Source organism: Eupeodes corollae, chromosome 1 (genome assembly GCF_945859685.1).
Source record: "Eupeodes corollae chromosome 1, idEupCoro1.1, whole genome shotgun sequence".
In the NCBI taxonomy this organism is placed as follows: domain Eukaryota; kingdom Metazoa; phylum Arthropoda; class Insecta; order Diptera; family Syrphidae; genus Eupeodes; species Eupeodes corollae.
Genome location: NC_079147.1, coordinates 202,135,547 through 202,423,904, shown reverse-complemented (window position 1 = coordinate 202,423,904; position 288,358 = coordinate 202,135,547). Strand labels below are relative to the sequence as shown.

The 288,358-nt window shown below is 31.4% G+C and overlaps 16 protein-coding genes and 2 long non-coding RNA genes across 55 annotated transcripts in view; 8 read left to right on the top strand and 10 right to left on the bottom strand.

Annotated features, from left to right (window-relative positions):
- Positions 1-4,846: 4,846 nt before the first annotated feature.
- LOC129938751 (transcription factor Sox-2) lies at positions 4,847-8,761 on the top strand. Its single transcript, XM_056046484.1, has one exon. The coding sequence runs from the start codon at positions 5,693-5,695 to the stop codon at positions 7,307-7,309; it is 1,617 nt and encodes a 538-aa protein (XP_055902459.1). The 5' UTR covers positions 4,847-5,692; the 3' UTR covers positions 7,310-8,761.
- A 76,707-nt stretch (positions 8,762-85,468) lies between these two features.
- LOC129939429 (UPF0430 protein CG31712) lies at positions 85,469-91,679 on the top strand. 4 transcript variants are annotated; one of them, XM_056047437.1, is made up of 6 exons: positions 85,469-85,775; positions 85,860-86,016; positions 86,087-86,131; positions 86,607-86,807; positions 91,057-91,140; positions 91,204-91,679. In XM_056047437.1, the coding sequence occupies exons 1-6, from the start codon at positions 85,615-85,617 to the stop codon at positions 91,369-91,371; spliced, it is 816 nt and encodes a 271-aa protein (XP_055903412.1). In that variant the 5' UTR covers positions 85,469-85,614; the 3' UTR covers positions 91,372-91,679. The 4 variants fall into 4 exon arrangements, with proteins under 4 accessions (XP_055903412.1, XP_055903411.1, XP_055903414.1 ...); XM_056047436.1 differs by having other exon boundaries at positions 85,470-85,775; positions 85,857-86,016; XM_056047439.1 differs by lacking the exon at positions 86,087-86,131 and having other exon boundaries at positions 85,474-85,775.
- A 5,067-nt stretch (positions 91,680-96,746) lies between these two features.
- LOC129942176 (eukaryotic translation elongation factor 2) lies at positions 96,747-100,862 on the top strand. The gene is made up of 7 exons (XM_056051017.1): positions 96,747-96,868; positions 97,135-97,248; positions 97,319-97,419; positions 97,675-98,202; positions 98,570-99,266; positions 99,463-100,072; positions 100,273-100,862. The coding sequence occupies exons 1-7, from the start codon at positions 96,866-96,868 to the stop codon at positions 100,752-100,754; spliced, it is 2,535 nt and encodes an 844-aa protein (XP_055906992.1). The 5' UTR covers positions 96,747-96,865; the 3' UTR covers positions 100,755-100,862.
- A 1,464-nt stretch (positions 100,863-102,326) lies between these two features.
- Positions 102,327-103,086, top strand: LOC129942178 (uncharacterized). The gene is made up of 2 exons (XR_008780981.1): positions 102,327-102,594; positions 102,832-103,086. It is a non-coding gene; the product is annotated as an uncharacterized LOC129942178 (long non-coding RNA).
- Positions 103,087-105,839: 2,753 nt separating this feature from the next.
- On the top strand, positions 105,840-110,097 carry LOC129942177 (homer protein homolog 2). Of its 2 annotated transcripts, none has more exons than XM_056051018.1 (8): positions 105,840-106,012; positions 106,648-106,936; positions 107,011-107,077; positions 107,131-107,461; positions 107,530-107,608; positions 107,677-107,937; positions 107,999-108,133; positions 108,206-110,097. In XM_056051018.1, the coding sequence occupies exons 1-7, from the start codon at positions 106,008-106,010 to the stop codon at positions 108,104-108,106; spliced, it is 1,140 nt and encodes a 379-aa protein (XP_055906993.1). In that variant the 5' UTR covers positions 105,840-106,007; the 3' UTR covers positions 108,107-108,133; positions 108,206-110,097. The 2 variants fall into 2 exon arrangements, with proteins under 2 accessions (XP_055906993.1, XP_055906994.1); XM_056051019.1 differs by lacking the exon at positions 105,840-106,012 and adding an exon at positions 106,292-106,452.
- A 751-nt stretch (positions 110,098-110,848) lies between these two features.
- Positions 110,849-112,471, bottom strand: LOC129938787 (protein Aatf). The gene is made up of 2 exons (XM_056046539.1): positions 111,095-112,471; positions 110,849-111,035 (listed from the first exon to the last, which is right to left on the bottom strand). Exons 1-2 carry the CDS (start codon positions 112,357-112,359, stop codon positions 110,930-110,932), a joined length of 1,371 nt encoding a protein of 456 aa, XP_055902514.1. The 5' UTR covers positions 112,360-112,471; the 3' UTR covers positions 110,849-110,929.
- Positions 112,472-117,889: 5,418 nt separating this feature from the next.
- Positions 117,890-122,111, top strand: LOC129940684 (adipokinetic hormone/corazonin-related peptide receptor variant I). Of its 2 annotated transcripts, none has more exons than XM_056049094.1 (8): positions 117,890-118,018; positions 118,204-119,301; positions 119,403-119,675; positions 119,752-119,851; positions 119,943-120,156; positions 120,223-120,491; positions 120,556-120,758; positions 120,820-122,111. In XM_056049094.1, the coding sequence occupies exons 2-8, from the start codon at positions 119,159-119,161 to the stop codon at positions 120,893-120,895; spliced, it is 1,278 nt and encodes a 425-aa protein (XP_055905069.1). In that variant the 5' UTR covers positions 117,890-118,018; positions 118,204-119,158; the 3' UTR covers positions 120,896-122,111. The 2 variants fall into 2 exon arrangements, with proteins under 2 accessions (XP_055905069.1, XP_055905070.1); XM_056049095.1 differs by lacking the exon at positions 117,890-118,018 and having other exon boundaries at positions 118,106-119,068; positions 119,140-119,301.
- Positions 122,112-124,179: 2,068 nt separating this feature from the next.
- Positions 124,180-140,684, top strand: LOC129940867 (cartilage oligomeric matrix protein). Of its 4 annotated transcripts, none has more exons than XM_056049381.1 (16): positions 124,180-124,623; positions 130,010-130,153; positions 130,395-130,458; positions 130,534-130,849; positions 130,987-131,116; positions 131,795-131,953; positions 132,392-132,568; positions 132,922-133,039; positions 134,955-135,076; positions 138,078-138,284; positions 138,354-138,469; positions 138,533-139,308; positions 139,382-139,479; positions 139,542-140,145; positions 140,203-140,336; positions 140,406-140,684. In XM_056049381.1, the coding sequence occupies exons 2-16, from the start codon at positions 130,084-130,086 to the stop codon at positions 140,480-140,482; spliced, it is 3,168 nt and encodes a 1,055-aa protein (XP_055905356.1). In that variant the 5' UTR covers positions 124,180-124,623; positions 130,010-130,083; the 3' UTR covers positions 140,483-140,684. The 4 variants fall into 4 exon arrangements, with proteins under 4 accessions (XP_055905356.1, XP_055905357.1, XP_055905355.1 ...); XM_056049382.1 differs by lacking the exon at positions 124,180-124,623 and adding an exon at positions 127,377-127,395; XM_056049380.1 differs by lacking the exon at positions 124,180-124,623 and adding an exon at positions 127,820-128,357.
- A 1,789-nt stretch (positions 140,685-142,473) lies between these two features.
- On the bottom strand, positions 142,474-160,861 carry LOC129940868 (excitatory amino acid transporter 3). 4 transcript variants are annotated; one of them, XM_056049384.1, is made up of 12 exons: positions 160,709-160,861; positions 150,177-150,473; positions 149,974-150,069; positions 149,721-149,888; positions 149,610-149,652; positions 145,989-146,034; positions 145,170-145,353; positions 144,978-145,108; positions 144,622-144,916; positions 144,414-144,548; positions 144,253-144,349; positions 142,474-144,194 (listed from the first exon to the last, which is right to left on the bottom strand). In XM_056049384.1, exons 2-12 carry the CDS (start codon positions 150,356-150,358, stop codon positions 144,135-144,137), a joined length of 1,437 nt encoding a protein of 478 aa, XP_055905359.1. In that variant the 5' UTR covers positions 150,359-150,473; positions 160,709-160,861; the 3' UTR covers positions 142,474-144,134. The 4 variants fall into 4 exon arrangements, with proteins under 4 accessions (XP_055905359.1, XP_055905360.1, XP_055905362.1 ...); XM_056049385.1 differs by having other exon boundaries at positions 150,177-150,486; positions 160,709-160,859; XM_056049387.1 differs by having other exon boundaries at positions 150,177-150,493; positions 160,709-160,846.
- A 3,159-nt stretch (positions 160,862-164,020) lies between these two features.
- On the bottom strand, positions 164,021-165,260 carry LOC129939925 (cyclin-dependent kinases regulatory subunit). Its single transcript, XM_056048108.1, has 2 exons — positions 164,866-165,260; positions 164,021-164,802 (listed from the first exon to the last, which is right to left on the bottom strand). The coding sequence occupies exons 1-2, from the start codon at positions 164,922-164,924 to the stop codon at positions 164,631-164,633; spliced, it is 231 nt and encodes a 76-aa protein (XP_055904083.1). The 5' UTR covers positions 164,925-165,260; the 3' UTR covers positions 164,021-164,630.
- Positions 165,261-168,420: 3,160 nt separating this feature from the next.
- On the bottom strand, positions 168,421-192,920 carry LOC129954239 (transcription factor HNF-4 homolog). 4 transcript variants are annotated; one of them, XM_056068017.1, is made up of 8 exons: positions 192,287-192,920; positions 191,905-192,238; positions 185,624-185,751; positions 170,753-171,038; positions 170,157-170,653; positions 169,933-170,070; positions 169,632-169,868; positions 168,421-169,561 (listed from the first exon to the last, which is right to left on the bottom strand). In XM_056068017.1, exons 3-8 carry the CDS (start codon positions 185,718-185,720, stop codon positions 168,894-168,896), a joined length of 1,923 nt encoding a protein of 640 aa, XP_055923992.1. In that variant the 5' UTR covers positions 185,721-185,751; positions 191,905-192,238; positions 192,287-192,920; the 3' UTR covers positions 168,421-168,893. The 4 variants fall into 4 exon arrangements, with proteins under 4 accessions (XP_055923992.1, XP_055923991.1, XP_055923994.1 ...); XM_056068016.1 differs by lacking the exon at positions 191,905-192,238; XM_056068019.1 differs by lacking the exons at positions 185,624-185,751; positions 191,905-192,238; positions 192,287-192,920 and adding exons at positions 178,375-178,466; positions 178,540-178,904.
- Positions 192,921-195,482: 2,562 nt separating this feature from the next.
- LOC129954173 (uncharacterized) lies at positions 195,483-214,507 on the top strand. 2 transcript variants are annotated; one of them, XM_056067906.1, is made up of 10 exons: positions 195,483-195,660; positions 198,467-199,004; positions 211,311-211,417; positions 211,492-211,603; positions 211,667-211,958; positions 212,014-212,228; positions 212,292-212,450; positions 212,506-212,939; positions 212,997-213,868; positions 213,929-214,507. In XM_056067906.1, exons 2-10 carry the CDS (start codon positions 198,805-198,807, stop codon positions 214,142-214,144), a joined length of 2,607 nt encoding a protein of 868 aa, XP_055923881.1. In that variant the 5' UTR covers positions 195,483-195,660; positions 198,467-198,804; the 3' UTR covers positions 214,145-214,507. The 2 variants fall into 2 exon arrangements, with proteins under 2 accessions (XP_055923881.1, XP_055923882.1); XM_056067907.1 differs by lacking the exon at positions 198,467-199,004.
- On the bottom strand, positions 202,132-204,224 carry LOC129954175 (uncharacterized). Of its 2 annotated transcripts, none has more exons than XR_008782654.1 (4): positions 203,507-204,224; positions 203,225-203,405; positions 202,913-203,143; positions 202,132-202,857 (listed from the first exon to the last, which is right to left on the bottom strand). It is a non-coding gene; the product is annotated as an uncharacterized LOC129954175 (long non-coding RNA). The 2 variants fall into 2 exon arrangements; XR_008782653.1 differs by having other exon boundaries at positions 202,134-202,787; positions 203,507-204,223.
- Positions 214,508-217,800: 3,293 nt separating the features above from the next.
- Positions 217,801-227,073, bottom strand: LOC129940772 (serine/threonine-protein kinase 26). 4 transcript variants are annotated; one of them, XM_056049243.1, is made up of 10 exons: positions 226,944-227,073; positions 225,480-225,853; positions 222,799-222,894; positions 222,539-222,667; positions 221,977-222,486; positions 221,756-221,901; positions 218,652-219,138; positions 218,312-218,596; positions 218,058-218,248; positions 217,801-217,983 (listed from the first exon to the last, which is right to left on the bottom strand). In XM_056049243.1, the coding sequence occupies exons 2-10, from the start codon at positions 225,504-225,506 to the stop codon at positions 217,971-217,973; spliced, it is 1,884 nt and encodes a 627-aa protein (XP_055905218.1). In that variant the 5' UTR covers positions 225,507-225,853; positions 226,944-227,073; the 3' UTR covers positions 217,801-217,970. The 4 variants fall into 4 exon arrangements, with proteins under 4 accessions (XP_055905218.1, XP_055905217.1, XP_055905219.1 ...); XM_056049242.1 differs by having other exon boundaries at positions 226,756-227,030; XM_056049244.1 differs by lacking the exon at positions 226,944-227,073 and adding an exon at positions 226,124-226,277.
- Positions 227,074-230,604: 3,531 nt separating this feature from the next.
- LOC129940771 (uncharacterized) lies at positions 230,605-243,669 on the bottom strand. Of its 5 annotated transcripts, none has more exons than XM_056049237.1 (15): positions 243,527-243,660; positions 242,456-242,761; positions 239,430-239,568; positions 239,173-239,357; positions 238,908-239,072; positions 238,657-238,837; positions 237,794-237,897; positions 235,332-235,621; positions 234,845-235,265; positions 234,538-234,774; positions 234,288-234,473; positions 232,746-232,922; positions 232,173-232,283; positions 231,977-232,061; positions 231,080-231,567 (listed from the first exon to the last, which is right to left on the bottom strand). In XM_056049237.1, exons 2-15 carry the CDS (start codon positions 242,550-242,552, stop codon positions 231,522-231,524), a joined length of 2,424 nt encoding a protein of 807 aa, XP_055905212.1. In that variant the 5' UTR covers positions 242,553-242,761; positions 243,527-243,660; the 3' UTR covers positions 231,080-231,521. The 5 variants fall into 5 exon arrangements, with proteins under 5 accessions (XP_055905213.1, XP_055905214.1, XP_055905212.1 ...); XM_056049236.1 differs by having other exon boundaries at positions 242,456-242,828; positions 243,527-243,658; XM_056049235.1 differs by having other exon boundaries at positions 242,456-242,920; positions 243,527-243,650.
- A 2,913-nt stretch (positions 243,670-246,582) lies between these two features.
- On the bottom strand, positions 246,583-268,967 carry LOC129940767 (RB1-inducible coiled-coil protein 1). 9 transcript variants are annotated; one of them, XM_056049219.1, is made up of 16 exons: positions 268,028-268,122; positions 267,768-267,954; positions 262,567-263,116; positions 254,448-254,647; positions 253,630-254,390; positions 253,448-253,564; positions 253,216-253,388; positions 252,769-253,148; positions 252,609-252,699; positions 252,384-252,515; positions 252,146-252,314; positions 249,999-251,020; positions 249,651-249,936; positions 249,490-249,601; positions 249,124-249,422; positions 246,583-248,898 (listed from the first exon to the last, which is right to left on the bottom strand). In XM_056049219.1, the coding sequence occupies exons 3-16, from the start codon at positions 262,632-262,634 to the stop codon at positions 248,653-248,655; spliced, it is 4,056 nt and encodes a 1,351-aa protein (XP_055905194.1). In that variant the 5' UTR covers positions 262,635-263,116; positions 267,768-267,954; positions 268,028-268,122; the 3' UTR covers positions 246,583-248,652. The 9 variants fall into 9 exon arrangements, with proteins under 9 accessions (XP_055905194.1, XP_055905202.1, XP_055905196.1 ...); XM_056049227.1 differs by lacking the exons at positions 267,768-267,954; positions 268,028-268,122 and adding an exon at positions 268,662-268,967 and having other exon boundaries at positions 246,583-247,792; XM_056049221.1 differs by lacking the exons at positions 267,768-267,954; positions 268,028-268,122 and adding an exon at positions 268,553-268,966.
- A 1,951-nt stretch (positions 268,968-270,918) lies between these two features.
- Positions 270,919-271,936, bottom strand: LOC129940777 (DNA polymerase epsilon subunit 2-like). The gene is made up of 2 exons (XM_056049252.1): positions 271,116-271,936; positions 270,919-271,058 (listed from the first exon to the last, which is right to left on the bottom strand). The coding sequence occupies exons 1-2, from the start codon at positions 271,808-271,810 to the stop codon at positions 270,947-270,949; spliced, it is 807 nt and encodes a 268-aa protein (XP_055905227.1). The 5' UTR covers positions 271,811-271,936; the 3' UTR covers positions 270,919-270,946.
- Positions 271,937-276,725: 4,789 nt separating this feature from the next.
- The window catches only part of LOC129940769 (junctophilin-1), a 23,517-nt gene continuing 11,884 nt past the window's right edge, over positions 276,726-288,358 (bottom strand). For 5 of the 7 annotated variants that reach the window (XM_056049231.1, XM_056049228.1, XM_056049229.1 and 2 more), the window contains exons 4-9: positions 286,732-287,000; positions 286,503-286,636; positions 286,292-286,432; positions 284,478-286,233; positions 279,871-280,071; positions 276,726-278,638 (exon numbers count right to left, since the gene is read on the bottom strand). In XM_056049231.1, coding sequence (XP_055905206.1) covers positions 278,552-278,638; positions 279,871-280,071; positions 284,478-286,233; positions 286,292-286,432; positions 286,503-286,636; positions 286,732-287,000 — 2,588 coding nt within the window. In that variant the 3' untranslated portion in view covers positions 276,726-278,551. Of the gene's footprint in view, positions 278,639-279,870; positions 280,072-280,304; positions 280,812-284,477; positions 286,234-286,291; positions 286,433-286,502; positions 286,637-286,731; positions 287,001-288,358 lie in introns of those variants that run through there. The other 2 variants (XM_056049233.1, XM_056049234.1) reach the window with 2 other exon arrangements.

Here is a 288,358-nt window from a genome sequence, read left to right as displayed (position 1 = left end):
TTTAATTTGAAAATCAATCATCAACATTCCCCTAAATAAAAGTATACACGCTTTCAAATCTTGTCATTTATATTTGCTTTCTATATTTAATTAAAACCAAACTAACAGTCAAAAACGATTTAATCCTCTGCAATAATTGAAATTGCGTTCAACAATAATAACTACAATGTAATTTTATTATGCTTAAATATTTAAGCAGTCTCATATTGATTTGAAGTGATTTAATACAATTTTAGTGAGTAATTGTAGTAATTTACCTACAATATTCACATGACTTCTGAGTTCCTGACATTTTAAAGTAATAAACCAGATACCAAGATTCAGGTTTGTTCGATTTGTTTTTCTTTCATGGTGATGGAACTAGACGATCTAGCATTGTTTTATTGATAAAACAGAATTAGTATTTTTTTATGAGGCAAGGATTGATGATTTTGGAAGCTGCTAAATAATTGCAAAAGTTGTAATGAAGGAAATTAGTAAGTCTTTAGCAAAACGTGTTCAAGATTATTGACCAGTGTTTTAAAACAGTTACAAATGTGTATTATTCTACAATTAGAAAATACTTGAAGAGATCTCTCTTTTAAACACTAAATTTTAATTTGTTTGAGATAAATGTTAACATAACCATTTAAGACCGCTATTTTGTTTCATTCAAAATAAATGCATCAGTTTAATGCTGAAATCAGGCAATAGATGTGACATCAATTTTAACGAACTTGAGTGTACATATATTCAAACTTGAATCTGTATCAACATTGAATACATATATACCTATATGTTTGATTTTATTACTTTGAAACTTTTAGTTAGATCAATTTTTGTACTTTTTTGTCTAAATGAGATTAAAATGGAACTAAGCAAACGTGGAACTTTCCTTTTTCGAAATTCATAAAAATGTTCAAGTTGATTATTAAAAACTCAATTCAAAAAATGTACTCAAAAACAATTGTTTTTTTAGGAGTACAACTTTTTGGATATCCTTACAGATTTTTAACAATTTGGCAAAAATAAATTAAGTCAGAAACTGGTCACACAGACTCAATGATCCTGAGATGTCAAATATGAATTTGTTTGTCTTCTTGTCTAAGGACTAAATTAATACGATATTTGGCAGTTGTTTTAGACATAAGTTGTCTAAACGAAAGAGACGTTAAACCAAATCAAACCCTAAAATACAATTTTCGACTTAAGACCTTTTGCATTTTGCGTTTTGATGAATAATGAAAACAAATCAAAACCGTTTTATTTTTATAGAATATTACAAAAAGAAAATCAAAATTATGATGTTACTTTATTTCAAAACTTTAAAAGTGTTCGAAAATAACATTTTTCTAATTTTTGCTCTATACTGATATCATTTCAACAAGAAATAAAGTCACTTTTCATCTATTTTGTTTGACTAGCACTCAAATTAAGCAGTTTACTCTATATTTCTTCTTCGATTTGTTTTTTTGAAGCTCTAATCTACTTTCATAATGTTCGCACTGCACATTTGTTAACATATGCTAAGGGTGATATATTAACCCCTTTTGACAGATAAACTAGAAAACAGAGGTGACAAAATACAAATAAATGTTCCTTATAGTTCTCATACTCATTTATCTCAATCCTGTTGATCTTTAAGTAGGTAGGAGATTCATTCAACCTTGACAAAAAAAATGATTGTAAGTTAAGTGTATAACAGGGGAATTCGTCTACATTTTTCAGGTAGACCACATACCATCTTGCACCGATTAAATAGATGCATCGTTATGTGCATTTTACAAAGTCCAATGTTTCCTATAAGTTTAAAACTCAATCTTTTTTGAGTTTTTGCGATATTTTAATAATAATGTCAATTTCTACACCAGGAAATAGTCCTTGCAAAATTAAAATAAACCTGCATCACAATCTTTTCTACGAGTTTTGTTAGCATGGTGGCTGGCGCAGCATAGCGACGGTGTTATCCAACAGCTTTTTTGCTCTGAATCCTTAAAATTGACTAATCATATTCAAGTTATCCTGTTAAAAAGTAATTAATAATTATTATACAATTTAGTGTAGGTATATTAAAACGATCTAATCAAATTCTTCTAATGTGTTGAAAATGAAATTTGCATTTTGATGTGCCTCACTCTCAATGCGAACAACAATCAAATAAAGGTATTAACATTAATAATTGAAAAATAAATAATACAATACACAAGTAGGTAAGGTACCTATTTCGATATGAACTCCTATAGACATACGAGGAATAGACAGCAATTTTCAAAGCCTGCTAAGATATAGGCATCATCGCATGAGCATCATGACATCACACCTTTAATAATATATAAATAGGATCAGTTATCAGTTGGAATTCCTATTGTAATAGATAGTTACCTATGCGTCACCAATGAAGGTGAAGGTTTTGAATTCTATTGCCAGTTTCTAGTTGCCAGTTGCCATACATGACATCCCGGTATGATGATATGTGCATATATGACAACAATACAAGTGTGGTAGGTTAGGTGAACGCTTTTATCTGTCTAAACAGCACAACAATAGGCAAAGTTACTGATCCCTTATGTTAACTGCAAGCAAATTGTTAGCATATATATGCGGTATGGTATATAACCAATGTGCCCGTTATAATACTTCAATTGTTTAACATAAACCGCCACAATAGAAAATACGTAAACACAGACGCAGAAGTCCCGAATGAAAAGAAACAAAGTCAAGGTCATTGCGAAGAGTTTAATTGTTTGAATGGAAAAATGTTTAAAAAAAAGGAAAAGACTGAATGAATGGAATTGAATTGAATTAAAAAGGAGAAGAGGGCGCTACATTGTAATAATTATTTTTACTTTTTTTATATTTTTGTTTGTTTTTTGTTATTTTTTTATATTCTCTATATAACTTTTTTATTCTATTCAGAAATCCAGCCACAGGAGACTGGCGGTGGCGGCGGCAATGGCAACGGCAACGGAACGGCAGCAACGGCGGCGAAGTAGTACGTTCATTGATGTTGGCCAACAAAAGTCAGTGAATCTGAATGTACGAAAAGTCTGTTATTGTTATAATAATAGTAGCTGGCAGTGGTTGTGGGCGAAGGCAAAGTGACAGCAGTATGTAGGTAAAATACACATCGACCACAGATACAAGAGTCTAAGCGAAACGAAATTCAAGCGCAATAATACAAATAACATGAAGGGGACAGAAAATGTGTCATCGAACTTTACATTTTTTATATATCAAAAGGCGAGTATTCTTTTTGTTTCGCACACAATGGCGATTGTAGGTCCTTTTGTTGGCCGACGAGTGTCCTGGTATAGTATAGTACCTACTTACAATCGGTCTGAATGTACTGTCGACCCTCTTTCCGTCCATATATCTATCTATCTCTACCTATACCTAGATATTTGAATGAATGTCCGCATTCTAAAGCAAAAGCTTATGAGAGATGGTGAGCAGTGAACACCACATTCTACTACCTATAAGGCTTGCTGAATATCAGTGTCAGTGTCAGATTGTGTATCGGCGATATATTATCTTTCAGGCTTTTTTTTGCATCTTGCAAAAGCATGCAAAACAAGTGTTTAAAACAGTCATTTCAAAATAAAATCTATTGGCTGTCTATCTACCTATATAGGATGTTTTGTTGGAAAAAGGTAAGTTCTAAACCTATCTATATTAATCGCAGTAGTTTTGATGATTAAAACTTGAATTTTTTCCTTCTTTCTTTTTGTATCTAGACCTACCTGCCATGATATACTTAGTGTATAGGTACATAAGCTACCTATAATTAATTATTTATAATTTATTTTGCCCTTAAAGCAGTAGGTATACCTAAGTAAAACCTTCAAAAAAACTAAGTATAAAAATATATCAACCTACCTAGGTATATCTCCTATACCTATAACCTATCCTATACCTAAAAAATAAAAATACAAACCGCGCATTCCGAAACATGAGACCAATTTTAATTTCACCCCTATAAGCTATAAGCTACAACAAGCAGATATTTCTACCATAACGTGTTGAAAGGATACTCCTCGATGCAAAACGGCAACATAGTCTTCCATAAAACATTCTCGAAAGGCTTCTCAATGAGAATGAGAAGTACCAAACTCATAGGTCTACACTACCACAATCACACACTGTGACACTGGCAATTTTCAACACACCCAACACATAAGTAACGAAACGACAACGACAACAAGATTCACGTGCAAAATTCATCCCAGTGTAAAATGTCTGCCACTGCCAAATATTATTCCGTACTCTGTTTTGAGTCATAGATGTCGATCATCCCCTCTTATAATCCGCCGCAGTAATTTTGTTGTTTTTCTTACATAAGGTCTGATAAGAACCTCCTCCTTCATTGCTGACTCGCTGGTGATTGTCGCAATCTAATTGGTCACTTTTATTTTAGTAACATCAAGTGGCGCGCATAATCCAGCCCTCTTCAGTATACGCGGTGTGTTGGTGTGTCCTCAGTTTGATTTATTTCAATGGCAGTGGCACTGGCCAGGCTAGGCCAGGCCACCAGAACCAGACCATACTCCGATTCACACACTGTCAATACCACCCCTAGATGTGACATTCGCGTCAACGTACACAGCTGCATCTTTGGAAAACCTGTCCAACCAGTGGTAGAATATGATTGTATTGGTGTGTAGCGTGTTGACGACGACGATACTGGCTTCGATAGAGGGGGCACAAAAACAATATATTCTTCTCTGTCGCACAATTCTGATGGGCGCCAGAGTAAGAAGTACGATAATATTGGAGAAGTCAGTCACGCTCACCAGCACTCACACAACCACGACAACTAAATACACGGCAAGAATTGTTTTTGGGCAGTTCGAACAGGTTTACAAAACGTTTACTGACAACAGAAAGGTGCTTAATTCAGTACGGTGTGGAGGTATTTTCGTGACGCTTCCCGATTTTTATAGTTGTGCCTCACAGAATAAGGGATTTTCAATTTAAATAGTTTTGTGAGTTTTTTGTTTAAAGTTTCGCGTACCCGCCGCCGTATGATCGTGCAGAACCAAAATCCGCATTGTTTAATTCGGAATAGATAACGGCTCATTATATTTAATAAACGTTAAACCTTAAGTTTATAATAAAAATAATAGATAAAAGTTGTCTGTCGAAAACAATTGAAACAAAAAACAAAAACAAATACAAATTATGCTCGTGCATCTATTCTCGTAGCATATCGCTTTTTGCTGCACAAACGGTGTTTTTGAATCAATAAGTTCTTAAAGAAAACATCAATATTAAAAGAAAGGAAAAACAATAATAAAATACCTATATTTGAAATAACTTATCGCGTAGCATAATTGTGCAGTGGCCTACGGAATTCCCTCTTAAAAGTGCCATAACATAGAATTTTAAGTGCGTTTTAAATTAAACTTATGTGCGCTCATATTTAAAATTAAAATTATGTGCGCAAAAATTAAACAAATTAAGAAGTAGAATCATAGAATGGTTTCAGGTAGATTTATAGATAAATAAATCTAAAAAGAATCTAAAAATAGAAATAGTAAAGTGTCTTTAAATTATATAACGGGTGTTGTGTGACAATCAGGTACAAGTTCAGCTTGTACAAGCGGAACCAAGGATTACAAAATAAAAACATATATTTTCCAAATTAAAATTTAAAACATTCCATTCGCAAATAGTGCAAATATATCTATAAATTCGGATAAAGCCCATCACCAACATGCTAACCATGGAATCGGATATGAAAGGTGGCATTTTGCACGCCACAATGCCCCCACATCATGCATCCGCTGGTCTGCATGGACATTCAACTTCACCCTACAGTGCATTGGGGCCTCTCGGCATGATGAACTTAGGACAATCACAGTTGACGCAATCGCATTTGACAAACCATCATCATCATATGACCTCGCATCATATTTCGTCAAGCAGTAATACGCCTGGAAGTGTTGGCAGCGCCGGAAGCAGCTCAGGGAGTAATGGAAGTGGATCAGTTAATACTCTTCAATCAAATTTAGGCAATTCAATAAACAATAATTCAAACAATGGCGTCCAGCAACATGTTAGTTCGCATGGCTCCCCGCTTCATAGTTCTAGTGGCCTTAGTCCAACGCAATCTTCGCACAATAGCGGAGGTCATCATATGACTTCACCTTCCGGTGGTCAATCGCACCATCACCCTCACCACCTTTCTTCAATGTCTCAAGGTGGTATGGGTAGTAACGGAAGCAATAATGGTTCTGGTAATGTTAACAATAACAATAATTCAGCAACAGCTAACAAAAACCAGCAAAATAACGACCGCGTTAAGCGGCCAATGAATGCATTTATGGTTTGGTCCAGGGGTCAACGTAGAAAAATGGCTTCAGACAATCCTAAAATGCACAACTCAGAGATCTCCAAACGGTTAGGTGCCCAATGGAAAGATCTATCTGAGGCGGAAAAGCGACCGTTCATAGATGAAGCGAAGAGATTACGAGCAGTTCATATGAAGGAACACCCTGACTACAAGTACCGACCAAGACGCAAAACAAAAACGCTCACCAAAAACAAAGAGAAGTACCCACTTGGAGTAGGTTCGCTGCTACAACCGTCCGAATCCAATTCAATGCGCAATACATCTTCCATATCAGCGGTGCAACAGGCTGCAGCAGTTAACAGGGACATGTACCAAATGACGGCGCCGAACGGTTATATGCCCAATGGCTATATGATGCACGATCCATCAGCAGCAGCCTACCAAACTCAACACAGTGCGTACATGGGTAACTACCATCGCTACGATATGGGTCAAATGCATCAAGCTGCTGCCGCCGGATCTCTCAACTCTTATATGAATGCAGCCGCTTCGACTGGTTATAGTATGTATGGCACCGTATCAGGTGGCCAAACTTCTCCTTATGGAAACTTGCAACAACCCAGCTCCCCCTACAGCAATGTCCAACAACAGCCGGGCTCGCCATACGGCCTTGCCGGGCAACCTGGTTCACAATTATCCTGCCAAAGTCATAGCCCCAGCGATTCGAGTATTAAATCAGAGCCTGTTTCGCCCAGCCCTATGCATAACTCATCGCAAGGTTCATCATCTGTGAGCACCAATAATAACCTTATAATGAAACGAGAATACGGTTCAACCCAACAGCCATCGGATCTCAGTCACCTCATGAACATGTACCACGTGCAAGATGGTATGCAGGCCACAGCAGCGGCTGCAGCAGCAGCGGCAGAACACCAACGAAACCTGATGCACTATCAAAGCAGTGTTTCTCCTGACTTACAGCAGCAACACCAGCATCAGCAATCGATGAGAACTATGGCACCCCTCGCCCATATGTGAGAAATAGCCACATGCTTCGATCAAACGTCTTTGGATTCAAGTTCAGCTCCCTCAGCCAATTCTGCCACAAGCCTTCACCATCACCTGCATCAGCATCACCAACTCCATCAACATAACAGCCAAAATAGTCATCCACATCAGCTCCTTCATCAACACGCCAATCACAGCCAGCACCATCACCATCATCACCTTCTGAATCAGGCGTCTGTTTCGACATCATCTTCAGCGTCCTCAGTATCTTCACTGAGCAGTGGCATTCCTAGTGAAATGAGCGGCGGCGGCGGTGGCGGCGGTCAAGGTAGCCACAATTCGCTGCTTATCAATTATGTGAATGGTGGTCCTAACAGCAGCTTGGTTGCCAACGGCAATAATGGCCGTTCTTCGCTTTCGGCAGCTAGTTCGCCAGTTTCTGTCTCCCATCACCATGGATATATGACATCTCCTGGTACGCTCTCTACTACTTCCACTGTCGGCATCGTATCCTCACCTGATGGCGGCGGCAATTCTGTCGTTGTTATGTCCAATGGCCTTCCCGCACTCCACGAATCACCAGGACTTTTGGATATTTCCACTTTGTAAATTATTTCCAATTTTATATACATATTATCAAATAAGATTTTATTATAATTACATATAGGTATATAAAAACAAAACTACAGATAGCAAGATATATAGTTCATCTAAGCACAACCTTCTGTATCTCAAAACTTCTCGTTATTTCTTTTCATTGCATTCCCTACCTTACCTATATATCAAACATTCCTTAATTGAATTAATTTTTACCTTTTACCGACATAAGTAGTAGATTTAATATATATTTATGTTCATGCAAAAAGAGACAGCAAATTATTAATAAAAGTATTGATTTCGCGCTCCGATTTCACACCAATACTGGTATTGCCTTCCTCCCTGCTTTTGCTATAAAAACAAAAATTGTAAATAAATGTTACCCTTTTAAATTATCTATATAAAATTAAATATATTATTTTTCCTTTGAACGCATTATTATTTTCACGAAATTGCTAAAAATATAAAGCAAATGAAAAGAAAACAAATAAATAAAACCTATATAGCTACCTAAGCAAAGGAAAGCAATATCAATTTAGGAAAGCGAACTGTGAAGAAACGTGTGATAAAAAATGTTTATATAATTTTATTTATCTCTGATTTATCTATCATTTTGTTTGTAATAAATTTTTATAAATATAAAATTACCATTTTATGCACAAAATAAATAAATGGCATGGATAAAATTGATGAGGTGTGTCTCGCGCCTATTTGAAAAATTAGTTTTAAGTTAATTATTATTATTTTTTGTTTTAAGTTATATTTTATATAGATTATATTTTATTATATTATACATATACACTTTTCGAAATATCTTTCGTTGAAGAGAGATGATTGAATGACAAAAACTTTAAATAAAAAAGAACAAATAATATTAAAAATGTACTTTTAAAAATTGTTTTTATTTGTTTATTCGGGGGAGATATTCATTTTTGTTTTTTTATTTAGTTATGCCCGCGTAATTCTGCATTTTGTGAATTTCTCAAACTAAAACTTTTTGCAGTTGAAGTGCCGATTCAGCCGACCGTCGGGTTTGAGGAAATTATATGATACTGATAAAATGCGTTCTACAAAGATAAAACTTTAAGTGTCGAAGATAAATATTGAAAACAGTAGCCTGAAATATTATACTTAACACAAATAAGAAAGTTTTTGTTTAATTTTTTTCCTGAAATATTCCTGGACAGTAGAAATGTGAAGAAAATTTTACAATTTAAAGGGAATACCAACTAACTATTCTGAAATTAAACTTTCAATTCATATTTAGCTTTTAAAAACAACTTTTTGCACATCGTTATTGTTTGTTTTTGGTTTCGTTCCTTTACAACAAAAACTTACAGAATTATTAATTTAAAATATATTCAATTCAGTTTCAAATCAGAAAAACTTCTTAAACAAATCACACGAAATGTTTAAATTTTCTGTATTAAACATATGTTGTAGAAAATGAGAACTTTTTAAGACTTAAGTTAGAAATAAAGTTCAAACTATTTACTTCATAAACAAAAGAAGTCAAAATTGCTTATTAAAGATTCCATTTCTTCATGTTTAATACAAAAGAAAAGTTCCGTTTCCAGATAAACTAAGCCGTCGCTCATCGTTTTGGGCAATTTAAAATTTTACAATTCTACTTATCCGTCGGAAAATGAATTTTTTTGTAAATCATTAGAACATAAACTTATTGAAATCTTAAAGAAACATAAAGCAAAAATAACGTTGTAAATAATGAGTTACTAAACCAACTAATTTAATATCTTCTAAACTTAAAAATGAAGAAAATAACTAAAACAGTTTGGATTAAAACAATTTCAGAATAGAACGGAAGAGATTAAATCGAAATTTTCAAATTTTCCGTTTTCTTAAAAATGAAGACAAGCCACTGAGATTGCTTAATCTTGATTTGTTCTGGGAAATTCCCTAACACTCTAAAAGCCTGACGATATAAAAGAATTCTAGGCCTTCTAATCCACTCAAAGAAACTTCTCATTTTTCATAAACTATTTAATGCCATCACATTTTCAGATCCTATATGCTTCTAACTGTTTTGAAATCAATAAATTCTAAATAAGACGTCGTCGGGCGGCGATGCCGTCGGCAATTAAATTTTAAATTGGCAATAAGTAGTTAAACATATTTTCTACAAATTTATTACTTCACGCTTCTTCTTCTTTTTCTCATATTGTTTGAATCAAAAATCAAAATTTCCATTTTATGCGTTGTCGTATATCTTAATTTTTGTAAGATTAAGAAAAAAAAAGTTATGCTAATTGGTTTCATTCGTAGAGTCGTAGGTACATATTGCTGAAATCCCTTCTGCATTTAATAATATATCTATCCACAGATAAAAAGATCTTAATCATCATGCGCTACAAAATGACATATGTCATGCATACCATTAGTCGCTAAATTAATAGGTGATAGAAAAAAATTTATTAAGCATATTTGGAAGCCATAACATCCCATAAGAGGTCATATTAATTAACAACTCGTTTTGTTTATTGTTGATTGTTGTTAAATAATGTGATGTGGAGCGATTTAAAGCCGCTCCGCTCTATCCGAAATCTTCCAACAATTTTGCAGTTAATAGGTATAGAATATATGTACATATGTAGCTTTACCTCTATATCTACCTTCATATATTTGTTTTTAATATACAAATGGAATAAATGATGAGAGATCTTTTATTCTTATAAAAATAATGATAAACGTTCACGATTTTGTTAAAACATTTATGGAAATTATTATAGCTGTGATGTTTTCGTTTCGTTTTGATTAGATTCTTTTTGAAAAAATATGGAGATTAATTTATTAATTTGTAGCTGAAAATGAATCAAAGTTCAGATTTTTAGAGGGCCTATAATATATACTATCGACAATCTTAACGTCACATTTTTAAACAGTTAAATCGGATTGTTATAACATCTAAATACAGTTTGTCATTTTTTCTTTTTATAGCAGGAAAGCCGTTGTTTAGTATTTCTTTTTTGATTTTGAATAAGGTCAGTCAAGAGAAATATCACATATACCTACTCGTATAAAAATTAGCATAAATATAAATTTTAATGCTAGCGCATCTCACTTTTTTATCACCTCATCATACCAGAAAATTTAAAAATGTAGATTTAAGATAATCTCCACACATCGTCATACAATTTTGAAAATATATTCTGTCAGAAACAGAAATCACATGTGCATTACAATAATAATACATATAATAATGGATACCTTGGAGTGGAATAGATTGAAGTGGAGTGGATCCTCCTCATCTTCAGTATTACTCAAACTAATCTTTGATCTTTTGAGAGCCAGCAGTCATCCACTCGTCACCGTTTTTGTTATGGTATCCGTAACATGTATTATAGAACGTTATAGGTTTTATATAATTATTGTTAACACTTAATCGAATGTGCAACTTACTTAATGTTAGAGCCTTCGTTATCAAAACTTCATCACTGAAATAAAACGATGAAAAGTGCTTATAATATTTTTTGAAAATCAAAAACAAATATTGAAAATTCTTTCATCTCTCTTCATTGATATATTAGCAAATACATAATATTCTTGGTTCTGATTGAATTTGTTCTTAATGACAACATTTGTCTTAATCTAAAATATTTTATAGTTTATTTTGCATGCGTATAAGTTATTTTAAAACTTTTTTATTAGTAAAAGTGGAAATCCGTCTTCCCTCCTCATACAAAAACAAAATATTACCTATTATCGATGGCACACAGAACCAACTTGTGTGTACTATAATTACTTTGTACATACATTTTACTAATTTGTCTACATTAAATTATACCTATATATTTGTTTGAATTATAATTATTAAAGTTATATATCTAAACAAATTTCACTGTAGAAAATGTATCATAAATTGTATTTAGAATTGTTAGGAACCTCAAGGGCTCTATATGTATTAAAATGTAGTAAGTATAATTTTCTTTTTCTTAAATTTTAAGTATATAAAATTATAAAGTAAAGTAAAATAAAAGAAAAGAAAAATGCTGCAAGTTTATATAAATATATATAACAAAAACCAAAAAAATAAAAAACAATTAAAATAAATAAATGAAAATATTTAAGAACTTATATTAATGATCATAGATTTTACGAATAAAATCAAACATTTTGAAAAAAACAACACATTTTTGAAGTATGTCTTTCTATAAAAGTAGATTGCTTTCATTTTTATATTTGAATATCTTAATTTCAGTGTGAATTTGAAAATTATCCCCGCACCACCAGCACCAGATGGTGTGAGCTCATCAAATAGGTCAACAAGTGAAACGAAATCCGATTATCTAAAATCTAATTTGAGTTTGTCGGTACACCTATCGGTATACTTAATTAAAAAATACGTCAATGATCGGAACGATTTGGTAGGTAAACATTAAACAATAACACACGAGACAATCTTTACAAATAAATTCCAATAAATTTTGTATGTGTATATAGTGTGGTGTCGCACCCACCTTTAAGTTGAATTTGAATTCAAAATTTCAATACTGAGCAGATCGAAAAATATATTAAAACTTTTACTTATTGCTGTGGATATATAAATTTAATTAGTTTAAGACCTTGGGCCTAACACAATCATATGTATATAGAAACAGGTGAACAATGTTGTCAGCAATTAAAGCAACCTCTCTCTTCAATCTTATATCTTATCCATTTTGTGATTGATGTGGTAATTTTGTCTCGCATCATTCACCTGGAAAATTGTTACTGTGTTGTTATGCACTTTGGTTTTGAATTATATTTTTAAGTGAAAAAGAAGGATTAAGGGTCAGAGTTTTCTTAACCAAAGCTTTAAAAGCAAATACCTTGCAATATTACTTTCTTTGAAGCTTGATCGTGTAAACTATAAAACCTGTGAATCATTTTTTATTTAAGGCGGTTTAAATAAACAAATTCGATTTTTGTTTTATTGTTTGTGATATAAACAATGCGGCGGCATTTCAAAAGCTTCAAATCTCTTAGATAAATTCAATATATGTACATTCAATAGTTGTTACTCTATTGTTTGTTGTATCAAGATGCCTATTATTTACTTAAAGACTTTAAAACATTTAAGAATTTACAGTTTCAGAGGGAATTATTTGAATAGAAGATCTTCATCCGTTTTAATTAGAAGACTTTCATATAAGACCGATATGAGAATTAGTATCTCATCAATTAAGATATTCCTGGATATCTATACAAATCTATTTAAAAAAAAGAAAAGCATGAGTAAATTTTTGTGATGTTTACTTTATTTTTATTGAAATTAATCTGCAAGTATTAAACAAATTTGAGTAAATTAGTAAACAACCAAGAGATAAGATTATAAGTAGAAATCAATACATACGTATTAAGAAAACTTTATACATACAAAGCTTAAAGGTTTTCAACTGTCAGAATTAAAATTTTGCCCAATTTTTGGCAATGTTATATAAATTGGTTTAATATATATAATACAGAGTACAGCTGCTGAATGTTGATACATACATTTACAATAAACTTAAATAATCTTATTTTTTATTTTCAATTTATTATTATTTTTAGCTTTTCAGTTCATTAGAGTGATAATTCAGTTTGATAATGTTTTTTTAATAATTATTATTGACTTAAAATTGCTTCCGCGCACGGTGACAATTGTGATGAATAGATTGCTATATAATTCACTCAAATTTGTGATTTCCTGTTTGCAATTATTATTTGGAATTAATGCCAGAGGAGATTTAAATGTGTATAGTTTTTGAAAATTAGTAATCGCTTTATCTGTTAATTATATTTAAAATAGTTTTTAGAAAAATTCATTGCTCGTTTTTCTTGCTTTTTCTTTGAATATTGAAATCGTAATTTTGGTGTTTTTATATGGTATATTATTCTTTGAATACTAACCCACTATCATTTGGGTGTTTTTAATAAAATGAATCATTACAAAATTATGTTAAGTCATCTTGTTTTTGGATTATGTGATATTTTTAAAAGTGTTAATGTTAGTTTTCGGAACATTGCAAATGCTGACACCCTTATTCTAGAGAAAGTTGTTCCTTTTTTGTGAAGATAAGTTTAAATACCTTTTTTTTTCACCAGAGTGGGTTTCACAAGTTTATTGTATATTCTAAAAAGCATTTTTAGTCAAGAAATTGTGGTACGTATTTTCATAGAATTTCAAACAAATGTTTTATTATCAAAATCATCACATTAGGTATGGCTTTTCACTTCGTCTCTTTATAATTAAAGAACTATCAGTTGTAAAATGGCTCAAATGTTGTTATTTTTATTTAAAAACACATAACTTCTAGAGAATACACGTAGAATGACCTTGAGACTAGTTTAAAAAAATAAAGTTTTTGAACGAAAAATCCTCTGGTTATAAAGAATTGAGATCCTTAAACATATCTAAACAGATTCAGATCAAAGGATTAAGTTAATTAAATCAATTATATCAAGACCTATATTAATAACTGTTTTATTGAATAAAATATACCAATGTTAAGATATATGGAATCTAAAACAAATCAAATTAATAAACTTTTTCTTTTACCTAAGGATTTTTTTTTCAAATAAAAAGGTGAGCAATTTGTGCTGTTTAAGAATACAATTCAAAGATAAGTTTTTAAGTAACGTAAAACTATAAACTCTTAACTTTAATAAGGTTTTATTTAATAATAATAAAAAAAAAAAAAACAATAAAAGGCGAATGATTTTAGTGGATTAAAATTAGGAGTGTCTCAAATCACAGATCATAGTGTTTTTCTTATAAGCAAAGAACGGGACCAAATGGACGCATACAGAAACGCGACTATTGACGCACTGCGAAAGCACAAGAATGGCTTACTGACAAGACTCAAAAACTTGCACAGACGACTTACAGACCCACACGACTTGGAGGTTGGGACACTGCAGTCGTCAATACAAATTGTCAATCTGTTGATTAAGGAGAACTACAAGCTATCAATTAACAAGTACTGGGACCGCAAGATCCATCCAGTTAATTCGAGTGACCCTAGTATATTCCCTAAAATCAACAAAATATTCAGGAAAAAGAACGACAATGACCTTCCGAGTCTGAAACTCCAAAGAACAGAAGAAAACAGAGACGTACTCATGTGAGCGCAAATAGATCCAGAAGAAGCCATCTTTGACGATGACTTTTACGTAATTGAAGATCCGAAGGAAAAAGTGGAGGCGGTGGGAGCTGCCTTTCAGCAAGTGTACAAGGTGAATGTTAGAATTCACCCCAACCACGACCTGGAAAACAGAGCCCTACTTAATCACTTTTACCTTCGAAATGATATGACACAATGGCGATCTGAGAACCGCGGTTTCCGCCGAAGGTTGAGCTTCAGCTAATCTTCAATTCAATAAAAAATAAAAGTCAGCAGTTGTCGATGGTATATCCAACGTTGTACTAAGACATTTACCGATAGAACCAATTGACATTTACACCACGCTCTTCAATAATGCACTGAATAATGCATATTATCCAGTGCATTGGAAGACCGCTGTGGTTCATCCTCTCCCGAAAAAGGGAAAGGACAACTCCAACCCGTCAAATCTTCGGTCTATAAGTCTTCTTCCGAGCATCAGCAAAGTTTTCGAAAAAATCATTAATAGGGCTCTGACTAAGTAGGCTGCGGACAACAAAATAATTTCGGATAAACAGTTCGGGTTCAAGGCGGGTCATGACACAATTCATGCTGCGTCTAAACTCGTTTCTGATATCCAATGGAGTGAAACAAATAACAATGCACAGGTTGATTTGGAAAAGGCCTTTGACACCGTATGGTTTGGGGGTCTTTACCTAAAACTGAGCAGGCTTGGCATAAGCAAGCCATTGTTGTATATACTTTATGATATGCTTAACGGTAGAAACTTTGTTGTCAAAAGTGGCAATGTAACTTCTACCACAACATTCTCAATTAAAAATTTTCTTCAATAGGGAGCGGTGAATTCTCCGATTCTCTTCAGCATTTACACCAGCGATCTGATAGGAAGTCTTGCAAAGGCAATTGCGTACGCCGACGATCTAATTGCGTACAGAACGGCCCGAAAGGTTGAGGTTATTAGAATTCTCTTGCAGCGTGATTTCGACAAGATTCAGCGATATTGCGACGACTGGAAACTAAAAATAATTGTCCAGAAGTCAGAGACAATGCTGTTCCGGACTCCGTTGGCTGTGGCCAAGAGGGATACGTGCAAGAATTGGAGCAAGATGGTAGCAATGTAGAGCAAAGGAGTGATGAATTGTTTCCTACGCTTCTGAAGTTTTACGAAAATCATGTGTGGGGATTTTGAGATAATAAAACTTTAATTTGGCAAGATCCGACCTTCTATCTGCTTTCTCCATTAGCAAAATAAAACATTCACAATTAATATAAGCTTCGATATTTTTTCTTTACCTGCACTATTCTTAAACCTCCATATCTATAAAATGACAAGTCAGGAATTTAAAATATTTTGCATATGTTCAAAAATATATAAACAATCTTTTCAGCTAGGAATAACAAAGGTCCTTTGCTCTTCCTTCTTAAGTAAAACTAACTCAATGTATAGATTCAGAAATCTCGGGTTGAGCAAGAATTCGATTTATAGGGAATCCAAAGGCTATTTTGAATTTCTAGGTAATCAATTTTTTAGTACTTTTACGAAATATTTTCAAAAAGCACAAATCAGCAACAACGCTTCAAAAAGTCAAAAATTCCAAAGATCGAAACTTGTGTATATTTTTCTAAAAAACCCTAACAAAATGCAAAAATTTCTCAGAGCAATTGAATTGCTTGAATACCTTCATATTTTCTAATTTTTTCTCACTAACCTTCCCACCTGAATATAATAACCATAATTTGTTCTTGTATATATACCTAAGTATATGCACATATATATATGTATATTGAATATAGAGATAAATCGATCTTGTTCATTCACAGCCTGCCAACCAGCCATGATACGAAACTTAAGCTCTGTTTGCATTATCCCCATTTAAGATGTTAATGAAGAACTCCTTCAGTCAATTATGCCTGTCATACAGAATAATTATTCAACGCTCCTAAAAGAGCAATTCCTACTCGGTACTTATCTTAATGAGTTTTCATGCATCTAATTAAATGAAATACTTCTCTGCATATGTTTGCAATTGAATGCAGTTGTGATGATGGTTTCCACACATAAACTTGAGCTGGCTCCGAATCTAGTTTCGCTCCAATGGTTTTCAAAATAATGTTTGTATGTTTTTGTCCCAACTGTGACGGAAAGTTTTTTTTCCTATTTTTGTTTTGTGCTGTTGTTGTTTTTAAATGCACATTAAGACAATATTCTTAGTGAAAACATTCAGAAATATTATTTATAGCACTCATCATACACTTTGGAGATGTCTTCATCTCAGATGTAAAATCTTTCAGTGATAATATATCGACACAAAAAACAATAAATCATGTCATATGTTTGTAGATCTCTCTCAAATAATGCAAAAGCTCCAATCGGTAACAAAATTCGATCCATATATTTAACGAATTCTTTTACATCTCTTCTTAGATGTTCATATATGCTTTTTATTCGGCGGCGGCGTCTATACTTCTTCTTACATCCTCACTTCTGTGTCGAATTTATATACTCGTAGCACTCGCAAAAACTCACGTCCCCACATTTAAATTCATTACAAGTTGTTGGCTGCATAATACCGAACTGGCTGCTAAAGACAGCAGCAGTAGCAGCACCACCACCAATCTCAGTTTAGATGATGTAAAATGCGGGAGACTCTGACTGTATTTGACTTTTAGCGTAAATCTGAGTTTTTTTTTTCTTTCTTCTGACTTTTCAATTAACGTCGCTGCAGACGAACATGGAGCGCATCCCTCCTCCTTCCATTCAACAATCTGCTTCTACTTCAACACCCACCAAAGAACCTACCTTCTGCAGCTACACAGCTATAACTCCTGGCTTTTATATAAGAAGGTTTTTTCTTCTTTCTTGCCTATAAAGTGTATAAGCATATACCTATGATGGTATTTTTTTTTAAGTCTTTTCTCAACTGAGAATTTGGCTTCAGGCTCCATCAATATAATTTTCAGTAGAGTTCCGAATTGTACATTCATGCATAACGTAATTTGTTAATTAATTCGTGATTAGCTTCCCCGATGATCAGAACGAGTTTAGATTTAATTGGTTAATGCAAAAAAAAACAGATATCAAACTTAATCAGGCCTTATTGCATAACAAGAACACATCAAGGGCAGACGACCGTCCACCAAAGACGCAAACATGCAGATGAGCAGACGTTTCATCCGCCGATATTGGCGATTTCATAAATCCCTATTTTGGTGTCAAATCAACAAACGTCGGGCGGTCGACCTGGCTAAAAAGAGTTAACCCGAATATACATTTTTTTAACTCTCGAAAGTTTCATTCCATTGTGTTTTTATTTTTTTGGCTGCAACTGCCACCGTTCTTGTCCAAGACAGAACGCTTTGCACAGCTGTAAGGACCTAGTGTCTGAACACGTATCGTCTTTCCTCATGTATTCATATTTCGTCCTCCCACCGGTTTTAATGATAATCTCGTAAAATATGGCTTTTTAAATATTGTTGGCATGCAAATTCGTGTAGACTTTTTTATACCACTATACGATCCTACGGATATACGGATACGGAGAGTGCCAAGAAAACTAAACTCGCTGCATGCCTACATTCGAAGGGCTTAAGGCTCAATGACGAATGATGCTGTCCGCCTGCAGGCGGTTAAAAATAAATTTTACTACGTACAATTCTTCCAACTATCAACCATACCCTTTTCGGCGCGCCTCAGCCTATGGCCGCAGTCGCTCGTCGGGCGATGCAGTTGTTGTTTGTATATTTTCGTGTTTGGTAATGCAACAAAAATATTATTTTGGAAAAAACGTAGCGCCAAGTCACGACTTTTGTTGTAAATTGGTTGGAATTTCGCTTTCAGAAAATTTGTCAGTCTGACAGAAATTAAACCGCAGACTAGGAATTAATTTTAAACTCACGTACTGTGGGTTATAAGCCATGTTTGGGCTATGAAGTGATAACTACACAAACTTAGCAGTCCAAAGAGTCCAATTACCTACCACACTATATACGATTACTATGCTATCAATCCTTAAGCTCTGCAGTTAAACAACGCATTTAAACTTTAAATAATCCCACGATGGTCTTTATAATTATTTTTCCCTACTTAAGCGACAGAACGTGTACGGAAGTTTGACAGCTTCTTTGAGATCAAATTTTTACTCACGCCCTTTAAGAGCTGCCGTAGGCTTTCCTTATTCCCCATTTAACCGGTTGCGTGTTGTGGTTTATACTTTTTTTTTTTAAGTGAAAGCAATTATCGCTCTAAAGCGCAAAAATTGACACTTCAAAGTACACCTCATTATGTGCCCCAAAGCGACCACTGTCAATTGTAAACTGTAATTGAGTAAATCTGGTGTGAGAATTTTTTAAAAAATCACACATTATTGCGAAAGGTAAAACCATAAGTAACATCTAATATAGCAACGAGAGAACTCTTATACTACGATATAGATACGACATACGGCGCGGTGAGTATTTATTTATAACATATTGTTCAATGAGTCAAAACTTAATTTATTCAAACACTACAATTTATCCATCACCCCTTGTCTTATAAGGCGCAAGTACTAGAATTCACATTTCCCATTGCAGTAGATGGGTACTATGGGTACTAGGTGAATTAAATCAAATCCACTTCCAAAGAATTATCTAAGCCACGGTCTGGTAGCTCAAATTCAATATACCAGCAAAGTCAACGACTTGTCAATCAACTGCGGCAAAGCTGGCTAAACACATTCCCTCGTTTTTATTTTTAACGCAATCAGAAATACATTAGTACACGTAGTCGCTAACAACTATGATTGTTACCGCCTTCATTTGCGAATCTATTTTAAATGCCCTGTCGACTTGCTTTAAGAGAACTAACTCTATCTAGGGTTGATTGCTTACATACATATACCTAATATTTTGTAGCCATCAGGGGATGAAATGAATTGTTTTTATTGGAGTCCCATAAGAAAACAAAGCAATAGCAGTAGAAGTAATAGTCGTAGTCGAAGTCGAATGTCGAAAGTAAAAGACGCCAGTGTGCCGGTATTGCAGATGGTAAATTTACGCTTATGTATGCGGTTAATTGGTTCTTGGGCAATTGGCCAAAATCTCTGTTTGAGGAACTTATAAACGCATTTATATCTGAGTTCCCCCTTCACACGATAGTATATTTATTTTTATTGAATGAGTGTAATGACAATAGGAAAAGCAAATTCATTTGCTTCAATTAAGGGGTTACAATTTAATAGTTGACTGGGTGGCGATGGCTATAGCCCTGGCCACGGCATGGCAGTCGTCCGGTTAAACCCCCATTTAAAGTGTTAGGTGGTATGACCCCATATTTATTAAGGTTTACAAATAGGATCAAAAATCAAAGTATCATTATCTACAAATCAACATTCATTAATATACCCGTAGTGTGATGATCAGTACGTAGGGCGGTCTTGCCACCTAGCCGTTTTTTTTTCTAGGGGTACTGCCTCTTGCGAATAATTGTCAAATTCACCTAATACACTATTTCCTGTCATGAAATGTGATTTCTTAAATTAGCCGTTAGCGGATTTGGCATGAAAATTGTAGGTCCCCTCCATTCTTGGCATAAGTCACTTAAAGGAATGATTGAGAGCGGTAAGTCACTAGGCCTTGGTTGGTTCTCCACAAGCTGTAGAACCTCTAAATTTATTTTTTAATAATTCAATAAGCATAGGGTGGTAACAAATTAAAAAAAATTGTAATATGAACAAGATAAGGTTATGAAAAACGAGTAAATTTGTTTTGAGTGTTCAAATTTTGACTAATTACAAAACTTCTCCAAATTATTAAAGTCTAGTCGATAGGAAATTTGTCCATTATTTTCGATTTAGAATTATTTTCGAGTGAAAGTGAAGGGCAAACCCCACTTGGTTGATAATGACAAATTAAAAATGTTTGAAACAAAGTATTTTCTTCTATCCAACGATTAAAAACTTACTGAAAGAGTTAATTTTGTCCTTGTAAACGTTAGAAACTCAAAACCTACTTATATTTGATATATTAATTAAAGATAAAGTGCGAGAGCAGATTGAGAAAAATGCGCAAAATAGTGAATGAAAAGAAAAAACACTAGTTTTCATTACTAGCTAATGGGAATGCCAAAATGTGAAGAGGACGCTATTTTCATCTCCTAATGATTTAAAAAATGAAATGAACTATCAAGTCGAATAAAACAGGTTGTGAGATATTTCTAACAAAAGCTTAAAAATGCTCCACATTATGAGCCAGTTAAATTTTTTAACACTTAGAGTTTATCCATGTTCCAATTTTCAGCTTGGTAATGAGGCTTTTTGTCGAAAAAAACGTATCCATTAGATTGGAAACGAAGTTCATGACAGATTATGACCCAGAGCACTCCTATAAGAGTTGAATACTACCTGTAAAATACTATAAACTAAAAAACTGGTCATTATAGTTATCTGATTTGAACATAATGGAAGATCAATGGGGTGCACTTAAAAGATGCCAAAAGCAGGACAAGGTTGTCTTATGATCAAAAATTTAAAAAAAGAGGCTAGGATGCGACCCACATTGATAACTTCCCATCCTGTCTGTCGGTTTGTTTTGCTTAAAAGTTTGAAGGTTTTCGTGTTTTGTTAAAAAAGTTGTCAAATGAATTATTCTTAAAAATTACCAACAATATTTTGCATATAATGAAATAGTTTAATTCCGAAATCTATTTTTGTTAACGAGATTTTTAGTCGAAAGCCAATTTTTACCAAAATTAGTAGCATTTTTAAAATTGATTATTTCGTATTCAAACAAATATAGTTGAAAATTAATTTGATACCTTCTATTGTTTACGAGATATCGAGAACCAAACATCACTTTTTACCAAATTTGGGTATACTACTTTTTGTAGATTTTATTTTTTTATGAAAAAACTGACTGTTGGGTACAAACAAATACTTTTTGTGAAATGAAATAAGTTTGAAGCCAATATTTTTAATTTCTGAAAAGATATTTAATAGAAAAATCAATTTTTACCAACTTATATTCATTTTGTTTTAGGTTTTTTTTTTTTTGTAAAAAACTGTTTATTTCATTTTATTCAAAATTTTATCGAAAGTTGGAATCAATAATTTTAACAATAATACATTTTTATAAAATAACATTAATTTGAAGCCTATACCTACCTCAAATTTTTGAAAAGATATTTGAGTCAAGAATCAATTATTACGAACTTTTAGAAATGCTTTTGTTTAGGTTTTTATTTGTTGATAACAAAAATTGTCAATTCAATTTTTCTCAAAATTTTACTATTTTATGAAAAAACGTCGCGAACGTACGGCCGTAACGAAGGTACAAACGTTACGAACGTACGTATACACGCACGCACAGGCATCTCTCTAAAAATATTTTATTTCGACTCTAGGGACCTTGAAACGTCGGGAAATGTCAAAATTTTCAATTCGAAAAATCGGACTGATTACAATAACTTCCTATGGGAAGTTAATAATTGGTATTCCAGGGTGTTGTGAACAAATATTAAAAGATTATCATTTTAACCGAAAAATACGACTCAATTGGAAATGAAAAAACGATAGTAAAAACTTCTGTAATTTTTATAACAACTTACCTTTATGAATTCGTTGTATTTACTAAGATATCTTCATCTCACATTAGATGGTTTTTTAAAAATCATATCTGCAACACAAGTGTTAAAAAAGATGATTAATTTAGAAAACAACTATACAGATTTTGGTAAAAAAATTATAAAAAAAAAATACAAATAAGAATATTTAAATAAAAAGTTTAACTGCATTAATGATTAATGTCAAAACAATATTTCTCAAGAGTTGTTTGTTTGTATTAACTAACCATGATTCAATAAATCAGATGGCTTTTTGTTGTCAAGCTTAAAAGTTATTTTAGTTTGCTGATAGAAAACTTAAATGTTTAACTTTAACATAAGCGTATATCTATGTTCCTCAACTGTAACTGTCACACACGATTTATGTTGAACTTAAATAGATATTTTAAATCGGTCTCCACAAATAGGCATAAATCACTAGAAAGTTGAAGTTTTTCTTCGTATTGATTTAATAAATTTTAAGTTTCTCCGTTTGTTCAAATAAAGTATCCTACTCCTATAATATAACAAAAATGCAATAAAAGTGTATAAATTCGCTTAAAAATGTGCAACATAAATAACGAAGACACGCAATTTCGCAAGTACAGCTTCCTGACCCTGTTATTTCTCTAAGAGGGGATCACAATTGGCCATTTCAATGATGTCTTAAAATTTACCACATTGAGATTTTTTCTTTTCTTTTGGGCCAAATGAAAGATAAGGACTTTTCTTATGCTCCACAATCTACCTTAAAGTTGGCATCCGCGAAAATATCGAGTACATTTAGCCGCAAATGTCATGGTATTTCTGTATTATGTTTACATTAAAATAATTATCCATTGATAGCTTCTATGAAAAAACTCGTTATCAAAATGAAAGAACTTATTGAAAAACCTACATTTAGGACCGATTTTAAGTTTGCAAGCTGTCAAATTAGTATTGGACTTAAATTTTAACGACTTAAATTTCAAACTAGTTGTTTTTGTTCATTCTAGATCGCGATCTTCTATAGCTTACGATTGGTTCTGGGAAAAACCTGACTCCAACAGCTCTGTGAACCACATTTTTTCTGCGTAGTAACGATACGACGCGACGCGAAACTACGTTGTTAACAATTTCATCCCCTGAGAATTCGAGTTTGTTTTTTAGACGTCTCGCTATGCTCTAGTAAAGCGATGAGATGTGTAATCTGTTTCAAACGAATAGTCGTCCATAGGTATCATTGGAAAGGTAAAAAATTACTTTTTTTTTACTATTCGCGTGATTAGCTATCATTCCAGCAAAGGTAAAAATTACGTGGAATATCAACCCTCTTCACATTCTGTCTTGTTGTAGAACATAAAACTTTACCACACAGCAGATTTCAGCTTCCACAAACTGCTTTTATACATTTCTTAAATCTTTAATAAAAAAAAAGTACTCGTGGTTTTGGGAGGGTTCTCTTTATTTTCGCAGCTGCAACCCTGCAACAGAACTCTCACAACACACAACAACTGTGAGTACTTTGCGGGTATCAATAGGTAAGCAAGGGGACGATTAATGTGAACGTCCTTAATATGCTATAGGGACATCATGATGGATGGAAATGATGGGCTGAATGTTTTTACCATTTGCTCTGTAAATAAATATATACATAATTTCAATCATGACTAAATAGAAAATCAGAATTCGACACGATGACGTCATGGATTTCAATCAATTAGTTATCCTGAAAAACCACTAAGCAAAGAGAAACAAACATTGAGAATATTGTATAGTTGTAGCACTGTCACTGTCACCCTACATCACAACCATAACCACTCACCCATTAAAGCATTCGTATCCAAAGTGTATACGAATTGCAGGAGGTGTCGAGGGTGCATGCCAAATAATTTTGACAACCATAGATGTCACTTGTGAAAATTATAAATCTAGTAATTTATGAGAGATTTGTGAAAATGTTTTAGCAATATGCCGCTACTGCCGCCGCCGTCCCACCGCCCGCGCGCCATCCATGCCCTCGTAGTTATTTGTGATTTTTAATAATAAAAACGTAGGTTAGGTATTTGTAAATTGTTTCTTATACAAGGGGGAATATAGACTCGCATAAAAGGGATTAGTTTAATAAAATAGTTCAAACAGAAGTTTAAACATTTAATCTATCGACCACATAAAAATTGTGCGGGATGGAAATACTTAAGAAACGTATTGTAGAATAAATACAGGGAAGTTTAGTGGTTGACCAGATACACTGGCAAAGCGCAAAGGGTATTCATTTCATTTATTGCAAATATTTATGGTGGGCTGGTGGTGCAAAAGAAAAATGTACACCTTTGCTATATTTTCAATCTTTTTTCCACTGAAGAAACAAAAAAAATTATTGAAATATAACATCAGAATCTTCTTTTGCCATTTGATTGCAATTTAAAATATATTGGGAAGAATATAAACATTTTTAAAAGCTATACTTATGGTTCTATACTTTTTTGAAATTGGAAACTTTAAACAATTTGATATCTATTGTTAGAAAATCTGTATTATTTTCGTAAGCATTCAATTAAAATTGTTTACAATCGTTTAATGCATAGAAAGTACTTCCTTTTTTGATAGAAAAAATAAGAATAATTATTTGTTTTTGGTTAAGGATCCCCCGGAGTCAATGAGTTTACCCAATAAAAGTTGGATATATTGGATGCTCCAATAAGTGTGTTCAATATGTTGGGTGGAATCCGATCTAACTGTCATGACCTCTTTGGTAGAAGGCATAATGATGAGCCACACTAATACAGATAAACATTTATCTGCAATTAACTAGAAGAATTCAAATCAGTGTGTGCACATTTAAAAATATGCTCATTTCGTAAATACAACTTGAAGAAAACCGTTTATAATTGATGTGTTAAAATAATTAAACGATTATCGAACAAAATTTCGAGTATAAAAAAAGGTTTATTATTAAGCAAGTTTTGTATAGTACAAAGGTTGACACAAAAGTGAGTAGTAAACAAGTAAGTAAAAAAAGATAAAAGGAAGTCAAAAGAGAATGTAAGAATTAACAGAGGCTTTACATTTCACAAAGTTAGTATTGATGATTAAGCTGTTAACAAAATAGTGTTGTTATGATATGAAATCCAGTAAATATAAATAATTTAGTTAACAATATTTTAACATGAATCGATACGTTTATTGATAATTTCTAAAAATATTTAATATCATTGTCAAATTTCATTTAAATCAAATCCCCCAGTTAGATATCAAGTTTTCCTCTAATATTTAAGATCTAATTCAGAGTTTGGTCATCTCCCTTTTTTCCCAATATAAGTAACAAAGTTATGTTATGATATGACTACTTTTGCGAAGATAAACAATTATTCAAATTTTCGAGGTGGAAATCTTCGATTGCATTAAAGTTAACCTTTTTAACTTTCCATAGGAAGTTATTGTTACCGGTCCGATTTGTGGAATTGAAAATTTTGTCATTTCTCGATGTTTCAAGGTCCCTAGAATCTAAATAATAGATTTTTAGAGAGATTACTGTGTTTTCGTGTGTACGTTTGTACGTTTCGGGAAGCTTCGTAGCCCATTTCTCAAGAGTAGAGATATTGACTTCAAATAAATTTTGTTACATAAAACAGAAAAATACAGAAAGAATTGTTAAAAACTTGTTTGGGTGTTTTTTTTTACCAATTTAAAAACAAATTAAAAATGTTGGTAAACCCAAAATACCACACGAACCAATAACGATACCAACTTGAATTAAATTTTGTGTTATGTAATTTAACGTGGTACCAAACTTTACTTCAATTAACGAAAAAAATAATTGTCACCTGGAATATTTTACGAACAATAAATGATTGTATCTCCAAAATAATTGTATACTCCGATGAATAAAGTTTTTGACATCTGGTAAAAATTTGAGAAAAAATTGACTTCCGACTAATTCTTTTCAAAAAATTAAACATTTTGATTAAAACTGATTTCATCTCAAATAAAATATTTTTTTAGACATTTAGTAAATTTTTATACCTAGCAGTAAATTTTGTATGTAAAAATTAAAATCTAAGAAAAACATTACGAAGAATTGTTAAAAACTCATGTCCGATTCTCGATATCCCGTGTAAAAATAAAGGTATTGACTTCAAATAATTTAACTCTGTGCTTAATTTGCTTAGAAAAATCCGTTCTGTATTTGTTTACATAAGATATACAAAATTTCAATAAATTATACTAAAATTAGTACAAATTGGTTTTTGACTAAAAATCTCAGTAACAAAAATAGATTTTGAAGTAAAACAACTCCATCATACACAAATATTGTTGGTAATTATTATGTATTTTTAAGAAATATTTCATTGACACCTTTTATAACAATCCAAGGAAACCTAAAAAACAACAAAAAACTGATAAGAAACAGTTTTCGACTTAAGTATTAGGAGAACAAAGTAAGATATTGATTTCAAATTATTTATTTCAACAAAATATTGTTATGAATATTTTTTTTAAAGTTCTAAGCATGACAAATCGGCAGACAGGATGGGAAGTGTGGTTCGAATCCTAGCCTCTTTTTTACTTTTTCAAATGAGATGGTTTTTACTTTTCCTGAAAATCTTTGCTTTTGGTGGCCGGTTTCGAATTAGTCGACGATAAAAGATTGTGTTCATTAAATTCCATTACAATTTTTCGAACTGAAAATTTTGACGTTTCTCGACGATTCAAGATCCCTACAATCTAAATCAAAGATTTTAAGAGGTGTCTATATGTGTCTATGTACGTAAGTTTGTACGTCTCAAAAACCAGTAGAGATATCGACTTCAAATAAATTTAGTTTTACAGATAATACCATCAAAAGATGCGAAAAGGACTTTCGAAAAATTTACTGGACATCTGTTTTTTTTACTATAGAATTTAAGAAAAAGTGAATGGTTGACGCCTTGGTTTTTACTATAGAATTAAAATAAAAAAGGTGAGAGGTTGACCCTTGGTGATTTCAATTAAATATTATTTTATATAATGTAGTGTGATATTAAATAAGTATAATTTTTAGAAAAAAATCGATGATTTTTTATAAGTCAAAACAATTTTTTTTATTTCAAAAAATACAAACCTAAAATATTACTATTAAACATTTGTAAAAACTGATTTTCGACTCGAATATATTGGAAAAACAAAGATATTGGCTTTAAAATAGTTTTTGTTAGGATATTTTAACTAATATCAACAAATTAAAAAATCTAATTGACAGTTTCCGCAACAAAAATCAAATCCTTCAAAAATTTCGTAAAAACTGATTTTGGACTCTAATATCTTGGAAAACAAAGATATTGACTTTAAAATAGTTTTATATTAGGATATTTTAACTAATATCAACAAATTAAAAAATCTAATTGACAATGTCCGCAACAAAAATCAAAACCTTCAAAAATACTAGTGCCAGAGTATTTCAAAATTATTTGAATCTACTCAAAATATTGTAGTTAATATTTATAAAATGTTTGGCAAAAATTCAATTCAAATTTTCTTTTTCAAAGTAAAATTTTATTTTCGATTCGAGTGTCTTGATAACAAAACAATTATTGACTAGAAACTTTATTTATTTTACACAAAATTTTGAACAAATAAATATTAAAAAGTACTACAAATTTATTTTCGAATTAAATATCTTAGGAATAAAAAATGTTTCATGCCAACAAAATATTTTTGCTAATGGTTTGTAATATTTAAAGAAAGCATTTTAATATAAAAATATATTGATTTAACATCTTGAATATATCTCGTTATAAAAAAGGTTCAACTTAATTTTTTGATTGTATATCTTATCTACTCTTTCAATTTTTCTTAAAGATAAAATTGACTTATTACAAAAAATATAATTTGAACCTTATTAGCAGATACCTATGGGAAATTATCAGGGCCACATCTCAGCATCTTTTTTAATGTTTTAAAATTATAAGAAGATAAAAGTGATTGTCCTCGTTAGCAGTTTATAAAAACACTACAATGTTTTTCGTTTCCTCATCTCAAGGTTTTCATCGATTAACAACCAAATTCTTGGCAATTTAATCAACAAAATGTCAAACAATAATTACGTATTTTTTCTTTCAAAAAACTGAACACTTAAGATTGAATTACATTAAAATAAGGCGAATACTGGGTCAGAATCAAAGAAGAAACACTTTGTTTCTAAAAATTTTAACTAATGTTACAATAATTTCAAAAACAAGAAATTCATAAGCTTGCTTATACAATCTGCAAGAACAAATGCATGTTTAAGTGCAGCTTTTAGTATAGGTGAATAAAATTGAAATAATAATAATAAAATGCATTCTTTACATCCTTATTTTTGTTTCATTGGAATAAAAATAAGAAGCCCCTATTTTTAATTAAAATAGTGGAAACACTGTTGTTAACTTCCCATAGGATGTTATTGCAATGGTCCGATTCGTCAAATTGAAAATTTTGACATTTCTCGACGTTTCAAGGTCCCTAGAGTCGAAATTAAAGATTTTTAGAAAAATGTCTTTAGGTGCGTGTGTACGTTCATTCGCTACGTTTTTTTCGTCGTCCATAGCTCAAGAACAAAAAGAGATATCGACTACAAATAAATTTTGCTGTACAGATAGTAATGCAGAAAAATGCAGTAAGGGCTCTCAAGAAAATTGCGTGGGTGATTTTTTGTACCATAGTAGTTTAAAAAAAAACGTTGGTTAACCCTAAATATCTCACGAGCCAATGGCGCTAGAGACTTGAATTAAATTTTATATCATGTATTGTTAAAAAAATCCAATTAACAGTTTTTTTTATAAATCAAAAAAACTGAACAACATATCGTCGTCGTTCTATGAAAACTCCCGAAGTCCATTTTCCGCAAAAATGAAATAAATACACTAAGTTCATGCAAATGACAAAATCTATATTTTTTTCAAAACTCCCTAAGCTAACAATGCACCATTTTTAAATTATAAAGAATTAAAACTCCCAAAATCTATCAATTTGCATGTTGATTTCAAACTCTTAATGCAAATATCTCAAAACACAAAATTGGACTTAGGGAGTTTTAATAGAACGACGACGATATATTTGTCACCTCGAAAATTTTACGAATAAAAAATGATTTTATCACTAAAACAATTTTGTGCAACAACGAAGAATAACGTTTTCAATATCTGGTAAAATTTTGAGAAACATCGAATTGACAGTTTTTTTTTTGAATACAAACCTAAAAAAACATTAATCAAAAAATGGTAAGAATAGATTTTTGACCTAAATATCTTTTCGAAAATTTGAAATTATTGCTTCCAACTTATTTTATATTATAAGAAATATTTTAATATTTTAAAAATCGAACTGATAGTTTTCTTACAAAATATAAAAACCCAAATAAAAATTAATAAAAGTTGGTAAAAATAGATTTTCGACTCAAATATCTTTTTTTAAATTAAAAACATTGGTTTCAAACTAATTTTACTCACAGAAAATATATGTTTCGATACTCAGTAATTTTTTTTATTAAAATCCAACAGTTTTCATAAAAAAAAAAATAAAATTTACAAAAAAAAAAATAGTACGTGAAATTGGTTAAAAAATGATGATCCCATCTCGATATTTCGTGAAAAATAGAAAGTATTCACTTCAAATTCATTTCATTTATTCAATTTATATTTGTTTATTTAAGAAATAAAAACTTTTAAGAAGTGCTACTAAAATTGGTAAAAATTGGTTTACGAAAAAAAAAAGATTTTGAAATTAAACTATTTCATCATGTGCAAAATATTGTTGGTAATTTAAATTTTTTTTAGAAGAATTCAACTGATAAATTTTTTACCCAAACATGAAAACCTTCAAACCTTTAAGAAAGACAAATCGGCAGACGGGATGGGAAGTTATCAGTGTGGGTCGCGTCCCAACCTGTTTTTTAGGTATTGCTTTTGAGTGCAAGTAGCTAAATGGTACAGAAAATTAAGATTAAAATTATGTGTGAGTCAACTTTTATATGATCCGATTGTTTAAAATTTAGAACAGACAATTATTATTCATTATTTCTAAAACGGGTCTTAAGAAAATCAGTAAGATGTTTAATTATTATTGGTTATTTCTATTTTTGTCTTAATTCTTTGAAACAAAACTCAACAAAATTAAAACTAGTTTTTTCTATCCATAAACATAATTAATTTATTACTTTAAGAAAATATCATAAATCACTTAAATATAAATATGTATAAAGGTACATTACATATACATATATATTATGGTACCACACACAAACTCCTGGTATTCTTAATTAATATTCTTTTGCAAAACTGCAAATGAAAACACCATTCTAAAAAAATACCTATAGGTAGGAGGTTAGATACCTACTTCAAATAAATCTAAAAATGGACATCCTGTTTAAATCTTCTCAAAAGGAAATTCACTATGGTGAAAACTGCCCACCTGCAGGTTAACAAAAGAAATAGGTACAGTTTAATTCGAAATCCTTCTTCAGCAAACAATATTTTTGTCACATAAGCAGAGCAAAAAAAAAGGTAGGTAGGGCATGTGAGTATTAATTTTGCTCAAAAACGTTAGAAGTTCACATGGGCGCACACACAAACACATATACTTTTTGGCTGAATTTTACGGGCGATTCCATGAAGGCTTTAGGAGGATAATAAATCTTCTTTTTTTTGCTGTATGTAGGTTGGTAGTTGATCCTTCGTTTACAAAACGACTGAGTATTTGTAAGTCCCAGGTAGGTACCTACAAATATATGTACATTTCTTGGAACTATTTATTACCTGTGTTACAGAACGTAGACTTATCGGGGACGTTGAGATTTTTGTGTTTGTTTTGAAATATATTTGTTTTAAGACGGATTGTTAATCAATGCTTAAAAGAGCAAGATTTACAAGGGTAGGGTTATTATGGACCAATTTTTCGCAGAAGATTTTAAATTAGGAATAATATTATTGACAACAGTCAACTACACTCTTAGCTTGTTCTTTATAATTCAACCTGAATAAAGAATTCTGAATCGAATAATCAAGAGAATAACTTTGTTCACAACTTTTATGTGTCAAGATCTTATCAAATATCAGACAGTTAAACATGACTTTAAAATTGTTTTGTCCATTAAGTTCTTAGTTATGAAATAGAGACCATAACGTACATAACATAAAAATATATTTTCTAATAAATGGAAGGATCTCAAAATCGTATTCGTGTGCGTGATTTAATTTCAGGGCTGTAGAACGATATCTACGCATCTAAAGTAGACATTCAGTCGCCCACTTCGCTTCGCTTTCATATATGTACAATGTACATACCTAAACCTGCAGGCCTATAGAGTCAAACCTGATATTTTTTCAATGACAAAGGTACATGCGGTACAGCTTCGGCAGCTGGGAAATGAAGCAAGAGCGCCGATTTGTCTACAGCAAAAATTAGATACCTTTTCTGATCCCAACTGTGTAAAGTGTATAGGGAGGGCCGTAGGTACCTATAACCTACGCTCTTTCAAAGTGTACGCACATCAGAATACCTTCGGAAAGGAAAAAAATCGATTTTCACCTTCTATTGTTTCGAATAGATTTCTGCTTACATCACGCTGCGGTGGATAAACCAAAGATGATCATTCAAACTGTGTGCACCTTTGCCCTTCGACTCTATATCGGCTACCTACGCATTCGAGCTGCATTCCCCATTTCTAGGCGAGTGTTTACGATCACAAAAAGGCATCAGTAGACTGTATGGATATTTCATATAGAGAGGTATGTATATTTACGAGGTTTGGTATATTGATAGGTATGGCTATACCTTCTTGAAATATTTTAGTTACCATAACCACGGGACATCTATTTTTTTTTTAATTGATCTTAGCATCGAACTCCATGGACATGCACTGTCTTGGCTGACGTGTTGTGGCTGATACATATAGATTTTACTTTCATTGACTTTTTTCACTTCAACGTCATATCTTTTATGAGGAAACTTAGGACAAGATTATTTATGGTACCATAAGGAGTTTAAGATTAAATTCCATGCGTCCCGCGCGTCTCAAGGACATTAAATTTTAGAATGAAGATAATCGTAAAATCATAAATATTTTTTTTTTAAAGAAGACACCAAAACAAAAGTATTCCCAAAAAATTTACAACTTTTCGATGGTAGACATCTTGTCCACATTTTTTAAGTACATCTTCATATAGGTTTATAGCAACCTTCTCGTCTCGTTACTATAGCAGCCAAGCAGTCTGGTCGAGGAGGTAAGGTATCTTAGAAAATATTTGTGTTATATTTTATTGGTGAAGAATCAGGGTGGAGTTTTGTTTTTAATAATTTAATTTCAAGCAATATTGTGCGTTCTAATGGTTTTTAGTTTCATACATAATATTATAGCTTTTTTCCTTTTGTTAACTCTCTAACACTTTGAATCCATTAAGATATGTTTCACATACAGGGTAATGTCTCCGATTGCCACTTAGAACACATTAGGTAAATGTTTGTTTATCTATACCCACGAAATTAACTTTTTGACCGACCTTCAGTCGCTATAGGTAACTTACAAACATATTGCTTCATCGAAAATACCGTAATTGCTATTAGGATTACTTCCCTTTTATATTAAAACCATATATTGTGGTTAGGTATAACACCACGCCACATTCATAGGTTTGCATGAATGAATGTATGACAACACAATAGATCAACAAAATAAAAAGGAAATAAATACCATTATATCCTTGCAAGAGTTCTCTCTTTGAAATTTGGAATCTGCTAGAAATAAATATATGTACATAGAGATACCTAGATACACAAAACAGATTATATTTTCATATCAATTTACATTCTGAGTAACACGCAGTCATAATTAGCTGGCATTAGACGTCAATTAAGCCGATTTGCATCAAAATTGACGGACGGACGGCAGCCCGAACACAATATTTTGTATCTACATACGTATAGAGAGATAGATACACATTACAACGTTCAATTCAGGTATCGTGTATGTTGATTTGATATCAATGTTCCTATTAATGTTCTTAAAAAAAAGCTAAACACCCCACACGAATTTTATGCCTCTATCAGATTTCAGTTGGTTGGTACTTAATGAACAAATATACGTGTTTTGTAAAAATACACAATGATTTGTTTGAGTTTATGTTTTTAGTAATTTATTGAGATCTTTTTATGGCGATGTGTTGTGTTTTAAAATATAATAAAGATACTGTAGCAAAATTTTGTAACGAAATAGTAAAATGTAATGCTAGTTTTAAAAAAATACCATGTTAAATAGATGATTTTGTTTTTTTAACAATTTTAACTTTCTCTTCTGGAAAGGCTAGTAAATGTTTAAATATTTAGAAAATGACTAACTAGTAAAATTACATTAGTTTTGAATTACTGCACATTATAATGAGTGGGAAATATTGAGCCTAGCAAAGCGTTCCACATTCGTGAAGTGCGACTAAAAAAGAATCTCTTTATAAATAACAGTACGTCCGATATTGGGCTGAAGGGTAAACTGATAAACATTCCTAGAAGAACGGGCATTACAGTTGGAATTGTTTTCGGAGAGAAATACAGCTGGATATTTTACAAGATAATTTTTTTAAAACACAAATATTAATTTTAAAACCAGACTGCTATATTGTAATATGAAACACGTTTTTGTTTTATTGTCTTATTGCAACTCTGGATTTTTTATTGGTGTAGATCGGTTGGTAGTTAACAAGCTGATAGCGAAAAACTTCTGAAAAAGTAAGTAAATAATAAGCTGTAATGACTTTAGTTATATCATGAATAAAATAAGTATACAATCAGATTCAATTAACTAAAACTTCGTTTATTAAAGAAAGTTAAGACTTGTGGTTTGAGTTAAAGTTTTCCTATACACTTTTCTAACACACTAACACTAATCTTATATGTTTTAAGCTTTTTTCATTATAGGAGTGCGATCCCATTGGATGAGGTGTGTACATAAGATAAAAAAGAAGCGGTTTCTGTCGCAAATAAAATATATCGTATCTTTTTGGCTTTTTGTTTCACTTTCAAAATAATTTTTGTCTGTCAAAATCTGTAAGTCCCCAACAATCAATGTCATGACATCCTTTTGACTGGCAACCAAATTTTAATTTTGAATCAAAATTACACTATCACGTCATATTTTTGAGATATTAAATGTTTTAAAATTCCATAAAATGTCATGGAGAAGTATTTTTCTTACAAAAATTTCAATGGTTTTTAAATACATGATTACTATCTTTAATATTCAGTCTCTAATTTTAAAACTATTTGTGAAATAAATATGTTTAATTAGAATGTCTTATTATTTTATTACTTAAACGTTTTCACACATTGTCTATTAACTTTTGAAATTTAGCATCTGGAGATTTTGAAAAAGACAAGAAACCTTACGACGATGATCAAGCGAAGTAAATGAACTTATGATGGTATTATCACCTATCAATTTAAATGCTCTACATTAAATTTTCAGTCTCATTGATGCAAGTGTCATCCAGAGATAATTGCAAAGGAGGTTTATCTCACTTTAACGATGCAAGACAGCAATGGGTTTTCGAAGCATTCAATTCCACGCGGTTTTTTATTCCCCATTGTACCATGCTGTTTAGGTCGGAATTTAATGAGCTTATCATATTTTGTCGTTGCAGTTCCACATCCGAAAACGAATATGATAAGCTAAGAGTACTATCGACAGCGAAATAATGTATTGGATTTAAAGTTGCAGGCAGGAGATCATTAATAAAAATGAGAAAGAGTGCTGGAGATAGAACAGAGCCCTGGGGCACACCAGCATTTATTTTGACTTGAATCCATTCAATACTACTTGTATTGAACGATTCGAAAGGTAATTACTAATCCAACGAAGTAGGGATTGATTAAAACCGAAAGCACGCATTTTCGATAAGAGAGCTTGATGCCAAACCCTATCAAATACTTTTGAAATATCAAATGCAATAATGTTATTTTCTCCAAAGCGATGTAACGATTTGCTCCACTGTTCGGTGAGATGAACCATGAGATCACCAGTAAACCTATTGCTTCGAAAGCCGTAGTGACGGTTAGTTAGAAGGTTTCGATATTCAAGATATTTCTTGAGCTGATAATTGGAAAGAAGGGACGAAAGTTCAATTGGTCGGTAATAAGAGGATGAGAAAGATTCGCCTTTTTTGGGGATGGGCTGGACAAATGCAGTTTTCCATCCGCTCGAAACGAGACCTGAGGAGTGAGACAAATGAAAAAGGTTACACAGTGGATTTGCCAGAGTTGAAGAAGTTATCTTAATGCAAAACTTTAAATGATTTTAAATAAGAAACTTTTAAGGAAGTTACTAAAAAACATCATTTCTTGAACGATTTTAACATCTGACTATATTTTAAAATTTCTTGACAGAATATATTTTAAAATCAAAAAATTGCTACTTTAACTTTCAGTAAATCGATAAAGGACTTAAAATTCCTGACATTTCAAATTTAAGGATCTTGTTTGCTTAGTTTTTTTTCTCACGAATTTGCACTTTTTAGACGTGTTTAGGTTCACGGGTTGGAAGACCACTCGCTTAATATAAAAGAGTATAAGTGTTTAACTATAGCTATTATTGGATGATAATTTTGTTATTCTTAAAGTACATTGGTAAATATTTATAAAACTTTTAATTAGTTTAATGATTAGCCCTTAAAAATAAATAGTTTAACATTTTCCGGCAGCGACTCAAAGTTTTTATTGATTGGGTGAGAAAGCTCGTGTTTTGGAAGATAACAGCTGATTGCAGTGATGAAAATTCTAAGAGACAGAACTTATTCATATTTCAAATATCCGAAACAAAATATATGTTTTAACGTCATGTTTTATTTTTCACTTAATTTCTAGATGTGAGTCACCAATTTTGTTGATTTTAAAGAAAGTCCTTAATTTTCGAATTTTTGAAGGAAATTTGTTGCATTTGCATTTAATAATATAAAACCTGCAATTGCGAATATTTACAAAATTGCAGGTACTGAAATATTGTTTTTCTTTCTATAAATACTTAAAAACTGAATGTTTTCTTAGTGTTTTACATAACAAGCTCATATTTATATACAGTTACTTAAAGATTGAGGCGATCAAACAAATTGACAAATCTTTTACATGAAGTACGATAATGCGTAACATGACTCCAGAATGATTCAAACAAATAAACAAACAAATAAAAAAGGAGATGTCTCAAGTGAGTTCGGGATTTTATTTTTACCGAAAACAAATTATTAGAGTGGTTGTTATTTTAAGGAGGCCGTCAGTCGTAAAACATATACCACTTGAAAGACCTTAACACTTGTCTGTTATTATGATTATAGAGAGGATAGTAAACATTGTTTTTGATATTTCATTTTCACGGGGGATTTGGAAAACATTTTGTTTCAATTACAATAGATCACATTAAGTTTTGTAGTCTTTAAATATTTAATAATAGTTCGCTCCACAAGTTTTCTTAAAACAAATTTTGATTAAATGAAATATATGATCAATAATTCAAGTCAAAGCTGTTTTCCGTCCAGAAATTCGAGAAATCAACCCTCTATGACTCAAGACCTTCAAAATGCAAATTTTTGTGGAATCTGGTAGGTTTGTGCATAAAAACACATAAGTGATCTTTTAAATTATTTAATATTTGGATCCTTTATCGAATTATATGGATATCAACTTTGGTTGATTAGTGTGTTGTCAAACTAGTTGTTGAGGTGATCTTGCACAGAAGTTCGGCAATGAAAATCTGCAGATGCCATGGCGACTTTGTCAGAAAGATTTTTATATCTGCTTACTCTTTTGTAGAGCAGCGATAAGTAAGGTCCAAGTAGTAATAGTTGCCATCGTTTGGTGCTAAGTCATATTTTGTAGATACCCATTATATTGTCAATAATGTCAAAACCACTCATATGTATATCATACTCGCCCACAATATTGAGGTTCGGGATGGTTATGTATCTCGAGTTTTCTTTATCATATCACTGTACTTTAGACATAGAATTTGAACCAATAAAATTGGAAGCCAATGTAAATAGCTCATTATCCTTCCATACAAGCCTTGAAACACCGATGTTGATGTTAGCTTCGTACTCGAAATAGATCCTGTGATTTTGGTGTTGAGTTATCAGGCTCGATAATGTTATTACGACGTTGAAAGATGCTCCCAAATCTAGCTCTTCAGCTCTCACAATGTTTTTCTTTCCAGTTTCAACTTCTGTCTTATAAACGAAACCAGAAACACCATTCCAAACATACAATTTGTGGCTCCATTTATGAAGTAGTTGCCAGTAAAAGCTAGATGCTGCGCGTTAGATTGTTTTTTTCCGCAGTAATGTAAGTTTTTCAGACTAATATCATTTTGCAGGAGACCTGACGGAACCTGTATGACTGAACTACGGACGTCCTTACGTACGAACGCTTTACATTAATGTTTCTATAAAAATGATGGAGTTAGATTCTAGGGCCCTTGAAACATCAGGAATTGTTTAATTCTTCCAAATTGGTTCGATTTGTCGAATTGAAAATGTTCACATTGCTCGACGCTTTCAAAGTATCTAGAATTAAAATTCCTAAGTATGCTCGCAATACATTTATTCGTCCTCCGTATCTCATCAACAAGCTAAAATACGGAATACAATTAAATTTTGTTTTAAAAGTGAAAAAATTGGTTGAACCAAAATATCTCAGGAACTAATAATGGCATCAACTTCAATTGAATTAAATTTTATATATTTTGACGCCTTAGACAATATAAGTATGAATTCATTTATTAATTCTTGCATAAAAAAAATGTTATCAGCTTGAATACTTTGTTAAAGAAAATTATTTTAACTTCAGAACATTCTTTTACTATTAACAATAATGTTTATGCTATGTGATGGAAGAAATGGTTTGCTCACTGAAACTCGTGGTCTTTATAGAATTGAAACGAAACTTTGAAGAAAATTCAGGCTTATTTATATCTGCAAATCGACAGAGACACAGTTTTATTTAATCTCACTATAAATAAAAATAAGTTTATTTATTTAAAAAAAAGACATTTAAAACCCATGTCTAGGGTTTAAAATTTATAAATATTTGTTTGAATTATTGAAGTCGACATTGGTTGTCCAGCTGGATTTGCCTTTTAAAGTTTATTTTAGTCTATAATATATCCGACTTTATTTATATACCTACCTATCCACATATATCGCTATATGAATTTATCCACCTATGTGCAATGTATACATAGATATATCTATATATATTATTTCCAATTAAAATACTACCATATGGTGACCGAAATAGGCTTTCTACCTTCTCTTCGTTTTTTAATTCGAAAATAAAAATTTTGCACTGAATTGCTCATCATATGCATCAAAATGAAGTGATCCGTATATTCCCCACAGGAGTTGTATGTGTATACCCAAGTCACTCATCGATTTATGCTGTTTTTTTACTTTTTGTAACGGTATCCTTTTTATTAACGCTTGTCCATAAATAATGGCTTTCAGCGGCGGAGCTTACGCGCGAAAGATATAAAGTCCCCCTGTAGAGCAAATATTCATCGCAATGATTTATTCGTGTTCATGTGCATTTGATCTTAATTATTTGATCTCCACATAAAACATTGTCTGAAGTTGTTTACGTTTTTATTTTTTTGTTTTTGTTGTTGTTGTTGTTTTGAAGTGGGGATTAAAGCATACATGTACGGAGGCACTCTAAAGTTGAAGCACTTAAGTCTGCAGCTTTATTGCTACTGCCAGGTCATTTTTACATGAATGTTATAAGCTTTCAAAGCGTCTTAATCAAGTACAGAAAGAAGAAAATTTACTGGGCTTATGCGAGTTTTATTTTTTAGGAAAATGGGTTTCGGAATAGGTATCTTTGGAACTGCTCTAGAAGTATGCAAATATCACGATATGTATGTGCATAGTACTTATACTTTGGTGTAGGAAATAGGAATGCTCACATTCCTACCTCTGTAGTGAGATTATTATAATTTTCCTTGGAAGGAGCGCATACATTTTAAGAGTCTTTAGGCCCTAAGCTATGAAATAATTACCTCTTCTTCCTGTGAATGGGAAGGTTAACATATACTATATGGCATTATTAAATGCTCTCTAGGGCACAAGAATACTTGCTTTATTTGCTACCTGGTCACCGAAATGCTCTTCAGTGTTGTGATGTTCTGAACCTACCTACCTACCTACCTACATTGTGAATTCCTTCATGCATTTTTACATTTGCAAAAGGATTTTCATCATGAAAATGTTTTTGACAATCACAATGCAATACCTAGCAGGGTGCAAAAGATGAGCATACCTAAAAGTGCATATACGTACAGGTGTTCAAATTTTCAGGTGTTCAACATGTAATGTAGGGTATAGGATAGGAGTAGGTATATAAATACTTGAGTTTGAAAACAGATGCGGTAAGCAGATATAAAATGAAATGTAACAACACTTATAATATTTTATAGAATGTGTATTTTTCAAATATAATTCGAAATCCTGGAAATGCAAAAATATGCTTGAAATAAACCACTATAAGCTGTGTAAAGCTGCGAAAAAGATGAACCCCCCACTCCACTTACCAACCACGCTACGACGACCCACAACCTACAACCGACAACCGACCGACGACGCTATAAATGACGTAGGAAAAACTATACAAACACTAGTTTCAACTTGATGTCAGTGAACATAACCGACCATCATCCCCACCGAACCCATAGTAATTTTAATGTGAGTAGGTTGCGGAAGAGATAAAAACGTAGATGGGTATAGAATAGACCAAGTGAATTGCCGAACATCTAAGGGCGCCTCTACATGTCACATGAATATAATATACATATAGACTGGCAAATATGACACATGAGGCAGAAACATACACATACGTTAGGATATGTATGATGATATTCTACATCATCACCCCTAATATTCACCCACCCTTTTTGCCATTTTTTCCACAGATTGAAAACACATTAGTACTCCATGGACCTATCCTATATGGATGGATGATGGCCGTTGGTCTGAAGTTAATGGTACATTAGACACCCCCACGTAATTTACTCGCTCTTTTCTCGTGGCATGCTATGAGGCATCGATAAAGATATGATGGCAAGGCGAAGGGGATATGTGTTTCTCTGGTCTGCACAGTGCACATGTCTTCCTTCGATAGGAAGATGGACTTCCCGTTTCCGGTTTCCGTCAACATTTTATTATTCACTCTCCGATTACTTTTTGTGACAAGGCTTCGTTCGCATTATGATATTTTTACGATAAGTTAAGAGTTTTAAATATGTTGTATTACATATATACATATATGTGTTATGTAGATGTATGTTAACTCGTGCCAATGACATCCATCTTTAATCTTTAAAAAGGCAAATTACATTCAATGTAGATAAAGACGAACAAATCTAAGAAAAGTCATTCAATTCAATTCAATTTATGTCACCTTCGGTAATAGCAGTTAGCAAAAAGAAAAATAAAAAATATTAAATATGTGTTTGCGTATATACGCTTTTTATAATAACAAAGGCATATTTTTGACGTTTTGCCACCTTCAAGCACATCACACTGAAATAAGTTACGTGAATTGCTCACAAAATATCTTAAGTAAGTTATTAATTAGTATGCAAGTATCATATTCAAATTGTTTGAATTCCAAAAGACGCATGATTCGATCTCGACTCAAAGGTCCATCTGCTTTCCTGCAGTTGTTCTGTTCCTATTCCTATCCAACCAACTACGACTTTAGCAATGCCTGTTAGTGCCTCTGCCTCGCTGACTGTGACTGTGCCAGTGACAGTGCCTGTATTGGAAACAAAATATTCCGCGCAATGACACAGTTCGAATAGTAATAACAAAAAAGTGTTTTATGATTATTTGTTTTTAATGGTCTCATAATACCGCATAAATCATTATTCTCATTAGTATTCTAAAAACGTTTTACATGTCAACCCAAAAAATTAAAAATTATATTTTTTGGTATCGCGTATCGAGTCATCAGACTTATTATATTAATATTCATATGTGTTACTTAAATCTTCTCCCAACAACAGATTACTAGTTACGAGTCAATATACAATATGTATAGTAGACAGAAAAATAAATAATATATACAATTTTATTTGAGTATAGGTGAAATATATAGGGATTATGTATATGTGGGGACATGGGTATATCCATAAATTGAATAAAATTTTTAAAAAATGAACTCGTAAAACACATCAGACATTGAATTGTTTAAACATTAAAAAAATACATCTATTTTTCTTAAGTCGAGGTCCAGAATGTGAAAGTCAGGCAATTGCTAATAATAAATAATTAATATTTGAAAGCTAAGTCAGGGGGGGAGGGAGGAAGACCTTAATTATTATTTGTTGCGCAATAACGTTTATTTTCTGATAGACTTTAGAGAGCCATAACGACGAACGAAACGAAGCCTCATGATGCTGTGAGAAGATCAAGCAAATCATATTTCTTCTGTCTTAAATTTTTCAAGGCATAGGCAGCCTTATCAGTAATTTTATTTTCAAATGGAAATCACTTTAAAGTCCGCGAAAATTGTTAAATAACGGGGTATCCATTTTACGGTTTCAAAAGTATAGGGCTGGAATTCGACATCTGTCAAACTAAGTTGTTCAACCAATTTCTTTTCAGCTGAAAATCTGACATTTACTAAAATGGATGGCTTAACTATCGCACACATATAAGTCTTTAAGACCTACTACAAAAGTGGTGATTCTGCCACAGCCTCATATAGTGCTTTAAGAGGAGAGGATTGGCTGTAAGTGAAAGTGATGGTGAAGACCCGAATGTGTCGATTCCTCGTCGTTCCCAGGTAAAATGTATTTAGATCTACAATCTACATCCATATTAAGTCCAGCTCACACAACAACTGAAGCCAGCTGACCATTCACAACTTCGTAGATACGTCGAATGGGAGCTTAAACAACGGGTGGTGGACATCGATTTTTCGAACGAAATTTTCTTCAGCGATGAAGCACATTTCTCACTCGGTAGGAATGTTAATAAACAAATTTGTCGTATTTGGGGTTTTGAGAATCCCCAAGTAACTAAAGAGAGGCCATTACATCTACAAAAAGTTACTGTTCATTTTGCTCTTTGGTCCGGAAGTGTGATTGGACCTTACTTCTTCAAAAACGATAAATGATAAAAGAATTGTTTCCTGCTATTGAAAAATACGACTTGGAGAATATGTGATTCCAACAAAACCGTGACACATGCCACAAAACTCGAGCGAATATGGCTTTATTGCTTTGACCCCGCTAGACTTTTTTTTGTGAGGCAACGCGGAAGACCTTGTTTATGCAGAACCAAAATTCGTCAGGTTATGGCTGAGAACCTTCCAATATGTGTCAAAACGTGGTCGAAAATTTGCTAAAAAGAATCGAGGCTTGCAACAATTCGCATGGTGGTCAATTAAATGATGTAGTGTTTCACACATAAAATCAACGTTCAAACTTTATGATAAAAAAATACCATCTGTTTTATTAACCCTTACTGTTAAAACCGCAAAATGGATAACCCTGTATTTTATGCCAGTGTAAAAGAGTCGAATTGTGTGCTTTCTAAATTTCTTGAACTGCAATTGTTTTGTTTTAAATTAAGAAAATGCTTTTGAAAGGCGAAGATTTTAAAATATTTGAGGCATCGGCTTAGTGCGATGTCCATAGCTCAAAAACTAGTAAAGATATCGGCTACAGAAAGTTGCGGAGAGGGATCTCAAGAAAATTTAGTGGGTGGTTTTTTTTACCATAGCAAAAGTTGAAAAAACGCTTGAGACTTGAATTAAATTTAATGTTATATATTGTAACGTGATACCAAACAAGTATATTTTATAAAAAAAAAAAACAATTAACGTTTTTTTTTATAGATCCAAAAAAACTGAAGAACAAATTTGTCACTTTGAAAATTGTGCGAATAAAAAATGATTCTATCTCCAAAACAATTTTATGCAACGAAGAATACCCATTTTTAACATATTTCTTTTAACAAATTTAAAAAAAAATGGAATTGACAGTTTTTTTTATAAAAAATAAATACCCGTAAAAAACATTACTCAAAGTTGTTACAAATGGAATTTTGACTCAAATAACTTTTAAAAAATTTGAGAGTATGGCTTCTTATTTTGAGAAAAATATTTGACAGTTTTTAACAAAAAAAAAATAAAAACCTAAAAAAAACAATACTTAAACTTGGTAAAAATTTACTTTCGACTCAAATAGCTTTTCAAAAATTAAAATTATAGTCTTCAAACTTTTTTTATTTCACAGAAAATATTGTTTTCGATATTCTGTAGTTTTTTTTATAAAAATCCATATATTTATAAAAAAAAATCTACAAAAAATAGTACGCAAATTTGGTAAAAGTTGATGTTCAGTTCTCGATATCTCGTGAACAGATATTGACTTCAAATTAGACTCCAATTTGTATTTATTTATTTAAGAAATAAAATAAAATGCTGCTTAAATAGGTAAAAATCGTTTTTCAATTAAAAATCTCGTTTACAAAAATAGATTTTGAAATCAAACTATTTCATCAAATGCAAAATGCTGTTGGTAATTTGTTAATCTTTTAGAATAATTCAACTTACAACTTTTTTAACAAAACACGAAAGCCTACAGACTATTTAATCAACAGACGGGATTGGAAGTTATCAGTGTGGATAGAATACGTGGCCAACTGATAATATGCTAGCAGTAGAAATCTATCAAGTGGACACGATTATGAGAGTACTCTCAGCAAGAGAGAGCTCGCGATAGCAAAACTTCTAAAATTTGGCTCTCAAATGGACAGTCTCCCGAGAGTTGCTCTCGAGATTTAACTAGCAGAAGTACTCTCAAATGGACACGCACCTTTAGTTTTGGCCGTTCGGAGTTCACGCCTCCATCATTTGTTTTTAATCCATCTGTATAAAAGTGGACTGTCTCGTAATCTAGTTTTTAGTAATGCCCTATCTTCTCAGAATGATCTGGAAAGTATAGAAATCTGGAAGTCTCTGTCGAATTGCAGTTGGGGCATGGCGAAGTCTGTGTGCTTTGGAATTTACTTTAAAAACTTAACAATTACAAAGTGGTTAACCCACTGCGATGAAGCCTTGTGACATATAGCAGAGCTTGCAGCTATTTGTTTGCTATAAGTATATCAAGAGGTGTTAGTTAGAGTAGGTTGTCCAGTGCCATAGATGAGATCGTACGAAGCGTTTGGATGTCGGTAATAAAAGGGAATCAGCAAAAAAAGGGTTTAAAATGTTGAAGACGCTAGTATATCGCTAAATATTTATAAAATGTTTACTTAGTAAAACGTTAATGCAAGGCCCCTAATTTTTAAAAGATTCTAACTCTCAAATTTTAATATACCAAAATACTTAAAAATATCCACTTTTATTTCCAATTGAAAGTTATTAAAATAAGTCTGATTACTAAAAACTTTAAATAGTAAAACTATATCTAGTCTATACAAAATTATGTTTTAAGAAATTTCTTAAAATGTTAAACCTTTAATATTTTTTTTATATACAAAACGAAAGTAGATACTATCAAAATGCTTCTAAGAATTAGTCTTAATGTTTTTTTTTTTTACTCGAATAGACTTTAAAATTTTTCTTGTTTTACCAAATATTGCTGTTACAATTTGGTGTCTAAGCATAAACCTAGCCTTTTTTAAAGATAGAGGAGAAATTTCAAAATGAAATATTATTTTGAATTAAGCAAACAATTATTGACAGGCACATTTTAGAGCTCAAAACTGTTCTATCAAAACTTAAAATCGGGAAAGTCTCCGATCAGCTATACAATTTACTTCTGGGTTCATACGTTCTAAAATAGTTTATGAATTCAAAAATGAATTACTACTGAGTGTAGAGAAGTTCTTCGAAAGCGCAAGTCACACCTATAATCACTCATGTATCAAGGAAATATAAGAACTATGATTTCAAGAGCCCATATTGATACCGACGACGACTTTTCATTCGTATACAACACGCAACATCCTCTTTCAAAACCACAGTTTCCGAAACCAAATGTCGAATTAATTGAAGTGAGACCGAAAGAAATGCATGTTGAAGAAAACGAATACGAATGGCCCCTTTAAAGTATCAATTTACCGCGCAGTATGCAGTATGATGAACCTTTAGCGTAAGTGCAGTTTCAATACCATCAGTGTAAAATTTAAATTGTTTTGTTTTTTACAGATGCGGTGGTGCTGGCCCGATGGGGAAACTGCTTCCCAGTTGTATCGAATTACAATTGCGGTGCAAATATCTTGGGCAAATCCAAATGACAATGTGAAATCCAGCTCATCCCGTATAAAGTTCTTCGGATTGGGTATATCTTAAATATATTTTCTTTGCTACGGTTTTAGATGTACTTAGTCATTTTCCGGTTTACGAAGTAAACGAAAAAATGACCTTAAGCATGGTTTGCACTCAATTTATCACCCAATATACCTAGCATCATAAAAACGTTAAAATTGAATAATCTTTTTTAAGGGACTTTTCAACTGTTCATATATTCATATACCTTGGCAAGATATTGAAAGGCACATAAACTTTGGTTTAAATAATGACCAGCAAGGAATTTAAAAACATTTGTCAATTTGACTCATATAGTGACTTGGAAACAATCAATTAGAAGAACAGAGAACCCCGCAACCACACACTCTATACATCTACATCTATAAATGGCGTATAGACGTATCTAGAGAGTCAAACTTCTGATGAGTCCATTATAACATGTTCGCAGGCACATTCCTTACACCTCAATCTATCCATAATTACGAGTCGGCATCAACCGCGAGGTGTCTATAGGTAAGTGTGAAGCCTAAAAGCCATTCGTCAAGCCGTCGTTCCTCTATACCAGAAAATGATATATGAGTTGAGGCGAGCGTTCCGCGGTGCCAATGATGCCTCTGCGGCCGTGCCGCGTATCTATACAAGAGTTTGAAACGAGAAGACGAGGCCTTTGGCAGTTTGGTTATCAATCGGGTATATACATACAATACACTATATACACATACGTCTGGACGCATGTAAGGGTATTCTCGATATCTGTCCATGCCTGTTATTACACCAGGTGTAAATAATAAAGTTGCGGTATAGATACAAATTAATCTCGAAACTCAAGAAGCGGTGTGCTGAAGACGATGATTTGTTGGTGCTTTTTTTGTGGGGTTTATATAGCATTTTTTCTCGACTCTCTTAGGTACCTTCTATCTGAAATACAAGAATAATGGACTTCTTGCGGGCTCCATTGATGCGGTATGCAGCATTTGATGCCTCTGCCTCTTATATGGTATACGAATCAAGAACGGTAAGTGTTAAAGATGAATTGCGATGGTCATTAAACCACCGTGAATGTGATTGGATAGCGATTTGGAACATTGATTGCTTGCGCGTAAGACAAGTAACCATTCACCACCATAATAAAATAACTATAGATACTTATTCGGATACATACAAACCATAAATGTATGTATGGATATTTGGCAGATACATACATATATACATAAATAAGAAGGTAAGTTATTTTTCTCATTAAAAACATTCATTTCGTTGTTAATCTATTCAACTTTTTCTTAAATTAATTAGGAATATCTATCATAATTTATACAGGCTTGTTCTGTTCAACTTCTAAAGCTATAGACATAAGACATAACTAAACTTATGATATTTAAAAACGAATACATTGTTTTTTTTTTTTTTAATATTCAAACAAAACTATTTACTATCTTGTGAGAAGATCTTCAATATTTCCATATTGTCACCCCAAAACTTAATGTTTACTTCTATTTATAGTTAGACATTCATGTGTCAATCAATTTGACCACAATTAGTGCAGAATTTATTGAAGGGGAAGTATATTGATCTTTCGAACAAACTCAACCAGATAAAATAAATAAACGTAACGAAGGTGCAAGATGCCATCATTAATTGCGTTTAGAGCGGTAGACCCCTTAGTGGTTATGAAAAATACGAAAAAATTCCTTCCGAACCTCAGTAAACTCCTCCAATCACGTATGAAGTGTAGGTATACATAAGTCAGGAAACTATACCGAGTATACCAGGACACGCACCCTTATTAAATAGAAACGAGTAAGGGTAAAAATTCTTTCCCTTATTGTACATATAGCGAGTAGATTTATAATATGCAATGTAGTGTGAACTTTTGAAGCTGTTGTAACTCAGAGTACTCTCATAATGCTATCGATACTCTTAGAAAACTGTATAAAGTGCTTGTAATTGTGAATCAATGTAAAGTATCCAAGACTTCAATTTTTTTAAATTTTAGATTTTGACTATTAAAATATAAAATAAGAAATTTGAGGATTTAAGGTCCCATAAATGTCACTAATTTAATACGACTAATTTTCGCAATAAAACGTGATAATCACTTCCGAAGTTTTTCTTGCAATATGAGCTGAGCTTAAGAAATGATAAAACATTTTGATGAAAAGCAAAATAAAGGGTGGTTAAATTTTAAGGGGCGATGTCGAATGTTAACCACACCTAAGCCTCAAGTTTTTTTCTGCATTTCATTTCATTTATCAAATTCAGACTAAAAATTTGAACCATGGATTTACTTCGTGATTTTTTCGGACAGTTTATTTGTCCAAATTTGTGTACAATCAGAAAAATCGAGCAAACCAGGTCTTACTGCTCGTACTGCAGAATATTTTTAGTACTGTTCGCGATAGTGTTCTTCAACTCGTCTTCCCTCTGCGCCCCCGCCCAACAATTGTACCGTCGTTAATGAACATAATGCATACAGACTTGCATTAATACGCTTACAAGGTGCAGTTGGCTCAAGAACTAAAGCCTGTAGAACATTTCTAGTTCCGTGTCGTCAATGGTCAGAATTGTGGGATGAAATAGCGACAGTGGATGATCAGTATTCTTAGAAAATCATCTTGAGTGATGAGGTATTTTTTGCTTTTGCAAAATAAGGCCGGTCAGGCAGTTAGTGTGAATGGTTTTCGTTGCCGTGAGATAATAATGATCTTTTAATGGCCTGAATTGCAAGATATGGATGTGGACGATAGATATGTGGTTTCAAAAGGACGACAATTAGCCATCAAAATCATGTGATTTGACACCTTTCGGCTTCTTTCCTTGGGGTTATTTGACAGAAAACGTATACGTCGAGAATCCAGCAACAATTCAAGAGCGAAAGGATAATATATTTCGGCACAAATAAGGGCATTGAACCTCCATTATGGCCCAGCGTCATCGAAAATTTAGACCATCGGATAGAGGTGGGGCCGATATTTAGTAAATTATCATAATAAAAAGAAACGACAGTAATTTCGTTAATAATTTGTGTTTTATTCAAAATCAACATCGCCACTTAAGCTGTAACCACCCTTTATATGAACATCATTACATGGAACACAATATCAATTAATTCTGGAAGCTCTTGCAAAGGCATTATTTTCACAATTTTCATTGGAAATTGTTCAACCGAATGAATTGACTAAAACCTTGTCCTACACAGGCGGAGGACTTGATAATTATCATATTAAAGTATCAAAATGCAATAATCATATCAACTCAGTCGATTCTATCCCCGTTTTTCAAACAAAACTGGATACTCGGTTTTGTTTCAATCACTTTTAAAATTTTGTAAAATAAACGATACTAACATTTTAAGGATGAGAATGAAAGAATCTAAAGAAAAACTAAACAATATTCCCAAAAGCCTTACAGATGACTCTTTTTTTGGCAAAATATCACTTTCTCTCTTTGAGAATTAAAAAAAAAGTAATTTTTTAACAACCGCATAACCTAAAAACATTTAGAATTGGAAGCTTTCAAAACAAAAAAAAACTGTACCGCCCATTTCACAAGTTAGCGCTGTTCAATCAATTGGGTCATATACATGACAGGAATATAGGACACGCTTCATTTAACCTATCGCGGCAATTCAAGGAGACATAACCAGCTAGGATAACAAAGAGCAAAGTTTTCTTTTTTTGAATTGACTGTACACAAATTAAAACTCCTTAGGTACTCCATAGTGTTCCTCATGTTTATTTGTTATGAACATCCTAGAATAAGGAATAAACATGATTGAAAAAGGTATGTTAGCAGCAGCAGCGGGATAAAATGTTTTACTTGAACGTAAACCGCTCACCGTGGGATATTACACTCACAAGTATTTATGTTGAGCTGGCATGACTGCATATTGTTCTCAGAGGGAAATTTTTCACGTTTGAGTGCATTTTTGAAGCGTAATTGAAACGTTATTAATTGTATACGACAGCAATTGTCACAAAAACGTTCGAATGCATGGTTAACTTTATATAGTATGTTTATTATAGCTGAGCTGAGGTTATCGAAAAGAGATTATAAACCTATATTAAGATTAAAACGCTTGTTTGGAAAATTTGTATTTTGTTGTTAAAGTAAAGAAAAAACCATTAGGTACTGTAACTATGTTTTTATTTTCTTTATTAGGAACTACTATATGACTGATAATATAATAGAAGTTTTTGATCATCATAAGGATTCTATGTTAGGAAGCACTCTGGAGGTTTTGCAACGTCCCGAGGTATTTTAAGATATCAATGACATTTTTTCGCTACCGCAAACTCACATTAATATAAAATTTGTTGAAGCATGTTTACTTTTAATTTTTTGTTTAAACTTATACTTTTTTATTTAACTCAAAAGAATACATTTAACATTGTATCATAACATCACCACCATGGTAAAGAGTGCGTTAAGAGTTCTTGGGGACAACTCTTCTTTTAATTTTAAGATACATTAAAATTAACTTTGTAGTTTCGACAATTATTCTGAAAAGTTTATTAACTTCCCATAGGAAGTTATTGTAATAGATCTGATTTGTCGAATTGAAAATTTTAACATTTCTCGACGTTTCAAGGTCCTTAGAGTCGAAATAAAAGATTTTTAGAAAGATATCTGTGCGTACGTCCGTACGTCAATACGTCCTTACGTTCGCTACGTTTTTAGAAGAGATATCGATTTCAAATAAATTTGTCTATATACTCGTATGTAGTAATGCAGAAAGATGCAGAAAGGGCTATCAAGAAAATTGCGTGGGTATTTTTTTTTACCTAGCGATTTAAAAAAAAGGTGAACATTTTGGTTAACCCTAAATATCTCACTAACCAATGACGAAAGAGACTTGAACTAAATTTTAATTTATATATTGTAACGTGATACCAAATCAGTATATTATTTGGAAGAAATCTAATTAACGGTTTTCTATAAATAAAAAAAAAACTGAAAAAAAATATTTCGCCTCGAACGTTTTTAACATCTGGTAAAATTTTGAGAAAAATCAAATTGATAATTTTTTTTATAAAAATTTAAAACCTAAAAAAAAAAACATTACTCAAAGTTAGTAAAAATTGATTTTCGATTTAAATAGTTTTTAAAAATTTAATATATTATCTTCAAACTTTTTTTATTTCACAGAATATATTGTTTTCGATATTCACCAGTTTTTTTTATAAAAACCCGACAGTCCGATTGTTCATAAAAAAAAATCTACAAAAAATAGTATGCAAATTTGGTAAAAATTGATGTTCGGTTCTTGATATCTCTCAAATTAATTTCATTCATGCATTTCATTCATTTCGACTAAAAATCTATTTAACAAAACTAGATTTTCAAACTAAACTATTTCTTTGTATGAAAAATATTGTTGGTAATTTTAAATTATTTAAGAATAATTCAACTGACAACTTTTTTAACTCAACACGAAAACCCTACAAACTTTTAAGCATGACAAAACGACAGACAGGATGGGAAGTTATCAGTGTGGGTCAAGATGATAACATCTAAAGATGGAAAAAGGGGATTCCAAAAATTTAATGAGTATTTTTCTTCGCATGTAGTAATTTATAAAAATAATAGTGAAATATTTGGTTGAATATCTTATGAACCAATGAAGCGGTTTCAATTAAATTGTATGTTATAAATTGTAAGTAATACCAAACCAAATACTTTTGAAAAAGAAATCAACTATCGTTTTTTATAAATCAAGAAAAGCAAAAAAAATATGTTCTACCTTGAATAGTTTACGAGCAAAAAATAATATTACCTTTAAATTAATTTGATGCAACGAAGAATAACGCTTTCAACACCTGAAAAAATTTGTAGAAAAATCTAATTGACAATGTTTTTTTTTTTCAAAAAGTTTTTAAAAATATTTTCTTGACTTAATTATATTAAGAAAAATATATATTGACAGTTAAATTAAAACCTAAAACAAAAAAGTACAAAAAGTTGAGTTTTGAAATTAATATTTAAGAACAAAAAATACATTGGCTTCACTTTTCATTGTTTATGTTTTGTAATAATTAAAGACAGTTGCCAAAATTTTAAAGGATTTAGCAATTTACTTACTTTGGATTGATTTTATCATCTTACTATCTGTTAACAATTTGCTATAGTTAGCTGTTTTGACTTTTAGCAATTTTCTATAAGAATTTGACATCTGTACAATTATTTTTATAAGAACTGTAGATGGAATGGTCCAGTCAACAATTGGGGATTCCAATTAAAAGGTGCATTTGAGCGTATTTGCGATATTATTAAAGCAAAACGAAAAAGAGGGTTGCGAATTATGGACTACCTTAGTAAATTGCAAAATATTTAGCAAATTGCAAACTGGTAAATTGGTAAACTCTTAAACAGAGTTGTTTAAAAGTTTAAAATTTTCCGCCAGTGTTACTTGATAAAATCCAAGTTCTGCCAGAAATAACTTTAACTTCTCGAATGTACTTTAACAGAAAACAGATAAAATTGATAAAAAAAGAGCCTGGGGTGCGACCTACACTGATAATTTCCCATCACCCGTCTTTTGATTTTTCCAAGACTTGAATAAAATATTAATAACAATATTTTATGTGAGATAAAAACATTAGTCAATGTCATTCTTACTTACTTTATTAAGGTGGCGCTACAGTCCTGTGTGAACTAGGGCCTCACCCAACAATCTTCTGCACCTATCTCGGTCCCTAGGTAGATGTATCCAGCTTCGCGCTCCAAGTTGGGCGAGGTCACTTTCCACTTGTGCACGCCACCTGTTTCGCGGTCTTACTCCACTGCTCTGTTCTGTGGGTATGGATTCGAAGACTTTAAGGGCCGAAGCATTTCCATGCACTCTATGTGACCCAGCTATCTTAGTCGTTGGACTTTTACCCATCTGGCTAAGTCTACATAGCTGTAAATCGTACAGCTCGTCGTTCCATCTTCTCCTCCACTCCCCTTCTATGCATAGGGGACCGTAGATCACACGAAGAACTTTTCTCTCGAAATGACCCAAGGAGCTTTCAACCTCTTTTGTCAAAGTCCATGCTTCTGCACCGTATAGCGGGACGGGAATGATGAGGATCTTATAAAGCGACACTTTGGACATTCGAGAGAGAGCTTTGCTACAGTCAATGTCATTCATTGTTGACATGAACCATTTCTTATCATTTTTGATTGTGGTTTTCATAGGTTTATCCTTTTTTGTAAGAAAAAGTTTTCATAAGATTTTTTTTAAATAACTTAGTTAGCAAACAATATAATTAAATAAGTTCTATTTCAATATGTGTTGTCGTTCCCGATATTTTTAGACGAAACATTTTACAATTTTTTTGAAAGTTTATTTCTCATATACAAAAATACAGATTGGATTTTTCTAAGACCATAACTTCCGTTAGTCAACAAAATTAAGCATAGAATAAAATCATTTTGAAGTGAATGTCTTCATTTATTTACGAGATATCGAGTATCAAACAACAATTTTTACCAATTTTGTGTATTAATTTGGTATAATATAATTTTGTACATTATGGCTTGGGTCTGGGCTTTGTGATATTTATTTTGGACATTACGAGGATAACGATTTTTATCGTTTCTTATGTGTTTTGAACCAACGACATATAACCTAAATGACATAAGGCCCAAAAATAGAAACTTCGTACAAAATATGACTAAGAAAATTTCACAAAGCCCAAATAAAATGTCATATCACCCAAACCAACTTTCAATGTCGTAACGCCCGAATATAAAAGCGTTTTACCGCAAAAAAGTTTTTGGGTAGTTTCCTCCTTACATCAAGGTCCGAAATTGGGTGTATGCAAGGTTTCTTTGCATTTAAAGAATCTGAATTTAAGCTTTGCATACACGCACAACCTCACACCAACTCCAAATCCTATAGTGGGCCCAGGGGGCAGCATAACCCCCATACGTATCCACTGTTTATACGCAATCATACTGGATGCTAGCAAGCAGACCATTTCGTTATATTTCACTTTGAAAATTGGCCTTATTGCGTTTTTTCTGAAAGTTAAATAAAGCCAAACATATTCGATACACTTTATTGATGTACCGAGTTTTTGAGCTATCTGGAAATTTATTCGCTTGATGTTTGAGTTCGGGCGTACTGCCCAAAACAAACAAACAATTTATTAGAATGTCCAAATTTTGAAACACATGACATCTTTCGGGAGATATTTCAATTAGTAATTTGGGCATTATGGTGTTTTAAAATTTATTTGGGCAAAATGACATTGATTTTAGGCTTTGCGGCGCTTTCTTCTGAAAAAGTTTTTTGGGGATACCCGTATGTCGATATGACATTTTTAATATTTTGACGTTATTTTATTGGGCAATAAGACCGAACTCGTCTTTTTATTTAAAATGTCGCAAAACCAACAACAAATTTCAATACTCAACGGTTCCGTAATATTGCATAAATCGTACAACAACAAATTGTTAATAAAATGTTTTTGGCATTTTTAATTTGGGTGATATGATTTTGGGCGAAAAGACGCCCTACAACTCAAGTGTCAAAAATGTAGGATACTTTTTGTTATGGACTTGGCATTTTACCCAATTGATATTTTCTAAATACATGTATTGTATATGTATGTAGGTATATTGTTAAACTTTGCAAACTAGTACAGTTAAAAATTCAATTTTATTAAAAATATGGATATATCAAGGAAAAAGCCTATCATAATTTATGAAAATTCAGAAACTTGTAGATCTTATAGTTTAAGCTTAGATACAAAAAGTTTTAATTTTTTACTATAACAATATGTTAAAATATAATAAGGAGCTAAAAAAGTTAGTTAGTTAGAAAAATCATATGATTATCTGGTAACTTACAAAAACTGCAGATTTTTTTAAAATGTTCCCTTAATAGTACCAGAAATTAAGTATAGTGTCTACTGCGATAGCTGTGTGTTTACTGCAAAGAGAACAATTTCTGTGGAATTAAAAACTGCATTTAAAACAAAACCGAACACCATAGTTGTAATTGGTACACTTGGGCGTATACGCACTTTTGTATTCTATACGATTTTTAACAACTTTGTTCGAGATGTTTAAAGAGCTGCCATATAGATCAATACGTTTGAGATACAAAATTTACCTGATATCTACGCTGCTAATATAAGGCTAGAAAGCACGTTACTATAATATTAAATAATAGTCAATTAGGCAAATCTCAGTACAAGACAGATCGGCATGAATTCTAAACTAAAACAGTATACAATCAGAACATTTTTGATTTCTCGTATTGCCTTGCTTTACTTTTTTTTTAAATTGGTGGGTGGAAAATCCCATACCCCATGTATGGATAATGTCTTTATTACTCGCAATTCTACCTTTATTTATTTGCATGCTTCAGTTTATGATTGATGGGGGCAAAATTTATAATGACCAGTTTTACCCAGCTAAAAGTAGGTAACTACCATATAGTTTTCTCTCATAGTCAACCGTCTCGTTATGTATATGGTTGGTTAAGCATCAATCCTGGTTAAAAGCAAAAATAAAGTACCTGCCATCAGTTAAATTAAAACGTGTTATGTTTAAATAAAACCTCAAAAAATAATACAAAACATTCCACCTACTGCGATCGATTCAAAATCCAAATTCAATGCCCACCGACCGCACCGAACTTAACTTAAAATTGTGTCAATGTACTTTTGAATATTTGCAAGCCATTTGGATAAACAATGCAAAACAAGATAATAAAATTCTATAAGATGATTTAAACGTACGCCAGCAGGCTGTAAAGTCATTCGCATATTGCGATGGGGGAAAGTTTAATCTTGCTCATCGAAAAAATCAACAAAAGAAAATTGTAATGAATTTTGTTGAAGCTCTGAAGATGCATCACCATATTCAATCACCTTTAGCATCGTTCATTATTGTTTTATTAAATTTTTGCGTGAATCTTAAATTGTACGAGAGTTGGAGTAAATTATTGGTGACTAGCTAGCTATATGTCATGTTTCACGCTTAGCAGTTGAGCAAACAACATAAAGTCAATAACCTATATTTAGGTACATACGTTCGTATAGGGTAGGGAAGGAACAGTGACAGGGACTGTGTGTGGCCAACACGTGCATCGAACGAAAACCATCACTGCAGCAAAAACACCCCAACTGAGGGTGACTCTGACTACACCATTACCATATAGGATGTACGTATGTATGCATATATACTAGTAGATTAACTAGATAAAAAATACATCTGCATACACAATAATCGTGATCAAGTAGCGACTTTGAGGTTGTAATCTGAATATATCGCCCTGGCAGAGTTTTCTCGAATTCAGCACGTTGAAGTACGAGACTACGACGACCATGGTCACTCTCTCTTTCTCGCTTTTTTCCCCAATCACATCAGACACAGTATAGAATACACTACACAGGGTTATAGCAACCGGTATCACGGTTATGCGAAGCCCAAACCATTACTGAAATATTGATTTATGCACACTTTTGGATATGTTCTCTTCCTTTAATGGCTTCTTTCGAATATTGGGTCTCTGTTCACTCTCTCTCTGCTGTGATAGAAACAACGAGGACGAGCTTGATAATAATGACAGCGGCGGCGGCGGCGGCGACACGTCCGACCGGTAGACCATTATCTTCATCATCATCAACTTCACAGTAATTACGGAAAAGTTGCTTCTGCCGAATCCCATCTTCTTCAATATATTGTATTGCTCATTCTAATTGTCATTAGGTCGACTTTTGCCTTCTGAAGCTGAAACTGAAGCTGAATCTGAAGCACAAGTAGAAGTAGAAGCTGTAGCTTTGTCTTTTTGCCCTTTCGAATAGTACCTAATTATTAATTGCATGACAATTGTAGAGTATACATAGTAGTGTACAATGTATACTTTGACTTGTTGAAAGTAAACATCCATGACTCTAGGAGATGTATGGCGAATTTGCGAATTCTATATAGAGTAACGTAGAGGGTGGATATTAGTATGTAAGTTGAACGAGTCTGATAATCGACAACCGGTTGAATGCAACGAACGTTCGGGTAATGGCATAGTCATAGTGAAAATAAAAAATATGTGGGCTTAACCGGAACCGGATGTATTATCTGCGCTAACTGCGCTCCGCTCTGCGGAGCTTAGAACATGTATAACATTCGTTACGCTTGGAACACGTCTGCATGACCCCATCAAAACCACTGACAGTTGTAGAATTATTGACTTCAACATTTTGTCTTTTTCTGTGTGCCACTTCAAATTGGTGCTGACCGAACAGTGAATAGTGAACAGTGTATAGTAAACAGTTAACTGCTCGATAGTAAAACGGGAATGAATTTTTTTAGCATCTAATTACACAAGTTTTGAGAATGAGTCTGTATTTTATTTTATTTTAATTAAATATGTGACTGGCCTGCAGGCATATTAGCAAACCAGGAAACGATTCAAAATGCCTCAGTGGTTAGGTTAGGTAGTTTATTCGTATTAGTATTTGAGTAACATTTATGTACCAAAGCAATAACGGTGTCTTAATTAAAACTGGAACTGATTTATAATAATTTGTGGTACCCACAACACTCGTTCTAAGCTTTTTGGATGTTGATATTAATAAACTATTTTTTGGAGTAATTATTCACTTTATGGTATTACCTAAGTACCCTAGTTTTCCTGAATGTTTCTTTTATTTTTTAACTCAAAACCACAAAGCAATACCTTTTGCTGGTGTTGCTGTTGCTGACATTAATTGACACGCGTGAAATATTAAAATATTTGTGTATGGTAGGTATGTAATGACGCAGTCTGGGAAATTATCTTAAAAAACTATCTTCACACCTGTAATTATATAGCAAGGAAACCAAATGTATTCATCCTGTTGAATTTGGTGTGTGGGTTTTGTTGAATCATCATAAATAATAATAATTGCTGACCACCAGTATTTACCGTTCCGTTGAGGGATGAAAAAAGGTTTGATGTTATCGGTGAGCAAAGTGACCGTCGTCTTCGACATCGGTCGTCAGTCCTTTGGTGGGTTGATCAGTCAGTCGATTGGACGGTTGGTGTGGGCAACTACAACTTCTTTAACACAACAAACTTGGGAATTCAAACTAAACTGCTAACTCACTGAGAATGTCTTGCAAGTTGAGAAGGTATTTTGTTGATTTGTCCTTCCTCAGAAAACATAACTGTTTGGAAATATCAATATCATTCGACCACACGGTTTATTTTTAATTTAAATCCTTTTTTTGTATCATCACACAAAAACAAAATACTGTAGTGTGTAAATTAATTTTGTTTGTTGCAATTCTTTCGTTGTAATTTTATATTATTCAATTGAAACTAAAACAAGCAAATGCAAAGTTATGGGACTTGATCTTATGAAACAAGCAAATTAAACATGACTTAAGTGACAGTGTAAAATTTTCAAAATACCAATTTTGTTTTACTTTCTCGACGGTATGGTCCGAATGCACCATGAGCCTGATAAGAAACCTTTAAATGGGTTTTCCTCGAAATCCGATTTTTCTATGTTCCAACTTTGTAACTTAAAGATCATAACTTTGGATAAATTTTAACTTTTAGTATTCTTGAATAAATTTGTTCTACAATATGGTGGGATATTTTTGATTGCAATTATAGGATTTCAAAATTTACGATGGCTTTTCATAACGACGAAATTTTTATTAGACATTTATGGTTTTCGAAAATTTTGATCATCGTACAAGAAATACCTTACTGTTTAGCAAATTTGTATTAGTTTTGAATACAAACTCTCGAAATTTAATTTAAAATAGGACATTATTTCAATGCAGTGACAGATGTACTCCCTTGAGTTTAAGTTTTACAGTGGGCAATTCACAGTTTATTTTTCAATAGTGTGTATTTGAAACTTAGTGTTCTGTAATAAAAATACAGGGTTATCCATTTTCTTATATTTATTTTTCATTCTAAAATTTGAACATTGACATTAAATGACAGAAATTGTTGTGTGACATGTGGCACCGTCTTGTTAAAACCATTTCAAATATTTTCCAAGGCGTATTTTTCAAAAGTAGGCAAGCAAAAAGTCGATTATCATATCACTATAACGCTCTGAATTGAAGGTGACAGTTGTTTTATCGTAAGGTCCAATCACGCCTTAGGACCAAAGAGCACACCAAACAGTTTGTGGATGTAATGGCCTCTCTTCAATTAATTGAGGATTCTCAGAACCACAAATACGACAATTTGAAACCCCAAAATGGATAACCCATTACATTGAACAGTAGTGATATCAACTTCGGATTTGTATCGGTCGCAAAAATGTTTTTTTTTATTTATAAGAAGTTCATAAGATGGCAAGATGGTTCAAAATATTGAGCAGTTTGGCTTTAGAAAAGAATATTCTTTAAAACTTCAAGTTATGCGATTAACCAAGATATAAAAAAGCCCAGAAAACAACAAATTCGTTGAAGTTGTGTACTTGTACATTGAAAAGGCTTTTGATTGCTATTGAAATGAAGGAATAGTTTTTAAGCTCCTAGTATCCATTCATCTTTAATTAAAAGAAAGTTAATTAAAAGAAAGTTTTTTGATAAAGTGTTGTTAAGCAAACCTCCATCCGTTATATTTTATAAAAGCCGGCATTCCTCAAGGATCGATACTTGCTCCGCTGCTATACAATATGACAACATTTTTAAAAAGACCATTTTTCCCATATGATACATGATCGATAGTATCTCAGAAAATTGCCAATAAATGTTATCTAACCTACAGAAGGCACAAAGCACCATTTAGATTTTATTTTATTGCTGGAAAATTAATATAAACCCTGCAAATATTCAAGCTTGTTTCTTTACAAAAAAAAAGAAGGCAATGCAACCTACCACAAACAAATTCAGTTCAATTTGAAAACAAAATGTTAAATATTTGGGCGTAACTTTGGATAAATCCTTGACCTTTTCTAACCAAATTTCGGAAAGTATAAAAAAAGATCAATTTTTAATCAAAATTGTGTATCCGCTTTAAAAAAAACTCTCACCTTAGCACTGAAGATTAATTTCGTATCTTTTCTTAGTTTTTCCTTTGCAATGCTTTATGCTTTGCTAAGGCTTATGAGTATCATAGACCATATTAATAAGATTCTACAAATGAGATCTCATAGTTGGGCCTCCTTCCGCAATTTTGAAAGTTTATTGATTCTTCTACTGCATCCATTTTTGGATTCTTCGCATTCGAATATTTTGATCTTTTTTGAACATAAAGAAAGTGTTACAATTTAAAAAGATACACAGTAGTGATAGTCCAATTTTCAAATGCACACATGTATGAAGCAGGTAAGCTGTTAGATAACTATATTGCTTCCTCTTAAGAAAAATACCAACAAGCTCCATAAATCATGGCTTTCTGAGAATTTCTTAGAAAATCTATATTGCAAATAGGAATAATTACTTTTTTGGGTTCGTTTAATTTTCCTGAAAGTTTTTTTTAAAAAAGACAATTGTTGGGTGATTCCCCGATATTTGTATTTCTTCGCTCTTTCGATATTCTCATTTTTCCAAGTTTATCTTTAACCACATGAGTACCTGCGTTTTGATTCCGGAATACAATGACCCCTCACTTGTTGATGTTTTTTTTTTTTTTTTGAGGTTCTAAAAGGTGCTGTGTTGTTGAAACGTGTTATCATTATTTTCATCATGAAAGTTATGTGACCAAAGAAGAATTTTTAAATCGTTGCATCTTGGAAGAAACCTTACAATCTCATCTAAAAAAAAAGAGAAAAATCCTTTTTCCATCCCAAGCTTGTATTTAACTAGTTTTGCTTTAATTCCATACTGCGGTAATTATTCTACCAGAAATTTCGCAATATTATTTTGAAAATTTTCGACGATGATTGTACAAAATACGATCTACATCCGTAAACTTTGTTTCAATTGTATTGCTGAATTGCATTTTTGAAATGAATAGTTATTTCGGTACACAAAACTGTATATTCTTCATATAGAAGAGCATATTGAATTTGGTTGGGATTATTTTCTGTTTTGAGAAGACCTTGAAATGAATTTCATGTATAGGTTTGTAATTTTCCATGTAGTCCTTGTTTCATTTAGTGTGTTGGACATTTATCAAAACAAATGAGTGTCTTTCACATTTTCTAAAGGAACATGACAAAAATTGCTTGTAGTTTTCTTCTTCTTCTAATGAAACCATTTCTGTTGCCTTGCATCTACCTGATGATTAAAGCTTCTAATATACATGCTGACATTGAATTTATTCAGTTAACACTGATCTATAACTAAACGCTTTCGGTTTCTGCTTTCAAAATAATTCATTGGCCTGTTTGGTTTTTCTCTCAGAACCAATTTTTCATTCTATATGGCTTTGGAATTTAATAGCTTGAGAGAGATAAAAGCTCTTTAGAACTGCCAAAAAAGAACAAAATTATTTTATTCTCTTCATAATTTGCATAGTCTGATACCAACATAATTTTAGAATTCCTCCCAACACCACTCCCTACTGAAATAGTTCTATGAAAATTGTCATGAAACTAACCCAACCAATCTTATACGAGACACAATATTTTTTTTGTTTTATTTCGTAGTGTAAGTGTTAAGAAATGTATCTTTTATGTGTACAATAGGCTGTCAAATTTGGTCACGTTTCCAGTTAAATAAAAATAAAAAATCATCTATTCCACACAGGTATTTTTAAAACGATACCAAAGCGGAAATTATGTGACAATAAATCATTTAATTAAACCGAATTACCATTTCTTTTTCATGCACGTGATCACTCACTAAACGACAAGATAAAATCTCTTATACGTACATTAAAGGGCTCTGCGCGGTATCGGTACTGACTCGAGAGCTGCTTTGCTGCAGAAGATCAGTTGGTTACCAGAGTATTAACATCAATGCAGGCAAAATCAGCTGTTTATGTTCTTTCATACTGCACCCTTAGCCTAAGTATAAGAGAAGACCAGATCATCATCGTTGTGCCCCAAGCAAAATGGTCACGTTGTCGTTACGTTCATGTTCATGTTTACGATTTGGTTTGACAAATTCGCCATTTAACTGCGTGAACACGCGTCCTTTATGTCTACCAAAAGATCATTATTCAGTCTGAAGAATTTTGTGTTCGTTGGCGATCAACTTGTATCCCCTTGATGATCATTGCGTACGTTCGTGGGTGAAAAATAAAAAAAAAAAAAACAGAAAACAGAAAACCTATGCTGACGCTGATTCTGTCTAGCGTGTGTTTTTCTCCTTAGCACATTAAGACCTAAATTGTATGCAGCGAGAAGTCGTAGGCTTCCTTGAAAACAGCTAATTTAGTATCTTCGTAACGATTTATTAGTCGGCAGTTAAAACTGGTCTCTGTTCCCCAAAATAAGGTTAAAAGTTATTATTGTTATTATATTGTGTCCCTGATGGTTAACTTTTTGAGGAAATACAAATAAGTTACAAGCGCAGATAGCCCTCTCGCCAAAAGTTAATTTCATGCCGTGTTCGGCAAAAATGAAGCAAGCAACGAGATACAATATTTCCAACGCAGTATATTAGTCACAGTCACGGACGAGACCTAAAATATCGCACATATAGCTGCATGAATGAATATGATTTAGGTCTCATATTTAGCACCGTTGCTTGGTGAACAGGGACATGGTCATTGGACAGGGACACAAGCTCTTAAGTTCCGAAAATACAAACGGAATTGAACGTTAAGTCAATTAATTTACGGGTGGAGCTGATTATTGTCTCTGGAGTATTGATTATGCGTGGCAAACTCTCAATCACCCTCAACTGGTGCGATGGTGATGCAAAGGCGATCCAATCTCATCAATGTTTTTCCGGAGAGACCTTCCACGCGCACAATCATTTTACCCAGCTCTATGAGGATGTGTGATTCCATGTAAGAGAAGTAAAATAAATCGGTTACATTAAGCCCAACATATCTCCAAAGGTATCCTACCAAAGGTTACGATTACACTTTGAGATATGCTTTACTCGTATTAATTGATATGTATGCGTATAGGTAGACATATAGAAACCTCCACGTGAGCCTCGCTTTGGAGTATGAATATATAGATACCTATGAGCTGGGGGTTTTGTATTCAAGCCCGCAAAGGATTCAAGGAAAAAGATCACAACTAAATGCTTAACACAAAATCTATATTGAGAATGAATGTATAACACTTTTTTTGTATGTGTGTTGCTTTTTTTAGAAAATGCAATTCATGATGCGACGCAACGCGACGCGACACGTAGGTACCTACATAAACGGAACAGAGTCGGTAGCACATTTTATGAAGCCACCAGCAGTGCGTTGTACACTAATTTGAGCAATAAATTTTCGCACCAAATCAAAATTAAAGGTAAGATCGCAGACGTCCTTTATCATCACTTCGTTCGCCGCGAAGCGCTGCGGATCAGATACCAAACACAAGATATTCAATATCATACTTTCGTGATGTAGTTATTGCTTGGCTACCGTAAAATGTTCAATATAAACGTCTGCAGAGTAAACCTTTAACAATAAATTCTTATATGTTGGTTTGGTTTGGTTGGTCCTCCATGTTGTCTGTTGCCTGTTGGTTGTTGGTTTCTCAAAGTTAGTTCTTGGATGGAAGATGTGGTGGACGGTGTGGATGGAACGCTTCGTTTGGTTCATTCAATGGTGTAGGTTTTCCATTTGGTCGTTTTATGAGTACTTTGTTGTTGTCATGTAGTTAGCACTTGAAGATTTATCCCTGAGAATGAATTGCCATCAGGTTGATTCATATTTGCGTATTGCGTAGCACACTTGCTGCCCACATGCGGGCATCACGAGCAGATAATCATATAAAATAATGTTAATGCATGCGGTGCGTCGTCGTGTCGGTCGTCGTTCGTCGTTCGTCGGCTGGACGTCCTGGTTTGACATTGAATTTCCAAGAAGAGATTCATTTATCGTTGCTTTAAATTTTTATCTTGATCACATGCGGTAAACAGATATAAATTAATCCTATTATTTTGATTAGGTAAATTATATTGCAGCAATTGTATTTTTGCTTTAGTAGTACCCGTGGCATGATGGTTAGTGCGTTGGACTGTCATGCAAGGGGTCTTGGGTTCAATCCCTGCCTGTGACAGCTTAATTTAAAAAAATAATTTTCGCGGGTACTGCCTCTTGCGAGGAATTGACAAATCCTTCAAGAGTAATTCTTGTCATGAAAAAGTGCTTTCTCAAACTAGCCGTTCGGATTCGGCCTTAAATTGTAGGTCCCTTCCATTCCTGACAACAGTACTCGCACACAGGAATGGTTGAGAGTTGTAAGTCACTAGGCCCTGGTTCACAACGGACTGTTGCGCCACCCCATTTGATTTGAATTGTATTTTTGCATAACGAGCCAATATTTAGTTTACCTACACAAATGTTATGTTATTGCCCCATTTAAAATGTATTGTAATTCACTTAAATGTCGTTAGAGGATATCTAATACTTTAATAGAGTTTTTATATAATCTAGAACATTTTTTGTCATCAAAAGATCCATCAAATTTGTGAACGGATTATATTTTCATAAAGAAAGCATTTGGGTTCAAGTTTTATCTTCCATTTTTAGTTGAATTTACGGTTTGTAGTAAAAAAAAAAAAAAAAATTTATCCAAGATAAGCTATTTTGATATTTTACAAAAATGAATATTTAATAGTGCGTATTCGCCTAAGTATACCAAAGTACTATTATCACTATCAGAGAATGCAAGAAGTGCCAAAAGTGGCATTGTATTAAAATTACCATTAGTTTATATGACGTTAAGTATATGTATAGAATATTTAAATTGAAAGACCGAAATCCAATACAAACTAAAACACCAGCAAGTGGATTCAAACAAGTGGAGTTGAACAGCGTGCTTAATACCAAAACAGATGAGAAAGATTAGGAACTCTATATTAAGGCAAATGTACTCAATTTTTAATGGACAAATGAAACCAATACAAAACACGCACATAACCCGATACTATTGTTTATATTGTAAATACTTAACAACAATCTGGAAAACGGTATTTGCCAAACTCAAACTGTTGTCCAATTTTTTTAGTTGCTTGCCTTTAGGGCCTTTGTTTGCGACTTTTAAACATTTATTCCTTGGAAAATTGAGAACAATGTTTATGTTTGGTCAAGACTCGAGACGTACTGATCATTTAGCTCGTTAAAAATCGTTTTTATGGGTATTTATACTGATTATATGTTATGCGTTCTCTATTTTGCAAAAGACCGTTTTTATGCAGATAACTCTTTAACTCTTAAACACTTAAAAAACAACATTCGTCAGGTTATGGCTGAGATACCATTCACTTTGTGTCAAAAAGTTGTCGAAAATTACCTTAAAATAATCGATGTTTGCAACAATTCGAGTGATGGGCATTTAAATGATGTCGTGATTCACATATAATTTCAACGTTCAAGCGTTATAATAAAAAAAAAATATCATGAAAAAATATTTTATATGTGTTTAATTTACTTTTACTTTTGAAACCGCAAAATGGATAACCCTGTATTTGCATCTTGTGGTGTTTATGCCTGTAAAACAAATTAAAGTCTATATCTCTGACGGTTCTTAAGAAATGGCAGATGAAAAATGTATACAACACGTACGAACGTATCTTTATTTATATTCTAGACACCTTAAAATATCGAGAAATGTCCAAATGTATAATTCGTCCAATCTTCCTATGGGAAGTTAAAACTAATCCCTTGAATGCACACATATAACATATAAACAAATACAAGTTGTCAAAACAAAGCTACCCAAAATTTCACATAACCAAAATAAATAAATTACACTATATAACATGTCTAGCTAGAACCATTAATAAAAAGCTTAATAATTTAAAACCATCAGTGGGAAATAACTCCACAATTTGGATGTAATTTTGTTCTTTCTAAAAAGTGAAAAAGATTATATGTGTGGAGCATAGTTTCCCCATTCCTAAAATTAGGCATTTATTCCTATTTGATTTGTTTTACTTCGTTTTATTTTAATCTTGTTATTATTACTGTTATTTTGTTTAATATAGATAAATATAAGCTATTAAATATATTTTTTTTTCTCTATTGCCAAACATATTGACTCGCTTTCGTTTATAACTGTAAAAGTTTCAAATTTTTTTAAACAAATTCAAAAAATTTACCACACAACACATAAAGCATATCTTTATCTAATAAACCATAATATATCTAACCTTCGAGAGAGTTGAGTTATGCACCCATCAACTTAAAAATTATACCTTAACTATAGTGTTAAAACAAATTACTTTTTTATGTTAAAGCATATTTCCACCCAAAGTGTTTTCAATAAATTATACCTAAAATTCAATCCAATCCAAACCAAACCAACAGCATCGACCAATAGCCTTTACCTATATGTATAGAATATACATATTTATACAACGCACAATAAACCCAAAATTAACTCTTAACGGGTAAATCTACACCTGGGCGATAGGTGACAACTTAATTTCTCAAAAAAAATGTAAATATATTAAAGGAAATGAAGATAAACCCCATATCACAGCATACCGTTTATTTGCATAGCATCGTTCCTCTTATAAATAGAAATATAAGGCCGAAGAGCAGTTCCATGTTTATAAATGCGTATATCATCGAACTCATTTGAAAGTCCAAACATGGACCCATAACTCTTTCTTCCTTTCGTTTACCGCGCATATTTCTAATTCTATTTCTTCAACTTCTATCTTAATCTCTAACCAAACCTAAGATACATATGTATGCCCGGTAGAAAAACTACCCGCTTACTTCAAATTCAAACATCAGGCATAGTTAAATTCCAAATAGCGCATACTCCGACTGTTAATGATACTCCAATAAATCACTTTGAAAGTGACATATTGACCCGAGCGCACGGTCAATAAATATGTTTACCCGGAGGTACAAACACCCATGGAACAAGCTGTAGGCCATCCAACACCAAGATCGAATCTATCTCCAAAAACAAAACAAAAATAACCAAAGCGATGGATGCGACGGATGCGCCGCGCTGCTCGACCCGAAAGGGAAAGAACATAACAAGTTCCACTTGTGATAATGGAATGGAAAGAACGCTGCACTGCGCTGTATGCTGTAAGCTGCTGGAGCGAAAGAATAGAAGTATGCAAATCAATTTAAAAAGTAAGAATCTCAAAGAAATTGACTTATTGAAGGATCATTGAGAATTGATAGTGGCATTTGGTACGAGTATATCGGTGACGATAATAGGCCCCTCGTGCCATCATCATCAGAGTCTTTTCTTGAAATTCTTTTAGACTTGGCACACTTTTCAGGTCGAGAGCGAGACTGCCTTGTCTATCTCTATACGATTTACTAACCCGTTATGGTGTGATAATTATTGTAGTCGAAACTTTCTATATGACTGATGACAGAATTATTATCATTCTGTTATTTATTATGTTGAATCTGAGTCTTGTTGTTATTTTGTGACATGACGTCACTTTTTATAGCTGTTTTATAATGCCACAGGTGATTCTAGTTTGGTGGTGATGTTACCTTACACCGCGTCACCTGTGATGCGTGCGATGATGGCAAGCGAGCAACCTTAGAAAACTGTGATTATGATACTTTTAAATGCACGCTACCTGCTCCTTGAATGTCATGAACTGAAATTGACTACAATCAACATCATTTGGTCGTTAGGTTTCACTAATTTCACGCACGCTTTCAGATAAGAAGAAATTTCTGCCTGAGATCAATGACAAGATAAGTGGCTGGAATGGCCTGGTCATATGAACGAACATACTGAACTTAGTGAAATAATTCCAAAGTACGATACCAACCCTAATTTCGACAAAGTATATCTCAAATGAAGGTATTGGATATCAAGTTAAAACTGAAGCTTCCGGTGATATAAATAGCCTACGAACTACGAATTACGAACCAATAATTTCATTTAAACATATTTAGATACCAGAAAGAAGATCTGTTAACATTTAAAGCCGACCAATGATTTATCTTCTTAAAGAGCAACCCTAAAAGTCTTATCAGATTGCTGGAGAAAAATTGGGTTTAATTTATTAGCTTTTTTTCTTGAAGAACCTGAATATATTTACTGTCCGACTACTTCACCTTTATTATTGAAGCTCTATTAAGTTGTCAGGTTGTTTTTTGTATTCTGTTAACATTTTGTCGAGGATGTGTTGATTTGTTTGTTTTAATTTGTATCATTACTTTAATTTGCTTCACCTACACGTGATTTTTTTTTAATTTGTCAAACAAATATTTTTGTATACTAAAATAATTTGTATGTCTGTTGTTAAACCCAGATTCATAAGTTGACATAAGTTGATATAAAATAATGGTGTTTAATTCTTTCTAAAAACAATAAAATATATTATGAGAAAATGTTTATTCAAAGTCCTATAAACACACCTTAAATTAAAACAGTATTTTTCACTTAAGATGTCAAGAAAAAGTTTTATTTACTAATGGTAAATGTAGTGGTTTCTTATAATAGGTATTATAAAAACGAGTAATTTTTAAGAGAAAGCTGTACACCATAACCTTTTCATGGCCAATTAGAAAACTTAGAGCTGTATGTCGTCCTCAATAACTTCAAGAGTTCTATCTTTTAGATCTTACATTGATTGTGGAACTTCTTTCTCAAGTGGTCCCGAAGAAAAAAGTTTAAAATCAAAAGATCTCTTCCTGATACAATGTATGAATAGTTCACTGCCAAAATATGCCTCATTGTCATTCTATAGAGATGGTAAGATTGGTTAGACCTCTCATGAACCCACAACCCTGACCGTCAATGCTTAAATAGGCCACATTCTTCGCCCGCCATGAGTCTGCTATTTGTCCCTAACATGAGAAATTCGGCTCGAAGGACCAACATTCAACTTTATTTGTTTTAAATATTTTAAGTTTTTATTCTCTTTAATAGGTTAACATTAGTTTATACATAATAATAATCGTCTGACAACTTGTTTTATGTTAATTCACAATGGTTGATTAAATTTACTTAGTATTAATTTTAATTCAATTCAATAATAAGCAATTTTAATAAGAGAACCCAGAGCAAATCTGTTATTGCGACCTCAATGTAACTGTAATGAGATTTTAGCGCTTTATGATACAATTCAGGCTTTATCTTTAAGGAAGGTCATTGCTTAAAAATACGTTACAAGAATGTCAACCATAAATCAAGATCACAATAGTGACATGTGTACACTTATAAAACCAATGTTAAATATTTAAGCGCGTTGCTACTCTTGCTAAGCATGTGTCTAAGTTAGGTTATGTTTGTGCTTTCCAGAAAATGGTTAGAATTTGGTAAGTTATAAGAAAGTTGATTAGGATTTAGGTAGCTATCAGTGAGTGATTTATCAGAATGTCCTTAGGTGGTAAGGATGACACGACGAACAGAATTGTCCTAGTATCATCATTCTTCTTTTGAATAGGCTTGGGCATTCGCAGAGAAAGTGAAAGGTGTCCTCTTCCGTCTTTTTGTCTCCCCACTATCAAATAAATGTATTTTGTATTTTCTTTCGAAATATTTAGCCTTAAAATCCTCGTACACCTGAGAGCTTCAAGATACGTCAAACTGTTGTTTGCGTTTCAAGCCTGTTTTCTTGATCTATTAGCTTCTTGATCATAGCATCAACATGGCTCGAATTAAGCATTGATATGTTTTTGGCCAATTTGTCTGATCTTTCATTTCCATCAATGTCACCCTGGACACAACACACTTTGTATTTTACTTCCTAAACCTTTGTTGCCAAAAGTACCAGTTTCAACTAAGGACTTCACCATGAATGGCATGAATCGGAAATTCAGCCCTATTCCAAAAATTCATCAAATTTTAACTAATGGGCGATCCAGGTGGGCCATAAAGCTTATATACAGAAACATTTAAAATGTTTGTAACTAAAGTAATGCTTTAAATTAGTTTCGAAAAATTTATTTTCATAAAAGAGCAAATATTCAGGTTTTTTAAGAAGAAACGTTAAACAAGTGATCAATTTTATAATGCCTTTAAATTCCTGCGACATATAGGAACTATATGGCAATTTTTGCATTCTTACAAAATTTCGCATCAAACATGACCTTACGATGGTGGAAAAGTGGAAAAATTCGGTCCCCCGTTTCCATCCGTCTGTCTGTTTGTCCTGGCCATTAGAGCTTAAATCATTGTGCCTATTGAAATAAAGGTTCTTAGCCAATTAGCTTAAAGCTTTTATTTTTCATTTATTTAATACGAAAAATAACAGCAGTCTATATACAAAATTTTTGGTTAAAAATCAAAAATTCGACTTTTTTCAAAAATTAAACAATAGATTTTTTTAAAACTTTCCTTAATTTTTGTTTCTTATTTCGGCTTCCCCTCATAAACCCGTTATTTTGTTTTCAAGTTTTCTCAAGAACTTATCAACCGATTTCAATAATCTTCTCTTTCAGTGCAAGCTCTTGTCGATGGTAAAGTTTTCAAATTGATCATGATTTTTTATGATCAAAAATGTCATTTTCTTTTATGTTTAAAAAAATAACAATTTTTTTTACAAAACTTGATATGTCAAAAAATAGGGGTGAACATTTTTTAAGGAAATTTGAATGTAAAATGTATATTTATAACCACTAAATAACTGAATACCAAAAATGTTTTAAAGACAAAATTCAAAAAACCCGCTTTAATTATTTTCTAAATAAAATTAAGTCAATATGGGTTTTTGAGATATAAAATGGCATTTAAATTTTTAACAAAAACTCATTTTGCAGGTGCGTTTTTTCTTAAAATATAGGAAATAATTTTCAACAGACTTTTTTGAAGAAATTAGCAAGTTTAAGCGACCCAGTCGTGCATTCTATTTCTTTCAACATTGATTTCCTGTTGAATTAAACTTTTAAGATCGTAAAAAATTAAAGAAATCTACTTTTTGAAGTGAATTTGCTTTAGATGTTCTAGAACTGAGATTTAAACATGAATTTCAAGAACATAAATGTCCCAAAAACAACAAAAAGTGACGCTTTTGTTAAATTAATAGATAATTGGAAAACACAATGCACGTTTCATATCTATTTACATATATAAAAGTTTTGAATCTCTTGAGAACAGAAGTGAAAAGAGATTCTGAAACGTGTAATTTATGACTGCCACACACAAGTTTCTTCTCAGCTTATTTGTTTACCCTAAATTGTTTTTATTATATATTCAGAGAAATTATGTAGGTACTTAAATGCACCTATTTCCTTAAATTCATAACCAAACATTTTTCCCTCTACATTTTTTAAATTTTGTTGACTCCTTTAAGATTAAAATATTTTCTAGCATCAGCTCTAATCTACGAGTAGGCAGACTGATAGAGATATAGTAATAAAATTGAATCCGTAAAAAATTACGTTTCTTTTTGAATTTTTGAAGCGTTTTTCACATTAATAGAAATGGCAACAAAAAATATATTGTTTTGGAAAAAAAGCTAAGTTTCGAAACAATTTCCTACATTTCTGCGTGAAAACTAAAAAAATCATCTAAACTATTGTGTTTTGCTTTTAAGTATGGCAAAAATTGAAGATAGACACATCATTTAATTATAGAGATACAAATTATTTACGTTCTAGAGGTTGCAATAACAGATATAAATATAATATACACACATACAGATATTATATATGTGTGTGAAATACAAAAATCAAAAGTAAGAACAACATGATAAATAAGTATGAGATGATTTATTTTCGGCAACGTTCTAAAATGAGTGTATGTTCGATTTTAAAATCAAACCTTCACGAGTCTATATAAATATTATTGGTATAACATAACTGCTATATGTTTGAAGTGTTACGTTTCACGTAGGTACCGCTACGTACCTATATACACAAACGTATGCAAGAAGATAAACTTTCAAATAATATTTTTTTCGAAATCACAACGCATGTTACCGACACACATTTATACCTAGAGAAACAGATTAATAACAAAAGCTTCAAATTCTTGTGTTGTTCGGCGATCGGCCCTTGGTTAACATACTTCACATGGGCTTGAACAACAAGCTCAGCTCAACTCAGCTCAGCGCAGCACGCCACACCACATAAGAGCAATAAAAGAAAATATAAATATTCGATTCCACCGAATATGAACCCACCGACCGACCCGGCCCGGCGCTGTTGTCTGTCCGTCCAACCGACGACACGTTGTTGGCCTTACCCAAATGTTTTCTTGGCATTGAGTTGCAATCAAAACGATGGGCGGATCTAATTGTACTCTTAAATCGATAGTTATGATATCTGATGACTCATTTTGAGAACGAACGGACAGACTTTACGTCGACTTTGAAAAGGACCGCTGTACTTCAATCAATGCCGATGATGATTTGATGTGAATCGTGAATGATTGTGCATTAACCACCGATGTGATGGCGATGGCGATGGAGTGATTTTGTATGGGATGAAGAAGAAAAATATACATATTTTTCTTTTTAATAATGTTCGGAGTGAGTGTGTACTCTAAGCGAATAATTTTAATGATTAATCGAAAGTCTAATCGAAAATGTTACATTTAATAAGGGACCTTCTCCAATGGAAAAATAATTACATTACATATACGTAGGTACTTTATAACATATTGGCACACATAGATGTTTACCTATAAATAAGACTCCACTTTTATTTGAGTTGAAAAAGAGACAAATCTTTGACGGTTTTTTATGCCACATTTCTTTGGTAAAATATGCTTCGTGCAGTAATACAAGTCCCAAAGCAAAAAGCACTAATATACTCGTAACTCACTTTTAATTTAATTTTGATACTTGATATTACTGGTATTGTCAACACACCATTTTCTACCTCAAATGTCAATTCTTGAATATATTTCAATGCTCAGAAGTTTCGTTTTTCTCTGGCGTTTGATTTTTTCGCCAAAATTAAAAATGGCATACGACTTGAAACAATTTTGTTAACATTCTGTTGTAGTACGATTTGGGCAACGTTACCGAGCCCAACCTTATGGCATTAAAACATTTTTAAGTTTTATAAAATTAAAATAAAATTATTGCCCAATAAAATAACGTCAACATATAAAAAATGTCGTATCGCCCAAAAATGCCTCCATAGCCCAAAAAACTTTTACATATTAGAAATATCATAACAACCAAATTAAGAATTGACATATCGCCCAAAAGATGTCATGTGTTTGGGCATTCTGACAAAATTTTTGTCTATTTTAGCCACTACGACATTTTGAGTTTTAAATTTTATCGCCCGAACGCAAACATTAAACGAATAAAACAAAACACATCACCCGAAAAATCGGAACGTCAAGAAAGCGAAATAAACATGTTTGGCTTTATATTTCACTTTCAGACAGCGAAATAACTCAAATTTTCAATGTAAAACAAAAAGAAAGGTTTAGCTTGCCTACAGCGCTAGTAGGCTTTAAAGGTCGTTAAAAAGAGTACTAATTCGAAGTTGATTTCCTTGGACCTGGCAGTTAAATTTAAAGGTAAAATTCAATTTGGAAAACTGAAGAAAACGTTTTGTTCTCTGTTTGTTTTTTTATATCTGATTAAAAGTTTTTGTTATAAATTAAAGTGAAAATAAAAAAATGTCTTTGGGGAACCATCATAAATTGAAGTGTAAATAGTTACCACTATTTTTCGCAATAATTTTCCAACTTTCCTTGACCAATTTTGAAGTTTTCCCTGACCAAATGTTAAACAAAGTATAAAAGCCGTCACTCATTACATTACATATACTTTGGCTCAAATGTATAGCTCATATGTTAAGTAGGTACTAACTAAAACTCACTTTAATTTTAAAAGCTGCTACTAGATTTTCACCATTTATAACCATTTGGTCAGTGGCCAGATTATTTGCTAAAAATCCAAATATAGATCGACAGAGCCACACCAAGACACCTCAAATCGATACCCACCATCTCAAAGTCACGTTTGACACTATCTATAGGGAGAAGCGCTTTACAGAGCAACGTCTAGTTTTGGCATCCCTGTCAAACTTATCCGTTTGTGCAGAATGACAATGAAGAATGCACGCTGCTCTATCAAGGTCGAAAGAAAAGATCTCACTGATGCATTTGATGCCAAAAACAGTTTTAGACAATAGGCGATGCAGTGTCATGCAACTTCTTCTTCTGATGTCAGTGGAGCGTTTTTGAGCAGCGGAGATGATAGGTTTATTGGGCAATAAGGGCAAGAACAAGTATATGCTGTCAATAAAAGACATTGAACCACGACGCACATCTTAGACAAAACCTTACCACGAACTTTGAAGTAGTTAAGAACTTTGTCTATCTAGGCACCGCCAAATTCAGACTTACTCTTATAAATCACTGCTTCTTTGGAGTTACCATCCATAAGACACTCACCATCCAGGTTCTTATTTATGACGCTGAGCATTGAATCCTGTTAAAGAAAGGTTAGAGCGTCTTAGAATGCTTCCAAGAAAGCGGGTGATATTTGGTCTCGTCTGTATAGATGGAGAGTGGAGAAGAAAGTACAATAACAAACTGTGTAGCCCAGCGACACTGACCCGGTTAAAAGAATAAAAGTCCAACGACTTAGACGGCTGGGTCATGTAGAGGGAATGGACATCAACCCTGCAGCCGGGAAAGTCTTTGATTTCAATCCCGACAGGTTACGCACACAGGTGGGATAGAACGATTAAGATATGGCAAACTTACGTTAACGAAAAAGTTCAAATTATTCACTAAGGGCGGAATTCAACGAAATATTAAGTCCTGTCCGCCATTTTATCGCTAACGATTTTCAATTAAAAAGCAAACTCAGTTTTAAAAATTTGCTAGTAACACATGAAGCTTTGAAAGTTGTTGTCATGTCTTAGCTTAAGCATAATGAATGATTTCGAATACTGAATCAGGATATAAGTGGTTTCAAGAACCAACTTATTTTGGTGCTTACGATAAGTTAGCGGAAAGGGCTCGATATTTAATTTATTTTATTATGAACAAATCCCTGACAAAAAATTTCCCTAACCACTTATGAAATTCATTGAATTTCCCGGGCCAAATTTTCATTCCCTGACTTTCGAGTTGAGGGGCAACTATATGCAGTTTGTAAGATAAATATCTACAAACACCACCTTCTACATTTCAAATTCCAAAATTCTATCTTAGCTAAAATATTTTTACAGACTACTGACTTATTTGTATTGTTCTTGTTTTCTGTCTTAAATTTTGAGATGTAACGTATACAAAAAAACGTCTATCGGATATAAATTTATATCGCGTTTATGAACTTGTAAATATATACTTTGAATATTCATCCAAACAAAATCTTATAGCTAAACATTTCTTTTTAATTACCTAATAGCACTTTTCAGCAATTAGTGGAATTCACTTCATCTCGCGCTTATGAATTTTTGTCTACAAACTTCCCCATAAAAGTCCTTCAATTATTTTTCATGATTTTCTTTCTTATAGATACACACCAGTTTTATATACTTTTGCAATTGTTTCCATTAAGATAATGAGTACCTGTTGGTAGATCAATCGATAAATGAAAATTATACGTAACATTCGAATATAAATTGCATGCACAATAAATTCATCCAGAGTAACTTCAATTACAATCTCCAACTAATTGTATCCATAAACATATACGGACGTTCTCTAAAATGTATAGTACGTACGTACATATGTAGGTACATATGCATCTGCAATTATGTCTCTGTATTAAACTATGTTTAAGGACCAAACTTTGCCGCCGCGCCGCCTTAATAAATAGAAGGTGTGTACTCCAGACGATTTACCCCTGAAACTTCAGTGTGAATGTGTTAATCCAGGACGTTAAGTTCTATTAAGTATTCATGTATTCAAAGACTAAACATCCTGTTTAAGGAAATGTGCGTTGCCACAATTGATCTGATAAATTAGTACTTGCATAGATGGGCATGAATTTTGTGCTATAGTGAAGTGATGATGTTATGGTGGTAACAAATCATGGTCATTTAGCGGCTAAGGGGGCTGAAGCATTTCCCGTCAGCATGTTTAAAAAAAGCAATCAAAATTATTGCTTTTGAAACTACATAATATGTATGCATTCAAATCAAAAATAAGCTAGAGTTGCAATTTGGCCAATACTTATGAAATCTGTTTGAAAATAACAAAATTTAACAACCAAGTGTTTTATCTCTCCAAAATATGTTTTCAAAAAAAAAATCAAACCACAAGAAAACGTAATACCCGATAATTGCGTTACATAGTCTTGGGATCGCCCTTAAGTCTTCTGCCAACTGCCGTTCTCAAAATCTGTGGTGTCCCGGGTACTTACATGCAACCATCTAGAAAAAAAACACACCTACCTTTAAAAAAAGGTGGTTAATAATAAATAATACTTTACTTTCGATCAATTTAACTTAATTGCTATCAACAGGAGAAAATGAAAAAATAAAAATAAAACGAGACCAAGAAATCTGAGTTATATTACTCAAGCATTATACATAGTTATAGGTAGGTCTTCATCTCCATCACCATCACCAGCAATCGTTAACCACAAAATCCCTTGAAACTCCAGCAAGTTAGATGAGGATTTCTAACCGCAAAGCAGCAATTACCTCTACGATTAAATTACTTACCTATATTTCATTTTTATACATTCCTTTTCAAACAGAATTCTTATGTCATACAAAGGTTAAATTGAATGCAGGACCTTAGAGCACCTAAGTGTCGAACAGAAGTTATATATTTGGGTATTTACACGAAGAATTCGGTAAGGTATACATATGTATGTATATCGACGCCGCCGCCACATACCCCTTTGACTTTGACTTATAAACTAAACTACCCTTCGATCAAATTGAATGCCCAACAAACAAAAATCGAATATGGTGATGGTGAACAAGGAGCTATACGTCGTCGTCGTCATCGATGTAAGATAATAGCTTAATCCCAGTCACTGACGTACTATTAAATCACATATTAAATCAAATCCGCCCTCTCTATTACATTTTTCAATCGTATTTTATTCGAAGCGTAAATTTATGCACCCTTATTCGTTTTGGTGCGATGCGGTGGCATAAGGGGATTTTCTAAATTCAGCGCACAACCACGAGGACCAAAAGTTTATTTTAATCAATTGTTAAAATCAGGAGAACAGGAGACGATGTCAGATATTGTGAAATGGGTTTAAGGAATGTCAAATTTAAACGGGTTGGATATTGCATAATCAATAATATAAGATATGGCTATAAGCTGTATCCTTCATAGGGACCTTTTATTTGCGAAGTGGGCTAAAGTATGTTTAAAAGTAGATTTGTTTGTGTGTGTTAAGTGAGTGCAATAATTTGTGTTGATAAAAGTTCTCGGTTATGAGCACTTTTGAACATAATTAACTTAAAAAGATTGCTAGAAACTACTCGTGTTCATGCAACTGCAGTCACTTTTCCAAAAGATCGGGTTGTAGAGCTGTAAGGATAACCTTATCTATTTATTTAGGTAGTTTATTATTAAAAATTTATTATGTATACAAAATATTAATTAAAAGTAAGCTAAGAAAATTGTGAAATGAATAATAATAATTAATTCAAAATAAATTAGTGTGTACATCACATTAAAAATAACGAGCTATCCATTTTGCGGTTTCAAAAGTATAAGGATCGAATTGGGCATTTGTCGAACGAAGTTCTGAAACCATTTTTTTTGTTTCAGTTGAAAGTCTGACATTTATACGAATAACGCATACAAATTGTTAAAACCTACTACAAGAGTTGTGATTCTGCCACAGTCACATATCGTGTTTTAATAGCAGATTATGGTTTACATAATTGCAAACAATTGGCAAAATTGTGAAGAAATTTGAAGGGATTGGACTGGTTACAGATATTTTAAGGCATGTGCATTATCATTTTCCTCGTACCGTTCAAAATATCGCTGCTGTAAGCTGTGAGTGAAAGTACTGCCGGAGACATGAATTTGTCAATTCCTCGTAGTTCTCAAGAATTAGGACTGTCTTACTACACATTATGGCGTATTTGCATTTGGACTTACACCTACATACAGCTCACACAACTTCTAAATCCAGCTAATCATGAACAAAGTGCGATGGACAGCGATTATTGGAACAATATTTCCATCAGCGACGAAACACATTTCACTTAGTGAGTCGGTAGTATATTTATACACAAAATTTTGGGGGCACTGAGAATCCTTAACTTATTGAAGAGAGTAAATTACATTCACAAAAAAATAAGTGTTTAGTGTGCTCTTTGGTCCGAAGGTGTGATTAGATCTTACTTTTTTGATAACTGACTTTTTTTGCTTGATATTGAAGAAGTCTTGGAGAATATGTGATTTCAACAAGGCGGTGACACATTCTATATACAACTCGACCAAATATGGCTTTATTGACAGAGACATTTCCTGACCGCGTAGTTTCTTATCGTGGCGATATCAACTAACCACCAATGCCATTCGATTTGACACCGCTGGACTTTTTTGTGGAGCTACGTGAAAGTACGTGTTTATGGAGATAAACTTTTAACTCTTGAGCACTTAAAAACCAACATTCGTCAAGTTATGGCTAAGATACCGGCCAATGTAATTAAAAAAGTGGTCAAAAATTACCTCAAAAGAATCGATGAAAAGAAAATTGTGGTGGTAGTCATTGAAATGATGACATAATGTCACCATTCAAAATTTATAATAAAAAAGAATAATCGTGAAAACAGTTGCGTTTACTTCTGAAACCTCAAAATGGATAGCCCTGTACTATAAACTAAATTTATATTCAAAGTAAATAAAAAAAACCTCAAGTTCAAGAAAAGCGACATAGATGGACTTATACGATTTGCTATATTAAATATAGGCTTTTTTCATTGGAAGCAAATTTTTAAGGTAAGACGTATAAGAGCCAACCCAACAAGTTATACCATATAGAAGTCTAGAATGCAAAATTGAACAGAAAATCTATCTTGGCGAAGAGAAATACGAAAATGCTGCTGAATGAAATATTAAATAAGCATCTAAAATTTTAATTAAGAAACACTCGCAAGTATTTGAGCTTGCTAACTAACCTGGGCCACAACTTATGTTATCATTGATATTACTTTTAATATAACTATAATTGGATTTCACGAAACTACTTAAAAAACATTAGTTTAGTTTTATTATTGATAACCACCTTGTGAGTGATTAACCAGAAACTCAATAAACGGATATCGTGGTTAATATCGACAATGGAATTGACAGCGCTGGAGAAATTATATGAAATTCCTAGATGACCAGCAAAGACTTCTTTTAAACCGTTGAGAGAATTAGGTATTGATGAAAATATAAAAAAGCAAAGGCCCAAGGACTGAACCTTGACAAACTCCCTTATTAATAGTGACAGAATCACTTCGATGACCATAAAGTCTGACTTTCTGAGACCAATTCCAGGTAAGAAGCGATCCAAGACAACATAACGCCCCGAATACCAAAAAGATATAACGTTTTGTAGTATTCAATATCAAATGCCTTAGTAATATCGACAAAGAGTCATCTAACCTCTTGTAAATACTAGAATCTAAAAGAGAATCTCCCTAAAACTAAACTGAGAATAGCAGACAAAATGTATAGTTTTAAGATAGTTCAGAATTCTTGTTTTTATAAATTTTTCTAAAATGTTTGATATAAAATAGAGCAAAGAAATACGTCTATAATTTTTTATATCTTTATCATTCCCCTTTTTGAAGAAAAGTAAGACGTAGGTACATTTTAATTTGGCTGAAAATATTTTTTTGAAAATACTCAAATTAAAAAGATAAATCAAAATATCGAAAAGACTAAAAGCAGTTTATTTCAAGATAAGATTAGAAATTTCATAACAACCACTCGAAATAGAAATGTTTAAGCTTGTTATTTTTTTAAGATTTTCGGTCCTGTGATGGTTTCAAAAAAGAAACTACCAGAATTGTAAACATCAACTTATCAACTAAGTCAGAAAATGGACAACGGAGACACAGATTTGTATTAACCAATATTAAGGCATTATTACTAACTGACAAGAAAAAAGTTCCTCAATTGCGTTAATTCAAAGCTTCGAGCACTTGTAGATGGAGTTGAGAATCTCGTTCGAGCTACCAAAATCGTTATGTTACTCCGAAAACTTTACCTTTATTTTGTAACACCTGTTAAATTGGAGTTTTAAAAAAAGCCGAAAAATATAAAATTCGCTTTAAAATCCAAAACGCAGTAAATAGAAGAAATAAACTCAAATATACTTTCTGCTCACCTATACCTTCCTAGGCAAAGTACGAGTTTTTTAAAAGAAAATAGATTGCAAAGTTTAATAGCTTTGGGGCTCAAATCTCAACATGAAATGTAGGTACTTGTGTCCGGTTAATGAGCAATCTCAGTGTAACCGATTCGGTATCAGACCAGATCTAAGTTTAAAACTTGATTCTCTGTGTCGATACATAGCTAGATAGATATTTTCGCATAAGAGTGATCTTATTTTCAATGGATTATGAGTGTACAACTATTTATGTACATACGTAAAGATATGAACCTACACATAAATGTCCAATCCAAGACTTGACTTCAGAGCCAAACGGTCTGCAGCGGCATAGATCTTTTGAAGAAGAAAAAAAATTGTATAAACAGATAAATATGACTACACAAAATAACAAGCCCAAAAATGGTCTTGTCTTGTTGTAATGCGGTCCAACCGATTTAGCTCTTATTCGTTCATAGATGCGGAACAATTTTTATTTGCTTTCATTTCTCAACAATTTCAAGTGGATTTGATCCGAAATGGTGAAAGTATAGGTACGAGTAGGTATAACAACATTAGATTGAATTAATCAGATCATTGACATTTAATTGCTTAATGAGCTTAGGAACCTTTAGGCGTTGTTTTGTATTCATATTTCTAGAACCTATTTAAAACTTTATATTATGAAAGTATGAAAAGCAATACTAACGTACACGTAAAACAAATAAATTGATAAAAAATCATGCCTGGAAGCTTGACATGTACGCATGGACATTGGACACAGATAATGCGCAGCCAGTATTGACTTATTGACAAAAGACATAAAATGACATTTGCGTAAGCATGAATGCTATCACATTAATTGAAGAATAATAGAGATTTATGGTATCTTCAGTGATAAATCTTTTATAAAATCTTTTTTTAATAATATATAAAGCTCGTCTCACAGTGTTACTAGCCAAACTCCTCGAAAACATGACTACGGAGGGTGAGTCGTAGGCTTGAAAAAATCTCAAATAAAATTGACTGTTTTGAATTTGCTTTACACGTTGTTTTAAAAAAATTGTTTACATCATTGCAGTTTTTGAAGCTCATCTTCATCTTCATTCTAGTTTCTTAGCGCACATTGAATTTTAGGAGCTTTTAAAAAGTGAGTTATTTCTAAAATTGACAAAATATCAAACTTTTAAGATTTAGTGTAAAACTTAAAAAAACACCATTTTCTTTACTTTTTGGACATTGTATTTTCAAAAATACTCTCCGAATGTTAGAAGTCTTAAAAGCGATTGCTCCCATATTTAAAAGCCTAATATAACAGTGGTGGCTCAACTTTGTAATATATTATTACATATTTTCTAAGACCTGTAATTAAAAATGATAAGGAAGCTTTCATAAGCAAGCAATTGATGAACAATGTATTTTGACTATGTCCCACTGGAAAACAGCAAGAAAAATAATAACTGTCACTGAATATCTTTTAAAATTGATAATATGTACATGGTTAGCATATAGATAGGTTAGGTTAGGTTGGAGTGGCTGTTCAGATGTCATTGACGCACGTAGACCTCAAGGGTCCATTGTGATACCACTAATGAGGTTACTTATGGGAGAGTAATGAATTTAAACAAACCATTCTGTACTTTTAATAAAGTTAGAGAGACGTTTTGTGTCAATCGTTGCCAGTTCACTGGTGTTATCGAAGAAGGGATTACCGAGGAAGTTAATCCTTCTAATGGAGAGTGCTGGACATGTACATAGAAGGTGTTGGACCGTTTCCTCTTCGTCCATGCAGCTTCTACAGAAGTCATTTACGTAGACCCCTAGCCCAGTGTCCCGTTATTACTCCAATTGTAGAGCTTATACTTTGTCTTTGTGATATCAAGCCTTTTGACCGTTTTAAGTCAATACTTGACATATTTGCTTGGTTGCTAGGCAGGTGGTACATTGTGACTATCTAGCATTTGTTGTTTCTAGAGCATATTACTTGAGAAGATATTTGCATGTAGCAAGTGGTGTTCCTATGTTATGTTTTTGTCTAACATGAGGCAGAAGTGTTCCGTTTTTGGCGAGCTCATCGGCTTTACAATTTCCCGGAATGTCTCTGTGGTCCGGCACCCAAATGAGGTGAATGTTAAACTGTTCCGTCATCTCATTCAGAGATGATCGACAATCTTGGACTGTTTGAGAGTCTGTGGCTGTCGGAGAAGATTCGTATATCCTTACAAGATATAACGTTTTCTTTGAGCCAGGATAGTGTTCTTTAATCCTGGAATATACTACATTGATTGGAAGTCTATAGGATAGACTGAGATTCAGTTGTTCTGAATAGATACAACTTCCAACTCCGTGATCGGTCTTTGAACCGTCAGTATAGGGGTCGTCTTCCAGGGGTCTCTCTTCTTCCCAGGAGGATCTTGAAGGGATGGACACATGGAAGCTTTTACCGAATACCATTTTTGGGGTGGTATAGTCTTAGCGATCTGAGATAGATGTGAAACTGTAACATATAGATACTTATTACTTAATTCAAATAAAAGTCCAATTTTCTTCATCTGCCAAGATTGATTACTCAAAGATGGTTACATCAATGTTAATTATAGAATATCCCCCAGTTATGAAATTTCAGTCTTCCCTGTGGTCTATGTTAAGAAATATTGAAATTAAATTTTTTACAATTTTGATACCTTGAAATGCATACAAAACTTCGATTTTATCAAAAGTGCGTCATAGCCTCCCTACTCCCCCCCACTAAAAGTCTGTATCCGCTCTTGATAACGGCTTGGCTGATTCTCATAAAAATGTGTGTGCATATTTAATATAATCTTTAGGAAGCATTAGACAAAACGTGGCAAGATTTACGATTTATGTATGGTTGTCAAACGTCAATCGCCCATTTTATGGTAATACGTTTAAACGCTTAAGTTACTTTACTGAACCAAAGACTCATGGGTTTTAAAAATATCTTCTATCATAATGTTTGATAAAAACATTGTATCGCCTTAGGAAACCCAAACTTATTGCGGCATTTTTGGCAACTTCGCTTACCGTGAATTTGCAGATGATCAGTTTCATTAATGGAAGTGGCACAAGACAGTATTGGTTATCGAAGCATTAAATTCTACTTGTTCCTTATGCTGTTTAGTTTAGTTATCGTTGCAATTCCACATTCGAAGAAGATGGATGTGTGTATTAAAGCGAAAGTGAAAAGCTAAAATTTCTATCTATTTTTAGCGAAACAATGTATTGGATTTAAAGTTCCAGACAGGAGTTATTGATAAAAATGAGAAAGAGTGTTGGAGACAGAACAGAGTCTTTGGGCTTTCAGGTAAATACTAATCCAATGAAGGAGGGATTCATGAAAACCGTATTTTTGTATTCGTTAATTTTTAATTTTCTTAAAACGTCCTTAGGCACCAGTTTTAGCTATCACTGGTTTTCATTATTGAAAACAAATATTGGATTTCTTTTGAAAGGTCGTTTATAGCTATCATTAAAAATACCTGTCATTGAAAAAAATTCCTAATTGAAATCCACCTATAAATGTTTACTGAAAGAAATCTGTCATTGGAATTGTGCGAAATTGGAACACAAATCAGTGGAACGATTCGATATACTTTTGAACATACAAGTATCATATTGTCAGGAAAATGAATTTCAGCCCGGAATATAGAAAAATACATTTTTAGAATCTATCAATAAGTATATAATTTGTATTTCTAATCAAAGGGAAACACCGTCAAATATCGATTCAAAAATTTGTCCGAATCAATTTCAATGTAGTACCCGTGGCATGATGGTTTGTGCGTTGGACTGTCATGCAAGGGGTCTTGGGTTCAATCCCTGCCTGTGTCACCTTAATTTAAAAAAATTAATTTCGCGGGTACTGCCTCTTGCGAGGAATTGACAAATCCTTCAAGAGTAATTCTTGTCATGAAAAAGTGGTTTCTCAAACTAGCCGTTCGGATTCGGCATAAAATTGTAGGTCCCCTCCATTCCTGACAACATTACTCGCACACAGGAATGGTTGAGAGTTGTAAGTTACTAGGCCCTGGTTCACAACGGACTGTTGCGCCACCCCATTTTTTTTGAATTTCAATGAAAGCTATAACTGGCCTCTCAATAAAGTCAAACTTCGTTTTTCTTTAATGTTTTAATTTCAATTTGAGACATCTAAAAGTTAACTTGCGTTTTTAAAATTACCCTGATATATTTTTGACAAATATATAGGTTTATTAAGTGTGCTTAAAATTCATTCTTTCGAATGCTTGAACATTTGAATTGCTGTTGTTTGTAAGTTTACAAAAAACAAACTAAACTAAACAAAGAAAAGATAATAAGTAATGGCTGAAAAAATCATTTGCTTTGAAATAAGAATGCGATGAATAAAACATTTCCGTCCTAATTACCGAGCAATCACAAAAAATTTTTCTGAATTTGCAATACAGCTCTCAAACTTCTATTTTTTCAAAAGTTGAACGGTAGAAAATGTCCAACTCGAAAGTTAAAACGGTCAATTTTGTGTGAAGAAAAACAATATCCCAAGGTGATAAGTAAAAATAGTAAAATCCCAAGGTTGAATTCATCTTTTGGTTTAAAAATGCACTCTAAGAGTTGTCTTTTCGTGTCATTTTTGTTAACTATGGTTTAATTTAGATATCAAAAATGTAAAAAAGGGTTTTTCAATGAGATGTTTTATTTTGGTGTAGAAAAAGATATGCCATTTAGAATGGAAAGTGATACTAACCAGATGATCACCACGGCTAAGGTTTCAATCCGTTCACCAATTGATGTATGTATGTCTTTAGTAATTTCATTAACTCCGTCTTTTCCGACAACCAATAAATATTACAGTGTTTTTTGATAGTCTTAAAATGATAGAAGGTATTTTTAATTCGTTATATTTAGAAATTTGAAAAACCCAACAACTTAAATTTAAGTGGAATTTTTGAAACAAAGTATAAAACCGTGGGAAATTTAAAAATTATGAGATGTAAAACTTTTGTCACTTATTGCAACATTAACACAACACTGATGCAGAAGAAAATTCTATAATAAAGATGAACATGTATGTCTTCCCTATAATCTAGACTTCTTTTGCATACCTGTTAAAACGATAGCGTCACATTACGATTTCTATATAAAAAATAATTTTATTAAAATAAAATATATAAATTAGGTAGTGCAACAACTTAAAGCGGAAACGGCTTATTTAGCACCTTTCATGACAATTTCTCTCACTCTGAATATTGTAGCCCAAAAGTCTATTTTGAACGCATTTTGAATTTCATTCAACATTCAACAACAACAAAGATTTTGCAATTAAAAATACTTCATATCAAAATTAACGTAGGCACAAAAAAATCCTTTCCCCCTTAAGTACTTTCTTATTCCAGGGAAATTTTCATTTACTGGAAGAAAAATATACCTAGCAGGCAGACAACCTAACAACGAGAAAAAACCGATGCTTTTGACAACACCTTTAATGACAGTTCTACATCAACTTCATTTAGTGGCCATTTTTATTTGTTTAATATGTTTTCAATAAAATTTTGTCGGTTTTAAGTGAAAAGAAAAAAAAATTATTTAAATAAAACTACAATACAAAATAATTCATACAAATCGATATGGGCAAATCAAGATCTAGGTCGCGAACACCAGCGAAACGACGGCACCATAAAAGTAAACACAAACGCAAAAGTAAATCTCGAGATAGATCTGAACGTAGTTCGCATTCTCATAGTCGACACAGAGATAGAAGCCGTGAAAGAAATTCAAATAAAATAAAGTAATATCAATATACTAAATTAAAATAAAATATTTATCTCAGCAAATGTATTAAATATTTTGTTTTTATTATAATTTTTAGCAGAAAACGCTCCTTGTCGGTTTCATCTTCAGAAAGTTATGCATCAAGTGCAGAGGAAAAACGTCGTCAGAGAAAAAAGGGACGCAGCAAGAAGTTGGATGAAGTCGAGAGACTTGCCGAAATGGAGCGACAGAGAAGGCAAAAGGAGGCTGAGCAAAAGGTTTGTTTTCCTAGATTTGCATAAAAACGTGTGCCTATTTTGTTTTTTATTTATTTTTTCTTTACTTTAGCAGAAAGACAATTTATATTTGGTCAACCATCCAAGTCGTTTAAGGGTACCGAAAAAAAACTTTAAACAGATTTAGCTAAAATGTTTTTTGGAGTAATCAAGAAAAAAATAGAGAAGGACAAATAATTCCGTCCGTTTGTTTCTGCGACCAACTCATGATTGATTTTTTCCCAGGAAAAGTCCTTATGTTATACTTACCTCCTACTTCTTTTAGTTTGGGTTCAACTCCACTCCCATGAAAAAATTAACTTATTGTTTGAATATGGCAAGAGTGTAGTAAGGAGCTGTGGAGTCTTGCTATTAGTTTGTATTCGATTAGTTGTATTAAGACTTAATTCGCTTAATTGTTCATTCTGAGACGTGGGCAGCAAAATTCACAAACACTAATGACAAACTAATACAAAGTTGAGAATAGACTTAGGTTTTCAAATGGCCCTCACTCTTTGACTAAACACCTAACCTATTTTGTTTACTTGTCTTCAAAAAGTAATGATTGTCTGTTTTGTATTTATTTTATTTAGATAATAGAAGAAGAAGCAGCCAAAAGAATAGAATTGTTAGTCAAAAAACGTGTTGAAGAGGAGCTAGAAAAGCGAAAAGAAGAAATCGAAAGAGAGGTTATTAGACGCGTTGAAGCGGCCAAAAAAGATATGGAACAGGAAATGATGCTTGAATTGGAAAAGCGAAGAGAACAAATTCGAGAAGAAGAAAAACGTCGTGAGGTGGGTTTTGTAGTGTATTATTATTTGTATACAAATGTTTTTATTTTGTTTTTATTTATAATTTGTACTATATTCCCAGTAGGTAATTTAACTTTAAACTTGAATAATCCTTATATTGGAATTCGTTTTGTTTTTGTTGTATGGCATTTTAAATGTGTATAAAAGGACAACTAACACATGCAATTATTTCCAGAATTTAAAGTTTATGCTTTGTTTTAAAAATGCTAAGCAGTTGGACCAAATTATAAACGCAGTTTGTCAATCCTATTTGGATTGCATACATGCATAGATGCAACACCGTGGTATTAGGCTTCATTCCCATCCCAGTGTAATGTATACAAAAGTTGTTGCAAGGGACTGAAACACTTATTCCTATTGAATTATAGTTTATATACAATTTTAGACAACACTTATTCGATGGTATTCCGTTAATCGAAAACTCTTTTCTTTACTATTCTTTAGCCAATGTTATTAACTTCTTTGTTTTCAAAATATTCTTCAAAACGATTCATTCATAAATAAGGTTACAACAGCATTTCAAAAGAAACCTTTTTTGCCATATCGCGGCCTTAGAACAACAGGGTTCTAACTGACAGTTTTGTTAAAACTGAGTTACACATGTGGTCATAGTAAATCGAGTATGCTCTTTCGGTTTCTTTCATCCATATTATTTGTCTATCTGCTTAAGTTTCATTAGTCAATAAAAATTAAGGAAACAAAGTTTTAAGTACCTTATTTTATAAAACAATTAAGTTCACAAAGTTCTAAGTGGTAAATAGAACCTAGTATACTTAAAAAAAAATTTAAAAAAAAACTGTTAGAACTTTTTTACACAACAATTGCAGATTGAACTTTGTTACTTTAAAATATTTAAACTTTGCCCGTACTTAAAACTATGTAGGCTATGAATTTTGTGATGAATTTAAATTTTTTTCAGAAATGCATTTTAAAATTCAAATTAAATCTTTATACAGTTCGGTTTTATAAGTTTGTGCTGTGTGATTTTCCAATTTTGTGTTCCAAATATTCATACATTTTACTAAGTAAATGTAGGTACATATTTCTATTTTAAAAAGTAATTAGTAGATCAATAAGTGTACTGTTTCGAAAAATATTACTCATTTAAATTGTCCTCCTATTTAATAACTTTATTCAGATGATGGAAAAATTTGTGTTTCTTTTAGCTAACGGGGTTCTATCTGAGCAATTAATTTTTTTTTATCATAACACCAAGTTCTATCAGGTAATTAGAACATTATTGTTCTATGATCAAATGCCTTAGCATTGAGTAACAAGGTTCTATTTGTTTTTTATACTACGTTTTATTGCTAAATTATGAATTATAAATATAATTATATTTAGATTTTTAAATTCAGATCAACATAACTTATCAAAAAAATTGTGTTTTCAAAAACTCGCGTAGATCCAAACAAAATAAATATTATAGTTATAGACAAACAGGATTCAATCTCTGTTTTTTTTTTTTTCAAAAGTGACTTGAGTGCAGTAAGAACCCTATTGTTCTAAGGTCGCGATATACTGTCAAATTTCATTGGAGGATGTCTACGATGTCGATGAACCTCTCTAAATAAGACATTTTTGAAAATGATAAAATCGTCGATATTTATTTTAAAAGCTAGGCTATTACGTCCATTGCCTTGTTAACTCTTTCCGGGCCGGTGGTATGAAAACCGTACCACCTATTTTATAATTTGTGTATGCTTTAATGTGCAATGAAATAAACTAAATACCTCGTTTCTATTGAAATTGCAACCAATGTCTACAAGAAAAAAAATATGTTTTGAATGAGAGAGATAATATTTATAATAACAGGACTTGAATAAAATTATTTTTACTAAAAGTCACTTAATTTTTTTTTTTCTAGTAATGCCCCGGAAATAGTTAACTATCAAAGCGGTTCGTTTATTTTTGTATTCGTTTTCGTCAACTTTCCAAAACAAACTCTTATTTGCAAATGGAAATTTCTCTTTGCATATCATTGAAAAGCTTTTCAAAATATGAAATATAATTTGCAAAGTTTGTGTTTGGTGAAACAGAAAGAACAAATAATTTGCAAAATAACAAAACTTTTCACTTTTGAAAAAAAAATTGCACTTTGCAAATTTGAGTTTTTAATTCAAGAATTCCCGCTTTCCAATATTTAAATGTGAAACGGTACAACGTAATTTGCAAAGTTGCAAAGTGAAAAGTGAGAAGTGTAAGGTAAAATAGGGCCTTGATTAACAAACTTGAACCTGGCTCATACATTCGTAACCTCAAATTACTTTCGTCTCCTGTTAGCCAGAAGAGCAAATGTGAAAACAAATTTATTTCGTGATTGATTTTTCTTGAATTTGAAAACAGGGGTGGAATTAGATGAGGTGATTTTTGATTGTTGAAGATTAAAATAAGAGAAATTGATCTAATTTAAGGTGATAGTCAAACTAAAAATCTGTCACAACCAAAACGTCATTTTCCAAGTCCAACTAATGTGTTTTTTTTAATAGAGCTACCATACGCAAAACGACTGAAACATTTTTTTCAGATCGATGAATATCAAAATGTGATAGTGATAGTAATTTATCACTCCTTAAAATTATTAAAACTTACTACAAAATTACTGGTTCAGGAGTGTCCACTTTTCGTGCATTGCGCAATGATTATAGTCGTAACAATCGAGCTACAATGCAAGAAGTACGTAAAATCGTAATTCGCGATGAGTCGAAAATATTGCTGTTGCAAGTGCAATTTTTGCAGAAATGGCGGTTGCAGTTAATTCGGACCATGCATGGCTTCAACAAAAAAGGGCAACAAGGCCCATAAGACTGACAATTAGAGCTATGTTATGTGAGAAGTTTTCTGATCGCATATTTTCATGTTTAGCAACGTAATTGGTGCACAGAGATCAAGATATTTGACAGCAAAAAAAGTGAGAAAGAATTGATAACAGCAACAACACTAGACGTATTCAAAGTCAACAATATTCAAGTAAATGCAGAAATACCAAAACAAATATGCGGTAAAGTGTTTAAAAATTGCGAATCTTCCCAAGACGGCCAAACTTTATAACGAAACAAAATTTCCATTAAAAATGTATAGCTATTTGTGTTTTATTAAGCTTTACTTTCGAAACTGAAAAATGAATGACCATTTATAACTAGAAGACATAAAGTCAAATTTAATCAATAATTTTTATTCTGTTATGTTAAAAATAAAATTGGCATTATTTTTTGATTTTGAAAGACTGAAAGTCACAGAATTTGGTGCCGACAGTTTAACACATAGTGGTTATTCTTTAAAGAACTATACCAAAGAAATTTAATCCTTGTTTTGTTTTATAAAATTAGAACACAAGAACAATCAATTTTTAGTTGTCTTGTTTGTTAGAATACAATGTTTCAAATTGTAGTTTAAAGCCCTGTTTCAGAATCTGAGTAAGAGGCGCTATGAGATACATAAATACCATTTGTTTAGGTAAGAAAGAAAAAGCAAGTTGATTGCTTGCCTTATATCTAAAAAAAAATTTAGGTGAATTGTTTTGTACCAATTTATCTACAAAATCTTGTTTATTTGATTAAGAGTGTTTAATTTTGTGTCTGTTATTTTGACAAAATGTAATAATTCTTAGAAATTGCATTACTTAAAAATAAAAAATACCAGTATTAATCTCACCTAACAATATCTGTATATACAAATACAAAAACAACAACACAATTTGGTTCCCACATTTTAGATTTAATCTTATATTCTTACACAATAAACATCTTTCATTTTTAATTTGTGTGTTTTTTTTTTATTTAAGTAAAATTTAAATAGCCTTGGGATTATCCGAATACAATTTATAACAAGCAAAATTTGATTAATTGAACTTATTTAAATGTTTTATTTATGTATACTCGTTTAATTATAATTTTGCACATTTATAATTGAGTTGCTTGTAAGATTTAATATAAAGTATGTCGTAATATGCGTTATGCTGGACACCAGTGACATTATAAATGAGCCCTTTTTTAGAACAAAAATAAAAACAATCATTAAATGAAAAAAATACATATTTATGGACTCCTTGCGGTGCGGTGAGTTACAAAAGAAACATTATTGATTATTTTGGATATTTAAATTAAGACAGTTGGAAATATTAAAGTATATTTGTATATTATATTCAAACTTGAGTTTTTTTTTTGTGTCATTAGATTTGTACAATTGTAAATGGTTCAACTTTAAACTAAAATATAATTAATTATTTTAGGAAGAAGAAAAGCAGAAGAGGGACGAATTAGAGCAAATACTTGCTGAAAATAATCGGAAAATCGAAGAAGCTCAGCGAAAATTGGTGAGTACAATAGACAAGGGTTCAATTTAATTGAATACATTTATATTAAATTATAATTATCAGGCTGAGGAAAGATTGGCAATAATTGAAGAACAACGGCTTATGGACGAAGAAAGGCAAAAAATGCGTAAGGAACAAGAGAAACGTGTAAAAGAAGAGCAAAAAGTCATATTGGGAAAAAACAATTCTCGGCCTAAATTATCGTTTTCATTAAAACCTGGTGCTTCATGAGTTTAAATATAAAAAATGTAGATTTTTTAGATTTAACATTTTTTTTTATTTAATTCATTCCTCTTGTTTTCTTTGGACAAAAAAAAACTCTTTGACAATGAACTGCTTGTATTTTGTCTGTTGAAGTTTGCGCCTTAATTTATAAACAAAAAATTAAATAAATAAATTGCTTAATGGCGGCCAATTTACATTTGGATTCATAAAACAAACAAAAAAAACATTATAACCCAGTAATTGATGCAGTTTTCCTTGTTTAATATTTTGTCTTGACTTAAATAAATAAAAATTTACATATAATAAAATATTAAGTGAAAATATTTTTTGTGGTTATCCATCGATTTAATTTTTTGTTAAACAAATACAGTAAAGTCTGAATAAAAAAAACTTGTGAATCTTGACTGAACAAGGGGAAAGTTCATTAATGTAAAAATGCAGCAGTAATGCAAGATTTGCGTTCATAAATGTAAATACACTGCATTACTGCAGTCGGTAACTCTGTTTTTAAAAAGCAGTATGACAGTATGCAGTATGCGATCAAACAGGAAAATGTCAGAACAAGTAGAGTAGGTAAAATAATTGAATATTTATAAAATGTCGGCAAAAAATAAAATGATTTGTTATTAATAAGTTGAAATATAATTTTACACTTCATAGAAATGAATTTGTTCCATTCAAAACATTTAAAATAAGTCCTAATAAAACATTTTTATTTTACATTTTAAAAGAATTTTGTTAAGACATTAAAAAACCAAAACCCGCGTAACTCAAGAAAAAACTTAATTATTTCTATCATACTTTTTTATATGCGCATACTTCGATGACATTTATGAACTGGTTTTTGATATTGTATATCTGCTACATTCTTGCAGTAGGTTTTCTGTTCATAAATGCATTGCATGAATTTTGTCGGCATGACTTGTGCAACTAGTTGCATTTCTGAACTCAGCCAAGATCATTCAAACGGAGTGACTGTCATGTGATTATAACGAAATAGTAAGTAATTCATTTATTTACATTAATTTTGGCTATGCCGTCAGCAAGGTTGACAAAAAAAATTAAGAATATGTATTTAAATTTGTGTATGTTTTTAATTTAATATAGGTAACTGTTATTAATAACAATCTATACTTGTAAATACTTGTAAATATCTTTCAAAAATGTACTTAATGTTTTCCAGTCATGCTCGTTAAGGATGTTTATAATCTCTTGTAGGGTAAGAGTATTTTTCCCTGAGCTGGCTGTAGATTATTCTACTGAATGAGTCTTGAGCTTTTTCTATTAGTGAATGCCTCATTATGTCCTCATTTTTCTCTATGATCCTGTACATTTGTTCTTTTACTCCAATCTCACTCCACACTCATTGCCAACAGATTGCCATCGTGCAAACCACCAGTCCTTGTTTCTCAGCTCATGTAAAAGATGTTTTTTCGAAAGTCTTGTGCCCTGATGTTGCAGACTTTGATGATGTAGTCAGCTTGAGACTTCAGGGTGATTGTTAGAAGTTTTGGCAGTCCTGCTTCTAAATATATCGCATAACTAGACTAATTCAGAGGAAGGTTGAAAAGTTTCTTTATAAAATTCCCATACAATTTTTCGATTTCTTTCTATTCTTCTGATCCCCAAACCTGAGCAGCATACAAGAGAGTAGATTTCACTACTGAATTAATTATTTTGAAGATAAATTAATTTGTTTGTTAGAGAAGATATTTTTCCATGTTAAATTTATCAAACTTTGTGAGCTTTGTGTTTTCTCCGATAAATTAATTTTGAAATTTACTGTTGGATTAGATTATAACGAAATATAAATTCAACTCTTCTTCTGGGCGAGTAAATTCAAACAAAAAGTTATCTTTTGCAATTTTTGTGCATATTGAAATAATGTCCTTTGTTCAGAAAAACAGTGACTGCGTTCAATATCGTGTTGGATTGGCTAGTGCATTTTTAGATAACTAATTGGACAAGTGTAGTACCCGGGAAGTGATGATAAGTGATTTGGGTTTTAATGCCAGAGGTCTTCCCTGCCCGCGTCATCTTAAGTTATATTCTATTCTTAAGACAAATGCTCTAAGATTAATTCTTGTGCTCTTATTATTTGCCGTTCCGATTCGGCTGAAAACTTCAGTCCCTAACAACATTATTCGCACGCAGGAATGTTGAGAGTTGTAAGCCACTAGTAGTAACAAGACCCTAGTTTTCAACGGACTGTGGCATCACCTAATTTATTTAAAAAATTAAATTGAGTAACCTGACATAAAATAAAATCAACTTTCAGTTGTAGACACAAAGCAGACAAACATTTACATTTCGAGATACAAAATGAATACAAAATTGAATTTTGTAATACATAATTTTAATAATTTACCAGATTTTTACTAAAAAAACACCCGGATTCCTTATCCCTCTAATATTGAACGCAACCAATGATAAAAGCGAAAGAACAAATATCTATCTTTTGATGTCGATCCCAAAATAATGGATCCTGTTTATCTTTTTGTCAATTAAAAAAATACAAACTTTCTCGCATTCGGTTATACGAAAACTTAACAATAAAATTATTTTTGAGAAAAAAGTTAACAATACTATGGAGTTTATAATCAATTCTATTACTAACTTTTACTTTCTGAGATGTTTGAAATAAACTACAAAAAAAATTCACTTAGTTAGGAAAACAAATATTAATTTTATACAAATATTAACATAAAGGATCTTTTTTTAATACACTAGTGCCTAAGCCCAATAGTTTACAGCTTTTTTGCAAATAAATTATGAGATGGGGTTATAACGACATAATATGTATATCTCAACTATGGACAATAGGCAGACCGAAATGTCGATTACATATTATGCAAAATGGTTCTCAAGTAACCAAAGAGCTTTGAATTTCATGCCTAAAATACACAGAAGATATTTAAGGATGCTGGTGGACTATGATTTTGCTCTACTTTTCAGCATTTAAAACTGTGTGATGTGGACTTCGTCCGAACTTTAAACTCGACAATGATGCTTTTTTACTTTTTGTATTTTGTAAAAGGAGACATCTCAATAAGAAGTTCACGCAAAATAATGAACCGGTGAGCTCCTAAAAGTTAGCCAAATAATACTATTTAAAAAAGGGAATGAACTAAATAGAGCACTATCTTAGATTTTTGCTTAAAATAAAGTGGAAAATCTATTGGTAAACTTAAAAGAAAGACTCCAGGACTCCAGGTCCAAATGCAAGGACATCTTATGCGGTAAGTAGGTAAATACCTTGGTGTTAATAAGCGAATCAGTTACATGTTCAAAAATATTTTTGAGAAAGTGTGAAAAAGACTAAACAAGACATACATATGTTAATTATGTAAAATCATTTCTCACAAGTGTTCTAAATGAAAACAGTTCAGTAGATAGGCATACAAATGGTTTTGGCGAAAGCTGTATAGATGAAGAAGAGTAAGAGACTGCCAAAAAGAAGTAGATATTAAGATAGCTTCACTACATAACTTCATACTCAAATGTTAGTTGTAAAAATTACCTCAAAACTTTAAGGCAACTTATCTACATATGTACATATATGCAAAGTTCATTATGGGCTGACACATTTAATTAAGGTGACAATACAGTTTGGGTGACCGACTCTTGGCCTTAGAATAATAGTACAACATAAGTTTCAAAAATCTTATTTTTGCTTTTAAATCGGTACCTACCTACATATATGTATGTATCTGGAAAACCCATGGAATCCAGCTTGTAACTTTTTATGATCGAGTTTAAAATTGAACACAAAGGCTCTTAATCTAGCAGAGTCCGCTGACGTGCATTAAAAACGGTATGTTCTTAATTGTACAGACTGAAATCGAAGGTAAGTAGTTTACTCGTAAAACAAAAATAAAATTTAGAGCAAAGATTAACCACATTTATTTCCCTCGGAAATGCAAGGCACTATTCGTCCTTGCCTCAAAAACAAAACAAGAAACAACAACAAAATGTTCAAAACTACAACTTTTTTGGGTATCAGAACACATTGGCATAAATGGGAATGAAAAACCAGACATGGCAGCGAAATCAGTATGCAACACAGACGCAATCAATCGATATCCTCTAACATAATCCGATTTCCAAAAACTATCTGATGCTTACTGGTGGCAGAAACACAAATATATACAGTCAGTACTCCAATCATTACTCAGAAATCAATCCGAAATCCTACACCAACAATAGGTAAAATTAATAAATGTAAGACACACACAAAAAACAAAAACTTAAGAGGTTCCGCCCAATTGCCTCCACTGCCAATTAGATGCTATTCTCAACTTTAAACATCTCTCATCAGAAATCTAATCTATTTAGTACAAATTCAGCCCCATTACTGTCAATTTCTTTAGAACAAAATATAAATAATGTTTTGAGCTACTTGAAGAACAAAATTAGCTAATATCATATGACCTTACGTCTCTCTAACTAGACTTGAGGGCGGTTGGGGTACCGTAGATAACCCCCTGGTTGCTTTCAGCTCTCTCAACTAAGAGTTTACATTTAATTATTTTTTAACTTTAAAATTAAAGCTGCGGTAAACTATTGCCGTTCAACAAAAGTGTGACGGCCAATTTCTTGATAATTATAAGCTTCTGAACTATAAGACTCCATAAGAGAACATAAAAGCCATGGACATTGTGTCGAGAAGTAGCTTCGAATCCCAAACGGGCCATTAACATTATAACTACATAAATGCGTAGGTACATTTCCTCTGCTATAGCCGTACTTTATTGTTGACAAACGATAAAAAAGTTTCAATGATAGATGTAATATCCATGTTACTCTCTCCAGACCTGATGTCTTCCGACGAAAAACAAACACAAACAAATGGAGAATTCTGAAAAAGGTCTAGAATCTTAAGAACATTGAAATTTAGTTTTTATGCCTTACATTCCCCAAGGGTTTCATGATGAGAATATTCTTATGTAAATGATTTATCTATCTTAACAGAAACAAATTCTGAAACACCTTGTTTTGGCGATCACAATTTCTTCCGTACTTTAGATATTGTTGAGTTCAACCTGCTCCCCAAGAGCACATAACTCTTTTTTCGGATTATTGCACAGAAGATTCTTCTATTATATAACGAAAATGTAGGTACTCACGTTTTCTTGATTTTAAGATGCTTGATTAACAAATCGAGAAGATATTTCGACGAATAAATTCATTTTTAATTCACTTAAAATTAAACAACACTTACTAAGTCACTACAAATTTAACAAAACTGACAACCGTTATAATAAACTCCACAATGACAGAGTTCAGACCGGCAAAAAGTGTGGGTTCCATTCCAATGGATAAAGGAAGTGTCCAGAATCTAGATAAAGCCAAACTCTGAACACTTACGTTCCACTTCCAACAAAATGGTCATTCCAAAAAGGGGCCATTCTTTAATTCACTTCTTTCTTTTTTGAAAGTACGCCATTGCAGGCGTGTAGTGTTTTACAAATTCGGTCAAGAAAATCACTAAACATCCAAGATGGTAGGTAACATTTAATTTTAAATAATTATTCAAAATGTAAAATAATATACAAGTTATTGATAATTTGTTTTATTTGCTTTGAAAATTATGTAAAATGTAATAAAAACAAAAAATATCGAAAATGTGTGGTGTTTCTTTTTTCCTCTTGAAAATTCCTCCTCCATATTTGATACGTGTGACGTGTGCTTATTTCACAATGTTATAATTGTGAAATGGAAATGAAAATTCGATTTCTTTTTTAAATTTTTAACTTGGTTTTTCCGTAGGTTAACTTCACCGTAGATGAAATCCGTGGCTTGATGGACAAAAAACGGAATATCCGTAATATGTCTGTCATTGCTCACGTCGATCATGGAAAATCTACCCTGACCGATTCTTTGGTAAGTAATTGCATCGCCGTTCCCTGTCCCATGGATTTTATAATATGTACCCTCCGAATTTGATATGCAGGTCTCCAAGGCTGGAATTATTGCCGGAGCCAAAGCTGGTGAGACTCGTTTCACCGACACGCGTAAGGACGAGCAGGAAAGATGCATCACCATCAAGTCAACGTGAGTGAAAATGCATTTTAGTTCTAGTTCCTTAACTTTACACCATAACTAAGTATAAAACAAAATGATGATACTTGATGACGAGACTGATGGGAACCCAATAAAATTCGTGTGTATCTTTCACACGAATTTTATATAAGTTCTTTAAAAAGATTAATGCAGCTCGCTGATTAAAGAAAAAATATTATTTTGGCTATAACAACAAAGAATTTATAAAAGGGACAGATAGATAAAAGAAACTTTCCATTTTTACAGTGCCATCTCTATGTACTTCGAAGTTGAGGAGAAAGATTGCGTGTTCATCACCAATCCCGACCAACGTGAAAAGGACGAGAGGGGTTTCTTGATCAATTTGATCGATTCACCCGGTCACGTTGATTTCTCATCTGAAGTAACAGCTGCTCTCCGTGTAACTGATGGAGCTTTGGTTGTGGTGGATTGCGTTTCTGGTGTGTGTGTGCAAACCGAAACTGTCTTGCGTCAAGCCATCGCTGAACGTATTAAGCCAATTTTGTTCATGAACAAGATGGACCGTGCTCTCTTGGAATTGCAATTGGATGCCGAAGAACTTTACCAAACTTTCCAGAGGATTGTTGAAAACGTCAACGTCATCATTGCTACCTACAACGACGATGGTGGTCCAATGGGAGAGGTCCGCGTCGACCCCTCAAAGGGTTCAGTCGGTTTCGGTTCTGGTCTTCACGGATGGGCTTTTACCTTGAAACAGTTCTCCGAAATGTACTCTGAAAAATTCAAGATCGATGTCGTCAAACTAATGAACCGGTAAGTTAAGTTTTAGTTTTTTCTCGAATTTTACTTTGATATAGAAATGGAAAATGCTTCTAGCACATTATGTGTTTCACATAGGACGGCTTCGTTTTTTTTTAAAAACGGATTTGTCCTGTGACTGTGTGGCGAGTGCAATTTAAATAGAAGTATAAAGAGCTCGTTTTGGTTTGGTATTGAGAATTTTTCTTGTACCTTGCCTACGTGCTGCAACTTATGGTAACGCTGTTGGGCGACCTCTTTCTTAATGTATGGTCTCAATATGCTGAAAATTTGTTGGAACAATTTAAAAAAACTGAAATTTTTATGATGATGAAAAAGTGAGATGGACTTTTTACTGACTTTTGTTTTTGTAAATTTATAGTCTATGGGGTGAGAACTTCTTCAACGGTAAGACCAAGAAGTGGTCCAAGCAAAAGGAAGCTGACAACAAGCGTTCTTTCTGCATGTACATCTTGGATCCAATCTACAAGGTCTTCGATGCCATCATGAATTACAAGAAGGAAGAAATTCCAACTCTTTTGGAAAAGATTGGAGTTACCTTGAAGCACGAAGACAAGGACAGTGACGGCAAGAAACTCTTGAAGACTGTCATGCGCACCTGGTTGCCAGCTGGAGAATCTTTGTTGCAAATGATAGCCATCCATTTGCCATCACCAGTTATTGCCCAACGTTACCGTATGGAGATGTTGTACGAGGGTCCACTCGATGATGAAGCAGCTGTTGCTGTTAAGAACTGTGATCCAAATGGTCCACTTATGATGTACATTTCCAAGATGGTACCCACCACCGACAAGGGTCGTTTCTACGCTTTCGGTCGTGTGTTCTCCGGTAAAGTCGCTACTGGCCAGAAGGCACGTATCATGGGACCAAACTACGTTCCCGGCAAGAAAGAAGATTTGTACGAGAAGGCCATCCAACGTACAATCTTGATGATGGGTCGTTATGTTGAAGCCATTGAAGATGTTCCATCTGGTAACATTTGCGGTTTGGTAGGTGTTGATCAGTTCTTGATTAAGACCGGAACCATCAGTACCTTCAAGGATGCCCACAACATGAAGGTAAGTCCCTATTGATCACAATTTTTTTTGCAAGTTTTTAGAATATTATAGAATGATGATTTTTCTAGACCTGTACTGAAATTGGTTTGACAGAAAAACAATAACTGATAACTAAACTTTTTTCCAATAATTTGAACCTTTTCTACGTAGCGGAGCGTAACTAACCCAACGTGTATCTCTTTTTTTATATTATTAGGTTATGAAATTCTCTGTATCACCTGTCGTGCGTGTCGCTGTCGAGCCCAAGAACCCAGCTGATTTGCCTAAACTTGTTGAAGGTCTTAAGCGTTTGGCTAAATCCGATCCTATGGTACAATGTATCATTGAAGAATCTGGAGAGCACATCATTGCTGGTGCCGGAGAATTGCATTTGGAAATTTGTTTGAAGGATCTTGAAGAAGATCACGCTTGCATTCCTTTGAAAAAGTCCGACCCCGTTGTGTCGTACCGTGAAACTGTCTTCGAAGAGTCTAACCAAATGTGTTTGTCAAAATCTCCAAACAAGCACAACCGTCTGCTTATGAGGGCTGTTCCTATGCCTGATGGACTCCCAGAAGATATCGACAAGGGTGATGTCAGCTCAAAGGACGATTTCAAGGTCCGTGCTCGTTACTTGGCCGAGAAATACGATTACGATATTACAGAAGCCCGTAAGATCTGGTGCTTCGGTCCAGACGGTACTGGTCCAAATTTCATCATGGACTGCACCAAGTCTGTTCAATACTTGAACGAAATCAAGGATTCCGTTGTAGCTGGTTTCCAATGGGCGACAAAGGAAGGTGTTTTGGCTGATGAAAACATGCGAGGTATGTTGATATTTCCATCTTTGTGTTTATAGTCCCACAAATCTTTTGGCTTTTATGATGACAAACAGAACTCGGAACATTTATGTCGATTATTTATCAAAGCTCAACAGGCCTGATGCCAAATTATAAATACTTTCCCTTGTGCTATGAGATTAATGTATTCCTTGTTTGTAATGTTATAATGGTTTTATTTGTTTTAGGTGTCCGTTTCAACATTTATGATGTTACCTTGCACGCTGATGCTATCCATCGTGGTGGTGGCCAGATCATTCCAACTGCTCGTCGTGTCTTGTACGCTTCAGCAATTACAGCTTCACCACGTTTGATGGAGCCTGTGTACTTGTGTGAAATCCAATGTCCAGAAGTGGCCGTCGGTGGTATCTACGGTGTGTTGAACAGACGTCGTGGTCACGTCTTCGAAGAAAGTCAAGTCGTTGGTACCCCAATGTTCGTTGTCAAAGCTTATTTGCCTGTAAACGAATCATTCGGTTTCACTGCTGATTTGCGTTCAAATACCGGTGGACAAGCCTTCCCACAGTGCGTGTTCGACCATTGGCAAGTCCTCCCCGGTGACCCAATGGACATCGGTACCAAGCCATACCAAATCGTGCAGGACACACGTAAACGTAAGGGTCTTAAGGAAGGTCTCCCAGATGTTACTCAATACCTAGACAAATTGTAAAATGGCGCAGAGCATACTCCCTATAAGGCTTTAAGTTTTGAGGTTATATCAAGATAATATTTTTTAAATCAGTACCAACATAAAAATAAATGTAATTTGTATTAAATATTTATTTTTTTTACTTCATTTTCATTTAAGTTTGCTAAAACGTCTATTTCCAAATTCTTGTTAATTTAATTTTTGTTCCATTAGAGAAGCAGCAATTGGTCGCATTTCTTAATTATGTTTGTTTTTCTTCTTGATTAATTTTTTAAATAACATTTTTCACAAATAAACTGGAAACTTAAGGCAAAAGAAAAATATTGTTCGAGTTTGGTAAATAAAGTTTATTCCTTTTCAAAAATCAAAATTGAAAGCTTAGGTATAGGAAGAAAAATATAGTTTATTTAGCAAGAGAAAGAAAAAGAGGTACCGATGATTACTCATGTGGAACTTCTTCAAGAAACGAGGCAATGAAATTCTGGTCATGATGGGGGATCAAACTCGTATGGCGAAAGATAAACATCCAATTAAGGTAAGTTTTAAACACGTGACTAAATTTATATTCAAAAAAATCAGCCTTATCAAGAATTTTATTGTAATCGGAAACTTTTACGAATCCTGGAAAAAATTATTACCAAATACGTTCGTAGTGCAAAATCTCGTGCATTACGAACGGATTTTGTGATACGATTTGTCGGAATTCATAAAATATTACAATGGAATTCGTGATTGCGTTTTTTCAAAATGATGATACTGGATGACGAGACTGATATGAACTGAAAAAAAATTGTGTGTATTTTTCATACAAATTTTATATAAGTTCTTTTAAAAGATTAATCCAGCTCACTGATGAAAGTCAAAAGTTTTAAATAATTAGTTTAAAAATATTTAAAACAAGACCAATTCTTAAAGTCATCATTTTCTTTATTTGCAGTGTGTATTACTTTGGTTTCTACTTGAAGTTATTTTTCGTGGGTTCTGTACGGCACTGGAAAATCCTGTTTAAAAAAAAAACAAAGGTGTGTATGTTTTTATGAAAACAAACTATGTAGATTTTTTTATGATGATACTCCAGACCTGTACTGAGAATTTTGACAGACAAAATTTTATCCCTGATGACTTAGTTTATACTAGATTTTATAATTTCTATTTAAATGCATAGGATTTTAATATTTGTTTTATTTTGTGTTTTCAGCTTCGCTAAAGTGTAGACTTGCCAAAGAAGACGCTGCCAGCCAATATTATGAAGGTACGTATTGAATTGTTTTGTTGAATTTTTTAAGTATGGTTTTTCGATTAATCTAAAAATACCAAAGTCAAGACATTTGAAATTTGACATTGAAATAAAACAAAAATAATGATTAAAAGGAAACTGAATATTTGTGATGATTCACAGACCTGTACTGAATATTTTGACAGAAAAACAATCACTGACAAATTGTATGCATTTATTTTTTGCTCTTCGTCTATTTTATTTGTCTAACAAATATTTTTTGTTTGCACTGATTTTCAGTTATTTCAAGGATGACTAATTGCAAGTTATTAATAAATTGAAGAGAAGCAAAATCCGTCGGAAAAATAAAGGCAAGTTTAAAGACATTTTCGATTTTAAAATATATTTGCTTTATGATGAAAACATGAATTCGTAAATATGATGAACGAATAATTCAAGCTCAACAGGCCTGAGGCTAATACATACTTAAATTATACCTACTAAACATAAAAAAAGCTGAAATATTAATTTTGAGTTTATTTATTTTGTATTTGCATAGAATTTCAACAACCGTCTGCTGTTCCGGTTGGGTGATGTTTACTTTTTGATCGCTACCGTTGTACAGGTGGTCGCTTCTATCCAAATGTAAGTTATAATGAAAAACTACTTAAACTGTAAATTTTAAGAATTATACTGAAGCAAAATTTGAAACATCAAACATTTTGCCTCATTGATTTCATGATGAAAAAAAAACTCGTATGTATTGTGACGAACAATTTTTAAAGCTCAACAGGCCTGAGACCTACAATTAAAAAAATTGTTTTTTTTTTTTAACCTTTATATGAATTTGAGATTAATTACATTTTTTTTTCTATTTCCTAGGTTACTAGTAGTATGATGACATTGAGCAATGGAATGTGGGATGGACCCAGGAAAATCGTTAACCAAAGCATATGGAAAATGATCTATGTACCTCTTAATGCGCAAAAATTTAGGAAGTGAAGTACAAAGAAATCAAATAGTATAATGTTAGTAACCTAGTGATAATAATGATAACATTGAAATATGTATCAACAAAAATGAATAACAATAAAGAATATACATAGGTATATTAAATAAAGAAAATATTTAACTTCACTTTTTTTCTTGTTTTATATGTTTTGGAACTAATGTATAACTGGGTTACAATGTTTCAGAAAAAAAAACAAATGTTGCAAATTAGTTGAATAATTTTGGTTTAGGCAAAACCACCATTTATTCTGCTAACACAAGCTTAGTCTTAATCTAACTTAAGCAAACTTAAAGGAGTGCGAATTTATACTTTGAAGTATACAACATATAGGTTCGTTGGAGCCACAGGAGGTTCGGTGAGTATCAACATAAAAGAGTAGAGGGTTTGTGTAAAAAAAGATAGAGTTGAAGAATGAAATGCAATCAATGGAACTAAACGGGAGTCGATGAACTCGTTCTTCCAACGAATTCGAGGCAGGCAGAATGAGATGATTGTTTCTAGATAAGCCACAAAGAGCAAAGCGAGGTTGGATGCTAGGAAATGGGACTTAACTTGGCTTAGAAAATAATTGTCGTCTATATGGGAGAGAAAATTAAGCTCTTGCTCACATATAATGCCAAGGTCCCAAATACTATTGACATTAGGTATGGGTTGATTGTGCAAAAGGTAGAGACGGGGAGGTGTCTAAGCGTTTATCTTAAAAATCGAAATGATGTTGAATAAGGTAAGTCTTATATATTTATGCAATGGTATTGAAAAATTTTATATCAGCATATAGTGAGATAGCAGAATGGTTTATGGTCCTTCCAAGATCGTTTATTTTAAGGATAAACAAAATAGGGCCTATGTGGCTGTGGTTAGAAGAGATTAATTTTATAAAAGAATGTTCAAAGCCAAAATGGATAGTTTGAAGAGCATAAGTCTATGGGAGATCTTGGGAAATACCTTACTTAAATTTGTTAAGAGGGTGAATGACACACATTTAACGAGGCTAGTGGTAGGTAACCCTGCATTTAAGAAAACCTGTCGGGCCCTTTTTGTTTACTGGGTTTATAAATGAGAATTTTAAAATGTTTGGAAATTTACCTTGGCTGATTCATAGACTGAAGATTTTTTAGAGTGGAAGGCAAGGTGTGGAAGAGTATTTTTTTTTAAAGTCAAGGACCAATTGACTAAATTCGTCTTTAAGTTGAATTAATTTAATTCAGACGAGGATCGACAATACGTCAAAAAAAAATTGTCGTAAATAACTAAAGACGAATCATGAACAAAATAGTCATCACCAAGAGATTTTAAGAACAAAGTTTGTAATGGTGTTAGGATCGTTTGATATTTTGTTATTGAATGAGAAAGTTAATTGGTACTCATCCCTGCCTGTGCCACCTAAAAATTGTTTGCCTCTTGCGAAGAATTGACAAACCTTCCAACTGTGATTCTTGTCATAAAATGTGCTTTCTCAAATTAACTGTTTCGTCATAAAAACTGTGTATCCCCTTCATCACTGACATGACAAGATTTTAATTTAAAACCTTTATGAACAACTCTATCTAAAGATATAAAATTGCTTTTGTAATCAATTGATACTTGAAGATTGTCTAGATGAATGAAAATGAGGCCTCCTTTAAGAAAATTTACTTGTTAATATGTAATTTGAATGTTTGGTATCACTTATCTAAAGAGAGAACTATCAGCCGTATTGTGCTTAATGTACAAATTGGTATTCTGATATTTGCCAACGAGAAATAATTGGTCCAAATCCTATAAAATTTAGAATTTTAAAAGCAGGAAAAGATTCTAGGAGTAAATTTTAATTTCAAAATAGTACTGTTTAATATTCAATTTTGTCACTTAACCTTTCTCATTCAAGGCACTTCAATTCAGAAACGTGGAATTTGATGGGTATGTATGTTTTTGTTGAGGTCACGAATATGGGAATTAATGAAATCAATAAAATCGGAAGTAATTAAGAAACTTACATTAGTTAGAGAAATTGCAAAAATGGCGTCTCAATACTTTCTTAAAAGAACTATATGTTATCATAGAAAAGAACCAAAGTACTTATTAGGCGTTTTTCTTTGTAAGCATAGAGCACAGAACTGAGCTGTCAAAAAAGATATGTGTTTCTTTTTTTCGGAGGGCGCTCTATGATCTTTGAATAACATGATAGATCAAATGGAGTAAAAGTCTGACCGTGGCTGAATTCACGCTTGATATTAGTCATATGAAAGATACCGATGGAAAATTCGTAAGCTATTGACAGTTCATTTCTTCAGTGTGTTTCATAAATAAATTGGAGCTCTGATCAAACTCACTTAAGAGCGTACTCGATGTGTTGAGGCTCTGCTCAGTGCTCTACTCTGAGCTTAAAAAATAACACCCATTATAACTCAGAGAACTGAGCTGTCAGAAAAGATCTGTGTTGTTTCCTGTTTTTAATCAAAGCTGACTCAGAGCGCGTTCTATAAGCTCTGAATAAAATGGTCAGCTGATGGGGTAAAAAGTTGAGCGTAGCTGACTTCAAGTTTGTTTCGTATTGTAAGAAGAACACAGATGGCGGATTGATAAATTATTGACAGTCAATTCTTCAGTGGAAGATCTGACAACTCTGCTCATAACGTACTCAACGTGCTCAGTCTGTTCTCTGAGTTAAAAAAAAAATGCATTATATATGTATACATATATTGTTAGCCTCAATTTCATTCCGTCATGTTATGTCAATAATCGAGTTATTGATGTGTCAAGTCTAGATCACATCAAATCCACATGCAACATTACCTTAACATCGCGTGGTGTCTTATCTTTTGATTATGACAAACTCACCATGCAACGAGAAAATTTCCCAACACATTTTCCTTCAATTTTCAGATTGCAATTCAACTCCAACAAAAAACTTCGATTCTGCTAAATTGAAGGATGTGGTGTGATTTTGAGAAATAAAAATAATTGTAATTTGTAAAAGCCAAATAATAACCAATCGCTTGCAATTTATTAAATCAATATCAAGTTATTAATCAAATAATTAAACCTTTGTCAAAATAGAGAAAATATGGGGTAAATAAATAAAAATGCAATATGAATGTGAACTTGAATATGTCTGCTGCTGCTATGATGAGAAAATCAATTTAGAAATAGAAATACACCAACAAACTGTTCCGCCCCGAATTGTTTAATTATTTATTTAATAATAATATTAAAGCCTCGTTGATCGTATTTGAACATAGTTCTATTTTTTGTGTTTAAATTGTGTGTATTACAATTTGGGCACATTTATTCAATTTACTATTTGCTGGTCGTTTGTGAATTAGGGTCGAGTCGAGGGAAACATTTTGAGAAATCCATCTCTTTCTGAAATAAATCGATTGTTTTATTTCATATGTAAATCTGTCATCTTGTGTATTGCTATTTTCAATTTGCCTAAACTAAAGAAGTGTTTCCTCTCCGTCTTGGCAATATTATGAAATATTCATTTTAATTATTTTCTAAACAATTATGTAGGTACTTTTTATTTTGATTGATAGGGCTTGAGAACTTAAATAAGTTGTGGAAGAAAAATCGCTTTTCGAAAAATACCTATATACCTACAGAAATGTGAAAAAGTTTAATGATATTGAAAATTTATTAATATACATAGATATTTGTTGCTATAAAAATTAAAATTGCAATAACAAGAAAATCTAATATTTCAGGGAACAACCAATTTTTACATGTCAAGCTCATGTCTTTCACATTGATCCAAAAACGAAAAGAACATGGATCACGGCCAGCATGAAAGCAGTGGCAGTGAGTTTCTTCTACGATTCTACACGAAATCTTTATCGAATAATAAGTGTAGAAGGAAGCAAAGCAGTTATTAATTCTACGATAACTCCCAACATGACATTTACACAAACTTCCCAGAAGTTTGGTCAATGGAGTGACGTCCGTGCTAATACAGTCTATGGGTTAGGTTTTGCATCAGAAGCAGAGCTAACAAAGGTGAGATTATATATACTATCGGATTTAATTTTTAACATTTTTATCTTATATCATTATTCTCCATTTCATTGAAGTTTGTGGAAAAGTTTCAAGAAGTAAAAGAAGCTACTAAGAACGCTATGGCAAAGTCATCTGCAAATGGTAAAAACTTAAACAAACCTAAACTTTTTAATAAAATGACTCTTACTTTTCAGGAAGTGCTGCAGCAACTCCAACAACATCGGCAAATACTTCACCGGTTACGTCTCGTAGTGGTATTATGCAAAATGACAATGCTCCCATGATGGAGCACACGGTGGAGCCACCAAATCTATCGAATACAAATACCCAGAATGCCAATCCCGACAGTCCTTCGCATAAAATAATTCAAAGTAGCAATATTAACACGAATGATATCAAACCTCCCAGTACCCAACTTGTGGGCGTAGGCGATATTGTGGGTGGTCATAGTGGTGGTCCTGGTGGTGGAGGTGAACAGCAGTTGAAGTATGAAAACGAGAGACTTAAAATGGCCTTGGCTCAGAGGTAAGGAAGTTTATACAAAAATGATAAACAACAAAAACAATATTAAGTTGGTAATTCCTTGATTTTAGTTGCGCCAATGCGAAAAAATGGGAAATTGAACTTGCTACTTTGAAAAACAACAATATACGTCTAACCAGTGCACTGCAGGTAAGTGTGTTTTGTAGTCATTTAGATATAAAATGCAGATTTTTATCATTTTTGTTTTTCTTTCAAAGGAATCGACAGCAAATGTGGATGAATGGAAACGACAACTTCACACTTACAAAGAAGAAAATATCCGGCTTAAACGAGAAATGGAATCCACTAGACAAGGTGCAGCACCTGTTCCAGGTGGAAACGAAATAGCCGAAGACCTTCGTAGAGAGATAAGTCTACTCAAGGGACGAATAGAGTCATTGGAAAAAGAATTAATGAATCAAGAAATCGAACTTAAGGCAGCCAATCGAAGTTTACTTGATAAAAGCAGCGAACAAACTGTAATTTTATTTTATAATTCATTTTTTTGTTTGAAGTAATACATCATTTAATTTCAATTAGATGGCCAAACTTGGTGAGCTTAATCAAATGTTTGCTAAACATCTATCAGATCTTCTAGATGTTCAAAAAGATATGGATAAATTAATTGTACCTGCAAAGAGTACTTGAGACATGCATTTAAACTTGCTTGATAAGGTAAGCCTTGATAATTTCTATGAATATATTGTTAACAACAACAACAATTTTATATTTTTCTTATTTTATAAGTTCTCTGAATCTGATCAAATGGCATCAATGGAAATTAATATTCATAAAGGAAGTGGTAACTTCCCAGCTATAGAAACTGAAAATACACTCTCGAACGTAACATCAATACAATCTCAATTGCAATCGTTATATGATTGCAATGATACATCAAAAAATTGCTACAAATACAATAATTATAAAAACATTAATATAAACAGTTCGACAGAAAAACTTTTGAAAATGCATGCAAGTAACATTAACGAGAATAATTCAAATCCTTCTCATCTTAATTTAAATAAATCCTTCGATGACACTAACATTTCTGTTGGCGGCGGTGGTGGTAGCTCAAATAATATTAAGATGACTCTAGAGACTCAATACCATCAGAAAAATCAAAATCCAGAATTGGAAACTAAAACAAAAACGATGTTATCCGAATTGAAAAAGAATCTTTCGCCTCTAATGGCAACAAAAAAATATGCTAAGGAGATGACTAAGGAACAACCTGAAGTTGGTGGTCAAGTTGCTTCAGATATAGCAAATACTTCAGGACTTAATAATGCTAAAACGGCCACAATACTTGTATCGAAGTCAAAAACTAAAACAGGACTTCCTTTGTTGTTAAAGAACTCAATAAACTAGTAACATTCATTTTTATACCAGAATTTGAAATTATTTTGCTTGGTAGACAAAAATAAAAAACAAATATCTAAATATATCATCTTGTGAAACTACATAACGCAAAATCAGCTCAACTTTTCAATACTTTCCCATTGGCACAATCATGACTACAAAAAAATCGCATTTATCGTTAATAAACAAAAAAAAGAAAACCTATACGTTTATTCTTTGAAGTTAAACTGCTCAATTTTACACTATTCAAACCTTCCTTTTTAGAGTTTTGTTTTCGTTTCTTTTTATATTTATACAAAATCTGATACAGTGAAGTTTTGCTCTTCAATGGATATTCATATAATAATAATATAAAAAAGGTCAAATGCTAGAACATTATGTAAATACAAATCTGACTAAAATTGCAATCCGTATTAGAATATAAACAAAATAATTTAACACAAATGAAACTGCAATATGCGTTTTAAAATGGAACGAATTAAAGTGTAAAACATAGTTATATAAGTTAATAAATTATTTATTCTAGGCCTAGTTTTTAATTGAAAAACATTATTATATTACAACCACAAAATATTACCTACGAATGTTAAGTTTTGATTAATGACAATTTATTTGCAGAAAAATAAAGAAAATTAATCTTAAATAATCTATTGTGTTTAAGTAAAATGAAAATGAAAACAAAAAATAAATGCTGGAAAAATTATTAACATAATATATGTAATTTGATAGTTAAATATTGATACATTTAAAATATATTATATAAAATATAAAAATATTCTTTTCTACTTTTAATATTGTGTGAGCATTTTCAAGTAGACTTTTTGTAAAATCTGAAAACAAAAAAAAAAACAAAGAAAAACATATAAAAGCGTTTTGTATCCTAACCATAAACCATAAACCATAAATATAAAGAAAAGACAACAACAAAAAAGTAATAGCAAATCATTTTTAGATAAACCTTATTATGTATATTTGAAATGATTTATTAAATTTATGAAAGAAATAATAATTATTGCTCCTCCTACGTGTTTTCATAGGTTTTTGTTTTTCTCTTGGATTATTAAGTATTTGTCAAAAATAACGCTCTCCAAAATGAGAGTTTATTAAAACAATACTATGGAGTGAAATAATAACTACATAAATTTATATTAAATATTTTGAACAAAAAAAAAACAAATCGTGTTAAATGCAATGAGCCAATAAATTATAAAAATATGTACACTCAAAAGAAAAATGTGTACCACTCAAAAGAAATAAATAAAATTATTTAAATAAAATTATGAATGTCTTTTTGTCGATCTTAACCAACGTAAGCTCAAATAGCCTTCCAAAAACTCAGCAGATAACCAGATAAACAAATCCAAATGGATTAAATACCAATAACATCCATTCCTGTTCATTTATTCATTTAATTCAGAGTTTGACTACAAAATTAATTTAAATAAATAAAACAACAGTTTGTTGTGAACCAGGGCCTAGTGACTTACAACTCTCACCCATTCCTGTGTGCGAGTACTGTTGTCAGGAATGGAAGGGACCTACAATTTTATGCCGAATCCGAACGGCTAATTTGAGAAAGCACTTTTTCATGACAACAATTACTCTCGAAGGATTTGTCAATTCCTCGCAAGAGGCAGTACCCGCGAAAATTAATTTTTTAAAATTAAGGTGGCACAGGCAGCGATTGAACCCAAGACCCCTTGCATGACAGTCCAACGCACTAACCATCATGCCACGGGTACTACAAAATTAATTTGCGGAGTTTTAATAACGTTTCCCCCTCGATTCTTTTCTTATGGGATTGTTTTTTTGTTTGTAAACCAATTGACTTACCTTATTAACATAAATGCAGGATATGAGAACAAAATATGCAGAAGTACATAGATAACATTGGTTTATTATGGTAATGATAAATTCTGATGATGACGTTCTCTCCGCTGCTTGTAGTTGAGATTTAGAGTTTATAAAACAGCAAGCAATATATTGTCTTTGTCAAGTGAAAAGGTTCTTATAATAAAGAAAGAAAGTCTCTCTTCTTAATTTATAAGTTAAATTTAATAGGGACACATGTTATTTACATTAATATTAATTTATTTCCGCAAACAGCTGTAACTACGTTACAAACAACGACCGATAGAGTTCGTTCTTCGATTCATCGGTCCAATCGGTTGAATCATTGGGTGCCATAAAGTTCACCAGTTTGTTGTGTACAACATACCTAGATAATTGAAAGCAATTTTACACACAAATCTTAGAAATAAACGCATATTGACTAACCTGATTTTGCGACCCTTGCTGGCTCTGGTGTCAACCTTTTTCTTCATCTTTTGACGTAGTTTTTGCAGCTCGGCAAATTGCTTTGTTACATCATACGCATTGGACGATACATTTGACTTGAATTCGATTAATTCCCTCAGCTGGGAGTGATAGAAGTCAGTATCATCATAAATATGTGGACTAGATATTTCTTTGCCATCGGTTTTATCTTCTGAATCTTCAGTTTGGTTTTGACTAAATAGTTTATAAGTGCCTTTAAGTTTTTGCGACTTGGCGATTTGTTCATCGCGTTTCATTAAAACGTTATCGACTTTTTTAACAATATCAAATTCATCGGTAAGTTGTTTTCTTTTCGATCCTGGCGTCAAGAGCTTGGTGCGATCTTCCCATTTAAGCAGAACTGCGTTGCGATAAGGGCGAAACTTTTCGAAATTGTCCTCGATGGCTGGAGCATACTTTTTGGACAAAGAAGAATCACTGCCTTCATTGGATCGGGAATTACTTCTTTTTCTGGCTGAAAGACCAATTTTTTTTATTTCAGAAAATTGGTTAGCTAGCGTAACTTGGGTTTCTATTAATTTCTCGAGCAGCATTTCTGCATTTTTCTTAACTTCTTGAGCTGGGTCTTTGAATTCCTTGTGATTGCAAAGTTTTTGAAATTTATCGGGATTAGGTAAACTGTTTGCCTTGTTTAGTATTTTTTGTGAATGAATTCGTATTTCTAAAAGTTTCTCCCAAATAGACAATTGATTTTGCACACAAACACCCTTTTCGGCTTCGAGCTTATTGTTTCTGGCAACAAACAATTCACTCTCTGGAGTTTCTTCATCTTCATTGCTACTTAAATCTTCATTGCTGTCTTGATCTTCATCGCTATTGATTTCAGGTTCATCCTCCTCCGAACCATCTTTGTGGAACATAGCTTGATCCTCAGGAGTCCCAACGGCGCTTGTCTGACTATCGGTGCCGTCATTATCATTATATTCATCATCATCTTCATCGGATGTATCGTCATTTTTTCGCGATACAATTACTCCACTGTATTTGGTACTTTGCTCGGATAGCAATTTAACATTTCTTTTACGAATTTCACTTAGGGAATTGATTGCTTCGTCGTCGTTACCAAAATTATAATCTTCCTCATTAAAATGTGATACTTTGGGTGTTTCTTCGTCCTCCGACGATGTGTCCGAATTGTTAAGATGTCGATTTAAATTTTCCGATACTTGTTCCGAGAGAGACTTATTTTTATATTTTTTAGACATTTTTTAAAAATTAAATTGTGTAAAAGGAGAAAAAAATGTGGATAAATAATGGGAGGATTTCCTTCTTTTCGCTTCGCGTTGATTACAAAAAAAATCTTTAAAAATACATAGCCGAAGCGATACAGGCATGTTATAGAATAGAATGTCAAAATGACAACATAAATGTCAACTACGCCACGTGTGGTTCGCGTTGCCGTTTTCTGGGTTCAAGTTAAGATTTTGTTTATTAATTTAATGGTAAATACACACTTTCAAGAAGTCAAATATGAAATATCATATTAAATTTAGCATATAAATGGTTTTAGTGATATTAGACCCCAAAACATCAAATAAATGGAAAAGAAACAAACACATAAAAGAATGATATCGTCACTAGGTGGTTGGAAACTTTATAACATTCATTGGTTGTCATAATTGAAACCAATTATTAATTAAAGCTATAAGCGAACTGTCGAAAAAATTCCAATGAATGTCATTTATTTTAAACTTTTCACTTTAGTTGATTACCTTTTACTATACTTCTTTGCAGAAATGCCAACAACATTATTATTTTAAAAAAATTCCTTAATCTGTCTGCTAATCCATTCTGAGGAGTGTTTTATATTGTAAAGAAAAATTTCTTACTACTCTTTTAATATCACAAGGAACCCTTTTACACTAAACATTAAATGGCATCATACAAACAAATTAATAAAGTTCGCCTAACAGTTGATTGAAAAAAGATCAGCCACCAATTTCATAGAAGTAGAGTTAATAGCAAGTGACATGTTTTTTTAATTTCCTTTCCAGTGAACTTTCCAATAAAGTTGCCTTTGTTGGAAGGCAAATTTTGGCCAATAACACATTAGAAACTTGTCTTGCCCTTAAGTCTCTAAAAGGTCATCTGAACCTATGCAATGATGAAAACCTATGGGTAGGTTCAGGCAACATAAAAGACTTCATTTTCAGTGAAGTGCATGCTTTGAACGTAAATTTTTTTTTCCTCAGTCAAGCTTCAAGTCCATCACGATTTCTATTTTATATTGTAAGGAAATATTACTTAATTATTCTTTTCCAAATTGACAAGGAATACTTTTAAAGAAAGCATTAATAAAGTTGTGCTGAAAATAAATAAAGTTGAATGAAAAAACATGATCAACTGTCCTAGCAGATGGAGATTTTTCGTGACACACTTTCCAATGAACTTTCTATTAAAGTTGCATTAATTGGAAAGTAATTTTTTGGCGCTGGCCAATTAGAAACTAGAAACTTACTAAACTTTTAAGTCTCTTACTTCGTCTGAAGCTGCCTAATTATAGCTATTACTGATAGTGTTTCTTAAGTACATAATATTTCTTAAGCTTGATTTTGATACAAAACAACAAACTGAACTTTTTTAATCTCAAAACAAAATTTTCAACTATGAAAAAACAAAAGCTGAAGCTATAACTTGTCCTTAATAATTAGGAACGTTTTTAATCTGTAGAACATAGGTGTTCGAAAAAAAATATCTATCATATTCACGGTAGTACCCGCGGGAGTATGGTTAGTGCATAGAACTGTCATTTCAGATGTATTGCGTTAAATTCCTGCCTGTACCATCTTAAGTTTTTCACTTGTACTGCCTCTTGCAAGGAATTGACTAATCCTCTAAGAGTAATTCTTGCTATGAAAAGTGCTTTCTCAGATTAGAAGTTCGGATTTGATTGTACGTCCACTTCATCCCTGATAAAATTACTCGCACACAGAAAGTTGTAAGTTACCTGGACTTAATTCTTAACGGACACACTTCATAATTTATTTTGGTTGGCGGTGTTCTGATATAGAGCTTATTTTGATGTCTCTTTTGATTAAACTCCTTTAATGGCGGGGAAGAACAAAAATTGGGTTCTAAAATAGAGATAGATTGTAATAAAGTGATAGGACTTCAGAATAATTGACTCAAATTAGTAAAATTTTCACGTCGGGGTTTTCAGAATAGTTGAAAAAACCTATCTTTATATAATAATCAAGTTTTTTGTATCGTTTTACCTTACTTTGAAATGAGATTTGTTCGTCTGATCTACACCAACAATTGACCCAGATTTTTATCAATTATAAACATTATTTTAATGTCCATTATTCAACCAAACCAACACAAATTCAATCGATTCACTAGTTTAAAGTGTCAAACTATCGATTCCCTTACAAATACATATCCATTAGGATATTTACAAACTAGCTCTAACGCTCAGTTCTTACACACTCGATCATCTTTTATGAAGGATTATTCCAGCTAACAATTATTGAATGCGACTGTTCATTTAAATTTAAACCAAGAAATTAATAATTTGAGCAATTAATTGATTCATTAATTAGCCAATTTTTCTTGATTAGATCCATTGAATAAAGGGTATACGCATACCCTTGTCATCTTTTTAATTTTATTTTTGTGACATCACAATGGTCATTCCTTCTTATTGTATTTTAAAGTGAAGACATTTGAAGAAATTAACTTAAGAATTGTACAAATATAAAAATTAATAATTACAAATTAGATTTAATTCTAATTGTTTTGACGTCAAACAAAAAAACGAGAATATCTTGATTATCTTTATTATTATTATCTGACTAGCCAACTGCCAATTGATTCAACTTTATTGGAAAATTGACTTTTACTTTCATGTTCAGTGTACTTGTGTTTAAAACATGTATGTACATAGCTGGTAACATTTTTTCATTTAAGGAAAAGTTGAACTTCTTCGTCCTGGGATTGGAGAAGTTTGGCAATCTTATTAGTAACCTTATTCAAAATGTATGTCCAAGGAATGGAATTAATTGCAATTGAAGTTATTTATGTTGTCTTATATTTGATTACAGATCTTAAAATAAGACTAGAAAATGGGCAGGTTCATACAACATAAGGGACTTCATTTGCATTCAACTGCATTCTTTGAACTTAAGTTTTGACCAAGTTTTTGAAGTGTCATACATTTCAAACTTGGGACTTTACTTCACTAACGCCACCTTGAGGCTGCGTCGAAAGTAAGCAAAAACAGCCCCATTATAATACTACAGACTGAACATATAAAAGTACCACATAGTCCTTAGCACTTTATCGCTTAGATTTAGTTTAGGTCATTTAAGTCTTACTTAGTGGCGCTACAGTCCGTTGTGGCCTGGGCCTCAACCAACATGCGTACCCAGCCAGCTCGGTCCCTAGCTATCCTATCCTCGGGATAGGATTCGAAGACCTTCCAGGCTGGAGCTTTTATGTCCATTCGCTCTACATGACCCGGCCATTTAAAACACTTTTCACATGAACACGACCAACGACCAACAAATGAACGAATATTCGTCGATTTTGACGACGTATAAAAACTCACATTTTGTAATTCGTTCGTCGTGCTCATGTGAAGTCGTTGGACTTTTATTCTTTGAACCAGGTCAGTGTCGCTGTAAAGCCCACAGTTCGTCGTTGTATCTTCTCCTCCACCCACCATCCATGCAGAGGTCCAAAAGTCAACCAAAGAATTTTTCTCTCGAAGCATCCTAAGACGCTCTCATCTTTCTTTGAAATGTTCCCGGCCTCTGCGCCATAAATGAAAACCAGGATGATGAGTGACTTATTTATAGATGGTGATTTAATATGCTCGAGAGAAGACCTTACTATTCAATTGCCTTCTAAGTCCAAACAAGCACCGATTTTGAAAGAGTTATTTTTCATTTGATTCCAGCGCTGCTGGTGCCGTTTTAGTGGTGCCTAGTTAGACAAAGTCCTTAACTACCTCAAAGTTATAGCTGTCCATGGTGACGTTTTGTCCAAGACTTCGTCGTTGAATGTCCTTTTTTGATGACAGCATATACTTGTTCTTGCCCTCATTGACCACTAAACCCTTCTTCTCCGTTTCCGTTGCAATACTCAAAAACGCTAACTTGACACCAAGCTTTGATCTTCCAATGATGTCAATGTCATCGGCGTATCCGAGTAATTGTATGAAGTTTTGGAAGAGTGTAGACGGTTGAGTTTTGCACAACTATTTCCAGAACGATGTTGAACAAGTGACAGTACGGGTATCAATTTGAGTTTCTATTTCTTTTACCAAGATCTGTCGTAATGTGAATAATTGGTCAATGGTAGACTTTTCAGCAATGTTCAGGATACTGATGCCTCCGTAACTGGCGCAATTTATAAATTTAGAGAGAAAAGAAAAAACTTTACTTGTATTTTGTATGTCAACATTTGGATTGCCGTAGGGCAAGTAATAAATATTAATATTAAACATTATGTGGGGCATAAGTCCTTAGAGAACTAGGACCTAGTGAACCAAAAATCTTTACCATTCTTGTGTGCTAGTCATTTAAAGGATGGAGGGGAACTACAGATTATATACCACATCTGAAAGGCTAATTTGAGAAAGCACTTTTCATGACAAGAATTACTCTTGGAGGATTTATCAACTCATCGCAAGAGGCAGTCCCGTGAAAAAATCTTAGTTGCCACATCTTACATGACAGCCCTATGCCCTAACCATCAAGCCACGATTACTACAAAGAAATAAACATTAATATAATTAAAGACTCAAATTTTTAGGAAATTATATTTTTAGATTTTGAACAAAATGTTCGATAAGAGTCTGAATGCGTATAGTTATTAGGAAATAAAGACTAGTCTATTACAAATTAAACTTTTAATAAAGAAACTCTTTTTCTGATATATTAAGTTAATGATGATCTGATTGTAAGTCGAAGGTACGTCTCGCTGGGAAAGCCATTTTTTTTCTGATTTACTTAATTGCGTTTAAGATGCAAAAGCATCGTTATCTATGTTTTTATAGTAATTTCTTATTAATTCAAAAACTTAGTTTTTCTCCTTAATAAATTAACTTATGATTAGTTTAAATTTCATAAATATAATGAGTCTATGCTCCACACTCTGTACAGCATTCTAAGCTAAGGTAAAGTGATAAGTTCTAACTGATAACATTTATTATTTCCTCTATCAATATAAAAACACCCCTCGTAAATGCAAATGTTCTAATGTATATGTAAATATGTCCCACTAGCTGTTTGTTAGTCTTTTTTTAATTGCTGTCAGCTTCTGTGACAAATATCACGTGATTTAATATAATTTTGACAGCAATGCGAAATATAAGCAATTGTGTTTTTTTTTTCGTTTTCGAAAACAGAATAAAAGGTCATATTTTTCTTTGTAAATTTGTAAATATTTGCATTTATTTCGATAAAGTATAGGCATAAAATACCACATACATATATTGACATTACAATGTCCTTATAAAGGACTATTTGCTTTGACACATGGTTATCTTGATAAAGCATTTATCCTCACGACCAACACAGTAACTTTTCTGCTGCTGCTGTTGTTGTCAATGTTCATTTATTGCAATCACTGTGAACAAATCTTTTTCTTATAATGACATGTTGTTTTGAATTTCTGATGTCGATATACCTGTGTACATACATGCATATCTATTAAAATCCTCAAAACCTCTAGTAAAATGCTTTCATAAAACCATTTTCAATGTAGTAAATTCTGTCAATGTCGATCCAAGTGTTGCTCATAGTGTTCCGCATCCAACAAGTCAGTCGCTAATAAATAACAATAATATTATTAACTGAAAAATAAATTTGAAATAAAAAAAAAACATCAATTCGTTTTAATATTTCGATTTCAATATATGTATGTATGTATGTATGTAGTTTTGTAATCATTTTTATTCTTGAATCTCACACCTTTTTTTAATGTGTGTGCAATGATTACAAAGAATCGAATACATATTCATTTTAATTAAACGTATAGTACATATCTATATTTATATACCCTTATTAAAATATACATTTCTATTTGCTTGCAATCCTGAATAGGTACAAGTTTGAACTTTGAGCGATTGTTGGTATTTTTTATTTTTTTATAATATGGTGCGGGTGGTGAGGTCGCGTCTGACTATCGGCTCTCTTATCTCTAATGTACCTACATCTATAATCTTATAGACAATATTGCTGGTATTTAACAAAAACAGAAATAACAGCAGCGCACAGCATAAGAATTCGATTATCTTGCGCTACACTTAACTCAATTTTAGTTAAAGAATCCGCTGGATCGGTTGATCATCAGCGGAAAACTGAACTTGTTTTTCTTAATATTTATTTAAACAAAGTTGTAAAAGTGTTAAATTGGGTGGTTTTTATTGGTTGACTATTATGTAAATATAAAAACAATAGATAAATTCAATTTCATGGGCAATGATGTGAATAGTGTAATTACAATAATAGACCACAAAAATAGCATTTCCAAAAACTCTCTTCAATACGAACTATACCGGAAGCAGCTCTGGATAAACATTAAGATTCCTTTGAACAGTGCTAATTTTATAAATATTATTATTATTTGGTGTGCATATTTAAAAAGTTACTTAAACGCAAAATGCAATTGTTATATAGTTGATCTTAATCTATCTGATGATGGTGATGGTGAAAACATCTCAACACAAATCAACAATATAATAAATATTATAATATAGTTGTTCTTAGCGTGCGTTCTGTAGTTCATGCCATAATACCTACTCAAACGATCTACATTTCAACACATAGTTAAAATCCCGCCGTGCTTCGTCGCTAGCTGACACCGCCACCGTCACAGCTACAGCCACTGTACCGCCAACCTGCTATATTATAGAGTACATACATAGATATTTGTTTTAGCTTATTGTACATATGAATAAACAATAAGGTAACCTTTTAAACTAAACAACGACATGTGTTTCGATGAAAACAATCGAATTTATTAACCCCCATATATAGTTCATCTCAAAGAGAAAATATGCCAAACTCTGGAGCTATTGAAAATATTTACGACCACCGGACTCTGACTGAGTGGTCAGAGGTTGATACGGCTAAAGAAATTCATTTGCCAATTAATATGGTGTTCAATGATGGACACCGTTTGTCAATCATTGTTTATAGGTAAGTCAATAAGAACACAAACTTCTTTCATATGTTCTATCTTTTGCTTCCACGCAATTCTCACGCACATTTCTCTAATAAAATAATAATAACCATTTCAGTATTCTGATGGTAATATCGACTATCGGAAATACGACAGTTCTGGTTTTGTTGACAAAGCGACGTCTGAGGGGGCCATCAAGAATTGATATCATGCTGATGCATTTGGCTATCGCTGATCTTTTGGTAACTCTTCTACTCATGCCATTGGAAATTGCCTGGGCCTATACTGTGACTTGGAATGCGGGTGATTTTATGTGTCGTTTGATGAGTTTCTTTAGGACATTCGGACTATATTTATCGAGTTTTGTTTTGGTTTGCATATCAATCGATAGGTATAAAAATTCATAACTAATAGATTTTGGGCATCGTTGAAGTTAATGGGAGTGAATACAATTCTTTTTTATATAGATACTACGCGGTTTTGAAACCATTGAATCTTTCAAGTTCGAGAGGAAAAGTTATGCTAAGCTTTGCGTGGATGGGTTCTATTATCTGTAGTGCTCCGCAAGTATTTTTAAAAAACAACACATTAACCAATTTGATTAATTTTGATATTTCTCTTATTTTCTTTGTGCTTTTAAACGATTACCTATATCTAGGCTATCATCTTTCACCTGGAAAGACATCCACAGATCGTCTGGTACGAGCAGTGTGTAACGTTTCATATTTTCAAGCACGATGTCCACGAAATGTGTTATCAGATCTTGGGAATGTTGGCTATGTACGGTATTCCATTAGTTGTGATCCTATTCTGTTACATATCTATCTATGTTGAGATCTACCGGAAGAGCAAACGATTCATAAAAGGAACAGGTTTGATGCAATATACTTTTTGAGTAATGTTTATCTCAAAATCTGATTTGGATGAGGGCTTTTTAGATAAATTTCGTCGATCGAACGATGATGTTTTGGGACGAGCAAAGCGTCGAACACTTAAAATGACTGTGATAATTGTAATAGTGTTTATCGTATGTTGGACGCCTTATTATATCATGTGCATGTGGTGGTGGTTGGATAAGGAGTCTGCCCTTAAGGTAGATCAAAGGATACAGAAGGGACTGTTTTTGTTCGCAGTAACAAATTCTTGTATGAATCCATTGGTGTATGGAGCTTTCAATATCCGGGGAAGAGAGCAAAGTTATAGCAGAGTATGAAATTTGTTATATTTCTTTGAAGCTCAATTGTAATTATACTACGTGAATTTGCTTACAGTCAGTGAACAATCGTCAGACAACACTTTCGAAACGATTCAAAGATTCAAATCAGTTAAGAAATGGCAGAGGTATTTCTTCGAATAGTATGACCATAGATGATTCGCTGTCCACAATTATAGCACCACCGACGCGGCCGCTGCCACAAACAACAACGTTGGAACCTAAATCATCACCTGAAACAAAACTCACTGTTTGCATAAGGTATATTAATAATGTGTGCTATTTTATTTTACTGATTTAATTTATCAGCTTTCGTTTTCAGTTGTGGTGACTCCATTGAACTTCCTAATCTACAAAGCCATAATAATTCATATCACCAAAGCACAGATCTTCAATAAAGCACAGTCAGCTAAAATATTTTATATGATGTATTTTGTGTGTTTCAGTTTTGTACATTATTTAGATTAGTAAAGGAATTTAATTTAATATTTAAGTATAGGATTTTAATTATTCAACGTTATAATAGAATATATATGTAGATATATGAAGAGATATATCTAGTCTATGAACAAAACAATTGTACAAATATACTTACATGTATATGTTCCTTTTAAATTCTGATCTGTAGGGCAATTATTTAATGTTTGTAATATTTGCTCAAATCTGTAGTTTATGTTTTCAGCTCAGGGAACATTAATATGTCCTGTACATCCACAAAAAGTATGATTTTAAATAATTATCTACGACTGCTAGCCAACAGCGAGCTGACTTAGTATATCCTATTTTAGTATAAAATCTTTGTTTTAGCTTTACCATAGTATAAGTATAAAAAATACATTTAAACATTTAAATTGTTTCCAAAGTTTTAAAAATTTAACAAAAAAATGTTTTTATATAATTTACATCGATAATTTTTCAGACAACGAATAATTAAACCTCAAGTTATAAATATTTAATATTAAATTTGGTATTTTCTTTATTAAATATTTTAATCACGCCTTTAGTATGAATTTTGTATGGATAATAAATGTTTGTCCACTATGCTTCCGTTGTTTTAAGTGCAAACATTCCAAAACCTATTAAATTATAAAAAAACGTGAAATGTATGCTAGGTCACTCATCTTAAGATGATGTCTCTCTTAATGTATACATCTATCAAATATTATACATAATCCCCAATAAAATATTACCATTATATTTGTTATAGGCATATTTTAAGGTGTATTTATTTATTTAAATTACTTTCGATGTAAGAGATTAATGCAAATTGTTATTAATGATGAAAAGAATGTTTTTTATTTTTACTAAACAACAATTCTTTGAAATTTGTTAAATTTAACTCAGATATATAAAATGAGTGAAAGGCATCATCTTAATAAAAGGTGAAAGAAGTGTTAAATCGTGGAAGAGATTTTACAGAATCAAGTCATATTTCAATAGTTAGGGTATCAGTAATCGGTAGTTGTTGAAAAAAGTTTAACTTTTAATATACTATACTATTTTGCTTTTATACATTTTTGTTGTTATTTTATCTGCATTAGGGAAACTGTGGCGTATGTGAAATGTTCTTTGCTGTGAATATAGTTAATTAAGTTTATTTATTTTATCAATGTTTGAGCTTCTTTTTTAATAACAATTACAGCTATGGCTTTGGAATATAAAAACTGTACCATTTATTGGTAATATTATCCTTAGCACTTGTATAAGGCATATTATATAAAATGTATCACTTCATTTAAATAGTAAGTTGTAATATTTAAAAAGTAATATTATTAAGGAAGATTTTGGAATGCAGTTGAGCTACTTCCTCAGGTTCTTGCAGGTACTTCCTCTTGCGAGGAATTGACAAATCATCTAAGACTAATTTTGTCATGAAAAGTGCTTTTCAAGTAGCCGTTCGGACTCGGCTGTATGAACCCTCCATTCCTGACAACAGTACTCGCACACAAGATTTGTTGAGAGTTGTAAGTCACTAGGCCCTAGTTCTCAACGGACTTTAGCGCCACCTAGTTTATTTTGTACTTGCTTTAAACAATAAATCAATAAATTGCGATAAAAAATGTAATTGGTTTTTATTAATATTTTATTAATTAACCTTTTTGTTTAAGAATCTGGTTGACATTTCAGTGACAATTTTCAATAGAATTGTTTTGTTTGAACTAAAGACTCATGTTTAGTAACTTTGCATTAATTGGTACTCAATGCAAAGGTTTCCAATGAAATTAAGGTTGAAAATATCCATTTCAGGTCTCCCTATATCCAAAACTTTGTTGGCTTTATAGGATATTGGGAGTCTTCATCAGTATTTAACAGTAATTTAAAAATAGTTATAAGAAGTTCAGTAATGTTATATCTTATAGTTTTTTTAGGTTTTTCTTTATTTTAAAACCTTTAAACTTTTTTTAGCGTTTGCAATGGTAAAATGACTTCACTTTAGTCTTTAGTGTAGTATTTCACTGCACCCATTCCTATTTGACTTATGTACAGTGTTCCCATTATTTTTATTACTAAACTAAACTAAATTTATTATAAATTAGGTACAAATAATTCAATTTTTGTGTGTATTTATTTTCAACATAAATAGTGGTTATTTTTTAATTCATTCATCGACATTTGTATAGTATCTACTTTGAAAAGAAAACCTTGCACCATGATTAAAGGTAAAGTTACTAATAACACAAATGTTGCACATACCCCACCGCACATCACCAAATAATTCGACTAAGAAGCACTGGAGATGGTATGTAATTATGTAGCACGGAGAGTAAATAAAACACATTTTTTATACAATTAGTTTGGATTCTTTGTACTCATATCTTCTTTCCTAAGTTTTCTGAGTCCATTTAGTTTAAATTTTGAGCTAATAACCTGTTAATTTATTAGAATATATTGTTTTAAAAAAATTATTTGATTAGGGGAAAAGTTTGATAAATACTTAATTTTCATAAAACCTTAATTTAAAGATAATAAATTATTCCTTACAATGTAACTTAAAAAAAACGATATATGGAATATTAATTAAAAGTATTTAGTTTTAACATCTATGCAATACGGATAAATATTCTCGTACTGCTATCCTTTTAAAATTTTAATTACACCGTCTTAAATCAATAATAAATTATTAAAAATTAATAGCAAAATAAATATGCACGACATGATCTCACTCAGATCTCGTGAACATCAAAGATAAATCGGTGCGATTTAAATATCTTTCTTCTTCTTTGAAAACGTGTGAACATACAATTCAATTAATCAAATTATCATATGATGAGCAATCACTTTTTCAAAAACTAAAACAACAAACACTTGTTCCATTGACCTTCACCGGCTTGCGGCTCTATACTTGGTCGCGATCTCGATACACAATACGTCAATATAACCTCCTATAAATAATGAGAGTAAAATAAAACAATATAAAACCAAAAAGACGATCAACAACATTATGAAAATAAAAATTGCTTATACTCGAATGTGTAGATACATGTAAGGTAGCCCTATGGCCTATAGCCATCATATATGAATGAATGTAAAAACGTTTTAGTTTTTATCCACTGGATTATTCTGCTTTGCAGCCGTCGTTGTTGTCGCTGCGCCGCACGCAATATAACTTTCAGCTAACATGCGGTGTACCTGAGCTGTTTGACAACACACATGATGCGTGGGAAGTCTTCGGGTACGGGACATCCAGCCAGCCAGCCATGCTAGCCGGAGTTCGTTCGTGTATCGTGTCGCCGCAGCCGTCTCTTCGATCAGAGTTTATTTCCATCGCTTGTGGTTCGACGATTAAAGTTTGGCAAGACCTTTCGGAAATCATTTTAATTTAGACACTCATTCGGGATTGTATTGTGGATGTGTAAAAATGTCGCTTCGGTTTTTGTTTTTATTTTTATATTATGTTTTATTGCATGAATGACAGTGGGTGAAGCTCTTTCTATACTGGAAACTTCTTATGATATTCTGTGTTCTAAGCTGCTATAAGTCAACAATTCAATCAGATGACCTGAATTTCATTCATTTTGATGAGAAGAAAAAGATTTAAATTTTTGAAAAACTTAAAAAAAAACTGAAATTTCTCTCATAGTCTTCCCTGTAGCAACAGAAGCAGCAGCAGCAGTGCATGGTTGCGGTAAGAAAAAAAACTCGAATCTTAGCAGGAAACTATAATAACGTTGTCTACATTTTTGTCTTGTTAAATGTGTAAAGTTATAAATCATGAAATATTTATTTGGACTAAACTATATCAAGTATAGACTTAAATATACATCACAAGTACCTTCAGATAGATGTAACGTAGGTTAAGTTTCCGTGTAAAGATCAAACCAGTTCAAATGAGTCATTTATAATAACTAATATTTACTAAGAATAACAATACTAGAATAACAATTTTTCTGCTTATTCATATTTAAATTAAAACTGAAGAAAAGTTGATGAGTTAAACAAAACATTTGAGTTAAAGCAGAAAGCTTGAATTTGCGTTCTGATGACTAGTATAGTCCAAAAAGAAAAAAAGACGTATAAATAGTATGTCAAAATTCAAACAAGAAGTATTATTGTAAGTTTTGATGTTTGTGTTAACTAAATTACAATTTTAGTAACCTTTTGAATGAAGTTTTTAACTTTTTGTTTTTTATTTCGTGATAATTTCAAAAGCCTATATGACCACACGTTTTACATTCAGAGATATGAAATATATTTTCTTACTACTGAAAAATTATTTAACAAAAGAACAAATAATAAAGCACAATTTTTAATAGAAGGAAAACACCCAAACAAATTTCAATTAATAAAATAATATGTACATATGTATACGTTAATATACATACTTGTATAGGCTAGTATACATGACATTTAAAGAGATTATAGCTTGAAAGTATACATACTATATTATATAATAACAATAAAAACGTAATACTAGTTAAATAAATAACAAAAAATAAATAATAATAAAGTAGAAACAATAAAAGAATACACAGCAAATAATCGATGTATGTACATAATAGTATACAAAATAACGTGAATGAAAATCAATAAATAATAATTAAATAAATTAATAAATAAATGAATAGATAAGTAAATAAATAATTAATTAAATAATACAAAGAATACAAATACAAAAAAAAACACATTTAAGTAATATTAATTTTTTAAAAAGTGAACATACAGTTGTTTAAAACATATTGAAATAAGATGAGTAATTAAGTCTGGTTCTGATGGTGTGCCATCTTTTATTCTGAAAAAATGTTCTCTTATTTGTCGCACCTTTTATGGGGTTTATAAAAAGTTCGCGTTTTCCAATGATCTGAAAAAGCTTTGATAACAAATGTACACAAGTAGTTTGGGATTTATTGATTTTAATAAAGCTTTTGACAAGTTTTGTCATAAAACATTAATTTTTTAAGTGTTTAGTCAAGGTTGTGACGAGAATTTTTGTTTTAATTGCATTTCATCATACTTAGAAAATAGACAATATAGTGTAATATTACCTAATGAATATTCGAGTCGGTTTTTTTTAACTCTAGTGTTCCCAAGAGCTGTCATCTAGATGCTATCTTATTTTCTTATTTACTTGGTTTCGATCTTGAAAAATTCATCTGCCCTTATTTATGCTGATGACATTAACCTTTTCAAAAGAATAGCAACTACATCTGATTACTTACTTTTACAAAAAGTCTTAAAATTATTCAGGGAATGGTGATAAATTGTCATGTTTTAAATGTTGACTAATGTGAAACCATGAGTCTTACATGCCAGAAAGTTCCAATTGTTTTTGATTACATGTTTGACGCTTGTTCCATAAGTAGAGTAAGTGTTTTTACTGACTTGGGTTCAGTTTAAAACTTAAAACTTACATTTATTTATCATATTAACTTTGTTGTAAAAAAAAAACAAATAGAGTCCTTGGCTTCATTAAGAGATTTAAAGCGCTTTTTTGTCCCCTTGGTTTACTGACAATTTTCTGCCCGCTTATTCACAAAGGCTTACTGTTAATAATCTTCCTTAGTTGACAAACCATACAAAACATTTACAATTTTGTTTTGCTGCAGCAATAATAAATGGAACAATATCATCGTTATCGGTTCTTATTCATTTCTTTAGTTTTATTCGATAGAGCATACGACTTCAAAGACTACAGAACTAAATTTTTAGCAGATTGAACTATGTTGCTCGAAGAACTCTTAATCAATTAATTAAAATATTCAATGCATTTTATTCTCTTGTAAGTTCACCAAATGAAATTTTTAAGAATTTCAAATTTAAAACTATGTTTTATAACAGTGATAAGATGTTAAGTATTTGTGAAGTATTTATTCATAAGCATTGTTCACGTTAACATTTAAATAATTGAAGTAAACAAATGAATGAGATAATTTTTAGAATACAGTGATACATTTTTTTTTTAGAGTTTATCTAAAAGTCCAAATAAAGTTTAAATTTAAAAAGGGGCTCACAGATACTTGTCCAGAGCTTTCTTCTCCTCAACACGATGTATGAAAAGGGTATTTTTTGTTAGATTTAGAAATATAAATTGACAATAACACAAATAATTGTATTTATTGCCATACTTACCCCATTGGCAATCTTAAAGTCCAATTTTCGAAAAGATGACAAAATTGTTGTCAAAGAAATTATTGTTCCAAGCATTAAGTTTCATACGTTACGTATAAAAAACAGTTAACTTAATTTTTGTCGAGCGTTTAATCTCTACATAAGTAAACTGTCTTTTTCTTAAGATCGTCTTACTAAAGACACTTTAATTGACATTATTAATCCTGAATAGGGCGCCATTTTATTCAATTGAAAGCACATAGCGAATAGTCAACAATACAATAGTCTCAAAGTGACTAAAACCAACTTATCTAACTAACTTAAACCAACTTATCCGACTACCCACAGAATTGTAAGTTTATTCATCAATGTAATAGCATATTTAATTAATATCTCGAGTTAATTTTTTACAAATGCAAAACTTGGCTTAAAGTCTACAGTAAAAGCTATAAAGCAAAAATAAAAAAAATAAATAATAATAAATGAACATAATAAATTCATATTAAAAATAAGGTTTTTATTATTATCAATATATGCAGTGAAATTTATATTAAATATAAAAAATAACACACAACTTACCTGGCGCTTTTGGATACACGAATTTACAAACCAGATATATATCGGCATCTGCTAATCGTACGTAGGCGTTAAAATGTTGATACATATATATTTGTCCGTTCTTTTTTATTATTTTTGTTTTTTGTTTTTGATCTCTCAAGTCTTTTCTGAAAGAAAGAATCACATCACTTTTTTCCTGTGCTACAGTGCCACAACAAATAACGAAGTTGTTGGATATTGGATTATTCCGTGTTGGACTGCGTTGCCTGAACGTTGTTGGTTAGCGCAACAGCATCAATTCCTCAAGCATATTGAGTTAAGATTTACTTGGTTTACGTTTAGTGTTTTGTGGTATTCCCTCCGTTTGAGATCGTGGCTCTTTTCCGTAACGTTAAATTCGTAGAGTGTGGTTGGTTATAGTGTAACGCGAAGACTACGAAGACGACGACGCGACGAGCTACGACGTTCGTTCGCTCTATGCATCTTCTATACCTTCTATGTTAGTTAACCTTCGGGACAAATAGATATTAAAATCTGTATGCTAGTAGCGCACTAGATGATGTTTTGGTAGCTATCCATCGTGTATCTATATGTGATTGCATCTGAATTAGTTTTTTATATTAACTGAGTTCGTAGAAAGATTTGATCTTTGCACATGGCTCCGATAGCTAAATTGAATTTTTTTATTTGAAAAAAAAAAAAAAAATCATAGCAAAAAGGATTAAAGTGTGTGTAAAGTGGATAAAATACAAAATTGTAAGTGTTCTTCAATTATTTTGTTAGATATACTTAATCTTAATAGAAATTTTAGTAATTAAGTTATTTTTTCTAAGCAGCTTTATAATAAAAAGAAACATATGAAATTTAAATTGTTTTTATTTGTGGTATATTTGTGAAAAACAAAAATGATAGTGGTTTCATTCGTCCTGGAAAGACCGAAATGATTTGTGTTTTGTATTTTAAAGTAAATATCGATGAATTTATCAGTTCATTAATCAATAATTTAGTGATAATCAAAACCAAAAGTGAATGTTTTTTTTTTAACTATAAGTCTGTGCCTACACTAAATTCAACCTTAGAACATCTTTAACTTACAACCTATATGACCTTGATCTATTTTTAATTTGATCATCATTCTTTATATTTGTGTATTGTTTTTTAATAACAATTTAATACATTTAAACACTTGTACATATCAATATTTGTATATATTGTTAACAGATATACTTTTTTAAATACGGTAATTCTAATGGCTTTCAGCGTCTAAAGTATGGGTAACTTTGAAGGCGTAAAACAGTGGTGTACACAATAAAGCCAACAATCTCGTTGTTGTCGGTCGTATATGATGTGGTTATAGTTCCAAAGAAAGAAAACTTTGCTAAATATGGACTATACTACTACCGTGTATGACAAGGGGACCTTGACTTGGAGATTTATCCCCTTTTTTGTAAAAATGGTTAAGAATCTTTGTCTATATTACCTGTTAACGATCAAGATTTGTATTCTTTTTCTTTATCAAACTCTGACACGTTAAAGAAAAGGTAAATTATATATGATCGATTTGAACTATCTACATATACACATAAGGATATGATTGTATGAAAAACGAGAACCTAGATTATACCTAAGTAGGTATACCTTCAAAGTTCCTTAAGCGATTTTAAAAGTGCTCCAGCTTAAAATTTATGATAATCATCATAATCCAGATTATAGTTGCTATTATACCTCTATGAATATATGTAGGCATGTTTGAAGGTATCCACATTATTACGTATCATGAGGAAGTGAAGTGAATTGACATATCATCTAGTTTGATTTAATCAGATTAAATTTCGTTGCCCACTTCCAAAAGAGATCTTTCGTATAGGTATACATTAAAATAAAGTATCACCCTCCAAAACACACATGTTTACGTATTTAGATATGCATTTCTCAATTGTTTTTCTTTTATTTTTTGTCAGATTATTTTGTTTTCAATGAACAAATGGTATACAAAGCTGTTGCCTATATAGAGTGAACGAATCGAATCTAATTCGGAATTCCATTATTTATTATGAATTTGTGTAGATATAGTAACAAAAAATTCCAAAAGTTAAACAAGTTAAGACCTAGATCATCAGCCTTATACTTTCTTAGGTGTACGATCCATTTGTGTTTGTTTTGAAAAGTGCTTTCCTGGGTTAGGTTCAGGTATTATATTAGTTAGTTTATTATTTGCCGTAGGTAAACATTTCCCTCATTTCTTCTTCTTTACAATTGACTATCGGTTAACTATTATTGACTTCAAATATGTATGAAATTATTTGTATATTTTTTATCTACTCGTACGTATGATGTATGTTTATGATTTATGAACGTAACACCACCTATATAGTATATATTTTAAATAATGATTAAAATTCTTTTAGGTTATCTGACACTTAAAACTACCTAATATCTAATTTTTGCGGGTTTAATTTATATCATCAACAATTAAAACATCATGAAGCTGTTTGTGTTATTTGTTTTCATTGGAGTGTGCAGTAGCATATCGGCCCTATCACTGGACCCAGGTAAATATACAAAACTTACATTCAATCATTTTGGGTATGTGTACCCATGCTTCAAACACTTTTGTTTTTTCCTCTCAAACAAACCAACATAATTTTGTGATTTCAAAAAAAATATTATTTGAATATTTAAGAAAAAAAAGTGTTAATAAGTTAAGCCATATTATGTACCTTCGAATTGTTAAACAGTTTGCAGAAGGTCATTTGGGACTAACCATAATTTATGAAATATTATTAATTCCAGCGGCATCTAGTGAGTTGGAACAATATATTAAAGGAGACTGTGTTATATCGATGAGGCATATTAGGTAAGAATTTCGTTAAACTCTATGTTTGCTCATAAAATATGTAAATACTATGGAATTTCAATTACACACTCTTAGACCCCGCCGAAAGCTGCACATATCCATTGAGGCACTTTTTATGATTGATTTTCCAAGCCTCAAACATAGAATGTCATTCTTTTTGGACCGAAAACAACAACGTGTTACGCTCGATATAAGCTTCAATTCAGTTACAACTTCTAAACATTTCGAAATTCCGAATATTAATGAGACCAGTACCATACGCTCACTGGCCCTATATTTCCATAAAGATAAAATATCACTCATAGTTGATTGCAAGGAGGTTGCAAAACACGAAATTGATTTGAGCCTTTCGAAGCTATACACTCAAATGGAAGATCCAATTATAAAGCTTGTAAGTTTAATGCAAAGTCATTTTATCTATTTTTTTACTTAATTTAATCATTATAATTAAGCTATTTGTCATCCAGTCAAACTGATTTTTAAAATTATAACATCATTATTTCTTATCTTCTTTTTTCTTTGATATAGTTCCGTGAACGAAAATATCCTCTACATTTCGACGGTACTGTTGAAGATGCCCTCTCACGCGCTAATTGCCAGAAAGGATTACACCGCCGTGGGAACAGAAAAATGCTGAAAAACCGAACGAGTGAAAAGGGTAAGTTTGTATAGTGGAATGGATTATGTACATAAAAAGGTAGGGAATGTCAAAGAATGTCATAGAATTTTATATTTTCTCATAAAAAGACTTATGGTTATTCTTTGAGTTTAAGTCTTCTAAGTAGGCCTCTTTATGAAAACAGACAAAATTCTTTCAATAATATCTCTCTGGCTTTTTTATTGACACTTAATTTGTGATATTTGTTATTATTAATTTACACACGACACGGCGTATTTTTCAAAATTCTTACATTTATATCACTAATTCCAAAAAAAATCGTGTCATGAAATCCGTTGGTAATGCAAAATTGTATGAGATTTTTAACTTATAATATTTAATGTATTTGATAGTAGTTTTTTTGAGATTTATAAAATTATTAAATTACGATAAAATTCGTGATTGGGCTGAATATAATTTTGAAATGAGCTGCTACAAAACATTCAAGGATAAGACATCAAAACTTACTCAAAATATTGATTGGGTATGATTATATACAGGCAAAAATAATATCACAAAATTTTATCAAAGTCATGAAGAGATCATCTCTGCACTCATAAGTCATATAATAAGAATTTATGGATCTTCTCTATTTAACATTCATATACAAAACGTAACATAATATTATATAACTTTTTCTTTACCACGAACTCATTATTTCTATACTTGCACTTTTAGAGAAAAATAAGAAACGCGATGTCCGAGATTGGTTCAGCCAAGAGCCATCAGGAAATAACAACGAACCCTATCGACAAACACAGGGCTTATCGACAATTGAAAATATTAATGATGTGCAAAGGCGTGGAGATATTCCTGTAATTCCCGGCGATTGTGAAGGTTCGTATCTGTATCCATATATGTATATAGTAGTATTTAGTTTTTTTAAAACTTGAAATGAATCAATCTGCATACAAGTTTTCACCTTTAAAGCACGAGTGCTTTTCAGTCAGAAGCGCTATTCACTGTTGTTCCGTATTTGTGAAATCTGCGTAGGTTCCTTTTGCCAATTTATACTTGCCATAATATCCAACTATACTACTTCAATACAATATGAAGCACAATCTTTATATAAGTTGAATAGTATAGCATTATGTGTGCGAGTTGATCTCGTCAAACAACTGCCCACATATTCTGAAATTCGCATACCTATGTACAGTGCATTATACATGGATATCGCCTAAATAATAAAGGAGCGCTGAAGTTTAAATCATTATGCTTTTTTATGTTTTAATGTTTTCTTTCTTCTTTTTGTACTTTTCAACTTTTATCATGAAGACGCCCTCACAAAATCACTAGCGGATTTAATGGCCTTAGTGAAGTTGCTCCGCGAGGATATATCACACCAACGCAAGGAAATCGCTTATTTAAGAACACTGATAGAGAATTGTGCGGGATGTAAGCCAGGAGAATTAAAAGCAGCATCATGTCGCACCGCAAATCCTTGCTATCCTGGTAAGTTGTGTGGTGTCAGTATGGGACCAAAACAAAAATAGAAGTTTAACTAGGTAGGCCCGCACTTAACGATCGTGTGTCAATGTCATACTGTGTGAAAGGGTATCAAAGTTCTGTATTTTTTATTACTGATGAAGGTATCTGCTTCTAGACCATAAGATATCCATAACGCATAGCATATATTATCTTGCCGGTATCATACTTAGTTATAGCTTTCGCTTTTTATCTCTCTTCATCTTGATTTGAAGTTTCATTTGGATAGATATCTGTATAGTAGTATATTACACGTATTTACATATATTTTTTATCTATTTTGTTGTTGTTTTCTTTTGTGTATAATCAACGGAACGTAGGTGCCGAATGCTATGAGACGCCGTCCGGTTTGAGGTGTGGCCGTTGTCCTCATGGTCTTGTTGGCGATGGGAAAAACTGCAAGCCAGGAGTATCTTGTGTGGATAGACCATGCTTTACGTAAGTATACACATTATACTAACTTACTTGAGGTCCTAAATTTAAATGCCTTAACATTTATAATGCCGACAAAGAGAGTTTACAAAAACTGAATCATAACATTAACCGGTGCACCGTTGTAGCTTTTGTGCTCTATTTAATTCTATTATTAAAAATTTCAAAATTTCAAATGAAAAGTATGAGAGATTGTGGGATTTGAATAAACATAATGAATGAAGAGGTACCTATCTTCTTTTCGAAAATAGTAACCAGACGACAACAAGAAAAATCATAAATAACCTATCAATAGCAAGACGTCTACGCATTTTATTTATTTATATTTTCTTTTATTGAAAATATATAACCAAAAGATACGAGTATTTGATTTTTCTGTTAGAATTCAAACCAAAACTCATAAAATAACACCCACCCTTGGGTAATCGATCTGTGGTCGTAAATTGTATTCCTCTATCAGAATTTAAAACCGAAAAGAGAGAATAGAGAGAACAATTGATTGCTGCATTCGCTTAGCCTGATTAAAAATCAAAATAAAATATGTATTAAAAGAGCAACTGTCAAATGTACATTCAATTAACCGACACTGTCCGCGTCCGCGTGTTTATCTAAATTGTATCCTAATGTTTGAAACTAACATAACTTTTATAGACCACCCCATTATAGAAATTGATTTAGTGGTAGGTTATGGTTTTTATCTTTCACATCACCTGTGGTTGCGGCGATGCCATTGGAATGCGTGTGTCCCATACCGGTTGACAATGTGTTCTTTTATTTTTGTTCTGAATTTTGTTCTTTTTTTTTTAAAGATATTTTATCTACTATGTATACGTTATTGTTTATGTAGAACGTGCCCCGCCGGATGTACCCACGTTACACAAATGGGCAGGGCACACGGCGCATGCATGGCATATGCACAGCAATTGATTTCATTTTTTAATTCTTAACACCTACGATCTGGGCAAGTTGTAATTTATTAGATCTTTGGGTGAATAGTTATGGGGAAATAAATGAAGCGCCTGTCTTTAAGAACCACATCAGTTATTGTTTTTCGAAGTAGCTATCATGGGTAGGTTGGGATACTCGGTACCTATTTTTATTCTTATTTGTTTGATAAACATTATCAAACAGCAATAAGAAGGAAGAGATAAATGAGGATTTAATTCGGACGCATGTTTTCTATTCTCACACACTGGTGGTGAAGTGCTGAGACCAAACAAAAAAGGCATTCAATTATTAAACTGATGTTATTTCAAGATAAGCGTATGCGCAACCCGGCTCAAGATCTTCACGGTATTGTTAGCCAGGTTGAAGTTTTTTTTGTTTTATTGTTATTTGTAACTCCTTTTGCCTTGTAGTACAAATGTGTGTATAAAAACATGAAAAGACTCATGGCGAATTGGTAAAAGTTTGTGTGATGTTGACGACGACGACGCAAAGGCGCTGTAGTATTTAGTTGCGTAGGCGAACCCGATTTAAGTTATGCGACCACTCCGGTTGCGATGTGTTTGCGCTCTGCTCCATGTTCACGTTGGCGTCTCTTCTACACTCATCGTCATCACTACTGAAACCTATCTGTGGGAAAGTGTGTATGACTATTTTGAAAACCTCCTCGACAAAGTGATGGGGTCTTAGTTTTTGTTTTGTTTGTGTCTTTAGTGTCAGCTAGAGCGTATATCAAACTTGTTTTCATTCTATATTTATTTTCCTTTACTCATCGTCATCATCTGCGCCTATGCCTTGACAAGGTACCTATAAGAATCGTTATATGTATGGAATGGGGAAGCGAACTTAGAAAATTACCTGCCCTATTGAGCTTTTAACGCATATTTTTTTATGAGCATTACATCATTTTTTAGACTTAAGACTTTTTTACTTTGATTTTACTAGTGGATAGTAACCTTTTTGTTTTTTATTACAGTGGCGTTCAATGTCATGATACAATAAATGGAGCACAGTGCGACTCATGTCCCATTGGCTATGAAGGTGATGGAAAAACTTGTACAATAAGAAATGCATGCTTAGATGGACCATGTCCTTCCGGTAAGTAGAAGTTATCACGTGCTAGCTAGAATTACGTGTATCTTATAATTCGTCCTTATTTATATATATTTATGTACAGAACATTTATACAAATGTTAAAATCGAGTGTGTGTTAAAAATGAATCTGTATGACATTTGCTCATAAAATGAACCATCAGAAAATAAATCATTTGCTTCCGCATTCACATAAAACATTCACTTCAATATTAATTAATGCAATCCATCAAGAATTAATATTTATGCGTGTGTATGAATGGGGTCAAATCAAAAGTAGCAGGCGACATGTTTCTATGTTTCTTTTGAACGTTATAATTAATATTGATTGAATTGGCCAACATTTAATCTTTTTTTTTTTGTTAGAGACAGATTTATTAGTATCGTCATATTTTTATAACGATGTGTACATATGCATCAAACGTGATTTTTTAAATTATTAAAAAAAAAGAAATGATTTCTTTTTCAAGTATTTAATAATGGTGTTTATCATAAATGTTAACCTGGTTTGGATAAGAACTGTAGAATTTATCCAAAGATTTTGGTGGAAAAAATTTTAACATTTCTTACGAATACAATTTTTCTATCACCTTGTGACATTCTTGGCTCTATTTCATAAAATTTTAAAAACTGTTTTTCATAAAATACTGAAAAAACTGTTGTGACAATTTAATTATATAGACTTGAGATGTATTATGATAAACAAATGAGGAAATATGGAATAAAATTGTTTCGATGTTATAAGTAACACAACGCTGACAATCATTCAATTTTAAAATGTCACAGTTTGCAAAATCGTGGTTTATTATTAAAAAGTAAGTGCATAAAACATTATAAAAATCGAGAGTTTTTAAATGAATAACATTCTATAAGTGTACAAATTTTGCCTTTAGAAAATAAATATATTTTTATTCACAAAATCACTGTCAACACTTGGCCGTAATTGAGTTTCCTGTAGAAAATTTGTTGGAGAATTTCTGACAATTGTAGAAAAATACTTGACAATTAATTGTTATGATAGTTTCTTTATAAAACGTTAAGATTAAATTTTCGGGTATTTTCCTATAATCCTACAAATTTTTCAAATTGTTTGGAATAAATTTTGAAAATTGTCAAGTTGTCAATTGACAAATTTTCACCTATCGCCCCTGTTCCAATTATGAGTTGGTTCGAGAAAGGTTCTTATTTCAGAAAAAACTCCATAATTTATACACGTCTAATCTATACCACTCATAAATCTGTCAAATAGTTTTTTTTCTCAAAAGAGGAATGTTCATAACGAAGACGTTCATTAAAAGCTGATTTAATAATGCAACACTAAATTAATAAATGGTCGTTCATGCAAACTTTACGACATTGGCAAATATTTTTAAATTTTCCTATAATCCTACAAATTTTTCAAATTGTTTGGAATAAATTTTGAAAATTGTCAAGTTGTCAATTGACAAATTTTCACCTATCGCCCCTGTTCCAATTATGAGTTGGTTCGAGAAAGGTTCTTATTTCAGAAAAAACTCCATAATTTATACACGTCTAATCTATACCACTCATAAATCTGTCAAATAGTTTTTTTTCTCAAAAGAGGAATGTTCATAACGAAGACGTTCATTAAAAGCTGATTTAATAATGCAACACTAAATTAATAAATGGTCGTTCATGCAAACTTTACGACATTGGCTAATATTTTTAAATTAATATAAAATTCCGTAAGCTAATTCCATTTTTATAGATTGAATTTTCATTTGATAAATTTTTCCGAAATAGATTTAAGGTACTTTGCATAGATACAACTTTTTGTTGTTGTTTATTTTGTATACCCTTATGTTATTATTTATTTAAAACACAAAACTAATTTTAAATTATATTTTTTTTAAATAGGAGCTATAATTGTGCCATCGCATAATGTCCAACATTATCAGAGACAGTATACATCCAGAAAATATTCCGTTATGACTTCGTAAACTTGTATTTTCCCAAAATTTTAACAAATTTTAAATAATTATTAAGATAATAAGTAATATAACAAACAAAAATAAAGAAATTAAAAACCTAGCAAAAGTATTATCGAACCATTTTTATATTACTAAACAAATATTTTGTTAAAACTTAAAAATCATTGTTATAGTTTACTTTTTGAAGTACTTGGAGTTTTATATTATAATACTATATATAATATATCAATAATTAAGTTTAATATTAATATCTATAATTTTAACAATATTTAATGCCAGAAAATGTTTATATCGAATACTGATATACATATACATACATAATTTGTAATTTGTAAGAATAAAAACTAAGCCAATTTATTCAGTAAAAATAAAACAAAATTTTAAAACAAAAATCCTATCAATGTCTTGTGTTTTTCTTTGATGGTATTTAATGATTTAGTTGAAATATACATTTTTGGTGAACTTTTTTTTTGGTTTATTCAGCTTTGTTTCATTTTCTGGTATTAAATTATACTCAGTTTTGTTCCCATATCCCTTAAACGAATAATTATGGTGCCCTAATCATTTAACTAATGTTTTGAAATGTGCTTTTAATACCTAAAAACCTGCGACAAAAAAAAATTCACCAAAACTGCAAACAAAATTAACTATCCTTAATGTTGTTGGTATTTTTGAAAATACATTACAAACATTATTTTTAGCTTCTTTTAGGGGTAACGAGTTTTAAAAGGCAATGTTTGATAAAATTGAGTTCTGTTTATGGGATGGTTTTGAAGGAGTACCACTTTCTCTTTGGTCGTGTGAAGTTTTAATAGTTAAGCTTCAGATGAAGAAATAATAATAATGGCCTCAAGAAAATGATTTGCTGAGTTTGAATGTTCTTTAAAAGTCTTCATTCAATTGCGATTTTTAGGTTTCAATATAATTTTAACGTTAAAGAAAACTGAATCGAAAAAAGTCAATTTGTTTAAGTTTTATTGCTTTCAGAAATATTGTAATTTCTTAACTTGGAAAATATGGATGCAATAAGAATTTTTTTAACTTATATAAATCAGGAGTGGAATGTGTACAAACCAGTTCAAGACCATTCTATCAATGTGTATCATGCCCTCGAGGATTCTTTGGAAATGGAAGCAAATGTCATGACATTGATGAGTGCGATCTATACGAGCCATGTGATGCCAATACAATATGCGTAAACCTGAGTCCGGGTTTTAGATGCGAACGTTGTCCTCCAGGTTTCCATGGCAATCATGCTAATGGTAAAATGAAAACAATGCTCAGTTCTTCATACTTCTAAATTTTATATATGTTATACTTTTTCGCTAAAGGTTACTCTGCAACATATTATTCGCCAAGCTATAAACGACAAATGTGTCACGATATAAATGAATGTGAAGTAGGGCTTTCACTATGTGATAAGAACTCGGAGTGCATTAACACAATCGTAAGGTTTTATTGAGGTATTTACATACCTTGTAATTTTTTTCTTACTTATTTCAATATTAAGGGCTCGTACCAATGCAAATGTAAGGAGGGTTTCATAGCAAACAGTACGTTTGGATGTTTCCCAATAACAGATATGTGCCCCGATGGAACTATTTGTCACAAAAATGCCCAGTGCAAATATGCTGGAGACTTCGAATATGGATGTAAGTGTAAGGTTGGCTGGGCTGGTGATGGTTTCAATTGTGGGAGGGATAGAGATCTTGACGGTTGGCCTGATTTCCAGTTAAGTTGCTTCGATGCTAAATGTAAGTCCGACAACTGTCCCAATATACCGAATTCTGGTCAAGAAGATGCTGATAAGGATGGAATAGGAGATGCATGCGATGATGACGCAGATGGCGATTCGGAAGAAAATGATAAAGACAACTGCCCTTTTAAGTACAATCCTGATCAAAGGGATTCAGATCATGATGGTTTGGGTGACGCATGCGACAATTGCCCCTATATTCCTAATCGACGTCAAATCGATTCTGACGGAGATGGCAACGGGGATGATTGCGATGATGATGTCGATAAGGATGGTGTTCTTAATAAATATGACAACTGTCCTACAGTCCTTAATCCAAATCAATCGGACATCGACAACGATGGAATCGGTGACGCATGTGACAACTGTGCAACAATTCCGAATCCCTCGCAGGAAGACAGAGACAGTGACTTAGTGGGAGATGCATGTGATAGTGATATCGATGGAGACGATGATGGAAGACAGGACAGTGAGGATAATTGTCCTATGGTTAGTAACCCCGATCAGTTGGATACAGACGGAGATGGCAAGTATGCAAAAATAATTCTTTTGAATCAACAATATTCTCGGACTGATTACATTCAAAAAAACTTTAATTTTCAGAGGAGATGCCTGCGACGATGATATCGATGATGATGGAATACCTAATTATAAAGACAACTGCCCACTGACCTACAATCCAGATCAATTGGATCTAGACAGTAAATTTGTTGTTAATTTATCACTTAATCGCTTTATATAATTTATTTATCATTGAATCTAGAAAACGGAAAAGGTGATATCTGCGAGAAAGACGAAGATCAAGACAAAGTTCCGAACTTCCTTGATAATTGCCCGAACAATTCCAAAATATATTCAACCGACTTTCGGTCATTCCAGACGGTTATACTGGACCCAGAAGGCGACTCGCAAAAAGATCCCAACTGGGAAGTACATGCAAATGGCTCAGAGATTGTTCAAACGCTTAACAGTGATCCCGGATTGGCTGTTGGTTATCCTGCTTTTGGGGGCGTTGATTTCGAAGGCACATTTTATATTGACACCGATACTGACGATGATTATGTGGGTTTTGTGTTCAGTTATCAAAGCAATCGAAAATTCTATGTGGTCATGTGGAAAAAACTTACTCAAACCTATTGGCATTCAACACCATTTAGAGCATCTGCTGAGCCAGGTATTCAAATTAAATTAGTCGATAGTTCTACAGGTCCAGGGTCGATGTTGAGAAATAGCCTGTGGCATACAGGCGATACACGGGATCAAGTGAAATTACTGTGGAAAGATCCGGCAAATGAGGGATGGAAAGAAAAAACTGCATACCGTTGGGCCCTAATGCATCGTCCTGATATTGGTCTTATAAGATTGAGGTTGGTAACTTTATTTTTTATAGTTCTTTATTTTGTAAACTGTTGGTTATTTTATAGAATTTTTGCTGGTGATGAGTTGGTGACCGATTCGAAAAATATCTACGATTCAACACTCAAAGGAGGACGTTTAGGGGTATTTTGTTTCTCTCAAGAGATGATCATTTGGTCTGATTTGGCATACAAATGTAATTGTATGTATCTAATGTAGTCTCAAAATGTTGGTTATATATTTGGACATAATTTTTAAAATTTGTATATAGCACGTGTGCCTATCAAGGTTTATAATGAACTATCGGCAAACTTGAAACAAAGGGTTGAAGTTGATAGCAGCATCTAATTTTCATGTGATGGATCTAGATGACTACCAGAGAAGAGCAAGAAGTCTCAGTACAATAAAAACCGATGTGCCACGTAGTATTCTACACTTTTTTATTTATAATTTGTTCTTTCCAAAAAAAAGCTATTAAAGAAACATAATTGTAAGAACTTTTTATGTACAAAAAATTAGTTTCTTATAAAAAATTATGATATTTTCATAACACTTTTTGTTTATTTAATGCTTCTGATACAGTAATAATTTAGAAATTTGTATGTTTTTGTTTGTGTTATAATTGACAAAACACTCAGCATAAGACGGGCGGACTAAGCTTTTCATGTGAACAGCTATTTTCTTAGTTTCTAACGATAGCTTTTTCGATAAAGGTATACGGATTCAGAAAGAATGCACAACACCATAAGGAAAAAAATCTTCAAAATGGGTTTCCTCGTTTTAGAGTCTATAAAGAAGATATGTGGATATAGTTATTATAGTTTTTTCCAATCACTTTATAAATGTTTTCGTATCTTTATTCTGCTGAACTGGTAAATTATATCGTTGAAAACAATTTGTCTTGAAACTCTTCTCTTTAATTGATAAAACTGAGAGATTGAATAAACGTATTAGATCAAGGGGAATTTTGAATGAATTGAATTGAATTTTGAATTCATGAATGATTTTATATCTTCCAGATCATTAAAATTCGTCGTAAATATGTAGCAGATTTTTTAGTACAATTGCCAAATCTCAAATCTTTATAAGAAGCTCAGGCATAAACTTTGTTTGAACGATTTGGAAAATGTTATTTGATAGGTCAGCAGCTTGAGTGAATTCACTTCGAATTCTTTTACTTTTCTCCTTCTTCCTCGTCGGCTAATGCTGATATCCATATCTATTTATTTATTTGTTCGTTCATTCTTTCAGGGCTAGAAGTTTGACAAGGCCCTATAAAAAGTCATTTTTGGAGACTGTAAATATTTTTGAACTAAATTTACTTCTTGCAGCCTCGCGTTCCCAAAAATTTAAATAGGTGAAGAAGTAAAAGTCACATATACATATGTAGGTGGAATGAGCAATCTTTTATCTGATCTGGTGTTTAAATTAGCTTTGGATTGATCTAGAATATCCTCTAGAGTGCTGATAATTCTTTTTACATGTCCTCTTATGAATCTTACAGAATAAAATAACCACGGTTTTAGAACTTTATTTAAAATCAAATTGATAACTGAAGGTAGTTACTTATTAACGTACATTTTTAAGGGAAGGTAGTTAAACAAAATAATTTATTTTTCAAAGTCTTAACCTTGATTATAAAATTTTTAAAATCTATTTAAATTTGATAAGCAGAAAATTAACTATAGAAGTTAGTAACTTAGAAATAAGTTACACCACCACTTTACTTTGGTGGCCCATACATTTATGTTTTCCATAATTAATACTTTTGTCTGATAAATTTACATTTATATAGCAAAATACATTACTGACAAATTATGAAATAATTAAGCTAATAAAAAAATGTTCTTTCCTTTTTATGTCCCAAATTAAAAAAATATTATTTAAGATCGATTAAAAATACCAAATGTGATACAAAACAGTGCCTTACACCAATTTAGCACTCAAATTCTCATAACAGTTCTAAAACATAAATACTTCCAATGTAAACATATTGTGTTTGAATTTGATTTGGGGGCACCCGTGGCAGGTGGTAGATCGACCCTCACCTTTTCCTTAATCAGCTCAGTGGACGCCATCTTGAATATTTATCCACCACTCGTACGATTTCACCAACGTGACAAAGGGACAGTTTAAGAGAGTTTTCTTTAACTCACCTCAAATAAATGTTGAGGGTGTTAAGGTAACAGGGGTACAGACCCTGCTGATCTGTCTTCTATAGATATCATTTTGATTGACGTACTTATTTTATTTGTGAGTTCCATATTTGAAAAGTCTAGTGTAAACAAATAATTTGGTTTAACATTTGCTTCTGAATTAATGTGCAAAAGTTTTGAATGTCTATTTCGTTTTATTTTATTGTTATTAAATCTCTAGCTATATATTTGTAAGAAACAATTGCCTAAAAATCCATTGAGAGTAAGTTTAATTTTAAAATTGAATATTCTGGGCTAAAAACTAATATCCATGTATGCATGTATTTATGTATGTATATTTCTTTTTTCTAAACTAAAATTTAAGCTTGAATGGATAATTTTTAACATTTTATTCGCAGATATTATTTATTTTACTGCTTTATGCACTATGATAATATTTTTAACAAATATTCAACCTTTAATATATTTATGTTATTTTTTAACTGAGTAACTTATTAGCACTTTAAAATGTGCAAAACAGAACATTTGCTAATTATTATCTTATCAACTACGAACACATATTATTTCTAAGAACATTGCTTTGATGTGAAATACACAATTAAATCTTTGATACTTAATTAAAACAAAAATATGTAGATAAAATTACCTGCATATGTATATTTTTTAGCACTTTGAAAAAAAAAGTTTTCTTTTTTGGAATGCTTTTGTTTATTCATGCTTTATTATTATTTTAATTTTATTTTTCCCAGAAATTTCGTTATTTCTTTTTTGGGGAAGCATTTAAATGAATGCAATCCAAAAAATGAAATCGAATTTTATGGCTTTGAGTAAAATTAAATCCAGAAACAGAATATAATTTTCCAATAGAATCGAATAATCCATTTAATTGTTATGATTCTTATTATTTAAAGATTTTCTTTAACATCACGTTTTAATTAATTGGAAAAATGGATACATTTTGTTTGCAAAGTTGTATCAACCTGGATTTAACTCTGTGAGATTGAAGTAAGTTGAAGAAGAATAAAGTAAATACTAAAAAAAAATGATCAACCTTAAAGGCTCATACATAATTTTAGATCCCGAAATAATCGTTGTGCTTAAATTTCATTAATATGAGCCAAAACGTTCAAAGTTTGCTTTATAAATATTGTATTTATTTTATTGTCATTTTTGATTTCTTATACTATTAAGTATATGTACAAGTTCAAATAGAACTTTTAGTATGTTTTTGTTTGGTTTTTTTTTCAAAACATTAATTTTGTCATGGTGTAAACTATTTTTTGTACAAACAAAATATGCATACAACAAAAAACAAGTTCAATGCTGCGTACAATTAAATATGAAATGCGAACACATTAATTAAAAAATAATATTCGAGTCGTTTTATTTAAAAGTGGAATAAGCTTAAAAACTTTAATTTTCAATCCCATTTTTTAAAAACGATTTTGTTAAAATATTATTACGTCATCTTTAATTTGATTTTTTGACTTAATGTACTTTTAAAAACAACGACTCATTATTTTGTTGCTATTATTAAAAAATATATAAAAATAAAAAGTATGCATTAATTTATAATAATATGTATACACGATATATGATTGTATAAGGGTTCTTCTTTAAACGAATACATTTTACAAACTATAGCAAACACGCTTGTAACGATTCTCTTTTTTTTTTGTTAAATATTAATAATGTTATAATATTGTTTTCATTTACGGAGATAACAACTAATTTTAATAACTTGATTTTAATATTTACATCTCAAAGTTCGCTTTATGTATTGACTTGGATTTTGTGGCTACATATTTATATGATCGCATTTATGGTGAAACAAATCTCAATTCTTAATCCTTTAGCTCATGTCCATTGCTTAGTTCAACCAGTTCATGAGGATCCGCAGCATTCTGAAAAAAATAACAAATTCAAATGTTTATGAAAACTCAATATTTAAAAAAATATTACCCTGTCAGCTATTTCTAGATCTTTCACTGATAATTTGTTTACGAGAATTGTTCCTATAGCATCACACATCACGTTGATTGTAGTACGGAAACGATCCCTATAGAAGCAAAATTAGACGCTTTACAAAATCATTCTGAAAATAGAGTAGGTATTTCACTTACAATAGCCAATCGACGGCAATAATGAGGGAAACATCCTTGGCTGGCAGCCCCACAGTATCTAAAACCATGACCATGGTAACAAGACCAGCTTGTGGAATACCAGCAGCGCCTATCGAGGCAGCAGTGGCAGTAATACTATAATTAAAAAAAAAATTATAAATACAGGTTTTATAAAATTTTAATGAATATCAAAATATCAGTTGCATACCTCACAGCTATTACAGTTCCGAAAGAATAGCTAACTTGTCTGTACTGAGCAATAAAAAGTGCAGCTACAGCCTCATACAGAGCAGTACCATCCATATTAATTGTGGCTCCAACTGGAATGACAAACCTAGTTACACGTGGATCCATACCCATGCCATCGAGACATTTAATAGTGCATGGCATTGTTGCAGAGCTTGAGCCAGTTCCGAAAGCTGTAGCCAAAACTTGGCTGAGCTTTCCAATGTACTTGTAAGGTAGAGATCCACTTCCCAAGAAGAACAAAAGTGGAATTGTACCTGAAGCGAATAAATTCACAAATTTTAGTGAATTCTATCTCGTAGAATTCAATTTAATTACCAAATCCATGAAGAATTAAACCTAACATAACTGTAAGGAAATACCATCCAAGTTGTTGAACAACAAGAACTAAAGAATGCATTTCAATAATTTTGGCTGTGATCAAGAAAGCTACACCAAGAGGTGAGATCCTATTAAAAAAAAGAAAACAAACAATATAATATAAAAATTTCATATAAAAATTTCTCCTACCAAATAACCCAAGAAGTAATAATCATCATGGCTTCACTAAGAGTTGTAAAGAATTCTTGCAACAACTTTCCCTGTTCCCTCATTCGGCCAATGGTAGTTCCAAGTATGATACTAAACATAACCAAGCCCAAAACGTTCGAGCCATCTTTGTACTTTCCACTGAATTCCCATAACTCCATCGGCACTATAAATAATAAAATAGGAATAAATTAAAAATCATAAAATATTACATAAAGCTAAGTACACACAATTGGGGGATCTTACAATATTGTCATATTAGTCAGTAAGTCAGTAATATGGCAAAAGTTGCCAATGAACTTGCAATAGATAGATAAATTTCAACAGTTTTTAACGTATGGTAGATTTTGTTGAAAGTATTTCGATTTCTTTGACAAATGTTAGCTGACTAAGCTTTGGATTCCCGCAGAAGATGTATAGTAAATGACAATTAAAAAACTATTAATTACAAACATATCGTTTGACAATGGGCAGGTTCAGTATTAAAGTTCAGCTCTCAGTTAAATACAAAAAAACATGTTTAACTGTCATTTTGACATAAGTAGACTTGACTTGATAGTAGCGAAATTTGTTTTGAGTAACTTTCTAGTCAATTTTTCAATTTAGTTGCTCTAATTAGAATGCAACGACACTTGTCGTTTAAGCCTGCCCATTGGCTGACAATGTTATCATTTAAGATAAAAGTTTACACGATTCCAAGATACACAAATGGGACAGCTTCGTTTTAGTGACAAAACTGACAATGTTGTTCAATTTGTCAACCCTGTGAACTTAACTTAATCTCTCTATTTTAGAACTTACAATCCTTTTGTGTGATATTTTTAGGAGCACTTATTTCCGTCCGATACTGTAATTAAACAAATAGATTAATATTTTTAAAAGATCTTTTTTTAATTTCTTCAAATAAAATCTGTAATAGCATTTAAAAAAAATATTTGTATGTTTGCACTTGAGATCTCTAATTCGTTTTGTAGCTTAATTGCAGCAACTTTTTAATGAATAATGCAAATCACATATCATTATCAAGTTGTAGGTAGATGCGTTTATTAGGTACTATAACAATTTACAAGTAAAACTCATTTGCATATATCGTACTCGTATGTACTTTACCTTATTAAACTATTGCTACACAATAATTAAGTGATGTATGATTGAATGAAGTACCAAGGTATTTTTCAATAACAAGGTATATTTTAAATAAAACCTACCTATATTTATTTTAGTCTTTCTATAATGACATTTTCAAATGTAGATATGTGCCTAGATTACAATTTAGAAGAAACGAATATTTTCGGTTTGATAGTGAGAATAAATTTACATTCTACAACTTGTTTAGAAACTTACTTGAATTTGATCTAAAAAAAGAATAAGTTCAACAAACCACGATAAGTTTTTAATTGAAAATAGATATTAATAGCAATTTTACTAATCAGCAATTTTAAAAATATTTAACAATTTACTTATCTAATCCAGAAATTGAATCAATTATTTGCCTAATAAAGAAATAATAATTGCCTTTTTATTAAAAACGGTTCATCTTAACTCTCCTAAACAGTGAAAGTTTGTGCAAAAAAATATAGCATCACTAAAAGCCTCTTGACCACCTCAAGCGTCTTTAATGGTCAAAATAGTGGCAAAAAATGGCAACGGAGGATGATCAATTTTCGAAGAAAATCATCTTCAGTGGTTTAATTGGGTAAATTTTTAACCTCAGTGGATTTGTCAATAAGCAGAATTGACGCATTTGGGCAAACAGTGAAAAACCAATGCAACTACAAAGAGTGACTTTTTTGTGAAGTTTATGGGCTGGCAGCATCAACGGGCCAAAATAAGGCCGGTCAGACAGTTTCTATGACAGGTGTTCGCTTACGTGAGATAATAACGAACTTTGTAAAGCCCGGATTGGAAGATGTGGATATGGACGATAGCGGTTTTAACCGGACTGTGCCACTTGCTTTTGCGGCTCCCGGAAATTACGCCAGAATTTTGTTTGGAAAAACGCCAGAATTAATGTCAAACAAATTTCTTTGATAAAATTCAAAAATCCAATTTAATTTTGCAATGCATACAACTTAAGTACATGTATAGCACTTTTGATTAATAAGCAGAATTGAAATCAATGTTTGTAAGTGCAATTCTAGTTGAAATGTAAATGGGACATAAGTCTTCCATGCTGTGTTCTAAAGTGCAGTTTACTCAGACCTTGAAAGTGGTGCCAATACTCTATGAGTGAAAATTAAGTGCCACTCAATCCAATAAGTGACAGCATACACTTGTTATATTTATAATGACATATTTCAGTTCTCTATCAAAAAATTACATTTTGAATAGGGTTTTCAAAAATAGACTGGATCTATTTAATCTTTGTACAAGTTTTTTCTTATAATATGAAATCATCTTCCCAAACAAATCATAATGGAGATGTATTTGCATTTGAATTAAATAAGCAGTTATATTCGAAGAATTGTAAGAAACCTAACTAAACCTTTTTTTCAATTGTTTGTTCAGTCTTAGTTGAACATGACTTGAGGATTTTTATTATCAAACTTGATTTGTTTTGTTGATTTTGCATGTAAATAATATTAGAATTTTGTTTAAACATATGTACATATCTGAAGTGAAGTTGGAATTTTCTTGCTTTAATTCGTTCAAGAAAAAATTATATTTTTTAAAGTAGAATGGTTGAAAGAGTAACACAGAGTATAAACACTTATTTTTGAAGATGAATGCGGTTTGTATCCCTAATCATAAAAAAAAGAATCAAACATTTAAACAATTGTTTTTGAAAACTCAAGGTGTTGTAATATTTAGAAAAATAAAATTAAAAGCCCAAGTTTTTGCCTTTGCACCGAAGTTAAAATCATAAAATAAGTGGTTCCTTAAATGTTAATTTAGCTGCATAACTATTGAAACAAACAATCAAGAACATTTTGCAAATACTATACATTTTTAATTGTTTGTATGTTACTTTAATATGAAGTGTGAGTTTTCAAAAAAGTCTTGTGCAGTGTGCTCCACTTTTTAAAGTCAGTATCAATGCGACTGCCAAGATATTGAGAATGGTGACGATAACAATACGAATATGAATCAAGTTACATTATATTTTAATAGAAATTGAATTATGAAACTGTAAGTTTCTGTTTCATTTTCAAAAATATCACAGGGATATTTGAAAATTCTAAAATAGGCCAAATTTTCATTTTAAAGCCTAGTACGCTGCTGATGCGAAACGAAATTTTTCGGTGGTCTCCAAGTGTAGAGCGAAATTAAAACGAAAACCACAACGGAAAAATATTTGTGTAGAGTTCTGTCAGCTGTGGAAAACAAAAACACCGAAATTCACGAGTAAACAATTTTCAATTTTGATTTGTAAACAATTTTTTCCAATAAATAAATTAAACGTCAAAATTTCGCAAGCAATTAATATACCGGGCAATTAAATTGAGAACGAAAAGAGTGGAGAATTGTACTAAAAAATCTAGTACAGCTATCCACTAAAATGACACATTTCGTTGTTCAGCAGCGTACTGAAAAACGAAAAGCACAGCGAAATTTTTCGTGTATGATTTCGTCATGTCATTTTTGTATGGGAAATTTCGTTTCGCATCAGCAGCGTACTAGGCTTAAACTAGGGAGTTTAGAAAGAAATTACTGTATAAAAAGAAAGTTCAACTATCGTTCTACGATAACTCTAGAGTTATCAAATCTAAAGCTCATTAACTTGAAAGTTTGCCTTAAGTAAAACAATGATGAACGAAATCGCTGTAAATCTTATTAATAGTAAAATGCAATTATTTAATCTTCGCTTGTTGATTGAGTAAGTGTAGCGTCATAAAATGTTCCTACGTCGGTACGTGCATTTTAGATTGAGGCAATGCTTACACCCTTTAGTTATTTACATTCCAGAATTCTAAAACAGTTGTTTTAATGGTTTAATGCGACCGTATGTCGTTGAAAGTGTTAGCTTATTTAAATCTGATGTGTAGTAACTACACAAAAAATAAGATTCAGCTTATTTGCTACATGGAAGCAAATTTTATTATGCATCATTCTGCGGCCAAGACTGGGGATAAAATGAATAAATGTACAACATATTAAAGTGTGTACTTAAAATTTGCTTGCTATATGTTTACTCTTCAGTGAATAGTGCTGATTTAAAAAATATATGGTGGGAGAATACTGAATTACTGGCATAGTGGTGATGGATGTAAAGCCAAATTGAAATTGATGCTGTTGAACTTCGAACCGCGAATTTTTTTTTATTGGATAATTGGACGAATGTATTTATGTTTTAACTAATTGACTCAGTTTGCATATATATAATATTGGGTGACGAATTTGTTCTATCCAATGTATTATAAACATATCACTTCCTCTTTTGTAAAAATAAAATGTATACAAATTAAAAAAGTTATATCTTACCTGAAACATTGTTGCTTGAACTATGTTATCCGAAAACATATTCCTGTTAAATAACAATTTTAATTTTAAATATTTAATGGTTTTTTCGAATTATTTAAGGTTTATATCAACCTAACGAGATCCATTAAAGTATCAGGTGTAAGAACTTTTGAGTTCTTTTCGACATCGTCAGTCATAAACTCATCTACCTGTCCTACTTGTCCTGGACGTATAGTTGTTACAAGCACAATACCCAATATAACTGCAGATACAGTTGTAAGGAAATAGTACACGATCGCTCTATTTAAAAAAAAATAGTGTTTCAATCAAAAATGCATGCATACAAATTTAAAAATAAAAACAGAAATAAAACGATTTAACAAACCTTGTTGCAATACGACCGGACATACTTAAATCTAAAGAACCAATGGCACTTGTAATCGACGAAACTAACAATGGCACAATTAAACACTTCAGCATCCTGGAATATTTTCATTTGAATGTTTTATTTTTGTATAGAAGATTATGTTACTGTCTTTTTTTTTTTTTTGATTTTGTTGATTAGAAGAATTCTTTGTAGAAAGTTACCTTAAAAACAGCTCTCCCGGGAATGCGATGTACATAATTTCACGTTTTGTCCATGGTCCCGTGCTGTTTTTTAGTATCAGTCCTACAATGATTCCAACTGCAACACCTATTATAGTTAGTATAGTTAAAGAGTTCTCTTGCATGAACCCTTTAAATTTGGAACTATTCTTTGGTCGAGTCATGTTGTTTGTTCGATCAATTTTTGCTATCCCTCCGAAAACACTAAAATGCTTTTTCAAGATTTCGTTCGTTGGTTAGTTTATGCGCTTAGTAGGCAATAAACTTACAAACCCTTATCTGAAATATCAAACTGATTTCTACATTTATTCAAGATACGTTTTCTTAATTTTAGTTCGTTTAAACTTAGAACATAGTTTTTAATAATAGAGTTAGTCTTCAAAGCAGTGCTCTATTTAAAAGTTAAGCCCTTTGTTAAAGTCGAAGTACGATATAGATTTACTTAATGTAATGTTTTGATCTCCAGAGATAGACACGACCGATCTGGAGCCTGCGAAACGGTATTGCTGAATGAATCTAGAAGTCCAAGACTAAAGCTAGCTTATCATTTTTTTTTCTATTGAAAGTCTACTACCATCACAAATGTATTACCAAAACAAAGTTCACTTGACAGTATCATATCATCACTGTCATTATAATCAAATAAATTGTGCTGCTTGTATTCACAAATGTATCTTCATGCTTATAAAAATAGATGGATACATCTCTCATGTGTGTTTGGGTGCAATTCATCGTCTCTGTGTAGTTAGTAGTTGGATCATATCATATAACCTATTATCCATTATTACTAAGCCGGATGATAACAGCTGCCTTTTTTTTATCCTAGTCTATAAAAGGGTGAGGTTTGAGGTGGGTGCAAGTTTGCGTTCCATCTCCCATGCAACTATCGCATAATGAATGACAGAAAATGTACTGTTCTAGCTTTGCGCTTATTTGTTTGCTGTGGAGAGTGATACAACTTAGGGAGAAATGTGATAGGATATTAATGATCTTCTAACGGGCAAAGTGCTATCCATGTTTTTCGATTGTATCTAAATTAAAATTAGCCAAAGCTAAAGCTGATGAAAATACATTTCTATTTGCATATTTTGTTGTTAAACTCAAAAATATGCAAAAAATGAGCAGTTAATTTGTTTGTATATCAAGAAATTTGTAATAGACGCTCTTGAGAGTGTTTTGCTCTATATAAATAAATTATTCACAATATTTAGGTATGTACGTAGCATGTATGGATTTTTGTATGATGTTATTTAATGAAACTTTTCGCTTAATAGTAAAGATCATATTAATTAGGTCGCATGTGCATTAGAAATTAAATGATGATACAAAAAATATATTGTCAAACGGATTCTAATAATTACTTTTTAATTGTGTTTATATTTGAGTTTAGTTTTAAGTCTGTTTACTTTTGTGTATTTGAGATATACTTTTACATAATGTGTGTATGCATTTCAGCCTTGTGAGCTAATTTGTTAATATGTATATTTTATATACTTATAAAACACTGTCAGATAAATAAAAAACCTTCGAATTACTATTTTAATATTCTACATCTACAGTTTAATTTAAAATTGTCAGTCCTCTGTTTAGAGCCTTACAGCTAAAATTATGTAAACAAATTTATTCTGTGAGCAGGTAATTTTAATATTTGTTTGTTTTATAAAACTATTACTAGAATATAGAAACTTTGGAGTTCTAAACTTTTATTATTGTACTTTTAAATAATTTTATTATTATAAGGTATTTACGGTTCACATTCCTTAAAACAAAACAAAAAAGAATAGAAAAACTTACATCTAATCTCCATTATGGATTATCTAGAATACAAAATATTTGTCTAAAGTTAAGTGATTTTGCTTTGTTGTTGCTGGAATTATTATTTACTTAAATATTGTAATAATCAAAAGATTTAAGGAACTGTTAGTTCGTTAGTTTGATTTACTATAAATTAGAGGTTTCAAGTTGACTACTGCCTTCGCAAATTATGCCAACCTGCTATGAATTTCAATCAAGATGAAATTGACCCATTGATTATCCCGAAAATAAATCAAAATTGTAGATACGCTCTGTGACTAGTTGGAGATTGAAGATTTATAAGTTGAATATGTTGAGCACGAGGTGGCAAGGTAATCCAATTAGACCATGGAGAAAATCTTAAGCAAAATCTCAGGAATTTTCTTTAAACGGACTTTAAGTGTTGATAATTTATGTCTAAAGAGACATAGACGGACGGAAGATAGTAAAACTAATATAAGAGTATCTTGAGGCATTAGAGTTAAGAGTAAAATATGTGGAACTTAAACACTGGAACACTGAATTCAATCGAATTAGAATGGGTAAAACCCATCAAAAGCAAAAGTATTGTTTAAATGGTAAGAACATATTTCAAAGGCATTATGAAAGTACTCGGCAAACATATTTGCTATGTACTCTGGGTTAAGATGAAACTGCTTGTATGTGTATAAACAATCACATCATAATGCTTCAATTATACTATGAACTTTAATTTTTATTATTAGCAATGTTAAATGTCTTCCGAATCTTATCAATTCTTGTACAATTTAAAATAGGACTAGTATGTGTAATATTGTTATGTTAAAGTAATACAAAAATAAGAGGTCCTCCAGCCAACTCCAACCAACTTAATGTCCATTATCCATAGATAGGAAAATTGTGTCTTTCAAAAAATTACTGCGTAAAAAAGTACGTATACGCCCCGGGGTAGTATTAATGCTAACGCAAACAACTTCACTTTTCATGTTGTTGGCTGTTAGAATATTTTTTTCTCTATACCTTTGCCAATATGTTAATCATGACTAAACTCTTATAACATTTAAGCATAAATAAATTCCAAAGTATAATAGATACTAACCAAATCGCTTGTACTCGTATATCAATTTGTATGCTACCATGTTCTTTATAAATTTTCCTGAATCAGAACTATGTACTCGTAAGTAATGGGTACACTATCTTACATATGTACATAGTATAAGAAATCCGTCTTGCATTGATTAATTGATTGTTTGTGTTCTTATGTCTATTTCGCTATCTATATGAAAAAACATAAAATTAAAATACTAATCACGTAATCCTTGACAAACCTTAACTTTATATATATGTATGTATGTAGAAACTTCCAATAGAAGAAGAATTTAAACTGTTTCTATCTGGTTACAACTGACTTAACTATATTATGTTTAAAGTTGAAAACATTTCAAGAACAAAATCATACAACCCTTGAAATAAAGTATGTGTATGTAAAATGTAATTATTTTTAAAGTAATGATGTCATTATTCTGTTTCAAGTTTCAACTCTTATCACAATTATCCATAGTTTGGAATAATTTTTAATTTCTGGTAATTTTTCAAGATTTTTGATTATTTTTAAAGAAAAATAAATTGTTGATTTGTATATTTATACATTTTAAGCGAGTTAGTATTGGTAGAAATTGCCACGAAGTTAGACAGGACTTTAGTACATATTCGTATTAAAATCTCTCGAACTTTTTCTTTTAGCTCAAAGCATTTTAGAATTTTGAATCACCTAAAATATATGTATCTTAATATTTGACAATATTTCAGACATTGATTTCAATCATCCCTTGAAAGCACACAAAACCTACATATGAGTTAAAACAAATAGTAGTCCTTTTGGTAGAAAGACACATTACAATTGTTTGTGTAACAATGTACATTGGAAACTTAATGAAGAAATTGGGGTTTAAATGTCAGATTTCAAAGATCAAATAGACTTAAATACATTTTTCCAAAAACAAAGAGATATTAGAAAATAAACGCCTCAATTTATTTCAGTAAAGCAAAATACATAACATGCTAGTAAAAAAATGCAATCCTAATACATTAGTCTTTTATTGAATTCAAAATTTGAATGCACAGACATCAATACAAAGTTTCGGAAAAATGTGTCATTACAGGTAATTAGTCATTACAAAAGAGTTGATTAATCAAATTATTTTATTATTTATTTGAAACTATCGTGCATTCATTTCAATCAGGTTCGATAAATACTAAGAGTTTCATCATATTTTCTTCCGATTTATATGTAATATGATATTAAAAATGATATAATTATAATTGTTAATTTTAAATAAAATGTTTCAAATCGTTACTTAATCCTTCTCCAAACTATCTTTTTCACTGGTTTACCTTAGCAAATGTTCAAAAAATTTTCTAAATAATCAAGCTGATAAAAATTTAGACTTTTAAAAAATATTCGTTCATGATTAAATATTGAGATATCCGGTTTTGTCTAGGTTGAAAAGACGTATATGAATATATATGTGCATATATGGAACACATCGTTGTTAAGGGATTTTTTTTAAATCGCTCAATAAAATGAGGTCATCAATACAAATAAAGCTAATTTGATAAGAAAATATTATATTGCCTTTTTATCAAAATAGACTACTTCTTCATGAATTGATGCTCGTATTCAGAACGGAAAAACAAAAATTGCAGCTTCTTATCTCTAGACAAGAATTACACTTAAATATAATGATGAGACCCAAAAGTCAGCTAAAATGAGAGGATTTTTATTTTTTTTTTTAAATTGGTGTCCATTGGAAAAATAAATTGAATTCTCAGATAAGTTTATTTTTAAATAAATTCACTTATTATGTTTCTATTAATTTGTCTAGAAGGTGAATTTTTAGACATGTTTGTATACAATTTTGAATGAAATGAATGAAAGGTGCATCCTTTTATTTGAAAAATTGGACCAAATAGAAAAACAGACAACAAAGTAATAATGTTCGCTTTTTATAAAATTACTCAAAGACCTCTTGTTTATTTAAAACAATAAAATGTTTTAATGTAATAATGTTCTCAGTTTATAAAATTACTCAAAGACCTGGTGTTTATTTAAAAAAAAATAAAATGTTTTTCATGGAACAAAGGTTAAAAGCTTAGTACAGATACAGGCATACGGTGCAGTTTCTTATAATCGTGTGAACTTATCACTGAGCAGACTCATTTACTATAAAGGGATTACGACCAAGGTAGCTAATAAATTCTTCAGATGTCGTAACGAAAAAGTTCTTATTACTTTTCCAATATGACAAAGAACACTTTTACACTAATATGAAGTTCGCCTTGCAGTTGAAAGAAAAAAAAACAATTAGCTGACATTTTGACATATGTAAGTAGACTTAACTTGATTGTAGGGGAGACAATCTTTCCAGTCAAATTTCCATACTAGAAACTTGATATTCCTTTAAGTCACTTATGTAGGTAGTATGAACCTGTTTCTTTTGTGTGACAATATAGCCAGAAACGTCATTTGAGATTGTGAGAAGTCCTTCCTTACATAGTTGTTAATAATATACATGTTATCATAAAAGAATTTTCATTTTAATATTTGAAAACAAAACAAAAAAGAGGCTGGGATGCGACGCACACTGTCGATTTGTCTTGCTTAAAAGTTTGTCTATATGTACTCGTATCAATTTTTACCAAATTTGCGTACTATTTTTTGTAGATTTTATTTTTTTATGAAAAAACGTTGGATTTTTATATAAAAATTACTGAATATCGAAAACAATATTTTTTGTGAAATAAAATAAGTTTGAAGCCATATTTTTAATTTTTGAAAAGCTATTTGAGTCGAAAGTAAATTTTTACCAAGTTTTAGTATTGTTTTTTTTGTAGTTTTATTTTTTGTAATCGATTTTTTCAAAATTTTATCGAATGTTGAAAATATTTCTTATAATAAAAATTAGTTTGAAGCTCCTATTTTTTGTAGATTTTATTTTTTTATGAAAAAACGGACTGTTGGATTTTTATATAAAAATTACTGAATATCGAAAACAATATTTTTTCTGAAATAAAATAAGTTTGAAGCCAATATTTTTAATTTTTGAAAACATATTTGAGTCGAAAATCAATTTTTACCAACTTTTATTAATTTTTTTTAAATTTTTTTATTTTTTTGTAAAAAAAAACTGTGAATTCGATTTTTCTCAACATTTTTCAGAATGTTGAAAACAATATTTCTTATAAAATAAAATAAGTTTGAAGCCTAAATTTCAAGTATTTGAAAAGATATTTGAATCGATATTCAATTACCAACTTTGAGTAATGCTTTTTTTAGATTTCTTTTTTTTTATTAAAAAAAACTGTCAATTCGATTTTTCTCAAAATTTTATCAGATGTCAAAAACATTATCCTTCGTTGCACAAAATTGTTTTGGACATGAAATCATATTTTAGTCGTAAAATTTTGGAGGTGACAAATTTTTTTTTCAGTTTTTTTGATTTATAAAAAAATCGTTAAATGGATTGTTTTTTTTTTTAAATATATTTCTTTGGTATCTCGTTACAATATATTATATAAAATTTATTTCAAGTCTCTAGCATTTTTTGTTCTTAAGATATTTAGGGTTTACCAAAATGTTCACCTTTTTTTAAAATTGCTATGGTAAAAAAACCACCCACGCAATTTTCTTGAGAGCCCTTTCTGCATCTTTCTGCTTTATTATCTGTATAACAAAATTGAAATCGATATCTCGTCTGGTTCTTGAGCTATGGACGACGAAAAAAACGTCGCGAACGTACGAACGTACCTACACACGCACGCACAGACATCTTTCTAATAATCTTTTATTTCGAATCTAGGGACCTTGAAACGTCGAGAAATGTCAAAATTTTCAATTTGACAAATCGGACCCATTACAATAACTTCCTATGGGAAGTTAAAAATCAGTGTTGCTTAAAAGGTCAAAGGATTTTTGTTTAATTGTTAAGAAAATAGTATGCCAAATGACCTACAGAACCGTCACCGTATCCTTTTCATAAAAGTTTCCATACCTTATTTGCAAATTTCCAGCTAGTATGTATGTACGACTTTAATAACTTCACCAATTAGACGATTTCAGACAATTTTTAAGATCTATTTTCTATTTTTAGTAATGGCGTAAGTTTTTACTTGTTAAAAAATTGTAGCTACAAAAGTGAATGCTGGGGAAATAGTGACCTATTCAATATAAAACCTATGTAAGTCTTTGGGAATTTACCAACCATTTGAATAATCAATTTATATTCAATATAAAACCTATGTACATAAGTCTTTGTGAATTTACTAACCATTTGAATAATCAATTTATATTGATATTTGATATTTGGCTATTGTCAACTGGTTAACAGCTATTGTCAGACTGATCTGGAACCTATTTCATAACCATTGACAAAACCGACAGGTGAAAGTTTGTTATTTACAACTTGACAATTTAAAGAATTGTATAAAAAAAAACACCCTAAAGCGTCATATTTTAGTTTTATACAAAAAATTGTCATGAAATGATAACTGTCAAGTATTTTTTCCACAATTGCCACAAATTTTATACTGCCAATTCTTTCATAAAATGGAAAAAAATACAATTCACATATTTGTCAGTATTATATTTGCAACTGCGACAGGAAACTCAGTTCTGGTCAAGTATTGACAACGAAAAGACGTAAAAAATAAACGATATATTTTCAAGTGAAAGTGATGACGAATCTTAGTTGGGCCTTCGTGTAATATATCACCGGCTTCCCTAGGAACAAAGAAAAAGTAATGATTTCGAATTGTTAATTGGCCTACAATTTATAGAAACATTTCAATTTTGATGAAATACAACACTGAAATGTATCCCAAGTACATATTATAATAATTTGGTTAGTATAAAAATGATCTTTACATAATGTATTATAACTTTTCGTTTGTACAATCGTTTGTCAATTCTTTGAAACAATTTTCTCATCATCAATTAAGCACTCACTTATACATATGAAAAATCTATCAGAAAAATAAACTTTACTCTATAATTTATTATTGTAACATTGAAGAACAAAAATTAATAGTTAAACCAAATGGCAGACATTTCTACAATTTAAACTAATAACAAATTAATATTTCAAATAAAAACTTATACAAATCAATTATAACAAAATACAAAATGTTGAATTAACAACGAAAAGTACATAATTTAACAGTTGATCACTATCGTTTAAATTAATAATATGCATTGCCAATTAGCAAACTTTAAATAGTTAATATCTCAATTATTATACTCTATGTTAGATAGGTGCTAAATATGTATACTAACTAAGAACCGAAAATAGTAAATTGTTTATTTACACATTCGTCTTCAAAACACAGCCACTTTTAAACCCTTTACTATCCTCAAAAGTCAGTATATACATATGTAATTGTGTACATTGATGAATGTACGATAGAGATGTGTAAAATATCTTACGTCACCTTTGTAATCTTTTTTAAGTTTAGTTAAAAAAAGATACAAAAACTAGATACAGACTGTGATCATTTGGCAAGAATAGTACGGACTAAATTATATATAGGTCGATTTTATGAAGAAACCCTAATAACAAATCCCATACTTTGCAAATAAGAGGATGGAATCAGAAAAAATAAATGTACCTCCTTAAGCACATCACTTCTCACTCAAGATGCACTCATAATCTGAGAGATGGCGTTGCTATTGAGAGGTATTTATCATCTTCTTCTTTTATTTTGTCTATAGGTATTCTATGAGAACAGAAGGAGTACCATTATTAATTCCACATTTATTTTTTTTTATCAAAATTTTAAAAGTACAGTCACAACAATTCTAAGTATGTGAGTTTCGTACATCAGTATCACAAATTATTGTTTTATAAGATTTTATTTATTTATTTATAATTGAATTGACAATTTTTGATCTACAATATCAAGACTGAATGAATTGAATACATGAATAGAAATCAACTTTAAGAATAACATTTAAGTGGTGTTAATGAAAACAATGTAAAGCACTACTTAGTCAGTACATTTTAACAGATTATTAATTTTAAAATGCTTTGAATGGAGAAGTTGAACAATTGTATACTTGATTTTATTATGTCATAATTAAACGAGAGAACGTGTTTTTTGATTGCCTTGAATATACCTAATGGAAAAAAAAATCATTGGTGCTAAATCCAATTTGATAATAATCATATGCTAATAATAACTATTGCTTACAATAATTACAACATTATTTGTTATAAATACCATATATATTTGTTCGAGTGAACATAAGAACATTTAAAATACCAATAAGTTCATTGTTAAGTTGGTTCAACTGTTGATAGGTATTTATTACCAAATCAAACAATACTGAACGACGAAAGTTCTTAGCGACCAAAGGATTATGAAACAGGTGTCTTTTCCGATGCTCTATACGTGTATATTCAAGTGGGCTTATAGTAGACGAAATTTTTTGTTTAAGATCGACCGTCGGTCGTATTTCATATTCATGTCTACCTCTGCCTCTCCGAAAGCTTCGACAGTTTTATTATTGTCATTTTGTTTGTTGTAATTTTGTTAATTTTACACTTTATGCACCCAAGTTTGCTGAGATGAGAGATTTTAGTTTTAGTTTAAGTTTATTTTTGTTTATTTTTAGCTTTTTGGATGCGAAAGTAAATAAAACTGTCGCGCAGTTGATTTCAACATGTTTAAGAGTAAGCTTATGATAATTAATTGCACGTGTTATTAACGCTTGTATGCAAATAAGATGTAACGAATAAAAATGAATTTGTTGTCGTTTCCTGTTTCCAAAAGAACCATCAACTATTTATTTCTTAATGTACACATAAGGTAGTTTGAAGCTATCGTAAAAAATATGTAATTAAAATAAGCAACTCGTTATAGTTTTTGACATCAAATTGTTATTTATTACACAATATAATTAAAAATAGACAAATATTCCATGATGTGCAACAAAAACGAAATGTTTATGCTTTTTTGTTTTTTTCTAGTAGTTTGTGGCACTTTTACCAAGAAAATAAATAATTTTCCTATTCAAATGTATTTTTAAACCATATTAGAGTTGCATTTTTCCGGTAGATTTTCATTCATTGAAAAACAAACAACAAACATCAATAAGTCTTATCAAGAGAAAACTGTATTATTTGTGTGGCATGTGCTGCCTGCAGTTTGCAAATTATTTCAAGTCTTAGGTATATTATAGTAAGTATATGGGATGGGATCACTCATTGTATCTTGAGTAGGAACACACATCTCAAGGGGGTGATAAGTTTGTGTTTTTTTTATTTTAGGCATAGTACTTAATTAAATAAAATTTACTTTGAGCTTATGATTGCTGTAAAGGCACTCAATCGGAATTAAAGTCAATTAATGTAAGTCAATTCATCATATTTATCACTGGTATACGTTTGTTAGTGTTTCTAGAATACTTAAACGAGAAAATGGGATTTGCTAGTATTTAATTCTGTTTTATCATAAACATTATTTCACACTTAATTTTGAACAAAACGACAGTTAGTTTTTATTTTCAGATTTTTTTAAATTCAACTTTCGATATTAATGATTATTTACAACAGAAATTCTTTTTACTTATTTAATAGTTTTGGTTTGTAAAAAAAAACACACTTGTTAAAATGCAAAAAAAAACTGTTAATTATATTCTTTTTTAAATTTCATAATTTACTATATTATACTGAAAGGCTACTAACCAGTTGCGACTAAGTTGTATAAGTTAAAGACGAGTTCACTCAACGAGACATCAGTTTGTACTAAACAGCAAAAATCAAAATCAGAACGTATTACGTTCGGGTATCGTCTGGCTTTTTGAGGGTGCTCTCACGCTGCTCTTGGTTGATTGTTTACAATTATTGCGATTCGCTTAAGCTTTTTTTCAACAAAATAAAACTCAGCGCGCAGGCAAAGTATAGCAATAGCATTGCTTTTTCGCTAGAAAAAAAACGCGCGACCCACTCCAAATCAATGGGTTTCCTCGTTTGCCTTACCCGCTGCGAGCCGGCCATAAGCTATGCCCCAGCATCTCTGGGCACCTCATCTGCTGGTGGTTGTGTGTTGATGTCGATGTCAGTATTCATTCAGTAAACTCGATCTAGGTACATTAGTCCCAAAGACCACAACTTTGTCGCCCTCACACTCACTTATTAAATTTGTGTATGGGGGTGTATCTACTTCTTGATGCCTACTTTACGGATACATAGTTTAATCAAAAGTTATTTCTTGTTGTTTTGAATTTAACGACAGTATATAGCCAAATTTGACAAAGGAATACATTTTCAGTTTTCAAGAAGTGATGTTTGACAATCAAAATTACATTAAGGCAGGGCGTAGACCGAGTCTAATATACTTTACATCGAATTATTTAGATTAATTTGTTGTTTTTATATTTTGTAAAATGACCTTGTCATTTCTGCGTTACAATAGTGAATATTGTTTTTTTATTAATCAGAGGTTTTTAACCATTTATGGCTGGGCAAAGTAAAAAGAATTATTTATTATTTAATGTTGATAGATCTACATTAAGATTTGTAAGCTATAGTTACTTAATATTATTCCAATATTTGATAACTGTTTCGTTCAATCTTATAATGTTGGCTAAGTGCCACATTATTATTACACTATAAATATAGACATGCTTAAGTTAAAATTTTAATTTGAAATAAATATTATTTTACAAAATTTATTAGGATTGTTTCTTGTTTGCCTTTTGAACAATATTTACTCGTGTCGTATGCATAGTTATAAAAACAAGTAAAATAAATATTATAGCAGGTTATAGTATGTAAACAAAGGGTGTCATACTCTTCCCAGCATTTTACAACTGTAATTTTGTGAAGCTACCCCTGTTGCATATCAATATAAAACATTACCGATCATGATTGTACATTATGCATCCTACATAGATACATACAAATACATGTATTGTGTGATGATGATGGCATAAACTAAATGTGAGTGAAGACTCTCGAAAAAATTCTTTAATGTTATTTGAAAGTAAATTTGAACTTTGCATATACTATGAACATGACGAGCTTGACGTTATTTTCAATTTAATTGAGATGGACAGATCCGGCCTTATTCGCATGAGAATGTGTCAGGTGGCGTCCGCTTATGGGTCATCTACTGTTGGACAACATTGTGTTTTTTTTTTTTCATTTCTTTAATTTTATTTCAAGTGTATAAAATAATGTTGCTTTTTGTGTGTTAAACTTGGTACTTTTGACTATTTTGATTGATATTGTATCCCGTGGTTTATAATTACAACAAAGAAATAAGAGGTACATTTTTGATAATTGACTCCGGAATGAGTTTTAACTAAGCATATATGTTCAATTTTTAAAGTTTTTTCTAAACATTGATTGACAGTTTGCAAATAATAATATTGAAAAAGACAAACTCATAGCAACTGTAGACTCATGGAGAAAATTCTGTTTATTTGGCTTAATTAAATATAATTTTGAATAATTGTTGACTTATTTGCAAAAATACAGAAATAATACTATAACAATATATGCACAGGCTTTAAGAAAATAGTATTCAATAATTGTTTTCAATTTTTTTTCTTTCTTTTTAAAAATAATTTATTCATGTTTTTATAACATAAATTATGTCAGCATATTTTCCTTTCTTTACATCAATTTAAAATTGTATTTATAGATATTCTATAAATTAACCCTGAAGAAGTTGGAAAGATTGAACGAAATGCAGGAAAAATTATGGAATAAGGTTTTTATTTGCAAAAAAGAACGTGTTACCAAAATATCCTGATGAAACCCAAAAATTATTTAAAATCTAATAAATTGGTCAATCAAACAAATTTTACTCATTATTCAATTTATTCCATTATTTAAAAAATTAAATGGGGTGGCGCAACAATCCGTTGTGAACCAGGGCCTAGTGACTTACAACTCTCAACCATTCCTGTGTGCGAGTAATGTAGTCAGGAATGGAGGGGACCTACAATTTTATCCCGAATCCGAACGGCTAGTTTGAGAAAGCACTTTTTTATGACAAGAATTACTCTTGAAGGATTTGTCAATTCCTCGCAAGAGGCAGTACCCGCGAAAATTAATTTTTTAAAATTAAGGTGGCACAGGCAGCGATTGAACCCAAGACCCCTTGCATGACAGTCCACTACACTAACCATCATGCCACGGGTACTACAATTCCATTATTTAATATCGATAATTAAACCTGCCCACATCTTATTGCTGTAAACATTAAAAAGGCATATAAATTTAATTTACTAATCTATGCCTTTGAAAACTAAGCTAAACTTCTCCCGATTTTTTAACGCATTATTCAAGCTTTTATAACTCCTTATCATTTGGAAGTTTAATTTTAACTTATAAAAAAAATTGTAAAATAAAAGTGCACATCAAACGAATTTTGTTTTAATAGTGTACATATTCACGGTATAGAATAAATGTTAATGTAATCACGTAAATATTTGAATCGAGGTCAAAATCTAAATAATGGTAATTTGTCAGTATAACTAAATAAAATATTTAACTATTAAGTGTCGGGAAATATATCTATTCTGTCCATTAGTTTAAACATTCAGCCTAAATTTGTACTTATTCATCTGATGTTGGCGTTCAATTGATTTGACCCAAATTTTTTTACATTATTGAAAATCCGAGCGGAACGAAGGGCAACTTCCAAATGAACTAATATTGGATATAGACTTTGGGGAAGGCTCGTTGTTCTACAATTTGACTACCACAACACAGAAATCAGATATGGACCTTGACCAAAAAATTCAAAGGGAACAAATATATAAACTAGGAAGTGAAGAACAGCTCTGAACGAGTTCCGTCAAAAGTAAAAATTAAATACGGATTTAAATTTCCGCGGGTTTTTATTTCATGGTGATTCCTTTTTATTTTTATAAACTGGCGAGGTTGTGATTATGCGTCACAAAAGCATTTTCTTTTCTTTGATGTGATAGAATCCCCTTTCTTAGAACTTATCCAAGCTATTTCCAAAACCATGGAGTAAATAAATATTCTCTTAATTTGTTTTAAGTTGCTTTATTTTTTTTGTTTATCTTAAAATTACAGTATTTTGTTTGAAGGTAACAATTAAATCACATGCAAAGTGAACCGAATAAATCTTATACATAATAAAATCGATTCGACACAAAAAATCAAGACCGTCGACAAATAATGCTTATTTTAAAAGAATGTACTTTTTTTGTTTGTTTTGGTTTTAAGGCAACATAACGTAATACAAATGTATGGCACCTTAATAGCAGACTACTAGGGAATTCAAAAGGCTATGCTCTGCTATACGAAAGTAACCTAGAGCGAGTGTCATTAACTGATTAAATGGCACCGAGGTGATCAAAATGGGACACTAAAGTACCACTTGCTCAGGAATGAATTAGAGCCTTAAGTTATTTAAATTAATATATAAATGTAACTGATCTTAAATCAAATAAAATAATATGATGAGAATACTACTTGTTCTTCTGCATACTAAATTGAGTTTTCTTTCTTTTACAGATGGCCGATGGTATGTATATTTACAATTCGGAGATTTTCTTTTGTTTGTTTCTTGCGCGGCACTAGCTACTTCATATCTCCGAAAACTGATGGCATTTTTATGGATAGATTACTTTGTTTCAATGGGTCTGCGGAAGAGTAGAATATGAGGTTCGGGTTTGTGTATCATGTAGTGCACCCATCCACGGGACTGTTGCACGCCAATCGCTCGCCATTCATTTTCCGACATTAAATGAGTCTTTGGCACAAGTTTAACCAGTTCCTTTGGAAGGACAACGTGCCTGTTTAAAGAAAATCCCTCTATAGTAAAAGTTTAACAAATACATTTCAAAATAACAATTTACCTGTACTCAAATTCCTCATCGTAGTATTTATCTGAATAATAGATTTCCTTGGGATTCATCTTCCTTGTACCTCTAGCAAATTTTTCCAAGGATCCGACGACAGATGTTTCTTTCTCCTTTTTTAAATTTAATAAATTGAGCAAAACAAAACAGTAATGAATTTATTTGCTACACAACTTATATCGTTTAATTCAAGTAGATTTTTTATTTCGAACTCGGTTATTACTTTATATAGACAAATAATTAATAAGTTTAAAGTTATTTTAGAACAAGAAAATAATGTAAGTTAAACAAAAGATATGAAAACAACGCTTTGCAACCGTATTTTTTTCAAGATTCAAGTTCTTGTTTTTGACAGGGAAACGAAATGCGAAATTCAACCGCCGCGCTGATTTTATTCAAAACTTCTTTCTCGCTCTTGTAACTGTTCAATTCAAATGTCAGAGTGAGTACGATGATATGTATCGGCTAGTGGCTAAGAAAAGATTATTCAAACAAGTTTTAGGTATGTTTGTTTTCGTATTTTTATGTTCCGTATAGGGGAGATTATGTGTTCGCAAATAGAACTTCTTCAAATTGTTTAGTTTAGTGTTATTCAAAAACTTGAGCGAAACAGTATAGTAACAAAAAATATTTTAATGAAGTTAAATGTAACAATAATTATATTTTGTGTCCAAAAGATAAGTTCCTTCGTTTCGAATTGAGGCTACGATGAATTTTAGATAGATAAGGTATTATAGGATATTTTTTCAGTGGTGTTTCATTGTGGATTTGTATGCATTTACACTTCGAAGTCTGCAGACAAAGAGGATGCAAAATAAATAAATAGAACACAGTAAACAAAATAAAAATAAAGAAGAAATGTAAAGATTTTGTTACATTTGCAACTTTGTGGCAGCACTGGTACTATAATGGAGATGAACATGTTCTTCACAATAATCTTCATCCGATTTTGCTATAATTTTTTTTAAGGCGTCTGGTTGTATGAAAATATTTTTCAATTTCCTTACAACTTTTTAGCTTTTGCTAGGTGTTTTTATTTATTTCATTACATTTTCGTTACGGCTTGCTACAACACAATACTATCAAAAAGTTATAGTGTTTTATAGGACGCAAAAAGAGTTACCACTGGTGTATTTTCTCCTGCTTTAATATTTTGAAAAATATATGTTCCTCTCTTTATTTTTCTGCATTATGCAGATGCAAATATATGTAAATCCGCTTTTAAGTTTAAAAGAACAGCTCATACAAACATTGTGAATATCAAAATTGAAATGCAAAGTTATCCAAGAATTTTTGATATTTATGGCTATCTGAAAAAACAGTTGATTCAACATACATTTGACTTTGAACTTTCCTGAAAATTGATTTCAAATTTTTATATAAAAAATGTTATTTGAAATAACAATTGAAGGACTTTAAAGGTATCTAATTTATTCAGTAAGGTATCTATTCGGGGCATCATATCCAACATAAGATTGACCGCAGCCATATGCAAAGGTAAAGTCTGCAATCGCTCATTTCGCTATAGCTACTAGGTGCCACTCCCGCAGAGTTTTCCCTGTAATTCGGAAAGAGGAATATCAAACCTTTTAACCTCAATTATAAATATTTGGTAGTAAAACTACAACAAAAGATAATATGCTCTTTGGGCAAGATTACACAACTTAATCATGATTATTTTAGGAACGTTGATTCGAGTGACTAAATCTATTCGTTCGAATGAATTTTGTTTATTTTGAGATTCGAATGATAAATATTCATTGCAGAAAATGAACCGAAATGACGTATATTTTGGAGATCAGCTGTTCTAAATGATTTGACATTTTGATTTGAATGTTCGGAAAATAATCCTACATATTCCAAAATCATAAAGCGAAATAATGTTTTTTATTAACGATACCCACGGCATGATGGTTAGTGCGTTGTACTATCATGCAAAGGGTCTTGGGTTCAATCCCTGCTATGCCACCTTAATTAAAAAAAAAAATAATTTGAGCGGGAACTGCCTCTTGCGAGGAATTGACAAATCCTTCAAGAGTAATTCTTGTCATGAAAAAGTGCTTTCTCAAATTAGCCGTTCGGATTCGGCCTAAAATTGTAGGTCCCTTCCATTTCTGACAACAGTGCATGCACACAGAAATGGTTGAGAGTTGTAAGTCACTAGGCTGTTGCGCCATCCAATTTATTTTATAAATTAACGAAAATATGAATTTATTTTTTTGGAACCGTAATACAAGTTTATTGACATGAAGAAGAATATTGTCTAGTGAAATACTAGAGTTTGATTTGACTATTCGAGTTATTTTTATTGAATGTACATAAATGTTGAATCAAAGATTTTCAATTATTCATCTGGAATCATCAAAATGACGTTTCCGTACTAATGGTTCCACTATTTATTTCAAACACATCTGATCACACCTGTGAATTTTCAAAAAACAAAAGAAAACCAATTTGAATTTGTTCCAACAAAAATTATATTTTAGCATCTATTGTTTTATTTATGAGCAGTGAAAATGGTGAAGAACAGATTAATAGAAGAAGGATAAGTTGTGCATCAAATCCATTCGAGTTGGCTATTGAGCTTTACGGCAGCATCTCTCCAAAACCGGTCAGCATCTACACGGTTTACAGAAAACCCTTTGCTACCTCCGGATTCTCCTCCATCAACCTTATCAGGACTTCTTTTTGCTCCCTACTGTGCCCTTTCATTTTGTTTAATTATCGTATACAAATTGTTAAAACTTACATGTTTTTCACTAAAAAATATCTGAGCGACACAAAAATAACATTTGATTCGAATCATCCGAAATTCAAAGTTTACTCAGTTTTTTTTTTTAAATGAACTTTCGATTAAATCAGCAAACTTTCGAATCTCAAAATCAAATCTTCTCGAATTCGAATAACTTGCGATCGAAAACGAATCTCAAAATAAGGGTGAGTATTGCTTAGAATTTGCCGTGTAAGGTTCCCGAAACATACTTTAAGTTGTCAGCAACTTAGTTTGTTACATGGTAGTTTTATAATTTGTGAGTGACAAAGTTCGATGTCCAGTACATCTGTCAAATTGAATTGAAAAATGGTTTCGATCCCTTTGGATTTCAAATGGTCATGTTTTTCTAATAAAACATAGTCATTTTTCAATTTCTTTTTATCGGAAAAGGGTATTTTTGGGATCTTGCATGCCAAATTAAAAGTTGTAGCCCCTCCATCAAAACATTCAAGAACAGTCCATTGTGCATTGGAGGAAATCCAATATTGATAGATTTAAATTCAAAGGATATTTTGAGCCAAACCCTACTCCAGGTTAAGTTCAATGAACTATCCTAATCTGCAGTTTGGTCTATGTGGTTAAGGTACATACATTAGTTCTTAAGTGATTAAAATAAGAAATTGCTAATGGTTGATAAACAATTACCTCCATATAAAAAGTAAATTAAATCCAAAGCATTAATATAGTATTTCTGATTAGAAATCTTACCTAGAAAAGTGAAACACAACGTAAACAAGGTGAGTTTACTGGATTCAAAAATATCAATTAAAAAATAGAGCTATAACAATAAAAACAATGTATATTTCCGCATTAATATAAGTTTTAAAATTATTTACAACATAATTTCAGAATATTTTCCTTAACAACAATTTTATACTACCTACACATTCTACTTAAAAACAAAAAAAATAAAACTGGTAAAAAGTGATACGATTTTAATCCATATTTTATTGATCTGATATGAATGAATCTACCTACCCTAAAAAGTACCTCATATCTATATGTCTAACTACAATTGATAAGAAATTTAATTTTTCCCTAGAAAATATTGTATTGCTGATAAAATAGTATTTTGATTGTGCCATTTCCCAATTTTGGAAAAATATTATTTAAATATAACTAAAATATACATTATATAACTAGATAATAATGTGTGTATACAAAATTTATATCAAAAAATCTCTTAGCTATTGCACATAGAAGTAGCAAGCCCAGTACCAAAAAGCCAAAAATTTCATTATTCCACCATTAGTTAGTAGCCAGTTTCCGGTTCCTGTTTAAGGGTCATTCTATAACTATCATTATCCTGAACACCAAGTAAAAAGTTCGACGAAGTTGGACTTGGTATACCATCGGAGCGACTTATTTTATTTGGCGGTTGTCGCATTATTTCATCGGTTGATGTGCGATTGTACTCATTTAATGTCATCTCACTTGGGCTTCGAACACTAACACGGTCTAATTGATTGTTATTCGAGTTGTTATTTTGCGGTGACATTATTTCTTGGCGGTATGAAGGAATTCGTTGTTGATGCTGTTGTTGTTGATCTTGGTGTTGCTGATGATGGTGATGAGCATTGTTTTGTTGGGTTCTGTGTTGGTGATTGTTGTACACGTCTGTTGGATCCATTGGTGAGTTTGGTGAATTGTTGCGCAGGGGCGACATTAATTGCGGCCTTGATGATTGTCTATGATCGAAAGTGCTTGCTGGCGGCATTGAGTCAATAAGCGGTGCTATCATTGGCACATCTAATCCCGTGTCTAAGCAGTTAGGCAATGACTCCTGTGATATTTGGTCTGAATTGCTAGGTGAAAGTGGATCTAAACTTGACGATACTTGACTTTGGTCCATAGGATTTGTTGGATTGTAGGCATTTACAATTGGGGGTGATAGAGGTGATGAATTGTCAGCTAATTCACCTGAGGAAATACAAAAACAAATTTTAATTTTATACGTTATTATAGCTTTAATAAAACTTAAGTTACTTACCTCCTAGAAGCATCTCTTGTAAAAGGGAATCAATGCGTGCCACTCCGAAGATTTTTGCAAATTGAATTTGTTCAATCATTTGCCATGTTATTGATTGCAGCACTGGTAAGATCAGTAGTATTTCCCCAAATCTACCTCGTGACTCGTATTGTCTGTCTGAGACGTAGTCTTCAAGGTTGTTCAAAACTTGGTGTCGAAGATTTTTAATCCTTTGTGGTTCATTGAGTCCTCTGGCATCTGAGTAACAAAAAAAAGTAAGAATGATATCTAAATTCTAATTCTAAATGCAACAAAACCTTACTTGGATCAAAAAAGACAAGAGCTTTAATACAAGCCAATTCAGTATCGTCGATGTTAACATCTTTCATGGCAAAAACCAATTCATCGATTATTCTTGCTCCAATGCGAGAAATATCCAAATTCGGTGAAAGTCGGGCATCTAAATTTAAATTCGAAAAACAAAAATATTTTTAATCCTATACTTTTCTTAAAGTGAATATTGCAATAATTTTATAATAACCACACCTGGACAATGTTTTGTTATAACACAATTATTTCCTAACAATAGGATATCTTTTAAATGCATCGATCGCCATGACAAGCCCAATAAAAGATGTTCACCGGCGTGTGCTCGCAGCAATGCAACTTGATCGTCTAAATGCAGATCATTGAAGGCAGGTATTTGCTTAGCCCATTCAACTAATGTTAATAGTTGTTGTTTCATTGATTCGCATACATCGTTTATGCTGGCAAATTGTTTACTGGATAGATCTTCATTTTGTGTTGTTTCCATTGCGGCGCCAGCTTTAGACTGGCGGCTTTCCCTTTCAGCCTTAAGGAGTGATATCACAGATAGTCCATTACCAGGATCTGGGTCTTCGTTGGATGTTCGACGACAGCTAATTCGATCGCGTTCATTTTGAACTGCTTCCTTTTTCATGCCAGCTTTAAAGCATTTTCGAAGACGGCAATAGCGACATTGGTTTCTTTTGTCCTTATCAACGACACAGTTTCGAGAGAATCTAGAAAGAAAAAAAAAATTACATTTTGGTTTATATTAAAAACTAAAGAGCTATAGATTAAAGCAGCATTGAACAAAAAAATTTAATTAAATTTGTTACCTGCATGTGTAAAGGTGATTCTTTCTGACACTTCGTCTGAAAAATCCTTTGCAACCATCACAGCTAGATGCTCCATAGTGTTTACCCGTTGCTCTGTCCCCACATATAGCACAAACTGTTGCCGTTTGTGAATTGTTCTGCAAGAAAGTATTGCTATTGCTGCCTACTGCAGTACTGCTGCTTCCTGGACTAAGTGTTGGACTAAGATTTTGGTCAATTGGACTCGGTGCCGATTGACTACTGCTACCTCCTCCATTACTACTGTTTAACATATGACTTTCTGCATCTAAGAAATAAAAATAAAAATTAAATTCGACTCGTAAAATAAATCCAACCGTTATAAAAGGGTTATGGTTCAAATTCTTGAAGTTTCAGACAACTAAAGGGACAGCAGCATGCATATGTATGTTCGAAAACTTGACTTCCTGAGAAAGTAAGAAATAACATTTGTATACATACTGTCATTTCTAATATACATATGTATGTAAGATTATAGTTTGATTTAAAAATTGGATTTGGCATCCCTTGAGGACATTCTTGCTAAATAAGTGAACTAAATATTTAAATTTTATAAATAAATAAAAATGCAAATGAGTGACAACCCCTTCTCGTTTCAAAATAAACAAAATTTTTAGTAAATTCATTCTTTTTTTCTACTCCAAAAATAACTTGTTTTCTTCAAATTTTGTAATCTTTATGACTGACTTATGACATGACATTGCCTCAGATGCAAAAACAAAATTCTTATCTCTAAAAGGTCTTGTTGACAACGATCTTTTACTTCATTCTCTCCCTGTGACCCAGACGAGTTCATCAATATCGACATTCTTAAGAATGTGTATAAAATAAATACTTTTAAAATTAATGGTGTGTGTTTCTTATCAAATTTATTTCCCAAAATTAAAAAAAAATCTATTTGTCTTGCTTTAATTGGCTGTTTGCCACACACCTCCATATGAACACAATGATTGTTTGTTCTCAGATAATATATGGAACTTTTGATAATACACTTTTATATTAGCATAGTTATATACATAATGTATTTAGTTTATGGCCATGGTGTATCGGGTATGCTAAGTTATTGGTCAGAAAATCGGATGTTATCGGGCAGGCAATTTTTGTACGCACGGTTAAATTTAATACGGTTCCGTTAAAAAAACCGAACCAAAACTTTCTTTAAGATCTTGATTGGGAACCATTAGGAAACTTTTAAAATTCGTAACGAACTAGAAAATTACAGATCATTTTTTGAAGTATTTAACAATGTCCTTTAAGTATATGGGGTCTTCCATGGTAAAATAAATCAATTTATCCTTGATCTAAATCTGTCAATTCAAAAATTTTTCCTGTTTTTGGATTCCATTGGGCAAAATAAATTGATTTATTTTTGGTTTACGATCAAATCTGCAGATCTGGATTTTAAGGCAAATTTATCCCCCCTTTTAATAATACAATTTTTAAAAAAATCTTTAGCTGGGTATTTGAACGCGAAGTTACACTAATACAACGATCACTCAATTTTTAAAGGAAACCTTAATTTACATATGGAAAACCTAGAAAGTTCTGAACACAATGGACAGACTATATTATGAAATTTCTTTTCAAAAACATTCTATACAAAATTTAGTAATGCTGGTTTAAATGAGTTTTGACAATAACTCTAAGTTTCCAGTCACTAAAAAGAAAATTTTAAAAATAAATAAGATTAGTGAGAATAGATTAAGTTACATAAGTTAAAAAAAATGGTTTATAAAGGGAAAATTGCAATTTTTAATTACAGCCTTTTTCCCTTTTGAAAGGTGTCAATTACATTTTGCGAAATGGTTTTGGTTTTCGTCATGGAACCTCTAGAAACATATAAAAAAGTATTAATTTTTTGATTCCACAGAGAAGTTTGATAAGCAGTAGCCAAGAAATTTTTGTCTGTACTTTTTGAATATTGAGCAGGTTTCGAGAATTCACGAGAATTGAAATCACCGAAGCAGCTCCATATGTCTGAGCATATCAAGCTACAATATTCATCACGAAATTGAGATTTAGTTGCATTAACTGTAAATTCAGTCCAATATTTTCACTTGGTTTCCGTAAAAGCATGTTATATGTAAGCTAGGCTATTCAAGTAGGTTTATGTCAAAGAAAAAATACAAAGAAGATCTATGAAAAAGATATAATTATTCCCTAGCTAAGAAGATTGTCTTGTTTTTAATGGCTTTCGAGACATACGTCACTTTTTTGTAGAGAGTGTAGAGAAATACAAATTTGAATTATTTAACGATAGTCATAGTCATAAGTCATAACCCTTTAAGTTTTCGGAGTTTATATTGGGTAAAAATATAAAATAAAGGTATGAATAAACATTATAAGTGCCGATGTCGATTTTGAATAAAACACAAACTATTTAGGAAATTATTTTCATTTTGTTTTGTTATAAAAATATTGGTCCAAAGAAAGAAGTCCAATGGTGTCAAATCATATGGTCTTGTGGGCCAATTGACATCGCCACCACCTGAGATAATACGGCCATAAAATTTGTCACGCAAAGTGGCACCGTTGAAACCACTTATCGTCCACATCCATCTTCCAAATCGGGACATAAAAAGTTCGTTATCATCTTACGGTAGAGAACACGGTAGAAATACGGCCCAATGATGCCACCAGCCCTTAAACCCCACAAAACAGTCACACCTCGTGGGTGCTTTAGTTTTTTTTTTAATTCACTCTTAGATTATCATCCGCCCAAATGCGGCAATTCTGCTTATTGACGAATCCAATAAGGTGAAATTGTGCCTCATTACTGGTAATGATTTTCTTGCCTCCATTTGGAGCATTGACGACGTTGAAATGGTCAAGATGCTTCAGTTCTTGAGTCAGTTGCAACTCTTAAGAGTGGTAAATGAAAGTCTTTATGCATAGTGTTCATCAAAAACGAGCGTGAGAGGTGCATCCGTTGGACACGACGACAAATTGATATGGACTGCTCTTAAGATACACGAGCATTCACTGGTGTTTTTACATGTAATACAGACCCAGTTTGCTCAAATTTTTGCACTATTTTTTTTGATAATAAATCCTTTTACACAATACATTAAATGGAATTTTTCAGGTAATCCATATATTTTATAAAGTTCAGCTTTCAGTTGAATGAAAAAACATGATCAGATGTCATTTTGACATTACTTAACTTGAAAGTCAATAAAGTTGACTTAAGTGGAAGGCAAATAGCTAGTCAGTAGAAACTTGCCTAACTTTAAAATCCCTTATGTCATCTGAGTCTTAATGTGAGTTGAGTTAGTGTAAAATTGAGAAAAGTTAAATGGAATGCAGAAAAAAATTGACGTTTAGGTGCGGTTCACATTCACCACCCTTTACAATGAACAATTTATACCTATTAGAAGTTTGTGTAAAATAAAATAATATCCACTGACGATTTTGTATTGATACTTTTATACAAACATGAGTCATTCTATAAAATCAGTGCCTATTAATCACTCACTGGATTTGCATTTCTTAGAAACTATGCATAAAGACCTGATATAATTTAGTTGAGTAATTCCTACTTTCTGCTGATCTGTATACGATAAAACAACAAATTATGAATTCTTAAGCTCGGCTTCCATAACTATGCCTACTTTTTTATTTTAACGCCTTTGGATGTTTAATCACAATAAAATTTGATAAAGACATCGTCGGGAATTCAACGTAGAAAAAAACAAAATATAATTCGCTGAGTCTAGACCGAAGTTTTTGTTTTTGTTAAAATTGAAATTGTAAACTGGTAGACAACACAATTGTTTACTCTTATCATAATCAAATGAAGTATTAAAAGGAATATCACGCAGAGCACAGGCAGTTCAATTGTCATAAAGTTTGTATGTACGTCTACAAATCAAATGACTCAATATTTTTTAGACACAATAGAGAGGAGGGAATGCGTGTCAAAGATCAAAATTACAGCAATGAAATTGTTGGCTTCTCAAACCGTACCTATTTATATACATATGTTCATACCTACATTGTATACTATCTGAGTGTAATTATAGTCTACAAGATTAAATGTTTTTCTTTTTATTGTTTGCATTATTTTATGAGTCGTATTGAACTGATTTGATGTCAAGCAGAACAAAAATGAACATAAAAATAGAAATATTTAGATTTCCCTATGTTTAAAATATAAATTTCTTGAAATTATTATTGTAAAGCAAAACAAAAAAAAAACATTATCCTACATTAAAAGAGACAATTAAAGAAAAATTAAACATTGAATTAAACAAAAAATGGTGTTTAACACTAGGCCAGTTCAAGGAAACATCTGAAATCAACAAAAAACACATAGTTACATATACATATTTATATATGGTGAATAAATTTGTATTGTTTGTTCAATTAAATTTATATTTACAGATAACGGGTTATTCTTTTTGCGGTTTCAAAAGTATAGGGCTGGATCTAGACATCTGTCAAACTAAGTTGTTAAACCAATTTTTTTTCAGTTGAAAGTCTAACGAATAACGCATACAAATTGTTAAAACCTACTACAAAAATGGTGAATCTTTAAGAAGAGATTATGGTTTACATTATGGACCTTGGATCTTATTTCTTCGAAAACGACGATGGAAGACTGTCACCGTCAATTCGGAGTGTTATGGTCGTATGATAACCGAATTTTTTTGCCATACGATTTGGAGAGTATGTGGCGATATGAACTGGCCACCAAGATCATTCAATTTGATACCGCTAGACTTTTTTTTGTGGGGCTATTCGAAAAACCGCAGATGAACCTATAATTTTTGAGCACTTAAAAACCAACATTCGTCAAGTTATGGCTGAGATTCCAACCAATACATATCAAAAATTGGTCAAAAACTACCTTAAATGAATCGACGCTTGCAACAATTAGCGTGGTGGTCATTTGATTGGTTTATTCACAATTATTTTTTTAAATCGCAAAATGGATAACCCTTTACTAGGTATAAGGTATATCAGACAGCTCTTTTCATATCTAAGTAGAAGTATATACATTTAAACTGGCAAATAGGTAGGTATATTAAGTCAACAATTATATTTTAATTTCAAATAGCTTCATGGCAAAAAAGTTCAACTGCACTTATTTCGTGTTTTTTCTTTGTATTTTTTTAAAGTTTTTGTTGTTGTTGTTTTGCTCTCGACGACTACTTTTTGTCATTTGCATGCCTCAGACTAGTGTCGGTTTTTTTAGATTCAAATGGTCATTATCATCTAACTACCGCTCATTAAGTTGTCTCATATATAGTCGGTTATAGGTTAGGTATCGGGACCTTCTATGATTGGATATTTAAAATAATGATTTACGTTAATCATTTGTATTTAATATTGAAACAAATAATGACAAAATCAAAAAGAAAAGCTTATCAATGGAAGATTATGAGTAATATTTTGAAAGTATAGATAGCTAGTATTTTTTTTTTAAATAGGTTCGATAAGAAATCAAAAGGTTATTAATCAAAGAGTTTATAGGTATTAAACTAAGATTAAATTAAATTAAACAAGGTAATACCGATTAGTGGAACAATAAATATCGTGCATGCATCAATAAATCCATTTTTGATACCTATGTACGTAATTATTTGCTTTTTAATCTTGGAGAAAAAGAGAACAAGTTGTTTTTAGTGAGCGGTAAAAAGATGAAATGCATGCATATGACGCTTTATCAATAAAATTATAAGATATAATGTGAAAAATTTGTCTGTCGATCCTTAAAAGTAGATTAATCGTTTTAAGGATTCGTTATTTTTCCCAGAAACATACCGAACGAAAGAATATTTTATAAAACACACTAAGCCGAAGTACTTAACAGAAATAAATATTACACAAGCATTAATTCTGATTGTAATGCATTGGAAAATGTCCCTATAACAATTGAATCGTTTGGTAAACAAGGGGGTAAGTCTTTTGTTCAGAATTATTTTCGTAGTCTAATTACAGAAAATGTTAATAAACAGATAAAACCAAATGTGACTTTTAAGTTCTTGCTAAGCATCCGCATTCAGCGATAAAAACAGAAAAATTAAAAAAGCTATTTACTTATCCCATTCTTCATAAAAACGCTATAGTTTTCAGTTGATATTTAACAATTAAAAGCACTCTGTCGAAAAGAAAGAGCTGCTCTAGTTGTTCTTATCCTTTCTTGAAGAAAAACAAAATTATGCTTTATTGTTCATAATCAATTTTTTTAAATCAACAATTTTACATTTATCAATAAAATATAAGCTCACATGGCCACGCATTAGCTTTTTTTGTCTGACAGGGTACCTTTAATCACAGGTATTTAAATTAATTGAAAACTATATTTCTAGAAAATTTAAGTTCTTACTAATCTTTTGATCACCAGTGATATACATACTAACATATGTATGTACATATGTACAAATCAAGTGAAGGTTTTGAGTTATTTGGAAAATATACTTTTTCTTAAATTTATAAAAGATAAATATTATTTTGTATGTTTAGATGATATTTCGAGAGGAAATACATACATACATATATAGAGACAATAGTAATGTTAAAATAAAATATTTGCTTCGAATAAATTCCTAAAATTCTGAGTTTTTGTGCAGAGCTTACGTCATTAACAATTAAAAAAGTATCATACTCTTTTGAATTGGAACAAAATAATTTAGTGGAGGATGAAGTTAGAAAAGTGAAGTGCGTTTTTATCGAAATTAATCGAAAACTTTAAGTTCTCTTTTGAAATGGTTGTTGGTATGTTCAAGAAATATATACAAACAAATTGCAACACTTTAATTCATGTTGTTGAAAAGTATTCAGATCAAAATTCTTAAAGATTGGGGTAAGTCACAATATCTAATGTACAAAAATTGTATTTGGAGTGGAAAATATTTTCAGTTTAGAAACGATTTTTTTTAGAGTTATCCATACATTGTCGATCTTTTTTGCCTATCAGTAATTTCAAGTAATTATACAAAAAAAATACAAATGTTTTAGATGATCTCGTTTTTCAAAAAGTTTTTGTAAATGCCTAATATAAGTTCTCAATTGTGCATGATGATATTTGAAAATAAAACAGCACTTTCATAAATTGTCACAAAAAATATAATCTTTTCATATTTGGAGATTCAATACAAAATAAGAAAATGACATTTAATACTTTTCGTTTCTACAAACAAATTTAAAGTGAACATGTGTAGATTGTTTCACAAGCAAACGAATTTCACTTTAATTTTGTAATAAATAACACACTCCTTTTCCGTTCAAAAATTAAAAACATTTCCTGTTTTAATTTTAATCGATAATTAACTATACATTTCCAGTTCTACACATTTGTATATAATGAACATTATTATTAAGATATAGTTCAAAAAATTTTAATTCTTTTAATCTTCCTATCTGGAAACTTATCTATGGAATTTCATTTTTAACTATGGTTGACTTAATATGGAATAAGCAAAAACACCAACATTTCCAAATATTTATTTTTATTATAATCATACGAATTTCAAAATTACTAAAAATACAACTACATAATTTGTGTATAAAGGTGTTGTTTTTCCATAAATTTCATCATAATTAAAATTAGTATATACCTACTAATAAAAGATACAAAAAATAAAGACAAATCAACTTACCACCAATCATACTAAAAAAGTTCTCATCCAAATGATTGGACAATATATACGAATCATCAAAAGCACTTGGCGGCATAATTTCACTTTTCATTCTGAGCATTATAAATAGATATTGATATTGAATGTAAATAATATTAATAAATACAAGAGGTATTTTTTATTTACTTAAACAAAAAATTAAAATTTAAAAAATGCACACTCAGGTAAACGGTTGAAGGGTCTTAAAATGTCTAAAAACTTGAATAATATTTACACCGATAATGTTAAAACAAATAATGAATATTCTATGATAATATTTTCCGTATTTTATTTTCATCACTATTTAAGCACTGCATTACTACTGATATGATAGTACATTAAATTTAGTTATTTGCCTGTAGGTATATATCCATAAGAAGCGGCTAAAAGATTGATAGTCTCACTTTATAAAGACTTAGTAGTTGTAATATCGAACCGACTAAACAAATATCTCTGGACTAACTGTCTTAGAATTATCGTAAGTAAAACCGAGAGAGCTAAATGAGGAAAGAACCAGACAAAAATGGAAAATAAAAAACAAAAAAAGTTATGCTCTATACAACAACAAAATGTTATTGGAAAGAGTATTTAAAGAGCCAATAAATCGTAAAAACCGCTGTTATCACCATTTGCTAAGTAATCATTATTAAGTTAGAGCTTAAGGTAGTTGAAGACGACGACGACAACAACAACGACAACGAAACGTACACGACTTTGACGACTTTAATGATCTACACTAAGCATGGCTACGCTGAGATAAAGGTGTCCGTGTCCGTGTTCGTCCATATAACAAGCACGGCGGCGCTGCGCTGCTCACAGTACAGTGCGTTAGTATTGATCAAGTGCTGCTCTAGCCGTAGCCCCTATGTCATTCCGGAGCGGTATAGACATGGCATTTGTCGCACCTAATCTATCTACTGACAATACATAACCGAAAACAAACCAAAATGCGAATGTATTTGAATTTAATTTCATTTAATATTATTATTCGCTCTTCTTTATTTTTGTATTCTTAGTTCTCTAAATCGCTCTCTCGGTATCGAACTTTCTTATCAAAGAGTCATACTGCCATGCATACACGAGGCGGTGAAGCAGCGACTGAGAGGAATGATTCGACCCAAAAAAGGTGTTTATGATTATCGCCTTTGATTAAAAAATTTATTGTTTAGCAATTTCTGATTCGCACTAGCTACTCGCTCAATTATAAAATTAAAAACGTATACAACACAGCTGGGACAACCGTTACAAAGATCATCAATATATTACTTCTGGGTATAATTATTTAGGTTCGTATATCATTTCGTTTCAAAGGATGACGACATATTAAACATGAACTTTGGTCCCTAACCGGGTGAGGTATAAATAAAATCATTGATGTTAATCCTTTGTGATTACTCAGAATTTTTGTTATTACTTATTATTGTTTTTTTCTTAATTATTATCAAAGGATCTTGTCTTAAGTGTTATAAAAAATATATACATATGTGTGTATGTAAACACATCGATCTTAATTTAAATCAATTTAAAAGTAAAAACACTTATACAATTCTGTCATGTTTATTGAAGGGAAATTGATATTTCTTTGCAACAATAAGAGCTAGTTCGATATTTTATTGGAAAGGGCATTTTCGAAGAATTTTAGATAACCTTTGGATTAGAGTTTCATAAGTAAATTTTCCTAAATATTTAGATTTTACAAGTCATTCAAAAATGTTTATCAAAAAACATGTCCAAAACATAGTTCTTGAAACATTTGTGGGAAGCGGATCTATGTATTTGAAATATTATGGAGTTTTCCATGGGTAAATTCAGATTTCCTTCAAAAATTGATTTTTTTTTTCGTGGCGCATGGAAAACGATTGAAGTTCTTTTTTATAATTGAATTAGAGTAACTTCGTGTACGTGTTAACGAGTGCTGTTAAGCTGTCAAATTGTCAACTAAACATTTTAAAAAAATTGTATTAGTATTAGTGCAAAAAGCGTTAATCTGCCGAAAAGTCCAGATCCAGTCCAAAAATAAATCAATTTATTTTGCCCCATTGGCTGCAAAAACATCGGAAATTTGTATTTTAACGAATATAGATCAAAAATAGATTGATTTTGTTTACCCATGGAAAATCTCATTAGAAACTCAGAAGTCAGCAAATTGGTATATGTTAAACTAATAGTGATTTTAACGGCCAATTTCTTGACAAAGTTCTAGTCTATAAAACACGGTTTATTGATATTGAAATCGATTGAGCTCTAACTTTTTTTTAATAAAGTTCTCAAGCATTAGAAGCCCAAATTTGGGGGTCAAGGATATTAGAACTCGGTTCAGCAAATTTTGTATCGCTTCTATAGCCCTAATTATGAGATTTATTACAGTTTTGAATTAGATTTCACACCACAAGAAAATCGATTATGCATTTAAACCCATTGAATTATTTACTTTAAGTACACACAAAGGGTGGGAGGACATTTTACATATAAGAGTTGGTAATGACCCCCAGCACAAATAGATATAAGAGCTATTTAAACTATGTCAAGAAATAAAATTCAATCTGAACATTTTATTCCGTTTTGAAATTATGTGCATCTGAAGAAATACTTAACTTTTATCATGTGGACGATTTCGTGAAACTTTTCATTATAATAGTTTTTATAATTCAAGTTTTTAAGAAACAGTGGACAAAATGAAATCGAAACCAGTTTCTTACGATCCTTATTCATGTTATTATGTTAACTGCAGCACGAATAATCTTAAACGAAATTCATTGAATCACGAGACACAATTTTTATTTCGGAAAAAGTGAGAATATCAAAACTATATCCTTAAATATAAATTTGTTAAATAAACTTTTGTTGAAAAAACTTATGAATAACAGAACCCATGGTTTTTGGGTTTTTTAATATATGAATGAACATGGAACTGGTCTTAGATTATTATTTGTTGAAGCTTAAATACTTCTTTCTTAGTCTCAATAGTTTAAGCAAGACGAATTCTTTCAACATTGGGATATAAGTAAGAAAGAAATGTGAATTTTAACGTGTGTTTTATGAGAAAAATTGAATAAATATTTATTTATACACATCAAACTTAAATAAAAAAATCGCGTATTCGTTGCTTCTCTAAAGCCGATATTGTGTGATCCTCAACTTACATAAATTTGTACAAGATTGTACTCGTTTTGGCATCTAAAACAATGGTCGTCGTAGCAATGGGTATGTTTAATAATTTCCTGAGTTCATTTTTATTTTTTTGAATTTTAAAAAAACTTTGAGCCATTGGCTGAGTTCAATCTCGTGGTGAATAGTCTTTCCTAGACAGGTGAGTTTTTAGTAAACATATTTTCCCATAACATTACTTTTTAAGACACCCAATGTGATGAAAAAGTGAAATATTTAGTTATTTCTTAAAAGTGTATACAAATTAAACTGGAATATAAGAATATGTTCTAATTGATTTTATTTTATAAATCTATCTTTATCTAAAACTATATAAGTCGATATGCATGAAAAAACAATATCTAAATAGGGCACGTTGCAATTATTATTAGAGAGCTTATTGAAAAGTTGTAAACTGGATTGCTTGACTTGTTTGGACAACAATAAGAAAAAAGTTGTTTTTTAATAATTTTTTTTTCATGTTTTTGTTTTATGGCATATTCATAGTTACAACTCAAAACAATAATTATAAGTGGCCATAATTATATCGATAGCCAATTAGTTAATACGCATTTCATTTGCAATCTACAAAAAAAAAAATTAAAAACGTGTAGATTATAAGATGAACATTACATTATATGTATGTATGTAGTTACGTATGTACAGTTAGATAGTGTTTATTACGAGTATATTGTTGTCTAATTAAAAATAATAGTGTAAAAAGGGAACATTTGTCGGCTCAGATTATTAAAAAGTTCTTCGGTTTAATCGCTATGACATCTTTCCTTGAAAAATGAAGACCATGAATAGAAGAAAAGTTTGTGTTGACATTGCTAGATTGGGACGTATTGATTCTGTTCGTTTTACTACCAAACATTTAACTGTCCGTAATTATTGTGGTCCCTACTCTAAATGTAAGCAAATTATTTTTTTTAAATGCTATTCATAATGTGTCCAAAACAAGAAACATATTTATATTGGACTTGGCCTTTAATTTAAAGTAGTTTAAAATGAAAGGATATAAAAAACGAATTTTAACTTCACAATATGTCTTCTGAAATAGCTACTACTGAATTGTAAAGGTGGGATGGTCAAAATGCAAACGATCAACAATTCTCTATTAATAAAAATGAAATCCCAAAAGATTGATGCTCATTTCCTTATCTTCTATAATTCCGCCTCCACAATTATAATAGAGTTAATTTGTTATTATTTTTTTTTTGCAAGGGTGGCTTATTATCAAAGTTTAATTATACATATACTCATGCATATAAAAGCATATCGCTACAATAAAACAGAATTTACAAAAAAAAAATATAAACATAGTAATGTAGAAATGAAAAACAAAATTGAAAAATATTAATATGGAAAATTCTGCATAGGTTATCAAACGAACTCGACCTACGTTGATTACTAATCAAAGGGTTCATAATAATTTTGCAATAGGGATTCAAAATGTTCTTTAGAAATTTTAATTCAACTGAAGACACAGTTCAAAATATTATTATTTGATTTATAAATCAACAATATTTTTAAAATTTCAGTGAAATAGTTCTGACATAAATTGTCAGACAATCAGCGAAAAACTCATTAACCCTTAAAATGTTGGTACTTAACTAAAAAAAAATTTCTTAAGTTGAACTTTTCTTTAAACTTTAGCTTTCGAGAACTCTATTCAATGCGGACAATAAACCACAATTTCTTGATTGCATTATGTGAAGATAACATTTTGTGCAAGAACAAAACAATGAATAACGAAGGCGATATTCTTTGTGTTAAAGTATTGCAAACAAAATATAAATTCGATTCATTTACATATGTACACATGTACATATGTATATTTGTTTTATTTGATCATATTTTACTCACTTTCTGCGTATTATTTAATACGGGTACATACATATGTACGAGCATGTAAAATGTACAGTACAGTGTTGGCCAAAACATTAGAAACTAAAACTACCTACATATTTACATCTTTATGTCGTTTAAAAAATTATAACTTAAACAAATCATGTTATTTTTTTCCAAAAATTAATACAATATGTAAGGTATTTATTTATGTACTTCTAAATAGACCACAAGAGAATACAGTTTTTATAACGGTCCATTTCAATATGATATATGTAAGTAGGACCGCTAACTTAATTTTGTATTATTTTCATTGCCCATATTAAATGTGTTGGCAAACGAGTGCATTTGAACTTATTTATTAGGTATTACTTAGTTCACGGGTAAGCTAATCAGTGTTCTTAGCTAACTTTTGTAAAATGGCCGTAAACAAATACTGTAACGAAGTTAAAGATCAATTAAAAAAGATCCTTTTATGTCAACTCAACTCGACCTGAAGCGAAGCGCGAGAACAATTTGGAGACGAGCTGTTGATGGTGGACTTAAAGCTGTAAAAAAGCCTTTTATTTCTACCAAAATCCACGTTGCTGCACCAAAGCAACTGTTAGACAGAGAGGAGGTAACGTAATGTTGTGGGGATGTTTTTTTAGGGCATGTACTGGGACCGATTCACCAAAAAGATGGTAAAATTGATCGTTTTATGTACCGTGACATTTTGAAAAAAATAATTCTACCACATGCTGAGGATAAGTTGCCTCTGAAATGTATGTTTCGGCAGGACAACGACCCAAAGCACACGTCCAATACGGTTAAGACGTGGTTTCAAGAAAACTGGATTGACGTCTCAATATGGCCAGCACAGTCCCTGATCTCAACCCAATAAAAAATCTTTAGTTAAATGTAGATCGATACATTTTAAGGATTTATTGCAAAACTAAAACCGATCTGTTTGATCAAATTAAATAGCCTTCGGAAAATTATCCCAAACATCATTTTAAGCAATTTTATTGATTTCATGCTTCGAGGATGTGCTAATGTGATTTGGGCCTTGCTACCAAATACTAACAACATTTTAGTAAGACTAAAAAATGCATGTATATGTATTTTTTAAAAGTTGCTTTTGTTTTGACTAGCCTAATATTGATATAGTTGTAGTAATTGTGTTATTTTTGAATGAACTACTACAAAACGAACTTTAAATATTTATTTAAATTTAAAAAACAAAAATATTCAATAATTGAATCCTTAATTTGTTTTTAATTATTTAATTTAACAATCGAGACAGTTAAAGTTACTTTTGTTTTGGCCAACACTGTATGTGCATTATTGGTGTTGTTTTTTGCCTAGCTTTCAACAATCAAAAATTGTCTATTGAGAAAGATGAAATGGATATTTTTCCAAATAAAATATGTATTGGTACCCTTGTGCCCTTTGATATCATATATGGCTGTAATGTTGCATGCCTTTTGATATTCTACCGATATTTGTATAAACAATGTTTTTTTGAATTTGAAAGTATTCAGCCGCAATACTCGTACTTTGAGTTTACATTTAAGCACAATTTCGGACGTACTGTCAAATATAGAGACTCTTTTTTTAACCGCACATCGAGAATGTGGAATGCTTTACCAAATTTGTTTTTCCTTTTAATTTTGATATTAAAAGTTTAAGACCAATGCACACCGGTATCTCCTCTGTAATCCATTCCTATTTTTCTAAAGCTCGCAAAACTTGTTAAGTTTAATAACCCTTTGAGTGCCTCTTATTTATATACCAATACGTAAACATTTTTGTGATACAGGTGATAATTGTTTACATACAAAATTCAAATATTGTTGTTTTTTGTCAAACCAGTTGTATTCAGCTCTGTTCTGACGAAATAAAATAAAATTTTCGCTTTTCCGTCGTAAACTCAAATGAGAAAAATGGTGAAGAGGAGATGTTTTGATATTATTTAGACCGCGTATTTTATAGATTGGACGACACAACGTCCGTGATTGTTTTGGACCTAAGTTCTCGACAAAAAGACATACCCCTGGACTTAACCTAAATTGAAGATAAAATTGCAAGAACTTGAACTAACTTTAAACATGAACGTAATATGCCTTTTCAAAAAAATAAAAAACTATATTTTGGTGTACAAATGATCTTTTTAAATCCTTAGTTTTATATAAAGGGGTATAAATAATTAAAATTATGAAATATGGTCTTATGGTCTTATGCAATATGTTACCTTTATATTTTAGATCAATTTCTGGAATGACATCTGGTTTCTGGTCTTGATCACATAAACTATTATTCTTTAATAGATTGTCTTGTGGGTCCTTCATTTTAATTCATTTTTGTTTCGTTAGAATAAAACTGTAAACAAAATAAAACTTTATTTTTAATATATGTATATGTATATATAATTAATTTTTTTGTTTCATAATAATTAATGTATAAAAAGGTTAATAAAGCAACTTTCAACATTTCGGGTTGAAAAGCAGTAGCCTACTTATTACTCAATATACTCTGAAAAGAGCAAACACAACATCAAAATTGTTCAATAAAACAATGATTAAAAGGAAATTTAATTAATTTACTCCATGCAAACCTTATATACTATGTACATTTTTTTCTAAACAAAATTATACATTTCTAGAAAGTATACATAATACTTATACAGCAAATAACGCTTATAAAAAACTCAAAATTGCACTTTATTTGTTTCCTATAACTTAGTATTTCTTACATTCTTAGGACGGATATCAGAAAGAAGTTTCTCATACGAAGTGTCAAAAATATATCCTCTGCTCAATATTCAACTCAATTAGAACACAACAAAAACATAACAAATAAAAATTAGATAATAATTTTGAAATGAACACTGAACTGAAATTTTTTCAAATGTCAAATTGAAATTACAACTTTGTAAAACTAATTGTTTTATTATGGAGCTGTTTTTTTACGTTCGCTGTAGCCTCAAGGTGGCGTTAAAAGTTTTATATGCAAAAGCTAAGTAAAAAACCTGCAATAGCTGTGGGCGCCGGCCGTCACCACTAGGTGTCACCCCCGTAAAAACCCTCGATGATAGTTCTATAGATTAAATATACAACGATAACATTTAGATAGGTTGCTTTGAATTTTTCTTAAGATATGTTTGGTATGTTCATGTTCTTTTAGTTCCGTGATTTTTTTTTCAGGTTTTCGAAATCCAACCAATTTTACATTGAAAAAAAAGTTCGTGGTTTTAGAAATGCTCCTTTTATCAGTATTTTCCTTATAAATAATCTTCTTATAAACAACAAAGACTGTACTTACTTCTAGGAAAATATATAAAACTGTAAAAAAAAACAGTACTTTTAATTAGAGGAGCGTTCGAGTTTCCTAGTTTTCGAATTACTGAGGTCAGTATGTTGCAAAGTACAAACATTTACATACTTTCTCTTAAAATATAATTGTTTGTCTAGCTGTTTTTGAAAGTTATGAGCTGCAAAAATAAATATCGATAAATAAGCAACAACAATCCTACAAAATTGTTTCTTTATTCAAAATTGTAAATAAATAAATAATTACATAACTCTGTTTATATAATTCCTTATTAGTTTCTTTTGTCTAACCTTTATACTACGGGTATTAATAAGATGTTTGAAGTTTGTTGAAATTAATATCAATTTTAATTTTAATTTTAATTTTAATTTTATTTTATTTGTTTAAAAATGAAAATCATGAATATAATTTGAATTGGAATACGCTACAGGTAATGGAAAAGTCAGTCACATAACTCTCAACAATTCGTAAGTCTGAATAATGTTAGCAGTTGAAGTACTTTAAGCTTTTACAATGAATCCAAACAGCTTATTTGAGAAGTAGAAGGATTATTTATGAAGCACATGTATGTCAATTATTTTCGCAGAGTCCTGTTAGGACAAACTTTGATTTCACACACGACGACAGTTCTTTTTGCTAAGCGTCTATATCTGTCATCTGTATCATAAGTGCAACAGCGGACGAAAGGTTAAATAGTAATCCACTGAATATACAAACGGCATGGTTGCATATTAAGAAATCTGTATTAAATCGACCGTACTGGAAAAGTCTGTGTTTTATCGAACTATAATTACAAGTCACTCTTGGGAAGAATCGACGAAAAATAGCTTTTAATATTTTTCTTATTTCTCAAAAACAAAATGTTTACATTTTTTTATATTACAAGTTTGTATTTATTCTAAACTAATAGTATCATTGAATTTTAATAGTAAAAAGAGGCTGGGATGCGACCCACACTGATAACTTCCCATCCCGTCTGTCGATTTGTCTTGCTTAAAAGTTTGTCTATATGTACTCGTATCAATTTTTACCAAATTTGCGTACTATTTTTTGTAGATTTTATTTTTTATGAAAAAACGGACTGTTGGATTTTTATATAAAAATTACGGAATATCGAAAACAATGTTTTCTGTGAAATAAAATAAGTTTGAAGCCAACATTTTTAATTTTTGAAAAGCTATTTGAGTCGCAGTTTAAAGCCAATATATACAATTTTTGAAAAGATATTTGAGTGGAAAATCAATTTTTACTGACTTTTATAAGGTTTTTATTTTTTGTAAGAAAACTGTCAAATCGATTTTTCTCAAAATTTGTCCTAATGTTGAAAAAAAAATTTTGAGTCAAAAATCATTTTTTACCAACTTTTGTTAATTTTTTTTTCGGTTTTTAATGTTTTGTAAGAAAACTGTCAATTCGATTTTTTTCAAAATTTTACTGAATATTGACAACAATATTTTTTGAAAGATAAAACTAAATTAAAGCCAATATTTCAAAGTTTTGAAAAGATATTTGAATTTTTACCAACTTTTATTAATTTATTTTTTAGGTTTTTATTTTTTGTAAAAAAAACTGTCAATTCGATTTTTCTCAACATTTTTCAGAATGTTGAAAACAATATTTCTTAAAAGATTAAATAATTTTGCAGATTAAATTTCAAGTTTTTGAAAAGATATTTGAGTCTATATTCAATTTTTACCAACTTTGAGTAATGTTTTTTTTAGATTTTTATTTTTTATAAAAAAAAACTGTCAATTAGATTTTTCTCAAAATTTTATCAGATGTCAGAAACATTATTCTTCGTTGCACGAAATTGTTTTGGAGATGAAATCATATTTTAGTCGTAAAATTTTGGAGGTGATAAATTTTTTTTCAGTTTTTTTGATTTATAAAAAAAACCTTTAAATGGATTTTTTCAAAAAATTTATATATTTGGTATAACGTTACAAAATATTATATAAAATGTAATTCAAGTCTCTAGCGTTTTTTGTTCGTAAGATATTTAGGGTTAACCAAAATGTTCACCTTTTTTTCAAACTGCTATGGTAAATAAAACATCCACGCAATTTTTTTTAAATTTAAAAATCAATTTTTCGAAAACCATTTACTCAAATAACTATATTTTAAAATAATGTTAATGAATTGGTTTTTGATTTTCCAAAATAATATAGCATGGTTTGTGTAATCGTTGTTCTTATAATTTGTTTGTATTTTTTAAATGAATTTTTTAGAAAATTTTGGGAGAAAAGTAGAGAAAAAAGAAATCCTTCCAGCAACTCTGACTCCTAATAATAGCAAGTCAGCTACTTTTTCAAATATTTTCAAAATACTAGTCTGTGAATGTAAAATTGAATGTTCATAAATGGACAGAGAAATAGCACTCTTATAAGAACAAATTTCGCGATTGAAGTGTCTGTTATGTCAAATTGTTGTGGTGAGTTCGTTCTCTATAGATATGGTCTACATTAATTGATGTAAATAAAAAGTTTCAATAGTCCCGTTGCATTTGAAATACTCTTGCATTTGCCTTTTGATTATTCTTTTCTGAATATCTTTCTTTTCTGAATATCTATAGAATGACGTAAAGGTTAAGATTGGGCGGACAAAATTAGTAAAAATCCTAACAATCCTTCGACCGGCATAAATAAAGCGTGAAATAAAAACCGCAGAGTAGATGCCAAGGAGGTGCAAGGAAACTTTGAAAAATCGAGGTCAACCTACAAAATACTTATTTGCTTAAAATGTTAGATATGGAATTATAAGAATTTTTCACAAAAAGCTTGATTTTTTTTTACATTCCTAGGAATGTGTGCAAGTTCTTTTCACAAGAAATAATGTCACCACAAATTAAAATAATTTTAATAATCTAGCTTAAAGCTTATAATTTTAAATGTATATTTAAATGGAGCCTTATTAGTTGTAAGGGGTCCTGAAAGAAAAGTCAAAATTTTCATGAAAAAAAAACATCATAAAAGTGCTATGTCTTTGTCCATAGCTGTACAAGCCTCGAATATTTTAGTATGATATTATAACGGAATGTTTCAGAACAGTTAAAAATAAGCATTTTTTACTATGGGAGGAGGGGTCTAACTCCCCCCGTTTAGGCGGGAAGGGCAATTTAAACAAAATATTATTTAAAATGAAATAAAAAAATAGTTAAAAATAACGGTAGTTTTTACAATTAAATATGATACATTTTTTTAAAGCCAAAATTCTGTTCTATTAGCCAGTTTTTAAATCAAGTCAAAACTATGTGTAGTTTTGGAAAAAAATAATTTAAAACTCAAATTTTTAGGTAAAAAGTGTGTAAAGTATAATTTTTCAATACTTCAAGATTATCTATTTTTGTTTTTATTTTATAATTTATTGCTCTTATTTGTTTTTGATCAAAAACTGAAAACTAGATAATTTTATGTCTTCTTGTTCTTGAGAAAATTGAAAATTACCAAAAAAAATATTTTAAAAAAATTACTTTTTGCTTGACAGTTATTTATTTTGACAGTTATAATGGTAGGTGCGAGTTTTGGTGTATGCAACATTAAGTGCCTTAGGGGGTGGGGCATGCAACTCCCCCGCTTCTGAACACTATATGATTTGAGGTGGGTGCAAGGTGGAGTGGGTGCAAGATGTAGTGCATGCAAAGTTTCTTTTGCATTTAAATAAGCTGGATTTAAGAAAATTTAATTTATTAATAATAATTAATTTTAAATAATATTCGATTATAACTATCAAAATAAAACTACGGAAATACTTAAGCGAGGAAAAAGTAATTTATTTAAAATATTTTTTTTTGTTGTAATTTTCAATTTTCTCAAGAACTAGAAGACATAAAATCATCTAGATTTCAGTTCTTGATCAAAAAGAAATAAGAGTAATAAAATTCTAAAAGTAGTAGATAATCTTAAAGTTTTGAAAAATTAGACTTAAAATCTTTGTTTAAAACATTTTTTTTTCAAAAACTATGCATAGTTTTGACTTGATTTAAAAACAAGCTAATAGATAAAAGTGTTGGCTTTAACAAAATGTTTAAACTTAGTTGGAAGTACTACCAATATTATTGAATAATTGTTTTCCATTTAATGTACATATTTTTTTTAACTGCCCTTCCCGCCTAAACGGGGGGGAGATAGTCCCCCCTCCCATAGTAAAAAATGCTTCTTTTTAACTGTTCTATACAAATCCGTCATTAAACTTTGTCGCCTAAGTTATCGTACTCTCCCCTGAAAATTTATTTGGAAATTAATGTACATAATATTAAGATGAAAATATGTAACATAACATCATAATAAAATATAACATTCATAATATACCTAATTATTAAGATTATAGGAAAATTTTTGTTTTTTGGTTTTCCACGAAAATAAAAAAAAACAGGTAGAAGAACAGTCATTCATCATAAGTTTGATAAGAATGAACTTATCATGTTAATTCTTCCGTTATATATATACATGAATACATACACCCCTAAATACATATGTATATATATACCGAAGCGCTTATCTGGTTATTGAAAGGAAAAGCCCCATATAATATCGTACGAGTACCAAACATCCGATCAAAAACATGCGACATTTTATATTTATTTATTTTTTCCAGAAAAAATCCCTATCTACACACTCACGATCTTCGATAATAAAAATTTTCAAGATATATTTAAGTAGGTGTGTATGTAGGTACACATGTCCATATATACAGCTGGCTAAGCAAGCTATCTATAGCTATGTTATTAATAAAATCGTGATACCTATACCTATTACCTACCTAATCATAGTTTTTAAATGCTGATTAAAATAAAAAAGAACAACACAGCGATTAACATTAAATAAAACTAAGCACCTACCTAGATTTAGGTACCTATGTACATAATTAATTTAAGAAGGGTTAGCGTTATAGACCTTTTCTCAAGTTGGTATTGGTAATCTATCTGAATCTATTATGCGATTCTCAAAACATTTCAATAGAACACAATCATTATTATGCACATGAATTAAAGAAGAATATAGCTACTCACTATACTCGTTTCTCATTGGACATGCTTAAATTGAATTAATGAATGAGCAAACGATATACATAAAATCATACAAAACAAAAAGAAAAATATTTAAAAAACAAATAAACCATTCTGAAACTCAACTCAAAACAATGCCCAAGTTTGCTCAAACAAAAATTAAGCAGTCAATAAAAAGTTGTTTGTGTAGGTTTTACCTTTAGCTGAGCCCTTCTCGGCCTCGCAGTCGCGCACAAAATTTACGCTAACGCATATTAATTTATGTATGATGATGATGAAAACAAAAATCATTGAAGTCAAATTTTATTCATAATTTTAATTTAAAAATAAAATAAACACATAACATTCCAAAGAGCGCCCGACTACGCTACGCATGCGGCGCCCATTTTTCTCCTTCTTCGCTTCCAATATTAACTAGTTTTTAGTTTGATAGTTTCAGAATTGAGAGTTTGTGTTCTATCTTCCCGTTTTCGTTCCCGTTCCCGATGTTTAAGTTTAACACTTTCAATTGAGTGGTGATTTTGTTTTTAACTATAACTACAATACCATAATAATTTTTTTTTTAAATTATCAACTTACACATTTGAATGGCTAGAGCATTGTCGTCTTCGTCTCATATGCATGCGATATTGTTGCACCACTACGAAGACCAACCAACTGTTGAATATGAGAAGGTAGGGCTTTTTATTTGATTAGTTTAAATCATCGAATGCCTGACAAGAAATATTTAGCGAACAATTTTGATTTAATATTTATTTTGTTCCGTCATCGGTTTCAGTATTTTTAGTTTTATCATGACATCCATTTAAGTTATTTTTCGTAATACATGGAGCTGAGCTAAGGGTAAATAAATCAGTATCACACTATTCAGATTCACTACACCTTGGTCTTATTTTATTTTTAATAATATCTACGTAAGCACAAATACGTTCAAATGGGAGGTAGTAATAGCAAGTGTATTTTTACATATTCATTTTAATGCGATTAATAGAATACACATTCGCGATCATAATTCAATTAATAAATTATTTTGTTTTATTTTATTGTAATCATTATTGAATATGTCTATTTTTAATATGAAATTAATTTTGTGTGTGTTTTTATTTTGATTTTGATGGGTATAATTTTTTTTTCTCAAATAGAATTCGAACATTGAATTGAAAGATCGCCAGCGATCGTTTCCGAGTTCGTTATCACCACAAGTAGTTTCTTTTCTTGTCGCACCAATAAGAAATATTTGACAGGCGAACACAGCGGGAAGAAACGCATTTTCTGTGAGTTGGATATCGGAATTTTTGTAAGAGAGTGTAAGGCAGGGATGTGATATAACGGTATTTTTTGTGAAGGGTATAACATTAAAAATTACTCGATCGATCAAAAATAAAACTGATAGGTTTAAAATCTCTGGAAATAAGATACTTATTTTGGAAGTCCCAAGGCTTACCTAAATATAGAGAGAAGGCATAATCTTCTTTCCTTCTGCAATACTATTAACAACAAAATACTCTATGACAATTAATTATATACTCTTTTTTTACCTTAACACCTTATCTGTTCCCATACAAATTGACTTAAAACCATCTAAAAGTCAAGTTTTATTTCAAGACATAAACAAAAATACCACGTCAAAATTGTAAAATTATAAGGAAGCGTTGTTTTTTGTAACAGAAGAAAGTTTCAATAGAGTGCAAACAATGCAGCAAAGTATTCTGCTTCGCATGCTTCGGTTAACACAACTCAATAAATATTGTTAAATTATTAATATTTTATTTATTGTATGTATGTACCTGTTCACAAAATTTTAGTAATTATAAATTATGTTTTTTAACAACTTTTCAAAATAAATTATGTTTTTAAAAAAAGTAGGGTCGAAACGAATTGAATTGATCATAATCATTAATAACATATAGCGAGAAAACTAACCTTTAGTCACAAATCCTTAAATGTTGACAAAAATGTATAGAAAATACATAAACATTTACATATAAACAAGTTCCAATCTCTTGGATAGAATCAAAAAGAGGGCTTTGAAAATGATAGTAGTAGAACTATGTATAGCCGAAATATTTTATTGCTAGAACACCGACGCAATGTTACATAACTTTCGTTGTCTTACCGATATTTTTACAAACATTGTACTTTCGAATTGGCCCGTTGCATTTTACCCCTTAAACAATTCAGCTCTTACACTCGCACTCTCAGAAATATTCATCAGCTTACGATTGAGCTAAATTTTGGGCTTACTATCAGAGTTTATTTCTTAAACACCATATGGAGAATGTGGAATGTTTTTGCCACCTATGTTTTTTCCTCACATTTTAATATTCAGAACTTTAATGTGATCCGCTGTCTCCTCTTAAATCCTTCCCTATTTTCCAAACTTTTAAATATAAACATATAAAGGGCATTAATAAACTCTTGAGGACATGTACATTATAAAAAATGTAACACCTTGTACTAGTAGCTGGAAAAATCAAAACTTCATACTTGAAATTCACTGTGATACTGCCCATTATATTTTAAAGTTTTTTTTAAGTACTTTTCAAATTGTATTTAAGAATCGAAGATGGGTACCTAATTTAGAATTTAATTGTATAACAGGTTTTAATAGCTCGTAGGACCAAAGCCTAGTGACTTACAACTCTCTACCATTTGTGTTTGCGATTAATGTCATGGATAAAAGAGAACCTACGTTTACGAACTGCGCTTTTCATGACATCAATTACTCTTTGAGAAGGGATTGAACTTAAAACCTCTGGCGTGACAGTCCTATGCAGTAACCATCACGCTACGAGTACTTACCGTCAAAAAATGTTCTGCTTTAATGGAATATCCCTTGAAATAAATTTGTCCCTAACAATAACTGAATAAAATCGCAACCAAAAAAATAGAAACGAATAACCAAGTTCATCAAGAATTAGGCTTTATTTAATGAATACATGTAACATAGGAAATGGTAGTAAGTAAATAAAATAAAATGTTAAAAGAAATTCAAATATTAAACATATTTATGAATTAAAAGTATCTAATATGCATACATTTGTACATGATACATATTTTTCCAACCCAAATATATCTTATTTCAAAAAAATCATTAGAATGTACGGAGATTCACTTTCGACATTTTACCACTAATATATTAAAATGAAAACTTATTTTATGTGTATAAAGAAAATTTTTTTCATAATTGAAAGGCTGTATCATTTTTGTATATAAAACGTATGGTACTACCATAGAGGAGTCTACGAGGAACACCTAGTGGTTACGGCAATATTAGCTCGTGTAGAATTTTCGTACTTTACTATTGTACCTAAAACCACCAACGAAATATTGTTCCATGGTAGTACTAAACTTTTTATATACAAAGCTATCATACACCCAAAACTCACTATTTGGTGCGTATTTTGATGCAGAGGCATTATTGGGCCTTTTTTCTTCGAAAATGAGCTACCAGTTATCATGCCATGTTGAACGAATATTTATTTACAAAATTGAAGAGTAGGATATTGGCAACACTTCGTTGCAACAGGATAGTTTGCCACTACCTTACCATATAAAAGGAAGCTATTGTTAATTCTTTGTTGTATGTGCAGATTTATTTTCATTTTACATCCCTGAACATTTTCCAGGTGCAACAACTTAGAACAACAAAAAAAAATAACATAGAAAACATAGCATCAAAACAGTTGACATTTAAAATGTCAGTGAGTTCACAGATGTTTGCAGTAGATATTCGATTTTTGTTTTCGTATTTTCCATCATTAAATAAGTACATAAATTATTGTTGAAAATAAAATAAAAATTGTTACTTAATTTTAGAGTATTGTGTTGTCTGCCGTCGTATGCTAATCCTCACTCTTTTTGATTTAAAAAGAAGTGAAATGTGTTTTGTTATCGGAAATAAAGTAATGTGAAAATAAAAATGAAATAAGAATGGTTAAACAATTTCTAAGGTAGGTTCAGAGGCTCTTTAATAGTTATTTTTTCTTTATTTTGCTTAGCTAAGGGAACAGTAGGTAGGTAAAAGTACCATGAACATGAGTTTATTTTGAGTGAATGACGTAATTTTATTGAACGCCATACAATAGCTATTGTTTCATAGATACCATACGACATAAGACCTGATCTTCCAAAACAACTTGCTACATATTTTGTACTATTGTGCTTCATCAAGAATTCGAAACCAAATAAAGGAAAAAAAAATCATGAGTTGGAGATACTATCGATTAGTCACCAGCTAGTAAGAGTCGAGATTTGACTTGGATACAAAATTATTGTAGCCATCAACTCTATTATTGGAATTATTTGTCATTTACAAACATAAAATAATTTATAATGAAAAAGAAAAGAACAACATTTAATAACACCTTAAAGCAAAAAGTTGTTATTGTTCCTGGTCGTTGAACTTTGACTTTGTCGCCTGAGGTCTGACAGAGTGCATTAAACGAATAAATTCTACATCTCCTCTTGCTTATGATGATTGGCTCATTGAACGCATCTGTTGAAACCTTTTCCCAAATGGAAGACAAAATGTGAAAGTTAGAGGAATAAAAGTAGGTGGATTAGATCATTTTAAAACTAAAACTTAAGTGTAGGAGATACCTTAGTAGATTTCTCCTATCTTTTAAACATCTACATGATAAATAAGTAGGAAGGTATGCAGACAGGTTAAGTAAGTAACCATTTAACAAGAGAACGCTTGAACAAAAATCAGCTTCTATATATGATTCATTTGTTTCTTATTTCCTGAAATTAGTTCTTTGATCGTTTTATTGAATAAATTGTTAGGTGTAACACTAAATAAATAATTTAAAGCGATGACATCAAGACATTATTGTTTATATTGATGATTTATGATAAGTAAAATATTTGTTTCTAACCCGGCAAGTTAAAGCGGGTGCAACAGTCACGTCTATTTAATTAAATAAACAAATCATTACTTCCACTTTTAAACGTTGTGTCATCACATCTTACTCTATGAGTCAAAAAAGATCAAAGTTTACAAACATAATAAGTTAATCTTCTCCGCAGTCAGAAATATCTCATGATAAATTAGTATCTTATTATATAAGCCACGCTTTAAGGACAAATAAAAGGTTCAAAAATTTCATCTTAAAATCTCCCTAACATACAATTTTCTTCAAAGTCTATTAATCCGAAATGAGAAAATGGATAATAATCCAATATATAGAGCACCTAAATAAAAAGTTCGTATACGCCCAAGTAAACCGATTTAAATGAAAAAAAACCAAAACACGTGGAATCTTTCCAGAGATATATTTCGCATATATGTAACTCAATTCAATTCATAAGCATAAAGCAGCAAGTGAAATGTCATAGCTTTCATAAGTTCCTTGAAGTCGATATTTTTTTTTAAACAGGAAGAAATTAATCGCAGATTTTTATATCTATGGCAAGGTAGAAGTCATATGTCAAAACTGCAGCAGCTCAGCAACTTAATGCTGAGGAAATTCAAATCCAAGCTATTACCAGTTGTATTTTCATGATTCATACAATTTTTTAAGACCTCCGTTTAAGAACAATGAAATTCGTAACGGAAATCGTAACGAATAGACTTCATTCAACTACCATTCATCATGAAAGACACACAAAAAACAAAAACATATCTACAGACTCTGCGATATAAAGATTATGCACTTACAACTTCAGAATATCTATGTGCGTTAAATATAAAGAAATTAATAAAAACAAAGCAAAAACCAATCATTAAGCTTTTTTTACTCGCCAAGTTGAGTTGTACCTGCTGTTGTTTACTGAGACTGGGTGTGCTTTTTAAGAGAGTGTCGATTTTTCGATTTGAATCCAACCAAACCAACGCTACCACAACACCGCGTCACCGACAACGAGAACCCAGAGACCCGATACACGAGTTCATAATTCTCCTCTTTTAGAAAATTCAGAACAAGTTAGTCTTTCGTGAATCTCCGCGCGTTGATGAACTCTATTTTTCTGTAGATTGCTTAAAAAGCAAGAAAAGATTTCCAAAATTATTTGTATTATTATTACTGCGCACCTACATGCGAGTGGTACAAATGTTGTTTCTATAAACAAACCATCCCATCAAATCGAAAATATTTAAATGAAAGTTTTGTGTATTTGTTTTTATTTCTTTTAAACAAATTCTAATGTTAACTTCCAGTGAATGAGTGATTGATATTCAAAAAATATTTTGGATTATTACACGTACTAAAATCTTTGATAAGTTTCGACTGCAGTTAAGTAAATTTAAATGAAGGCATGCGGTTTAAGAAAAAAGTTTTTAATATCAATGATAAATAAAATGTTCAAGTCTCTAACCTACTACTTGAAGTTCTTTTAAACGCCCATAAACGTTATTAGTGATGATCTACAAATATAGGAATTAACCTATTTTATTAGTTTTTGTATGATTTGTGTAAAAGTTATTTATTTATATTTTTTGTTTTTGTGTGTTTAATGACTTAAGCTCAATATTAATTTATATTATATCATTGAAAGAAGGGCAAAGAAAGAAGTAGCTTTAACGCTTTAAGCACGTATATGTACAAATCTCCTCATAAAATTTATACTGACGCGCCGCGCCGCTAACTGAGAGACTGTGTTTTTTGTACCTTGGAACAGCGTGTTTCCGAAACGTGTGGATCATTTCTAAAAATATAAAATTAAATTATCTACCGGGCAAATAAGCAATTTATTTACTTTTGATGTATGGTGGAACAAAAACATGTTTATTTTGTATTCTTTTTTTTAATACAACAGATTTCCATTGGAGCAAGAAGTATTGTTTTCGTTTAGTTTTTGGAAACTAAAGTGTAATTTTGTCATTTAATTTTTATACGAGTAATTGATTGTCTTTAAAAGAATGAGTGAACGCACATAAAAAACAAATAAACAAATATGAAAAGCTCAATTTTGTTGCATGCTGCTATTGCACATAAAGTTTTTCTTTTGAATATTTAAAACTTAGACTTTACCACGCAACGGACCAAGCAATATACTTAAAAAAAAGATCGATTTTGTTTACAAATAAAAATACAAAAGAGACAAGTTATAATCGATTGTGATAAACTATAAATTGAATTCAGTACAAAGAAATTATGGGATCCACGAAGAAAACCAAGTCTTCCGATACTCTTGTACGATCGACTACCGAGTGCAGCATATTAACTACGACCACAACCACGGCGACATATCGCAGCAGTTCTACTTCGGCTATGATGGCATCGGTGCGGCCGCAAACTTTAAATGTTAACAACCCGCGAGAAGCACCTTCAGTTGAAGCAAAATATTTCATTGGGTAGGTTTTTTTTTGTTATTTTGTTTTCTTTTTCTTTTACTTTTATTTTAAATTTAATTTTAATTTATTTTGTATTTAATATTTTTAATATTTTTTTTATATTTTTATTTGAGTCAGTTGAAGTAATTTATTTACTTGAGTCAATGCTTCTGCAGTCTTGCATTGTTAGTTAAATATATATGTTTTTAGGGTATATTAAAAAGATAAGGTCTTACAAAATTAGCCGAAATTGTAAGTCTTTGCATACTTGTTGCATAAACAATATTTGCAAACTTATTTTGTCAAATTTATAAAATGATCAGACTATTTACAATTATTATATAATTATTTTATAAAAACGTTAAAATTCGTAATTCAGTAATGTGAATTTTCAACTATGAAGTCACTTATTTAGTAAATCAATACTGATAGAACTTTTGAATTTATTTATAAAATTGCAAAGGTGATTTAATTTAATTGCTTTTTAATATTCTAACTACAATTGATACGGAATAATGCCCTTTAATACCCCGTTATATCTATGTACAAAATACGGCAAACTTTCGAAAAATACAATTAATCTTGAGTTTAATATATAATTGGTGATATTTTTTTTAAATATGTATGTATATAGTTTAACAAATATCTTCGTTTAAAACATTTTCTTTTCTTTGTTTGTTTTTTTGTCCTCGGTTTTTAAAGCGTGGGAGTTGTCTTAAAATATATGGTAATCATACTACATAGAGATTTTTATTTTTTGCGAATCTCAATCAAAAATTAGTTTATGGTTATAATACGTTTTAAATATTGCTTATTTTTGAATTGATAAAAACTTTCGATTATTGATCAATAGCTTTGAATTGTCTATTTAAATGAACATACCGAAATTAAGAGAAAAAGAAAATTCAAATCAGTTTTGCAAACATCAATAATTCCGGTTTCAGATAGGAATTTGATAAAAAATGATATGTGGACAAAAATAATGGTTACCACTTGCAAACAAACGCTAACAAAATAAATATAAAAAGCAAGCTACGAAATAATTGTAACTGAACATGATTGTATTTAGTTTAAGACTTTTAACGATGTTTAGTTAAAAAATTAGGGTTGCGAAAATGTGTATAAATATTTGTATGAAACGTTCTTTTAAAATTACAAAATATGTTTAATTTTGTGTTTTTTTATTCGAACTTTCAAAGTGTGTTTTATGTTTGAATGGTCGCTTATTTTAATCAAATCCCATTGTTCGTTGATATGCTCCCTAATACCTTAAGATTTTCATAGGTCTTGTTTCTGGGCAAAAGGTAGAAAAAGTGCAATACATTATTTCCCAATAAATTTATTGGTTGAGTTAACTCGAATTTATATTTATATTTTTACTATTTACTTGTTTAGTTACGAATAGTTAATCCCATAGTAAAAATATTCGAAATTAAAAAAAAAAACAAAAAAAAATTCCTAAAAATCTTTGCACTTAATATTAATAAATATTTAGTAAATAACGTTAAATTTGAGAATTTGTCCTAAATTTCTGTCGCTTCTCGGGGTTTTAAAGTATCATTTCGATAAGTGAAGTGTTTTCTTAGAACTAAACGCTTTACAAATGTAGACGGTTATCCATTTTGTGGTTTCAAAAGTAAACGTAAATAAAACACAATATAGAAAATATTTGTTCTCATAATTATTGTTTTTAGTAATAAGGTTTGAATTTTGACATAATTTGTGAAATAATGCATCATTTAAATGACCACCACCCGAATTGTTGCAAGCATCGATTTTTTTAAAGTAATTTTCCACCACTTTTTGACACATATTGCTTGGTATCTCAGCCATAACTTGAAGAATGTTGATTTTTAATTGTTCAAGAGTTAAAAATGCATCTGCATAAACTTGGTCTTTCGCGTAGCCACACAAACAAAAGTCCAGCGGTGTCAATTTACAAGACCTTGGTGGCCGGTAGATATCGCCACGACGAGAAATTACGCGGCCAGGAAATGTCTCTTGCAATAAAGCCATAGTTGTGTAGCATGTGACACCGTCTTTTTGAAACCACGTGTTATCCAAGTTGTATTCTTCAATAACAGGAAAATAAAGTCCGTTATCATATGACCATAATGGTTCGAATTGACGGTGAAAGTCGTTTTGTGAAGTAGTAAGGTCCAATCATATTTTTTGATTTTGTATGGATGTAATGGCCTCTCTTCAATTACTTGAAGATTCTCAGAACCCCGAATTCGACAATTTTGTTCATTAACACACCCACTGAGTGAAAAATGTGCTTCGTCGCTGAAAAAAATTTTGTTCGGAAAATCGCCGTTCACCGCCTGTTGTTCAATCACCCATTCGACGTATCTACACTGTTTTGAATGGTCAGCTGGCTTTAGATGTTGTGTGAGCTGGACATTATATGGATGTACATAGGTGTAGATCCAAATGCAAAAAACGCCATAATGTGCCCTAAGACAGTCCTTATTCCTGAAAACGACGAAGAATAGACACATTCGGGTCTTCGGCAGCACTTTTACTTACAGCAGCGATATTGTCAGTGGTAGGAGCAAAACGATGTTGTAACAAATCCAGTCTCTTCAAATTTCTGCACAAACTTGCCAATTGTTTGCGATCTTGAACGATTGTGTAAACCATAATCTCCTCTTAAAAATCACCATTTTTGTAATAGATTTGTATGCGCTGTGCGATAGTTAAACGATCAGTTTTCGTAAATGCCTGACGCCAACTTACAAAAAAAAATTGGTGTAACAACTAAGTTTGACAGATGTCGAATTCCAGACCTATACTTTTAAAAAATTTTTGACCCGTTATTAATTGCGGTTCATCTCTTTTTTGTTCATAAAATTTTCACAGCTCGAAACATTTTTTAAAGAAAATATTTTAAGGTTGCCAACCCTTAAAACTTCAGAGTTTAAAAAATAGTTGACTGCTGATTCCTAAACCTTCCAAAAATGCACACAAATCGGTCAAACTCCTAACCCAGTGACACGAGAATTTTGTATTACATATTTTAGAAAAAAGAAAGATTTAAAGCGTCACAAAGAGAAATTATTCCCAGATAGAAAAAAATTTATAAGAATTCTAAGAGGAGCAAAGTATCAAGTGCAACTGCAATTCGATACCGAATTTTGCTATAACAAAACTCACTGAATTCGAAAGAAAAAAATATAAGTATTATTTAAAATGAATAAACATTTACATATTATTATTTCTACTCTCTTCATCTCAAATTTACTGCAATGACAACTTTCTGCTTTCCTTATAACTTAAATTTATAGCATTTAAAAAGGTATAAATACAAATACCTATTACCCTCAAAAATAAAACAAAACCGTCAAGCGAAGACCTTGATTTCTTGTAAAGAAAAAATTGAGAGTTAAAATAAAATACATAGTCATTAATTTAAGCAAAACATAAAAAAAGTAATGCCACAACAAATAGTTTCATTCGATAAACTGAAATTAAATTTTTATTCATCTATTTGTAAAAAGGCCTATGCGGAATCGAGTCGAGTGCAGTCGAGACGCAACAATATTATGTATTTTCCACATGACACCCCGCAGTCGACATTGCGTCTGCAATGAACTTAATGCAATGCAAGACGGAAGTGCGGTGGAATGCATTTTATTTCTCATGACATTGTGGTGAATGTTGTTGTTCGTAGTCGTTGTAGTAATTTTTGCTTTATTTTTACTTCTGTTTACAAACAAAAGATGTTTTCCTTGTTAATGGGAAATTGTAATTTTTTTCTTTTTATTAATTTCCCATTTAAGGCAACGTACATGTCCTTTGTCTCTGAAAACAAAAATCGTTTTATATTTATATTGTTGTTGTTGTTAGTCTTTTATAAATTTTATTCGCCTCCCTTTAAGAAAATAAAAATAGCTAGATGACGAATTACAAATTGTTTATTTTTATACCTTCTCTATGTCACTCTCTCTCTCTCTTCTTAGGTATGTAGGTGCTAGGTACGCATTTATTGAAATTGAAATTCGTTTGATAACCTTTAGATTATTCTATAATGCGCATAAAAGAGACTAGCTGGGCATCAGCGTGGCAGGTCATTTTAAATTCAGCTCCTGGAATTTTGGTTGTCACCGCATTGTTCGCCGTTCACCACCGCGCTAGTTTTAATTCAACTCGTGGAGAGACTAAAAAGAAATGCATATTAGATTGGCTTATAATAAGAAGTCTACTTTTGTCAATGACATCATTAAAAATGATGTTTTTACATTGTTCAGTTCCTCTATAGAGTTGCAGCGCTTGACGTTGTCTGTCGTTTGTCGTCGGTCGCGGCGCTGCCTAATGCGGCAAAGCCGACACGGGGCGACAATAGTGGATTGTTGGTAGATTGGATAGGCTTTGAGTACTTGGACACGTTTATTCAGTAAAAGAACTAACGAACGATTGTACCTACATTGTGAATGATGCTATATTTACTTACTTTTAATCGATATCTCCCTGGAATTTTATAGATAGTCTTTTGATACATGCAGGAGCATTATAATTATTACATATATTTATATTTAATTGCCTTTCCTATGGCAACAGGGCCAGTTCGGATGTTGGGTTAACTAAAGGAGTGTAATTGTGATGTTTCGTGCAGTTGTAAATTCATATTCCGGCTGGAAGAGGTGGTGTGCTTTTTGGTTCATAAACCTCCAAGCGGTCACGTTACTGCTTGTGAGTAGCTTGTGAATGGGACTGACTGATTCGCTGCTGCTATTTTGTTTGTTTCACCATCACCATCGTCACAGTCGCGTCGTCGTCGTCGTCGTCGTCGTCGTCGATCGATCTCTTTTCGTTTGGATTTTAAAATACCAAAACAAGAGAGCTAGCTACAGCTACACGGACCAACAAAATATTATACTCAATATATCGAAACAGCTGTTTTTCTCTTAGCCCACTACCATCAAGTCAGTTTTATTATTAGTTATGACCTCATCTTCGATTCGATTTAGCGGTTTGTTGTTGGCTCTTGTTGGAATAAATAAGTCTCTGGTTCAGATGGTTTTTTCTCCTGTGTGTATCTAATGAATGTTTGGTTATTGTGAAGACAACAACAACGAACGTTTCTTTTTTTAACTTTCTTTTTGTTGATGGCTTAACATGGGTTAAAGATGTTGTCATTGTTATTTTAACATATTTATATAAAATCAATGGCATTATTGTTTGTAATTTGTAATATTTTGTATGCATAAATTTAAATTATATCTATGCAATGTGTATGTATGCTGGTATTGTATTTACTAATTCTTTAATTAAAAAATACCTGTATTTAGTTTCTTTTTGCTGAAAATAATGTTTTAAAGTATTTACACAAGTACTCATTTTTTTCATTTTATAATAAATACATACCTATGACCTTTAAACAAAACTTGATTTAATTTAAAAAAAGGATTAAAAAATTCGAAAACAAAAAATAATTTTCAAAGTCATTGTGCTTTTTTTTCATGTTACAAACAATTTCAAAGGAAATAATAATACGTTTTTAAAGTCTCCCATTTCCGAAGCCAACTTAATTCTAAGCAATGATTTTTTTGAAATAATAAGAACGAGTTAGAGTAGAGACTAAATTTTTAAAGATAACACAATCTTTTTACATATTTGTTATTTTGGTACTATTTGAACTTAAAAGCTTATTGGTTTAAAAAAAACAACACTTAAACTTTATTCCAAAATTTCAGTAAAAATTCAAAATTAAGAGGTGATTTTTTTTTATTTTGTCTTATTTAGAAAATTATTTTTTGTTTTATTTCTAAAGAAATTTTAACATCCCCAATGGAAGTTATTGTAATCGGTCCTTTTTGTCGAATTGAAATGTTTGATATTTTTGACGTTTCAAAGTCCCTAGAATCTAAATCAAAGATACGTGCATACGTTCGGAGGTGGATTCTTAATATCTCATGAACCAATAGCGACTTCAATCAAATTTTATATTTTATTATTTTATCTGCTATTATTTAATTAAATTAACATTTTTTTTTAATAAAAAAAGCCGAAGAAAAATATGTGTCACCTCGAATATTTTTCGAACAAGAAATTCTATTAATTTCAAAATGATTTTATATAACAAATAAATAGGTTTTTTACTTGTAAAGGTTGGTAAAAATTTATTTTCGACTCAAATATATTGGAAAAAAATAAGATATCGGCTTAAATAGATATGTTTGCTACTATTTGACATATTAAAAAAGTCCAATTGACAGTTTCCATTACAAAAATACTACTAAAAAATGCGACTCGAACATCGCGCGAACAAAAATGATGGTATCTACTTGAAAATTATTTTTTGGTTTTTGCACAAAATATTGTTGTTCATATTTAATTATTTTTAGTGTGGGTCGAATTCCAGCCCCTTATTTTTCAGTGCACATAAATCTATTCAATGCCGTGGCTAAAACATTAGATGAACATTTTAACATTAGATGAACATTTTAGCAGTGTTTACTCAATTTTTAAAAATACAGCTGAGTTTTGGGTTAGCTTTTAAGCTGCGACTCAGCAAAACTTCTCCTATTATACGGTTGTATGTTACAACAATAATTTCAGTGAATCTAGTTGTGTTTTTTTTTATCTTAAAACAAATAGATTTATAAACAATACTAGTGTTAATATTTTCATTTGTTCTTTTAGTAATTTTGTTTTTCTGAGCCAGTTTTGCAGTTCGCTCTTACAACAACATTATTGCAAGCATTGAATAGTGCCATAGTTCATTCTTCTATTTTCTTTTAGGGGTGACTTTTCAATATTGCAGAACGCGCTACTTTTGAATCGTTTTTTTTTTTTTTTAGAACAATTTTAAAATATTAAGGCAAGGAAACCCCAAAAGTCATACAAACAAATGTTTTCTTTGTGGGATTTAAGTCTACTACTATTGTTTATTGACTCACTGTACATGTCTAGAACAATATTTTTTGATAGTACGCCGTAAAAACTAGAAAGGTATTTAACCGCCCTTTCTCACAAATGTTATGTGAAGTTTTAGATACCTTATTGAAAGACGTAGATACGTAAATTGAGATAGCTGCCAAAAAATAAAAACAGCTTTCAGCTGGTCCAAAATGATTGTTTGATTAAATGTTAAATCAATTTTCAGATTCAAATTCAACCATATGTTGAATACGCGGTCTTATTTGATAACCCAGCTGTTTTTGATTAGCTGTTTTCATACACGTCAAACACTAACAAAAATGTATCCGGATACCCTATATGTATATCTATCTGAGATTGAAAGCAACCGTATTTTACTTTGTATGTTAGTAGTTTGGTAAATCAAATAGATATTTAAAAAAAAACACAATTTGTAATAATTGGCAAGTTCATACTTCGAAGATCAAGGAGAGTTCTGCATTCTCAGAAATATACATACATAAATACAATTACTCATACAAATTCCTCTTTTGCTGTCAGGAATCTGAGAATAAAATGTTTGTGACTCTATTTTTCAAAAAAAGAAAGCAAATGTAAAGCCAGGTTGCTAGGTGAGAATAAATAGTGAGTTAGATAGATAAGTTTTTTATTCTTATTAATAATGAATCTCAGTAGGATATTCGGTTGGTGTTTTACCTATAAAAGAACAGGCAGTAGTTTGACGAATCAACAATTTCTAACAATTTTCGTTCCTAAATTCTAACAAATTCCAAATTATAAGCAAAGAAACTCCAATAATTTGAAAAAAATGCCACAGCAGGTTGACAAAAGTTAAAAACTGTTTTTTAATTCATTTTATATAATCGACCCTTCCGTGGTATTCGTTCGGTGCGGAGAATTCTCCGATATTAAACATTTCCGAGCATTTTTGCTTCGAAAAATTCTTGCCAAGAGCTATTCCAAAATCGTCTCTCAACCCAGAAAATAACGGTTAAGTACAATCAAATGATTTTGTTTGTAAAATATTCAACTGGTAAATGTAACTGTTTTTCGGAATTCTTTCGACACGAAAATAATTGGTTATCCATTTTACGGTTTCAAAAGTAAAAGTTAATAAATCGCATAAAATATTTTTTTTTCATGATATTCCTTTTTAATTTTATAGTTTGAACATTATGTATGAAACACTACAGCATTTAAATAGCCACCACGCGAATTGTTGCAAGCATTGATTCTTTTGAGGTAATTTTCGACCACTTTTTGACACATTTTGGGTGGTCTCTCAGCCATAACTTAGCGAATGTTGGTTTTTAAGTGTTCGGTCTTTCGCGTAGCCACACCCACACAAAAGTCCAGCGGTGTCAAATCGCATGATCTTGGTGGCCGGTTGATATCGCTACGACGAGAAATTACGCGGCCTGGAAATGTCTCTTGCAATAAAGCCATATTCGCTCGACTTGTGTAACATGTGGCACCGTCTTGTTGAAACCACATATTCCCCAATGTGCTTAGTCGCTGAAGAAAATTTTGTTCGAAAAATCAACGTCCACCGCCTATTATTCAAGCACCCATACGACGTATCCATACGACGACGTTGTGAATGGTCAGTTGGCTTCCGCTATTGTGTGAGCCACACTTTATATAGAGGTAGGTGTAGATCCAAATGCCTCTTCAAAGTTCTGCACAAACTTGATAATTGCTTGCGTAGTTGAACGATTATTTAAACCATAATCTCCTCTTAAAGCACGATATGTGGCTGTGGCAGAATCACCATTTTTGTAGTAGGTTTTAACAATTTGTATGCATTGTATGATAGTTAAGCGATCCATTTTCGAAAATGTCCGACTTTCAATTGTAAAAAAAATTGGTTAACAACTTAGTTTGACAGATGTCGAATTCCAGTATTTTTGAAAACGCAAAATTGATAACAAGTTACTTTGAAAAAGCCTTTGAAAAATGTAAGAAACTAAACAAAAATATTCATATTTTCTTTGGCTACAACCACCTAACTTTGCAAAAAAGCCATGAATCGAACAAAAATAAAATTCCATCGTCTTAAACCACATAATTACTATGTCCTCGGATTTCTTTTCGACAGTTCTGCGTTAAAATGTTCCTTATAAATCATAACAATTTATGTGATATATGAAAGCAAGACACAAGTTATTCTATTTATAGTTTTTGGAAATAAGTCCTATTTCATAAAATGCCCAAAAATTGTAAATTTGTTCCAACACCATTTTTGGAGTTCCATTTCCATAAAATCTTTATTTTCGTCGAAATCATTAATTGGTTTACTATTTTAAGTGCAAACAACTTATTTTAAACAAAACCTTGGCATTGTAAACAAATCAGAATAATATATTTGGCCTTCTACTGCCAAATTTAAGTAAAACTCTTAATTTACTATCAAGCTAATCAACCTCAATCATTGTTTTTTTTTTTTCCCCAAAAAGTTGTGTCACCAGTATAATCTTAAACGCAATTTATCAAATTTAAAAACCAAAACTTCCAATTTACAAAAATGTACAACAAAAAATACAAAATAGAAAACAACCTGTTATAGCCGCCCCATTAACACTACTCATCATCACTATTTTTGAATTATAAATGCGTTTCCGAATTTGGTTTGAACATGACATCACAACACAGAGCACAAAATTTTATTGAAGCAGCCTCTTTTGTAGATATATCGCATTTTGATGTTTGCTGCCATGTAGATATTTTTAGATTTTAAGTTTTGTATATGAAATTTATTTTATATTATTTATATGAAAACATTCTTCGGCATTCGGCAAAGAAAAACATTTATTATTTCTGTTGGTTTTAATAAAAATGGGGTGGGGGCACTACTATAGAGCTCAGTAATTTGAGTTTTTGTGATGCCCACGATCAGGGAGCGATCTTTGGATACTTGTCTCTAATGGGATTTATCGCCTACCTATACAAATTAACAAAAAAGAAGTAGGCGCAAACTTCTGTGTTTTGTGTGGTGTAAGCGAGTTACCATATTTTGCAAGATTCCCGATTTTGATGCTATATTTTCAAAACATACCTAGTTATTAAAAACAATGTAGAATGCTAAAAAAGGTATCCAAGAACAAAATAACAACTAAAGAACATTTTTGTTGTAACAGCAAACAAGAAAAAATACAAATAATTATTTTGATGATGATTTCATACATCGTAATCTTTTCATTCATTATTACGAGTCTACCTAAACCCGCGGAAATATCTTTGACAAAAACATTGAACTCTATAGTCCATGTAAGAGTGCATTTATTTATACCTACATATGTACGTCGCGTAGTCGTATGTATATTATAGTTTATAATTTTTAAGAGAAATATTTGTTTAAATTTTCTCTTTCATCATGTACAAATTTCTTCATCTTAATTCCTATTGGGTCTTTGGTTGATGCGAAACTTTATTGCTATTTATTATTTGAATGCATCAAAAACAATATCAAATATTAAATCGTTTTTCGTTCTTTAAGTTTGTGGTTATTTTACGGCTGAAGTGATTTAAATGCCGATCGATTGTGTAGGAATCAAAAACGTTAAAAATTCCGGTTCATTTAAATAGAGACAATAATAAGTTACTCGGAATCAATTTTTATAAAAATGGTAGAAATTAAAATAATTTAACCATTCGAAACGTCACTTTTTAATATCTTTCTTTCTTTTTTGCCATTAATGTAGGTAATATTAATAATTCTAATATGCCACATAACGTAACATGCAGATGACAAATTAAAAAAAATGAGTATACGCCTCAGTGAGCCACAATTGTATAATCGATTTTATACAAAATAACAAATTTTTTGATATTTTCGGGGTTTGACTTCAATGATCTAAGTAAAACCAAGGTAAAAAAGTACACTCACATTTAATGATTTGAGTATTTTTTTGCCATTATCTTAATAATATCCTGCAAACTTAGTATGCACAGTGTTTCACAAAATTTGCAGAGTAAAAGACTTCAGACTTACTTAATTTGAAAAGTAAAAGTTTTTCACAAATTTAAAATACAACAATGCCATTAATTCCTATTTTTAAAAGTTTAAAAGTAAATCTTAGATAGTGTTTATTAAGAACAAATATGAATTAGAAAAAATTGGTGAATCAATATGTATCAAGGTAATGTCAATACATCCAGCTACATGAAGAATTCCTCATTGAGGAAAAAAATTTGAAGCTGAACAAGTTTGTGTTCAGCAAAAAATTCATCAATTTTAATTTTGACACTCGATAAACTACTCTGCAGATAGTTGCTTTTCTTATTCCGTGCATAGATGCAACATCGTGGTATAGTTCTCCATTCCCAGTTCAATGTAGTGTACACAAACATTTTTGCAAGGAACTTTAACTAATATTCTTTGGCTATTGAAATGTAGTTTACATACAATTTAAGACAACACAAATTTGATGGTACTTTTCCTTAAGCGAAAACTCTCTTTTGTCCAAAAATCATTTTCGATATCGAAGTTAATTTTTAGTTTCACTACTCTTTGGTCAATACTAACTAACTTTTTCGTATTCAAAATATTCCCCAAAACGATTCATTTCTACATATGTATGTATATAAATTATTTTACAACAGCTTTTTTAAAAATCTCTACAAAATCAGACATTTTTGACATGAAAAAATAACCCTTAAATCCAGGCTCATATTTGGTTAATTCGTCAAAATTTATTTTGTTATTGGCTTTCGACAACTTTTAAAACAAACTCTTATTTGAAAATTCAAATTTCTCTTTGCATATTATTGAAAAGTTTATTGTTTTGTGAAAGAAATGAATGCAAAAAAAAAAAAACAAAAACCTTTTTTACCTTTTCAGAAAAAGACTTTACATTTTGAAAAATTTGCGTTCGGTGAAAAGTATTTTGGAAAGTGGAAAATTTTTCAATTCAATAATTTTCTGTTTGCAAATTTGCATTTAGTGAAACTTAATTTACAAAGTAAAAGTGCAAAGTTGCAAAGTAAAAAGTGTTTGGTGAAACAGGGACTTGTTCTTTGTTCACATACAACGAACAATATTGCGTTTCATTCATATGAGAATTTTCTCACCACAATATTCCACTAATTTTTATTTAATTAATATTGTACCGTCGTCATATATTTTTTGACATGATATCTATCACCCACTATCAAAACAACCAACTAGTTTATTACTTATTAAGTTAGCAGTCATTTTATATGTTTGTGATGGCAATAAGTGTCATTTTTTAAGTGTTTCATTTAAGTCCATAATACAATCAAGTTTTATGAGACAAAACACTTACAAATTAATTAAATTGAGTATACTTTATTTAAACAAATTATAAGAACATCATTTTTACACAATCGTACTGCCAGCATAACAAAAACAAAAAATTTAACTAATAGTAGAGACTGATGATGGTTTAATGCTTTGTTTTATTTTGTTTTTAATTTCACCCATAGAGAAGCATTAAATGCATGGCGAGCTAAAGCAAGATGCAATGTGGTGCCAGCCGAACGTGTACAAGAGTTATTTCACGAGCTTCAATTCAATCCGAGTGAGCGACAAAGTAAGTATACAGATTGGTAAATGTTTATAATTTAAATGATCTTTTGATTTTGATTTTTTGTAATCTGATTGTAGTAAGCGAAATGCTACAAACGGCAAAAATGTTTGCCCGAAAAGGTAGCCGTCAATGGCACGGCTTAACTTTTGGCGAATTTTGTGTTTTGGCAGCAGATTTAAAACGTTTTAGGTAAATTCATCCACATAACTCAAATTTTAAATGTAAATTAATATTTTAGGACAATATTTTCAGGACGTCAAGTTTTACACCAATAAACGAGAAACTTCAAATGCTTAATGCTCGTGAAGGTGACAATGATACGGATAGCGATCCCGTGATTCCAACATCTGGGAAAAGAACCCAAAGATCAAGACATAAAAAACCCGATCTAGAAAATTCCTCTATATCATCATCGTGTCCTACTTCGAACGATACCGGCACACCAGTCGAAGTATTTTTAGGAGGTTCTTGTAATCCAACAACTTGGAGAAAAGACGTAGCCATACCAGCCCTCAAATCACTTGGAATTTCGTTTTATAATCCAGTAAGTATTCAAGCCTTATTAACATATTCGGATAAATAAGAAATTTGTGATACAGCAAGTATCTGATTGGACACCAGATTTGATTGAGCTGGAACATCGAGCCAAGGAAAAGGCCAGAGTACTATTTTTTGTGATGGATTCCGAAACAAGAGCTTCTGCTGGTGCCATCGAAGCAGCACATATTGCGGGTCAAAATTGTCAGCAATTGGTTCTGGTTCTGCATCCATACAAGCCCGATCAATTTATACTTAATGAACCTCTATCGCACCAGTAAGAGTAGAATTTGTTTTTGTATGTTGAAGATGGTTTTTATTGTTTCTTTCTTTTCATTAGGGAATACACTGATTTAAGCAGGAATCAGCAAATGTTGCGAGAGTTAGTGACTCGACGAGGATTACCGGTCTTAGATAACATCCCATCAGGTTTGCAAAGAACAAAGGAAATTCTAGCGGGAATACGTGATCCACCATCGAATATTGCATCAATTTTGATGTAAGTAACCTATTTGTGTTCCTAAGGAGGGAATCATTTTTACTTTTCTCTACAGAGTAGTACGCGGAGCTTTTGACAGAGTAAATGCAATGAAGGAATTTATATCACTGGAGCAATGTCAACGAGCTCTTTCGATTTTGGGCTATGCACAGAGTCTTTTGACAATGGAAAATCTTAAAAGTGTCATCATATCTCAGCGTGAGTCCTTAGATACGTCATCATTCATGGATTTAGAACCGGACAAGGTTTCGAAAACAACGGCTACAACATCAGCAAGCATAACTCGAAATAAATTATTTTTGAAAAAGGAAACCACAATACCTTTAGTTAATGCAAAAAGAAATGAGTTTCAAATTGATTTTGATCAATTTTGTATTCTGGCAGCTTATTTGTCAGTATTGCAACAAGAGATACATGAAAGTGGATGCATATCACCAATTAAAGGGACTAATGTACCACCACCTCCAGTGTATCTGGCGAATTTGCAAGGTTGGTTCTTTGTTTTCCTTAAATTTAATTTTTGTTTATTTTAAATATTTTTGATAGGATTTCATTGTCGTCCTGGAGATGATAATATCACTATAAATTTCTTTACGAAGCACATTCTTAAGACAAGTAGTAGCACAAGTGTACCTGGTAGCGATGAACGCCATAGCGATTGCAGCAGCAACCGTAATAGAGACAGTGGAACCTCTTCTCCTCAACCTACGGACTCAATGGGTGCGATAGCTAAATCCCGCTCAACACAAACAGGACAATGCTCAAAAATGCTCCTCAATGTCGAGCTAATGATGTCAATTAACAGTAGCTGTTATAATGAAAACAATACAACAGAAGAAGAGAGCGATTCAAATGATTCGGTATTCTCAAGTAGTGACAGCTCAATAAATTCGATCCATTGTAGTGGAGATTCTGCATTTTCAAGTTTTGAAATACGTGATGTATATTTGGGAGGAAGTTGCTTTTTGCGGACCAAATGGCGACAAAAATATGCTATGCCTTTTTTAAAATCCAAAAAAATAACGTTCCATTTACCTGCCTTACACGAGAGTATTCAGCCGTCCCAGCTTGATTTACCGGACAAATCATTTGAGGATTCGAATTCCCAGGGAGCGAAATCAGAGGAAAAACCTATTACTGGACACTTGCTGCGGAAAATGGAACGAGAAAAAGCCCATAATAGTGCAAACGACGATTCGACAAACCACTCAGAATTCACAACATGGCCGCTTCATATACGCCCGAATCTCTATAATCCGTCGTTGATGGATTCTAGCCGAGTGCTTTTGTTCGTTATAACAAACGAAACCAGATCACTTGCACCTATGACGCTTGCAGCCCATTGCATCGGTCTTATGTATAATGTTGTGCTTTGCGTTCAAATGCTTCCCGAAAATTGCATATTAGGACAAGAAGAAGTATTTTTTTATAAATAAAATAAACATAAATGAGATAAAAACTTTAAATTACATTTTCAGTTGACCCCAACAGCAATAAAGGACTACAACCGAGGCAGGTCATACCTCATTGACTTGGCTAAAAGACAAGGCGTTCCCGTATTCAATGATCTCAAATCAGCGCTCGAGTGTACTGCAGATAAGATAAAAGCTTTAAAATTCCAGAAAGTTTGTCACACAAACGACATTAACAACAGCGACGAGAAGAAAGGCATTCATTGTCCCTCAACAAATTAATCATTGTTCTTTCGTCATATTAATCAACTGAATATGAGGACCAATACAGAAATAAATATTTCTATCAAATCGCCACAAGTGAATGGAACACGAAATATTTGATTATAAAACAATGAATACTGTAATTTATTATGTTAATTAATTAATACTTTTTTAAAGTGTATGTATGTAATACCCAATTAGACGAATTTTACTGACAAAAAATAATTGACAACAAATTAAAAAAATAAAACAATAAGAAGCGAATATATTATTTAGTTAATTTAAAATTTTGTAATGAGTGAAAAGAAATATTTTTTTAATGTAAATATTTTTTGTACATAAATATAGTATACATATGATAATAAAAACAATAACATTTAATTGACTTAAAAAGTTACTTATATTTCTAATATTGAATAAAAAAATTGGAGCTTACAATTAAATTGATGTCCGAAACTAGAGGCAAGTGAGTATGCGTTTCCAGCTGAAATACGCTTACTACATACGACTATTACTAAAGGGCGAACTAATGTTGTCTAACAGGTCGAGCACGCCCTCAATCGTTATAAACAACCCTTTTTTCATTTATGTAAGCTGATAAATGAGAAAACAAAATCCATTTTTTAGTTCAACTTAAGTGGATCAACATCCACTTTCGAGAAACAAAAATAATTTTTAAAGATGAAGCATAATTTCGTCTTGATAGCTTGATAAAATGCACCTGGTCAGGCTGTAACAGTTAAAAAATGGTTAGCTCCTAAATCACAAGCTATAGATACATATCCTTTAAAAAGGACAATGCCACATAACATCCAGCCAGAGAAACACTTTACTTGCTGCATTAATTACTAAGTCAATTCCTAAACGTGTGTGGTCACTCAAATCTTGGGATTTAATCCCATTTTCTTTTGGATTTTTTGAAGTCATAGTTTTATGGGAACTTCCCTTTTTGTGAACAGCTGAAAGTTGTTTTATTTTTTGCCAGCTCTCTCTATTTCAATAAAAAAAAAAAGGTGGCGCAAAACAGGCCATTGAGAACTAGGACCTAGTGACTTACAACTTTCAACCTTTCTTGTGCGCGAATGATGTCAGAGAAGGAAGGGACCTACTGTTTTATGCTGGATCCAATCAGCTATTCGGGAAACCACTCTTGGAGGCAGTACCAAAGGAAAAAAAAAAAAAATGGCACAAGCAGGGATTGAAACCAGAAAGCATGACAGTTCTACACACTAAGTTTTCTATTTAAAAATTTGTATTTTCTATCGAAATTACATTTGGCGTGAATTATAAGACACCATTTATATGTTTTAAGCGTAATATAGTAATTTGATAAGACCTTTAAAACATTGTCAACACATCCTTATCCTATTAATAAATTATGGTTTTGATTTGCGCGTTTTCCTGCTGAAGATATTTTTGTACACAATCATTTTCAGAGCATACTTCAACTTCACGATTTTGGGTGGCCGGTCGGTGGGAAGGAGGAATCTATTTTATTTTTCATCCCCTTACTTAAACACTCACTTTAATACCGTTTGTTTGGCTTTCAACAAAGCTTACATACATATGTATGTGTTAATGTTCACTTTCCTTCTGACAGATTACGGTTTTACTTAACATATATTACATTATATTTGTCTCTTTCGTTTTACAGAGCTTATTATTTTAACTTAAATCAAGCGGGGTCTCTTTAGTTTTTGGTGCGTCTCGTGGTGAATTTTCCTGCCATTGTGATTGTTGCGAGAGCAAATAATTATTTAATGTTAAATACCTATTTTTTGTTAAAAAAGATCAACTGCATTACTGTACTAACATTTATTAAGCTTTAAGCGTGAACGCGATTGAGTTAAGTGTAATATTTCTCAGTTTATAAACAAGTGGACACACGCACAACTTAATTTGTATTACCAATTTGAGGTGCGCAACTTCATTAAGCACCGATTAAAGTAAGTACCTACCTCGTTAAGCAAGTAAATAAACATTTTGGTGCATTCATTTTATATTTATCAAGAAAGTGTTCTGTTTTTCTTTTCTTTTTGTAAGAATTTATTCTTTCTTAAACTTTCATTGAAATTCTCACTGAAGGACCTTTGAGAATAGCTAATAAAAGCTGATCGTGATTCAAATAGACCGCCCAGTCAACTTATCATTGCATGAATTTGTGCACTTTTAAAAGTCCAATTGACTCAAGGATGACAATCATAAAATAACTTGATCAAGCGAGTTAACTGGATGTCCAAAAATTCTAAAACAAGTGTCATACCATTAGTGCCTGGTTGATTTAAAATTAGGGGTTTTGAGAAGCTTTGCGATCTGTCGACTGTTTTTAAGGTCAATCGTCTTTTACGATTACTAGAAACAATTGAATAGGTCCTGCATGCATTCCAAACGAACAAACGTTTCAATGGTAATCATATACATATACCTTCATGCTTACCCTTAGCTTCTAAAATATACCATTGTTGTATACAAAACTTCTTTTCACACAAATTAATTTGTTTGCAAATTTTAAAATTCTTCAACTATCATTGAAAGCCTTCAAAAAAATGTGCATATGTAATGCTTCTAGTTTTTCATTGACGACAGTACCCTCAGATTTTGATACATATTCGTTTTTATCGTCGCTGTCCTGTGGATGTGGGCTATCAATGGAAGCGCATGACTAGCTCATTAAATTTCGATCTTGACAGCATTGTCAATGGGATATTTAACGCTTTGAAAACGCAATGCTTTCTATTGCAACAAAATGCCACTTTCCATGGGTAATGATTAGTAATTATGTCATGTAGCCCTGCTATAACAGAATCTGTTAATCTAATCTAAGCTTTTTCCGTTTACGGATCCACAGGTTGTTCAATTTTGAATTCATTTTTCTATGTAAATACCTGCAAGTATATGTATACTCCCAATTAGACTTTTACTCTTGATGGTATGTTCTCAGGAATAATACTGGTAGTAAAAATAGGTTTCAAGTAAGGGAAGACATTTGTGCTAAAATAAATCGACAATCCGAAAATACGTGAAAGAATTTCTGTGAATTTATTTATTATTACTTAATTAAAAAGATCATAATTTCAACCTTTAGAATATAAGTTTTTTCATCACTGAACCTAAAGTTTGAAAGTCAGTTCGACAATAGACAAGCTTAGTTTTCGATGTAAAAAGCTTTTTGAGCAGGTTTTCAATTGAATAGTGCTTTCACACATCTCAACTCTTTATATAAACAGTCGTTAATTAGATATTATTGATAACAATTTATTGACCAAAAACAATTTTTTTGTAATTTTAAATTAATCTATATATTTATGTTTATTTCTTTTTAAATATATTTATTTACATATATTTTATTCAAATCTCCTATATTATACATAATTCAGTAATAATAATTGATAGACAAATTATATAAAATGTAATGGATAGTACAACAAAAAAGCAAAAAAATAAAAACGGGAAAACAAATTATTAATAATTCTTATACATTAGTTTAATTTGTCAAGGTGGTGGTGTTTTTTTTTTCTTTTAATATTTCTTTTTAACAAAATTTACAACTTCACATAGTTTGATCAATGTTGTTTGTAATAGATTTAATTATTTATTATATATAAATTCAATAATTTTTGTATCTTCATTATTATTCATTAAATATTTTAAATGTGAGTTTAAGAAAGTAAAAATGTTCACCGAACACAACAACAAAGGGGATTAATTGCCAAACAAAACAAACAATTTAATTCAAAATAATTATAATAATATGCTTGAAATAATTCTAATAAATGTAGATATTTAAATATATACGTAAACGCTGCACAATTTTGTTAACTTAATTCATAATTCCTTTCCACACTCACTTCTTGCTTCTGGAATTAAAAGAATTTAATTTGTATTCTGATTTATTATATTTGTGTGAATTTTAATTTGTTTTTTTAATTACCGAACTACTTTTTCCATCAGGTTATTTATTCGGGTTTCAGAGTAACCAGGAACTAGTTTATGTATAACTTCTTTCAAGAACAAATCACTGATGCCCGGGCTAGTGCGCTCTGCCATTTCGAATGCTTGTCTCAATTCCACTATGTCAGATACATTTGAATTTCTACTTGAATGTGAATGTTTACGTTGCAGCTATAATTGTAAAAAAATTGAGTATTTTTTGGAGTACAATTAATTAAAAGGTGATTATTTTACGTCTGTTAGAAGTGGAAACAGAAAATTGTTTAGGCACGGGCTATTTGTTTGAACTACTCTGTTGACGTTATTGCTTTTAGGATTCAACGCTGTGCTTGTTCCTGTCGCCGATGATCGTTCTGCGTTGACATTGACTTTAGAATTGCCGTTGTAACTGCTATTGTTATTACCGGACGAAGAACTGGAAGTTGACTGACTATTAGAAGCAGAATGGTGTTCCTTGTGACTCCGTCGTTGGTTGGAAGGCGCTGCCATCGAATCTTCACTGTGTTCTAATTGCGATTGCTGAAAAATATTGAAATATGGATTGATTTAGTTTTGTGTGGAGCTTATAGCTTACCTCTTTCGATGTTCGTCTATCTTGATCTTTTTCCTCATTCATTCTCTGTTGTATTCGTTCGGTTTCTTTGCTAACATCAATGCCCATTTTCATGTTTGCATCCATATTGCTGCTGCCGGCACTTGTGGGTGAAGAATCTTGATGTTTATTACCCAAAGAACTTTGTTGACTATGATGCATCGGGGCAGATATATTAGATGCAGTACTTTTATTTTGCGGGACTGAAGAAACTTTGTAATGATTTAAGTTGGCGTCACGAGTAGATTGGCCGCTACTCGCTATTGAATGTTGTGATGGCTGAAGAATACTCGATCCATTGTGATGTTTATTAGACATACCCATCATCAGTTTTTCACTTTCATCGAGCTGGGCATTTGCTGATACGGCGCTAGCTGATGATGATTTGCCCGATACGTTATTAAAGTGTAAACCTTTGACAGTCATTATCCAAGGTTCATCCATATCACTGTCCTGTTTTGAATCTTCCCTGTTATGGAAAAACAAAAACAAAAACACAAATCAATTAAATTATATTTATTTCAGCCGAATCCGATCGGCTTATTTTGAGAAATCACTTTTCATGACAAGAATTACTCTTGGAGGATTTGTTAATTCCTCGCAAGAGGCAGTACCCGTGAAAACTTTTTTATTTTTTTTAATTAAGGTGGCACAGGCAGGGATTGAACCCAAGACCCCTTGCATGACAGTCCAACGCACTAACCATTATTATTATTATTATTTATTAAAATATAAAATAAATTTACATTATAATATAAGCATTTACAGCACAGCTACCAGAGACTTTAGGCTGGAAATTAGAGATCTATTTGAGATAAATGTTTATATAAGGCAAAGAGAAAGGTATAAAATACATATAATTTTAGGTACAGATATTTTGAAATCAGGGGATATTTTCTGATATCTTGGTCTATCATTCTTTTGGTTACACCTTATAGGAAAAAATTTATCGGGGTTCTAAGTTAAAAAATGCTTTTGAAAAATTTTTAAATGCGTCTGCAAAGCGAAAAGCTGAAAGTAAAACGTCTTGGACACATATTTTTGTAATCCGTCAATTTTTCTGATTTTTTGATGTATCACTCATATGGTTATGATTTCGACCTCAAAATCGGAAAAACGACCATTTTAGAAGTCTTACCCCGGACCATGGAAAAAAACTTTTCGACGAATGAATTTGTTATAATGTTGCGTATATCTATTTACACATTCACATCAGGGGATTTTGGTTTGATTTTCCGACTTTATGTTCAGTTCAAAATTCAAAACTGTAAAATTTAACTTTACAGTACCTTCGGTTTCAAAAACGTCACAAGCTGCTTTCGTTTTAAAAAATAATGTGTTTTCGGTTTGAACCATTTTAATTTGAAAATTAAGTAGAGATTTTTTTTGTTAACGAAATTCCAATTTCACTTCAGATATGTTTAAAAAAAATTCTGTGAAGAAGCTCAACTACTATTCTATTTTATGTTTTTATGTAAAATGTTCCCTTGTCAAATTGGAAAAAGAATAAGTTATATTTCCTTAAAATACAAGTTGAGATGGAATTGAAGCTTGCCTGAGAAGTGTTTTTTGTTGTTGGTAGTTTTTGCACGATCAACTGAAGAAAGAGGTTATTGAAGTATAGTTCCGATATTGAAGTTTATGACACTTGAAAAACTAACTAGTTACCTTGGTTAAAATGTACTGCCCAAAGAATGCAGTTGACTGCAAATAGAGTCCCTTATGTTGTCTGAACCTTCCCATTGACTATAATGGAATTTAACTTATATTCTAAAAAATAATTCCAAAAATAAGTACCACTTTTTATTTTTAAAACTTTTCTTATGTTATTTGCAGAATGTTGGGATAGAAAACATTGAAGAATGTAAATGAATGGTAAGTGTTTAGTGCCAAATCCATATTTTATTTTATCAAATTTGAAACCGAAACAAAATAATAATAAATAAAAATGTTGCTTTGGCATAAGTTCCCTGGAGAAACAGCTTTTGTGGGTACATTTCTGTCGTTTTTATTTCTGTTGCCAGGTGTAAAAACTTCAGGAAAAGGCCCACCATTAGTGCTTTGTATAGTGGTGACATACACTAGTTGTTAAATACGGTGATACAAGTGTTGTCCATAGTTAAACTTTTCGCACTTTTTGTGCAACTTTTAATCAGTTTTTTTTTTAATATAAAATACTAAACAAATTCCCTGAAGAAGCTGGAAAACAACTGGCGAAACGTAGGGTAATACCAAGATGGATTAGTTTTATTTGATTATTAATCGCATCCAACTGATTGATCATCAAAGCCCAAGAAACAAAAAAAAAATGTTCTCACAAATTAAACATATGATCAAGCAAGTTCCCATTATCAATAAATAAAAATGTTGCCATAATACCCCAATCATTCACCAACAAAGTACATTCAATGCAACTGTAGATTACTTAATTTTTGCATTGAACAACAATCAACTTAAATACTATATATTTTGTTTTGCCGAAGTTTTATACAAATATTTATTATAATAAACGAAACGTTTAAATATAAAATTCAATGAATAACAAAGTACTTATACCTGAATGCACCGATATTTTATCAATTAAAATATTTATGGTCATTTAACTTTGAATACCTAAGTATCCATGTATACGAATGGAGAAAATGATATATGAAATTTTATGTGATTATCAAATTTATTTTATTTAATTTTAGTGGTACCCGTGGCATAATGGTTAGTGCGTTGGACTGTCATGCTAGAGGTCTTGGGTTCGATCCCTGCCTATGCCATCTAAAGTCTTTTCACGGGTACTGCCTCTTGCGAGGAATTGACAAATTCTCCAAGAGTAACTATTGTCATGAAAAAGTGCTTTCTCAAAATTAGCCGTTCGGAGTCGGCATATAAACTGTAGGTCCCCTCCATTTCTGACAACATTACTCGCACACAGGAATGGTTGAGAGTTGTAAGTCACTAGGCCTTGGTTCTCAACGGACTCTCGCGCCACCCAATTTATTTATTTATTTTTTTGTAAACGTCTACTTAATGCTCCCAAATACTCCCCCAAATACCGAACCTATTTTTATAAAATTAAGGTAAATGTTACTTACGAGTCAGAGTTCTCCGATTCGGTTTCACTCTCTTCACCCTTTTGTGTCTTCCATTTTTTGTATCGATCTATTAGATCTATAAGATATGAGTTTTTCTTTGCTTTTTTAATAAATTGGTATTTTAGTAGCTCCTTTGCTGTGGGTCGCTAATATGGAGTAACAAAAAACAAAGGACATTAAAAAAACTGTAGCAATCAATTATAATCAATTCATTGACTTACGTTTTCTGGGTCTTTGTTTAAACATGCCTCAACAAAATCTTTAAATGACTTGGTGTAATTACCAGTGAGTTGAGGAGGATTATTTTTTGGAATCAAAAATAAAACTCTCATTGGATGTAGCTCAGAATTTGGAGGTTCTCCTTTGGCTAATTCAATGGCCGTTATGCCTAACGACCAAATGTCGGCTTTTGAGTCGTACATCGACTGTTTTATGACTTCTGGGGCCATCCAAAATGGTGTACCAACGAATGTATTCCGCTTAGATGTTGTGTTGGTAAGTTGACCAGCAACACCAAAATCTGCCAACTTAACATCTCCCATTTCACTGAGCAACACATTCGCAGCTTTTATATCTCGATGTAGCTTCCTTTCCGAATGCAAATAATCCAAACCTTTCAGAACTTCTCGTAAAATGATGGCTATATGCATTTCTTCGAATGATCCAGCCTTCATTAAATCCAAAGCGGATCCACCGCCCAAGTATTCCATTATAATCCATAATTTCGTGCCCTTAAAATAAACTAATTATTAAAGGAACCACGCTATTTGTTTTATATACAACCTTTAAATAAGATCCATAATATTTTGTAACATACGGGGAGTCGCATTGCGACAAGACCATAATTTCTTGCTGAATATCTTCTATCTCATCTTCAGCTTCCTCTAAATCAATTATTTTTATTGCAACGACCTGTTTTTGGAAAAAAAAAAGAAATTATTGCAAATCAATTTAAATTAATTTCGTATCTGTGAGCTTTGGTCAACAATCAAACAAAAAAAAATGATGTGGCATAAAATTTACTTCTAATTACGTGCACATACCTGTTGAGTTCTATTATCAATTCCCTTGAAGACTTCACCGAACGAACCTTTGCCGATTCGTTCTTGTTTGGTAAAAATAAGTTCCGGATCCACTTTCTGTTTTAAAGAAATTTAAAATTTGATTTATCATTCGATAATAACCTCCAATCGAATCAAAAACATATTCTTCAATAACATTCCAATAGCGAGTGACATAATTTTGTATGGTTTCGTATAAATTAATAAACAAGTGTAGGTATAAAAGAATTTGTATGCAAATTTTATTTAAACAACCTTTTTTTTTGTTGTTGTTTGGATATACGTACCAATTCACTAGGACTTTGGCGTAAGTTCCTTGAAGGAACAGCTTTTGTGGGTAAATTTCTGTCGTTTTTATTTCTGTTGCCAGGTGGAAAAAAGTCAGGAAAAGGCCCACCATTGATTGGCGGAACATCATACATGGACATGGGTCTTTTCCTGTCTGTATAAGAAGGTGCCACCACATTCCCTATTTGGCGATTGGGAGGTAGAGCTGTTTGGCGATAACTTATCAGCAAGTTTTCGTTGTTTTCCGGAATATTGAGCATAGATGACGCATGCGATATATAACCCCCGCTTCTGGCAGGGGGGCTTTCAGTGTTTCTATAACGCATATTGCTGGCTGCTATGCCTGGATGAGGAAGGGAATACGCACTTCGATGCTGCGCAGACGAATTCTGCTTATCACCATTCCAAATGCCACCCGATGTGGGTGCTCCTAGAGATGGAATAGTGCTTACGTTCCTTTCATTACGCCACATTTTCATCACAACATATCGCATTCAGCGTACCTCATACACCTTAATGGCAATTTTGCTACGTAGTCAGAGCTTGAAAAGCTGAGACAGCGTTTTTTTTTTATTTTACCAAGTCCCTTTAGGAGTGTGTTCACGATCAATTTTAAATTTTGTATTTAAAATGTAATATTATTCACTAGATAAACCTTTTTTTGAGGAAAGTTGGAAATTTTTCTGGGTGCGGCAGAAAATTCAAGCGACACAAATTCTTTTTTATATTTTATCCAAAGCACAGTCGCACATACAAACGAAACGATCACAAAAAATTACACCTCACAATGCAGACACTCTCTCACACACATACACATAAAGATAGAGGCTCGCGCGGAAACCTATCTTTCAGTTTCAGGTGTGTATCATAATTAGATTTCTTGAACATGTAGGTAGATATGTAGGTACTTTAAAACAATACGATGTTTCGTAAAAATAAAACTTAATTCTCCATCCGACGCGTTGTAAGCATAGATACAAACTAAGTTAAGTCTTAGAGATTTCGATTTTGACTCAAATCAAGAGCCAGGTCAGCCATAGTAAATGAGCAACAACAGCTAAATATTTGTTATAAAAAGCACCACAAAAACAACAACAATAAAAACAACTACCAAGCATGAAGCTGAATTTTTTCGCGCTGACATAGGTATTTCAGTTTAAGAGTTGTATACAGTTGTTGTGTTGTTGCTTTTGCCTTCGTTGTCGTACCTACCTCGGTAGTAGATAAGACATAATTTTGGTTTGACTCATAGCACAGGTGAGCGAATATGATCAGCAGTTATAGTTGGCTCGATGGAAGAGCTCAACTCTATTTTCTATTGTATACCTCGATCAGGTTTTATTTGTGCAACCAACAGAGTTTCAAAATACTAGATATAATAGAGTTGATTGGGGAAATATAATAAAGAATCAAAAGTGAAGAAGAAGAGGGAAATGTAAAAAAATATACGTAGATATTTACGATGAGTGATTAGATGTTATCTTGATCGGAGCAGTTTAAAAGGAAGAAAAAAGATCAACATTTTTCAGGGGCCCAAATGTAAGGAACAGTGCACAAGCTTAACTAATTCTAAAATAAATACTCCCACACCTCAAGAGAATTGGATTGAAGTTAGTAAAATCAGCTAATTAATCAATTAGGGGAAAATTGCTATCGAATAGAAAAATATGACATTCATAATTGTTTAAAAAAAAAATAAAAATCATATCTTACAGCTTTTCAGTTAATCCAATTTAGTTTAGAAAAGTGAATAGCTTTTCAATATACCTATGCAAAACATTTAAATTTAAGAAAATGTTCCTGAAAATATATAATTTCTTAAAATGTGTGTACAAATAATTAAATATCGCTTTACAACGATTCAAATGAAACCCCATTTCAGATATGTGCATAGCTTAACAGATAAAATTCAAATTAGCTGACTCTTCACCATCTATGGGCCCGTTTACTACTTTGGGCCGGAGTTTACCCCAAGTGGCACCTGATCTTACAAGAAGTATGGTAAAGGAGAAACAACAAGTAGGCATTTTTAAAAAAATAAAAGAGCATATACATTATACAATCTCAGAAGAGAACATTTTTAAGGGTCTCCTTTAAGTGGTTTTCATGAGTCGTAGAGCAAGTGGTAAGAGGCGATGAGTAAGAGTTAGGTTTAGGTCTTGCCAGGCGCGAATGACTGGTATCTTAGTCTTTTTTTTTATTATCTCTGCAAGTAACCTTGTGAAAAGATAATACGTAATAATATTTTGCTATTATAGCCTGGCCATAAAACAATATTGTTATGCATTTGAAACAATAAAATTCAATATGCCCACATATACCAAATAAATACAAAATTATGTCATTTGATATCGATAAAATCACATTATTCTTACGTTTGTGTTAACCTCCGTCCAGGCCATGTTGGCACAACCAGGACAATTTTCCAAGCTCGTGTACTTTGTTTTTGTCTCCTTGTACTTTTTGTTTCTCCTCCGTCGTTGTATATGACACTGTCGTAATGGTGGGCTATTTGAATCGCAATTGCTGATACTGCTGCAGCTGGTAACAGTCAAATGACTCTTCCTCCGGACCCTATGATGTTTTCTTAGCTGAATGTTGGTTTTCTGTCGGGCTTCTCGTTGATGATGAGAAGTTGCAGAAGCAGCAGAATTTTGTTTGTTTGTCAAATTGCGTAGGCAAGTAACCACAATACTGAATAACCCGCAATATTTCCAGCACAATGTTTATAGTTTGACAAAAACGGCACCTTAGAAGTTGAAGGAAGAAAATAAATGAATTTGTACAACCACTTAAAACAAAAAAAAGAATTTCAAGAGAAAATTAAGATAAACTACATCTTTGATTTTTTTAAATTTCTTTTCTTTAGTGCAAGATTTTTCTCTTCTGACCGGTTCTGTTGAAGACGACGAAAGGTAAAAAAAAGCGAATTGTAATGGTTTTGCGGAAGCTCACGTTGCATGGAACAACTCGAGTAGCTCGAGTAGGTATACAAAAACACTTCATAATAAATGCTCACTTTGCCACTCTGCTGTTAATAATGAAACTGACTTGTTCGGCCAGACCAAAGTAAATAGCCTTCCCGAAATTAAAAACCGTACGTATCACTATCAAGTCGGGCAGGTATAAATATTGAAGAATAAAAAAAAGAGTTTATTTTGCTTTTTTGACATAAGTGGCCCAGTTTGTGCAGTCGACTTTTAGAACAAGGTAGAGTAGTAGAATGCCAACGTAGCTCTTTAGTTAGAATTATCTCAGAAGATGACAACGAAAGTATGACACAAGAAGCACCGATCAAAGCAAAGCAAGAATGAACAAAAAAAAACTGCAGTTGATTCAAAGCGAAGGTTTGCAATCGCCTCGAAAATGTCCATGCATTTCGTTAGTAGATAAATGTTCACTTTTTTTAAACCAACCCCTATACCATGTTTTATATCTAAAGTAGCTAGGTAATTATCGATAGGTCATACATATTTCAATCACATTGTTAACACAAAAACAACAAATAATGCAAAAGAAAAACTCGATTCAATTTTCATTCATTGTTGTTCTTCTTTCTTATAATAATAATTGCCTTTCTTGGGCTGCTTATTAAAATAATTATTTAGAAAATATAAATAATGAAAAAATGAGTTGAGTTGGAGAGCTTACACAAAATATAAAATAAAACTCGTACTCGACGATTTGCGTGAGTCAAATAATGCCCGCAGTAAGCTAATCGAATGGTGGAAAAACCGCATTTAATGAACACTAGATTAGAATACAGAAATTTTGGATGCGTTTTTGGGAATGACCCTTTTTCGACTTTACTTTTAAAATAGTTATGTAAATTTGTCAACCTCTTCCACAAAAATTCGTGATTCTGACTTCTGAGAGTTTTCTTCGACTTCGCCACCACCGTTCCTTCGTTTTTTCCTTCACTGTTTTTGTTTTCTACTTGACAGACAGACACAGAGCCATAGCATAGAGCCTACGAAAAGTAGTTAGATCAAAGAGAAATGTCAAAAACTTATTTTTGACAATTGCAATGACGTCATAGTGCAATGTTGTAAGACAGAGATAGAGATTGTAATTCAATATAGTTTACCTATTTTAACTTATAAAGCCAAAAATCGGATTATTTACATTACAGCAACAAAAAAAAAAATGGTGGTCAAGTGGAAACAGTTTCAGATGCTTTGTTGGGGTTGTGTTTATGCACGCCCGTGTCCTATTAGTTTTCAAGGGGAACATCTTTTAGACCCCACCAACACTAAGCAACTTTAATTTGCTGAACTTTTGTTTGTTATGAACCAAGTTTAAGGACCATACTAGTTGTTAGCCAGGCAACTTTTATTTTGATTAATACTTCAATCAATGAGTTTATTAAAGTTCTATTTTAAAAAAAAGTGTATATCCATCCAAATTGTGTTAAATAACAAATTACACAGGAGTTATCATGAATGCCCTGTTAGCTGTTCGTTATACGTCAAATATTAAACGTGATTTTGCTTTTTATATACTCGTAAACAATTTTAAAAAGTTAACAATCAAAGATGTCAAAAATAAGCAACATAATTATAGTGTATTTTATTTAACAAAAGTGAAATTCTTGAAATTAAAAGTCACAATTACGTTTGTTTAAGTTTGTCAAAAAATTGGATTTTATGCACCAAAATCCTTTGTAAAATTTAATTAAAATGTACAAATCATTTCTTATACAAAATTTGACAGTTCATTTACCAAATCGTAAACTTATACAGTGTTTTACAATTTAAAAATTATTTTTTTTAAACAAACGTTTCGATTTTTGTATTCTTATCATATCTATGTACATCAATTTTGTGAGATACATTTATTCAATTTATACTGATTGTTATTTTTAGTATATATATTTTGACAGTTATGTTCTGGGGAGAGAAACGTATGTGGTTTATCCAGCTTTTCCGCTATTTCATGAATTTTCCTACTTATTTTCATGAACATTGGTGAATTTAAGTTTTAAAAAATAAAGTTTCGTGAGCAACTTAAATTGCTTGAGCAACTTTGGAGCAACTAAAAAAGCTAAGTCCGCCATTTCACAGTTTGGATGCATTGACATACTTCGCATTATTTTCATCTTTCCTTAACGTTTCCAGCCCTTCTGTAGGTTCAGCAAAAACTAAAAAAAACATTTGAACTAGATTTCGTATTTTGTTTATTATTCCAAACTTTATAAAAACAGATGCACTTACATAAATAAATAAATTAGGTGGCGCAATATCCATTGAGAAACCGAATCCGAAGGGATAATTTGAGAAAGCACTTTTTATAACAAGAATAACTCTTGGAGAAATTGTCAATTTCAATTTCTCGCAAGAGATAGTACCCGTGAAAAAAAAGTTAGATGGCACAGTCAACGATTGAACCCAAGACCTCTGGCATGACAGTCCTAAAAATTTGTTGATGAAAAACAAGGGATGGCGTTTTAAAATTTAAAATATTTTTGCCACTATACCTACAAGAGGGGAAGTTTAGCTTTAAAGGTGGAATCACTTTTAAGTGGGATTTTCTATCGATTATCAAGTCAATGCTCGGATGGCCAAAAGCCATATTGGGCGTCAGGCCTTAACGAGAAAAATTACTAAAATTAAAACATTGGTCAGGTTCAGACAACATAAGGGACTTCATTTGCAGTCGACTGCATTCTTTAAACATTTTGACCAAGCAACTAGTTAGTTTTCAAGTTTCATACATTTCAAATTTGGAACTTTACTACACTAATTTCTACTTTCAGTTCTTCGTAAAAAAAACTACTTGTAACAGTATTTTCAACAAAAAACACTCATCAGGCAAGTTATAAGCCCATTACGATTTGTATTTTGTAATGTAAAGCAATATTACTATTGCTTTTTCAATTTGACAAGAAACCCTTTTACACTAAACATTAGATGGAATTGTGTAGAAAATAAATAAACCATAGAGCAATAAAGTTTTGTTTTCAGTCGAATGAAAAAACATGATAAACTTTCATTTTGACATAAGTAGACTTGACTTCATTTTTTCACAGCTGAATCAGATGCTAGCAACATGCCTTACTTTCAAGTCCCTTATGTAGTCTGAACCTGCTCACTCAGTGTGTTCTTGACCAAAATGGTGTCCCAATCTGAACCAGACAAATTACACCGATTGCAGAATCAAATGTCAATTTTGACATTTCCACCATTCCAAAAATTCTCTTTTTCGCTTTTTCTTATCCCTTATATGGTTTTCCACGAGAAAATAAATCAATTTCTACTTGATCTTGATCTGTCAAAAATTAATTTTCCTGTTTTTTGCATTCCATGGGGCAAAATAAATTAATTTATTTTTGAGATTTTTCTTCAAATTTATCCTTCTTTGCACAGTAAAAAATGTTTTGCTGGTAATTTGACAGCCCTATCGCGCTAATTAACACGTACACGAAGTTAAACAAATACAATGACAAAAAAAGCAATTTCAATCGTTTTCCATGCGCTACGAAAAAAAAATCTATTTAAGGGTGAGTAAAAACGAATTGAATCAGATGTTTTTCGAAATTTCAATAAAATAGAAGTTACCTACTCAAAAACCGTAATGTGGCGCAGACAAAACTTACCAAATTATATAAAACCAGCAAAAGACAAATGCCTGTTAACGAACAACTGAAAACATGTTGAGCACAGAGCTTGAAACTAAGTTTCATGCAATTGCCTCTGCCTCCAAGTTGGGTTCTATTTAATTAAAATGTTTCCTATGATAGTTCGTCAATGTGTGAGAAACTGTTTTACACTCCATATGAACATCCTTCTTAAATATTAATTCCACATATATTATTTTTTATTTATTTATTTATTACAAGTGAAATATTATTACACTTAAACAAAGTGAAATAAAGCCAAATCAGTTTGATTTCATTTTGACGGTGTGGTTTTCCATTAATGCAAAGCAACTTTGCATACACTCAACCTTGTACCTACCTCAAGTTCTATAATGTGCCCAAGCAGAGGGGTTGCCGGGGGCAGTATGTTCCCCCTTACATAATTCACCGTAAAAGTAAGTTGGTCTTATTTCTCAAAATAGTTTGGCCTCATATCGCTTTGTTAGTGTGCAATATGGCCAACTTCTGAAAATTGACCTTATTGTACTTTTATAGACTGCAATAAGGCCCAGTTTTAAAAGCTGGTCTTATTTCACGGCACAAAAATAAACGAAATACAAAAATCCAGCTCAAATGTTAAGACCTTTTTTTAAACATGATGTGTTGGACCTGGAATAAAAATGGCAAATATTTCAACAAGCTCATAATTATGAAATAAATGGAATGTATTTTAAGCCCTTACTAAAACTTTTATTCATTACAATTATTGTAAATTTTCCTTTACCTTTGTCAAAAGAGTATAAATGCTGGAATAAGTTAAGTTAATTTTAATAAACTTCGAGTGAAGTTAGGTCAATTTTCTAAGAAAATTGTTGGTTGTTGGCCTAGATTCCTACTTGAAGGAAAAATTAAAACACAACATCTATTAAGCCACTACCATTGTTTTTATTGTTTCTTTTTTTAATTCCAAAGCTTGTGCAATTAACAATGTTTTATGATCGTTTTTTACTTTTATTTGAAGAGCTATACAAAGAGAAGTTGTACATTGTAGCGATTTAACAAGGAACAAAGCTAAAAATGTTCACTGTTAAAAGCCTAGGCAGCTGAAAAGCAAATTAATTGAAAAATATTTAATATTGCTTGGTATTTTTTTTGAACACATAAGGCACAATTTGACTTATATATTTTTGTTTCTATATGAAAATGCAAAACTGATAATGAAAATTGGTGGGTGGGTGATGATTTTTTGACACGGCTGAGTTGATATTTTCTATAGAATGCCCATCTTAAAAATCTTATTTAAATGTTTTTTGTTTTTCTTTTTTTTAATATATTTTGCGTGATGTAAAATTTAAACAAAATACATGTTGTGTAAATGAAAGTAATAAAAAACCCAAATAAAATTTAATATAAAACTAAATTCATAGATGCTTTATTACTTCGTTTTGGTTTCACAATTCGAATTGCTGATCAAAAATGTAGTTACAATTTTGTTATTTAATAGGGCAATTTTGAAGAATAAAGCACTATTTGCGCAATTATTATTATTTCTTTTAAAAAGTATAAAAATTCTTTGGTCTAACAATAGCAATAATTTTCACTAGATAATATCGTTCTATTGAAGGCTTTAAATTTAGCTTATCCTAAAATGTACGTTAGTGTCTTTCCTTGAGTTTATCATTTTTTTTTTTTTTTTTCAAAGTTATCTTATTTATATTTTGACGTTTGCTATTGTAGTATCTCATTGTTTAAATAAAATATAAAAATGAGTAAATTTTGTTGGATGGTTAGCAGGTACGGCCTCCGGTAGTTTTGTTTCATGCATTTATGATATGGAATTTCACAGCTCGGCAAGTTCCACTCCCCTTTCTTCTATGACTTTACTTCTGTTTGAAAATACGAATTTAATAAAAAAGTATAAGTATTTTGTCATTTTATCATTCATTTGCAATGAGATCTTGAGCCGAGAATAAAGTATTACACTCAATTGCTAGATAATGCTTTAAATATCGATTTAACATATCTTAGTGAACTATGATGATGAATACAAATTAACAAAGTCGATTCGAAAATGTGTGTTAATGTTTCACCATCTAGGTACAAGTTTATGTTTTTATTTCATTGCTAAACTGAACTTGACCTGACTGGCAAATATGTAAAACCTGTGCAAGCAAATTTTTTAAAAGGAATTTGCACATATTTTCTAAATTCTTTTAAGATTCATCATCTCTAGCTTAATTCTAATCCTCGCGTGCTTTCTTTCTCAGTTTTTATTTTTCTTGTATTTCAACAAACCTGTTTCGGTATTTCATGATAACAGCAAAAATCGCTCCATTGATTATAAATAGGCCGGCAATCAAAACACATGGAATGATAATATCTTTATGGAAATAAAAAAATTAAGAATGATAAATAGGTATTTAAATAAAAAAGCATGAATAAACCATAGTAATTATTTAAACAAACAAACATATGGGTGACCATTTCGTACCAGTAATCATATCAGCTTCGTTTTTAGAGGGCATTTTTGTGACAACAGACAAATCTGGTTTCTTGCTAATTAAAGTTAATTTTTCTTCACTCCCAGTGAGGTTTTCTTGTTCTGCAAAGTTTAAATGTTATATAAAGATGTATGTAGGTATATCTATATATGTAGATACTAGCTCAACGGCATAATCTTAAATACAAACGTACATTTATTAAAATTATTACTTATATTAATTTAAAACAACACTTTCAGTATTCAATTATATTAAGCTACGCTGATAAGTTTAACTAATCAATACATTTTACTTTATATGTACAAACTCATATGGTCATAAGCATGTATAGAGGAAATTGACTTGGAGCCAAATTAGAAATCTTCCATAGTTTGTATATATTTGTATGGAATTTTTCTTATTAATTGAAGCAAACAAAAAGAAGAATTACAAACAATGAATTATTTTATTTTCAAACAACGAACAATGATATAAACCTAAATGAAAATTAATGAATATGACTGATTTATAAGTTTTTTCTAACTACGATTAATATAAAATGAAATTAAATTTTTTTATCTTACCAGTGCAATCGGGTAATAATTTATCCCAAACGTGTATATTGTTGCAGGTTAATTTACGAGTACTTAGACCAGAGTCTGGGAACAGAAATGAGGGATGGCATTCGTAGAATGCTGTGGTTGATGTTCTTTCAACAAGTTTGACATGGGTTGGAAGTGGTGGATTCACGCAACTGTCAGCTAGAAATTAAAACAGGGTCGATATTGAGAAGAATATTAAATGGTGAATTTCTATTTTGTTTTATAATCAGAAATTTCAGTATTCTCAAAAATGTAATCAAAATTTCTCATGCTTATGCATAAATCTGAGAGTAGACATTTTATTAATCGATTTCTCAAGAATTCTCTATCGTACAATTCAAAAAGGAAGAAAAGAAATGCAAGGCTAGGCGAAAATGAATAGTGAATAATTTTGTTTATAATTCATTCTCAGAAGTCTTATAAGAGTGAACTGCCAAATGCATAAATTAAATTCGTATTTTAAATTTTTGGACAGTTTATATTTCTAAAATGTCTGAAAGTTCTCTCAGTCAACTTGATGGGACAAGCTAATTTAAAAAACATATGTACATTAACAGCATTCCTAACCTTAGAGCCAAATCAGTTTTGAAGTTTTACTTCCAACATTAAAGTACTAAATAGCAAATATTGCATTTTTTTAAAATCAAAAATAACAGACCCCATACAAATTTTTTGGCCAAAAATCAAGTTTTCCCAGAAACTAACCGATAGGTTTTTATTAAATTTTCTTCATTTTTTTTTCTTTACTTGGTTTCTTTCAATAAAAAATATATTTTCCAATCGTGCATTTTTTGTTCTTATTTAAATAGTACGATAGAGAATCTTTGAAAAATTGAATTAAACAAATTGCTTATTAATGATAAATATATCAATTTTGATTTGCCGATAGTTAACGGTAACCTTTCTTCACAAATATTCAATTTCTATTCCACATATGTATATTAATTTCAAATAAATTTGCAACGCCATTTGTATCTTCTTTGCTTTGCTTTTTTTAAAATTTTTAGTTCTGAAAAAGATTCCAATACTAATTTTGCTTTTTGATCGTAAAATTCCAAATGAATTGTTAACGTTTTTACAAAAAAATGCCAAATCTAAATGCTTTAGATCTTTAAAAAAAAAACTATCGAAAATAGAATGAAATATTGGAAAACATTGAACTCTAGATTTCGGCAAATAATACATAAAATTGGTTTTTATTTTTTTCGAAATGAAAAGCTATTTATCAATCAAGTTCAGTATTTTCTTCCACCAAGTCTTAGGGGTTAAACGATTGTATCGGTAATTGTCTGTTAAAACAATAACAACGTATACGTATAAAAATTACTTTATTTATTGTATAGTTTGTAAATTAATTTGTTTGTAATTTGAAATGATCTAAAACTAAATTTTTAGTAATAACAGAAACAGGCAGGAATCAACTCTTAATTATTAAACAAATAATTAAATATAAATAATACATTTTTGGAATTGTTTTTCAATCAATATTCAAAATGTAAATATAAAATAAACCAAAACACTTACCCGTATAGTGTAATAATACCCCTCTCTTAGGAAATGCAAATTTCGAAGTTGTTTTGACAATAATTTTAACCCAATTCGATGAGCTTATAACACCAATAGGTTGAACAGCTTCAGTACAGCTATTAAATAATGTTGTATTCGCACCGAAATCATCAATTTGAAGAAAATCCTTACAAATTTCATCATCTTCAAAGACAAAAACTCGATATGCATATACAAATAATAATATAATAAGAATTATAAAACCTACATCGTAGAGAATTATCTATGATGGTTACCCATAATCTTATACCCTCTGGGGCAAGTATGTCCCAATGACAGTCAAATTCACCAATATAAAATTTTGGATAACCTGGTGTCATGGCAAAACCGTGTAGCAATGGTGATCTATAAGATGTTCTTTGGATACTGTTGTATGTAACACGAGAGCTGTTTTCTTCTTCTTCGGAAATGTCTTCATGTGTTTCAAGAATTTCAGCATGTTTTTCTAGGTAGTGGGTATACAAAAAAATAATCTATATTACTAAAGCTCAATGGATAGGTACACTTTTGATTACCTTCATTTTGGGGAGTGCTAGTGCTAGAGCTAATCACTTGATCATTTTCATGATCTATTTCATTTGCCGCAACGTTAATTGAAAAATTCTGAAGCGTTGCATTCGACCAAACTATGTAGTGAGCTCCTTTTCGTATTACCATGGTCACATTTTCTAGATTTTCAATTTCACCTAAACTTTCATTTTTTGTTTTGTTCTTGTCAACAACATTTATTTCAGTAATTTCATCTGTTTTATGAATCCTATCTGTAGGAGTTGTATCATCTTGTTCATAATTTGAAATGGTTGAACTTGGTTCGTTTGCATTTGTTACATGTTCTGTTGATGTGTCGTCTTTTTTAAAGAAAATTTCATTACCTATTGTTTCTATGTCATTGAAGTCATCAAGATTACTTGGAAGAATTTTCAAAACTCGAAAATCCTAAAAGTAAATGGAATATGAATAAATCGATATATTTTTGAACATTCTTGTAATGAAGGTTCTTACCTGAGAATAAACTCTACTGTTTTTTTGTCCATCTGCTGAAATTTCTTCTTGTTTTATTGAGGGCAGAGAAGAAGTTTTATATTTTCTAGATCCACTCGTACTAAAGTTACGTTCAGCACCATTAATTTTATCAGCCTTAATTATTTTAAGTGAGTGGAGGGCAGTTTCACGTGGCTGTAGTCTTGCCTCGGCTTTTGGATCACCTTTACCAACATCGAGAATTTGAATATTTGGATCTATTTCATAGCCTATTGTTAAATGTTCTCCACAGTAACGATTTATTCTAAAGTCTATTTAATAAAAAAAAGAGTGAGAAAAAACAACATTACGTGTATTTTTTGAAATAATTTATGTACACATGTACATTTTTGCTGCCCATACAAATAATATCTACCGTATATCTTTGCCTTTAGAACTTTTGAATTAAATAATTAAATTTTGAAATAAAAATTGGAATGAGAAACTTAGTTAGTTGCAACAGAATGCCGAACCGTTTTGGAACATAGCCAAAATTATCAAAAATAAAAAAAGACAAATATCTAAACTTCAAAATAATGATGAAGTAGTTTATCAAAATTCAGATAAAGCCAATGTATTTGCAACAAGCTTTTTGAATAATCATTGTGCATCTCAAAACCTAAGTGATTATTATACGTGAAACAGCAAATACAGTTCACTAACAATTTACTGGGACTCCTTGGGTTTAGTCTATATTCAGGGAGGGTGTTAAATACATACAACTTAAAAGTTAAAAAATACCTAAAGCAGGGCACAAATTTCTTACGTTTATGATAAACGCGTGCTACAAAACCAAACACTTTCCATTGGATTTGAAATATGCAAAGGTAATACCGATTCATAAACCTGGAACACTGTCAAAATTCCCAACAAGCTTTCGACCAATAAATTTGCTTAGTTGTATGAGCAAAGTTTCCGAAAAAATTTGAAATGTAAAATATTACGCAACGTTGATGAGCTTCAAATATTTCGCAATGAACAAATTGGATTCAGAACGCATCACAATACTACTCAACAGGTATTTAGAGTCTGTGAACAGATTGGGCTTATATTAATTAAAATAGAACAGGCATTTGACTCAGTTTGGCACGATGGAATTGTTCACAAGATGGTGTATTTCAAGTTTACTTCATATCTTGTAAAAACTATCCAAAGTTTTTTGTCCAATTATTACTTTAGTGTTTTCGCCAACAACTGTTACCAAGTCAACTATGGTGTCCCGCAAGGATCAGTATTAGGTTCTTTACTGAAAAAGATTAATACTTCTGATGTTCCTAGATTACCAGGTTGTCAGATGGCTATATTTAGTGACGACAGAGACTTTGAGAAAAGTTTGAAAAATGCGATAGAATTGATAACCAATTACTACACAAAATGGAAAATAAAACGGAATGCTGACAAACTACAATCTATTTTTTTCAGTAGAAAAAGAAAATCTTGTTACCTAACAAAGCTATTAACTTACCGTTAATGCTGTAAATAATAAATGGGATCAAATACAATAAAATGATGATTCAAAAAGTAGTATTCCGAGCAATACTTCTATATGGTTGCCAGGGTTGGGGGAAATGTGCAAAAGTCATCTTTAAAAACTGCAAGTATAACAAAACAAGCCTCTAAAAATAAAGCTTAACCTTCCACCATATCATTTCATCCCACAGACTTACATTCGAAGACAAATGTTGAATTTCTTTCTCTAAGAATCAATTATTTCATGTATTGTTTATCGATACCTATGTATTTATTTATTTATATATTTATTTATTAATTAATTTATTTTTTATATTTATTTATTTAACAATTTGTTATTTGTTATTAACAAACTACTATTATATTTTAAACCTAATTTCATTTGAGTCAAAGTGGGCTGCCATTTTCAATTTGAGTTATTGAAGGTTTTGTTTGTATTTTTCTTCAAAATTAGTACCTAAATTATTATAATCTTAATTCTTTATATATGTACATACAAATTAATATACTTGTTCAGCAGAAAGATATCATAGTAAAAAATCAAATCTCTGTACATATAAAATTTACTGTTAATGCAAAAATAAAGAATACCTATCTGTCTATGGTACTTTTGTAAGAGTTGCAAAAATAAAACATTGCACTTGAACTTTTGTTTTGATAATGATTTAACATTGTCTGGCCATTATTTTTGTTGGCAAGTCTTCTTCCGTAATATGAATAACGCTATTCCTCAAAAAAACTTTAAGTTTTCTTCTACACAACTAAACTTAATCTGAATTGTGAAGTCATAATGTTAAAAGGGGATGTGTTGTAATTGAATATGTGACATCTCTATTTTGGTAGACCATGACACAAAGTTTTTTAATGGGGTTGGCTTTTAGTGTGTACACTTCTGTTTTTTGACATAAATAGTCGACAGTCGTCTATATATAAACAAAAATATGTACTACCTACAACAATTGAAATGAACATACCTTCCATACAAATGTATTTAACACGAACAACACCACCCTCCCAGACTTTTGCAAAAGGGTGGTCAATGGAAAAAATAAAACTGCAGTGATTTTTACCCGAACATCTGAAACGATAAAGAAATGGATTTATTTTAAAAAATTCAACCATATGTACGTTGATTTCCAGCTTAACAATATTAAAACTAGGTCGTCAGTATTATTAAATAAAATTAATGGTCAAAGGTTAAACATTGCGTGATATAAAATCATTTTGCAATATTTTTTTTCAAATTTTTTCGCATATCAAATAATTATGAAAACAAAAAGAGAAACAAACAAATATAATTCATATTTTCAACTGCACGATACACTCATGCTTTTGAATAATGTGGGTGTCCTTTCCACCTTTGTCATAGTCATCGCCTTGTTGTTAGATTCTTTTTAAAAGCATTGCAAATACCTAGTCGGTGCGAGTGCAGTGTATTAGTCGCTGCCGCCGCCGCCGTTCTAATGATTCAACCCTTCAGGCTTCTTTGATTACATTGTTTTGCCAAGTTGAAAGACGGATTCTCCCCATTTTGTATTTGTATTATTTTTTTCATTTTGTTGTTTAGAGGCGAAAAATACCAAAACACTTGAAGAGTGGTTGAAGAATTTTATTTTTTTCTACACTTGATCCAAAACATTGAGGGTGCAAATTGCAAGTACACAATATGATGTACGTGCGTGATGGAATTTAAGAGGACACAAATTGCATAAAAATCAATAAGCGTAAAAATTGGATAGCTTCATAATGGTGTATATATACAGGATTCGACTAGGATAATCTTTAAAGTAGGCACTATCTATCTGCCGAAGAAACAAGAAAAAGATGATTATCTTACCTTTTGTTCAGCACTCTACGTATATTGTATTCGTTTGCTGACTGATTCCTGTAGGATTTTTCCAGATCCAAGCTATTCAGAGAAGAGATCTGTCTTCCTTGTTCCTCACAATGAGGTCTAGCTGATTGTGTACGGATAATATCGTCGTCCTCTGTAGTTTCAATAGTTTCATTGAGAAGTGCTGGAAAATGGGAGTGGAAAAATATGTTTTCATAAAGTTTTGTAGACTTCTATATCATGCTCGTCTTTACCTGGCGATGAAGGGATGTCATGATTGTTTGCTGTTGGTGTAGTATTATGCAGAGAACGTGAAAAACGTCCCCCTTCTAGTTCATCTTCGGGAGATATTCTACGCAAGTAACGTATTATAAGTCGCTCCAAAACCAACCGTAGCGACGTTCGATTTTTATTTTGGCCTAATAAATTATAAGGGTAGATTATTCTGTTGTTGACTTTATTTATATATAGGTATGGTCTTAGTTGGGGATGTATAAAAATAGATATAGGCGTATTTACCATTATTATTATTGCTACGATTTGTTTTTTCATCTATAAATTCAGCATCTTCTAATATTTCAACATCTGTGTCTTCCTCATTGTCGGAATGATTTTGTCGCAGTGTTTCGAGGAACTTTTGACCTGCTTCTTTTTCTGCATTTTTAGATTCTTCTATTTCTTCCGATGCAAATGTTCTGACAAGTCTTTTTAGGAGTAAAATTTTATTTTATGATAATTGTTAAATTTGTATGTTTTTCAGGAAGTTTATTTTTTACCTTTTCATGTCTAAATGTAGACATTCATCATGTGTACAATTAGGCGTAAATGTTGCTTCTAATATTGCCAATTTAGAGTCCAAATTGCCACATGTTAATCTTAATTCAGTATCATGACATCCATATTCCTCTACCACTTCTAAAATAATTTAAAAAGCATGATTTTTATGTGATTTTTTTTGGACATACATACATATTTATGCGTATATATTTCGAGTAGAATCGTAAAATATGATAAGTTAGCAATAATTAAATTTCACCAAAAATACATCAACCTTGTTTATTATGTGGTAAAAATTTGGCAGGTTCAGGCGATATAAGGACTTGAAAGTAAGACAAGTTTCAGGCTGCTTGATAGTTCATCTTGTTTTTTCATTTAATTGAAAGCTGAACTTTATCACTCTATGATTTATTAAGTTTCTGCACAATTCCATTTAAAGCTTTGTGTAAAAGGATTCCTTGTCAAATTGGGAACGAAATAAGTGATATTTCTTTGTAATACAAAATGTAAATGCTTAATGTTTTGTAGACAATTATGTTTTTAGTAGTTTTTGCAGATCAACTGAAGGTAAAGGTTAGTGAAGTAAAGTCCTGAGTTTTAAGTTTACAAGATGTACGTTAAAAGAATGCAGTTGACTGCAAATGAAGTCACTTATGTTGTTTGAACCTGCCCATTGTACCTTCCCGTCAAAAATTTACAAAATGACGAATTTTTTCTAAAATGCAAATACATAGCACTATTAGACAAAGTACTGTCATTTGACTCTTTAATATGGTTTTCGAAAGAATAGTGTGATAGTGTTAATTTCGTCGTTTTCTTCGTTACACACTGTCTTTAAAAAAAATTCTAGTGGTGAATCAGGCAGTTTTTAAAGTTTGAGTTAAGAACAGAAGACCAAAGAAGAAACGAGCCAACTGAATATGGACATCTGTTAAATAACAAGGGATCGAACTGCTTAGAAGACGTGTTTTCGGCTTGGAATACTTTTTTTTTCAGTGGAAAAGTGAGCAGTTAATTTTTTATTGTAGAGCTGGCTGTTTACTTATTAAGAGATTTATGAGTATTCGTTTTAGATAGCAAGCCGAGACATTTTAGGGGCTGCTTATTGTTATCAGCAAAATCCGTCAGTTAAATTTCTGTTTCAAAGTTTTGAACCTGGTAGAGTCTAGTTTTCAGAAAAATATAAAGTTAAATATTTTTGTAATGAGTTCTAACGTCAAATAATTTTTTTTTTCATAAACAAAAAAAAATGCATTTGAATTCAATGTGCCAACAAAATTTTGTTTTACTGACGGTGTTCCAATTCCTTACTGTTCTGATTATCAAACAAATTTTGATGAAATCAGTAGCAAAAAGGAGGATATTAAATACAACTTATTTAATGACGTAAGTTTGGGCGCCGTTTATAGCTATCAGTAAAATTTTTGTTTTCCGTTTCTGAACATGTTAAAAACTCTATTTTCAACAGAATATAAATGCAAAAAGAAAAAATGTATTTGAAACTGCATTTATTTCGTAAATACATTTTAAAAATTTGAATGATGAAAGAAAATTTGTACTGAACAACTGACTCCAAACTTTTAATAAAATTTTATTTCATTTTACTGATGGCGTTCCAATTTTGTATTGTTCCGATACTTATAATGTCATTGAACAAAATTTCCTAATTGAAATCCACCGTAAAATGTTTACTGACAGAAATCTGTCATTGCAATTGTGTGAAATTGGAACACAAATCAGTGGAACGATTCGTTTCGCTTTTGAACATACAAATATCAACTGTTCAGGAAAGACCTGTCAACAAAATCCAATAATTGGTTTCAATGATAAAAACCAATTATAGCTTTAACTGGGCCCTAATATCTTTGCGTGCTACATGCAGAGAATCTTCTGATCGTCATAACAAAAATTAGATTTTGTTTTATTTTCAAAATAGTATTTAAGGGCCAGTAATAGCAATAATTGTTTTTTATCAATTATTTTTTTTTTGTTTAAAGCGATTAAGAGACTCAACTCAAAGTAAACCTTCATCGGTTTATTCAAAAGACTCGACAAGTTTTATTAATGTTAACCCAATAGTTTCTTTGTCAGTCCATCATATAAACGCCATATGGATCGGTTTTGAAACAAAAAAAGGGGCCCCATGAATCCCAGACGACATGCAGAACATCGATATTTCAATGTCAATTTAATACATAACTTACATTGTTCATGCTAAGTTTTCAAAGTGAAATGTTCGTTGAATATATGAAATGTACTTCGATATATTTAAATGAGCTAGAAAATGACCATGACCCTGACAAGATTCCCAGCACAATTTATGTATATAGAATAGCCACAAATTGTAATCACTAAAGTGGAACGGTCCCAATGGAACATCGTCGAAATATGAGTAGCCTTAATTAGCATAGTCCTTTCACCAGCATATGTACATAAAATAGGATAATTCAGAAACTGTTGATGCCCAAATGACATAATGCTTTTACGAAAAAAACAAGAAAAAAATTAAATAATGTTTGCTTTTAAGTTTAACACTCCAATGATTACTATCACTTAAATATACATCCTACATCCCCTCCCCCATATATTGCAACTTTTAACACGGATATTCTGTACAAAAAAAGGTCAGCTGCTTAACAGTATTCCAACAGATAAAAAACTCTTTTGTTTTATTTACCTTGACTGATGGTTGTCGATGTCGAGACAAATTCACTAGAAGGGAATACAGGTGTGCAGTGCATAGGGAAATAGGGAAAACTCGAGGCTCTCACATCTCATCCTAATACATACCTCTCTTTTTTGCTCTACAAGTAGGATTCCATTGGCATAGGCATGGATACTATATGGAGTTGTAGGTACATAAATCAACACGTTACAGTTGTGGTGGTCGTCGTTGTAGTTCTTAGCTCGTAGGGAAGGAAGGTACATGGAATATGGACGTGCAATGATGGGATTGTGGGTTGTTGCGTAATTGTGCAACTGGAAAGTCGATAGTCTGAATGAAATATTGCAAATAAATACTCACCAATCGGGTTAATCAATCCCAAATGGATACATTCTATACAACAGAATGTTATTCCAAAGCCAATGAGACACACTCGAATTAAAATCGTTGAAATCATGTTGTTGGCCTTGTTGTTTTGTATTTGTTGTTTTTTTTGTTTAAATATATTAATATTTTAATTCCAGTTGGAAGAAAATAACAATTTTATTTAAAAACTACTTTATAAAGGTACTGCTTGCATTCAATATAATCATATTGCACTAAATTAGTTTATTTTCTTGCTGCTGGCTACATCCGATATACCGATTCTCGAAGATAACAATCTTTCTTTTGGGATAAAACGATATGAATATGATGTTTTTGAAATTTCATTTTGATATATATTTTTGTTCATCTTAAAAATCAACAACCAACAAAATTATTTACTCTTCACAAAAAGATGAGACACTGCATTTTGTATGCATATGTACATGCTCCAAACGTATTCTGTATTATTTTATTTAAATTTAAACATTTACAAAAATAAAAACAAACATAATTAAGAACTCAAAAATGTACATATACGATTGAAATTTTCAACATGCTATCAAACTTTTACAGAATATTTTTCTCAGTTTTCTTTTTTGACAACGAGTGCATTATTTTCTTTAAAGATCACTTTTATCTGCAATAGCAGAATATTAAAATATTGCAAAAATAAATTAAAACACAAAAAAGAAAAACGCGGAAATGTATAGCAATCTAGTGGATAGTGGGTGACAACGAAGACGCAACGACGAAACGGTGGGAAATTGTCTAAACTTTTCACATAACGTCCTTTAAAACGGTCGATAATTTCTTGCCATTCTTGTGGCTGATTAGAGATACATAGAGTGTAGAGATGTTAAACCACGAATCCAAATCCGAATTAGTACGAGTACGTTTTTATTTCGATTTAAGTATATTTTTTATTAACAGCGCACAAATATTTAAAATTGTTTAAAAAAAATAAAAAAAATAAAATAATGATGATGTCTGTTGGGTTTTGTTGTTTTCTTGTACTAAATTATTCTTAATTATATTTGTAGGGGGAGATGAGAGCTGAATATTTACTTTAATATAGTATTCTTGACGTTTAGCTATTTTTAGTACCCATCTGTATTGATGTTTCCTAGCGGACTAAATACTGAATACTGAAGCAAAAGCACCACCATTCACTACTGCTGCTCACCTAGTGAATATGACTGCGACGATGTCCGCTCCGCCGACGCCGCCGTTGCCTCTGCTGCTACCGAAGTTTATGTTCATCCTTCCAGCTGTGCACAAGAATATTATTTGGGATATAATGTACCTATACCCGGAAGGGGGAACAATACATTAAGAATACCGCGTGCAAACAACCTTCACACATGATTTTTTGGGGTTGTTGCCGTTTGGTTTTGTTGTTGTTTACTTGAATGTCTAGCAGTGGCACGAGACACTTGCTCTCTTGGATGAGTACACAAGAGTACAAGAAACAAGAGCCCTCTGTGCGCAATATTTATTCCAAATTCCAATGTCCTTGTTTCCCCAAAAGAAGCCAAGAATACCAAAAACAGCAACATAACATCAACAACACAAAAGTTTCTTATGCTTTCACTCTTTGGCAGTTATGTGCACTTGTGGTATAAAGAAAGGCATGGCTATAGCTAACATTGCTGCAATAGAAAAGCGTGTAGAATGTAGAAGCTGATGTATACTCGTAGATAGGGGAGGAAATACGGTATCGTATTTTCTTGAACTACCCTTGGGATAAGATTTTATTCTTTTGTTATAGCGAGAGAGAGAGAGAGAGTAGTGCGTTAACAATAGGGAGATGAACACTAATGCACTTGGCTCTTTAATAATATTTGCAACATGAAACAATCAACCCTGACATTTCGAAAACATGATGAAAAAAGAGAACAAAACTAAGATGAGTATTATTTTGATTGTAAAAATGTATTTCCTTGATGCTTTGTACACGCATCATTTTCCGTGGTAGAATCTAAGCTTTCTATTCCAAGATTGTTATTAAATCGGAAAACAAAACTCTGTACGGTGACTTGGATTACTCATTTAGTTCTTATTTTTTTAAAGATCTTCTAGCTACTGAAAGAAGTTTTTGTTTAATAATCCTACTAAGAGCACTCCCAACCTAGTTTTGGGTTAAACATATCAGCCAAGCAAACCGCACCCCCTCCCTCCGCACATTCATGTAAAATGTGCTGCACTGCAATTTAAAATATTTTATAATTAAAACAAAAGGAACTCATTGACCTTTCAAGATTCATTAATCTGAAATATTTATCTAGATTTTACTGATGATTCTTTTGCAAAGCCTTAAGGGTGTCTCCTTTGATTCTTTGTTGCAGCATGCATCATCAAAGTAGTACAAGTGTGCGATTATTTTAGCTTATTACATGAAAATGGATTGTTAAATGAATGGACTTGAAAATAAAAACCTAGAGGTTGGCATTATACACATCGCGGAATACAGATTAAAATATAAAGTAAAAGATAAAAGTTTTCAAATGCCCAGATTGTATTTGAAATGTTTGTTTAGTTTCAAAAGAAAAAAGTAAAATAGGATATATAAGGAGACACATATGAGCTTATTATCAGTGTGGTAAAGTACTTAAGGGCTATTTTTTTACTATAGCTTAACTCATGGTAAACATTAAAGTTAATCAACTTTAGAGTTCACTACAAATCAAGAGTTTAATCGCAAGTTAAATCTAATTTGTTTCTTAAGTCCTAAGTTTAAAATCGAAAGTTAGCTTACTTTAGAAATTAAAAATATCCCTGGGATGTTTTGGAAGCTGTCAGTTTCATGATTAAATTTCTAACAATATATCGTGCTCTCAGTGTTTTGGCAGCCACATACATACTTTAAAGGTGCCCACGATGCAAAAAAATTTGTTTAAAAAAACAACTAGGTATTATTTACAATTAAAAACGCATTGATTGATTTTTTTCTTTGTCTTAGAATGTTGCTCGCAAAAAAGTATCTAAGTGAACATTTTAGGAAGCACTAATTTTCCGACTTTTATATTCAGTTCAAATTTCAAAAACTTGGCAAAAATTATTTTATTTGTAAAATTTCACTTTTCTAAATATTACAGCACTTTAAGTTTCCACAATGTTCGTTGAAATATTTGATTCGTTATTTATAATGAGAGTCACAAGCTGCATACGTTATAAAAATATACAGTTTTGGCTCTAACAATTCTACTTAAAAAAATAGGTAGAGATTATTTTTCTTCAACCATACTCAAGTGATGTTCAACTTTGCCTGAATAGTACCTGATACACCACTAATTTTACTGGGTACTGTGATAATGCCAAGTTCATTTTCAATTACTTTTCAAAAAGTTCCAAGTTTTTTTAGAATCACAGATGTGTAATTTAATTGGATAACACTTTGAATACATACTAAACCGTATGAATACAGAAAATTAAAAAAAAATACTATACAATATTGCAAAAGCAAATCCTTTTTTAAAATTAATTTATTACACATTTAAATACCAGCACCCGGTACTTGAAAATTCCAAGCTTTGTTTATTGTACTTATATAGGTTTCGCTGAATAATTTTTTTTGTTCAAAATGGTATACAAAAATCGAGTGTAGTTTCGGCTGTGTGGCAAGTAGCGCCGTCCTGTTGAAACTAAAAGTTGAAAATATCTTGCTCTTCAATTTTTGTGAACAAAAATTCGTTTAACAGGCCTCTGGACCAGAACTCACACCAAACAGTGACTCGTTTGCGTGCGGGTTTCCTGTGCCCCAAATGCAAACATTTTGCTTGTTTACATACCCGCCAAGTTCAAAATGGGCTTTTTTGGCAAAATCGGCATCTTCTCTAAGCGTTGTGCAAGCATATACAGAACCATATTCGTTCAGTGGAAGGATAAAACTAATTATCTGTCAAATCAGACATCAGCTAAGTGTTACCATTCACGAAATAAGCACTAGTTGAAAAAAAAACGTTAGATGGCGGAGCTACCTCCATTATATCAACTGATCTATTGAAAATGACTTCGACTGTCACTTCTAAGAACAATTGCAAAAAAACTGCACAATTGTTAATCAATTTTTGAAAACCATTTTTCTGCTAAACATATTCCTGTGAATGAAAAATACACAAATATACAAACAAATCATTAAAATTTATTTTTATTTAGTTTATTAAAAAAATCGTTTATCATCACTTAATGGTTTTCATTTTTTGTGTTGTTTTGTTTTAAATATTGTTACATCTCTATTAAAGTATTTATTATGAATACATTTATATATAATTTACAACATGTTTTGCTCAAGTAATTCAGACAAAACTGCATGATGTATGATTCTTCTCATTTTGAGTCAATTTTTAAAAAAGATTTAAAAACCCCACATTGACGACTTAATTTTGTGTCCCTGCATAACAAACATGCAGGTGACACTCTCGCAAAATAATGATTTACAAACAAAATGCAAAAAAAAATATTGCATTTTGCTTAAATTTTTTCTTTTAACTGTTTTTTTTTTTACCGTTAAATTTTATTTTAAATTCAGTCCCGACCCTTTGCCAGTCACAAAAATAAATACATAAAATATTTCCATTTATATCCGTTTTTTTGTTTTAGTTTATGTAAAATTAATTTGCATCATAACCATTCGAAAAAATATTTCATTCATTCCATAAATCAATCAATATATCACAATTTATTATGCTTTATATAAATGTATGTTTTTTGTTATTAACAGCATATTATATTTGTATGCATTTTTTATTAAACTATTCTTATATTGTTTTTTTTTTTTTTTGTAATTAAAATTGCATTGCCTATTTTCCAGTGAACTTAGAAGAAAAAATCTACGTAACGTTATTCTCAAAATATATTATGTACTAGTATATTTTATAAAGTACTCTAGAAAGCGTTTACTTAGAAAAAGGTCTATACATAGCTTTATGGGTGAAAGATATATTCCTTTGTTTTGTTTTTGTTTAGTGTTAAAGCTCTGTGAAAAGAAAAATCATTTTATATTTTTTTATTTTAGTAGCTTGTTCATTTTAATTTTTTTTTATTAAACAACACTCTTGCTACATTAAAACAAAAGAAGATAAATGTTTTGTTTATTTTTTGTTACCACGAGTTGAAAGCGAAAAAGATGATTTTGTATACCTAGTTATTAGTTCCTGCTTTGTTTGAAAAACGAAAACCATTTAATTATTTAAAAGAAGTAGACTACTTAATTAAGCTGTGTAATTGATTTCAATGAATAGCGCCGTCCATGGTCATTTGAATAGGAGCTATAAGTGGTTCGATTAGAGTAAATAATCCGATCCGGTGACCGGTTGAGTTTTCAGCGTTATTCTGAAAAAGAATTTTGTTTTGCAAATGAAATTTGAAATCAAAAACAATACCAAACAAAACAAAAATAAAAATGTCTAGGCAGTGTAATTTTATGAAAGTCATGTAAGGATTTAAGGGTCATTCAATAGGCCTAAAATTGGCTAAACATTGATACATTTTTGTTATGACATTGGTTTATTTTTCTCTTAATAGGTTTCGATGAAATGAATAGTTTAATTGAATAAATATAAATATTGTTTGGAACACATGGAAATCAGTAGGCAAATGTTCACTCAGAAAATATATAAAAAAAACTTATTCATTTATACAGCATTTTTATTTGGGATAGGTAAACCCGAATTGGTAAATAAATCGAAGCGAAACCCATTCGTATATGTAGTCTTTCTAGCTGATTTGTGTTCATTTACTTATTGAAAACCCCTTATTACTATAAACAAAGCATTTTAATGGAACAAGGGAATAAACAACACATTATGTCACGCACTCTTTTAAGCATACAACAAATTATCGATGCACATCATACATTATTATGTCCAAAGAGAAAATAAAATGTCTCTTGATTTTTCTTTTAAATATACCATAATCTCTCATCCAATCAAATATTTTTTTGTTTTAGTAAACGGATTGTTTTTCTTCAAGTCATATAAAGTCGAATTTATAAAAAAAATAATATTTTCTTTTTAATGTAATATTACATTAATCCTTAAATCTAAATCGTGGTTGTTTTTTTTTTTTTTCTTGTTTTTAAGAAGATCAAAAATTATAAGAAAACAAAAATTTAAGAAATCACCTAGGTGCTAGAAGTTAAAACTACGTTAAGCTAGATAATTAAATTAAATGTTGTAGTTTAACAATTATCATTAATCTTGAGACATGGGAGGAAATTCGCTTTCGTCTTTAGCTTCGAGAGAGCGATATTCATCGGAATCATCGGTATCTTTTTCCAACGAGCAACTACCAATGTTGGCTAATATTTGAATTGGTATTGGACTGCGGCTGGCAGTTGTTGTGGTTGTAGTTGTTGAAGTTTTTGGGGTAGATGCGGTGGCAACTGCGATGACAGTAGTGTTAGCAGAAGTCGTTGGGAAGGAAGCAGATGAATTATCCTAAATAATTATAAATGATAAATGTGACAAATTTGTTGCTTTAGACGCGTATTTATAGATCTTTTTTAGTGTTTTTGATTGTGTTTTGGGTGGGTTAGATTGGGGATGAGTGTTTGTGTAAAATGTTTAGTCAAGAGAGAAGTACATGAGTGACGAATCATTTGCTTCATAGTTGAATGAATGGAATGGCGATGAAGTAGCTCTTGGAGTATCGGTAAGGCTTACCATCGGGGGAAAGTATGAAGCGGTTGGTTGCTCTGTTATCACAGATCGATTAGTTTCTTCTTCTTCGCTGACACTAATATAGCGGCAACGTTCGCTAAGAAGTGAAATTGGTTCGTCATCTTCTTCAGTGACGCTAGTTATACTAATGGTACGCTCTTTAAGTCCTGCATTGCAGCCCAAATCAACAGTATCATGTGGCGATGGCGCTTGACGCAGAATACTCAGATGTGTCAAAGATGATGGATCACTTGAATCGTTTTGGGAAAGCGAACGATTAATAGATACGTTTGAAGACGACGCTATACAATACAAAAAATACACAAATTATGCTCAAAAACTCAATTATTCTATTTTTTAGTCTCTTACATTCAAGACGTTCCCGTCTGCCGCCAGTCCATTTAGATTCATTACGAGAAAGAGCTTCAAGTTTTATGCGATAAAACTTAGAGCCTCTATTAACTCTATAACGATTTTCATCCTAAAAAAACAATATGAATTCCAGTTGAAATAAAAAAAAATAAATATACCTTTCTAGCTTGACAGTATTCTTTATTTACAACTCTTCCTAAGGCGTAAAATGGTGATGGTATCTCCAGCTCGCCAGGTCCTGGGAGGCGCAAATTTAGTGCACTTAAACTATCTCCATGCACAAAGTACAAACTAGATGAATCTTGTACGACCATAAATTGATAATGTCGCATACTCCAAACAACAAATACAATGTCACCTTTTGAACAAGATTCAAGTACAACATAACGATGGTTTGATCCACTGGACTTGGATCGTGGCAAAGTGCTAGCTTCCATAGCCGATCTTTAAAATAAAAATTTATTGATTATTATGACATGCATCAAAAAATAAAGTAAAAATGTTACCCTCTAAGCTCAGCAAAAGATTGTTCCATTTCAGTTCTACGTGATTTTTCCATATTCAATTCTTCCTCCATACGTATTTTTTCTCGATTCAAAAATTCTACTTTTTCCTTAAGCCAACTGTTTACCTCTTCGTTAGTCAAAATAGTTAATTTTGTTTTTAGATCCATATTGTCTTGGGTAAGCATTACATTTTTCTCTCTCAACATGTCTATATATTTTTCTTTATCATCTAGCATCATTTTCAACACACTCACATTATTGTCAGTGTTTTCATTCAAACTCTTAGGCAATGCGATTGCTTTGGCCTCCCAAATGGATCGTTCACAATCAACAGCCTTTTTAACAGCTTCCTCTTTCTCCGCACGCAAATCCTCACGAATTTGTGATACAATGGACTCGTGGCACGCAAGTTCAATCATGTCTATGGGCTTTTCAATCTTCTCTAAACTTGTGTCCGACGGCGAACGTTCCATACTAGTCATTAACTTATAACGACATCGAAGTGATTCGATTTCGGTTTTATGGTCATGAGTAAGTTTATCCCGAACTTCCATAACAGCTCGTTCTTTCTCAGCATTGGCGGCCAGTAAACTTTTATTCAAAGATTCCATTTGTTGCTCTAGCAATTTATAATTTTCTTCCAAATCTGTGCATTTTGTTTCTAGCTGTAAGACTTTCTCAGCATTGATTATGTCCTTTTGTTGTTGTTCATTTTTTAAATCGAGAATTTCTTTATCTTTCACACTGATTGCCATCTCGAGGCTATTCAACTCTGTTCTATGTTTAGCTGCCATTTCGATTATATCTTGTTCACGAGATTCATATTGCATCTGAACTAGCTGCCATTTTTCAGAGATATTTTGGAATTCACAACGCAAATCAATTTGATAGTTTTCCTGGTCGGATTTGAACTGTTGAAAATTAACACGCGCTAGTTTAATACATTCTTGCGATACTTCAGACATCGCTTTTAAAATAGATTTAAGGCGTTCGACCTCCAGACGAGTTGATCCGAGGTTTTCCTGTAAAAAAAAAGACAAAAAACAAAACAATTTTAATTTTTATTTGATATTTATTTGAAAAAAGGCTGAAAAGGTAATTTAAAGATACAAATGCGATAATACTAAAAATGATGAAGGATTTAATATTGTGTGTATTTTTTGAGATATATTTGATAGGAATAAGGGATATTTGACTGTGGGCCACCAATGCTGGAAATGTGTAAATACTACCAATGGGGAGGTCAATAACTAAAAAATAAACATTTTTTGGCATTGTTTGAAATTAAAAAAGAAAATATATCATATATTTTATTTGTTTTGTATTTTGTTTGTTCTATGTCCAATACCTGCAGTAGACCGAACACTGTCTCCATTGACTCCTTCGTATCAAAATGTGATAATTTGCTGGTCTTATTTTTATCATCATGAATCGGATATGTAAATGACATTATTTTGTTGAAACCGAAATCCAAGTCCAACAAATGTTCCTCTTTTAGGCTGCTCCCACCAACACTGGTTTGTTGCTTTAAAAGTTCTTCGTCAGCGTTATGGCCATCATCGGCATCGGCATCGCCATAGCTCGATGGCAGGGATTCGTCTATGTAAAAATCAGAATTAACAAATTCACTTTCGCCATCTTCCTCAGTGGTGGCATATTCCTTTATTATAACCGTTTTGATAAATTGTTCGGTAGTTCGCTGATCAGATGTTGCAGTGGTAGTATGGTGACCCAAATATAGAGGAAAGGGAGCTATAGGATTATAGGTATCCGAATCACATGGTGTGGGAGTGTCTTTTTCAGATATAACAGAAAGTGTGCTTAAATGCTCGTGATCATGATGTGGACGTGCGTTATTTTTTGGAAGGGCGGTATTAACTGTATTGATTGGGGCAGGGGAATGGAGTGCAATTTGGTTTTTAATGTGCCTTGGAGGTTTTTTTGGCGGACGAGGTTCATTCTATTTTGTTTTTGTTTTTTTAATTTTGATATTTGCATTTATTTAAATTTGGAATTGTTTCATATTTGTTTACGAATTTTATTTTCGCGCACGAAAGAGAAAAAGCATATAAGAAAAAAACACAAGAAAAAGTTGTAGGAATCCATAACCATATTGTTGTTAGAAAGTGTAGCTTTTCAATATTTACCTCGGTTAAAGTTTCCACAGTATGCGTTTGCGGGGTATCTGTAGACGTCGCTATATGGGCTACTTGGTAAACATTATCACTGGCAGATTGGGGAGCGTTATTCTCTGTTGGACTCATTTCGGGTTGGATGACTTTTTCAAATTCTTCCGTATCGGTTTCTGATTCGCCACTAAAGTAATTAAATTTTGTTTGTTTAAGAAACCCATTCCCTCTTTTTCAGAAAAAGTTAAACACTCACTCTTTTGATTGAGATTGTATGTCAAGTACTCGCTGATGATGTACATTTATGGGTCCAATTAAATTGGTTTGTATAACTTTATTAGTTGTTGAGCTGGAGGAACTTTTGACATTGGAGTTGTGGTTTCCAGATCTAAAGAAATACAAAAGAGAAAATTTGTGAATTAAATAATTTTTGATAATTTAAAAACATAAGCTTATTGAAATAAAAACAAAAAATATTCACCTTGAAATAAAAAAATTTATAACAGGGCCCATATCCGGCAGTTGAATGTGATGGGTAAGATCCGGTAGATAAGAAGTTAAAATATCAATATCTGAAATATAATACAAATTATACTAAAATGAATCCAACTCAACATAAGATAGATAACCTTAATACATACCACTTTTTGTTAAATTTGGGAGCCTAGCATCGAAAATTAATGGATTTTCATTGGCGAACGCTGGTGGCATATCATTCATTCCAGGAAAAAGAATGTTCAAGAAATGTCCCTGGAAACTAGCGTTGAAATTCCGTCTGCGATTTATCTCCTCATTGTGTATGGAGTCGAAATCCTCAGCTAGTCTGGACGCCCATTGACGGAATTCACCAGAGAAAATTTTCCTACGAATAACTTCGGTTACAGCAGCCACATATATACATGGAGCCTGGTGAATTTGTTCAATTATACTAATATGACGTTCTGCCCGTCTTAAACAACGATGGTAAAAAAGTTGTTTATTATCGAATTCACTCATTTTATTTTCCAAAACAATAATACGTCTGAAATAAAATGATAATGCTTTATTATAGCGATTAAAGAACGGTGACAAACAAGTGAACTAATTACTTTAGTCGTGTGTGCAAATTTGAACCTAACTCTTCCTTAGCTCTTGATATACAACGACGGAGTTCTCGAATTTTTTGATGATTCTGTAACATAACCAGCAGCTGACTTCTGTGGGAGGCACAAAGATCCGGAAGTATTGAGGCATCTCTAAGATTGATTGCACGGTTTTGGTTCTACGGTTTGGGGTTGAGAAGTTAAATTAGATAAAAAATACGATAAAGAATAAATTTACTTGTTGGAAAGCAGTTGACAGTTCCTTCTGGTCCTGCACCATATTCTTGATTTTGTACTTTATTTCTTCCAATTTACATAGACGTTCACTTAATCCTTTGACCTCCTTCATATCACTCTAAAATTGTTTAGGCATGTTTAATTTTTACCAACTATTTGGCCTAGCTTTCTCAATCGTCTTACCTGGTCCGCACTTTTTATTATGTGATTGACTTCTTCTTTTAGTTTTTCGTAAACTGCTTCATCGAATGTATTTAAACCTTGTATGCACTCTTCGGACATCTCTGTAAGTTTATTGTGATTTTCCTTGGCAGAGATCCATTGCAAAAGAGTGAGAGTTCTTCGTGTGCCACTACCGCCACTAGTAATGCTCAGTGCATCTCCTTTGTCATCGTCACTCCCCATTTTGGGTTTTTTATTAGGCGATGTACTATCACGTTTTTCGTCGTCCTGCGACTCTATTGAATCGAGACGTTGTTGGCTAGCCGAACTTTGTGGATCACCAGCCATCAATACAGACACATTTTGTTGAGATCTTGAGAATACTTCATCATTGCCCAGTAACTCATCGAATCCATGAAAATCCTCCTGGGCCATTTGCATTAATCCCGGTAAAATTGGAATTCGTGACAACTTGGACAAGTCGTCGGAGAAATAATTTAAAAGTTCTATATACGTTGCGCGTTTTTCTAAATGTCGATCGAAAGTCTGACAAAAGTTTCTAAAGCGTTGACGAAATTCTTCTGTCAAATCTTCCATATTGGCAACAACAGCAGACCAGCCTTGTTGTTGAAGATGTTGTTCATGGACCAAACGCTCACATATATTATCTTCTTCGCGTGCCAATTCGTACATCTGCTGTGCTAATTGTGCTCTAGTAACTACTGTTTCATAAACAGCTGGTAACGTTAGACAACGTTCTACCTGATCGTTAAGATCTATATCTTTAAAGAAATAAAATTTATATTTATTGTTCTTGACTTAATTATTTTTTATCTTACCATTTTCTAATGCGGCAATGGCAGGTGGTAGTTTTACATCTCCTATCAGGAACATGTAAATAGGATTTGTATCCGTCCCCGCTGAATAAAACGATACCTGTGTGGATTTGGTTAGCACTTCGCCGCCACTAACTAGTAATACTATATTTTGCGCCGATATTCCATGAAGACGTTCTATTGTGTCTTTTAAATTGGATACACTATAAGAAATAAAAATATACATTACCAAAATTTAAAGATTCGCAACAGTTCAGATTAAAATCAAACATGAACTTTCTACAAGTGAATTCATGAATGTACATAAATAATGAATAGTAAATTTAGTCGTATGTGAGCTCTAGGGTCCTTGTTTAAAACTGTCACAAAATATTAATTATTATTAATAAATTTATTTTAATAAAACGTTATTTGGTTAAGTTAATTTAAACATGGCACATGTAAAATCCCTGCTAACATACTATAAGCTATGGTGAGAAAAAACTTCATAACATTCTATTTTTCATTGCACGATTGGGCGGACGAACTTGCTCTTGTATCACGAGTCTGTTCCAAAATAGTAGTTGCAAGAAAAAGTTTGTTTACAAAAATTTAAACGCCATTTATTTTTATTTTTAATTAATTTTGTATATAATATGTACATATAACATAGGAGTATAAGAGCTTGGACAGAAAAGCGGTAGTTCAATATTTCCAGAATTTAGAGAAAATTTAATACAAATCTATCGGTTCGTTTTTGAGAAAACTCGAATTTTGTTACAAAACTACTGTTATTTTTAGTCTTAAACTGTAGGCATTTTATTTTAAAAGAACACCCTGTGTTTGTCCTTGTGCAAACTCGTTACTTTTTAGTACTAACAACATGCAAAACAATTGTTAAATACTCTAATCGTATGATCTTCCCGTAAGCTATGTTATACATAAATTATTTAAAGCTATAAATACAACCTTCGCTTAGTATTTGGCCTCTTTTTATCGAATAAAACTATACATGAACAAACTCGAATTAAGTGTTTCAATCGTTTGCCGAAGATTATTCCCTACAAAATTCAGAAGTGAGATCTGATACTCAAAACGTTTATTTAAAAATAATAAAAAGTTTTAACTTATAAAGTGTTTCGCATAAATATGTCGGAAGAATTTGATAATTTTCTTAATAAAGCAAAAGTTGCTATTCTTAAAGACATTTTACGATCAATTAATGAAAAAACCGATGGCACAAAAGCGATGCTAAAAATGAGAGTTCAAGACGCAGTTAGAGGTTATGCCAAGGAAGACCTGCAAAAGCTTGCAAAAGATTTCATGCCTGAGCGTAACCGCAACGAGTCAGAATCTTCTGACGATCATGGGTCTGAGCTGGAAGGAGAACCACCTGCAGAACAAAGTGATGACATCGATGAAGAGCTAAATAATTTGCGAGAAGCATGCAAGAAGAAAGAAGAGATTATTCTACTCAGACGTAAGCTGAAGGAACTGCAGATCGAAGACGCCGCTCATGAAAATCCAAGTCAAAGGCCACATGTTTCTAGTAGTTTCAAAGACATGGAAGACTTAATGTGTCCATACAGTGGGGATGACAACTTTCCAATTGACAGATGGGTCGAACATTTTGAGGAATATTCTGAAACCCTCCATCTGGACGACCGTACCAAGTTCATTTTCGGAAAAAGGCTCCTTATTGGAACTGCAAGAATTTTCATACGATCTTTAAAAACTCGAACGTGGACTGAACTGAGAAATGCTCTAATGGGTGAGTTTAAACGAATCGTAACGAAAGCAGATATTTTCAGTGAGCTTAATGCGAGAAAACGACGTCGTGACGAGACCATACAACAATATGTGCTCTCAATGCAAGAAATTGCTTCACATAATCCAATCGAGGAGGAGGATTTAATACAATTTATAATCAAGGGCATATCTGATGTGGAGATCAATAAGAGTATTCTCTATAATGCCAATAATATCGAAGAACTTAAAAGCGCACTCAGAAAGTACGAGAAATTTAAGAACAACAGCCGTGAACGTGACAATTTAACATACAAGCCTAGTACGTCTCATAATTATCGAAACAAGCACAGAAACATTCCATTAAAAAAGAATGTTGAGAGAGAGGCAGTCGATGCACCTGTTAGCAATTTCTATCAAAAAAAAGAATTCACTTGCTTTAAATGTGGTACACGTGGTCACATTGCTAAAAATTGTTTGAAAGATAAACCAGTTTTGACATTCAAGGCCAACAGCAACAGCATTGAAGATTACCAACAAATATCCAACCAACAAATTCACCGAGAAGCCAGAGAAATATTTAATCGAGAAAGAAGCAGATTCCAACAACGATGCAGCCTAGAAACCAACAATTTTGAGAAGCAGATTTCTTATCGATTCATTGAGAGCGGCTTTGAATGTTCATCTGTACTCACAACACTCTTGGACTCAGGGAGTCCAATAAGCTTCATCAAGGAAAAATACTTGCCGCCGTCGTTGATATTACCTCTGGATAAAAATAGTCAGTCATATTTTGGAGTCAACAACAGCCCGCTCCAAGTCTTGGGAAGTGTTAATACTTTTATAATTTTTGAAAATTTAAAAACAAATTTATCTCTTTTAGTAGTTGAAAACAATTCCATGAGTTATCCAGCTGTTCTTGGACGAAATTTCATCGATAAAATTGGTATGGTGCTTACAAGATGTGAAACTAAAGGTGAAGGTGATATAAACGTAAATTTGTCGGAGTCATCAAACAACGTCGTGGAGTGTAATCGTTTATCAGATGTAACATTGTCGTCATTAAATCCGTATCCAGAAACGCATGTTTGCATGAATTTGTCGTCCTCAAGTCAATGTCAGTGTCCGCATGTAAGTAAATTAAGTGAAGAGGTTAACTTTATTAAACAAATTTATAACATTAACTTATGTGATGAAGAATCAGAGTTAGATATTAGGGTTAATTCAGATTTGCCATTTAGTATTCAAGAAAGTGTTAAAAATGTAGTCAGACCAGCTTTTGATACGAGTTTAGATTGTGTTGTGCCTGATGAGAATGAATTTAAAATGAGTATTGTTTTATCAAAAGATATTCCGTTTCATTGTCCTCCTAGAAGGTTACCATACTCTCATAAGATCGAGCTAGAGAAAATTCTTAAGGATCTTTTAAGCAAAGGCATAATTCGCGAGTCAAATTCTCAATACGCGTCTCCAATTGTACTCGTTGAAAAGAAAAATAAAGAGTTTAGGTTATGTATTGATTATAGGGAACTTAATAAAATAACATTGCGTGATAATTATCCGTTACCCTTGATTGAAGATAACATCGACCGATTGAAAAATAAAAAATACTATACTACACTAGATTTGAAAAATGGTTTTTATCATGTTTCACTTGAAGAGGAATCAAGAAAATACACATCATTTACGACACCTATTGGACAATATGAGTTCACCAAAATGCCGTTTGGGCTTAAGAACGCCCCCTCTGTTTTCGAGCGTTACATGAAGCATTTATTTGGTAAACTCATACAGCAATCAAAAGTGTTGACGTACCTTGATGACATCCTCATCGCGACAGAAACAATTGAGGAACATATTGATATTTTAAAAGAAGTAGTTAATATAGTTGTCACTAAAGGGTTGAAACTCAGATTGGATAAATGTGTCTTCTTAAAAGATGAGATAACCTATTTAGGTTACAAAATTAATGAAAACGGTGTAAGTCCTAATGAAACAAATTTAAAAGCCATTGAAAATTTTCCGCTACCTACTTCGACTAAAGACATTCATAGTTTTCTTGGACTTTGTTCCTACTTTAGGAAGTTCATAAATCAATTTGCCAACAAAGCCAAACCACTTTATGATTTGTTGAGGAAAGATGCAACATTTGTCTTTGGTCCAAAAGAAAAAGCCGTTTTTAACCTTTTAAAAAGTAAACTGATTTCAGCGCCATTTTTGTCAATTTATAGTCCGAATAGTCCTACGGAACTACACTGCGATGCCAGCACGCATGGATTTGGAGCCGTGTTGTTGCAAAAGCAAAGTGATGGTAAATTCCATCCAGTGTTTTATTTCTCCAAACGTACGACTGAAGCTGAAAGTAGGTTCCATAGCTACGAACTCGAAACCTTGTCCATAGTCTATGCTCTAAGGCGTTTCCGAATTTATTTACTTGGCATTCCATTTAAAATCGTAACGGATTGCCAAGCTCTTGTTTTAACACTAAACAAAAAAACTTTGAATCCTCGCATATCGCGATGGGCTCTTGAGTTGCAAGCATACGACTATTCTGTGGAGCATAGAAAGAGTGATCGAATGTCTCATGTTGATTCTCTCAGTAGATCTTTTAACATTTTGCACATTGATGACGAATCCTTTGAGTTTGTACTTGCCGCTGCCCAAAAACAAGATCCTAAAATAATAGCGATTGCAAGTGAGTTGATTAAGTCTGAAAGTCCTCACTATGATATGGTTGATGGATTGGTATATAGGAAATCAAAAGATAATATACTTTTTTACGTTCCATCTCACATGGAAGAGCAAGTAGTCCGGACTCATCACGAAGCCCTTTGTCATCTGGGAGTTGACAAGTGCTTTGAGCACATATCTCGAATTTATTGGTTTCCCCATATGAAGGACAAAATTAGAACCGTTATCAAAAATTGCCTTAAATGCATCTACTTTTCACCTGAATCTGGGAAAGCAGAAGGTGTTCTCCATCCGATTCCAAAAGGGAACATACCTTTTGATACGCTACATATAGACCACCTTGGTCCATTTTCCAACTCGCGTTCCAATAAAAAACATATTTTCGTGATGATTGATGGCTTTACCAAATTTACTAAGCTTTATCCAAATAAAAGTACCTCAAGTAAAGAAGCTATAGAATGCTTAAAATCATATTTTGCTAATTTTTCGAGGCCGAACCGAATCATATCTGACCGCGGGACATGTTTCACATCCAAAGAATTTTCAGAGTTTTTGCATGACAACAACATACAGCATGTCAAGGTTGCAACGCACACCCCTCAATCTAATGGTCAGGTGGAAAGGCTTAACCGCATAATTACACCAATGCTTGCAAAGGAATGTGAAGCGCATACTACAATTGATTGGGACAAGCATCTTGAAAAGGTTGAGTTCGCCATTAATAACAGCGTAAATAGAAGTACCGGATTCACACCAAGCACTTTACTTTTTGGTAGAGATCAGAAGGGAAAATTTTGCGATAAAGTTAAAGAGTTTTTGGTAAACAATTTAGGTTCTGATAAAATAAATTTAGATGAGATCAGAAAAGGAGCTGAGGAAAAAAATGAAAAAGAGCAATTAAAAAACAAATTATACTACGATAACCGTCATAAAAGTCCAACGGAATATAAGCAAGGAGATTATATCATGATTAAGAACATAGACACTACTCCAGGGACGAACAAAAAACTGTTAGCTAAGTTTCGTGGTCCATATGAAATTAAAAAAGTACTTCCAAATCATAGGTATGCAATAGGTGATATAGAAGGACTACAGTTAACCAGGTTACCGTATAAGGGTATATGTTCTCCTAGTAATATGAAATTATATGTGACTCCGAATATTGACTTGAAAGGTGATGAACTTCATGAATGTGTTTCTAAAAATTAATATTTTTTACACGAGTTATGAATTTAATCTGATTACACCTGCTGCACACATGCTAATTATATCGATGAACTTTTATCCATTTAGCTTTTAAATAATTCCTTTAATTATTCAATTCAATATATTGAATTATTTATTTAATTAAAAGAAAAATGTATGTTTTAACTATTCAATTAAAAAAAAAAGAGAGTTTTATGTTTACGAATATAATATTATATGTAACTCAATTTAATTAATTTTACAAGTTTTCTTAACTTTTCATTTTATGAAATATGAACAATTTATTAAAAAAAAAAAAACATGAAATATTTACTGTAACAAGTTTTGTTTTTTTACAAAGGTACTCGTATACCTCATTTATGAAAGAAAATTTTGTATTTATGTATTTATGACTTAATGTTATCGTAATGATGTTTTAATGAAATTTGTAATCGGGACGATTATACGGTCAGAATGGCCGAGCTGTAGGCATTTTATTTTAAAAGAACACCCTGTGTTTGTCCTTGTGCAAACTCGTTACTTTTTAGTACTAACAACATGCAAAACAATTGTTAAATACTCTAATCGTATGATCTTCCCGTAAGCTATGTTATACATAAATTATTTAAAGCTATAAATACAACCTTCGCTTAGTATTTGGCCTCTTTTTATCGAATAAAACTATACATGAACAAACTCGAATTAAGTGTTTCAATCGTTTGCCGAAGATTATTCCCTACAAAACCTAACTCGAATGTGCTTAAAACCTTATATTCCAAGTTTGAACTAAATCATCCCAATGGTTTGGGCTGTAGGGTCGAGGACACATAGACAGGCAGACGGACTGAATCAACGGACTCCCTTTTTCGACGTCTCTGCTATCGAAAGTTTTAACTAATGCAGTACTTGACATATAGTTTCTATATATTGCAAGTAAAAATTGAATTGTTCATTGTCTGAATACTTTGGTTAGTATGTTTGATTATTATTATTAATTTTTTTTACTTTTGTTGATTTTTTTAATTTATTAATTTGATTTGCTAGTGCTTATTATAATTTTCAATCAAATTCCGTTTTCTCAATTATATATGCATGATATAAATTAATGCTGCTCAAATATAGTTTCAGTGTTGTGTAAACAAATTCATATCCAATCTTTTTCATCTTATTTAAAAAATAATGTTGGACTGTTTTGTAAACAAAAATTCCTAGACAATATATTAAGCCCAATTTCCTTATTTACTATTTATGTGCAACCTGCTTCTGTTTTTATTTGATTTATTTAAATTGAGTTCAAACAAAAAAAAATATGACAAAACTCGAATTTATTAATGCAAAAATTATACGCATTTTATTTTTGTGAAACCCCCATGTTAATTTTTAAGATATTTTAATACATTTGTATTTTTATTTGAGTTTAAATTAAGCATATCTATTCTATAAATAAACACTGCATAATTTACAAATGTTTTAATTATTTTTTTCTATAGACATAATTCTGAATGAACAGAATCATAGATGGGCATGTACTATATGCCTACATATTTCTATATTTATGCTGTACACAAATACTTTGAAAAATTAAGTGTGTATATTGCTACTTGTAAAACTTTCAATGCCTCAAAACTAATGTGCCTCAGAGTGCAACACCCAGAAAATAAAGCTTCATAATGTTTTACTTACTACTTACTACCTCATGCCACAAAATTGCTATTATAAAAATAATATCATATACAAATATTCCGCGTTTGTTTCCATCAAATTCCTCGTAAATTATTAGCTAGTAATTGAATGTCAGATTATGCGAGTTATGACAAATCCATTTAATAGACAGATAATAATAACAATATTTAGAAATTGAACTAAAAGAATCTATTTATTACTCAACATCTTTCTTTAGTTTAAATATAGGAATTGAACTACGTCTAATAGTCATGTTTGTTTTTATTTTCAATGTCGTCTTCAATTTTTTCTGTTGGTATATTTTTCAAGCTACAAAAGTGTGAATGACCAATATCTCTAGATTCAAAAACAAGTTTACTTTGTATTTATATGGCTGATTCACAAAACACGTGTGATTTCATCATTTTCCTCAAAATTATGTTCTCTAAACAAAGGCTATAAGTCATGTATTCTACATTTTTATTTGTTTACGGACTGCTTAAATGCTTGAAAATGAAATACGTTGCTTTCCTTGTAGAGATTTAAATAGTATCTAACCTATATTGATTAGCTTAACTGGTATTTGAAAACAATACTAGACTAGACAAACGAAAGTCGGCGTCGTGTCGGGGCGATCGACCAACGATAGCCATGATGTCAGACTTACATAGAAGAAAGCTAGAAAAGATTATGGGTTGCGTTAATATTTGAACACGACATATCCGAGTAAGTGAGAGTGTCTCGACTCTCGTCTATTTGTTTATTTTTTAGAATTTTGTATTTATTTCAAATAATATAATACAACGCATAAAACAATGTATAGGTAGATAGATAAATAGATGGCGTATTGTTTTCTTACCTTGACAATGCGACATTCATATCGAACTTCAACATCCTTCCCATATCGACATGAAATACGTACAACATGATTGCGTTGTTTTGATTTGTTTTTGTTTCACGGACTCGAAAATTCGGGAAATCAATATACGTACTAAAAAAATTTTATATTACGAAATAAAACTAATCATTTGCACTTATTTTTGTTGTATTGTGTTGTTTTTGTTATTATTATTACTTGCTGATATTTTGATAGCACAACAACGCTCGTGTGCTTTCAGATTTAACTTAAAAAAAAGTTTATAATAGCGTGGTTTTATATACATAAACATACAAATAGGTTTTAGGTATGTGAAGAGGCAAGGCTTGATGTTTTTATTTTTTTTATTTTAGTTAAATTTTCTTTAAAATTTGTTTTTGTTTACTCTTCTTTTAATTCTTTTGTTTCTTAAAATAATGAATGAAATTGTGTTTTTATATCACTTTACTGCGTCTATTCCAAAGGGTTTTTATAGCGTTAAGAAAATGGGTTTGCATTCGTTGATTTGATTTGTGTTCACAGAAGAAACGATCTGGAAAAAGGAAATAAAATATATTAATTAATGTATGAGTTATGAAGGTGAAAGCTGTTTATGTTTTTTTATAATATTGATCATCTCTTAAACTTTATAGGTAATTGTCTTCATTGGATTTAAATGTTATCCATTTGGTTTTTAAACCTTTAAAATGATTTTATTATTGTACAACATTTCTTAGATTTGCATTATTTTTCATCATGATAATTGTTATTTTATTTATAGTTCTGAAATTTGGCACAATGAGCAATCTTTAGCAGAAATATTAAATAGTAGGGAAAATCTGGTAATCTCACTAGTGCTGAAAACATCCGAAATAGTTTTAGTAGCTGAAAGCACATAAGCTCAAATAAAGTAACAATTCACACAAGTACAATTGTTTACACTACAAATAAAACATTCGAGTTGAGATCTCAAGAATTTACAATTTTGGCAGAACACGAGCACACAATTCACGCATAATTGGAATGATTTTACATTAATTTATATTTTTAAATTTATTATAATTGTACTCTTCAATGGTATTGTAAACAGAACAAAGAATTATTATATAGGTTGATAAAATTAAAGCCAGAAAGAAAATGAGTAATGTTAGGTGATTTTTGTTTTATTTTTTATTTATTTCTCTCACTCTCTGACAAAAACCGAGACACACCACATCTACAATTAATGTGCACGGTAGATTTTAAATTGGAGGTTGATGAACTGTAATTTTGAAAATTTGGGTTGAGCGAACGTTAAATCCATAAACAAGCTACCTAGGTATTTAAACTTCAGTGTTGCATGAACTCCACAACCTTGTCATCTTTAATTTTTTAACGGATCCAGTGGAAGTAGATTTGAATATAATTTTAATTAGCAAAACAAACTACGAATTAAAATTGAATAAAAACGCCGAGCTGTGCAGCACCGCTATTGGCGCTGCTTACAACAAATTGTTGACAAACAAACTCGACATTAACATACAAAATGTTTAGATAGTACTCGTAATGATTCGTTTTAATGCCCACTATGGTTGTTTCCTCATCTTCACCTTGAAATAATAAATAGCTCGCCATAAACATTAAAAGCTTCGTAGACACGTGCCGCGGTTTGATAAAATTTTAAAATATATGAACTCTTACTATTAAATTCAACTCGGATCACAATATCACAGATGTGCCTTACAAAACAATACTAATTAACATCTTTTATAAGTTTAAGACATTTTCTAATATATTTAATTACTCAATTACAATTATTTACTATAGAATTTTTTTTACAGAAACCCGTTGCGTTATTTCTTAAGCGGGAAGCGTATTAGTAATGCTATGCGTTGGGCTTTTGATAGAAGCAACAACTCGAAAAATATTGTCTGAATACAGTTTAGTGTAGTATAGTTTGTCCGAAGCCAAAGTTCCAAGGCCAAACTAAAAGCTTATACATTACTCGGCTGGTTAGGAAAGTATGGATGTGTGGAGTGATAATGTTTACGTTTTGTGTTTGCTGCCCAGCTGAAGTTATTCTTCGATTCAGCTGAACGCGTGTGAGATTGTTTTTTTTTCAAGAACCTGTTTTATGAAATTGCTTTAGTTTAAGTTTTATTGTTGTTGGTAAATATTTATTAGAGAAAGAGGTAAATATGTATAAAACTTATTCAATCCATGTCATATTCTCTTAGGAAAAAAAAGTTAAATATAAACAAGTCTGTATACCTATGTAAACATGTATAATAGGTATGTACATATGTATTATGTATTTCATTGGTTTTGTTGTATTAGGTTTTCATTTGATATCTCGAATTGAATGCTAAAATGGTCGAATTGGTGATGAAAACCAAGTTATCGGGTTTACCACACATAAGCCACATTATATTCGGATATAATCTGGAGAGAAATAAATGATATTTTCGGGGTAAGCCCTAATTAGAGCTTCGAAAGGACATTACTAGGAAATCCCTTTTTAGCGTTTTTTAAGAAATAAACAAACATTCCTTATTCTTCAAAAACGCTTTGAAAGAAGGGGTTTTATATTAAAGCAGTCTTTGACAACCTTAAAAAAGGGACTTTATAGAAATTGTGTGTAGATCATTGTCAACTTTTAAATGTGGAATGATATTTAAGGAATTCGTAAACACACTTTCTGTGTTAGAAACCTCGAAAAGTGTGTATGCTTATCTTATTACGTTTGCTTATTCTTGGTTTAAAGCAGGTGAATATATGTATTTGTACTCTCTTTCAACTACTTTAATACCGTTACAAGAATCTATGTTAGAGTTATAATTTGTCAAAGTATAACAAGCTAGGAGCTTAAGAGCCAGCTGTATGTGCTGCGCTTTATTAAAGCTAACTTATATTTAAGCATGTACATATACAATACAGTGTCCAAATCCTTAATACATAATTTCAGAGCACAGTTTGCATGATACACCATTAAACTTCTATGAACCTATGAATTTTCAAAATACACCAACAACTATGTATGGGGCTATCATACAAAAAACGAAACCCACTGCGTTTAGCATTTACAGTCTAACATAGTAAAACATATCCACCACCACCCTTAACGGTTGCTTTTAATTTTTTCATTTAGCTCTTCATTAGGCCAGACATTAACATAGATGAGCCAAAAATATTGAACTTACTCTTATCTGTAAATATGCAAATCTACCAACAATCAAAATCTTTGGAAAGACAATCTTGCGAATGCAGTGTTTTTTAAGTTTTTTGTTTTGCTGATAAATGGCTTCTTTTTGGCTACCCTTCCATTGCAGTTAATTTGTCTGAAAATAATTCGAATTGTTTCTGGACAAGCTTTTTCCCTCGACACTTTTTAGGCTCTTCAGCAAATTTGGGAGCATTAGTTTTGAGGTTTTCCTTAACTACACGAATTATCCACCGCTCATCCGCATCAGTAAAACTTCCTACAGCTACATACATACATTTTGTTTTATTTTGAGGATTTAAGGATTTATTAGACCGTTCAGTGACTTCTGCTTAATAAATTCGCAATTACTCTAAGCGTCTTGCCATTTTTTTAATGCATTATTACAAAATGTACATCAACAGATGTTTGGCTGTTTTGTCTACCCATTTGTTTCAGATTAATTTTTTTGTTGAAAGAACTCACAATACAGCTTAAATAATAAAACTTAATTTTTTTAAATATGGCTAACTTGAATTAAAAATTACTGTACGAGTTTAAGTTTTAGGTGTTTTTTGTGACTAGTTTTGAAAGTACTTGCTTATGGTACTTTTGAGATGAAGTTTTGAGAGTTTTTCTTAACAAATCTTCAAATTACTGTTTTTGCTCTAGGTATATACCTATGTTCGAAAATATATCACTTTCATATTTCTTGTTTCTCTTTTTTTTCTATAAAAAATAATTGTTTTGTACGAGTTTTAGTTTGATACACTGCAGCTAACTAGGCACAAACGAGTATGGAGTTACATCTAGTCTATATACACTGTAGATAAGAAATTCTGTAGGTGGGTACATTGTCACTTTATTTTTGTTTGCCAACTTTCTTATCAAATCAAAAATAAACAATGAAATCATTACCTCATTAAATTTTTGTTTTTGTAAAACCTGGAAACAAAAAATAAAATTCAGCATAGCATATTAGTAGTTAATGATCTCAGGTTAAGTAATACATATCTTCCTATCAACATTACTTTGAGAGTTATATTGTTTTTAAAATGTGCCTAGTTTTACTAGGAAAAAATTTATACTTATTCACATTGTAAATGGAACAATGAACTTAAACTGCAGCAATATCAGTACCATATTAATGGTTTTTGAATTCTTAGAAAAATATAGGTTTATTATACCTTCATATGTATGTAGATATCTATGTAAATATATAGGTTCTATACTCAAATTTACACTACACATCTCACTGCTTTCTTACCCATAACAAACGATACTTTTATTAGCTGCACCAACTGGTTTTGTGTCATATTCTTTAAGGATACTAACATAGGAATACTTTTAAATGCACTTAATGTTTCGAGTTTTGTTTGTATGTACTACATTTCCCTTGACAGCTAGAGGCTATACAAAAAAAATCAATAACATCCAAACGCACAGTGAATATTTTTTCTTTCTGCTTTCGGAATAGGGATATATTTAAATAATTTTTTACCTGCTATTCCTGTCTAGTTTGTTTGTTAAGATTGTTTTAGATTTTAGATAGAATTGGTAGCAGGGGGTTCGAGTTTACAAACACTTCACGTATTAAACTAAGTGTCTACCCGATCGTATCGAGTGGAGTTAAAATTTTGGACACAACTTTTATTATATATTATAGAAAGTGTTAAAAAAAGGGCTTAAACACCATCACAACACACAGGACAAAGGACAATGAAAATATGTATGTACATGAGTAGGTACATGAACTCATACCTACTTCATGAACAAAGCACAAATTAATTTTGCATTCGCACTTGCTTCTCGATTTATATAATAAAAATATTGTTGTTTTTTTTCACAAGAAGAAAGTGAAGGCAGAGAGACCTTTAATAGTCAATTAACTAGAGAACACAGCTCGAATGGACGGAGCAGGTTATTTCAGTGTTTCTTTTTGCCTTTTTTAATTACATGGTGAATTTGAATAAATAATTAAATCGGAGAGAATTAAACACTTATCCGTTATAAAAGACTTACTCACTTTTTAAAAAAATGGTTTTTCTTGCAATTTTGCAAATAGTTTTAACAAGTTTCTTTTTTATTGAATGAAAAGATAAAACCTTTGTTGACGTTGTTTGTTTTCTTTTTTTTGCTTTAATTTTTAAATGTTACAAAATTTTAAAGACTGCTTCTCAGGCCTGTTCTCCTCCGTCTACCTTCCTCTGACTCTGAAACGAATATTTTTGCTTTGTTATGCTTCTCGTTGCTAGCAAGATGAATTGTATTTTGGGATGAACTCACATAAAATGAATCCGAATGTGAAAAAAAGCAAAACGTCAAACTATTAAAGGCGAATAAGCAGTATAGTTATCCTTTGCACCTTTATTCAACGAGCTTACAGATAAAGAGAGACAACAGATTAACAAAGCTGTACAAAAATAAAATATTTGGTAAATAAATAATGAGAAGAATGAGGTACATGAAAATGAACTCATAGAAAGAGAAATGAGAAAAGCTCAGCTGATTGCTATTTTATGGTTTTCTTCTGTTTTTTGGATTTTTATTATTGATGGACATTCGCATGTAATTATTATTACTTTTGTAATTTTCCATATTTTGTTCTTTTTTATAGACTTGAGATTTTTTGCTATCAAGGAGAGAATATTTAATAGTAAAATTTTACACACAACTTATTTTGTTGATTTTGGAAAGTAAACACTACCGTTTTGTGATTGTGATCACTCATAGAAAATAAAAAACAAGATGAACGTAATGAATAAAGTCGCAGAAGAAAGATTTGCAATACATAATACATAGTATATATACCTACATATGTGTTGTAATTCCCTCCGACGAATCAAATTAATTAAACAAGGACTTAAAATAAACTAATATTACCACTTTTTCCTGAAATCTTTAAGTTATAATGTCTCACCATTTTCCTTTTATGCTTCTAGGAAAATATGTAGTTAGTGTAATTACAAGAAAATGGAACAATATGCGATCTCTTATCAACTTTTCACTTTGCTGCATGACCCGTAACTCCGATTCATTTTATTTCACTTTTCTTTTATATTTAATTTTATTTTTTTAGAAACATTTAACAGTTTAATATTTAATTTATTCGAAATATTACTTTATATTTTTTTGGAGTATTTCGTTTGTTTTTATTCACGCGACAATAATACAAAAATATTGCCTTTGTTGCAGCCCAGACGAGACGATTTCAAATCATTCAATGGTAATGGAATAAGAATGCAGAATGGATTATAAATGAATTCAGTGAATTAGTTTCGTGTGGTTTTTGTGAGATGTTCATCCAAAGGTGACAAATCCCAGAGTTCATTAAGAAATGTGGCTTTTTAGTGCTGAACTGCTGACTCTTGATAGAAATAATGAACTTAAGGGATAGTACATACTGTGCCTAAAATTAATACCAAGTTTAACGACAGTGGGCTTTTATGACAGACAAATGTAAACACATTGGGTCATTTTAAAACGATAGCCTGGAGACTAAAAATGAACACGACAGAACCTATGTTTAAACTGATGACGATTTGTATTAAAGGTATCAATACGATAAAAAAAACTACGAAATTTATGATTGACCTTCTAAATATTGAAGACCGAAATTGAATGAAAGGTTTGCCAATATTTGTGTGTTTTTAAAGATAGCCATACACGGTTAAGGCAAATGGATTTTAAGGAAGTCAAATATCAACGAGCCTGAGCTAACAAGCCAAGGTTTGGCTTTGCTGTGTACCAACGAGCCAAGTAGTTCTGTCTGCTTAGGCAATCTTATCTTGCCATCTAAAAACTATCTAACTAGGTATCTCAAATAATAATTTAAATACAATGGTTTATTTTTTGCATAGGTTTAAGTGGGGTTGTACTAGAACTGTATAAGAATATACCTTTAACCTATTTTTTAAGTAATGAATAGCAGTTGTGTCTAATCTAGATGTTAAATTTAGACGCCAGCTAAATATAATCGGATTTAAAATATGACTATGTATAAGCTATTTACAACAAAAGAACAAAAATAACAATAGAAAAAGCCATCAGACCCAAAACACAGATAAGAAAAAACTTAAAACGCAAGATTGTTTTCTAAAGTTTTAACCTTACTCCAAATTACCTCAATTTAATTATTTGGCAGATATTTGAACACAATTGTGAGAGATTTATCAGTAAATCAAACAAATCTATTTGTTTAACGTTTTATTTATTTATAAAAAGACAATTTTTACTTCTTAGTTCGTTCTTTTTGTTTGAGTGAGGTTCACATTAGATTGGATGATTCGACCTATTATGACATTTCATCATTATATATTAATTAATTTTATATTTATTAAACAGTCAATTGTGGAGTACTTCCTAATTAAAAAAAATCTCATAAAGGCTTTTACTTATTCTATTTAGTTAAATATATTACTAACACTTGCCGACCAAATTGCGTTTAGATGACCTTAATTCAAATCTCGCCTTTAAATTTCACTATCCAAACTAGTTTTTAAAATATGTCAAATTAAAAATTCTAAAGACTTTTAAGGCTAAGTTAAAAACATATGACTTACATATGTACCTTACATATGTACCTTACATATGTACCTTCATTTGAATCTAATTAAAGTTTTAAAAAACATTGAATGTAAACCCTTTATGTTGTTGCATAGTTTGGTTTAGGTTTAAACTTAAATGTTGATTCAGTATCCAAACTCTGATTTTAGCTTTAAAATTCCCGCTTCCAGCATTATTTTTATATTTTCAATATATTCCAAAGAGTTCGTATAATATCAAATGTTTTTTAAAACCGTTTTTTGTATTTCCACTAAAAACCGTTTTATCATAAATACTTCAGCACTGTTTTAAGGTATGGCAGCTGAAGACTTCCAACTAAAGAGATTCATACGGAATTTTATTGACAAATAAAAACTTATTCATGAACTTACATGACGTCAAAAAGCCTAATATAAGTTTTTTTTTTTAGTTTAAAAACGTTGTATCTAAAAAGCTTGACGCGATAGATCAAATTTGAAGTAGTTAGAGCTTAAAAAAGTATAATTTAAATAAGTTACCTTGTTGACCATTGAAATTTTGAAACTAATTTTCCATTACTTATTTTCTTCCCTTAGCAATGAAAAAACGAATCGATAAATGAAAACAATAAAACTTATTGAAAAAAGATTCGATTTGATTTTTAATTTTTTTATTACAATATTACATTTCTTCATTCCCATCTAAGTCATCATTGTCTACGAAATCTGGAGTCATATAGATTTCTAATTCAATAAAATGTGGCCTGTTATGTCTACCATCACCCATAGCCCTACTATCAAAGTGACTCAGGTTAGCCCAAGAAGCAGTACTAGCTTGACTAAATTGATACCTTACATCTGCACTATCATTGTCCGTAAGATTTTCTTCATTACCTTCAATTGACTCAAAATCAAAATGATCGTCTTCGTTAACATCATATGGATTTAACTCTTCAGATGCATGTTCTTCATTCTCAACGCCTTGTTCAAGATCATTTGTGCTTTCTGCTTCTACATCTTCTTCGCTTTCTTCATTATCAATGCACTCTTCAAGATCATTTGAGCTTGCTACACCTTCATCTTCCTCGTTTTCCGAGGATTGTTCGATTGCACCTCCATCGATCTCAATGTTTTCAAGTGGATCTAGTTCTAGGACTGTTTCCACTGATTGGTTTTCGGGATCTTTTTCATTATTATGACTGGATAACTCCAGACTATTATCATTCTCTCCAAGCTCATGTCTTTTCAAGTCATCGACTGAATCAACACCATAATTTTCATTAACAAAATGAGTTAAAATTTCAGCTGGTTCATTTAAACTAGTACGGCTTGATTGTTTACTACTGCTTGAGTCAGTTATGTCAATAATTTGAATATCATTTTGAAGTTTACTTCTTTTGTGTTGAATGGAATTTTTAAAATTTTTCTCATTGTAATTTGGTTGTTTTCTTCTTGGTCGAAGATTATAAGGGTGTTTGGTTCTTTGATGTTTTGTTTTTCTTGATAAATCAATATGAAAAGATTTCTTGCTTAATTCATGGGACATCTTAAATTGAAGAAATATTAATATTTAACAACAAACAGAAATTCAAAAATATAATTTCATAAAATGTAATATTTTCATTTAAATTTGACGATGTTTTATTTAGAAAACGAGTAAATTTTGTATACAAGTGCTTAACATATTTTTGTTTATTAAATCGCTTATTTTTCATTTACTCTTTAAAGAGGCAAATCTCTTATTTAATTCCGTTTAAACAGAGCTATACTTTTTACTAGCGGCTTTATTAATTTCTTAGCTTTCGGCGAAGGTTCTATCTTCCGGAGGAAATGATGTAAAATGATGGGATTCCATTCCAGAGATAAATATTTAGCATAGTTTTTTTTTATCAAACAAAGTTATAATTCTTCAGTGATCGTTTGATAATAATACAATGTAAAAGCTAAATTACATTAAGTTAATCATTGCCACCATAAAAGTTACTTAAAATTAAAAGCAAATTATTTTCAAAAAATGAAGATCTACTCGGACAAAAATTAATCATACCACAAAAGCTGTTAGTTACTCTTAAACATGTAGAAAATGATTTGTTGGCTGCATAATATGTTTTGTGGTATGGAATCTTAAAAAAACAATGGGTTCCTAAGCAACCTCGCAGGAGCATTAAAGTCACGAATGACACAACGTCAGAAAAGTTTTTTTCGAATGTCGAGAGGTATGATTCCAAATAATTTACATCTTGTTCCATAGGAAGGCATATCTTTATTCTAATGAAGACTTTTCACTAATACTCTAGTAAATCTATTTTGAATTGTTTCAATTCTAAAAGAGTCAACTTCATACGAAGGGGACCAAATAATATTACAATACACTAGAGTAGATCTCACATACACATAAAACAGACATTTTAAAATGTATAGATCACAAAACTGTTTTGAATTGCGTGAGATAAATCCCAGCATCCCTTTTGCTACTGAAAAATCTATATGTTTTAAGAAATCAAGTTTTTGGTCAAAAATTACATCAGGGTCCTTTTTAGCGGTTATTGTTGATAGACATGTACTGTTTATTTTACAAGAAAAGTGAATTGATAAACGATTTCGAGAAAAAGTTAAACTTTGACACTTTGCAATATTAAGGTTGTAGGAGTTATTTAAAGACCAATTCGATTATCTCTCAAGATCTTCTTTCATTAAAATGCAAGCATGTTTTGTTAAAAATGTCATTGATACAATAAAAAAGGACCAAGGTAGCATTGATATGTGAAGAGAGAATGTTATTAATACAAACATAATGAATACGACCCTTTAAGTATGCATCTATCCTGTTTAAAAAGTTAAAGTGAATCCTTTTTTTTGTAACTTTAAAAGAAATATATCATGATTCATGATCAAATGCTTTAGAAAAATCCGTATACACAACATCAAGTTGATACTCTTTCTTAAGTCTATTTATTACAACTTTCAAACTAATTGTAAAATTTGTGCTAGAAGATCTTCCAGCTAAAATCATGGTGACATCGAGAAAAAATGCTTTTAAGAATTAGAGTTAAATTAATTGTTCAGAAACTTTTGGAATTGTAGTTATCTTCAAAATAGGGCGGAAGTTGGAAATTTCCTGTCTATTGCCTTCTTGAACTTTCAATATCAAATTAGTTATCAGTGTTGTTAGATTGATCATCTGGAAGTATATCAAGAGTAAGTAACTAAGTAAACGGATGCCAATGGGAAACATTAGATTAGGAAATTAAATTTTGAAACACTTTTACTATTGCATTTTAAATCATATTCAACCGATAACAGATACTGATGGAAAAGAAATTTATTTCTTTTACAATGTTCCATATTGTCTATTAAGATCATGGTCAATAATTGGTCTGTGAAATTGCTTATAAACTTTTTTTTTTATTATTGAGACAGATTTATTAACTTCCCATAGGAAGTTATTGTAATTGAAAATTTTGACATTTCTCGACGTTTCAAGGTCCCTAGAGTCGAAATAAAAACTTTTTAGAAAGATGTCTGTGCGTGCGTGTGTACGTACGTTCGTACGTCCGTACGTCCGTACGTTCGCGACGTTTTTTTCGTCGTCCATAGCTCAAGAACCAGAAGAGATATCGACTTCAAATAAATTTTGTTATACAGATAATAAGGCAGAAAGATGCAGAAAGGGCTCTCAAGAAAATTGCGTGGGTGGTTTTTTTACCATAGCAGTTTAAAAAAAAGGTGAACATTTGGGTTAACCCTTAATATCTTACGAACCAAAAACGCTAGAGACTTGAATAAAATTTTGTATACAAAACTGAAAAAAAAAATTGTCACCTCCTAAATTTTACGACTAACATATGATTTCATCTCCAAAACAATTTTGAGCAACGGAGAATAATGTTTTAAAAATCTGATAAAATTTTGAGAAAAATCAAATTGACAGTTTTTTTTATAAAAAATAAAAATCTAAAAAAAACATTACTCAAAGTTCGTAAAAATTAAATATCAATTCAAATATCTTTTCAAAAACTTGGAATTAAGGCTTCAAGCTTAATTTATCTTATAAGAAATATTGTTTTCAACATTCAATAAAATTTTGAGAAAAATCGAATTGACAGTTTTTTTACAAAAAATTAAAACCTAAAAAAAAATTAATAAAAGTTGGTAAAAATTGATTTTCGACTCAATTATCTTTTTAAAACTTTGAGATATTGGCTTTAATTTACTTTTATCTTTCAAAAAATATTGTTGTCAACATTCAGTAAAATTTTGAACAAAATCGAATTAACAGTTTTTTTTATAAAAAATTAAAAACCGAACAAAAATTAACAAAAGTTGGTAAAAATTGAATATGGATTCAAATATCTTTTCAAAAACTTGAAAGTTAGACTTCAAACTTATTTTATCTTATAGGAAATATTGTTTTAAGCATTCTGAAAGATGTTGAGAAAAATCGAATTGACAGTTTTTTTACAAAAAATAAAAACCTTAAAAAAAATTTATAAAAGTTGGTAAAAATTGATTTTCGACTCAAATATCTTTTCAAAAATTGTAGATATTGGCTTTTAACTACTTTTATCTTTCAAAAAATATTGTTATTAACATTTAGTAACATTTTGAAAATAATCGAATTGATAGTTTTTGTACAAAAAATTAAATAACTAAAAAAAAATTTAACAAAAGTTGGTAAAAATTGATTTTCGACTCAAATATCTTTTCAAATCCATACAATATTGGCTTTAAACTAATTTTATCTTATAGAAAATATTGTTTTCAACATTCGATAGAATTTTGAAGAAAATCGAATTGACGGTTTTTTTACAAAAAATAAAACTCTAAAAAAAACAATACTAAAACTTGGTAAACATTTACTTTCGACTCAAATAGCTTTTCAAAAATTCAAAATATTGGCTTCAAACTTATTTTATTTTACAGAAAATATTGTTTTCAATATTCAGTGATTTTTATATAAAAATCCAATAGTCCGTTTTTTCATAAAAAATAAAATCTATAAAAAATAGTACGCAAATTTGGTTAAATCGATACTAGTACATATAGACAAACTTTTAAGCAAGAAAAATCGACAGAAGGGATGGGAAGTTATCAGTGTGGGTCGCATCCCAGCCTCTTTTTCTTTATTAAACCACGCTAGTTTTGAACCACCTTTAACTACTGTCAATTTAACCAAACTTCAATTTTTGACTTTTGTTATTAGGTGGGCGGGGAATTATTCGCCTTGTATTTTAGAACATGTGTCTAGGATAAAATTGTTTATACTCACCATGTTTTCCTTGGACGCAAATCAAACGCCAACTACCCTTTTAAACTGAACTGTCTTTTAGAAAAAATTGCCTTAATTTTAATTTTTCTGATAAAATAGTAAAGTTCTTATTAGAATGTAAAATTTTGTTCCCTTTGAAATAATAGTGTTCTGTGAGCGTCAAATGAAATTGTACACCTATTATCTTATTTTTTTATGAAATGTTGAAGTAAGTGGATTGCGGATCATTCTATTAGATAGTTTATTTTTTAATTAAATGCCAATACAAAATACAATAAAAACGTAACAAAAAAAAATCACTTATTCCGCTTTAAAAGAGAGCTTACAACTTGCAGCATAAACTGTTATAGTTTCTGTTTATAGTAAAAACAACAGTTCTTTTAAGTTTTTATTGTTTTTATGTTATTAATTATTTGAATTTCGTTGCAAGTGCCACGTGGATTATTTATAAATTTATTTAAAACAACAAAGTACTGTAGAAGAAAAAAATAATAACCTTGACATAAATTTATGGAGTGAATGTAAATGCATGTAAAAACCTCAAGATCTTACAAGATAATTTGCCTTTGAAGTTAGTGTAAAAAAATACCCAGACCTCAATTCCATTAAGCATTTGTGGAAGCATCTTGATAAGCAGATCCGGGAACGGAATATAACAAGCCGAAGCTGGTTTGTTGGAAGAGTGGCAAAAGATACTACCCGAATTCACAAGAAAACTAATTTAGTTAAAGCAAAAGGAAAGACATCTAAGTGTTCGTTTTAAATTAAGACCTTTTTATCAAATATTTTATCCTTTCTTTTGACTCGTAAAAAGTGAATTTGCTTGGTAATGTTTTTATTGTGTTTTTGTTTGGCATTTCATTAAGGATAAAATTAATCTGAAAAAGTGACTTGTGTATTTTAATCAGTATCCGAATTTCGCTTACTTAAACATTTTATGGAAGAAGAAGCTAATAGGTGTACACTTTTTTTGACGTTCACAGTATACATTTGTAAGTAAAAATAACTTTAAACTATTCGATTAAGTGTTTAAGATTTTCATTTATGTGTTTTGAGGTGAATCAGCTTAATCACATACTTAAACCATATCCTTTGCTTAAATGGATCGTAGATACTTCTTTTCCTGCAAAAAAGAACTTTCAATTGAAGAATAAATTAAGCACCATTTTAAGACAAGACTCAATAAACACGATTGATAATGAATATTTAACCAAAAAAAATTATAACAAATTTATTTCGGCAATTTTTCAACAAATGTATCAACAAGGGAATAATTTTGCGATCTTTAAGGAAATGTAAATTTAAATTGTTTAAGGTTTTCTTTTCTAAATAATTATTAACAACAACATACTCATGTATTGAAATTGAACTGAAAAATATTTATAAATACAGTTTTATATTTTAAAAAGTTATAATAATTATTTAAGTATGTGTTTTTTTAATTATATAAAGAAACGATTTTTAAATTGTTGTGGAAGAATTCTCAGTGTTGTTTTTTTTTAATTTTGTTTTTTAAAACTTTATTAACTGTAATTTTTTAGTTCGTAAAGAAATGATGGCCTAACTAACTATCTTAAACTTAGCTACATGTTTAGAGAAAATATAGTTTTATTTGTTTTAATTTTTTATATAGTTTTGATTATACTTTTTTTTTAATATATATGCAATAAATTTTTTTAAAATTATTTAAACAACAAGGAACCAAATATTTTGTGTTTGTGTTTGCTTAAATTAAATGAATGTTGTTAAATAAATCGACTTTTGATGAACGAAAATATGGAACCAACAAAATTATAGCGCTTAAAAGTTTAAGATTTGCACTTTTAAATGCTTTGCCTTGTTTGGAAATAGATAATATAGTTTGTAATTTAAAATTTCGAAGAAAACAAAAATTATTAATGCAAAAAGAAAAAAAAATCGAACAAAAAATAATTTATCACACATCATTTGCTTTTAAGTTCTTTTAATTTGTATTAATTTATTATTCCGAAACGAAAATCATGAAATTTTTAATTTTTAATATTTAACTAACTAAATTAAAATTGTGATAAACCACTTACCACATCGAATAAACTATAATTTCGTTTTTGTTTATTTTGATTTAAGGTGTATTGTTTTTATTTGCTTAGGTAAAATAAAATGATATATTTGCAATAAATTAAAATTATGAAAAAACTAAAAAAGAAAATTAATATTGTGAATATATAAAATGAAATAAAAGAAAATGCGTCCCATTCAATTGGGTGTTTAGTTAAGCATTTCCTATTAGTTTCTACTGATGGCACAAAATGTCTATTAGAATAATATGATAAGATTAAAGTATATTGCATTTTCCGGTCCCACGGTACTTCCTTATAAAACCATGATGAGGTCCCAAATATATCTATTTATGTATATATATACATATATATTCATTTTATGAGCATACTACTTTATTTTTTGTTCACATGTTCTATATATTTCTATTTTTTTAAAGTTGTATTTTTTGTTTTTATCTATAATTTTTCTAAATAGTATAAAATTCGTTAAGATAATAAAAGTTTATTTATTTTAATTTTTTTTCATCATTTTGCTATTCGTTATATTTTGAAATTATTATTTTAAAAAAAGTTTCAATATAGTTGAAACATAAAAAATTCCATTAAGTTTAGAGTTTGAATTTCAAAGTCTACCTATCATTACATCATCTTTAGAATCCAATTTTTGAATTTAATTTTTTTTCTTCCGATTTATAAAATACTTTTTGCTTGCATTACCATTTGTTTAAATAGCGTCCATTTAAGTCTACAAATATTTCTTTTTTAACCCTTTAGTAAATTCTGCTTGTATTCATTTTATTTTTGCATTTTTAGGGTTCACGATAAAATTGAATGTTCAGTTCTCATTCACTAAATTTAATTTTTAAGTAAAAAGATGTTTATTTAAAATATTATCTGCTGAGTATGTATTTATTCTGTTAGTATTGGCTTTAGCCAATACATATGATTTACAAAGCCAAGTTGAAGCTTCCAATTGATGCTATGTTAACATCTTAAAGAACATAATTCCCAATGCAATGTTTGCAAAAAGGACCAAAATCACCAACTGTTGACGTGAGAACCAATCCTGCGAAAGTTAAAAAAAATATGTTAATTTTGAGATAAATAAATTATAAAACTTAAATACACATGAACATATTCGTTGTTTAAAACCTAGCCTAAAAAAAACAAATAAATTAGGTAGCGCAACAGTCCCTTGAGAACTAGGACCTAGTGACTTACAACTCTCAACCATTTCTTTGTGCGAGTACTGTTATCAGTGATGGAAGGGACCTACAACCAGGCAGGGATTAAACCCAAGGTTTTAGCATGACAGTCCTACGCACTAACTATCTCGCCGTGGGTACTACTACCATTGTGTTTATTTAAAAAATATTGATCGTTGTTGCCAAAAAAAAAATCGGCTTTCTTATTTTTTATATTAAACTCCATCTAAAGAAACTAAATTTTTAATTTGAATCCTTTAAGATTACACGTTTTCTAACGACCTTCCGTTAAGTTCTGTTTTGACTCATTCAAAAAAATTATTGTTAAAAATGGTGCATAATTCAAATATCATTTGTTTCTAGAATTTAATAAGTTATAAAGTTAAAAAGATGATTGATGATTACCTTGAGTGATCTTAACACAATATTGCCCAAAATGGCTCCCTACATTTTTATTTGTTTAAGGTCCCTTCCTCAGACGTAGATTACTAGGTTTGTTTGCTTTGGTTTTTGTACACGAACTGTCACCGTTAAGACGTTTTCACATGCATTGCTTTTAATAAAACGAAATTTGTATTTTACTAAAGTAAAATTTAAAGCCCTGAATAATAATTAAGCTTCAGTTTAATAATAAAATATTGACTGAAATAATTTTTTAAGAAAGTTTAATGTATTTGAACTTAACGATTCATAATAATAAAATAATTTTTTATTTACAGAAACATTCTTATTGTACGGTTTATAATTCGAGGTATAATTTCCAAATTCAAAGTGTTAAAACCTAAATTCAGCTCATAGTTTTGTGTTTTTCTACTGAATAAGGTTTTATTCAGAATTAAGTATTTTTTTCTTGTCAAGCAAACAACACAGAATTGAATTTGAATCGATTCCTAAATTTCAAATCGTACTGCTGTCCCAAGAAACGACTTATTCCTAAGGTAAGCATTCGATATTGTACTTAGCAGAGGTATGATGACTCCAGATGGTGCAAAACAATATCAACAAAATATATTAAGCGCACTATAAAATGTGTGATATATCAAAGGGATCAAAATCAAACACAACAAAATAAAGCAACTTTGTAAAAACTTACCTTAACTTGCGGACTGACTAAATACAAAAAAGGGTTTGCTTTAAGCCTTTCATTCATTTCGATTTGCCTTCGGACAGCTTCCCGCCTGGCCGAACCTAATGCCGATACTTCTTCGCGGCTCATTGCCTCCGTGGCACGTGGCAGTTCTTGAAAATCTGGCAATGATTTTTTCCTTTGCAATGTCACATTAATTGGGACGCTCTATAAAAATTGTAATAAAAATACTTGGTGTAGATGGATAGTGCCTGAAATTATTGTATTTTTGTGTATTCAAAAATAAAAATATTGTCCACTATAAAAATACGCTTTTTAAACGTCTTACAATAGTTGAACATAAAATAATTGAAAAATTTAACAAATGTTAAAACAAAAAGAAATCATTCGCCCAAGCAAACAGGCTTGAAGAAACAAAAAATTCTAAAAAATTATTTAACCTCTACTGGCGGATCTACAATCCAACTTTCTGATGCCCTCCTTGCTAAAAGCGCTGGTGAAAACATTAAGTCTTCTTCATCTTCCTCCGGATACCACTCCATATTATGGAGTTTATATTATTTTTAAGAGGTGTTTAAACAGATCAAAATAACAATAATAATTGCTTTTCAAAAAAGAGCATAAAAAACATAAAATGTGTAGCTATATGTAGATTATATATGATTTTTCCTATTTTCCATTTAATTTAAATTTCACATCTAAGCACTCATCACAATCGAAACATTTATTCAGATTCACACAAAATTTATTTTCACTTTGTGTGTATTTTTAATTCATTTTAAGAGATATACGCGAACTTTTTCGTTTTGAAATACAATTTCGAGTGCTTGAATAATTAAATCAACGAAAACGTTTCTTTTCCAAAGTCAAGCAAAAACAAAAAAGTGTTTTATTTGGAATATTGCATAATTTGCCTTCGAGATACAACAAATCAAAGTAATCCAACTTGCATACTCGCGTTTTTGGTGTGTTTAAAAATAAATCAAAATTTTTGTGTTTAGGAACTCTTTTAAAATGAAATTTCGGAAACTTGCAAATACAAAAATAAATACAAAATAAAGTTAGCAATATTATTTTGTGATTGAGCGGCGGTGTATACCAGGCTGCTAGGAAGACTACTGAAGAGCCAATTTGTCGAAATTGCTCATTTTAGAGTGGGTTATCTAAATTGTCTGTTTTTTTATTTTTGAAAGCCGATTGAGTGTTGCTGAGCCGAGTGGATGACAGTCCAAGAGGGTTATACTTTTTTTGGTGACTGGTGACAGCCACAGATCCGGTCGATCCACACAAGACGCATAAAAATAGAGACTTTTAATTTCGAGAGAAGAAAACGAAAGAGTAGCTACGGTTTAGCGAACAAGAAAAGAGAACTCAAAAGACACAATTTAAAATTTAATAGAAAATTAAAATAGTAATTTTTTGTAATCTCACTAAAGTTTGACACACAAATATGTTTATTCACTCACTAACGAGTGGATGTAATTTTCCTAGAGCATTTCATCCTACAACCCCCAAAAATGTATTTTTAGCAATAGGAAAAGCTTTGTCGGTCTGCCGCAGCGCCCGCCCCGATCCGTGCGTCGTCGTTCGCACCGATACATTGTGACTTGAGATTGAGAGAATTTTTTTACTGGTGGTGATGTCGATGAAATTATGAATAAACACTAAACAGATCTTGAAACTGTGACACATTCCACCCGCTGCGGCTGGATCCATTTGCATGTACGAATTTCGTTTGAAAAATGCTTTAAATGTATTCAAAACATTGTCTATCAATCTTTAAGATACATTTAGGTGGTATTGAAAACTTTAAAACGTGAAAGGCACATTTGCATGTGAGATGTGTGAAAGTTTATTATTTTCCTTAAATGATTTTAAAATCGAAGGTCTGCAACAAGGAAATTGCTCAAATCAAAAAATTGCGACTAATTATCTCTCGAAAAACAATCTAACAAATTGCAAAACTGATAAATGCATTCTTGTTAAAAAAGAGGAGCGGTTTTGAGACTTAAGATTTTTTTGATAAGTGGTTAATTTTGATAGAATAAAAATACATACCATTGCTATTTGAAGCAGTTTTTACCTCTATTGACTTATACATTATTTTAATCACTCATTTAAATAAAATCTAAATACACTGTCTTTTTTAAAGGTCACTAACTAAAAGTTGCATAATGTAGCTAAACAACTTTGCAAACATATTTTGTACGAGTATATTATTTTTCTGCGATGAATGTGAACTTCAAAAAATATTAATGAGTAGGCTTAAATACGGTTTTATAAAAAAGACATCATGTTGTAACGGGTTATCCAATTTGCGGTTTAAAAAGTATAGGGCTGCAATTCAAGATCTGTCAAACTAAGTTGTTAAAACAATTTTCTTCAGTTGAAAGTCTGACATTTACAAAAATGAATCGCTTAACTATCGCACAATGCATACAAATTGTTAAAACCTACTACAACCATTATGGCGTACTTTGCATTTGGATCTACTCCTACATCCATATACAATCCAGCTCACACAACAACTAAATCCAGCTGACCATTCAGCACATCATAGGTACGGCGAAAGGGTGCTGTGCTTGAACATCAGCTGGTGGACGACAAAGCACATAACTCACTCCGTGAGTTATGGTCATATGATAACCAATTTTTTGTTTACCTGAAGAATATGACTTGGAGAATATGTGGTTTCATGCCACACAACTCGAGCAAATATGATTTTATTGCAAGAGACATTTCATTTCTCGTCGTGGCGATATCAACTGGCCACCAAGATCATGCCATTTGACACCACTGGAAATTTTTGTAGGGCTATGCGAAAGTACCGGTTTATGCAGATAAACATTTTACTCTGGAGCCAAAAAACCAACATTCGTCAAGTTATGGCTGAGATACCGGCTAATATGTCTCAAAACAGTTGTCGAAAATTACATCAAAAGAATCGATGCTTGCAAAAATTCGCGTGGTGATCATTTAAATGATGTAGTGTTTCACACATTTTTAACATGTCAACATTCAAACTTTATAATAGAATATTAATATCATGAAAACAAATATTTTAAATGTGTTTTATTAGCATTAACTTTTGAAATCGCAAAATCATTATAACTTTATAATGAGTATGTGGATTCAGGATAACCTGGATTTCCAAACATAAAATAAATTAATTGGGTGGCGCAACAGTCCGTTTGAGAACTAGGGCCTAGTGACTGACAACTCTCAACCATTCCTGTGTGCGAGTACTGTTTTCAGGGATGGAAGGGACCTACAATTTTAAGCCGAATCCGAAAGGCAAATTTGAGAAAGCACTTTTCGTGACAAGAATTACTCTTGGAGAATTTGTCAATTCCTCGCAAGAGGCAGTACCCGTGAAAAAAATTGTAGGTAGCATAGTCGGGGATCGAACCCAAGAACAGTCCATCGCACTAACAAACATGCCACGGGGTCTACTGCCATGGGCAAACCTAAACCAATTTTTCATCCAAAAAAGTTTCTTTAAATTTATTTAATCTCGCTTAGGTTTGTCCAGGCCTTAAAAATGTGAAATACAATTTTTAAATCGAAACATTTAATAGGCGTTTTTATTACTTTTCTCTTTTGAAGCAAAAAAAAAACTAAAAAATTAACAATATTCATGCAATGTCGTTAGACACAAAATTAATGTTTTAATAGGATATATGTTATTTTTAGTAAATGATTCTAAGGTCGTTGCTAGGAAAAATTATTAAATTAAAATGTTATGTAAACTTATCCAAGCGTGATTGGGACTTTTAAGAATTATGTGTGTTTAGAAACATGATTTCTAGAAGAACTAATTGAATTCTTATCATGTTCTGTTATAATATCATAACATATTAATTATTGTTTATACAAAATGTCAGCTCCTTTTTCGTATTGGTTCGAATGAGGTTCTCCATATTTAAAATAAGCTACTAAATCGGAACACGTCTAAATTTGCGAAAATGAAAACGATAAAAGAACAGCTTCAATTATGCAGAATAAATAAATAAAAAGCTAATTCATGTAAACTTTTGTGAAAACGTAATTTTGTGCTGGATTGCTTAACTTAAAAGTTTGCTTGAGGACCTGACAAAGTACACATATTTTAGGCATAGTTATTTATTACATTGGTTTTATTTCACATATTCGAATAATGTCTATACAGTTTCTAGTAGATTTTTGTCTTTCATCCTGAGTTGTAAATTAATTATTATATAACAAAACAGAGATGCGTTTAGTGCATAAAGTCATAATTCTTTTGCCTTTTAAGCTTAGATTCTTTAGAACGACAACCTGTATTTCTTTTGTTTCAAGTAGCTTGGAGCAAGGGAACTCAACATATTTTTGAGAATTTAAAATGAGTAAACATTGAAGACACTCTGCTCAGAGCTTTTGCAAATAACTGAGCCTCTTCATAAATGCCATGTAAATGCCCTTATGAAAGCTTTGAAAAAAAAAAACACTTAATGTTATACTATACACAACGGTACCTGGCTAATGGGGTCTTTTGTATTGTTTTACCCTATAGTTTGTTTACCCTAAAAAATGACCTCATAACCACAGCTTAATTAAACTAAACCAGATTGATACCATTTTCTTTTTTTACATACCTTAAGTTTCTTATTTCCACCGCTAGCGCCACCTGCTGCTTTACCACCGCCGCCGATGGGTGTTGCTGGCTTAGGAGGTACATACAAACTTTCAGTTCGTTTTGGTTGCGAGGGTGAGGGAATGATATCTTGTCCTAAAGTACGTTGACGAAGTAAAACGTCTTCGAATGGTTGATTAGGTGTCGAAAATTGTGGCTCTTTAACCGGAGTGGAACGTCTTTGCATGCTAGGTGTACCAGTGAGTGATAATCGCCCTGAACCCGTGGGCACTGTTCCATTTCCAGTGTTTGTTGGTGTCGCTGATCGCTGACCGGGACCAGGAGTAGCACCTCGGAAAACTGAACCGGCCCTTGGTCTTGCTGGTTCATTAGAAGTCGCTGCTGTATCAGTAGGTGTAGATGTTCCGGGTGCATTGCCACCGGTACCTCGATCTACAGATGCTTGACGGGATCCATATCCACCACTCATTCTACTGGCTGCCCGCGCATATCTGTCAACTGATGAATCGCGACTCGGAGGTCGTTTATAGTGATCGAAGTGGTCGATGGAGGATTGCTGATTGGTTTGGCCAAGCATTGGCGGTCTACTGCTACCGTTTCTTCTGATCATAGAGCCGCTTCCTCCAGGTGCTGTCGTACTGCTTGAATTATCTTGCCGATACTGCTGTTGCTGCTGCACATTTGATTGTTGTGCGCTCATTTGCTGTTGCTGTTGATGTTGCATTTCGAACTGCTGCTGCTGTTGTTTCTGCTGTTGCTGACTCAATTGGGATTGTTGTTGCTGTTGTTGGTTGTATAGTTGCTGTTGCTGCTGATGTTGCTGTTGCAGCTGCAGTTGCATCATTTGTTGTTGTTGTTGCAGATTGTTCAATTGTTGTGCTTCGGCATAGTTGGACTTGTTCATATTACCTACAGTATCGCCAGGCGAGTGCTGTATTCCAGGAGGCTGTTGTTGTTGGTATTGATATGCGGGATTCATTTGTGGATTGCTATGTGACATATTGGAAACGCCTCCGACATGCACCTGGTTCGTGGGATGAAGTCCCCCAACTCCACGAATATGCTGCTGACTAACCAATGCCGACAAATCTGTTTGTGGAGAAACAGGCATTTGTTGTGAGTACATGGAACTGGGGACAGGACAGTCCTCAGATTGTTGATTTGCCAATTGTGATGGCCGACGGCCATTGGTTGAATTTTGTTGCTGTTGTTGAAATGCTGACAAAGGTTGTTTGTTAGAAGCTTGTTGCGAAGAGGCAGAATTTGGTGCACTTCGAACAACTTCATTCTGATTCCCCACTTGTGGATTATTCGATGAACCCGAAGGTCGATTCGGCTCGACCATATCGCTTGACATTAATTTATATCGTTCGCGGAATCTTAATTTCTCAAATCGTTCCAAGACAGTTGGCTTAAAATCTGGGGCGAATTCACGCGCCATTGCCACTGCTTGTTCGCAATCGATGCGAGCTTGTTCTGCTGCAATATCAGCATTTTGGGCTTTGGCTGATGCTGTGGCAGTTCTCGATATCGCTATATCTGATCGTTGTAGAGCCATTTTTAACGCCCTCTGTGCCGAACTTACGGAGGCTGTTATTCTCTCTCTGAACTTTCGTGATCTTGCCACAAACAAATGCTTTTTCTTTTGACTCGTTATTAAAATATTATTTTTATATTTGCCCTCTTCTACAGTACCGTCACGGAAGGTTGTAACACCATAACCGTTCTTTTTGTTGTTATACCATTCTCCTTCGTACCTAAGTAAAAGAGGACGCAGTTAAGTTTTTTTTTGTGAAAATACCCGAGAAAACCTACTTCAAACCATCAGTTCGTTCGGCAACACCATAACCGCTACGCTTGTCCTTACTCCATTCACCCATGTAAGTTTCCACAACTGTTGGATCCAACTGTTCTTCTTCAATTGTAAAACTTGCATTTGACTCGGTGTGAGCAGATCTGTAATGAACATGTTTTTAAACATTTGGATCATTCAACAAACAACACATTTAAAAAAATAAAAACTTACTTTGCGGTCAAGTTGGATTGTTCAGAACCAGTACTGAGCCAAGAAGCAGTTGACATTGTTGATCGGATACTTCCTGAAGCTAAAGTTCCACGTTTCTCCAGATCCCCAGTACTTCTTTGTTTTCGTCTCAGGCCCTAAAAATAAATAAATTTCATACAAAGTCAAGGATTCAAGTGATGTGATTTATGAATATTAAAATTCTTTTGAACAAAAGGTCCCTTGTACACACCGAAAGGAATCCTTTTTTGGATTTTTCCGTCAAACTATTTCGCCTAGCAGGAAGCTTATCAGACTTTGAAGTTAACACAAATCCACCACGAATTTCTTCAGATTTATTGTTTCCTTTACCCGAAGGGTCAGCGTTTTCGTTGCTTCTTAAAGAACTCATGGAAGCATGAATGTTTTTTGGTCGATAATGGGACGCCATGCCAAAGGGTGCTGATGTGCGTATACCATATCCATGTCGTTTTCCTTCTTGCCATTGGCCTTGATATGTTCCTGCAAAAGTAGTAAATTTTGCGTAAGGTTTTGAATTGCTAATTTATTAAATCAATAACAAGGTATTTTTTATATTTACTAAGCTAGTAACTAATTTTATATTCAAACAAAGCGGAAATAATTAAATAATAAATTTCATTTAAGTGACTTTACCATAAAGTAGTTAAACTATTATTAGCCCTTTTATAAAATTTTGAGGTTCTAAGAAGAAAATAACTTTTTGATATTGTTATTAGAGACAAAATCTTCATTAGTATTGAGGGCAAGAAACTATCAGCTCTTATATAGGGTTTTTCACTAAGTTATCACTTTTGAAGCTGTCATGTTTTCATGCTTTACAAGTGAAAAGTACACCATTGCTAATAATGAAACGATTCTTTTACTCTATATTTTTGTGTTAATGTTTTAATTTATTAAAAAACATAGTTATCGAGGAATGGACTTTGCGGTCTTGTTAAAATTGATTATAATATAAATGCAAGTGGCATTTTCTGCAAATTCTGTTTTCGGAGTTGGCCTTTTTAACAGCTGTCACTTAACTATGATCAGTTTGATTTGCGATTTCATTATGAATAGACTTATATTTAAAAAATAGTTTAAATTTATAATAAAAATGGTTTATTGAAGGAAACTTGGGAAAAGGTGAGCGCATTATCTCGCATCGTTGACGTGGGCCTGTGGCATGGCCTCAATGATCGTGCGAAATCGTTTATCTGCACAGAAAAACTCGAGACGATTTGCATTTTAGCTGACATACAGCCCAAAAGGGCACGTAGGTCTTTTCGGCTGTAATAAATCTAAATTCTTAAATGTGTTTTATTTTTTCAAATAAATTACACGTCTAAAAAAAATTTGTATATTGTTTGGTTGACTTTTTGTTTTTGTAAAAAATTAAAAAACAACAACTCCTTAAAACTTTAAAACTATATATTAATATTAAGTATACTCGCCCATTTAATTTTAATTTTTCTCAAAAGTTTAAATAGCGGTAAACCGTTTTTTTTTATAAACTTCTCAATTTTCACAAGACCCATAGAAAAAAATGTGCCACAATATTGTAGGAAATTCATTTTTTTGTATAGTTTTCAAGATATGATTCAATCTAAGGAGTGGCTCCTTTACACAAATAAGTTAATATGTTTTTTAAATGTAAACAGACTACAATAAAAAACTTGTTGAATGAGTTAATTTAGAAAATTACAAAAGTTAATTTATATAGCTTGTTCTTATACCACATATGTATAGAATTGTATGCTGCGAAACAGCAAAACTCTGAATTGCAATTTAAAAAAAAGTCGCTGGTATTTTTAGCTACAAAACAATTGCTTGATGGCTTGACGGATTATCGGTGCGACGTG

What these genes read in the sequence shown, in the direction of transcription:
- LOC129938751 (XM_056046484.1), top strand. Translation starts at nt 5,693, where the DNA reads ATGCTAACCATGGAATCGGATATGAAAGGTGGCATTTTGCACGCCACA.
- LOC129939429 (XM_056047436.1), top strand. Translation starts at nt 85,615, where the DNA reads ATGGGCAAATCAAGATCTAGGTCGCGAACACCAGCGAAACGACGGCAC. An exon ending in AGAAATTCAAATAAAATAAA is followed by an intron (nt 85,776 to 85,856) that starts GTAATATCAATA and finishes TATAATTTTTAG; the next exon opens with CAGAAAACGCTCCTTGTCGG. An exon ending in AAGAAGAAAAACGTCGTGAG is followed by an intron (nt 86,808 to 91,056) that starts GTGGGTTTTGTA and finishes TAATTATTTTAG; the next exon opens with GAAGAAGAAAAGCAGAAGAG.
- LOC129942176 (XM_056051017.1), top strand. An exon ending in TGCATCACCATCAAGTCAAC is followed by an intron (nt 97,420 to 97,674) that starts GTGAGTGAAAAT and finishes CCATTTTTACAG; the next exon opens with TGCCATCTCTATGTACTTCG. An exon ending in GGCTGATGAAAACATGCGAG is followed by an intron (nt 100,073 to 100,272) that starts GTATGTTGATAT and finishes TATTTGTTTTAG; the next exon opens with GTGTCCGTTTCAACATTTAT.
- LOC129942177 (XM_056051018.1), top strand. An exon ending in CAGAAGCAGAGCTAACAAAG is followed by an intron (nt 106,937 to 107,010) that starts GTGAGATTATAT and finishes ATTTCATTGAAG; the next exon opens with TTTGTGGAAAAGTTTCAAGA. An exon ending in GTCTAACCAGTGCACTGCAG is followed by an intron (nt 107,609 to 107,676) that starts GTAAGTGTGTTT and finishes TTTCTTTCAAAG; the next exon opens with GAATCGACAGCAAATGTGGA.
- LOC129938787 (XM_056046539.1), bottom strand. Translation starts at nt 112,359, where the DNA reads ATGTCTAAAAAATATAAAAATAAGTCTCTCTCGGAACAAGTATCGGAA. An exon ending in AGCAAGGGTCGCAAAATCAG is followed by an intron (nt 111,036 to 111,094) that starts GTTAGTCAATAT and finishes TCAATTATCTAG; the next exon opens with GTATGTTGTACACAACAAAC.
- LOC129940684 (XM_056049094.1), top strand. Translation starts at nt 119,159, where the DNA reads ATGCCAAACTCTGGAGCTATTGAAAATATTTACGACCACCGGACTCTG. An exon ending in TTATCTGTAGTGCTCCGCAA is followed by an intron (nt 119,852 to 119,942) that starts GTATTTTTAAAA and finishes ACCTATATCTAG; the next exon opens with GCTATCATCTTTCACCTGGA. An exon ending in AAACTCACTGTTTGCATAAG is followed by an intron (nt 120,759 to 120,819) that starts GTATATTAATAA and finishes TTTCGTTTTCAG; the next exon opens with TTGTGGTGACTCCATTGAAC.
- LOC129940867 (XM_056049381.1), top strand. Translation starts at nt 130,084, where the DNA reads ATGAAGCTGTTTGTGTTATTTGTTTTCATTGGAGTGTGCAGTAGCATA. An exon ending in AATTCCCGGCGATTGTGAAG is followed by an intron (nt 131,954 to 132,391) that starts GTTCGTATCTGT and finishes TTTATCATGAAG; the next exon opens with ACGCCCTCACAAAATCACTA. An exon ending in AGATCAATTGGATCTAGACA is followed by an intron (nt 139,480 to 139,541) that starts GTAAATTTGTTG and finishes CATTGAATCTAG; the next exon opens with AAAACGGAAAAGGTGATATC.
- LOC129940868 (XM_056049384.1), bottom strand. Translation starts at nt 150,358, where the DNA reads ATGACTCGACCAAAGAATAGTTCCAAATTTAAAGGGTTCATGCAAGAG. An exon ending in TTTAATTCTTCATGGATTTG is followed by an intron (nt 144,917 to 144,977) that starts GTAATTAAATTG and finishes TATTCGCTTCAG; the next exon opens with GTACAATTCCACTTTTGTTC. An exon ending in ATCTAGAAATAGCTGACAGG is followed by an intron (nt 144,195 to 144,252) that starts GTAATATTTTTT and finishes TATTTTTTTCAG; the next exon opens with AATGCTGCGGATCCTCATGA.
- LOC129939925 (XM_056048108.1), bottom strand. Translation starts at nt 164,924, where the DNA reads ATGAATCCCAAGGAAATCTATTATTCAGATAAATACTACGATGAGGAA. An exon ending in GATGAGGAATTTGAGTACAG is followed by an intron (nt 164,803 to 164,865) that starts GTAAATTGTTAT and finishes TTCTTTAAACAG; the next exon opens with GCACGTTGTCCTTCCAAAGG.
- LOC129954239 (XM_056068015.1), bottom strand. Translation starts at nt 178,474, where the DNA reads ATGCTCAGAATGAAAAGTGAAATTATGCCGCCAAGTGCTTTTGATGAT. An exon ending in AATCACCTTTACACATGCAG is followed by an intron (nt 170,654 to 170,752) that starts GTAACAAATTTA and finishes TTTTCTTTCTAG; the next exon opens with ATTCTCTCGAAACTGTGTCG. An exon ending in ACAAGAGATGCTTCTAGGAG is followed by an intron (nt 169,562 to 169,631) that starts GTAAGTAACTTA and finishes GTATTTCCTCAG; the next exon opens with GTGAATTAGCTGACAATTCA.
- LOC129954173 (XM_056067906.1), top strand. Translation starts at nt 198,805, where the DNA reads ATGGGATCCACGAAGAAAACCAAGTCTTCCGATACTCTTGTACGATCG. An exon ending in GAATTTCGTTTTATAATCCA is followed by an intron (nt 211,959 to 212,013) that starts GTAAGTATTCAA and finishes TTTGTGATACAG; the next exon opens with CAAGTATCTGATTGGACACC. An exon ending in AATATTGCATCAATTTTGAT is followed by an intron (nt 212,451 to 212,505) that starts GTAAGTAACCTA and finishes TTTTCTCTACAG; the next exon opens with AGTAGTACGCGGAGCTTTTG.
- LOC129940772 (XM_056049241.1), bottom strand. Translation starts at nt 223,598, where the DNA reads ATGCGATATGTTGTGATGAAAATGTGGCGTAATGAAAGGAACGTAAGC. An exon ending in GAATCGGAGAACTCTGACTC is followed by an intron (nt 219,139 to 221,755) that starts GTAAGTAACATT and finishes TTTCCATAACAG; the next exon opens with GGAAGATTCAAAACAGGACA. An exon ending in TGTTTCCACTTCTAACAGAC is followed by an intron (nt 218,249 to 218,311) that starts GTAAAATAATCA and finishes TTACAATTATAG; the next exon opens with CTGCAACGTAAACATTCACA.
- LOC129940771 (XM_056049237.1), bottom strand. Translation starts at nt 242,552, where the DNA reads ATGATTTCAACGATTTTAATTCGAGTGTGTCTCATTGGCTTTGGAATA. An exon ending in GGGATTGATTAACCCGATTG is followed by an intron (nt 239,569 to 242,455) that starts GTGAGTATTTAT and finishes AAATTATTTTAG; the next exon opens with AAGTGGTAGAGGAATATGGA. An exon ending in CATAGATAATTCTCTACGAT is followed by an intron (nt 234,474 to 234,537) that starts GTAGGTTTTATA and finishes TTGTCTTTGAAG; the next exon opens with ATGATGAAATTTGTAAGGAT.
- LOC129940767 (XM_056049221.1), bottom strand. Translation starts at nt 262,634, where the DNA reads ATGTTGTACGTATTTCATGTCGATATGGGAAGGATGTTGAAGTTCGAT. An exon ending in ATAAATTTTTTTATTTCAAG is followed by an intron (nt 252,516 to 252,608) that starts GTGAATATTTTT and finishes GTATTTCTTTAG; the next exon opens with ATCTGGAAACCACAACTCCA. An exon ending in CTGTGGAAACTTTAACCGAG is followed by an intron (nt 251,021 to 252,145) that starts GTAAATATTGAA and finishes TTTTTTTTACAG; the next exon opens with GAAAACCTCGGATCAACTCG.
- LOC129940777 (XM_056049252.1), bottom strand. Translation starts at nt 271,810, where the DNA reads ATGTCCCATGAATTAAGCAAGAAATCTTTTCATATTGATTTATCAAGA. An exon ending in AATGATAGTGCAGATGTAAG is followed by an intron (nt 271,059 to 271,115) that starts GTATCAATTTAG and finishes TCACTTTGATAG; the next exon opens with TAGGGCTATGGGTGATGGTA.